The 257,017-nt window shown below is 46.5% G+C and overlaps 6 protein-coding genes and 1 pseudogene across 6 annotated transcripts; 5 read left to right on the top strand and 2 right to left on the bottom strand.

Moving 5' to 3' along the window:
* Positions 1-5,256: 5,256 nt before the first annotated feature.
* LOC117042279 (H-2 class II histocompatibility antigen, E-S beta chain-like) lies at positions 5,257-17,802 on the top strand. The gene is given in 6 exon segments (XM_033141813.1): positions 5,257-5,406; positions 13,384-13,653; positions 15,317-15,440; positions 15,442-15,596; positions 15,746-15,856; positions 17,774-17,802. Coding segments are annotated over 6 exon segments (780 nt in total). The 5' UTR covers positions 5,257-5,300; the 3' UTR covers positions 17,788-17,802.
* A 3,222-nt stretch (positions 17,803-21,024) lies between these two features.
* LOC117042269 (oocyte zinc finger protein XlCOF6-like) lies at positions 21,025-33,167 on the bottom strand. Its single transcript, XM_033141800.1, has 2 exons — positions 31,699-33,167; positions 21,025-23,074 (listed from the first exon to the last, which is right to left on the bottom strand). Exons 1-2 carry the CDS (start codon positions 33,104-33,106, stop codon positions 21,960-21,962), a joined length of 2,523 nt encoding a protein of 840 aa, XP_032997691.1. The 5' UTR covers positions 33,107-33,167; the 3' UTR covers positions 21,025-21,959.
* Positions 33,168-44,513: 11,346 nt separating this feature from the next.
* Positions 44,514-57,642, bottom strand: LOC117042273 (oocyte zinc finger protein XlCOF6-like; the record flags this gene model as incomplete). Its single annotated transcript, XM_033141805.1, has 3 exons — positions 44,514-45,778; positions 45,863-46,264; positions 57,105-57,642. Coding segments are annotated over 3 exons (1,878 nt in total), but the record flags the coding sequence as incomplete, so codon positions are not given.
* A 5,957-nt stretch (positions 57,643-63,599) lies between these two features.
* LOC117042262 lies at positions 63,600-182,855 on the top strand. Its single transcript, XM_033141795.1, has 13 exons — positions 63,600-63,710; positions 71,850-72,956; positions 91,585-93,431; positions 109,538-110,211; positions 113,641-113,653; positions 118,043-119,391; positions 119,474-119,753; positions 131,767-133,038; positions 133,075-133,649; positions 152,351-152,363; positions 155,599-156,587; positions 156,867-156,873; positions 181,787-182,855. The coding sequence occupies exons 2-13, from the start codon at positions 71,862-71,864 to the stop codon at positions 182,853-182,855; spliced, it is 9,183 nt and encodes a 3,060-aa protein (XP_032997686.1). The 5' UTR covers positions 63,600-63,710; positions 71,850-71,861.
* A 3,808-nt stretch (positions 182,856-186,663) lies between these two features.
* Positions 186,664-210,680, top strand: LOC117042263 (annotated as a pseudogene).
* A 16,176-nt stretch (positions 210,681-226,856) lies between these two features.
* Positions 226,857-246,359, top strand: LOC117042607 (oocyte zinc finger protein XlCOF6-like). The gene is given in 6 exon segments (XM_033142145.1): positions 226,857-227,051; positions 231,748-231,994; positions 231,997-233,094; positions 233,097-233,459; positions 234,504-234,635; positions 246,156-246,359. Coding segments are annotated over 5 exon segments (1,935 nt in total). The 3' UTR covers positions 234,536-234,635; positions 246,156-246,359.
* On the top strand, positions 243,443-256,132 carry LOC117042606 (oocyte zinc finger protein XlCOF6-like; the record flags this gene model as incomplete). Its single annotated transcript, XM_033142144.1, has 3 exons — positions 243,443-243,824; positions 243,994-245,044; positions 255,550-256,132. Coding segments are annotated over exons 1-3 (2,016 nt in total), but the record flags the coding sequence as incomplete, so codon positions are not given.
* Positions 256,133-257,017: the final 885 nt, after the last annotated feature.

The following is a 257,017-nucleotide window of genomic DNA, read 5'->3' as shown; positions in this document are numbered from 1 at the left end:
GACAATCTGGTTGAGCTTGTTAACTCTAAAAGCTCCAAACCTCTACAAGTACTCTGTATATGCCTCCATAACACAGGAAGAATCTATGCTCCCTGCCTTGTGACGTCTCAACCCACATGTCAGACCCATCCATTGGCATCTTGGCTTTTTCCAGGTTTGCCTTGTCACTGTCCCAATCCAGGGAAAAACCTTGTAAACGACTGTATTTTCCGTATTTTTCGCTCCATAAGACACACCTGAACATAAGGCGCACCTAGTTTTTAGAGAAGGAAAGGGGGAAAGCCCCGTCACTTTTCTTCTTTATTACTGCTGTTGTAATGAATAATCATTCATAAATGTTATTGCATTACATTCTTTGTTAAATTATCTTTCCATTGATATATAATGTTATGGTATAACTCAGTGCTTTTTTTCTTTAAAATGTTTAGGGGTACTCTCATTTGACTCAAGAAAATCAACACTGGTGGGGAAATAATACACTTCAAATTGGGGAAAATAAATAAAGCGGTACCTTAGTTTTTGAAAAGCTTAGTTCTCAAACTACTGGGAACCTGAACACTTCAAACCCAGAAATGAGTGTTCCAGTTTTGGAACTTTTTTGGAAGCCAAACATGCTCTGTTCTGAGTATAACTTCCATTTGGAGTGCCATAGTTCCCTTTTCCTTGTGAGGGAAGGTAGGCCGGGCAGCAAGCGAGCAGCCAAGGGATGTCGCCCCCACCCCACCCCACCATGCTCTTGCTTGCAGGCATGGAGGAGTGGGATTGGGCTACTCTGCTAGGCTGCGTTGCTGCTTGCATGGGAACAGGAGCTGGGTCGTGGCTGCTGAGCTGGGGAGGTGCACAGACACCTCTGTTGGTTCTGGATGAACATCTAACTTCTGGTTCCAGGACCGCATCAGCTTCCTCATCCTCCTCCAACACTGGCATGTCTCCATATGGAACCTCCTCTTCATCTCTGGTACCGCTACGAATCTGGTCGTGGTAAGGTTAATGAAGAAAGCACACAAGATCTGGGACTTTTTCTGACTCCTCACATAAATCCACCACACTATTTCTAGTGTCAGCCTTGTTGTGCTCATCAAAGTAAATTGCTTGGTGTGCATTCACTTTGCCAGTTTGTAATTCCATTATTCTGTATCCTTTTCCTCCAGACGCGTATTCCACAAGGATACCTGCTTGCGCTCTGGAGTCAAGCTTGTGTCTCTGTTCTTTGGGAACATGGGAGCAGCATAGACTTCCAAATACACGAATGTGTGCCAGGTTGGGAATTCTCCTATGCCAAAGTTCAAAAGGTCTGTTCTAGAGATATACTGGAGTACTTGCTGCATCCGCCCACAACTTCTGATTGGCTCCTAAGACAGCCGGGGGGGGGGCGGAGCAAGCACTTTTGAAGGGTAAATGAAAGGAGGGAGAAAGGGGGGGGGGTTGGGAGAGGGATGGTCTGAGGGGAGACCTTGGAGGGGAAGGTAGGGAGAATCTCTCTGGCCAGAGGAAGGAGCCTCTCTGCTGGGAGAAGAGGCAGGTGGGAGTTCAAGGTGAGAAGCTGTGGGAAGGCAGGCGGAAGCGGGGTCTCCTTCCAGTTGGGGGGGGAGAGAAAAGAAGACACCCCAAGGCCAGGAGAAGGGCTGAGGGGACCCCCTGGGTCTGTGGGGCTGACTGGGAATCCCTCTGGATCGGCTGAGAGAGCAGGGAGCGGAGGGAAAGGGCCCCTTGCTCAGGAACCCCCCCAAGTCTGAATCTGCCAGGGAGCAGGGCTGCGTCCAGAGCATTGAATGGTGAGTGACACCTGTCACAACTCAGGTGAAGGAAGGGGCAGAAATGGAGTTAAACATTTGACCACCATGTCTAGAAAGCGGAACATCTGCCTAAAGCAGAACAACGGATTTTTGACAAATGGAAATGGAGAAAAGCTGTGCATGGACTTCTGTGTTTAATGCGGTGAACAAGGAATAAATTGACTTCTACTTGAAAGAACCTGTCTCCTGACACCACCTTTTCTTGGAAATAGCTCTTCTTCTTTGTTGAGCTTTGCCCAAGACTCTGAATCACTCAGTTTTCCCTCACACAAGAGAGGCTGAGGTAAATGGTAGAAATGCATTTAACTGGCGTAATGTGAGGTGGATCCATTATATTTCATTGGGGGCTGTTAGCAGGGACATAATGTGACTTTATTAATTGGAGGCTTGAAGTGGGATTCGGTACAGGGCCATTATAAAATTATCATAGAGAGTTGTGTAGCTGGAAGGCATTTATGCCAAATATGTAGGTGAAGAATCAACATACATGTTTTTGGAGATAATATCACCTTGAAAATAGATAAGTATATATGGAATTGGAAATGTTAACTCTTATAATGTTTTAGTGTTGTTGTTGTTGTTGTTGTTGTTACTTAGTGTTGTTCAATTACTCTGCTCTTTTAAAAAGAAAAAAATGTTTAAAAATAATAATAGTAAACAACTCTGAGGTTGGACCCGGTGAGCCCGGCTGGATCAGGAAAAGGGTCCACCTAGCCAGGCTGCTGTCTTGATGGCCTCTGAGCTGAGAATCAGGGAGAACTCTGCACATGCCCTGGGCCATCTGGATTCTGAGAGGAAGGGAGAGCGGCCAGTTGGGTGTGCTCAGCTTGTTGTTGTTGAGTCCTTTAGTAGTGTCCGCTCTTCATGACCCCATAGACCAGAGCACACAAGGCACGCCTATCCTTCACTGCCTCCACGCAGTTCTGCAAACTCATGCTAATCGTTTCGAGAACACTGTCAAACCATCTCATCCTCTGTCGTCCCCTTCTCCTTGTGCCCCTCCATCTTTCCCAACATCAGGGCCTTTTTCTAGGGATTCTTCTCTTCTCATGAGTGGCCAAAGTACTGGAGCCTCAGCTTCAGGAATCTGTCCTCTAGTGAGCACTCAGGGCTGATTTCTTTGAGAATGATAGGTTTTGATCTTCTTGCAGTCCATGGGACTCTCAAGAGTCTCCTCCAGCACCATAATTCAAAAGCATCAATTCTTCGGCGATCAGCCTTCTTGATGGTCCAGCTCTCACTTCCGTACATTACTATGGGAAAACCATAGCTTTAAAACTTATACGGACCTTTGTCGGCAAGGTGATGTCTCTGCTTCTTAGATGCTGTCTAGGTTTGTCATTTTTGTATTGTATCTTCAGATGAAGAGAAATATTGTTGTTAAGTCGTTCAGTCGTGTCCGACTCTTCGTGACCCATGGACCAGAGCACGCCAGGCACTCCTGTCTTCCACTGCCTCCTGCAGTTTGGTCAGGACTCATGTTCGTAGCTTTGGAGCTTGCCCCGCCCCATTGAGCCCCCCCAGATAAGTGTGCGCATTCCATTCCTTGCATGGGACACTTCCTCCTCTGAGCTATAACCATCTTAAATGCTGTAACCAGATAATACGACCTTGGAGAGCTGTGATGGGTGTGTGTGTGTTTGTGCGCGTGTGTGGCTTTTTTTTGGTGTGTGTGTTGTGTTGTTTTTGTTGTTTTTATGGATGGTGGTGCAATTCCGTGCACTTGTATAGCATTGTGCATTGACAATAAAGGGGGACTCGCTGAACTGGAGGTTTTGTTTTTTTTTGTTTTTTTTTTTAGGGGTGTCTGATGGAGCCATTTCTGAGCCCAAGACGCCTCCTGCCACTAGGCAGACTTTTGCCTCTTCTCCATCCCAGTCTGGTATCTCCCCTCCCCCATGGCCACCCATCTCTCTTGTGGTTAGTCTGGTTGGATGCGTGCTCTTTGGGGCAGAGTCCTTGGCACGGAGGGAGAAAGAGGGAGGGAAGGGGGGGCAGCCCCTGGAGCGCAGGCGCAGAAGCAGGAAAACTGAAGGCAGGGAGAGGGAGGAGCAGAGCTGGATTACTAAAGAGGACAGGAAGGGGAGGGGAGGGGGTCAAGTTCTTCCAGAGCGGAAGCCCCTCCCTCCCCCCCCCCGCTTTATTCTCTTTCCTTTGCAAAAGCTTCTTGGTCGGTTTCCTCTCTCTTCCCCCTGAGGGGTGCAGTGGGTAGAAGGGGGTCCCAGGGGTGCAGGGAGGCTGCATAGGGGCCCCTGTTCAGATCATGCATGGGGGGGGGGAGACCCCCCTCCAAGTCAGGGAGAGGGAGAGTCATGGCAGAGGGAAAGGGGGAGAAAAAGGCGGGGAGGAGGGAAGCGTAATTCGGTGTAACACTGAGGGATCAAGGAGGTCCAAACAAGCCGGGGAAGGAAGGTGGGCGCCCAGGGGCGGAGGGGCACGCTCCCAGCCTCGCTCCGTCCTGGCCTGGAGGTCATAAGGCACCTTTTGCTGCTCCGTTCCTGCCCTTTAGGTAGGGTTGCCACCTTTGGTTGGGCTAAATACAGGTGTCGGGTGTGTGTGTAATTGGGGGCTAAAAATTCCTTTACCTGGTGCAGAAATCTCTTCAAAGCAATCCATTACAATGATCCAATGGAAGCTGTCAGTCACTGCAAACGTTCCAGCAACAATATTGAAAGGAATTCTACTCCACCTGCTAGATTTCAGCCTGCGAGAAGGAGGAAGGGTGTAGGAATCCAGCCAAAAAGGGACGGACGGGCGGTGTTTGTGCATGGGGCTCCTCAGACACCAGCACCAGGGATGTTTCTTGCAAAGGGGCGCTGGGGGCTGGAGGGGGCTTTTATTTGGGGGAGGGGGTCTCCTTATTGGGGGGCTGCCAGGTCTCCTCGGGATGCAGGCTGGTGGGCGAATGGGGGGAGCTCCCCCTCAGGAGACGGTTATTCCCCTCTTGAAATCGAAGGGGGGGCTCTGGTTTCCCCTGGGGGGACATGGCCCTTGTTATGATCCTGTGATGACACGCACGAAACTTCCTTGCTCTTTCCGAATACATGAAGGACGGAAGGTTTAGCGGCTTAAAACGCGACAGAAGAAAAGCGCATCTCGCTCTTTTGAAGCCGGAGTCTGAAATTTCCTTTTTTGCTGCCAGAGTAAACTTTTGGGTGGAACTGACAGATTCCTGTTAAGCTTTATAGCCCTCCCTTCAGGTTATCCGGGGGGCTCCGGGGAAGATCTTTATTCACACGCGACGCAACAACGATGGAGACATCAGAAGAAGCTGAGAAGGCAAAGAGGGACTTGCAGATTTATCGAGAGCAGAGAGAGACCTCGATAATGCTCTTTCCAGGAGTTCCCTGCCTGGAGACCGATGACGCTGCCTCGGCTCGGAAGCGGATTGGACGCTCGCAAGGCGGGGAGGTGGAGTGGGCGGGGCTTGTGCAGGAGTTTCCCCCGGGGCTGAGCGGAGAGAGTCCCGTTTCGGAGTCTTCAGGGGGCGAAGAAGAGAGAAGGATGGGGGGCTCCGGCGCTGCGCCTTTGGCCTTTTGGGGGCTCCTGCTGGGGATGGGGGCGCTGGAGGTCTCCGCTTCGGAGGGGCTGGGCGTGGAGGAGCCTCCAGGTGAGCCAAGATCCTGCCATGGGGGGAGAAGGAAGAGGGAACTCCGCTAAGCGGGACCCCCATCAGTGGGGCTCCTTTGACGATCCCTCGTGGATGGTCTTCCATGATCTTAACAGCCAGTCCGTAAGTCACCGTGGAGGCCAATTCTGGATCCACGCGTCCTTCCACAGTGGGGACATTGGTTCCCTGGCGGGAGTTGATCACGCCGGTGAGGGTTTGCCAAGCGTGCCTCCTCTTGGCACCAGTTACAGGTAGGTAGCCGTGTTGGTCTGCCATAGTCAAAACAAAATAGAAAATAAAAAAAAATCCTTCCAGTAGCACCTTAGAGACTGTTAGGGAAAATTCCAGCCGCCACCTTCCCCCACCGCGCAGCCTCCTCGCGGGACTCCCGCGCTGCCAAATGCGGGACCTGGAAGCCTCTTTCTTCTCTTTGCCTTCCCCCCCGACGATGAGCGGGTACCCCTTCACCACACAAGTCGCACAAGCACCACATAAAACCCTCGCGATAAAGGGTTTCCCCTAAATGTCCCGATCTGCGCCCCTAGCCTCAATCTGCCCTCGGAGAAGCGCTCCTGTCAAAACAGCGCTCCGTACGCGCTCCATTTTCTCAATGAACGGGAAACCCACCAATCAGGAGCATGCATTCAGCTCAGCCTGCAAAATGGAACGTTCAGATCAGCTACTATGATTCAATCATCACCTTCACGCTTGACTGAACACTAAGTGGGTTTTGACAGGCTCCCTGCTGGGAGAACAATGGAATCGAAACCAAAATGTAACCAGTTGGGGAAACTATTAATTATAACTTGCAACAATGTATCAAATGGACAATTTAGACGCTGGGTGGCCCAATTTTGACAGCTCGAAATATTTATTATTGTAAAAATCCACAACTCCTGAACGCAGTGTCCGATTTGCCTGGTTCGGGTGTCTATTTGCTCCTTGTAAAATAACCTTTCTAACCCCTCGGTCCCCGCCATCCTCCGATCATCAGAAGTATATTATTTCGATACTGCATAATTTTTGGACTCTCCACTCAGTGGCTTTCATAATCCCCTAAGCAGCGAGTCACGTCCGCAGGAGGAGATACACCCCTCCCGATAATCCAGTCAAGCACCCATCCATCAGCTACCATGGCAGCAGACATCCTCCTAGGAGCTTTCTATTGTCCTGACGCAGAAAAACCTTCAATGTGTATTACACCCACCCTAGATCCATTCACCGGTTCCTGCCATCCTTCCTGATATGCAAAACTTGTTTTTCCCTATGTAAATTTTACTGTAACCTCCTCTCTCCCTCCCCATCTCTGACGTTTCTATGATGTATTTCGCTGTGTATTCTGGGCAATGGCGGGAAGTTTTAAAAGTCCGTGACACCCTTTGTTCGGGGTTCGGATCCTCCTGAACCTTGTTGCGCAATAAACTCCTTTGCTTTTGCTCCAATCTCCGGCTGGTCTCCATTGCCTCCGCAGCGAACCACGGGCTTCCTCCGTAGGACCGGGAGCTGAGCCTTCTCGACCCGGTAATTTCCGTAACAGTCTTGGTGCCGAAACCCGGGACCTGCGTTCTCCCGTGGTGGCTGGGGACCCCCACCGAGCCTTCAGCCGGCAACGGGACCCTTTTCTCCCGTGGAGACTCGACGGATCCCTGGCCATCCTCCGGGCGGTAATTGCAGGTCTCAAGGGGAGCCAACCGGGGAGCAAAGGCAAAGTTCAGCCGGCTTCGTCTCCAACGATCCAGCGGATCGCGGTGGAAGACGCGTAAGTATAAATCCAGTGCACTGGTGATTGGGGGGAGGGGGGAGGTAAGCCTGGCAACCGCAATCTACTGCTCTCTTGCCTATCATTTCTTGCCTGTCTCTCAGTCTGTCCCGTGGACTGCTGCTCAACTCGAAAGGGGAGTCCTGAGCTCTATCTCTTTTTCTCCAATACCCAGTCAGCCGCCCCGTTAGCTGGTCTAACGAACGCAAGGGACTGGGCTCTTTTTCTACTTTGCCAGCTGCCAAGGGGCAAAGGACTTCTCTGCACTATCCTAAACCTCAGCCGCCCCGGTCGGGCCATGTAAAACACGCTGGTCGTGCGTGAGCCCGCTTCCGAACGCAAGGGAGGTTTTTCCGGACCGTTTAACTCTATTTAAAGGGCTGCCCGATCTGGCACTGCAGTGGCAGGCGTCCAGTAGGGTTCCCTTCCTTAGCTGTTAACGATAGGCAGGAGGTTGCCAGGTGGGGTACCCTGTAATGGGTGGAAATGGGGGTTGAGAAATAGGAATAGATGAGAAGAAATGGAAGAGAAAGGAAGAGGAAAAGGGAGCTCCAGGAAAAAGGAAAGGAAGAGGTAGTTTAGAGTAGATCCCCCTGGTCAGCCGCCCCGCTAGCCGAACTAGTGAACGCAAGGGACCAGGCTAGATTATTGGAACGTCGTGTACTGTACTTTGCTTATGTTAAGAAACCCCCCTGTCCCACTCCCTTAGTGAGAAACCCCGACTTACAAAGATACCTTTCCCGTCCCTCCTTTCCCAAAAAAAAACCCAGGTTCCTCTTAAACCCCAAGGAACGATGGGTGCCAAGGCTTCAAAGCATGGTCGTCCTTCCACTGGGAAGAAGGTTTCTCGAAAGCCTTCTTTTACCCAGCCGGAACCTGACTCTCCCCTCGCGATTGTCATGAAGCATTGGAAGATAATTCCGGACCATGAGATTTTGTCTAGACAGAAGCTACAAGATCTTTGTAGGAATTCCTGGCCGTCTTTTACTGAAAGAGTGCCATCAGAACTCCGCTGGCCACCGGAGGATCCTTCCATCAGGATCAACTAAAAACCCTAAAGAAGCTCTTATTAGAAGAAAGGCCTCGACAGCTTGATTATCTGGAGACTTTCGAGGCTGTATCCCAAGTCCTTATGACTCTAAACTCGTCCCCAACGCTCCAGATGCCCGTGATTAAACCTCCTAGAAAGAATCCTAAGAGACCAAACGAAGGTCCTGCGCCACCCCCCTATGAGGATCAGGCCATGGCACAGGGACCTGAACAGGATGCTAGTCCCAATAGCCAAGCAATGGCTCAAGGTGACAAATTACTGGTTCATCCCGCCGGCCAGGAAGGGATTCTAGCGGTGCCCGATGTGTTTATGAGTCCTGACTCTACTCCAACTCCTGTCAGAGACCATGGCACCTGTTCCCCATCCATTCTCCGGCAGTCCGTCCAGGCAAAGGCCAAAGGCAAAGGGGGAAACGACCACCAAGCAACCTCCTTCCAGATGCCACTGAGGGCTTTCCCTATACCACCGACAGACCCAGATGGGGCCCCACGTATGATCTATACCCATCAACCCTTCCGTACGGCCGATCTGATCAACTGGGCTAACACGATGCCCTCCTTGAGAGATGACCCTGACAAGTGCCACCGGCAAATTGCTACCATTTTCTCTTCCCATCACCCTTCTTGGACTGATGTCCACGTACTCTTAAATGCCCTATTCAATGAGGCTGAAAAGGCTGACATCCTCAGTAAGGCTGAAGAAGCCCTAAATCAGGAGAACTACCAGGAAGGGAGACCTCAAGGGGTGGGGGCCCTGACACCTAGAGATCTCCGTATTGAACCCAACCCTGCCTGGGACTACAATACCCCTAATGGCATCTGGTGCCTGAACCTGTTTAAAAAGGCCATCTTAGACGGTATTAAAGCTTCAGGGCAGCGCTCCATAAACTGGACTAAAGTTCAGACTGTGATCCAGGGTCCCAATGAACACCCGTCGGACTATTATTCTAGGTTGGTGGCGGCTATTAAAACCTGGGGCGGAATAGACCCCGAGAATCCGCACCATGATATAATAGTAAAAGGCTTCTTCAAAGACCAGGCATCGCCAGATATAAGGAAAGCCTTAAATCTCCTAGTTGGCTACGATGGGAAAACTTTTAGCGAAATACTGTCCATCGCCAAGTCCGTCTTTAACAACCGGGACGAAAAGAAAGGATGGACACCAGGGCAGGGAGGAGGCAGTGCTTGCCCTCAGTATGGAAACCCCTTACTTCCCAGCTCCAGGGTTCCCGGCCAGGGGAGGAGGCAGGGGGCGAGGAAGAGGGGAAGGATTGAATGCAAGCCCATCCATGCCACGACCCTGGGGCCCATCCACTGGCCTTTGTCACCTGTGTTTTCAACCAGGGCACCTAAGACGAAACTGCCCATATTTATACCCGGGGAGCCCATGGGTTGAAACTAACTCCTACCCATTCCCCGGAGGAAACTCACCATACTCCACCTTTCCTTCGCACCCCCCTTGGGCCCAGGGTTATGAGAACCAGCAAATGGTGCCACCTCATCCCCAAGGGAATTGGCCACCCCAAGGCACCCAGGTCTCGGTGGCCCAACCAACCGCAGAGTCACACCCTCCAAATCCTTTCCGTGCCCCTCTGCCAGCTCAAACTGACCCGCAATTCGTTCAAGCCCCTCCTTCCGACTTGAGAACATAAGGAGAGCCCCAACAGGACCTTGAAGCCCTTCCCCTTTGGACTGCGCTCAATTCCCACCCCTCGTATACCCGGGGTACAGCCCACTGCACCCCAGCACCGCACCCCAGTTCCTGTTCCTTGTACCCCAGCACCGCACCCCAGCACCGCACCCCAGTTCCTGTTCCTCGTACCCCACACGCACCCCATCGCACCCCAGTTCCTGTTCCTCGTACCCCAGCACCGCACCCCAGCATCGCACCCCAGTTCCTGTTCCTCGTACCCCAGCACCGCACCCCAGCATCGCACCCCAGTTCCTGTTCCTCGTACCCCAGCATCGCACCCCAGCATCGTACCCCAGTTCCTGATCACCGCACCCCAGCATCGCACCCCAGTTCCTGTTCGTCGCACCCCAGCATCGCACCCCAGCATCGCACCCCAGTTCCTGTCCATCGCACCCCAGTTCCTGCTTCACCATTCCCGAGTCCCCGTACATCGCTCCCACCGACCATTTTCGGACTTGCCGCTATTGACAGCTCTTGACAGCTGTTTGACAGTTCTCCACATTTTCGGACCTACCGCTTTGACAGCTTGCCTCATTCTGACTGCTTGCCGTTTGACAGCTTTTTGACAGTTCTCCACATTTTCGGACTTACCGCTTTGACAGCTTGCCCCATTCTGACTGCTTGCCGTTTGACAGCTTTTTGACAGTTCTCCACATTTTCGGACTTACCGCTTTGACAGCTTGCCCCATTCTGACTGCTTGCCGTTTGACAGCTTTTTGACAGTTCTCCACATTTTCGGACTTACCGCTTTTGACAGCTTGCCCTATTCTGACTGCTTGCCGTTTGACAGCTTTTGACAGTTCTCCACATTTTCGGACTTACCGCTTTGACAGCTTGCCCTATTCTGACTGCTTGCCGTTTGACAGCTTTTGACAGTTCTCCACATTTTCGGACTCACCGCTTTGACAGCTTGCCTTATTCTGACTGCTTGCCGTTTGACAGCTTTTGACAGTTCTCCCCATTTTCGGACTTACTACTTTGACAGCTTGCCTTGGTCTACCTGCTTGCCGTTTGACAGCTGTTTGACAGCTATTTGACAGCACACCCTGTCTCCCGTTGGCCACCTTTGACAGCTCGCCGGTGTGACTACCTGCCACTTTGACAGCCGTGTGACAGCTCATCATACTCTCCGATCAGCTGGCTTTTGACAGCCCACCATGCCTGCACCCGATGTTGGCATCCAACCATGACCGGCCCGCTCTCCCTGAAATACGACCAGCCGAGGCGCGTGGGGAAGGTGAGTACCAAGTCTCGAAGGTGTAGGTGTGGAGAAAAGGATTTGTGGTTCTGCGAACCAGATACAAATCTTATCTCCAAATGCGGGACTGTTAGGGAAAATTCCAGCCGCCACCTTCCCCCACCGCGCAGCCTCCTCGCGGGACTCCCGCGCTGCCAAATGCGGGACCTGGAAGCCTCTTTCTTCTCTTTGCCTTCCCCCCCGACGATGAGCGGGTACCCCTTCACCACACAAGTCGCACAAGCACCACATAAAACCCTCGCGATAAAGGGTTTCCCCTAAATGTCCCGATCTGCGCCCCTAGCCTCAATCTGCCCTCGGAGAAGCGCTCCTGTCAAAACAGCGCTCCGTACGCGCTCCATTTTCTCAATGAACGGGAAACCCACCAATCAGGAGCATGCATTCAGCTCAGCCTGCAAAATGGAACGTTCAGATCAGCTACTATGATTCAATCATCACCTTCACGCTTGACTGAACACTAAGTGGGTTTTGACAGGCTCCCTGCTGGGAGAACAATGGAATCGAAACCAAAATGTAACCAGTTGGGGAAACTATTAATTATAACTTGCAACAATGTATCAAATGGACAATTTAGACGCTGGGTGGCCCAATTTTGACAGCTCGAAATATTTATTATTGTAAAAATCCACAACTCCTGAACGCAGTGTCCGATTTGCCTGGTTCGGGTGTCTATTTGCTCCTTGTAAAATAACCTTTCTAACCCCTCGGTCCCCGCCATCCTCCGATCATCAGAAGTATATTATTTCGATACTGCATAATTTTGGACTCTCCACTCAGTGGCTTTCATAATCCCCTAAGCAGCGAGTCACGTCCGCAGGAGGAGATACACCCCTCCCGATAATCCAGTCAAGCACCCATCCATCAGCTACCATGGCAGCAGACATCCTCCTAGGAGCTTTCTATTGTCCTGACGCAGAAGAAACCTTCAATGTGTATTACACCCACCCTAGATCCATTCACCGGTTCCTGCCATCCTTCCTGATATGCAAAACTTGTTTTTCCCTATGTAAATTTTACTGTAACCTCCTCTCTCCCCTCCCCATCTCTGACGTTTCTATGATGTATTTCGCTGTGTATTCTGGGCAATGGCGGGAAGTTTTAAAAGTCCGTGACACCCTTTGTTCGGGCTTCGGATCCTCCTGAACCTTGTTGCGCAATAAACTCCTTTGCTTTTGCTCCAATCTCCGGCTGGTCTCCATTGCCTCCGCAGCGAACCACGGGCTTCCTCCGTAGGACCGGGAGCTGAGCCTTCTCGACCCGGTAATTTCCGTAACAGAGACCAACTAAGTTTGTTCTTGGTATGAACTTTCCTGTGCATGCACACTTCTTCAGATACCTCCTCTTAGCACTGTTTCTCCCTTTTGTCCTGAGTTCGAGTGTGTTTCAAAGCCCATGACGCCTTTGGTAAAGGCTGTCCTCCAATAGGAGAGCTCGCAGGCCAGTGCTTCCCAATTGTCAGTGTTTATACTACATTTTGTTAGATTTGCCTTAGGAGAGAGTCTTTAAACCTCTTTTGTTGACCACCAGCATTACACTTTCCGTTTTAAAGTTAGGACTAGAGTGGTTAATCTGGGTTTTGCCAAGATTAATCTGTGGGTTTGCAAAGCGTGCTTTTCTCTTAGCGCGTTTCTTCCTTTTGTCCTGAATTCGAGTGTCTAGAAAGCCCATGACGCCTTTGGTAAAGGCTGTTCTCCAATAGACGCGCTCGCAGGCCAATGTTTCCCAGTTGTCAGTGTTTATACTACATTTTGTTAGATTTGCCTTAGGAGAGTCTTTAAACCTCTTTTATTGACCACCAGCATTACACTTTCCGTTTTTAAATTAGGACTGGAGTAGTTAATCTGGCATCCGAACAAGATGGTTTAGTTCAGCGAAGTTGATGTTGAAGAATCATTGCTTCCCCACGGGGATCTTGGCTTCTTCCAGGACACTGGGGCAAAGGGGCAGGAGGGAACGGGAAACAGCCTCCCCACTGAAAAAGAGCAGCTCAGGCTTCGTGGATTGGGACGGAGAGAGCATTTATTTATTGCAATTATTATATCGGTTCTCTCTCCCGCCCTTTAAATCCTGGTTACGTTTTTGGGGTTCAGGGTCTTGGAGGTTGTGGCTCCCACTCCACAACGGCCTTTGGCTGTCGCTCTCTCCCTTTCCTTTGGGAGGAGGTGATGAGGGGGGTCTCCATTCCCCCAAATTTCCTTCTCCTCCTTCTCCCCGCAGAGCATTTCCTGGTCCAGGCGAAGTCCGAGTGCCACTTCTCCAACGGGACGCAGCGGATCCACCTCATAGATAGGTACATCTTCGACCGGCAGGAGCTCGCCTACTTCGAGAGCGACCGAGGGAAGTTCGTGGCGGTGGCTGAAGTGGCGGAGTCCGACGTCGAGAGAGCGAACGAGGACAAGGAAGACCTGCGGATCTGGGTGGCCGAGGTGGGTCGCTTCTGCCGGCACAACTACGGAATCTACGGCCCCTTCTCCCAGGCCCGGCGCGGTGAGTCCAGAATCGGAGAGGGGGCGCCATGGGAAACGGGCCCCCCCAGAAGAACCCAAAATGGGGGGCGTGGGACTGACCCCCCTCCCGGCCCCCTCCCCTCCCACGTTTCATAAAGGAAGAGGGGCCTTTCCTGGTGCCCCACTCCAGAGGCAGAGTTTCTGTGTCCATGGAAGCATCATAAACCATTTCGTGTATTGCAATGTGGATGGTGTCTGCCTTCATCCCTCCCTATACCTGTAGCTCTCAGGGCGGCTTGCAACACAAAATTGCAGTATCAACAACACAACAACACAACAACACAACACACAACAACATTATTTAGGCCTATTATTTATACCCCGTCCATCTGGCTGGGCTTCCCCAGCCACTCTGGACGGCTCCCAACAGAATTAAAAGCACAATAGAATATCAAACATTAAAAACTTCCCTAAACTTCATTTACTGCCTGTGCATTCCCACCATTTCCCTTGAGGAGCTGGAGATGGTGTTCTGTCCGTGGTTCTCCCTCTGCTCATTCCATCCCCACAACAACCCTGTGAGGGAGGCCAGGCTGAGGGGCAGGGGCTGGCCAGGGACACCCAGTGAGCCTCAAGGCCCAGGGGGATTTGAACCCAGGACACAGTCCAACACTGGACTACATTAGAGTGGGGGGCTGCAAGGGGGGAATACGCAGCCTTTCAGGGGGAGAGAGCGAGCAGATTTCAAACAGAAACCCTGAACATTTTTAAAGTACAAAATGATCTTGTTTGGACATCACTCATTATTAATTGTGACACCTTAGCATGTTGTTTCCTGCACAACTGACATGGATTGAGGTAGGGCTGCCATATGTCCAGGTTTTCTGGGGAATCAGGGTGTTTTAATTGGTTTTTTTTTTTTTTTTTTTACAAATTTACCCCACAATCTCAAAAACACATACATTCAGGATTAAATAATTATTATTATAAATATAGTCCATTTCTTTCCCACCCACTCATTACTATTTTAAGCTACCAGCTCCACCCCCTGTTCTCCAGGAATCATCCCTAAATCAAAGTATGGGGGGTTGTGGATTTGCATAACATCTGCTCTATATCACATAAGAATTGATGTGCTGTTTTTCAGTTGGAGTGAAGGGCCCCAAAATAATTGGTGTCTCCCCCCCCCCCCACCCACAAAAACACCCCAATGTGAACAGGTGTTGCTTTCCCAATAATTGCATTTCCACAGGAGAAAAGGGGCTTAACCTGTTGAATTTCTGCTACTGAATAGCATCTGAATACCATCCTGTTTGCTAGGAAAACGGAAGAACAAACTCCTGAGATTCCTAGGAGACAGAAGGATGGAAAGTGTCCTAGGAAGGGAAGGGGCATCCCAAGGACCCTTGTTTGTGAAATGCCCAGCCTGACCACTAAGGAAATTGGGCTGACTTTGGGTAGGGGATCAGAGATCCACCGGTGGGAGTGAGAAGTTGGGGCTGGGAGCGTAGGATCGACTGACTGTCTCAGGGTCAAACTAGGCTTTCTGTCACCTGGGGCAAAGATCCAGTTTTGTCACACACACACACACCACATGCATTTGTGTATACACAGCCACCCACCTGGACACATTTGTTCATAGGTCCCTCCCTGCCTAAATCTCTGCCCTTCCTTCCACATCTCCCTTGCCTCCCTCCCCCCAGTCCAGCCCAAGGTGAAGATCACCCCCACAGACAACGATGAATCTTCACCGCACAAGACTCTGCTGATTTGCACCGTGGGCCGCTTCTTCCCTGCGGGGATCGAGATCAAGTGGTTCAAGAACGGGGGAGGAGCCCAAAGTGTGGACCACGGACCTCATCCGGAACGGGGACTGGACCTTCCACATTGAGGTGATGCTGGAGACAAAGCCGGAACGTGGAGACGTCTACACCTGCCAGGTGGAGCACGCCAGCTTCGAAGGCCCCGTCATGGTGCAATGGGGTAGGACGCCTTCCCAGCCCTGACCCACCTTCCCCATCTCCTGGAGTGGAGACTGACTCCTGCCCAAGGGAGTGGGGGGACATTCCTGGGGGCTAGATGGGTCAAGCCCAGGCCTGCCTTTCCTCGCTCAAGGCTTTTTCTTCCTTCAGAGCCCCAGTCAGACTCTGCCAGGAGCAAGATGTGGACGGGGATTGTGGGGATTGTGCTGGGGCTGGTCTTTGGGGCCACGGGACTCGCCCTTTACCTGAAGAACAAGAAAGGTGAGAATGGAGGGCCGGGGGGGGGAGGAAGGGCTGGGGGGCTGGATTGGGCTCCAGGCTCCCCTCCTCTTCTTAGGCAGAGGCTCTGGAGTGGCTTCTGTTCCTTCTCCACTACTAGGAGGTCCCTCTTGGTGTCTCAAAATTTACTGGTAGTCCAAACTGGTCTATGGCCAGAATCACCTGCAGGATCTCTGACTGTCTCTTCCCTGAGACGCTCTCCATCTTTTTTACACTGTGGAGAAACACAGCTCTTCTTCTGGATTTAGAAGCCTTTGTACTTTCAGAGCTCTTGTTCTAAGGTTCTCCTGTCTTCCCTGAAGTGCTCCTGAAGTGCCAGTGTGGTGTAGTGGTTAAGAGCAGTGGACTCGTAATCTGGTGAACCGGGTTCGTGTCTCTGCTCCTCCACATGCAGCTGCTGGGTGACCTTGGGCTAGTCACACTTCTTTGAAGTCTCTCAGCCCCACTCACCTCACAGAGTGTTTGTTGTGGGGGAGAAAGAAGGGAAAGGAGAATGTGAGCTGCTTTGAGACTCCTTCGGGTAGTGATAAAGCAGGATATCAAATCCAAACTCTTCTTCTTCTTCTTCTTCTGATCAAAACTCTGCTCAAAGCAGTAAGAGCAAGGCTCTCTCTCCACACAGAGCACAGGGCCTTTGAGACACCTGCAGCCAGGATCCCATCGCCTCACATGGACCTCTTCCTCATGTGCATGAATTACTTTGCGTGAATTAATTAATAACTGGGCTAGGCTGAACCCCCTAGGATGCAGCCTAAGGAACGAGGTGCGGTTTTGGGGGATTGGTGCATGGGGAGAAGCAGATTGCAAAACATCCCCTGGTGTCCTTTCTGTGTTGGGAAAGAAATATTCATTTCCATATAGCGAGTAATCTTTAACCCCTCATATTCTGTTTTGCAGGGGGTAGGGGGAACAGTTCTTAGTTGTGCCTTGGTTGCATTATCTTGATCTTGGGAGCTGTGGGGTTCTCAGGGGGTCTATTCCAGGTGATATTATTTGATGCTCACCAAGTATTGCTCTTTCTGTTCTTTTTTCCCCTCCCAGGGAGAGCTGCTCCTCAGCCTGCAGGTAACTTTCCTCTCTCCTCCTCCACCCTCCTCCTTCCCCCACCCCTTCTCCCGGCTGCTTAGGGTGTCCCCTTGCTTGCTTTTCATACAGCCGGAGGTGGGGGTGGTTCTGATTTTAAACCGCCCCCCCAAAAAATATGCACATGCTGTAATTTCCTCTCCTGCAAGTGGGTCTGCAGGAGAATTCCCCACCTGGGAGTGTGTGAGGCAAAGCTCACTTTCAGGGGCCAAGTGAGGAGACCTTTGTCCCCTGCCTGCCCACTTGCCAAGGGTGGGGAACCTTTGTAACCCCACAGGGCTGCATTCTCTCCTGGGCTGCCGATGGGGGGTGGACATGTCACTTTTGGGTGTGTCCCCAGGGAAAAGTGGGTGCAGCAACGATTTCAATATCCCCTTTCCAGAATAAGACTACTTTCTACCCCTCTCCATTCTTCATCCGGGCAAGCGAGAGGCATGCCTCCTCAGAGTTCAGGAACATCCCAGGGAGGTGGAAACACTTGAGGAGGTGCAAAGCAGGGACAGGAGGGTCTTGGGGACCAGAGAGAGAGAGAGAGAGTCCAGGGGGCACCTTTGGCCCAGATTCCTGGGATTCCCCACGCCCGCCAAGTCTCCCTCCTCAGAGCCTCCCCTGCCAGACCCATAACCTCCAGGCCCCGCCGATTCCAACTTCCACCATCCCCAACCAGCATGGCCAATGGTTAGAGGGCACAATGGGAACTGTAGTTCGGAATGCCTGCTGCTCACTGTGTTTCAGTGTCCCCCAAATCCTGCCAGGGATTCTTCTCCCCTTCTTCGCACCCCACTGATGGGCTTGTCTCTCTCTCTCGGCCTGCAGGACTCATCAGTTAGACTTCCTCGGGATCCCGGGATGTGGAAAAGCTCTTTCCTTCCTGCCAGTGGCCTTCTGTTCTTGCTCAGAGGGTGGAAAACTCCTTGGAAGTGATGGAAGGCGTCACAGATCAAGAACAGTGTGCCCCCCATACCTCTGTTGCTTGCTTGCCATTACTCCTTTGGGGGGGGAGTTTCTCTTGGTGTTTCCCTTTCCGCTTGTTGATTGCAAGTTATTGCAACCTGATTTTACTTCTTTCCACCTCTCTGCTAGAGAATTTGTGCTTTGAGTCTCCCTGAAGAATGAATGCCCCTGAAACAATAATGAACTCTTCGGACTGCCAGGACTGCATGCTGGTCCTTCAAGCCCTGATGGGGAGCCTCACAACTGAATTGGGGAGGGGTCGCATGTGGCCTCCCAAACCTCTCCATGTGGCCCCTAGGACATTGCCCCTCCCTTCAGAGTCTTTGCCTGTCGGGATTTGTGCTTCTACTCCAATCATGTTTCTTGCTTGCCTTGACAGAGGATGGAGAGGGGAGGGTGAGCTTGTGCAGAGACTGGTTTCCTGTGAAAACTTCACACTGGCATTTGATGCCCACCAGTGGCATGTGGCCCCCAGAAGAGAACATGGCCACTGTCCAGAGAAGCAAACTCTGAAATGCAGATTACCCCACGAGTAACACCAATCCACAAATAAACCTCCTCCCCACCGGACGTCTGGCTGATCCAAAAGGCTCTTCATAAACTTTTGCTTACATTCATCAGTGATTGCCTGTCTTTGCGACAAAACAGCATCCAGTACTATCTTCCCCTTGTTGGAATTTAGACCCGTCTCTTCCTCCTGATCCAAATGTAGGAGCTTCTCCGAAAGTGGAAAGGGCTCTCTGGAAGGTGGTGGACTCTCCTCCATTGCAGGTTTTTAAGCAGAGGTTGGGTGGCCACCTGTCATGGATTCCTCATTGCAGGAGGTTGGGCTAGATGACCCTTGGGGTCCCTTCCAAGTCTACAATTCCATAAAATGGTGAATGGCCAAATACGTTTATTGACATCTTCCCACAGCCCTGCGACATGGAGGATGAGTCCAGTTTTCGGAGATAGTCCCTGCTCCCACCCTCACCCTGCTGACTTTTATCTCCCATGGAGAGTAGTTTGTTAATGTAAATATCCTGGTATTTTGGTGATCTTAAGGAACAGCCCTCTGACTGGGATCCTCGTCTGACCCACTTCAAGGCAGAAGCAGATTTCACAGCCTTGAGAGAGTTTCCTCTGAGTTGCACCAGGGAAGATTTTCTTCAGCTCCCCTCTGTGGTCCTTGAACTATTTTATTCCTTTAGATGTCAACATTCAAGGAGCGCCACACTTGACAATCCTGGGTGGAAGAAAAAGGGATGATCCGCCCATTTCCACACAACTTCCCCTGAAAGAAGGGGACCGTCAGTCATTGACCTGTTTAAGGCCTTTGAATGTAACCATTCAACAACCCCAAGGTGGTTTATCACAAAACATCCAAATACAGTGGTACCTCGGGTTACAGACACTTCAGGTTACAGACTCCGCTAACCCAGAAATAGTACTCAGGTTAAGAACTTTGCTTCAGGATGAGAACTGAAATTGTGTGGCGGCAGCAGGAGGCCCCATTAGCTAAAGTGGTACCTTGGGTTAAGAACAGTTTCAGGTTAAGAACGGACCTCCAGAACGAATTAAGTACTTAACCTGAGGTACCACTGTACAAGAATAAAAAGTCTGTTTCAATCCAGTCTATCTGGCAACCATCAAGGGGAATAGATTTGGAAGCCATTTTCCCCTGGGCAAACCCTTCACACACCGCATGGTCTCCTGAGGTGAGTCTACTATGCATTTGATTTCAAACACACACACACACACATTAAAACCACCTCGACTTTCTTGACATCCGGGTCGGCTTCTCTGAGCCAGAATGTTTCATCAGGTGCCAAAAAGAGAAAAACGAAGAAGGCGCCTCTTAGTCTCAATAGGCAGGGAGTTCCAAAGGAGAGAAAGGAGAGGAAAACACTCCCAGGGGCCCAAATTTACATGTATTTGTTTGTTTCTTTATTAAATTTGTATACTGCCCTTTAACCGTAGATCTCAGGGCAGCTCATACTGTAATGGCAGAAGGAGAACCAGGACCATCAGGTCACACTAAGACAGGGAGCAAACACTAGAAAGGCGGCAGGTGAGAAGGATTTCCTCAGAGGGAAAAAGACCCGGGCATCACCAAGCGCAGGGAGGGTTGGTCTGTGGAAGAGAGGGATACTCTGGGTTGTAGAGGGTTGGACTAGATGACCCCTGGGGTCCCTTCCAACTCTACAACTCCATGAGTCCGGGAGGGTGACCTGGAGTGGGGGGAAAGGGCTTCAGGGGACCCTGCATGATCCTCCCAGGAGCAGGCCTCAGCCCAGAGGCCGGGAATGTCCTCCAGCAGCACCTGGCAAACCCCCTTCCTCTTACATATCAATGGAAAGATAATTTAATGAAGAATGTAATGCAATAACTTTCATGAAGGATTATTCATTACAACAGCAGTCATAAAGGAGAAAAGTGAAACACACAGAAAAAAATAGATATACACTTTAAATTGCTGCGTTGGCACTTTGCGATAAATAAGTGGGTTTTGCGTTGCAGTTTAGGTCCTCGGTCTCTACAAGGTTCGCCATCACTGCCCTCGGATCGTGTCCAGTTGCCAAGGAGGAGGGAGGCTTTCCACCCTCAGGGCCCAGAGTGGCTCCTGCCTTGGGGCAGCTGGTGGATTTGGAGGAAGTTGACCCTTAGCCCTCTCGGTGGGGACCTGCCTGAACCTCCTTCCACATTACACTCATCATATTGTTTTTTCCCCTGTGTCATTTAGGGACAGCGTTCTACACACACTTGTGTCACTGAGCTCCCCCCCCCCAGCACATCCCTTTGAGATGCTCTGGAAGGGCCCCTTTTCCCCTGTGCCCCCTTCCCTCCTCATGCAAGACATGCAGCTTGGAACAGAGCCTTTCCTGGTTATGCCACTAAATACCCCTTTTATTTCTCCTGCCACCAAACGTAACTATGCACAATATCAATATCAATCAGAAGAATAGGTGAGGGTTTCAAGATTACCTTGGGCATATAAGTAGGTGCTTTCAGTCTTTCTGTGTCTTCATGGTTCCATTATTGCAATCATAACAGTGGGAGTTATGCTGCTGTTCCTACAATATTAATCTAACTCTGCTTCCAAAGCAGCACCTTTTGTGTTGCGAGGGGTCAGGAGCAATAAAACCCCCCACGTTCTGAAGCCATAAATTACCGAAATGGTGCCCGGTAGGCTTCCGATTGCGCAGTTCGTAAAGTACTTTCACTTTTAACAGCAGAGTTGAAAGAAAGCAAACGCAGCTTCTTGAAGCACACCTCCTGCAATACCGTCCATGTAAAAACAGCAGTCTGTAACAAACTTAAACTGACTCCTTCTCTATCAGCAAAGCAGATTTATTACAGCGAAGCATTAAATTCCTGGAGATTTGGCATACATGACCATCTCCGTTACAAGCGACAAAGGAACTCACACACTCGGGCTGAGAATTACAGAAGTTCCATATACATAGCAAAAACATAAAACGTCAGTTCCTGTGGGCCGGCGCAGCTTGAGCTGTGTGTAACCTTTTCAACTCCTCACAGCACCCCCAGTCTCAGCTCCACTTTGTGCAACTCTCCATCCCCAGATACAAACATTCCCAACACCTGCCACCAAACACCAAAACCAGCTCACTCTCAGTCCATCCTCATTCAGAAGCAACACTCCAGATTCAAACACTCCCCCTCCCTATCTAACAGTACACTAAATATTATATTATGCTTACTATTATGAAATGTTACCTTCGTTACTTTAAATACATTTCAAGACAAATGTTACATACAAACAACAAAGGCTCACATCGGCTGCATGCATTTCAGATAGATTTCCTGTCAACTCAGAGAGAAACATGTTCTGCACTCTAAATGGTTCCACCCAGTGGAAGTCGGCATATGTTTTGGAAAAAATATTTGATAATGACTAAAGTAGATTCCACATTCCCTCTATTTAAACGGTTTCTCTTCTTTGAGTTACTTGATGAATTGTAGAGTATCCACTCTTAGAGCTGTTAACACTCCGAGTCTTTTGATGATTTGTAAGACTTCCAATACAACTAAGCCTCTATCCACTTCCCTAGCACTTATATGGTTTCTCGCCTGTATGAGTTTGTTGATGTTTTGTAAGAACTCTGCTTGTATTGAAGCTGCATCCACACTCCATGCATTTAAATGGTTTCTCCCCTGTGTGAGTTTGATGATGTGCGTTCAAGTTTCCACTGTGACTGAAACTCTTTCCACATTCCATACATTTAAATGGTTTCTCACCTGTGTGAGTCCGTTGATGAATTCTAAGGTGAACACTCTGAATGAAGCTCTTCCCACACTCCATACATTTAAATGGTTTCTCCCCTGTGTGAGTCCGTTGATGAATTCTAAGGTCTCCACTCTGAATGAAGCTCTTCCCACACTCCATACATTTAAATGCTTTCTCCCCTGTGTGAGTCCGTTGATGAATTCTAAGGTTTCCACTTTGACTGAAGCTCTTCCCACACTCCATACATTTAAATGCTTTCTCACCTGTGTGAGTCCGTTGATGAATTCTAAGGTGTCCACTCTGACTGAAGCCCTTTCCACACTCCATACATTTGAATGGTTTCTCACCTGTGTGAGTCCGTTCATGAATTCTAAGGTGTCCACTCTGACTGAAGCCCTTTCCACACTCCATACATTTAAATGGTTTCTCTCCTGTGTGAATCCATTGATGGTTTCTAAGGTCTCCACTCTGACTGAAGCACTTTCCACACTCCATACATTTAAATGGTTTCTCCCCCATGTGAGTCCGTTGATGGTTTCTAAGGTCTCCACTCCGACTGAAGCACTTTCCACACTCCATACATTTAAATGGTTTCTCTCCTGTGTGAATCCGTTGATGGTTTCTAAGGTCTCCACTCTGACTGAAGCACTTTCCACACTCCATACATTTAAATGGTTTCTCACCTGTGTGAGTCCGTTGATGAATTCTAAGTTTTCCACTCTCATTGAAGCTCTTTCCACACTCCATACATTTAAATGGTTTCTCACCTGTGTGAATCCGTTGATGAATTCTAAGTTTTCCATTCTCATTGAAGCTTTTTCCACACTCCATACATTTAAATGGTTTCTCACCTGTGTGAGTCCGTTGATGAATTCTAAGTGTTCCACTGTGAATGAAGCTCTTTCCACACTCAGTACATTTAAATGGTTTCTCTCCTGTGTGAGTCTGTTGATGTTTTCTAAGTGTTCCTCTCTCAGTGAATCTCTTTCCACACTCCATGCTTTCAAATGGTGTATCCTCTCTATTTTCACACTCCATGTATTTAATGGTTTCTTTGTTATTCCCATTGAACATGGCCCACCGGAATTATGACTGCCTTCTCTATTGTCTTGTTTTCTAGGAAGAGAAGAAAGGAATATTGCACACATCAATCAGCACCTGCTCTTATTTTAACATCTCATACATTCTCTCCTGTCTCCATATGTTTGAAATTTTTAGGAAAGGCAAATGAAATAATGTTAAATAATGGTAATGCATCACCAGCCTTTGATCACCCTTAATTATCGTTAATGAAACAGCATTATCTCAGAATACGGATGAACTGTGGGATTTAGTTTTTATAAGAAGTGGTTTCTCACAGGAAAGGGAGCTACTCTATGTCCATGAATCGGCACCACTATTCATAAGGTTAATAAGTTCTCCATGAAGTTCTTCATCCTCTGCACTGTAATACTCCACCTTTTGGACCACATTTGGTCTCCTTTGACCTCTATATCTTATTAACCATCTGCACAGTCCCTTTGCCTCTGGACGTCCATACAGACCATTTTTGGAGACCCATATGCAGGTAAAACTCAAAAAATTAGAATATCGTGGGGTGAGTTCATTTATTTCAGTAATTCAACTTAAAAGGTGAAACTAATATATGAGATAGACTCATGACATGCAAAGTGTGATATGTCAAGCCTTTATTCATTATAATTGTGATGATTATGGCGTACAGCTGATGAAAACCACAAATTCACAAACTCAGTAAATTAGAATATTGTGAAAAGGTGCATTAGCTACTCAATCCATAACATCTGCAAAGGCTTCCTGAAACTTTAAATGTTCTCTCAGTCTGGTTCAGTAGGAATCACAATCATGGGGAAGGCTGCTGACCTGACAGTTGTGCAGAAAACCATCATTGAGACCCTCCATAAGGAGGGAAAGCCTCAAAAGGTAATTGCAGAAGAAGTTGGATGTTCCCAAAGTGCTGTATCAAAGCACATTAATGGAAAATTATGCAGAAGGGGAAAATGTGGAAGAAAAAGGTGCACAAGCAGCAGGGATGACTGCAGCCTGGAGAGGATTGTCAGGAAAAGACCATTCAAACGTATTGGGGACTTCCACAAGGAGTGGACTGAGGCTGGAGTTAGTGCATCCAGAGCCACCACACACAGATGGATCCTGGAGATGGGCTTCAGACGTCGTATTCCGCTTGTCAAGTCACTCCTGAAGAAGAAACGTCAGAAGCGTCCTACCTGGGCTAAATAAAACTAGAACTGGTCTGCTGCTCAGTGGTCCCAAGTCCTCTTTTCTGACGAGAGCAACTTTTGCATCTCATTTGGAAACCAAGGACCCAGAGTCTGGAGGAAGAATGGGGAGGCACACAATGCCAGATGCTTGAAGTCCAGTGTGAAGTTTCCACAGTCTGTGTTGATTTGGGGAGCTATGTCATCTGCTGGTGTTGGTCCACTGTGCTTCATTAAGTCCAGGGTCAACGCAGCCGTCTACCAGGAGATTTTGGAGCATTTCATGCTTCCTTCCACAGACAAGCTTTATGGGGATGCTGACTTCATTTTGCAGCAGGACTTGGCACCCACCCACACTGCCAAAAGTACCAAAACCTGGTTCAATGCCCATGGGATTACAGTGCTTGATTGGCCAGCAAACTCGCTTGACCTGAATCCCATAGAGAATCTATGGGGCATTGCCAAGAGAAAGATGAGAGACATGAGACCGAGCAATGCAGAAGAGTTGAAGGCCACTATTGAAGCATCCTGGTCTTCCATAATACTTCAGCAGTGCATGACAGCATCCATGCCACGCTGCATTGAGGCAATAATAGATGCAAAAGGGGCCCAAACCAAGTACTGAATACATATGCATGCTTCTACTTTTCAGAGGTCCAATATTGTTCTATTTGCAATCCTTGTTTTGTTGATTTCATTTCATATTCTAATTTTCTGAGATTGTGAATTTGGGGTTTTCATTAGCTGTATGCCATAATCATCACAATTATAATGAATAAAGGCTTGACATATCTCACTTTGCATGTCATGAGTCTATCTCATATATTAGTTACACCTTTTTAGCTGAATTACTGTCTTGTGGTCAGTTGAAGGAGTGCTCCCCAAGGCTGCTGGTTTGTGTCTTGGACACTGGCAATGGGACAGCACCTTCCACTGGAGGAGAGGATAGAGGGTTAAACCAGGGCTGGCCAAATGGCACTCAGCTCAGTCCCCTCCTTGCCCCTCTCTGCATGGGGAAGTTGTGCTGCCCGAGGAGGCTGCCTCAATTTCCCTCACGGTGGAGCAGGCCCTGAGACTAGCCTTCTCTCTGCCTCCCAAAATACAGGAAACATGACAAAGAAGGCCTTGGAATGTCACTGTGCAACACAACAACAACAGGAACACCACCACCAACAACAACAACTGGTTGTATGTCACTTTGGGCTACGCTGAGGAAGAGAAAGCGACTAATAGATTCAATAAATAAATAAAAATAACATATGTAAAAATAACACAGGTTGGGGGGGGACCACCCAGGGGGGACCCACCCATTTCTATAGTACAGGTTTAAGAGATCTGATATAGTGGCATACAGTGGTACCTCGGGTTAAGACTTAATTCGTTCTGGAGTTCCGCTCTTAGCCTGAAACTGTTCTTATCCTGAAGCAAAGTTCTTAACCTGAAGTGTTATTTCTGGGTTAGGGGAGTCTGTAACCTGAAGCGTCTGTAACCTGAGCTACCACTGTAAAGGAAACCAGGTGGAATGAAGAGAAGGAGTTGGGTGCTTCCTTCGCTCGCTTTTTTATTCCGATTTCCTTTCCCGCAAAAAAAGTCTTGTGGTCAGTTGAAGGAGAGCTCACCCCTTTGCCAAAGCAAAGTTGCCGGAGGGAGGGAGGGACGAAGATGGGGAGGACCATGCCGGGATCGCCTGCCCCACTGACTTCCGGAGGCTGCTGTCTTGTGTCTAGGACTCTGGCAATGGGAGAACACCTTCCCCTGGATGAGAGGATAGAGGGTAAAATCAGGGCTGGCCAAATGGCACTCAGCTCAGTCCCCTCCTTGCCCCTCTCTGCATCCGCTGCCTCAGTCTCCCTCACGGTGGAGCAGGCCCTGAGAACAGCCTTCTCTCTGCCCCCCCCCCCCAAATACAGGAAACATGACAAAGAAGGCCTTGGAGTGTCACTGTGCAACACAACAACAACAGGAACACCACCACCAACAACAACAACAACTGGTTGTATGTCACTTTGGGCTACGCTGGGGAAGAGAAAGCGACTAATAGATTCAATAAATAAATAAAAATAATATATGTAATAATAACACAGGTTGGGGGGGGAGACCCTCACTCACTTTTTTATTCCTCTGCGGGAGGGGCTCCTTTATCCCAGCAGCGCCTGAATCAGCCCCTCCCCCCTCGACTGATCCACAGAAAGAAGGGGGAGGGGAGGGGGGAGCACTCCCCTAATTTCCTTTCACCCCCCTCGCCCCAAATCCTGCCCTCCCTTCTCAGCAGCCCTGTTTGCAGATTCAGGGGGAAGAAAAGCGCATCCTTCTCCCGCCCCCAACCTCATATATAGATATATATTGCACCTCTTTTTCCTCCTCCTCCTCTGCAGTCCTTCTCCTCTTCCGGAAATGTGGATGGAGGCCCCTCCCCCTCCCCCCTTCCTGCCTCTCTAGGAAGCGGAGCTCACTGACCCAGGGGGAGGAATGAGTGACGTCTCCCTCCCTCCTCCTCCCGAACCAGCTCCGTTATGCTGTTTCTTTCCTGAGAAGGTCCCGGGTTCGATCCCCGGAGGCGGCAGGGAAAGAGACGACGACCCCCCTCCCAAAAAGTCCTCCGGGGCACGAAGGTTACATTCCCCCTTCACCTCTTTTAATCCACTGCTGGGAGGGGACAGGGGATCCCGTCCTTTTTACACACATTTCACAACGGGGGGGGGGGGGAGGCAGGGGTGTCCCCGTTACAACAGCCCTGCAGAGCAGACCGGGTTTGTGGGGCTTGGATCAGGAACTAAAGGGGAGTCCAGAGTCCTTATTGCGGGTGCCTTTTTGAACTTGGGCTTTGCTGGTGGGGCGGGGGGGGGGCGCAGCTCAGTGGCAGAGCAGCTGTACCCCCTTTTTTGGCTACGAGGGAGAGACCCCCTCCTGACTCGCCCCAGGATCCTGCAATGCGGGTCAGGTAGGGGCGCCAGTTGGGCATCCACTTCCTAGGCGAACACAGGCAGGTCCGGCTCCCCTCAAGACGGATCCCCCCTTTTCCTCTGGCAGGAATCCGTGGGGCGCTCCAGCACTTGGGTATCTTTCGGTGGTGGCAGAGAAAGAGAGGGATTTCATGGAAGGGTTAAAGGACGCGAGAGAGGCCTGGATAGAGACCCTCCTCCCTCTCTATCCTCCCTGCTGGTCTTGGGAGGCCCCTGCGCACTTGGGGGCGGATGGAGGAGGAAGTTGGGGGGCTGAGGGAGGGAGGGGAGCAACGTGGGGGGAGGGAAGCCCAGCAGGACATGGACAGCGGGGAGACAGACAGAGAGAGAGAGAGAGAGAGAGAGAGACGTGGCGTTTTGGGGAGTCCTCTCCATCCTAGGTGCTGGCGGGGGGGGGGGAATGTGCAGAGGGGCTGCCTTGGCTTCTCTCTCCTGGCGAGGAATCTGCTACTCCTCCAAGGTCTTCCTGACAAGGGGGGCCCACTTCCCCCACCCCCTACATGGTTCAGGTCAGCTGTTGCCTTGGAGACGCAGGATTATACCAGATGCATTATACCAAATGAAACCATTGGACCCCCTGGGAGAGGAGAGGCTCCCCTCTCTCCGGCTTCCGGTATTAGCTCTTTTTTCCACTGCATGGTTGGTCAAAGGTGATGATGGATGTACAGCAAGCCAGAAATAGGGGTGGAGGATGCTATAGAAATGCATTCAGGGTTTATATATTGGTAAAAAGTAAAGGACCCCTGGACGGTTAAGTCCAGCCGAATTCGACTATGGCGTGTGGTGCTCATCTCCACTTTCAAGCCGAGGGAACCAGGCAGCTTTCCGGCTCATGTGTGATAGGGAAAAGTTCCAGCCGTCACCTTCCCCACCGCGCAGCCTCACCGCGAGGTCTTCATGCCAGCGAGTGCGGGACTGTAAAGCTGCACCCCTTTCTACACCCCCCCCCGACGATGAGCGGGGCATCCATTTCCCCCCTGTTCCTGCCATTCCCCTTCACACTAGTTGCACAAGCACCCACATAAACTCTCGCGATAAAGGGTTTCCCCAAAAGTCCCGAAATGCGCCCCGAAAAAAGCCTCCGAGAAGCGCTCCTGTCAAAAGCGCTCCTCGTACCCGCCATTTTCTCAATGAACGGCAAACCCACCAATCAGGAGCATGCATTCAGCTCAGCCTGCAAAATGGAACGTTCAGTGATGTACTCAACACCTTCACGCTTGACTGCACGCTAAGTGGGTATTGACAGGCTCCCTGCTGCGAGAACAATGGAACTGAAACTAAAATGTATCCAGCAAGGGAGGTTATTAATTATAACTTGTTACAATGTAGCGACTGGGCAATTTGGACTCTAGGTGGCCCGTTTGACAGCTCAAAACCGTTTATTACTATAAAAATCAATATCTCCTGAATGCAATATCCTATCTGCTCGATTCTGGTGTCTTTCTTCTCCTTAGGAAATAACCTTTCTAGCCCCTCGGTCCCCGCCATCCTCCGATCATCAGAAGTTTATTATTCTGATACTATATGATTTTTGGACTTCCATCTCAGTGACTTTCATAATCCTTTAAGCGAGGGATCACGTACTCATCCAGGTGCAAGAGGAAATGCACCCATCCCAGTAATCCACCCAAGCACCCTCCGATCAGTTGCCATGGTAGCAGACATCCTCTCAGGAGTTTCCTATTGTTCTCTCCCAGTGGAAACTCTCAATGTATATTGTACCCACCCTAAATCCATTCACCGGTTCCTGCCATCCTTCCTGATATGTAAAACTTGTTTACCTGTATGTAAATCTTGCTAGAACCTCCTCTCTCCCCCCCCTTCTCTGACGTTTCTATGATGTATTTCGCTATGTATTCTGGGCAATTGCGGGAACTTTTAGAAGTCCGTGACACCCTTTGTTCGGGGTTCGGATCCTCCTGAACCTTTTTGCGCAATAAACTCCTTTGCTTTTGCTCCAATCTCCGGCTGGTCTCCATTGCCTCCGCAGCGAACCACGGGCTTTCTCTGTAGGACCGGGAGCTGAGCAGCCTCTACCCCGGTAATTTCCGTAACATGTGGACAACGTCTCATGAGCTGATACAAATTCCAGAAGAACTACACAAAATCTACAAGGAGACTCCCAGTAAGGAGCTTCAGTCCGAGTTCACACTTTACATCAACAGACTAGTGTGAGACTGGTGGTGGTGCTTTGGAAGCAGAGCTGGTCAGATTATGTCAGGATGCTGTCAGCGACTCCCAGCCGTTGCCCAGAAAAGTATAAAGACAAGGGAAGATCTCCTATTGTGCTTTTTTATTCAGTATTCACAGAGAGGGGCTACAGAACTCAGCCTCTTGGAGAATGGCGTTGTCTCAGCCCCCATCCCTCCCATTTCCTCATTTGCTCCTAATAGAGATGCTGCTATGTGCCCTCCGCCTTTGAGCTCTCTGCTCTCCTACTTTCAAGGCTTGTCACGTTCTGGCAGATGGTGTGCCAGGGATGCTTTCTAGTGACAACGTGTCAGCCAGGTGTTGCTCTGCCTCTCCCATGATTTCCCTGCCTCTGAGTTGAGACCTCCCTCAAACCCCTGTTGTAAATCTATACAGGATTCCTCTTCCTCCTCCCTGGAAGGGTCAGGCTGGGGAGTCAGTCTCCACCTTTGCTCCTCTGCCCACTCCCTGGTAAATTAGTATTATAGGAGCAGCACCATAACGCCCATTATCTGATGTGGAGGTGGGGGCTCCCTTAAACTTCTCTCTTGAGGGGAGTGCAGCCTCAAACCCTCAATGGAAAGTGTGACGGAACCTGCACCTCTCCAGCTCAGTAGCAACGATCCGGCTCCTGTTCCTGTGCAAGCAGCAACGCTGCCTCCCACTCCTCCTTGCAACATCCCTTGGCCGCTCGCTTGCTGCCCATCACTAGGAAAACAGAAGTGTGGCACTCAAAACGGAAGTTATACTCAGAACAGAGCATGTTCAATGGAAAGGTAATTTAATGAAGAATGTAATGCAATACCTTTTATGAAGAATTATTCATTACAACAGCAGTCATAAAGAAGAAAAGTGAAACACACAGGAAAAAAATAGATATACACTTTAAATTGCTGCGTTGGCACTTTGCGATAAATAAGTGGGTTTTGCGTTGCAGTTTAGGTCTTCAGTCTCTACAAGGTTCGCCATCACTGCCCTCGGATCGTGTCCAGTTGCCAAGGAGGAGGGGGGCTTTCCACCCTCAGGGCCCAGAGTGGCTCCTGCTGGTGGATTTGGTGGAAGTTGACCCTTAGCCCTCTCGGTTGGGGACCTGCCTGAACCTCCTTCCACATTACACTGATCCATATTGTTTCTTCCCTGTGTCCTTTTGGGTACAGCATTCTACACACACTTGTGTCACTGAGCTCCCCACCCCCCAGCACATTGCTTTGAGATGCTCTGGAACAGCCCCTTTTCCCCTGTGCCCCCTTCCCTCCTCATGCAAGACATGCAGCTGGGAACAGAGCCTGTCCTGTTTATGCCACTAAGTACCCCTTTTATTTCTCCTGCCACCAAACGTAACTATGCACAATATATCTATAAATCAAAAGAATAGATGAGGGTTTCAAGATTGCCTTGGGCATAGAAGTAGGTGCTTTCAGTCTTTCTGTGTCTTCATGGTTCCATTATTGCAATTACAACAATGGGAGTTATGCTGCTGTTCCCATAATATTAATCCAACTCTGCTTCCAATGCAGCACTCCCTGTCTCAGCTCCACTTTGTGCAACTCTCCATCCCCAGATACAAACATTCCCAACTCCCTCCACCAAACACCAAAACCAGCTCACTCTCAGTCCATCCTCATTCAGAAGCAACACTCCAGACTCACACACTCCCCTTACTATTGTGAAATTTTACCTTCATTACTTTAAATACATTTCTAGAAAAACGTTACATACAAACAACAAAGGCTCATATAGGCTGCATGCATTTAAAACTGATTTCCTGTCAACTCGGAGAAAAACAGGTTCTGCACTCTAAATGGTTCCACCCAATGGAAGTCGGTATATGTTTTGGAAAAAACATTCCATAATAACCAAAGCAGATTCCACATTCCCTCAATTTAAACCGTTTCTCTTCTTGGAGTTACTTGATGAATTGTAGATTATCCGAGTCTTTTGATGATTTGTAAGACTTCCACTACAACCTCTATCCACTTCCCTAGTACTTTCATGGTTTCTCCCCTGTATGAGTTTGTTGATGTTTTGTAAGAACTCCACTTGTACTGAAACTCCTTCCACACTCCATACATTTAAATGGTTTCTCACCTGTGTGAGTCCATTGATGTTTTCTAAGGGCTCCACTATCAGTGAAGCTCTTTCCACACTCCATACATTTAAATGGTTTCTCACCTGTGTGAGTGCGTTGATGAATTCTAAGGTCTCCACTATAAGTGAAGCTCTTTCCACACTCCATACATTTAAATGGTTTCTCACCTGTGTGAGTCCATTGATGTTTTCTAAGGGCTCCACTATCAGTGAAGCTCTTTCCACACTCCATACATTTAAATGGTTTCTCACCTGTGTGAGTGCGTTGATGAATTCTAAGGTCTCCACTATAAGTGAAGCTCTTTCCACACTCCATACATTTAAATGGTTTTTCACCTGTGTGAGTCCGTTGATGAATTCTAAGGTGTCCACTCTGACTGAAGCTCTTTTCACACTCCATACATTTAAATGATTTTTCACCTGTGTGAGTCCGTTGATGAATTCTAAGGTGTCCACTCTGACTGTAGCTCTTTCCACACTCCATACATTTAAATGGTTTTTCACCTGTGTGAGTCCGTTGATGAATTCTAAGGTGTCCACTCTGACTGTAGCTCTTTCCACACTCCATACATTTAAATGGTTTTTCACCTGTGTGAGTCCGTTGATGAATTCTAAGGTGTCCACTCTGACTGAAGCTCTTTCCACACTCCATACATTTAAATGGTTTCTCCCCTGTGTGATTACGTTGATGTAGTCTTAGTGTTCCACTATTAGTGAATCTCTTTCCACACTCCATACATTTAAATAGTTTCTCTCCTGTGTGAATCCGTTGATGAATTCTAAGATTTCTACTCCTAGTGAAGCAATTTCCACACTCCATGCATTTAAATGGTTTCTCCCCTTTGTGAGTCCGTTGATGAATTCTAAGGGCTCCACTATTAGTGAATCTCTTTCCACACTCCATACATTTGAATGGTTTCTCACCTGTGTGACTCCGTTGATGAATTCTAAGGTGTCCACTCTGACTGAAGCTCTTTCCACACTCCATACATTTAAATGGTTTCTCCCCTGTGTGAGTCCGTTGATGAATTCTAAGGTCTCCACTATAAGTGAAGCTCTTTCCACACTCCATACATTTAAATGGTTTCTCCCCTGTGTGAGTCCGTTGATGAATTCTAAGGGCTCCACTATTAGTGAATCTCTTTCCACACTCAATACATTTCAATCGTTTCTCACCAGTGTGAGTCCGTTGATGTGTTCTAAGGTGTCCACTCTGACTGAAGCTCTTTCCACACTCCATACATTTAAATGGTTTCTCCCCTGTGTGAGTCCGTTGATGTAGTCTCAGTGTTCCACTAGTACTGAAGCCCTTTCCACACTCCATACATTTAAATGGTTTCTCATGTGTGTGAGTCTGTTTATGTCTTCTAAGGTTTCCACTCTGACTGAAGTACTTTCCACACTCCATACATTTAAATGGTTTCTCCCCCGTGTGAGTCCGTTGATGACTTTTAAGGTGTGCACTCTGACTGAAGTACTTTCCACATTCCATACATTTAAATGGTTTCTCACCTGTGTGACTCCGTTGATGAATTCTAAGGTGTCCACTCTGACTGAAGCTCTTTCCACACTCCATACCTTTAAATGGTTTTTCTCCTGTGTGAGTCCGTTGATGTTTTCTAAGTGTTCCACTGTCAGTGATGCTTTTTCCGCACTCCATACTTTCAAATTGTTTATCCTCTCTCTTTTCACACTCCATGTATTTAAATGGTTTCTTCGCTATTCCCATTGGGCATGGCCCATCGGAATTATGGCTGCCTTCTCTATTGTCTTCATCCGACCAGGGGTGGGGGGGATCCTATTTGTTTTCTAGGAAGAGAAGAAAGGAATATTACACACATCAATCAGTACCTGCTCTTATTTTAACATCTCATACATTCTCTCCTGTCCTCCATATGTTTGAAATTTTTAGGAAAGGCAATTGAAATATTTCATAGAATCATAGAGTTGGAAGAGACCACAAGGGCCATCCAGTCCAACCCCCTGCCAAGCAGGAAACACCATCAAAGCTTTCCTGACAGATGGCTGTCAAGCCTCCGCTTAAAGACCTCCAAAGAAGGAGACTCCACCACACTCCTTGTCCTCTCTCGCTCCGCTTCCCTTGCTCGCTTTTTTATTCTGATTTCCTTTCCTGCAATACAAAGGGCGGAGGGATCTCCAAGGACGCGCCCCGGATCTGCAATACAAAGGGGGATGGGGAGCACTTCCCTACTTCCTTTCATCCCCCCTCACCCGAAATCCTGCCCTCCCTTCCCAGCTGCCCTGTTTGCAGATTCAGGGGGAGGAAAAGCGCATCCCTCTCCTGTCCCCGCCCCCAGATATATAGATGTATTTTGTAGCTCTTTGTCCTCCTCATCCTCCTCTGCAGTCCTGCTCCTCTTCCAGGAATGTGGATGGAGGCCCCTCCCCCTCCTACCTTGCATCCCCTCCCCCCCTTTCTGCCTCTCTAGGAAGCGGAGCTCACTGACCCAGGGGCAGGAATGAGTGATGCCTCCCTCCCAGAACACACAAATTCTCCTCCTTCCAAACCAGCTCCATTATCCTGTTTCTTTCCAGAGAAGGTCCCGGGTTCGATCCCCAGAGACGGCAGCGAAAGAGACTCTCCCCCCCCAACTCTGAAAAAGTTCACTGGGGGACGAAGGTTACATTCCCCCTTCCTCTCTTTTAATCCATTGCTGGGAGGAGGGGACGGGGATCCGGTCCTTTTTACATGCATTTCACAACGGGGGAGGCAGGGCCCTGGTGTGGGGTGTCCCCGTTACAACAGCCCTGCTGAGTAGACCGAGTTTGTGGGGCTTGGAACAGTAACTTACGACAACCCGGTCTCCTCCTGAGATTGGATGTCCTATTTGAACTTGCCGCAGCGCTTCTGCCGGCAGGGGCCCCCTCCCCCCTCAATCAAACATCTTAACAAAATACCAAACTAAAAATAAAAATAGAATACAAACTTAAACAGCTACACATTAAAACAACCCCCATCCAAAAGCAAACAACATCCCTTTAAAAAAATTACAGTGGGACCTTTGTTCCCAAATGGCTTAGTTGAACAAATTGGCTCCTGAACACCTGGAAGTAAGCGTTCCAGTTTGTGAACGTTTTTTGGAAGCTGAACATCCTCTTTGGCTGTCGGCAATTTCCTGGGCCAATCAGCCAGTCAGAAGCCGCGCCTACAACATGCCTTACTCGCTTTCAAACTAAGGAGCCCTTCATAGAGTGCGCTACCTCCAATACCGCCCTGCATAATAATAAGAATCCACCCACTGAACCAAGGAACGAATTAAGTGCACTTCAGCCTTTCACTGTAAATAACCTCATTGATTTCTGGAGAAGTGTGCATGCACACAAAAGCTCATACCGAGAACAAACTTAGTTGGTCCCTAGGGTGCTACTGGAAGGATTTTAAAATGTTTTTATTCTCATTGATTTGGTGGGGGCTAAGTGCTGCAGCGAAAACGTTAGATTTTTGACCGCTTTCTTCTAGGAAAGGGAGCTGCTCTATGTCCATGAACCTGCTCACTATTCATCAGGGTCCTAGGTTATCATGAAGTTCTTCCTCCTCTGCACAAGAACCCTCCACCTCACACTGCACCTTCCTAAGCAAGTAATTTTTGGGGTGTATGATTTCCTTCAAAAAGCTCTTCCATAGGTGCCGGCATGGCTTTCTACGCTGCTCAGGGTGGACACCTTGGATTATAGTGTTAGGGTCTCAAGAACGCTTAAGATCCAGTTCCACCAACTCCCAAGTAACACTGAGCCCCTAGAGGAACTTTCTATGCTAAGTTGAGGCATCTCTGGCGCTCCAGATGTGGTTGAACACAAAGTACCATCTGCCCAAGCAAGGATGACCCATGGCCAGGGATGATGGGAGTGTTATTGCAGCAATATCTGTTGGGATGCACTTTCCCCATCTTCCCCCTCCTCTGAAAATGGTGAATATCTGTATTTTGTTTCCTCCTTCCTCCATGATCTCCGACTGCACACATTCCCAAATCACCCTGCACCATTGACTTCCAGAGGCTGCTGTCTTGTGTCTTGGACACTGGCAATGGGGCAGCACCTTCCCCTGGATGAGAGGATAGAGAGCTAAACCAGGGCTGGCCAAATGGCGCTCAGCTCAGTCCCCTCCTTGCCCCTCTCTGCACCTGCTGCCTCAGTCTCCCTCACGGTGGAGCAGGCCCTGAGAACAGCCTTCTCTCTGGCTCCCAAAATACAGGAAACATAACAAAGAAGGCCTTGGAGTGTCACCCTTATCCGGAACATAATGATAATGATAATGATAACAATAGGTTGTAAGCCACTTTGGGCTGCCCTGGGAAAGAGAAAGTGACTAATAGGTTCCATAAATAAATAAGAATAACAACAATTGCAATTGTAATAATAAATACACAGGCCAACCTCTTATATTCCCATGTGGAGTTGGCAGATGAGCAGGGAGGGGAGAGAGGAGATGGGGGTCTCTATGCAGGCCTCTCACACTTCCTTTAACCCTTCCATGGACTGCCTCTCTCCAGGGATTCCTGCCAGGGGGAACCCAGAGCATGGAACTGGGACCTCAGTTCAAGTCTCAGCCCTTCCACAGAAGGAAGGGGGAGGGGAGCATTTCCCTACTTTCCTTTCACACACACACACACACACCCGCTCCAAATCCTCCCCAGCGGATTCAGGGGGAGTAAAAATGCATCTTTCTCCCCCTTACCACAACCCCAAATCTCTTCCCCCTCCAAAGAAATTGCACCTCTTTTTCCTTCCCTCCCTAGTGAGCTCCGCTTCCTAGAGAGAGGAAGTTTAGGGGGGAGGGGAGTTGCTATTGCAACTTCTACTACTTAGGGGCCTAAAACAGATGGCAATATTACCTTTTGAGCCGGAAGTTTTTAAATTTAACAATTTTACAGTCCTCTAAACATCAAATTTATACCTGTTTGACCCCCCTCCCACCGCCCTGGTATCCAAGTTTCTATTTTTCCCCTTGCATATAATTTACTTTTCTCCATTTAATTTTCAAATATTATTTTTCCCAAATCATACAAGTTCTTCATAAATGTCACATCAATCCTGCTAATGTTTCGGGTTAGGGTTTCAGGGAATAGAACAAAGGAATATGAAACACAGGAAGTTCAGTTACCACCTTCTCCTATTTTAATATCTCGTACATTCTCCCACGCCTTCCCCCTGTCGTGGGATCATAAAACTGCAGAGTTGGAAGGGACTCCAGGGGCCATCAAGTCCAACCCCCCACAATGCAGAAATGTCCATGCCTCCTACTTGTCTGTATGAACTCTGGTTTCTAATGACATATTCGATCCTCCGAATACCCCCGGGCCATACTTTTCCTCATTCAACCTCTATATATTTATTAATAGACTGTGATATGGGCCTGTCAGAGAATGAGTGACAAGGCTTGGTGCCTGCGGTCAGCTGAAGGAGTGCTCAGGTAGGAGAATGTTCTTGGATCTAGACCTCCACCTGTCAGCCTTGCTGGGGCAAGAGAGTGTTCATTCTTTCTAGAACTAACTGATAGTTTTGAAAGTTCCAGAACACATTTTAGGTTTATACGGCTGTATCGTCCAAGACTGGCTTGAAGTTAGCATCGTGATAACTAGTATGAGCTTTCGTGTCCATGCACACTTCTTCAGATGCATCATTCATTCAGATACAGAGAAGCGGACACAGAGCAATGGATTCAAACTACAAGAAAGAAGATTCCACTTGAACATTAGGAAGAACTTCCTGACAGTGAGAGATGTTGGACAGTGGAATTTGCTGCCAAGGAGTGTGGTGGAGTCTCCTTCTTTGGAGGTCTTTAAGCGGAGGCTTGACAGCCATCTGTCAGGAATGCTTTGATGGTGTTTCCTGCTTGGCAGGGGGTTGGACTGGATGGCCCTTGTGGTCTCTTCCAACTCTAGGATTCTAGGATTCTATACCAAGAACAAACTTAGTTGGTCTCTAAAGTGCTACTGCAAGGAATTTTTTAATTTTTCATTTTGTTTCGACTACAGCAGTCCAACACGACTACCTACCTGTAACAAGACATCTGAAGACAGCCCTGTTTAGGGAAGTCTCTAAGGACTGATGTTTTAATGTATTTTTAATCATTGGTTGGAAGCCGCGCAGAGTGGCTGGGGTAAATAATAATAATAATAATAATAATAATAATAATAATAATAATAATAATAATAATAATAATAATAATAATAATAATAGCATGGCTACCAAATGGTGGTATTGAGGACAATCCAAAGTAGGGAGATGAGTCATAGTGAATACAGATAATCTGAGACCGCCAACAATGTCAAAAGGGAGGGGGGGGTCAGTGGTGCTGGAAGGGGGGGGGTCTCTGTCGAGGCTCCTCTCCCTCCCTCCCTTTAACCCTTCCATGGACTCCCTCCTTCCGTTTCCCCAGCCAAAAGGGACCCACCCAGGCGCCCCACGACCCCAGGGATTCCTGCCAGGGGGAAACCGGGCGGATGGGGGGGCCCCTCAGCTCAACCCCCAGGCCTGCTTGGGGATGGGGGGGGGTCCTCATTTCCCTTCCCAGGGGGGTGCAGGGCAGCTGAGCATCTCTCGGCCCCCCAGGAAAGAGAGACGGGAGTCTGGTGATGCTGCTGCCCAGGAGATCTTGCAAGGGAAACCCTGCAGGTGTCGGGTCCCCACTTCCCACCTGGGTCGCATGGATCAGGGCCTCTGTCGATGGGCGCCAGGGAGGGCGCTTTCTTGGGGGGGGTCTCTTTGCCCTCCCCTCCCCCTCTCATCCCCACCCCCCTTTTCCCAGTCTCCCTCTTGGTCCTCCACCTACCTCGCTCCAGATTACTCCTCTTTCCTTGTGTGCAACAGAAAGGGGGTCTTTTTCGGGGGGGGGAGTTTTCCTCCCCCGACGCCCCTCCCCCCTCTTCCCAATCTCCCCTTTTGGCGGCACATTGAGCAGCGACACTTCCGGTTCCTTTTGGGATGCGTGTTCCCCTAGAGCTACGGTGATAGAGCTGCCCCTTCCTGTGTCGGGATGGGAAGAAGACGGGACGGCGCTGCCTTGGGGGCTCCAGGGGGACATGGCCCCCCCCTCCTTCCTCCCCCCCAGCAGGGGGTCGAGATGGCTGCGGGAGGGGCATCAGATCTGGGGGGTGGTCTGAGTGTGTGGGGAGAGAAGGACGTGGCTTTCAATCTACGAACAGGGAGGTTGGGAGGGGAGAGGATGGATGGATGACAAGAAGGGAAGGGCTGCCCCTCCCCCTGTGGATCAGGAGAGTGGGGGAGGGGCTGACCCAGGGAAGCCAAGGGGGGGTCCCTCTCCCCCCCCGCCCAGTTTTGCCTTGCAAGATCCTCCGTGAAGCCTCTGGGGGTGGGAAGAGACACGTGTCTGCCTGAGACAGAAGGGGCGCTGCTTCTTTTCCTCTGCCCCCTCCCTCCCCACAGGCTCCCCCCTCGCCCTTCTCTCCCTCCGGAGAAGAGCAGAGAGAGGGGTCTCTATCCACGTCCCTCTCGCGTGGGGGGCGATGAGGAGGAGTATAAAGAGAGGGGAGGGGGCGAGGCTGTGCCATCGGGGGGGGGGGTCTCCTTCTCCCTGCCAAGCTCTGAATGTGAGACCCCCATAAGGAACCCTCCCCCAGAAAAAACGGAACGACAACAGAGCCTACCTCGCAGGGGTGTTGCAACGGGGGGGGGGGGAAATGGGGCTGGTCATAGGAGCCAAATCCTAGGGGCGGAGGGATCTGTCCCCACTATAAAATATCACATAGAATCCTAGAGTTGGAAGAGACCCCAAGGGCCATCCAGTCCAACCCCCTGCCAAGCAGGAAACACCATCCAAGCATTCCTGACAGATGGCTGTCAAGCCTCCGCTTAAAGACCTCCAAAGAAGGAGACTCCACCACACTCCTTGTCCTCTCTCTCCCTCCGCTTCCCTTGCTCGCTTTTTAATTCCGATTTCCTTTCCCGCAATACCAAGGGCAATACCTGGAAAAGACCCTGATGTTGGGAAAGATGGAGGGCACAAGGAGAAGGGGACGACAAAGGATGAGATGGTTGGACAGTATTCTCGAAGCTACTAACATGAGTTTGGCCAAACTGCGGGAGGCAGTGAAGGATAGGCGTGCCTGGCGTGCTCTGGTCCATGGGGTCACGAAGAGTCGGACACGACTGAACGACTGAACAACAAATACCAAGGGCGGGGGGGGGGATCTCCAAGGACGCGCCCCCTCTGCGGGAGGGGCTCCTTTATCCCAGCAGCGCCTGAATCAGCCCCTCCCCCCTCGACTGATCCACAGAAAGAAGGGGGAGGGGAGGGGGGAAGCACTCCCCTTATTTCCTTTCAACGCCCCCCCCCGCCCGAAATCCTGCCCTCCCTTCTCAGCAGCCCTGTTTGCAAATTCAGGGGGAGGAAAAGCGCATCTCTCCCCCCCCCCCCAATATATAGATGTATTTTGTACCTCTTTGTCCTCCTCGTCCTCCTCCTGTCCAGACCTTCTCCTCTTCCGGGAATGTGGATGGAGGCCCCTCCCCCCCTTTCTGCCTCTCTAGGAAGCGGAGCTCACTGACCCAGGGGGAGGAATGAGTGATGCCCCCCCCCACAAATTCTCCTCCTTCCAAACCAGCTCCGTTATCCTGTTTCTTTCCTGAGAAGGTCCCAGGTTCGATCCCCGGAGACCGCAGGGAAAAACACACTCTCCCCCCCCACCGAAAAAGTCCTCTGGGGCACGAAGGTTACATTCCCCCTTCACCTCTTTTAATCCACTGCTGGGAGGGGGCCGGGGATCCCGTCCTTTTTACACACATTTCACAACGTGGGGGAGGCAGGGGTGTCCCCGTTACAACAGCCCTGCAGAGCAGACCGGGTTTGTGGGGCTTGGATCAGTAACTGACCACAACCCTAAAGGGGAGTCCAGAGTCCTTATTGCGGGTGCCTTTTTGAACTTGGGCTTTGCTGGTGGGGCGGGAGGGGCGCAGCTCAGTGGCAGAGCAGCTGTACCCCCTTTTTGGCTACGAGGGCGAGACCCCCTCCTGACTCGCCCCAGGATCCTGCAATGCGGGTCAGGTAGGGGCGCCAGTTCTGCATCCACTTCCCAGGCAAACGCAGGCAGGTCCGGCTCCCCTCAAGACGGATCCCCCCATTTCCTCCGGCAGGAATCCGTGGGGCGCTCCAGCACTTGGGTATCTTTCGGTGGGGGCAGAGAAAGAGAGGGATTTCATGGAAGGGTTAAAGGACGCGAGAGAGGCCTGGATAGAGACCCTCCTCCCTCTCTATCCTCCTTGCTGGTCTTGGGAGGCCCCTGCGCACTTGGGGGCGGATGGAGGAGGAAGTTGGGGGGCTGAGGGAGGGAGGGGAGCAACGTGGGGGGAGGGAAGCCCAGCAGGACATGGACAGCGGGGAGAGAGAGAGAGAGAGAGAGAGAGAGAGAGAGAGAGAGAGACGTGGTGTTTGGGGGAGTCCTCTCCATCCTGGGTGCTGGGGGGGGGGGAATGTGCGGAGGGGCTGCCTTGGCTTCTCTCTCCTGGCGAGGAATCTGCTACTCCTCCAAGGTCTTCCTGACAAGGGGGGCCCACTTCCCCCACCCCCTACATGGTTCAGGTCAGCTGTTGCCTCGGAGACGCAGGATTATACCAGATGCATTATACCAAATGAAACCATTGGACCCCCTGGGAGAGGAGAGGCTCCCCTCTCTCCGGCTTCCGGTATTAGCTCTTTTTTCCACTGCATGGTTGGTCAAAGGTGATGATGGATGTACAGCAAGCCAGAAATAGGGGTGGAGGATGCTATAGAAATGCATTCAGGGTTTATATATTGGTAAAAAGTAAAGGACCCCTGGACGGTTAAGTCCAGCCGAATTCGACTATGGCGTGTGGTGCTCATCTCCACTTTCAAGCCGAGGGAACCAGGCAGCTTTCCGGCTCATGTGTGATAGGGAAAAGTTCCAGCCGTCACCTTCCCCACCGCGCGCCCTCACCGCGAGGTCTTCATGCCAGCGAGTGCGGGACTGTAAAGCTGCACCCCTTTCTACCCCCCTGACGATGAGCGGGGCATCCATTTCCCCCCTGTTCCTGCCATTCCCCTTCACACTAGTTGCACAAGCACCCACATAAACTCTCGCGATAAAGGGTTTCCCCAAAAGTCCCGAAATGCGCCCCGAAAAAAGCCTCCGAGAAGCGCCCCTGTCAAAAGCGCTCCGTGTACGCTCCATTTTCTCAATGAACGGCAAACCCACCAATCAGGAGCATGCATTCAGCTCAGCCTGCAAAATGGAACGTTCAGTGATGTACTCAACACCTTCACGCTTGACTGCACGCTAAGTGGGTATTGACAGGCTCCCTGCTGCGAGAACAATGGAACTGAAACTAAAATGTATCCAGCAAGGGAGGTTATTAATTATAACTTGTTACAATGTAGCGACTGGGCAATTTGGACTCTAGGTGGCCCGTTTGACAGCTCAAAACCGTTTATTACTATAAAAATCAATATCTCCTGAATGCAATATCCGATCTGCTCGATTCTGGTGTCTTTCTTCTCCTTAGGAAATAACCTTTCTAGCCCCTCGGTCCCCGCCATCCTCCGATCATCAGAAGTTTATTATTCTGATACTATATGATTTTTGGACTTCCATCTCAGTGACTTTCATAATCCTTTAAGCAAGAGATCACGTACTCATCCAGGTGCAAGAGGAAATGCACCCATCCCGGTAATCCACCCAAGCACCCTCCGATCAGTTGCCATGGTAGCAGACATCCTCTCAGGAGTTTCCTATTGTTCTCTCCCAGTGGAAACTCTCAATGTATATTGTACCCACCCTAAATCCATTCACCGGTTCCTGCCATCCTTCCTGATATGTAAAACTTGTTTACCTGTATGTAAATCTTGCTAGAACCTCCTCTCTCCCCCCCCTTCTCTAACGTTTCTATGATGTATTTCGCTATGTATTCTGGGCAATTGCGGGAACTTTTAGAAGTCCGTGACACCCTTTGTTCGGGGTTCGGATCCTCCTGAACCTTGTTGCGCAATAAACTCCTTTGCTTTTGCTCCAATCTCCGGCTGGTCTCCATTGCCTCCGCAGCGAACCACGGGCTTTCTCTGTAGGACCGGGAGCTGAGCAGCCTCTACCCCGGTAATTTCCGTAACATGTGGACAACTTCTCATGAGCTGATACAAATTCCAGAAGAACTACACAAAATCTACAAGGAGACTCCCAGTAAGGAGCTTCAGTCCGAGTTCACACTTTACATCAACAGACTAGTGTGAGACTGGTGGTGGTGCTTTGGAAGCAGAGCTGGTCAGATTATGTCAGGATGCTGTCAGCGACTCCCAGCCGTTGCCCAGAAAAGTATAAAGACAAGGGAAGATCTCCTATTGTGCTTTTTTATTCAGTATTCACAGAGAGGGGCTACAGAACTCAGCCTCTTGGAGAATGGCGTTGTCTCAGCCCCCATCCCTCCCATTTCCTCATTTGCTCCTAATAGAGATGCTGCTATGTGCCCTCTGCCTTTGAGCTCTCTGCTCTCCTACTTTCAAGGCTTGTCACGTTCTGGCAGATGGTGTGCCAGGGATGCTTTCTAGTGACAACGTGTCAGCCAGGTGTTGCTCTGCCTCTCCCATGATTTCCCTGCCTCTGAGTTGAGACCTCCCTCAAACCCCTGTTGTAAATCTATACAGGATTCCTCTTCCTCCTCCCTGGAAGGGTCAGGCTGGGGAGTCAGTCTCCACCTTTGCTCCTCTGCCCACTCCCTGGTAAATTAGTATTATAGGAGCAGCACCATAACGCCCATTATCTGATGTGGAGGTGGGGGCTCCCTTAAACTTCTCTCTTGAGGGGAGTGCAGCCTCAAACCCTCAATGGAAAGTGTGACGGAACCTGCACCTCTCCAGCTCAGTAGCAACGATCCGGCTCCTGTTCCCGTGCAAGCAGCAACGCTGCCTCCCACTCCTCCTTGCAACATCCCTTGGCCGCTCGCTTGCTGCCCATCACTAGGAAAACAGAAGTGTGGCACTCAAAACGGAAGTTATACTCAGAACAGAGCATGTTCAATGGAAAGGTAATTTAATGAAGAATGTAATGCAATACCTTTTATGAAGAATTATTCATTACAACAGCAGTCATAAAGAAGAAAAGTGAAACACACAGGAAAAAAATAGATATACACTTTAAATTGCTGCGTTGGCACTTTGCGATAAATAAGTGGGTTTTGCATTGCAGTTTAGGTCTTCAGTCTCTACAAGGTTCGCCATCACTGCCCTCGGATCGTGTCCAGTTGCCAAGGAGGAGGGGGGCTTTCCACCCTCAGGGCCCAGAGTGGCTCCTGCTGGTGGATTTGGTGGAAGTTGACCCTTAGCCCTCTCGGTTGGGGACCTGCCTGAACCTCCTTCCACATTACACTGATCCATATTGTTTCTTCCCTGTGTCCTTTTGGGTACAGCATTCTACACACACTTGTGTCACTGAGCTCCCCACCCCCCAGCACATTGCTTTGAGATGCTCTGGAACAGCCCCTTTTCCCCTGTGCCCCCTTCCCTCCTCATGCAAGACATGCAGCTGGGAACAGAGCCTGTCCTGTTTATGCCACTAAGTACCCCTTTTATTTCTCCTGCCACCAAACGTAACTATGCACAATATATCTATAAATCAAAAGAATAGATGAGGGTTTCAAGATTGCCTTGGGCATAGAAGTAGGTGCTTTCAGTCTTTCTGTGTCTTCATGGTTCCATTATTGCAATTACAACAATGGGAGTTATGCTGCTGTTCCCATAATATTAATCCAACTCTGCTTCCAATGCAGCACTCCCTGTCTCAGCTCCACTTTGTGCAACTCTCCATCCCCAGATACAAACATTCCCAACTCCCTCCACCAAACACCAAAACCAGCTCACTCTCAGTCCATCCTCATTCAGAAGCAACACTCCAGACTCACACACTCCCCTTACTATTGTGAAATTTTACCTTCATTACTTTAAATACATTTCTAGAAAAACGTTACATACAAACAACAAAGGCTCATATAGGCTGCATGCATTTAAAACTGATTTCCTGTCAACTCGGAGAAAAACAGGTTCTGCACTCTAAATGGTTCCACCCAATGGAAGTCGGTATATGTTTTGGAAAAAACATTCCATAATAACCAAAGCAGATTCCACATTCCCTCAATTTAAACCGTTTCTCTTCTTGGAGTTACTTGATGAATTGTAGATTATCCGAGTCTTTTGATGATTTGTAAGACTTCCACTACAACCTCTATCCACTTCCCTAGCACTTTCATGGTTTCTCCCCTGTATGAGTTTGTTGATGTTTTGTAAGAACTCCACTTGTACTGAAACTCCTTCCACACTCCATACATTTAAATGGTTTCTCACCTGTGTGAGTCCATTGATGTTTTCTAAGGGCTCCACTATCAGTGAAGCTCTTTCCACACTCCATACATTTAAATGGTTTCTCACCTGTGTGAGTGCGTTGATGAATTCTAAGGTCTCCACTCTGACTGAAGCTCTTTTCACACTCCATACATTTAAATGATTTTTCACCTGTGTGAGTCCGTTGATGAATTCTAAGGTGTCCACTCTGACTGTAGCTCTTTCCACACTCCATACATTTAAATGGTTTTTCACCTGTGTGAGTCCGTTGATGAATTCTAAGGTGTCCACTCTGACTGTAGCTCTTTCCACACTCCATACATTTAAATGGTTTTTCACCTGTGTGAGTCCGTTGATGAATTCTAAGGTGTCCACTCTGACTGAAGCTCTTTCCACACTCCATACATTTAAATGGTTTCTCCCCTGTGTGATTACGTTGATGTAGTCTTAGTGTTCCACTATTAGTGAATCTCTTTCCACACTCCATACATTTAAATAGTTTCTCTCCTGTGTGAATCCGTTGATGAATTCTAAGATTTCTACTCCTAGTGAAGCAATTTCCACACTCCATGCATTTAAATGGTTTCTCCCCTTTGTGAGTCCGTTGATGAATTCTAAGGGCTCCACTATTAGTGAATCTCTTTCCACACTCCATACATTTGAATGGTTTCTCACCTGTGTGACTCCGTTGATGAATTCTAAGGTGTCCACTCTGACTGAAGCTCTTTCCACACTCCATACATTTAAATGGTTTCTCCCCTGTGTGAGTCCGTTGATGAATTCTAAGGTCTCCACTATAAGTGAAGCTCTTTCCACACTCCATACATTTAAATGGTTTCTCCCCTGTGTGAGTCCGTTGATGAATTCTAAGGGCTCCACTATTAGTGAATCTCTTTCCACACTCAATACATTTCAATCGTTTCTCACCAGTGTGAGTCCGTTGATGTGTTCTAAGGTGTCCACTCTGACTGAAGCTCTTTCCACACTCCATACATTTAAATGGTTTCTCCCCTGTGTGAGTCCGTTGATGTAGTCTTAGTGTTCCACTAGTACTGAAGCCCTTTCCACACTCCATACATTTAAATGGTTTCTCATGTGTGTGAGTCTGTTTATGTCTTCTAAGGTTTCCACTCTGACTGAAGTACTTTCCACACTCCATACATTTAAATGGTTTCTCCCCCGTGTGAGTCCGTTGATGACTTTTAAGGTGTGCACTCTGACTGAAGTACTTTCCACATTCCATACATTTAAATGGTTTCTCACCTGTGTGACTCCGTTGATGAATTCTAAGGTGTCCACTCTGACTGAAGCTCTTTCCACACTCCATACCTTTAAATGGTTTTTCTCCTGTGTGAGTCCGTTGATGTTTTCTAAGTGTTCTACTGTCAGTGATGCTTTTTCCGCACTCCATACTTTCAAATTGTTTATCCTCTCTCTTTTCACACTCCATGTATTTAAATGGTTTCTTCGCTATTCCCATTGGGCATGGCCCATCGGAATTATGGCTGCCTTCTCTATTGTCTTCATCCGACCAGGGGTGGGGGGGATCCTATTTGTTTTCTAGGAAGAGAAGAAAGGAATATTACACACATCAATCAGTACCTGCTCTTATTTTAACATCTCATACATTCTCTCCTGTCCTCCATATGTTTGAAATTTTTAGGAAAGGCAATTGAAATATTTCATAGAATCATAGAGTTGGAAGAGACCACAAGGGCCATCCAGTCCAACCCCCTGCCAAGCAGGAAACACCATCAAAGCTTTCCTGACAGATGGCTGTCAAGCCTCCGCTTAAAGACCTCCAAAGAAGGAGACTCCACCACACTCCTTGTCCTCTCTCGCTCCGCTTCCCTTGCTCGCTTTTTTATTCTGATTTCCTTTCCTGCAATACAAAGGGCGGAGGGATCTCCAAGGACGCGCCCCGGATCTGCAATACAAAGGGGGAGGGGGAGCACTTCCCTACTTCCTTTCATCCCCCCTCACCCGAAATCCTGCCCTCCCTTCCCAGCTGCCCTGTTTGCAGATTCAGGGGGAGGAAAAGCGCATCCCTCTCCTGTCCCCGCCCCGATATATAGATGTATTTTGTAGCTCTTTGTCCTCCTCATCCTCCTCTGCAGTCCTGCTCCTCTTCCAGGAATGTGGATGGAGGCCCCTCCCCCTCCTACCTTGCATCCCCCTCCCCCCCTTTCTGCCTCTCTAGGAAGCGGAGCTCACTGACCCAGGGGCAGGAATGAGTGATGCCTCCCTCCCAGAACACACAAATTCTCCTCCTTCCAAACCAGCTCCATTATCCTGTTTCTTTCCAGAGAAGGTCCCGGGTTCGATCCCCAGAGACGGCAGCGAAAGAGAGTCTCCCCCCCAACTCTGAAAAAGTTCACTGGGGGACGAAGGTTACATTCCCCCTTCCTCTCTTTTAATCCATTGCTGGGAGGAGGGGACGGGGATCCGGTCCTTTTTACATGCATTTCACAACGGGGGAGGCAGGGCCCTGGTGTGGGGTGTCCCCGTTACAACAGCCCTGCTGAGTAGACCGAGTTTGTGGGGCTTGGAACAGTAACTTACGACAACCCGGTCTCCTCCTGAGATTGGATGTCCTATTTGAACTTGCCGCAGCCCTTCTGCCGGCAGGGGCCCCCTCCCCCCTCAATCAAACAACTTAACAAAATACCAAACTAAAAATAGAAATAGAATACAAACTTAAACAGCTACACATTAAAACAACCCCCATCCAAAAGCAAACAACATCCCTTTTAAAAAATTACAGTGGGACCTTTGTTCCCAAATGGCTTAGTTGAACAAATTGGCTCCTGAACACCTGGAAGTAAGCGTTCCAGTTTGTGAACGTTTTTTGGAAGCTGAACATCCTCTTTGGCTGTCGGCAATTTCCTGGGCCGATCAGCCAGTCAGAAGCCGCGCCTACAACATGCCTTACTCGCTTTCAAACTAAGGAGCCCTCCAATACCGCCCTGCATAATAATAAGAATCCACCCACTGAACCAAGGAACGAATTAAGTGCACTTCAGCCTTTCACTGTAAATAACCTCATTGATTTCTGGAGAAGTGTGCATGCACACAAAAGCTCATACCGAGAACAAACTTAGTTGGTCCCTAGGGTGCTACTGGAAGGATTTTAAAATGTTTTTATTCTCATTGATTTGGTGGGGGCTAAGTGCTGCAGCGAAAACGTTAGATTTTTGACCGCTTTCTTCTAGGAAAGGGAGCTGCTCTATGTCCATGAACCTGCTCACTATTCATCAGGGTCCTAGGTTATCATGAAGTTCTTCCTCCTCTGCACAAGAACCCTCCACCTCACACTGCACCTTCCTAAGCAAGTAATTTTTGGGGTGTATGATTTCCTTCAAAAAGCTCTTCCATAGGTGCCGGCATGGCTTTCTACGCTGCTCAGGGTGGACACCTTGGATTATAGTGTTAGGGTCTCAAGAACGCTTAAGATCCAGTTCCACCAACTCCCAAGTAACACTGAGCCCCTAGAGGAACTTTCTATGCTAAGTTGAGGCATCTCTGGCGCTCCAGATGTGGTTGAACACAAAGTACCATCTGCCCAAGCAAGGATGACCCATGGCCAGGGATGATGGGAGTGTTATTGCAGCAATATCTGTTGGGATGCACTTTCCCCATCTTCCCCCTCCTCTGAAAATGGTGAATATCTGTATTTTGTTTCCTCCTTCCTCCATGATCTCCGACTGCACACATTGCCAAATCACCCTGCACCATTGACTTCCGGAGGCTGCTGTCTTGTGTCTTGGACACTGGCAATGGGATAGCACCTTCCACTGGGTGAGAGGATAGAGGGTTAAACCAGGGCTGGCCAAATGGCGCTCAGCTCAGTCCCCTCCTTGCCCCTCTCTGCACCTGCTGCCTCAGTCTCCCTCACGGTGGAGCAGGCCCTGAGAACAGCCTTCTCTCTGGCTCCCAAAATACAGGAAACATAACAAAGAAGGCCTTGGAGTGTCACCCTTATCCGGAACATAATGATAATGATAATGATAACAATAGGTTGTAAGCCACTTTGGGCTGCCCTGGGAAAGAGAAAGTGACTAATAGGTTCCATAAATAAATAAGAATAACAACCATTGCAATTGTAATAATAAATACACAGCCCAACCTCTTATATTCCCATGTGGAGTTGGCAGATGAGATGGAAGGGGAGAGAGGAGATGGGGGGTCTCTATGCAGGCCTCTCACACTTCCTTTAACGCTTCCATGGACTGCCTCTCTCCGGGGATTCCTGCCAGGGGGAACCCAGAGCATGGAACTGGGACCTCAGTTCAAGTCTCAGCCCTTCCACAGAAGGAAGGGGAAGGGGAGCATTTCCCTACTTTCCTTTCATCCCCCCCCCCGCTCCAAATCCTCCCCAGCTGATTCAGGGGGAGTAAAAATGCATCTTTCTCCCCCTTACCACAACCCCAAATCTCTTCCCCCTCCAAAGAAATTGCACCTCTTTTTCCTTCCCTCCCTAGTGAGCTCCGCTTCCTAGAGAGAGGAAGTTTAGGGGGGAGGGGAGTTGCTCTTGCAACTTCTACTACATAGGGGCCTAAAACAGATGACAATATTACCTTTTGAGCTGGAAGTTTTTAAATTTAACAACAATTTTACAGTCCTCTAAACATCAAATTTATACCTGTTTGACCTCCCCCCCCCCCCGCCCTGGTATCCAAGTTTCTATTTTTCCCCTTGCATATAATTTACTTTTCTCCATTTAATTTTCAAATATTATTTTTCCCAAATCATGCAAGTTCTTCATAAATGTCACATCGATCCTGCTAATGTTTCGGGTTAGGGTTTCAGGGAATAGAACAAAGGAATATGAAACACAGGAAGTTCAGTTACCACCTTCTCCTATTTTAATATCTCGTACATTCTCCCATGCCTTCCCCCTGTCGTGGGATCATAAAACTGGAGAGTAGGAAGGGACTCCAGGGGCCATCAAGTCCAACCCCCCACAATGCAGAAATGTCCATGCCTCCTACTTGTCTGTATGAACTCTGGTTTCTAATGACATATTCGATCCTCCGAATACCCCCGGGCCATACTTTTCCTCATTCAACCTCTATATATTTATTAATCACCTGTACAGTCCGTTGGCCTTCAGGAGGTCCATACTGACCATTTTGAGAGACCCAGGTTTGAGCCTTTTTTAGGGACTGTGATATGGGCCTGTCAGAGAATGAGTGACAAGGCTTGGTGCCTGCGGTCAGCTGAAGGAGTGCTCAGGTAGGAGAATGTTCTTGGATCTAGACCTCCACCTGTCAGCCTTGCTGGGGCGAGTGAGTGTTCATTCTTTCTAGAACTAACTGATAGTTTTGAAAGTTCCAGAACACATTTTAGGTTTATACGGCTGTAACATCCAAGACTGGCTTGAAGTGAGCATCGTAATAACTGGTATGAGCTTTCATGTCCATGCACACTTCTTCAGATACATCATTCATTCAGATGCAGAGAAGCGGACACGGAGCAATGGATTCAAACTACAAGAAAGAAGATTCCACCTAAACATTAGGAAGAACTTCCTGACAGTGAGAGATGTTGGACAGTGGAATTTGCTGCCAAGGAGTGTGGTGGAGTCTCCTTCTTTGGAGGTCTTTAAGCAGAGGCAGTGAGAGATTTCACTTTCTTGGGTTCCATGATCACTGCAGATGGTGACAGCAGTCACGAAATCAGAAGACGCCTGCTTCTTGGAAGAAAAGCAATGACAAACCTAGACAGCATCTTAAAAAGCAAAGACATCACCTTGCCGACAAAGGTCCGTATAGTTAAAGCTATGGTTTTCCCAGTAGTAATGTACGGAAGTGAGAGCTGGACCATAAAGAAGGCTGATCGCCGTAGAATTGATGCTTTTGAATTATGGTGCTGGAGGAGACTCTTGAGAGTCCCGTGGACTGCAAGAAGATCAAACCTATCCATTCTCAAAGAAATCAGCCCTGAGTACTCACTAGAAGGACAGATCCTGAAGTTGAGGCTCCAGTACTTTGGCCACCTCATGAGAAGAGAAGAATCCCTAGAAAAGACCCTGATGTTGGGAAAGATGGAGGGCACAAGGAGAAGGGGACGACAGAGGATGAGATGGTTGGACAGTGTTCTTGAAGCTACTAACATGAGTTTGGCCAAACTGCGAGAGGCAGTGAAGGATAGGCGTGCCTGGCGTACTCTGGTCCATGGGGTCACGAAGAGTCGGACACGACTGAACGACTGAACAACAACAACAACAAAGCAGAGGCTTGACAGCCATCTGTCAGGAATGTTTTGATGGCGTTTCCTGCTTGGCAGGGGGTTGGACTGGATGGCCCTTGGGGTCTCTTCCAACTCTAGGATTCTATGATTCTACTCTATACCAAGAACAAACTTAGTTGGTCTCTAAAGTGCTACTGCAAGGAATTTTTTAATTTTTCATTTTGTTTCGACTACAGCAGTCCAACACGACTACCTACCTGTAACAAGACATCTGAAGACAGCCCTGTTTAGGGAAGTCTCTAAGGACTGATGTTTTAATGTATTTTTAATCATTGGTTGGAAACCGCGCAGAGTGGCTGGGGTAAATAATAATAATAATAATAATAATAATAATAATAATAATAATAATAATAATAATAATAATAATAATAATTGCATGGCTACCAAATGGTGGTATTCAGGACAATCCAAAGTAGGGAGATGAGTCATAGTGAATACAGATAATCTGGGACAGCCAACAATGTCAGAAGGGAGGCGGGGTTATGGGGGGGGGTCAGTGGTGCTGGAAGGGGGGGGTCTCTGTCTTGGCTCCTCTCCCTCCCTCCCTTTAACCCTTCCATGGACTCCCTCTCTCCCTTTCCCCACCCAGGAGCCCCACGACCCCAGGGATTCCTGCCAGGGGGAAACCGGGCGGATGGGGGGGCCCCTCAGCTCAACCCCCAGGCCTGCTTGGGGGTGGGGGGGTCCTCATTTCCCTTCCCAAGGGGGTGCAGGGCAGCTGAGCATCTCTCGGCCCCCCAGGAAAGAGAGACGGGAGTCTGGTGATGCTGCTGCCCAGGAGACCTTGCAAGGGAAACCCTGCAGGTGTCGGGTCCCCACTTCCCACCTGGGTCGCATGGATCAGGGCCTCTGTCGATGGGCGCCAGGGAGGGCGCTTTCTTGGGGGGGGGTCTCTTTGCCCTCCCCTCCCCCTCTCATTCCCCCCCCCTTTTCCCAGTCTCCCTCTCGGTCCTCCACCTACCTCGCTCCAGATTACTCCTCTTTCCTTGTGTGCAACAGAAAGGGGGTCTTTTTCGGGGGGGGGGGAGTTTTCCTCCACCGACGCCCCTCCCCCCTCTTCCCAATCTCCCCTTTTGGCGGCACATTGAGCAGCGACACTTCCGGTTCCTTTTGGGATGCGTGTTCCCCTAGAGCTACGGTGATAGAGCTGCCCCTTCCTGTGTCGGGATGGGAAGAGGACGGGACGGCGCTGCCTTGGGGGCTCCAGGGGGACATGGCCCCCCTCCTTCCTCCTCCCCCCCCAGCAGGGGGTCGAGATGGCCGCGGGAGGGGCATCAGATCTGGGGGGGGTGATCTGAGTGTGTGGGGAGAGAATTACGTGGCTTTCAATCTACGAACAGGGAGGTTGGGAGGGGAGAGGATGGATGGATGACAAGAAGGGAAGGGCTGCCCCTCCCCCTGTGGATCAGGAGAGTGGGGGAGGGGCTGACCCAGGGAAGCCAAGGGGGGGTCCCTCTCCCCCCCCGCCCAGTTTTGCCTTGCAAGATCCTCCGTGAAGCCTCTGGGGGTGGGAAGAGACACGTGTCTGCCTGAGACAGAAGGGGCGCTGCTTCTTTTCCTCTGCCCCCTCCCTCCCCACAGGCTCCCCCCTCGCCCTTCTCTCCCTCCGGAGAAGAGCAGAGAGAGGGGTCTCTATGCACGTCCCTCTCGCGTGGGGGGCGATGAGGAGGAGTATAAAAAGAGGGGAGGGGGCGAGGCTGTGCCATCGGGGGGGGTCTCCTTCTCCCTGCCAAGCTCTGAATGTGAGACCCCCATAAGGAACCCTCCCCCAGAAAAACGGAAGGACAACAGAGCCTACCTCGCAGGGGTGTTGCAACGGGGGGAAATGGGGCTGGCCATAGGAGCCAAATCCCAGGGGCGGAGGGATCTGTCCCCACTATAAAATATTTCATAGAATCCTAGAGTTGGAAGAGACCCCAAGGGCCATCCAGTCCAACCCCCTGCCAAGCAGGAAACACCATCCAAGCATTCCTGACAGATGGCTGTCAAGCCTCTGCTTAAAGACCTCCAAAGAAGGAGACTCCACCACACTCCTTGGCAGCAAATCCCACTGTCGAACAGCTCTTACTGTCAGGAAGTTCTTCCTAATGTTTAGGTGGAATCTTCTTTCTTGTAGTTTGAATCCATTGCCCCGTGTCCGCTTCTCTGGAGCAGCAGAAAACAACCTTTCTCCCTCCTCTATATGACATCCTTTTATATATTTGAACTTGGCTATCATATCATATTTGAGGGATTCGCCTCCAAAGTTTGTTACAGGAATTTCTCCGAACAAGTTAAAGGGGATTTGTCATTTAAATTGTGTGCGTGCGAGTGTCGCGTCATGTGATCAATTTTGTAGGGTGGGGCTTACCTGCCCCCACCCAATATTTTATTTGCCTTGGCCCCACCCCCACCCCGTGTCATCAAGGCTGCCTTCCTGGCGCAAAGGGCCCTTGGAATAGCAGGGTTTTTGCTCAGGAAAGGATGGAGCAGAGAAATTATTGGGAAGATCTAAAAATATAATATATATATATATATATATATATATATATATATATATATAATCCTTTTCGTTGTTCCTTCTTCCTCGGTCTGAGGCAGGCGGTGAGAGGGTGGATCCCCCTCCACCATGAGAGGAATGCAATGGGGTTGTGAGGGAGAGAGAGAGACCCCCCTGCCACCCCTTTCTCTGAGAGGCATCCTTTCCGCTCCCCTCACAAGAGGGTCCCTGTTGTGTCTCTGAGGGAGAAGAGAGGAAGAGCCCCTCCCCCCGCTCTGAGGGAAAGTAGTGGGAAGTTTTAAAAAAGCATGTCACAGTTTTGGGTGTTGAGTTTTTCTGGAACCTTATTGCGCAATAAACTTTGTGCTTTTCTTTGCTCTGTGGCTGCTGGACTCCCTTTAATCCTCAAAGTCTGCGGGCATCGGCCCGACGAGCCAGGTGGCTGAGTAGTCTCACACTTGGATTTAAATTTCCGTTACACCTGCACCGCTTCTTCCCTTTGATCTCGCAGTCAGCTCGGCAAGCTCCATAAAGTCAATCATTTTCATCTGCCATTCTTCCACCGTCGGTATCTCCTGATTCTTCCAGTTCTTTGCCATTCATATTCTTGCTGCTGTTGTGGCATACAAAAAGTCAGTCTTCTCTTTTGGGGGGATTTCCTCCCCTATAATTCCCAAAAGAAAGGCCTCTGGTTTCTTTAAGAAGGTGTCTTTTAACACCTTTTTCATTTCATTATAAATCTTTCCCCGTAAGTCATTTATTTTGGGGCACATCCACCACATATGGAAAAAGGTTTCTCTTATCTTTACATTTCCAGCATTTGTTATCTGATGTATGATACATTTTGGCAAGTTTTACTGGAGTTAAATACCATCTATACAACATTTTCATCACTTTGTCCAATAATTCATAGAATAGAGTATGTGAGGTTTGGAGCTTTCAGGGTTAAATAAGCTCAACAGTTAGCCCCTCCCACAGGGAGGATGATGTCACAACATCCGGGTTCTGCTGTATGCGAAGCCTAGGTGATTTATGTGACACACTGTTTATTTTCTGTTCTGCTTTCACTTTTGAACCGGAGACAGGCAAGATGTGTTCCGTCAGTCCGGGAGTGTCTGTGAATTTATGCTTTTAATTAAAGCTTGCTTGCTTAAAAACAAGCTGGACTCTGTGGAATTTATTGCTGGCAGGCTCTGAGACACAAGGCACACATACCGCTGCGCTGGAGACATTTGAGAAATGCTACAAAAGCACTGGAGAAGCAAGATACACAGCAGAAGTGTTGCTGGACACCACTCCAAGTGCTATACTGGTTTTGAGGCTTTTCCAGTTAAAACCAAAACCCCCAACAGAATAGAATAGAATAGAATAGAATAGAATAGAATAGAATAGAATAGAATAGAATTTTATTGGCCAAGTACCAATCGTACTAGGAATTTTGCTTCGACTACATTGCAATGTAAAAGAAAACCATGCCTCATACATTTATTGTTCCCCTCACAATTCCATCTCCAATCTGGATTTTTCTAACTGAAAACCTGGGTTCTTACTATCCGCTTTAAACATTTCATTGATCTGATGGTATTATAGCCAATTGTCCAATTTCTTTTCATTTGCTGTGTATAATCCTACCAACAGGACTTTTCTTCCTTCCTGTCCATGTCACTTCCAAACCAAGAACGCTTCCCTCATTTTCCTTAAATATCTACTTTGGGTCTAGTTTGGGGCTGGCATGAAGAACCATTGCTCTTTTTTCATTTTATCTGAAGGTATAAATTCTTGCCTCAAAGCTTTATTTGTGGTTTAGGGCCTTCATATCTACCGGACCGTCTCTATTGGAATGCCCCACAGAGGACATAAAAAAATTCCTTCCAGTAGCACCTTAGAGACCAACTAAGTTTGTCATTGCTGTGAGCTTTCGTGTGCATGCACACTTCTTCAGATGAAGAGATGGAGAAAGAGGAGAGAGAAAAGCCCCAACCCCTCATAAAACTAGAACTCATGGGATCCAATGAAGTAAGAATGGTGGAAGATTTAGGAGAGCGAAAAGAAGGGTCTCCCCCCTCCTCGGCATCCAGCCAGTCCATAAGGGCAACAGCAACAATAAGATAAATGCATCAATAACACACATTGTGGTCTCCTGGCAGGAGGACTTCCTAGGAGCATCTCCAGTTGCAAAGGTGGAGGGAGGCTTTCCACCCTCAGGGCCCAGAGGTGGCTCCTGCCTTGGGGCAGCTGCTAAGAGAATATTAACATCACATGAACTAAGAGTATTGAATTTGGGTTTCAGTTTTGTCTCCTCCCCCAAGTATTCAGCATTACATCCTCACTCAGCAGCAACACTCCAGACTCACGCACTCCCCCTCCCTATCTAACAGTACATTAAATATTACATTATGCTTACTATTGTGAAATGTTACCTTCGTTACTTTAAATACATAACTGGACAATCTTACATACAAACAACAAAGGCTCACATACGCTGCATGCATTTAAGATTGATTTCCTATCAACTCAGAGAGAAACAGGTTCTGCACTCTAAATGGTACCACCCTATGGAAGTCGGTAGATGATTCGGAAAAGCATTCTACAATATCCAAAGTAGATTCCACATTCCTTCTATTAAACCATTTCTCTTCTTTGAGTAAACTGATGACCTGTAGAGATGTTGGGTTTTATTTTTCCTCAAGCAGTACTAGCATGTGTTGCTATGATTTGTGGACATCATGTGAGAGTCTGAGAAGCATGAGAAAGGAAGTCTGTTTTATCTTTTCCTCTGTGTGTTGATTGTTGGAAGTCAGTTTCATTTCTGACTATGTGTCGCAGTTCTGAACTGGTGTTCAGAGAGCACAGACGTACTGATTGAACTCTGTATATAAATACTGTAATAAAGTATCTTTAGCCCTACAAAGGAGTCTTTCTTCTTGCTTAAATATGTAGCAAGACTAGTGTCCTCCCCACAGGAGAGGAGAGTCACTTACTACCGGCTGCTCTGGTCTGACGGAGTTTGCCAGTCAGAGCGAAACCCAAAGGACGCTCCTCAGAGTCTGTTGATGGTTGTAAGACTTCCACTACAACTGAACCTCTATCCACTTCCCTAGTACTTCTATGGTTTCTCCCCTGTATGAGTTTGTTGATGTTTTCTAAGTGTTCCACTCTGACTGAAGCTCTTTCCACACTCCATACATTTAAATGGTTTCTCTCCTGTGTGAGTCCGTTGATGAATTCTAAGTGTTCCACTCTGACTGAAGCTCTTTCCACACTCCATACATTTAAATGGTTTCTCCCCTGTGTGAGTCCGTTGATGTGTTCTAAGGTGTCCACTCAGACTGAAGCTCTTTCCACACTCCATACATTTAAATTGTTTCTCCCCCGTGTGAATCAGATGATGGTTTGTAAGTTGGCCACTCCGACTGAAGCTCTTTCCACACTCCATGCATTTAAATGGTTTCTCACCTGTGTGAGTCCGTTGATGAATTCTAAGTTGTCTCCTATCAGTGAAGCTCTTTCCGCACTCCATGCATTTAAATGGTTTCTCACCTGTGTGAGTCCGTTGATGAATTCTAAGTTGTCCCCTATCAGTGAAGCTCTTTCCGCACTCCATGCATTTAAATGGTTTCTCACCTGTGTGAGTCCGTTGATGAATTCTAAGTGTTCCACTATCAGTGAAGCTCTTCCCACACTCCATGCATGTAAATGGTTTCTCCCCTGTGTGAGTCCGTTCATGTATTCTAAGTGTTCCACTGTTAATGAAGCTCTTCCCACACTCCATGCATTTAAACGGTTTCTCCCCTGTGTGATTCCGTTGGTGATTTCTAAGGGTTCCATTGTGGCTGAAGCTCTTTCCACACACCATGCATTTAAATGGTTTCTCCCCCGTGTGAGTCCGTTGATGAATTCTACATTTTCCACTGTCACTGAAGCTCTTCCCACACTCCATGCATTTAAATGGTTTCTCTCCTGTGTGTGTCCTTTGATGTTTTCTAAGTTTTCCACTATTAATGAATCTCTTTCCACACTCTATACATTTAAATGGTTTCTCTCCTGTGTGAGTCCGTTGATGAATTCTAAGTGTTCCACTCTGACTGAAGCTCTTTCCACACTCCATACATTTAAATGGTTTCTCCTCCATGTGAGTCCATTGATGACTTCTAAGTACTTGATTAGAAGTGAAGCTCTTTCCACACTCCATGCATTTAAATGGTTTCTCCCCCGTGTGAATCAGATGATGGTTTATAAGTTGGCCACTCCGACTGAAGCTCTTTCCACACTCCATACATTTAAATGGTTTCTCCTCCATGTGAGTCCATTGATGTCTTCTAAGTTCTTGATTAGCATTGAAGCTCTTTCCACACTCCATGCATTTAAATGGTTTCTCTCCCGTGTGAGTTCGTTGATGTCTTCTTAGCGTTCCATTGTCACTGAAGCTCTTTCCACACTCCATACTTTCAAACTGTTTCTCCTCTCTCTTTTCACACTCCATGCATTTAAACTATTTCTTCGTTATTCCCATTGAACATGGCCCCACAGAGTTCCTTCTCCATTGTCTGCTTTGGAGGGCGAAGGGTTAGAAAATCCTATTTGTTTTCTAGGAAGAGAAGAAAGGATTATTACACACATCAATTAGCACTTACTCTTACATCTCGCACATTATCTCCTGTCCTCCATTTTTAGGAAATGCAAATGAAAGAATGTCAAATAATGGTAATGTATCATCAGCCTTTCATAACTCATAATCACTGCTAATGAACCATCATTATCTCAGAACATCCTCTGCACTATACTCCTCCACCCTTTGGACCACATTTCATCCCCTTTGACCTCTAGATGTTTATTAATCACCTGCAGTCCCTTTGGCCTCAGGGGGTCCATACTGACCATTTTGGGAGACCCATATATAAGACTAGTGACAAGGCTCGGTGCTTGTGGTCAGCTGAAGGAGTGCTCAGGTAGGAGAATATTCTTTGGGTTGGACCTCCATCTCTCAGTCTTGCATTATTGAATGGAGAGAGCCTGAGATGCAGAAGGAAAGCAGCTGGAGCCTGACTGCTGGGAAGGCCAGATTAAAACGCCCACCCCAATTACTACTGATAATAATTATATGCCACCAGGTCTCGTACCTGCCTCCCGACACTGACCTATCTCAGTGGAGATTCCCAGTCCAAGCCTCTATCAACGTTCTCCCTCTTTCGCTCCTACTTGAAATTATTGATTAAATTTCATCTGAAGATCACAATATAAAAATATGTGTGACATTGAAAAGGTGAATATTAAAGGTGAAGAAAGGAAATGAAACCAGTGATGTTTTCGCCTGAGTGTAAAGAAGAAACTAATCTTCAACGCAGTTTCATATTCCCTGGCTGTTTTTCGAAGCCACAATTGTGTATTAGAATTTTAGCCACACTTTCTTCTGAAATGTCAACTGGACATCTTTGGAACAGGAGCCAAAAATACTTTGGGATTTCATCCACACACACCTTTTGTGTGGGGAGCAGCGGAGGAAGGCAGGGCGGGGGGAGGGGCAGCTCTGGTGCTGCAGGTTGGTGGACCCATTGTACGTTCCTAAGCAAGCAACTTTGGGGGTGAACGATTTCCTTTAAAAAGCTCTTCCCCAGGTGCCGGCAGGGTTTTCTACACTGCTGAGTGTGGGCACCTTGGATTTATACTGTTCTGGTTTCAATAATCCTTAAGATCCAGGTCCACCAACTCCCAAGTAACACTGAGCCCTAGAGGAACCTTCTATGCTGAGTTGAGGCATCTCTGGCCCTCCAGTTGTGGCCGGACTCAAAGTACCACCTGCCCAAGCAAGGACGGCATATGGCCAGGGATGGTGGGAGTCTTATCTGGTGGGACACCGTTTCCCCTTCTACCCCCTCTTCTGAAAACGCTGAATATCTGTATTTCATTTCCTCCTTCCTTCATGCTCTCCAATATCTTCCTGACGCACTCCAACCAACTGCACACATTCCCAAATCATCCTGCCCCACTGACTTCCCGAGGCTGCTGTCTTGTGTCTAGGACACTGGCAATGGGACAACACCTTCCCCTGGATGAGAGGATAGAGGGCTAAACCAGGGCTGGCCAAATGGCGCTCAGCTCAGTCCCCTCCTTGCCCCTCTCTGCATCTGCTGCCTCAGTCTCCCTCACGGTGGAGCAGGCCCTGAGAACAGCCTTCTCTCTGCCCCCGAAATACAGGAAACAGGACACAGAAGACCTTGGAGTGTCACCGTGGAACATAACAACAACAACAACAAGAACAATAAAAATAGGCTGTAAGCCACTTTGTGCTGCCCTGGGCAAGAGAAAGAGACTAATAATAATAATAATAATAATAATAATAATAATAATAATAATAATAATAATAATAATTTATTATTTATACCCCGCCCATCTGCCTGGGTTTCCCCAGCCACTCTAGGCGGCTTCCAACAGAGTATTAAAATACAATAATCTATTAAACATTAAAAGCCTCCCTAAACAGGGCTTAATAGATTGAATAAATAAATAACAATAACAACAATTAAAATTGCACCTCCAGGGGTGCTTCCCTCCGTCCCTCAGCCCCCCCCAACTTCCTCCACCCCTGAGTTTCCCCTTTGCCCCCCTTCTTGCCAAATCTCTCCCCATGGCGCCCCCCTCTCCCTCCGGAGGGGCCTCCCCAGGTGAGCAGGGAGGGGGCAGAGGAGGGAGACGGGGGGGGTCCCAATCCAGGCCTCTCTCTCGCCCCCCTTTAACCCTTCCATGGATTCCCTCATGGACTCGGAACGGAGCCAGGATCGCGGCGCCCCAGGGATTCCTGCCAGGGGGAGCCCGGGACTCGCAGAGGGGGGCGGAACTGGGGCCTGGGTTCAAGTCTCAGCCCGTTTCATTCCCGCAAAGGCGCCCAGGAGGGTCCCCGATCTTCAGCCGGATTGCCTGGATCGGGGCCTCTGCAGGAAGGGAGTTGCTGTTGTTGTGTGTGGGGTGGGGGGTGTCTCTGCCCCCTTTCTCTCCCCCCCTTCGCCCCCTGCCCACCAGCGTTACCTCTTTCTCCTCCTCTCTCTCTCTCTCTCCCTCCGCTTCCCTCTATTCACAGCCTGGCGGATCTCCGAGGGAGGGGCTCCTTCCCCCCCCCTTCGGCTCGGGAATTTCCGACGTGCTTCGGGTTCCTTTCCGAAGGCGTGTGAATCCCATAGAGCTATGACCCAAGAGCAGCCCTGTGGGAATGAGGGTGGGAGGCGGGCGAGAGTTGCCAAGCTGGGCCAGCTTCACCCAGGGAGGGGCGTCTCCTTCGCTGCCAGCAGCTGAAACCGGGAACTGGGCAGGACGCCAGGCTACTTTGCAGGGCTGTGGGGCAGGGGACGCCCTCAGCAGCTGGTAAGTGGAAATTAATAATAATAATAATAATAATAATAATAATAATAATAATAATATGCTATCAATGTAGCTAGGCAGCTTTCTTATTGTTCAGTCGTGTCCGACTCTTCGTGACCCCATGGACCAGAGCATGCCAGGCACTCCTGTCTTCCACTGCCTCTCGCAGTTTGGCCAAACTCATGCTAGTAGCTTCGAGAACACTGTCCAACCATCTCATCCTCTGTCGTCCCCTTCTCCTTGTGCCCTCCATCTTTCCCAGCATCAGGGTCTTTTCCAGGGAGTCTTCTCTTCTCATGAGGTGGCCAAAGTACTGGAGCCTCAACTTCAGGATCTGTCTTTCCAGTGAGCACTCAGGGCTAATTTCCTTCAGAATGGATAGGTTGGATCTTCTTGCAGTCCATGGGACTCTCCAGAGTCTCCTCCAGCACCATAATTCAAAAGCATCCATTCTTCGGCGATCAGTCTTCTTTATGGTCCAGCTCTCACTTCTGTACATTACTACTGGGAAAACCATAGCTTTAATTATACGGACCTTTGTCGGCAAGATGATGTCTTTGCTTTTTAATATGCTGTCTCGTTTGTCATTGCTTTTCTCCCAAGAAGCAGGCGTCTTCTAATTTCGTGACCTTTACCTTTACCTATGTATAAACCCTGAATGCATCTCTATAGCATCCTTCACCCCTATTTCTGGCTTGTTGTACATGAACATCACCATCATTGATCAACCATGCAGTGGGAAAAGGAGCTGAAACGGGAATCCCGAGAGAGGGGAGCCTCCCAGGTGGACCGAGGGGTGGATGGGGCACAAGGGAGAGTCCTGTGTCTGGCCTGGGAGGGACATAGGGGGCTGGGGGAAGTGGTCTCCCCTTTTCAGGAAGAACTCGGAGGAGGAGCAGATTCCTCTCCAGGAGGGAGAAGCCAAGGCAGACCCTCCACACATCCCCCCCCTGCCAGAGCCCAGGATGGAGAGGACACCCCCAAAAGGCCACGTCTCTCTCTCGGTCTCCCCGCTGGGGAAAATGGGGGGATCCGTCACGAGGGGAGCCAGACCTGCCTGTGTTCGCCTGGGAAGCAGAAGCCCAACTGGTGCCACTGCCTGAGCTGCATTGCAGGATCCTGGGGCGAGGAGTAACCCCCCAATCCTGATAAAAATCCCTGTAACACCAGAAAAGAAATAAAGGAGATGAGGGGGGGTGAATATAACCTTTGTGGCCCAAAGGAGTTTTTGGGAGGTTGGGGGGGGGAGAGAAAGTTTTTCCCCGCCGCCTCCGGGGATCGAACCCGGGACCTTCTCAGGAAAGAAACAGGATAACGGAGTTTGGTTCGGGAGGAGGAGGGAGGGAGGCGTCACTCATTCCTCCCCCTGGGTCAGTGAGCTCCGCTTCCTAGAGAGGCAGGAAGGGGGGTTGGAGGGGGAGGGGCCTCCATCCATAATCCCGGAAGAGGAGAAGGTCTGCAGAGGAGGAGGAAGACAAAGAGGTGCAAAATATATCTATATATTGGGGGGTCGGTCGGAGAGAAGGATGCGCTGTTCCTCCCCCTGAATTTGCAGGGAAGCTGGGAAGGGAGGGGAGGATTTGGGGCGGGGGGGTGAAAGGAAATAGGGGAGTGCTCCCCCCTCCCCTTATTTCTGTGGAAGGACTGAGACTTGAACCCAGGCCCCAGTTCCCAGTCCCGGGTTCCCCATGGCTAGAATCCCTGGGTCCCTTTTGTGTAGAGAGAGGGAGTCCATGGAAGGGTTAAAGGGGGCGAGAGAGAGGGCTGGATAGAGACCCCCCCCGTCTCCCTCCTCTCCCCCCTCCCTGCTCACCTGGGGAGGCCCCTCCGGAGGGAGAGGGGGGCGCCATGGGGAGAGATTGGGCAAGAAGGGTGAGCCGGCCAGGGGGGCAAAGGGGAAACTCGGGGGTGGAGGGCAGAGGAAGGTGGGGGGCGGAGGGAGGGAGGGAAGCATCCCTGGGGGAAAAAGGGAAGCCATCTTGGAGAAAGAGAGAGAGACTTGGGGGCTGCCTGCCTTGACTTCTCCCTCCTGCCCAGGAATCTGCCATGACTTCAAGTGGACCAGGGAGAGATCCCTGAACAGGAGGCCCGATCCAGCCACCCTCTCCTCCCTTGAAGCTCAGTCCTTGCCTTCCCATAATCCCCAGATCAGCTGCTGCATGGGATCCTGGGGGAGGGGGTTATAGGGAGTCCAAGCATTGGGGGGGGGGGAAGAGGAAAGGGAGGGAGCCCACTTTATTATTTCCGCCCTTGGAGGCAACTACAGTCTCTCCCACATGCCTGTGTTTCTGTGGAGAAGCATCGAAAGGGTTTCTGCCCAGAGATACCTGCGCCCAACTCCTTCTCTCCTTTCCACCTGGTTTCCATTATTGCCACTATATCAGATCTCATGTCTGTGGGATTTAAGGGATTGGAAAGATTGCTATGGAAATAGGTGGGTTCCCGTGTTCCCCCCTCAAGAGCCTGCATGATAATTATTTCAATTTCAATTGTTGTTATTGTTATTTATTGAACCTATTAGTTTCTTCCTCTTGCCCAGGGCAGCCCAAAGTGACTTACAACCTATTATCATTATCTGCTGTGTCCTGTTTCCTGTGTTTTGGGGGCAGAGAGAAGGCTGTTCTCAGGGCCTGCTCCACCGTGAGGGAGACTGAGGCAGCGGATGCAGAGAGGGGCAAGGAGGGGACTGAGGTGAGTGTCATTTGGCCAGCCCTGAATTTACCCTCTATCCTCTCATCCAGGGGAAGGTGCTGCCCCATTGCCAGTGTCCAAGACACAAGACAGCAGCCTGGGGAAGTCAATGGTGCAGGGTGATTTAGGAATGTGTGCAGTTGGTTGGACTGCGTCAGGAAGATGTTGGAGATCACGGAAAAAGGAGGAAAATAAATAAAGATATTCAGCGTTTTCAGAGGAGGGGGTAGAAGGGGAAAGTGTGTCCCACCGGATAAGACTCCCACCATCCCTGGCCATATGCCATCCTTGCTTGGGCAGGTGGCACTTTGTGTCCAACCACACCTGGAGGGCCAGGGATGCCTCAACGCAGCATAGAAGGTTCCCCTAGGGCAGCGGTGTCCAAACTTTTTTCAGAGAGCGCCAGATTTTGTTGACCTTTTTTAGGGTTGTTGTTGTTGATTTTTTTTTTAAAATTTCTTATTTTTATTACAATTCATTAATATACATTATACATTACAGTACACATTTATCCATCCCATTTCCCATTTCCCATTTTCTCTTCTCTTACTAAATCTCCCATCACTCCTAGTTGTCCTTTTTCTCTCTCTTCTCCCTTCCCTCCGTCTCAACTAATTTCCTTCCAGTAATTAAAGCCACATTATTCTTTGCAATCCGTAATCTCCCCCAATTTCTATTATTTCTGTTATTCATGTTTTCTTTCTCCATTAGCTTCTTCTAGCACCCACTTCACGTTTTAATCTAATCCTAACAGCATGTCTTTTTTTGAGCAGTGTTTTACCATGTAGTCATCATAGCATTTCCATTCTTGTTTTAATTTTTGATTAGACTGGTTTCTTATTACAGCAGTTAATTTGGCCGATAATAAATATTCATTTACCGTATATTCCGGCGTATAAGACGACCCCCAACTTTTCCAGTTGAAATGTAGAGTTAGTGATATACTCACCGTATAAGTTAGTGATAGACTCACTCTTACAACGCACACCAAATAAAAATTTGAAAAACATCAGATTTGATTTGATCTTCAGACTATACGTGAAATCACCCTCTTCAGCGGGCCTTAAGCCTAGGGAAGCTCCCAAGATTCCTTTATGAAGCATGTGCAGCCGCTGGAAGGGCTTCAGAGTGGACCAGTGGGTCTCCCTCCTCCTCCTCCCTCCCTCCCTGTGTGTTGGTGTGTGTTGCATTTCCCCCCCTCCCCTCTGTTACGGAAATTATGGGGGGGGTGTCACCTAAGCAAAGTCTCCTCCTGAGTAAACTCATTTGGGGTATGGAGTGATGCCCTTAAGGGGACCCATCTCTCTGCCATGAGACCAAGTGCACAGGGAAATGCCTCAGCAGGTAATCTCTGGGTGCTTCAGGAAGCCAGTGGGCTAATATCCCTCAGCTGGAATCCCATTGTTCTTTCCCAGATAAGTGCTCAAGGTATCCTTGCCAATAAAAGGTAAAAAGGTAAAGGGACCCCTGACCATCAGGTCCAGTCGTGTCCGACTCTGGGGTTGCGGCGCTCATCTCGCTCTATAGGCCGAGGGAGCCGGCGTTTGTCTGCAGACAGCTTCCGGGTCATGTGGCCAGCATGACAAAGCCGCTTCTGGCGAACCAGAGCAGCGCACGGAAACGCCGTTTACCTTCCTGCTGGAGCGGTCCCTATTTATCTACTTGCACTTTGACGTGCTTTCAAACTGCTAGGTGGGCAGGAGCTGGGACCGAGCAATGGGAGCTCACTCCGTGGCATGGATTCGAACCGCTGACCTTCTGATCAGCAAGCCCTGGACTCTGTGGTTTAACCCACAGCGCCACCTGGGTCCCTTGCCAATACTTAACACCCATTCACATTGGCCCAGGGCTATCTCCCTGATATTGCTCTGTTTTCCCCCTATGTTAATCCTGTTTTTCCAGTTTTTCCTATATGTCAATCATGTATAACCCTTCCCTTTCGTGATGTAGTGATGATGTAGTAATGATGTTTCCAAACTGTATTCTGGGATATGGTAGGAGTTTTTAAAAGTTCTTGTAACGCTGCTCTGGGGGGGCAGTTTGACTGTAACCTACTGCGCAATAAACCCTGTCTTGTCCTTGCTCCAGTGGCTGGACTTCTTTTATTTAACTCCTCAGAAACAAGTGGGCTTATCCCTAAGGGCCAGGTGGCTGGGCAGTTCCACACCTGGGATTTTCCGTTACACCTCCCTCCCTGTGTGTTGTTGGTTTTTTCCCTTCCCCTCCCTCCTCCCTCCCTCCCTGTGTGTTGGTGTGAGTTGCGTTCCCCCCCCCTCCCCTCAGCCTTTTTTGTAGATCAGCAGGAGCATGTTTGTGGGGCTTTTCCGCTGTTTTTTTTTCCCCTTCCCCGCCAGCCCAGCGCCCAAGCGACTCAGCCTTTTTTGTAGACCAGCAAGAGCACGCAAAGAGGAGGACTGGCCGGGTGAGAAGCGGCTGCCGCTCTGACGGGAGGCTCTCCGACGGCCCCCCCTGCGCCAGAAGCCCCAAAAGAGCTGGGTGAGAGCGGTGCTGCCGGCGGGTGAGAGTACCCCAGTTTTAGTATCCGCCTTACAAGACGACCCCCGACTTTTGGGAGGGAAAAAAAGTGTCAAAAAGTCGTCTTGTACGCCGAGATATACGGTACTAATCCATTCTTCCTTTGTAGGGGTACTCTTAGATTTCCAATTTGCGGCTATCCACCACTCTAGCAGCTGTAGTTGCATAAAGAAAAAATTCTTTTCTTTCCCTGTGGTATTTCTTCATCTATTAATCCAAGGAGGTATGCCTCCGGCTTCTTTGTTAATGATATTTTCAGCATTTTCTTCATTTCTTCATGTACTATTGTCCAAATTTCTCTTCACATCTCCACCACATATCTGTCTCCTCACCGCATCTCCAGCAGATGTTGGGTTTTAGTTTATAAATCTTTTCCAACTTCACTGGTGTTAAGTACCACCTATGGAACATTTTTACAAAATTTTCTTTTATTGTATATGTGGCGGTAAATTCTACGTCCTCTTTCCATAACTTTTCCCACTGCTCTAAGTAGATAGTCTTTCCAAGATCTTTTCACCATTTAATCATCATTTCCTTTACTTCTTCCTCCATTAATTCCCAGTCTAATAGTAAATTCAAAGCTTATCAAAAGAAAGGTTTTTAAAGAGAGGATTCAAAATTTAATAAGGTAGTGATACAGAATAACAAGAAATTATTATCTAATACATATAATTAGATAATAATGTCTTGTTATTCTGTATCACTACCTTATTAAATTTTGAATTCTCTCTTTAAAAACCTTTCTTTTGATAAGCTTTGAATATACTCTCAAGCTGTATATATTGCCATCTACCCACTTCGTAGTCCTTTATTTCTTCATAGGTTTTCAATCTAAACTTTCCTTGTTCCTCTTCTAGCATTTGTCTATATATTGGTCAATTTGTCTTCATATTAAAAAAAAATTAAAGTATTTTTATTAAAGATTTCCTTGATTTATAAAGGAATGTGCAATGTTTCTCATATTTTTTTTTATGTAACATTTTTACAAATCAGTTTCGTTTGTTGAGACATTAGGACATTTCGTTTGTTGAGACATTAGGAAGAAAAGCGGGGAAAGGTGGGCAGGATGGGGAGATGGGTGTGGTGTGGTGACGATGTTTCTATTTTACTGAATATATAAAGGGTTCGGTGTCAGCGTTGTTTGTGCCTGTTCTCTGTTGTTTGCTTGTGCTCCTTTAGTGGTAAGAGAGGTCGGGGTTCATATTTAATTTTTTGATACTATATCTGACAAGGTGTTTGCGGTTCTATATATAGTCTATATTTGTTCCAAATATTATATAATGCTCTTCTTAATATATGACTTGTAAACTCTTTAAGTACTTTAACTTTTTCATAATTGAGATACACATGCGATCTGTATCTATTATTAAAGCTTTCAAGATCTAATATACTGGTTTTTTCCAATTTAATCCAATCTCTTATCCAAATTTAGCATTCCGCTTCATAATATAATTTTAAATTTGGTAGTGCTAAGCCTCCCTTTCCTTTCCGTTAATAATTTATATTTTATTCACAGTTTTTTTCCTTGCCATACAAATCTCGTTACATCTTTCCTCCAATCTTCAGAACAATTTTCCTAATTTATAATTGATATCGTTTAAAACAAATATAGCATTTTTGGTAAGACGTTCATTTTGATTATGGATACTCTTCCCCATATTGATAACTGTAATCTACTCCATGTTTCCAGATCCTTCCTTATCCCTTTCCAAATCTTATCATAGTTATTTTTAAACAGATTTATATTTTTCATAGTTAAATCCATGCCCAAGTATTTAGCTTTTGTAACAATCTGCAAATCCACCCTTTATAGGAGTTATTTTTGTTCTTGTTCTTGCATATTTTTAACCATACGTTTAGTATTTCCCATATTCATTTTAAAACTTGACACCTTGCTGTTCAGTGGTACCTCAGGTTACCGACGCTTCAGGTTACAGACTCCGCTAACCCAGAAATAATGCTTCAGGTTAAGAACAGTTTCAGGTTAAGAACGGACCTCCAGAACGAATTAAGTTCTGAACCTGAGGTACCACTGTAATCATTTATTAATTCTATTCCTTTCTCAATACTTAATTCTGGTTCCTCTCTTGTTAACAAAATGTCGTCTGCAAAAGCCCCGATCTTAAATACCATATTTTTCGCACCATAAAATGCACCTAACCATAAGGCGCATTTAGTTTTTAGAGGCGGAAAACAAGAAAAAAATAGTATAGCATATGTGTCCTCTCCTCCCTGGCTGGCTATAAAAAAAAAGTGGGGGGAGAACCGCCTTGACGCTGTGCTCCCCCCCCCACTTTTTTAAAAGTCAGCTGGGGAGAAGGGTAAGATGCTCCGGTTTGTCCCTTTCCCCCGGCTGCCTTTAAAAGAAGTGGGGGGAGAGCACAGTGTCTCCCCCCCCCACCGTTGCAAGCCGCTCGGAAAAACGGAGCTTGCTGGCGGTGGCTTCGGAGGAGGAGGAGCAGCCCGGGCTGCTTTCCCTCCCCCCCATGCCGCCGCCAGCAAGCTCCGCTTTTTCTAGTGGAGCCCACTGGCGGCTACAATGGAGAGAGCAGCGCGGGCTTTTTAGAATAATAGAGTTTTTCTGGGTGTCTCTCTGGCCTTTGCAATCTGTATAGACGCATAATTAGTGTCTCCATACATGTGTTCTAAATCCTTTAAGATTTGAGACACATCATCTCTGGCAGTCATAGAATCATAGAGTTGGAAGAGACCACAAGGGCCATCTAGTCCATGCCCCTGCCAAGCAGGAAACACCATCAAAGCATTCCTGACAGATTGCTGTCAAGCCTCCGCTTAAAGACCTCCAAAGAAGGAGACTCCACCACACTCCTTGGCAGCAAATTCCACTGTCGAAAAGCTCTCACTGTCAGGAAGTTCTTCCTAATGTTCAGGTGGAATCTTCTTTCTTGTAGTTTGAATCCATTGCCCCGTGTCCGCTTCTTTGGAGCAGCAGAAAACAACCTTTCTCCCTCCTCTTTATGACATCCTTTGATATATTTGAACATGGCTATCATATCACCCCTTAACCTTCTCCTCTCCAGCCTAAACATACCCAGCTCCCTAAGCCGTTCCTCATAATTTTGCTTCTAATTTGGGATTTATATAAATGACTATTCCCCTTTTTTTGACTTTGTCTGAGGCTATAAATTCCTCGCCCAATCTTTTAATACTCTTTAATGTTTTTTCGCAATATGTGTTTCTTGTGGTAATATCACATCCCAATTTTTCTTCTTGAATTTATGTTCCGTCCTATTTCTCTTTTTCTTATCATTCAATCCCTTTGATATTCCAAGAAATTATATTTAGATTCATCAATTTTGTTAAGTAGAATACAATTAAGAAGCAAAAAAGAAGAAGAAGATACTTGTGGGTACTTCTAACAGATTTGCAGAATTTTTATATCTGTCCTTCTAGTGAGCACTCAGGGTCGATTTCCTTGAGAATGGATAGGTTTGATCTTAATTTTTTTGATGTTGAGCTTCAGACCATATTTTGCGCTCTCCTCTTTCACCCTCATTAAAAGGTTCTTTAATTCCTTCTCACTTTCTGCCATCAAGGTTGTGTCATCAGCATATCTGAGGTTGTTGATATTTTTTCCGGCAATCTTAATTCCGGTTTGGGATTCATCCAGCCCAGCCTTTCACATGATGAATTCTGCATATAAGTTAAATAAGCAGGGAGACAATATACAGCCTTGTCGTACTCCTTTCCCAATTTTGAACCAATCAGTTATTCCATATCCAGTTCTAACTGTAGCTTCTTGTCCCACATAGAGATTTCTCAGGAGACGGATGAGGTGATCAGGCACTCCCATTTCTTTAAGAACTTGCTATAGTTTGCTGTGGTCGACACGAGTCAAATGCTTTTGCGTAGTCAATGAAGCAGAAGTAGATGTTTTTCTGGAACTCTCTAGCTTTCTCCATAATCCAGCACATGTTTGCAATTTGGTCTCTGGTTCCTCTGCCCCTTCGAAATCCAGCTTGCACTTCTGGGAGTTCTCAGTCCACATACTGCTTAAGCCTGCCTTGTAGAATTTTAAGCATAACCTTGCTAGCGTGTGAAAAGAGTGCAATTGTGCGGTAGTTCTTATTGGATATTGTCAGGGAACCGCTAGGTCCCAGTGGGGCGGTGCAGGGGCTGTCAGGGGACAGAGAGCCCCAGCACCGCAGGGATAGCGGAACAGCGTCCAGCAGGAACGATAGGCAGGAAGGGAACCAGGTGGGGAGGGGGGCTTGGGGATGCTCCAGAGCCCAAGCACTCACCCCGCCAAGCCAGCCAAGAGGGAGACACGACGTTTCCGCCGCCCCAGTTGCATAGAGGGGTGAAACGTAAGGAGGGAAGGAGAAGACTTGGGGTGCCGAATTTCTTTTGCTGGGGGCGCTCCCGGAAAGCACGACATCCGGGATCTGAGAGTGACTAAGACGGTCATGTACTTTTGAGCTCTGCACTGTACATACTTGCACAATAAAACGTGTAAATATACGGACCGGAGTCCAGCCTCGTTACTCGGGAGCAACCACCACAGAAACCTTACAGATATGAAAGTCTCTATCGTTGATCTCTATGGTTCTTGAGTTCCGTTTTTGGCCACAAAGAAAGAGGAAGATGACTCAACACGTAACCGTTGCCTTTTTCCTGATACTCCCTCCTCCTTTGTTCTAAACCCCTTATCTAGAATCCTTTATTTTCTTAAAACCTTCTAACTGAAATGACCTTCATCTTAATTCACTCCCTTTCTCTCAATTGCACTTCATTCTCATCTCCTCCCCCCTCTTCATCTCCTCTCTTTCTATTCTTTACAGATTTAACCAGGTTTCCCCCCAACCTACTCAGATGTTCTATTCTTCCATCTACAGTCTCTCCGTCTTTTTCCTCTGTCCCCTCTGTGCGTTCCTACATCTTCCTGATTCTCCCCTTTTTCTCCTCTGTCGTCTTGTTTTCCTCGTCTCTCCCACGTCCCGTCATCTCACCGACTGGCAGGTGCAAGACCTGGCGGCATATAATTATTATCAGTAGTAATTGGGGTGGGATTCTAGCAGTCAGGCTCCAGCTGCTTTCCTTCTGCATCTCAGGCTCTCTCCTTGCAATAATGCAAGGCTGAGAGATGGAGGTCCAACCCAAAGAATATTCTGCTACCTGAGCACTCCTTCAGCTGACCACAAGCACCAAGCCTTCTCACTAGTCTTATATATGGGTCTCCCAAAATGGTCACTATGCACCTCCTGAAGCCAAAGGGACTGTGCAGGTGATTAATAAACATCTAAAGGTCGAAGGGGACAAAATGTGGCCCATGGGATGGAGGATTATTGTGCAGAGGATGAAAAACATTATTATGAGCTGAGGACCCTGATGAATAGTGGGCAGGTTCATGGACATAGAGCAGCTCCCTTTCCTGTGAGAAACCTCTTTATTTAAAAAGTAAACCCCACAGTTCAACCATCTTCTAAGGTAATGCTTCTGAAATCCATTACTATTATTTGACATTATTTCATTTGTATTTCCCAAAACCTGGGCACATATGGAGAACAGGTGAGAATGTACAAGAAGTTAAAATAAAAGCAGGTGCTAATTGATGTGTGTAATATTCCTTTGTTCTCTTCCTAGAAAACAAATAGGATGTCCTCTCCCACCTCCCCGTCGAAAGCAGACAATGGAGAAGGCAGTCAGTATTCTGGTGGGCCAAGTCCAATGGGAATAACGATGAAACCATTTGAATTCATGGAGTATGGAGAGAGAGAGGAGGAACAATTTGAAACTATGGAGTTGTGGAGGAACTTCACTGACAGTGGAACACTAAGAATTCATCAACAGACTGACACTGGGGAGAAACCATTTAAATGCACAGAGTGTGGAAAAAGCTTTGGTTGGAGTTCAAACCTTCGTATACATAAACACACTCACACAGGTGAGAAACCATATAAATGTAAGGAGTGCGGAAAGAGCTTCGGTCAGATTGGACACCTTAGAAACCATCAACGGATCCATACAGGGGAAAAACCATATAAATGCATGGAATGTGAAAAGAGTTTCACTGATAGTGGAACATTTAGAAAACATCAACTGACCCACACAGGCGAGAAACCATTTACATGCATGGAATGTGGGAAGTGCTTCAGAGAACGTGGATACCTTAGAATTCATCAACAGACTCACACAGGTGAGAAACCATTTAAATGTACAGAGTGTGGAAAGAGTTTCAGTAACAATCGATCCCTGACTCGTCATCATCGAACCCACACTGGGGAAAGACCATTTATATGTACGGAGTGTGGTAAGAGCTTCACTGAGAGACGAGGACTTAGACGCCATCATCAAACTCACACAGGGGAAAAACCATATAAATGTATGGATTGTGGAAAGAGCTTCAGTGAGAGTGGAAGACTAAAAACACATCAACGTACTCACACAGGGGAGAAACCATTTAAATGCATGGAATGTGGAAAGAGCTTTATTAATGGTCCAGCACTTAGTATCCATCATCAAACTCACACAGGGGAAAAACCATTTGAATGTATGGAATGTGGAAAGAGCTTCAGTGAGAGTGGAACACTTAGAAAACATCAACAGACTCACACAGGGGAGAAACCATTTAAATGCATGGAGTGTGGAAAAAGCTTCACTAATCGTGGAACACTTAGAATCCACCATCGATTTCACACAGGGGAAAAACCATATGAATGTATGGAGTGTGGAAAGAGTTTCAGTTATAGGGCAGCACTAAGAAGACATCAATGGACACACACAGGGGAGAAACCATTCAAATGCATGGAATGTGAAAAGAGCTTTATTGATAGTAGGGCACTGAGACACCATCATCAAACTCACACTGGGGAGAAACCATTTAAATGCATCGAATGTGGAAAGAGCTTCACTTATAGTGGAACACTAAGAATTCATCAACGGACTCACACAGGGGAGAAACCATTTAAATGCATGGAATGTGGAAAGAGCTTCAGTCATGGTGCACAGCTGAATAAACACCATCAAACTCACATTGGGGAGAAACCATTTAAATGTAAGAAGTTTGGAAAGCGCTTCACAAATGTTGGAAAAGTTAGAAGACATCAACGGACTCACACGGGAGAAACCATTTAAATGTATGGAGTGTTGAAAGTGTGTCTTTCAGAGTGGAACCCTAAATTCACACTCAGAAAACTTAGAAGACACGGAAAGTATGGAATGTGGAAAGAGCTTCAGTCAGAGTGGAAACCTTAGAATTCATGAATGCAGTCACACAGGGCATAAACCATTTAAATGTATGGAAAGAGCTTCAATAGACGTGGAAACCTTAGAATGAATAGAATCCATGAAAGTATTGATTTTATATGAATTTCTAAACATTTGATGCTTTTTACGGTAGCGCTAAATTCAGAAGCTGTCTAGACTGTTCAAATTATCATTTTGATTGCCTAAGTTTCTTTTCCCCCATCATAATTTTTATTAGATTTTCTGCAACACATATAATAACATAGATACATAACATTAAATTCAATCGTATTCTTCATTTCTTTATATACACAATATTCCTATATTTCTATATTTCCAATTTATTTCACAAAAAAGAAAAAACACAACAAACCAACAAACCGAAGCAGAACAAAACACAAACAACCACACACATCAGCACCCCCCCTCACTTCCCCTCTTCCTTCCTCTGTTTTATCTGGTAATTCTGTTTAAATCTCGTGATTTCGTGCTTCCTTATTGTCTTTGTCATCCGTCATATATTATTCCCTTGGTCACATCTGTAAACAACCATTTCCAATTTATTTCCTTATAACTTCCTTTTTCATATATATTTTACTTATATCTATTAAAATATTGAATATTTTATTTTTGTTCCATTTATGCGTTCTAATCCACCATATTGTGTCCTAAATCAATTGCCCATTTGATCATAGCACTTTTAATTTCTTTGTCCTTTGTATTCCATTCTAATAGAAAATCATATATTTTCGACAGATTTTTTGTGTTGTAATGGTTGTAATATTGTCGTTGTTTGTTCAAACCCTCTTGTTTTCTTATCTTTCATAAATAAACTATAAATCTGACGATATTCCAACCACCTTTGTAATGTGTCTTTAATTTCTTCATATGGTCTCATTGTAAATTCCTTGTTTTTTTCTATTAGTATATCCCTGTATGTGAGCCATTGTTCTGCAGTATTTGATTTTTTACAGAGAGTGCTTCTTGAGGAGACAGCCAACCCAGAGTTTTCCTTTCAAACCATTCTTTATACTTCGATCAGACTAAATACAATGATTTTCTTATCGGATGATTTAGAAAATCTTTATGCACTTGGACTTTATCGTACCACAGGTGCGCATGCCAACCATATCTGTTCATAAAGCCTTCTAAATCTAAAAGCTCTGCGTTCTCCATTCTAAACCATTACCTTAGCCAAACTAAGCAGGCTGATTCATAATAGATCTTAAGGTCAGGTAGAGCGAAGCCTCCCCTTTCTTTTTTGTCTGTCAAGATCTTAAATTTGATTCTGGGCTTCTTCCCTTCCCAAACAAATCTAGAAATTACTGTCTGCCATTCTTTAAATTGGCTTTGTCCCATAACAATCGAAATCATTTGAAAAAGAAAGAGCATTTTAGGTAGTACCGTCATCTTTACGGTGGCAATCCTCCCCCACCAAGATAATTTCATTTTATTCCATATTTCTAAGCTTTGCTTTATCTCTTTCCATATAAAGACAGTCTGGGTTTATAGAATCATAGAGTTGAAAGGGACTCTGAAGATCATCTAGTCCAACCCCCTGCAATTCAGTTAATACTCAAGTGTCCCATATGGGGATCAAACCTACAACCTTGGCATTATCAGCACCATGCTCTAACCAACTGAGCTATTCTCTCAGTGGCTAATTATAATACTTTTTTAATCTTAAATTTGTATAACACCCTTCATCCGAAGATCCCAGGGTGGTTCATCAATTCCCTAAGAACATAATAATTTCAGACCAAAAATCCGAGTAGCTCAGTTATTTCTCACAGTAGCCAACCAGATGCCCATGGCAACCCACAAGCACAATAGCAATAATATAACGTTCTATCATACTTTGACCTGGAAGCTTTTTTAGCTATGTAACTTTCCTTGCTCCATCCACTTTTCTTTATTCTTATCACATAATTTAATTGTAAGGTAAGCAGAATATGTAGCTTGCTACCAATCTCATATTTTGTGCCAGCAACATTCGCAGTGATTGCTCCGTGTTTTTCCTTCTCTCTGACTTTCCTCCTTATTGTGCTTTGGTAAGGCAGCTCCGAGCTCAAAGTCAGAGAAGAGGTCCCTTGGTTATCTCCTTCATTGGGCAATATCTTTATGTACGGTAATTGTCTTTGTATAAATCAGCATTTTTCGGTGAGAGCCAGATACCCAAATACTATACTTTTTTCACTGCCTTTATACCTGTTTCCTCCTCCAACTGACTTTTGATCTATGTTTACATTTTTCACCATCATTTTTGTCTTGGATCTATTTAGTTTTAGCCCCGCCAATAGCCCAAACTCCCCAATTACTTTTAAAGCTTCTCCTATTGATCTTTGCGGATTTTGTAATGTTAGAACTATATCGTCCGTGAACGCCTTAACTTTATGTTCTCTGTACCCCTGTTTAATCCCTATAATACTTTCCGTTCTTATTTTCTGGAGAAGTACTTCCAATGTTATTATAAATAGGAGAGGCGATAATGGGCAGCCCTGCCTTGTACCCTTTGATATTCTTATACTCTTTGTAGATTCATTCTTTATAATAATTTCGCCTTTTGGTTTTTATATATCGCCTCCACACATCTCATGAAATTTCTCCCAAATCCCATCATTTCCAAGTTCTTTTTCATAAAACACCATGAAACGTTGTCAAACGCTTTTTCAGCGTCTGGGTCATTCCATGAAAATGAGGGGGGAAATGTAAAAAAAAAAATTTAAAAATAATTTTTTTACATGTTAAGTTTATGTACACATATCAAATTGTTTTGGCAACAAAACAAATTATTCCCAGAATGCTTCATTCCAAGATGGCCACCACCTGAATGTAGCACATGTTGCAAATGAATTTGTTTTTGAAGTTAGACATACATTAAAGGTAAGATAAAATCTATTCAAATCATGTAAACAATTATTGTAATATGTATACTGAAATCTTAAAATGTCATCTTTTGATTACAAATAGTCTATATTGTTCCAATTACATTTTTCATTGGTATTGATTGATTTTAATTATTGATGATGAAGCTGTAACGTGAGTTACCAAAACAAGTTATTTTTAGAATATCTTCCTGAATTGGAGCTTCAGAATTAAACTTTTCTGCATTTTCCTTCTAGGCAATAGATGCAATGTAATCATGTAAACATTATAATTTTATGTTACAGTTTGTGCCCTACAAACACTATCAAAATGTGTAACGTGAGTTACCACAATTATGGTAACTCACATTACAGTGCTCAAATTTTGCATTCTAATTGCTCTCTTTTCGGAAAATTACACCTGTGTGGCACAGGATGAAATTCAAAGTGCCCACTGGAAACAAAACCAAGTAAGCTTGTTTACTTGTTCAATGTGGTATAGTGGGAAGCTCCACCCATTGGTTCTTGCTTCTAACAACCTAGATCATTCAAAGGAGACAGTGGTATGTTACATAGATTTCATTTTGCAGCAGATTCCTAAAGAAGTTGACATAATTAATGTATGGTCTGATGGATCGAGCTCACAATTTAAGAACAAATATGTTGTGGCTGCAATTGCTGCTCTTGAAGAAAAGCACCACAAGAAAATAAGGTGGAACTACTTTGCTACATCGCATGGCAAAGGCCCAGTTGATGGCATAGGAGGGACCATTAAGTGTCAAGTTTGGAATGCAGTGAGAGCAAGAAAGCAAATAGTTTTCAATGCCACTCAGTTTGTCACCACAGCAGCCAAACTCTCTACAGTGAAAGTAGTGGATATCACACCAGGCCAAATCATTAAAAGAAATGCTACGCTGAATACAATGAATATTTTCAAAAGTGCACAACCAGTGAAGGCCATATCAAAGATGCACCATATTAAGATTCTGGAACACAAACCTGTTTGCTCCATACTTTCTAAAAATAGTGATGCAGTAACTAAGCAGACCTATGAAGTGGGAGTTCTACCTTCATTTAGTTCTAACCTTCCTACTGTTGCAAGTTCAACAGTTCCTGCTGATATTATGCTTGGATCTTGGGTAGAAGTGAGTTATGAGGGAAATGTTTTTCCAGGAACTGTGAAAGACGTTAAAATTGTTGAAGAGCAGCAGGAGTACAAAGTTAGTGCTATGAAAAGAACTGGAAATTTCTGGACATGGCCCATGCCTGTTGATGAAATATTTTACATCCGATCTAAAGTCATTGGTGTAATTTCCCCACCTACTATGGTTAATTCAAGAGGCTATTATAGATTCTAAACTGTCTCTAACATTCATGTTTAAATAAATAAATAAATATTTGTCAAAATTTCCTAAGTGACAAGAAAATAATTATTTACCTTCATAAAATTCCAATGCATGAAATTATTATTTGAAAAGTAACGTGAGTTACCATATTATGTAACGTGAGTTACCATGAGAAAAGTTATTCAATTAATAACCATTGAAATTTGAAATGCCAGACCACCATGCTATGAAAGGCAAGGTTTCTGTAATACTATTACCTAAAAAGTTTTTTTCTAAATTCCTTGTAAGAGGAGGAAAAAGAAAAAATGTGGGTACATAAAATTAAGCTGTCCAATTCATGTAACGTGTAATTGCTGTAATCATAAGTCAAATGTAACGTGAGTTACCATGGAATGACCCGTCTATAAAAATTAGGGCTGCTTGCTTGTTTATTTTTATATCTAAATATTCTATTATATTTAAGATGTTATGCATGTTTTACCTTAACTGTCGCCCAAGTAGAAATCCCTTCTGGTCTGGGTGTATTTGTGGAGCCGAAACCAATTTAAGTCTTTGTGCCAATATGTTTCTAAAAAATTTAATAAATATGTTTGTAGATATGTTTAATAAAGATATTGGCCTATAATTTTTTACACTTGTTGGGTCTCATCCTTGTTTGTGAATCAGTGTAATATGTGCCTCTTCCCAAGTTTTGGCAATCTGGCCTGTCTTCATTACATTATCGATCACTTCTTTAAAAGGGGCCATCAGCTGTAGATTTAATTTTTTATAGTATTTTATGGGTAGCCTGTCTGGCCCGGGGGCCTTTCCATTTTTCCTTTTCTTAATTGCGTCTAATATTTCATCTTCTGTTATCGGCATTTCTAGCGAAACTATTTGTTCCTTTGTGATGTTTTTTAATTTATGTTCCTCCAGGTAGTTTTTTTATCTTCCCTTTGTCTTCTTTGGTGCATTATATAAGTCTTTATAGAATTCAAAGAATACATTCTTTATTTTTTCTTGGTTGTCTAGTGTTTCATTATTATGTATAATTTTATTTATTACATTTGCATTCCTCCGTTTCTTCAACGGCCGAGCTAGCCATTTTCCTGTTTTATTTGCTGATTCAAAATTTTTTAACCTCAGTAGGTTAATTTTCCATTCCACTTCCTGGTTAATTATTCCTTCTATTTGTGTTTGTAAAAGCTTGTACTTTCGTTTTATTTAAATATCTTCAGGTTTTTTTATCAATTGATTTTCCGTTTCCCTTATTTTATTCATTATATTTTCTTTAAACCTCCCTCTCTCTCTTTTTTGAATTGAACTTAAAAAAACCCTTATCACAGCCTTGCTGGCATCCCATACTATGTTTATATCCGTGCTTTTATTTAAATTGAGTTCAAAGTATGTGTTTAATTGTTCTTTCACTTTTGCTAAAATCTTTCCATCATCCAGTATAGTTTCATTCATCCTCCATCTAAATATTTTATGTTCTTTAGTTTTCACTTCCATGTGGGTAGCCCTATAATCTGACAATGTTTTTGGCAGGATTTCAGCTTTGAACACTTTGTTTGTTAGTTCCTTTGTTATCCATATATGATCTATCCTGCTCCAGCTTTTGTTTGGTTCTGAATAAAATTTAATTCTTTTGCTGTCGGATTTTTCCACCTCCATATGTCCACTAATCCATTATTTTCTATCATTGATTCGAATGTAATTGGCAATTTCCCCTGATTTGTTCTTATTTTCTTTTTTTCCGATCTGTCTAGTTCTAGGGATGTTACTCCATTGAAATCCCCCAATAAAATGACTTTGTATTCAATATATTCACTAATAATTTCTCCTAGTTTTTTTTAAATAAAATTCAGTTTTTGTGTCATTCGGGATGTAAATTCCTACTACAATTATTTTTTCACCTTCATTTTGAATCTGCAATCCTAAGATTCTACCCTCCTTATCCTTAAATATTTGTTTTGCATCATATTTATTTTTTACATAAATAACCACCCCTCTCTTCTTCTGTGTATCAGAGGATATAAAATCATTCCCCAATTTCTTATTTTTTAGGACTCTGTTGTGTCTTTTTATTACATGAGTTTCTTGCAGACATATCATGTCTGCTTTTTTCTTTTCTAATATATGTCCAATCCTGTTCCTCTTATTTTTTGTCATTCATGCCGTTCACATTCCAAGAAATTATTTTAACACTCATTTTATTTGTTTATTTAAATAAATTTTATTATATATGAAGAAAAGTACTTAAATATCATTCTGCATGCAGTTCCGGCTGCCCGAGAGCTGCCAAGGAAGAGGCAGAGGCGACAGTCCCCTCGCCTGCCTGTCTCTCCTCCAATGCTCCCCCCGCCCGCCCCTCCTGCCCAACGCAGGAGGCTGAGGCGAAGCTCCTGAGGAGAGCGGGTGTGAGAACTGCTCCCCCCCTCCCAACACGCCTCGCCCAGGGAGGGAGCGCCGCGGCTCAGACTTGGCGCTTAGGGCACTCTGCTCGGCTCCTCTGGGCACCGTCCATGCCACGCAGGCACCCCCAGAGAGCCCTTGTGGCCGGGCGCCTCGGGCCAAGCTGAGGCCACCTCGGTAGGAACCACCAGCAGCAGCAGCAGCCGCCTTCCCGCCCTCCTCCACTTAGTGCTGCCTGCACTGAGGCGGCGGCGGCTGGCGACAGCGCCAATGCCAATGCCGGGTGCTCATTCAGGCACGAGCCGGGTGGAGCCTCGCGCACCAAAGCAAGCGTGGGACAGGCGGCGGCAGCCACAGGTGCAGCTTATGAGAGGTGCGAATGGCACACAACCCGGGAATATATGGGTTTTTTAGTCATCCGGGACTGCAGCGGGAAACGCAATTAAAAACGGAGGAATCCCGGCCAATATGGGATACTTGACAGCTATGATTCAATACAATGTTCTGCCTTGTATCAATTACTCAGTAGTTCTTCCTTCTCACAGCTCAGCGTCTTGTGCCATTCCCCCCCCCCCGCAGTGCCTGAAGAGTTTCCTTTCTGTCATACCTTTTACTGCCCCCGGATCTCTTTTGTTGCTTCTTTCCTTCTCCCTTTATCTGTTCTCTTTTTAAGACACAGGGGATGAAAATTAAATCCCAGAAAGCTTCTCCGCTTTCCCATGGAGCTCGAGGCAGCACTTTGCAGGGTATGATACACTGTGCGTCCGTGACTTCTATCCCGCTCCCTCCAGACTCCTCAATTTACAAGCCTGGTATCCGAGCTGGAGAGTCTCTTGACGTATCCTGCATCCCCAAGACTTTTTTATCTTGGGTTTTGGGGTTTGTAGAACCCAAACTAAACCCCTTAAACTCCCTGCAAAGTTTGGGGTCTCTCCACAAAGATCACCCTCGCTCCTTCCCGATCAGAGGAGAAACCGGAAGTCCTTGATTGCCTAAGTTTCAACGTCATCGGCATGTCAGAGGGGTAACGAGGCGTGCAGAGAGCTGTAGTTGAGCGCTCTTTGCAGATTTGAATGCAATTTCCCCATTGGCTAGCATGCTCTCCATTGAGAAGTATTGCTCATTCATAGAGTATAGAACGGTTCAGATTTGAACGGGAAAAGAGAAGGAAATCTTTATTTGTTGGGGAAGGTTCTTGGAATCTAGAAGGGAGTTCGTGTACTGCTTGTGCAACAACTGTCTGGGCTGGGAGAAGGGACGCTTTCCGGAGGGGTCCCTTGAGGGCATCGCTCCATTCCCGCAGGTTTACTCGGGAGGAAGCTTTGTTTAGGTGACCCCCCATTCAAATCCTTATCAATACCAAGAACAAACTATATGTTTCGACTGCATCAGACCAACACGGCTACCTACCTGAATTTGTAAAACTGATGAAAGTGGGGGCCATCCTTTGTTCTGGGCTTCTGGGAAAGGCTGCTCTGCTCATCCCAAGGAGGCCCTCCACCACCACTTAGAAGGCCCTGGGACGATCTTAGACTCTTGGGTGCCCTTGGCAGAATCCCCTTCTTCAAATGGGAGCCCTGACACCACGCAGATGTAGAGTAAAAAATTAAGAAATGCATGTTTGGGTTAAGAGGGGGTCTTTGGTCTGCAAAGGTTGAAGAGACCTGTCTCTGCCCCACAGCCAATTCATCCTGGGCCATATCCTGGCCTTGGCTGACCTGAAACACCCATCAACCTTCCACTGTGGGTAGTGCCCCATAGCCTTGAGGATGCACGCTGGAGTTGGAGGGATCTCTGCACGTTCTCTCCTCTTCCTCATCCCTCCTGCCTTAGGAAGAGATCACTCACTTTGCTCTACTGACGCAGGAGGGGGGTAAGCTGCTCTGTTTCTCTTCTCTACTGTCAGGAGTGACAACCAGCAAGACCTTGTTTGGGATGGGGGTGGGGGGACGTCTCCAAGGAAATCTCCCCCCACCTTGAGTCAAGGAGCCCCTATTTCTCTAGCAGAGGGTGCTATGGGGCTTGCCCAGCCCCATTCCGTTCAGCTCAGCCATTCCCAAGGGGGTCCTTCCTTAAAATTGCAATTCCTCTTAAGCCATTGCTGCTGGGCTGAAGGGGGGGCTGTGCTGTAGGGGGGGCTGGAAGCTACTTCTCTCTGATGAGGCTTTGCTGTGCTTACTGTTGACTTGGCCTCAGTCTCCTGGATCGTGGCCAGCTTCCCTCTTTCATTTCCCTGAATGCTGAGCTGTGCTACATGTCTCCATGCGTGGGGAAGCGAAACTCCCCCCAGCGTCTCCTCTGCTGCCAGAAATCAGGGGGCAGAAAGAAGGAGAGGTGGGGGAGGGAGACATGTCCTGCTATGGGCCCAGAAATCCTGCTTCTGTCACGAGGGCGCAAACTGCCTGGATCCTGCCCCTCCTGTCCAGGGACTCCCTTTGCCCCCCTCCTCTTTGCCTGTTTCTTCCACCAAGAGGCCTCCTTCCCAGCCTCAGGCAGGCGCTGCATGTACTCCCAAATTATATTGGCACTGCCTGCAAGGAGAAATGTAGCACAGCAGGGAGAAATGTAGCACATTGACGAGAGGGCTGTGAAAACATGATGCTGCAGCTACAGTGGGACAGTCCTTTCTCCCATGGGAGCGGTTGTGGAATATAGATCTGAAGCGTCAGTGCCTCTGGGGGTCCACAAAACCCACATTTCTCATGCCCAATTTGGAGGAGAAGAAGAAGAGTTTGGATTTGATATCCCACTTTATCACCTGGTAGCCCATCCCTGAACATCTTGTATTCAGAAGAGATTTTGACCCAGAGTTTCCTCCTCCTCTCTCTCTCTCTCTCTCTGCCTTCACTACTGGCTGCTCCAGCCAAGGCCCGTCTCTCTGGAAGTGACTCCTCCACTGTTAAACTGAGCATCTGGCATCAGGTGTTGCTACTGTTTTGTGCCCCCACCAGGAACTGGGCCAATGTGCAAATCAGATTATTGGATTGGAAGCACATGTACAGATAACCTGCAACAGTGGGTGTAGCCAGGATTGTTTTTTTTGGGGGGGGGAGGCCTTTTGTTAGGTGGCAGAACCTCAGTTTGCTTTGTATTTTCATTTAATTATTGATTGGGGGCACCTGCCCAACCCCCCACCCCTATGCCCCTGTTTACAGCCTATTTGACTGGTCCTTTTTTGAACCATTTTTTTTCCTTCAGAAAAACCAGATGCAGAGAATTCTCACTATGGGGGGGGCACTGAGTGCTGGGATAATATTGGCTCCTTCCTCTCTGAAGCAAAATGCAGAGGCTGTCACAAGCTCACAGCTTGCAAACGTTGTTGTCGGCAGTGGAATATGAAGGGTCTGCCACTTGCAGTTTTGCATTTAAGCCAGGAATAGAAATTAAGAGTGTGGGATTTTTTCACATTTTTCATGGGATGATTATTGACAGCCTCTTAACTACTCCCCCCCCCCCGTTAATTATGTGAAGCGGATCTTAAAGCCGGAACAGTTCCAACCAATGACTTCTTTAAAAATTTCCTGTTTCGAGGGAACCCCAATGTCACAATCTCCACTTCTGCGTTTAAGCACAAAACAGGGTTGGGGGAGGGGTAAAGCACAGTTGCTATTGATGCTGCTGCTTCTGCTGGGGGTGTGTGTGTGTTGCTTTTGTGTTGTCCTGCTGGGGACTTTCCTGGAGGGGAGGCTTGATCGGAGCCAATCACAGGTCCTACTGACGCTGCCTGGTCATCAGTTGCCGGGCAGGAAATGCATTCCTCTTACCATACCCATTAGAGTGCATTGGTCCAGAGAGTTGGGAAATGGGTGTAAAAAGGACCAGATCCCCACCCCACCCCCCCTCTCCCGGCAAGGGATTGGAAGAGACCCGGAGGACTTCTTTTTTTGGGAGGGGGGGAGTCTCTTTCCCTGCCGCCTCCGGGGATCGAACCCGCGACCTTCTCAGGAAAGAAATAGGATAACGGAGCTGCTTTGGAAGGAGGAGGGAGGCGTCACTCATTCCTCCCCCTGGGTCAGTGAGCTCCGCTTCCTAGAGAGGCAGGGAGGGGGGAGGGGGGAGAAAAGGTTGGTGGGGGAGGGGCCCCCATCCACAGTCCCGGAAGAGGAGCAGGTCTGCAGAGGAGGAGGAGGACGAGGGAAAAGAGGTGCAATATATATATGAAATATAGATATATATATTGGGGGGGGAGGAGATTTGGGGTTGTGGGGAGAAGGTTGCGCTGTTCCTCCCCCTGAATCTGCAAACAGGGCAGCTGGGAAGGGAGGGCAGGATTTGGGGCGGGGGGTGGGGGTGAAAGGAAAACAGGGAAGTGCTCCCCCAGCCCCTTTATATTGCGGGAAAGGAAATCGGAATAGAATAGCGAGCGAGGGAAGCGGAGGGACAGAGAGGACCAAGAGGTAGAGTTGTAGGGGGGGGGAGAGAAAGGGGGCAGAGACACCCCCCAACAACAACAGTAACTGACTTCCTGGGCTCTATCTGCAGAGGCCCCGATCCATGCAATCCGGCTGCAGATCGGGGACCCTCCATTCGCGTTGCAAGCCCCACCCCCCAAAAGAAACCAGCCTTCCTGCCTTTTACTATGGGAAACGCAGCGGGGTAGGGGGGGTGCAGGGGGGGCCTTTCTGCAGAGGGAGCCCCGGCAGGGTTTGCATTGCAATACCTCCTTTGCAGCGCAAGGAGATGCTCAGCTCCCCTGCCCCCCCCCGGGTGCCTTTGTAGGAATAGAAATGGGAGGCCGCCCCAAGGGGGTCCCCGCGAGGACCCCCATTCCCAAGCAGGGCTGGGACTTGAACCCAGGCCTCAATTCCGCGCCCCTCTGCGTGTTCTGGGTTCCCCCTGGCAGGATTTCCTGGGCCGCTCCTGGCTCCAAGGTTTGGTGGGTCCCGTTTGCCTAGAGGAGGGGGCCCAAACTTTTTTCAAAGAGGGCCAGATTGAATGAAGTGAACATGCATGAGGACCGACCAAGATTATTGACCTTTTTTTTTTTACAATTGAAGTTGTTCATCTTTTTTTGATGTTTCCGAGCACAGTTCAAAGTGTTGGTGTTGACCTTTAAAGCCCTAAACGGCCTCGGTCCTGTATACCTGAAGGAGCGTCTCCACCCCCATCGTTCAGCCCGGACACTGAGATCCAGCGCCGAGGGCCTTCTGGCGGTTCCCTCACTGCGAGAAGCAAAGCTACAGGTAACCAGGCAGAAGGCCTTCTTGGTAGTGGCACCCGCCCTGTGGAACGCCCTCCCGTCAGAAGTCAAGGGAAGAAACAACTACCTGACATTCAGAAAACACCTAAAGGCAGCCCTGTATAGGGAAGTTTTTAATATGTGACTTTGTATTGTATTTTGGTATTTGTTGGAGGCCGCCCAGAGTGGCTGGGGAGACCCGGCCAGATGGGCGGGGTATAAATAATAAATTATTATTATTATTATTACGATTTTACCCCAAAGTTGCTGACCTTTTTTAGAACGCAGAGATATTGGGCCCCCAAAACTGCCAGGCTGCGGCTTCGGGGCTCTTTGTAGCCCGACGATGTCCCCAAGCCCCCGCCCGGCATCCCCGGGGGCGGGGCATCGCTGCGCGTGCGTCATGACGCACGCGCGCGCAGCGACGCCCCCGCCCCTGGGTTATGCCGGGCCGCCACTTCGGGAGCCTCGTCCGTGCAGCGCTGCTGCTCCCGGGGTGACGGAGGGAGCAGCGGCGCATGGGAGTGGTGGGACGCGCCACCGCTCCCTCCGTCACCCCGGGAGCAGCAGCACCGCACACACCCGCCTAGGGGCGGCACGAGGGGCGGCCCGCCCCCACCCTACGACGCCCCTGTTATGTCCCACATCTTTTGCCCAACCAATCATAACTGATTTAACCATTTTGTCTTTTGTATGCCACTCTAGCAACAAGTTATACATTCTATTCGGTTCAATAAGTTCTGTTTCCAACTTGGACTTCTCAGTTTGAAAACCTAATTTTCTATCTGACTTAAAAACTTCATTAATCTGATAATACTGCAACCAGTCTGTCATAACCTCCTTTAAATGTTCATAACTTTTCAGTTTAAAGTTCTGACCATCCTGTACCAAAATATCAGCATACTTTGGCCATTTCGCAGACATATTAGGTCTCTTATATGCCTTCGCTTACACTGGAGACAGCCATCTGGGGGTTTTCCTCTCCAACAAGTCTTTATTTCGTATCCAAACCTGATACAAGGCATTCCTAATAATATGATTTTTAAAAGCTTTGTGGGCCTTCACCTTATCATACCATAAGTAAGCGTGCCAGCCGAAGACATTATCATGTCCCTCCAAATCTAAAACATCAGTGTCCTCCAACTTAAACCAATCCTTTAACCAACAAAAGGCAGCTGCTTCAAAATATATTCTCAAATCCGGCAGGGAGAATCCACCTCTTTCTTTTGCATCAGTCAGTATTTTATACTTAATTCTAGGCTTCTTCCCCTGCCAGATAAATTTCGATAAGTCTTTTTGCCACCTTTTGAAACAATCCATTTTATCTATAATTGGAAGCACTTGAAATAAAAACAAAATCTTTGGTAACACGTTCATCTTTATGGCTGCTATTCTGCCCATCAAAGACAGCTTTAATCTTGTCCATATCTCCAAATCTCTCTTAATCTCCTTCCATAATTTTTCATAATTGTCCTTGAACAGGTTTAGATTCTTTGAGGTTAAGTTCACCCCCAAATATTTTACCTTATTAACAAAACTAAGTCCAGTTTGGTTTTGTAATTTCTGTGTCTGCAACGATGACATATTTTTTGACAAAACTTTTGTCTTTATTTTATTCAGTTTAAATCCTGCTACTTTTCCAAAAGAGTCTATTATCTCTAGTGCTTTAGGTACACTGCTTTCCGGATCTTGTAGGGATAAAATCAGATCATCTGCATTTTCCATCTAAAGGAACCCTTGGAGGAGATCATCAAATCCAGTTGAACCGCATTATGATCCGAGCAAGACTTGGGACAGATCACGGCCTTCTGTATTTTAGGGGCCAACCGTCCTCTGGAGATCCAGATGTAATCCAAACGGGACCACGATAATTGAGAATCAGAATAATATGTTGCCTCGGTTTCAGTTGGATTCTTTAATCTCCAAGAATCCACTAAGTCCAGATTATCCACCATATGAAAAAATGTTTTTGGCAGTTTCCCATCATTAGTGATTTTAGTCCTTTGAGATCTATCCATTAAGGTGGAGACTGCACCATTAAAATCCCCGAGACAAACAATCTTATAATCCAAATAGTCCAATAATATGTCATGTATTCTTTTATAAAAGTTGGCCTTCGCATCATTTGGTGCATAGAGTCCCAAAATTTAAATTTTTTCGCCTTGTACAATAATTTCAATTGCAATATATCTCCCTTCTTCATCCTTAAATAGTTGCCTTGGATTATATTTATCTTTAGCATAAATTACAACTCCTCTCTTCTTGACTTTATCTGACGAAATAAAATCTTGACCTAATCTTTTATTTTGTAAAATCCGTCTATGTTGTCGCACTACATGAGTCTCCTGTAGACAAATTATACCCAACTTTTTCTGTTCTAAAGCATGATATACTCTGCGTCTCTTCGGCCTTTGGTTCAGGCCATGGACATTCCAAGTTAACAGTTTCAGCATCTTTTTATTTTCCCGCACCACCTACTGCACCCTGTTCTTCTTCCGACGATTCTTCTCCTGAGTCCAAACCTCCACCAGCTGGCAGTACTCTCGCAGGGTCCAACGATGATCCTTTGAAATCAGCAGCGTATTTATCCAGAAATTTCTTCTTGTCTTCAACAGATCTGATTCTCACTCTTCTCTCTTTATATTTAAATGTGAGACCCTGTGGGAACTCCCAGCTGAATAGTATTTTCCTTGCACGTAACTCCGTTGATAAATCGTTGTAATTAAATCTCAGATTTAAAAAGTACTTGGGAATGTCCTTATATAAAATTACCGTTTTCTGTTGGACCACCAGGTTGTTCTTGTAATGTAAATCAAGGATCTGGTCTCTCTGTAGACGATTCTGGAACACAATCATGCAATCATTGATTCTCTTTGAATTCTTATTTCCCTTGTTTCCGAATCTGTAGGCCTTAACAATAAAAGTTTCCAAATCCCCTTCCTCCAGCTGCCAGAAAGTGGAAAATTCTTTAATGATATAGTCCTTTAAACTTTCTTGTTCCAACTCTGGCAAATTTCTGAGTCTCAAATTCGCCTCCCTTGCATGTAGCTGTAGGAAAGCAAGGGATTCTTGAACATCTCTTTGTTGTGTTTCAATTTTCTGAATTTATCTAACTCTGCATTCTCCAATTTGTATTCTACAGTCTTAATTTTTTCTTTAAAGTCCTCAGAATCTTTCTTAAGTATCTTCACCTCCTGCCCAACTTGTGCGATCGCTGCAGTATTTTCCTTGACCGTCCTATCGATGGCCAAAATCGATTTTTCCAGCCATTCCAAAGAATCTTTTACATCTGATTGCAATTTTTCTACAGTTGCCTGCAGAACTACTTGGCTGGCATTTATTCTCTCAATCGCAGCAAGCATCTGCTCCTCAATAGGTTTTGTAGCAGAAGTTTTCCTCTTAATTTCTCCTTGCTCCCCTCCTTTTTTTGTGCTCTAGTAGTTACAGAGGGTGTTGATTCAGACATTTCCAAAACAATCTGCAGCTGTGATTTCAAGGTCACCTCCGTTACAGTGCTTCCTGAGTAAGCCAGTTCCAAGATAAACCAAAACAATTTCCACAGTAAACACCAGGTGGCCCACCACCATCCAAGGCCAGAGAGCAGAGCAAACCAGGCTGTTCCTTCCCAAACAGGAGTTCCCAAGCAGTAGCGACTCAAATCGCCATTTTCCAGCACTTTTAAAAAGTTTTTAAAAGTTTTTAAAAGTTTCAAAAAGTCCTCCAAAGTCCTCCAAAGTCAAGAAAAGTCTTGCACACAAGTCAATCCAAGGAATGTTACTGTAATCCAACCCGCAGTGTAACTTTAAACAGTTTAAACAGTAGCAGGCACAGTCAATTAAAAGTATCCAGTCGGAAACACGAAAAGGAAACAAAGACGCAACTTGTATCCGCCGCCCGCTTACTGACCCAGTCTCCTTAATCCAGAGGGTGAAGCGGTGTCTTCCTAAACCAATTAATCCACATTGGAAGCATTTAAAAGTCATAAACCCCTCTAACTTGGGGGTTCTCCAACTTTAAGCAACTTAAGAAACAGCGCAAAAGTTTTAAAACAGTCTAGCGGCTACAGCTCCAAGTTCGTCACTCTCTGCTGCCGCAACTAGGGAGATGGACTTCCTCGTTTTTACTCTCCCACCGCAAGCCAAATTTCAATTTTTTAGCCAAATCACGCTCCTTTACTTACGGAGTCCTTTACTTTGAGTTCCGATCGAGGAAAATGCAGGCACTCTAAACTGGCAAATCCTGCTGCTTTGTGTCTTCGGTCTGTCACGGTTCTTCAGCGCCGTGCCGTTGCCCAGTTCACTCAAGCTGCCCCCTTATGAGGGCTGCCTGAGAATCGGGTCGACACGTCTGGCGCCCGCCAGAACCACGGTCCACTGGACACTCCTCCAGTGGCTTTAAGGAGCCCGCAGCGCGGTTGCGGTAGCTCCAAAGCCCGAAAAACACCGGGGTCGCCTCAACAGCGAAACAACCCCCGACTGCTCAGAATGGCGCCGGCACCGGAAGTCTGGCATGTCCTTGCTTGTACCCAAGCTGCATCAGCATTTTGTGCAGTTTCTGATTCCAGGCCCTAGCAGCCTGCTTAAGTCCATAAAGTCCCTTTTGCAGTTTCCCACTAAATTTGCCTCATTTGGTTTAATAAAACCTTTAGGTTGCCTTTGAAATTTGTCCCTGTGTTACTTTCTGAGTAACACAGCTTATGCACCTTCATGGTGCTGTGTTGCTCTTTGTTGCCTGCAGCCCCCTTGCAAGTTCAACACCATTGCCACCTACGATTTCAATGTGAGATTCTGCAATATCATTAATGTCATTAAAATATTCCCTCTTATACGAAAAATACCATATTTTTTGGTCCATAAGACGCTCCGGACCATGAGACGCACCTCATTTTTAAAGGGGGAAAACCAGGAAAAAATTTTTTCTGGTTTTCCTCCTCTAAAAGTCTGAGAGGGGGAGCAAAGGAGGCTCACCCCTTCTCCCTGGCTCCCTTTAAAAAAAGTGGGGAAACCCGCTCTGAAGGGGCACCACGCACCCCTTCAGAACAGCTCATCCCTGCTTGCGTTGAAGGGAGCTGGGGACAAGGGGTGAACGCTCACCCCTTCTCCCCGGCTCCCTTTAAAAAAAGTGGCGATGGGCCTCTCAAAAGGGGCCCACGCACCCCTTCAGAGGGCGAATCCCCGCTTGCTTTGAAGGGAGCTGGGGACAAGGGGTGAGCGTTCATCCGTCCCCAGCTCTCTTCAAAGCAAGTGGGATGAGCAAAGGGCGTGGAGTGGTGGAGAAAGCAGCAGCACCCCCGCTGCTTTCTCCACCACCCCACGCCCCGCCACCGATCCCAAAAGCCTGCTTATAGTAGCAAAGTGCGTTCAGATGTCCCCTTCAATTTTTCTGGGTGTGTCTCTGGCCTTTGCAATCTGTTTAGACGGATAATTTGTGTCTCCATACATGTGCTGTAAATCGTTTAAGATTTGAGACGCATCATCTCTTGCAGTCAACATGGATAACTGAGCCCATCTAAAATGATGATTCTGGCTTTACTATTCTGCAGCTTCCATGCTCTAATCTTGGCTAAATCCTCTTCACTTGAGCCAATAGGTTTAGGATTTTCAATACAGTGGTACCTCGATTTATAAACACTTCAGGTTACAGACTCTGCTAACCCGGAAGTAGTACCTTGGGTTAAGAATTTTACCTTGGGATGAGAAGAGAAATCGTGCAGTGGCGGCAGTAGCAGCTGGAGGCCCCATTAGCTAAAGTGGTACCTCGGGTTAAGAACGGTTTCAGGTTAAGAACGGACCTCTGGAACGAATTAAATTTGTAAGCAGAGGTACCACTGTAGCTTCCAAGGCTTCTCTTGTTTCTAGAAGCGCTATCAAATGTTGCTTCCAGTGAACAAAATTGTTTTCATTTAACATAGGACCCTGCTGAATAGTGGGCAGGTTCCCATACATAGAGAGACTCCCTTTCCTATGAGAAACCACTTTTAATAAAAAGTAAACCCCATAGTTCAACCGTATTCTAAGATAAGGCTGCTTCATTAACACTGATTAAGGGTTATGAAAGTGGTGATGAATTATAATTATTTTACATTTCATTTGCATTTCATAAAAATTTGTAACATAAAGGATAGGAGACAATGTATGAGATGTTAAAATAAGAGCAGGTGCTAATTGATGTGTGTAATATTCCTTTCTTCTCTTCCTAGAAAACAAATAGGATTTCCTCCCACCCTTCAGCCTCCAAAGCAGACAATGGAGAAGGCAGTCAGAATTCTGGGGGGCCATTTCAATAGGAATAACGAAGAGGCCATTAAAAAACCATTTAAATGTATGGAGTGTGGAAAGAGCTTCAGTCAGAGTGGACACCTTCGAAACCATCAACGGACGCACACAGGAGAGAAACCATTTAAATGCTTGGAGTGTGGAAAGAACTTCAGTCAGAGTGGAAAGCTCAGAATTCATCAACAGACTCACACAGGGGAGAAACCATTTAAATGTATGGAGTGTGGAAAGAGCTTTAGTCAGAGTGGACACCTTAGAACCCATCAACGGACTCACACAGGGGAGAAACCTTTTAAATGTATGGAGTGTGGAAAAGGCTTCAGTCGGAGTGGACACCTTAGAACCCATCAACGGACTCACACAGGGGAGAAACCTTTTAAATGTATGGAATGTGGGAAGAGCTTCACAGATAGTGGAACACTTAGAAAACATCAACAGACTCAAACGGAGGAGAAACCATTTAAATGCATGGAATGTGGTAAGTGCTTCAGTCAGAGTGGAACACTTAGAATTCATGAACGGACTCACACTGGAGAGAAACCATTTAAATGTATGGAGTGTGGAAAGAGCTTCACGGATAGTGGAACACTTAGAAAACATCAACGGACTCACACTGGAGAGAAACCATTTAAGTGTATTGACTGTGGAAAGAGCTTCACTCAGAGTGGACAGCTTAGAAGTCATCAAAGGACTCACACAGGGCAGAAACCATTTAAATGTATGGAGTGTGGAAAGAGCTACAGTCAGAGTGGGTACCTTAGAATCCATCAAAGGACTCACACAGGGGAGAAACCATTTAAATGTATGGAGTGTGGAAAGAGCTTCACTGACAGTGGAAAACTAAGAATACATCAACAGACTCACACAAGAGAGAAACCATTTAAATGTATGGAGTGTGGAAAGAGCTACAGTCGGACTGGACACCTTAGAACACATCAACAAACTCACACAGGTGAGAAACCATTTAAGTGTATTGAGTGTGGAAAGAGCTTCACTGACAGTGGAAACCTTAGAATTCATCAACGGACTCACACAGGGGAGAAACCATTTAAATGTATGGAGTGTGGAAAGAGCTTCACTGACAGTGGAAACCTTAGAATTCATCAACGGACTCACACAGGGGAGAAACCATTTAAATGTATTGAGTGTGGAAAGAGCTTCACTGACAGTGGAAACCTTAGAATTCATCAACGGACTCACACAGGGGAGAAACCATTTAAATGTATTGAGTGTGGAAAGAGCTTCACTGACAGTGGAACACTTAGAATTCATCAACGGACTCACACAGGGGAGAAACCTTTTAAATGTATGGAGTGTGGAAAGAGCTTCAATCATAGTGGAAACCATAGAATTCATCAACGGACTCACACAGGGGAGAAACCTTTTAAATGTATGGAGTGTGGAAAGGGCTTCAGTCGGAGTGAACACCTTAGAACCCATCAACGGACTCACACAGGGGAGAAACCTTTTAAATGTATGGAATGTGGGAAGAGCTTCACAGATATTGGAACACTTAGAAAACATCAACGGACTCATACGGAGGAGAAACCATTTAAATGCATGGAATGTGGTAAGTGCTTCACTGAGAGTGGAACACTTAGAATGCATCAAAGGACTCACACAGGGGAGAAACCATTTAAATGTATGGAATGTGGGAAGAGCTTCAGTCAGAGTGGAACACTTAGAATTCATGAACGGACTCACACAGGGGAGAAACCATTTAAATGTATGGAGTGTGGAAAGAGCTACAGTCAGAGTGGAAAGCTTAGAATTCATCAAAGGACTCACACAGGGGCAAAACCATTTAAATGCATGGAATGTGGGAAGAGCTTCAGTCAGAGTGGAAAGCTTCGAATTCATCAAAGGACTCACACAGGGGAGAAACCATTTAAATGTATGGAATGTGGAAAGAGCTTCAGTGAGAGTAGATACATGAATTCACATAATCAAACACATAGGGGAGAAAACATTTAAATGAGCTTCACTGAAGTTTGAAAAGTTAGAAGACCTAAACAGACTCACTTGGGGACAAGTAAATAAATGTATGGAGTGTGGAAAGAGCTTCAATAGATGTGGAAACCTTAGCAAACACCAGCGAACTCACAAAGGGCAAACCAATGAACTCACAAGGGGGAGAAGCTTTAAGAGTGGAAACCCAGCAATCTACCAACAAACTGAAAAAGCAGAAATGGTATGAATGGAAGGAGTGAGGGAAGTGCTTCTCTTACTTTATATGTATATAATGTTATATGCAATTTATTTTTATATAAATTTTATTTAGCAATTGCTACATACTTTACAAATACACATCATTTCACTTTTGACTTCCTCTCCATGGTTTCCCCACATAATTTTTATTTATTTTTTAACAGAAAATTTATTGGTTTCCCACATTAAACAGAATAAATACAACTAAAAACAACATATAATGACAATCATTCAAAAAGAAAAAACAAATACACCAACAACATCAATAGAATAAAAAGAAAAATACAAACCGTACAAACTGGAACACACCAACCATTGATTATAATCTTGTTCCAAATCTTGTTTGGGGGACTTCCCCTGTTCTCTCTCCTACGTTCGGTTCTAATTTACTTTAGTAACTTTTCTAGTTATTCTAACAATACATTCACCATCATTATTATTCTTTATCTTAACCTCATATCTCATTTAAATTCTAAATCGAAATAAAAATACCACCTCATATTACAAATCTTAATTTCTTATAACCTTTTCTTTTCTTAGTTCCATAAAACTGCTGCTCTTATTGCTTCTAATTCATACCTTATAAAATCTTAAACCAGTACTATATCATAAAAAACCTAAGTATTTCTTCTCTATTCCAAATCCATTTTTACCCTCTGACGTCAGGGTACCATGGCAAGCCTTCCTAATAATCATATACATTCTTCTACCCTACCCCCCTTCTTACCATGTTCTCTCCTCCCATCACAATCACCCACCAGGCCTCCCCACCATCTTTTCCCAAACCATTGTCCAGAATGTCATCTTTTCCTTGATATCCAAAAACCAAAGCATTGTCCCAAAGTATCTTTGCTGATCTCTTCAAAGGAAGCAATACTTCACCACCAAGCATCTCCACTTCAGTCTTCAAATCAAACTGCTGTTGTAATTTCCCCACATAATTTTTAAATTGCTGCATATTTAAGATATTTACACCTTCCCTTTTCCACACTCTTCTCCAACAAGTATTCAACTGCTGTTTTTCATTCAGCTCCTACCTGTGTTTGTACATGTTTACAATAATTCTTTAAATATTCAACAAAAGGTTTCTACTCCTCCTTAAAGTCTGCCTTGATGTCTTATTTTCATAGTTAAATTTGCCAATTCAACATATTCCATCACTTTTAACTGCCACTCTCTTGATCAAGGGTACCTATGTATTGATTTTGCCATTTTTGTGCATAAAGTACTCTCGCTGCTGTCGTTCATCTGTCTTCTTGGAACATCTAACCCTGTAATCCCTAAAATCAATGCTACATGTTTTCTACAGGAGCATCACCTTAGGAAATTCCCCCCTCATTATAATTCATCTCCCAAAAGCACCTAACCGCTTTACATGTCCAGCACATATGGAGAAAAGTACCTTCTGCTTCTATACATTTCCAACATATATATCTGACTCCACTTTACTTAGTGTCAGAGATTATGTATAAATCCTTTTCATAAAATTTCATTTCAAAGCCTAACACACTGTGAAATTTACGTTCGATGTGCTTAGTTTTCCGCATGCTTCCATCTCTAGACCAATGGATCATAGATTTAGTTCACCATTCTAAGAGCATCTTACAATATTGGAAATGTTTCCCCCCGTTCTCTAGTAACTCTTCTTCAAAGTGAGAACTTTGCTTAATAACCAAACACAAAAAGACGAAAAGCATCATATACATACTGCTAATATCCAAACCCTCATATATTGTTTATATTTTATAATAATAGTTTGTATTAGTTTTTTTATTAATAATAATCCAATATAAGATACATTAATACAATTGTTTTATTGATTGTAGTTTCAAAATTATTTTAATTGTTAAGAGTGGGTTTCTGTTTAATTTTTATATGCTGATATTATTCTTCTATACTATTGTAATGATTGTTGAATGTTACTTTATTTGCTGTAGATTGCTTATTTTAAAGCTGTGTTTTATTATCACATTTCTGTATTGCATTAGATTGTTATAAGGTGGGCATTCTTTGTTTCTTCAGCTTGTAAACCGCCTTGAGAATTGTAAAATAGAAAGACAGAATACAAATTAATACAAATCTATGGCAGACCAACACGGCTACCCACCTGTAACTACAAATTAAAAGTGATGATACCAAATCATCATAGAATTTAAAAAGCCAATTATTCCATTCCATTTTTGAATGACTTGGGGAGATGCTGTTGTTCCTTCTCCTGCTTCCATTCCTTTTTAATTCAAATAGTTCAGTTCCAATGTTGTTCCTTTATCTTCTCAGCCATTGACTTAGAGACTTGGTTTGTATTTAGCTATTCCATATCATACAATTTGCCAGAGGGGTTTATATCTTGTAACTTTCTGTGTGGAATATCATTTAAGGTTTGTCTTTCCTGTCCTGTTGTAGTCCATTATTTCCATTATTCCCCCCCCCCACTCCAAGAACTTAATTCCTGCTGCGCAATCGACCCCGCCATCTTTCATTGGCGTTTTGCCTTCCTCCGGGCTGACTTCCAGCTTTCCATTACTAATTACCATGCATTAATAATTATATTCCATGTCAGGAATGCTTTGATGGTGTTTCCTGCTTGGCAGGGGGTTGGACTGGATGGCCCAACTCTAGGATTCTATGATTCTAGGTGCTTACAGATGGCAGTTATAACATGGTGGACGGGGCATTGTTTATTGCATGCTGTTGGAGTCTTCATTCCTTTTGTTGGTGAAGGATAATAGGGGTGCCACTCCCTCCCCTTATCCTTTATTTTAGGTATGACAGGTGGGTTTTTGAAATTTAATTTTGCCAGATTCTTCTCTGATGGCCATGGCATGCTGTATCCTAATTTGATGCTGTTTGCTCCAGCTGTTACGGAGCAAGATTAGGAATTATTTTTCTTTCTTCAGTGTCCGACTCTTTGTGACCCCATGGACCAGAGCTCTCAAATCCTTCTTAATTATCTGCACATCCAGTGTCCGCTATCATAGGATCTGCTGTCTGCCATGGCAGCTCCAGACTGGAAGTGCTATTGTTTATATTTTATAAATTAATTGTGTCGCAACACCTCCTCATTCCTGGCTATGTGAAGGGGGAAGTGTTCAGATAAAATTTTATATCTGGGGGCATCAGGAATAAAAGGGCTGTTTAGGGGCATGACCAGGAAGGACTCGCCTCCTAGTTGAACGTCTTGCATGAAGAGGGAAGGTGGCAGAGCAGAGAGGGGGCAGTGCCAGAGAGACCTCCATGCAATGGGGGGGGTGGCCTAAGTGTGTGTTCAGTGCATCACTGTTAAGCTCATCAAATTATCCCCAAGATAACACACAGAGGGGAGAAGCCCTATGGATGTCTATAGTCTGCGTTTGGCAGGTCCCAAACTTATGGGTCAACTTTCTAGACACCCATAAGCTGCCTGGAGGCAGGAGCCACCTTTGAGCATTGGGGCAAACAACAGGAAGCTTCCTTTGAACGCCATTGGGGCACATGGACCTGGTGTGGCTAGTTTTGGGGGCTCTTTCCAGGAATGGTTGAACCCATCATTCACAAGTGAGGCCTGGTTTGCTCTCCAAGGGTTGGGGAAGGGAGGGAGAGGCCCATAGTCTCTGCCTGTATCTGGACTGAACTACTTGGGTCTTGTTACAGAATTCCCTGTCACAAGTTACACAAGCACCATAGAACAACCCCATACACGTTGTACCCCTCTTTTACACGTGGCCATCCCCGTAGATAAGGGGAGAATAGGCTCGAAAACCCCGGTTTCCGTCCCTCTGCGGACTTCGTTCATTCATAAAAAAAGCAAATGACGTTCCGGAACAGCGCCCCCCCCTGGTGGCCAGCTCACTGGTACTGCAGGCTTATCTTGACAGGCTAACAAGGTGTCAATAGAATGTTTATACAAGTCAATTGACTGTGACTAATCTGGTCAAAATGTTGCAACTTTGAGATACAATGTTTCCATTTTGTTTCTGTACGTTTTTTCTTGACTTTTTCGCTTGGAAAACGATGCCCTGTTGAAGCCTAGTGACAGGGCTGACCTGGGCCTTCATCCTCCATAATCTCCGAGGCGCGGCCGCACGTACACAGCGGGCACAGGAGACCCGATTTTCCCGCCTCAGCATCGCCAGACGGAAAAGATCTGGTTAACTAAAGACCACTGCTCAGGAGTGGATTCCACTCAATAGGACTATGCTCAACCCTTTCCTGGGGCAATGCCACCTTTTGTTTCCCTGGGCAGCTCATCTGGGAGGGGTATGGCAAGGAGCAGCTCAGCTCACCTAACCGCTTTACATGTCCAGCACATATGGAGAAAAGTACCTTCTGCTTCTATACATTTCCAACATATATATCTGACTCCACTTTACTTAGTGTCAGAGATTATGTATAAATCCTTTTCATAAAATTTCATTTCAAAGCCTAACACACTGTGAAATTTACGTTCGATGTGCTTAGTTTTCCGCATGCTTCCATCTCTAGACCAATGGATCATAGATTTAGTTCACCATTCTAAGAGCATCTTACAATATTGGAAATGTTTCCCCCCGTTCTCTAGTAACTCTTCTTCAAAGTGAGAACTTTGCTTAATAACCAAACACAAAAAGACGAAAAGCATCATATACATACTGCTAATATCCAAACCCTCATATATTGTTTATATTTTATAATAATAGTTTGTATTAGTTTTTTTATTAATAATAATCCAATATAAGATACATTAATACAATTGTTTTATTGATTGTAGTTTCAAAATTATTTTAATTGTTAAGAGTGGGTTTCTGTTTAATTTTTATATGCTGATATTATTCTTCTATACTATTGTAATGATTGTTGAATGTTACTTTATTTGCTGTAGATTGCTTATTTTAAAGCTGTGTTTTATTATCACATTTCTGTATTGCATTAGATTGTTATAAGGTGGGCATTATTTGTTTCTTCAGCTTGTAAACCGCCTTGAGAATTGTAAAATAGAAAGACAGAATACAAATTAATACAAATCTATGGCAGACCAACACGGCTACCCACCTGTAACTACAAATTAAAAGTGATGATACCAAATCATCATAGAATTTAAAAAGCCAATTATTCCATTCCATTTTTGAATGACTTGGGGAGATGCTGTTGTTCCTTCTCCTGCTTCCATTCCTTTTTAATTCAAATAGTTCAGTTCCAATGTTGTTCCTTTATCTTCTCAGCCATTGACTTAGAGACTTGGTTTGTATTTAGCTATTCCATATCATACAATTTGCCAGAGGGGTTTATATCTTGTAACTTTCTGTGTGGAATATCATTTAAGGTTTGTCTTTCCTGTCCTGTTGTAGTCCATTATTTCCATTATTCCCCCCCCCCACTCCAAGAACTTAATTCCTGCTGCGCAATCGACCCCGCCATCTTTCATTGGCGTTTTGCCTTCCTCCGGGCTGACTTCCAGCTTTCCATTACTAATTACCATGCATTAATAATTATATTCCATGTCAGGAATGCTTTGATGGTGTTTCCTGCTTGGCAGGGGGTTGGACTGGATGGCCCAACTCTAGGATTCTATGATTCTAGGTGCTTACAGATGGCAGTTATAACATGGTGGACGGGGCATTGTTTATTGCATGCTGTTGGAGTCTTCATTCCTTTTGTTGGTGAAGGATAATAGGGGTGCCACTCCCTCCCCTTATCCTTTATTTTAGGTATGACAGGTGGGTTTTTGAAATTTAATTTTGCCAGATTCTTCTCTGATGGCCATGGCATGCTGTATCCTAATTTGATGCTGTTTGCTCCAGCTGTTACGGAGCAAGATTAGGAATTATTTTTCTTTCTTCAGTGTCCGACTCTTTGTGACCCCATGGACCAGAGCTCTCAAATCCTTCTTAATTATCTGCACATCCAGTGTCCGCTATCATAGGATCTGCTGTCTGCCATGGCAGCTCCAGACTGGAAGTGCTATTGTTTATATTTTATAAATTAATTGTGTCGCAACACCTCCTCATTCCTGGCTATGTGAAGGGGGAAGTGTTCAGATAAAATTTTATATCTGGGGGCATCAGGAATAAAAGGGCTGTTTAGGGGCATGACCAGGAAGGACTCGCCTCCTAGTTGAACGTCTTGCATGAAGAGGGAAGGTGGCAGAGCAGAGAGGGGGCAGTGCCAGAGAGACCTCCATGCAATGGGGGGGGTGGCCTAAGTGTGTGTTCAGTGCATCACTGTTAAGCTCATCAAATTATCCCCAAGATAACACACAGAGGGGAGAAGCCCTATGGATGTCTATAGTCTGCGTTTGGCAGGTCCCAAACTTATGGGTCAACTTTCTAGACACCCATAAGCTGCCTGGAGGCAGGAGCCACCTTTGAGCATTGGGGCAAACAACAGGAAGCTTCCTTTGAACGCCATTGGGGCACATGGACCTGGTGTGGCTAGTTTTGGGGGCTCTTTCCAGGAATGGTTGAACCCATCATTCACAAGTGAGGCCTGGTTTGCTCTCCAAGGGTTGGGGAAGGGAGGGAGAGGCCCATAGTCTCTGCCTGTATCTGGACTGAACTACTTGGGTCTTGTTACAGAATTCCCTGTCACAAGTTACACAAGCACCATAGAACAACCCCATACACGTTGTACCCCTCTTTTACACGTGGCCATCCCCGTAGATAAGGGGAGAATAGGCTCGAAAACCCCGGTTTCCGTCCCTCTGCGGACTTCGTTCATTCATAAAAAAAGCAAATGACGTTCCGGAACAGCGCCCCCCCCTGGTGGCCAGCTCACTGGTACTGCAGGCTTATCTTGACAGGCTAACAAGGTGTCAATAGAATGTTTATACCAGTGTTTTTCAACCTTTTTTGGGCAAAGGCACACTTGTTTCATGAAAAAAATCACGAGGCACACCACCATTAGAAAATGTTAAAAAAATTAACTCTGTGCCTATATTGACTATATATAAAGTAATTCTCTTGAATTTTTCAATTTTTCCCACGGCACACCAGGCAACACCTCACGGCACACTAGTGTGCCGCGGAACAGTGGTTGAAAAACACTGGTTTATACAAGTCAATTGACTGTGACTAATCTGGTCAAAATGTTGCAACTTTGAGATACAATGTTTCCATTTTGTTTCTGTACGTTTTTTCTTGACTTTTTCGCTTGGAAAACGATGCCCTGTTGAAGCCTAGTGACAGGGCTGACCTGGGCCTTCATCCTCTATAATCTCCGAGGCGCGGCCGCACGTACACAGCGGGCACAGGAGACCCGATTTTCCCGCCTCAGCATCGCCAGACGGAAAAGATCTGGTTAACTAAAGACCACTGCTCAGGAGTGGATTCCACTCAATAGGACTATGCTCAACCCTTTCCTGGGGCAATGCCACCTTTTGTTTCCCTGGGCAGCTCATCTGGGAGGGGTATGGCAAGGAGCAGCTCAGGTGTGAAACTGCTCAGGTTTCTGCTCCTAGCCCCTCCCATCTTGTAAATATTCTGATGTAATGTTGGGGGTGTATCTTGGTGCAGGGGGGAGGTAATAAAAGTTGGGGACACTTCTTTCTCGGGGCTTCCATTTTCCCTTCGTTGTGAGGAGTGGGAGCCCTGTCGCGACAGTTTTGCCTTAAATAAAGACCAAGCCTACTGGCTGCTGTTTGCTCTGAACTTTGGTAGTGGTCTCCAGTTTGTCCAAACAAGCCCTCGGATTTCTCCGTTAACAGTCTGCAAGGAAGACCCTGTTTTCTGGGACACATTGATTCCACCACAGGGGGGAGGAGATGTCCAGCCATGACCCTCCTCTCTTCGGAGATGGGGTGCACTGGAGAGCAGTCCATCCTGTGAGCTGCCTCCCCTGCAGTCTGAGATGGGACAGATCCAGCCCAGCCATAAATCCACCACACGAGGATGAGGACCGAGAATTTGGGTGCAACTTGCACTATTAATGCTCCCCTGAGATTTCCTGTAACAGGAATGGCAGCTCCGCCTGGGGCATGTCCTTGCATAACAAAATGAGTAACAAAGTGAATTTCAACAGGGACAAATGTCATGTCCTGCACTTAGGCAGGAAGGACCACATGCCCAAATAGAGGGTGGGGACACCTGGCTCACTAGCAGAACATGTGAAGAGGATCGAGGGTGTCTTGGTGGACAAGTAGCTGAACATGAGTCCACTGGGTGATGCAGCAACAAAGAAAGATAACTCTGTTCTAGGCTGCAGGGTATGACTCGAACCAATGCCTTCAAGTTGGAAGAAAGGAGATTCTGACTACACATGTGGAAACCCTCTGTGGCAGCAAGAGCTGTTTGGCAGGGGAACAGACTCCCATGAGAGGCGGTGGGCTCTCCTTCCTTGGAGGTTTCCAGCAGAGGTTGGGTGGCCATCTGTCCTGGATGCTTCAGCTGAGATTCCTGCACTGCAGGGGGTTGGTCTAGATGACTCTTCAGGCCCTTCCACTTCTGTGATGCGATGGGTCTGTACGTCTCCCTGTCTTCAAAGGGGCAGTGGGGAGAAGGGGGAAAGGAAGGGGGAGAGGAGAGCCCCCCTGGATCTGGAGGTCGCCAGCCCATGGAGAGGAGGGGCGGAGGAAGATCTCTTTGTTAGGAATGGGGGATAACCATGGTATTTCAATCTTGCCTTTGAACCAAAGCTGTCCTCCAAGCAGGTCACATGAAATAAGCGGAGATATATCTATAATGGCAAGGGATAACACCATTTGGAGTTTTCGGAAGTTATTGTTCCAAGCTCCCAAAGCTACTCTGCAGGGTTGTTGTAACGGGGACACCCCACGCCATGGCCCTGCCTCCCCCACGTTGGGAAATGGGTGTAAAAAAGACCGGATCCCCATCCGCCCCTCTCCTTCGTGCTCCAGAGGAATTTTTCCTGAGGTTTGGGTAGGGGGGGGGTCTCTTTCCCTGCCTCCTCCGGGGATCGAACCTGGGAGCTTCTCAGGAAAGAAACAGGATAACGGAGCTGCTTTGGAAGGAGGAGGGAGACGTCACTCATTCCCCCCCCCGGGTCAGTGAGCTCCGCTTCCTAGACAGGCAGGGAGGGGGGGAGGGTGGAGAAAAGGTTGGAGGGGGAGGGGCCTCCATCCACATTCCCGGAAGAGGAGAAGGACTGCAGAGGAGGAGGACGAGGGAAAAAAGGTGCAATATATATGTGAAATATATATATTGGGGGGAGGAGATTTGGGGTTGTGGGGAGAAGGTTGCGCTGTTCCTCCCCCTGAATCTCCAAACAGGGCAGCTGGGAAGGGAGGGCAGGAATTGGGGCGGGGTGTGTGTGTGAAAGGAAATCGGAATAGAATAGCGAGCGAGGGAAGCGGAGGGACAGAGAGGACCAAGAGGTAGAGCTGCGACGGGGGGAGAAAGGTGGCAGAGACCCCCCCATCAACAACAACTGATTTCCTGGGCTCTATCTGCAGAGGCCCCGATCCATGCAATCCGGCTGAAGATCGGGGACCCTCCATTCGCAGAGTTCGCGGTGCAAGCCCCACCCCCCAAAAGAAACCAGCCTTCCTGCCTTTTACTATGGGAAATGCAGCGGGGTGGGGGGGTGCAGGGGGGCCTTTCTGCAGAGGGACCCCCATTCCCAAGCAGGGCTGGGACTTGAACCCAGGCCTCAATTCCGCGCCCCTCTGCGTGTTCTGGGTTCCCCCTGGCAGGAATCCCTGGGGCACTCCTGGCTCCGAGGCTTGGTGGGTCCCTTTTGCCTAGAGGAGGGGGCCCAAACTTTTTTCAAAGAGGGCCAGATTGAATGAAGTGAACATGCATGAGGGCCGACCAAGGTTGTTGACCTTTTTAACGATTTTACCCCAAAGTTGAGATTAGGCCCCCCAAAATGCATTTTGGACATTCCTGGTCCAGAGAGAGGAGGGAGTCCATAGAAGGGTTAATGGAGGCGAGAGAGGCCAGGATAGGGGACCCCCTCCCTTCTCTCCCCCCTCCCTGCTCCTCTGGTTGGAGAGGTGAGCTTCATTGGGAGAGATTTGGTGGGCAGGATGAAGGGTGAGCTGGGCAAGGGAATCTCTGGGCGAAGGGGAGACTGGGGGGGTGGAGGGCAAAGGAAGTTGGGGGGGGGCTGAAGGAGGAAGGGAAGCATCCCTGGGGGAGGGGTCAAAGCCAGCATTGGCAGGAGATGGAGAGGGAAGGAGGGAGGGAGGGACAGTGGTGGTGGCTGCTTGCCTTGACTTCTCTCTCCTACCTAGGACTTCAAGTCGACCAGGGAGAGATCCCTGAACAGAGGGCCCAATCCACCCACTCTTTGAATCTCATTCCTTTCCCTGCCATAAGTCCCAGATCCCAGATCAGCAGCTGCATGGGGCACTGTGGGGTGTTATAAGGGGTCCAGCCATTGGGGGGAAAGAGGAAAGGGAGGGAGCCCACTTTATTATTTCCGCCCTTTGAGGCTTCTGTCTTGGCAACTACAGTCTCTCCCACATGCCTGTGTTTCTGTGGAGAAGCATCTAAAGGGTTCCTGCCCAGAGATACCTGTGCCCAACTCCTTCTCTCCATTCCACCTGGTTTCCATTATTCCCACTATATCAGATCTCACGTCTCTGTGATTTAAGGGATTGGGAAGATTGCTATGGAAATGGGTGGGGTTCCCCCCCCCAGCATGTGTATTTATTATTACAATTGTTAATGTTATTTATTGAATCCCTCCCCAAGCATAAATACATGTCCTCCTGTGGATTTGTAGTCAGTGGTACATCCAGCCCAATCTGCATCAGTATACCCAAACTTTTCAGGATTACTAACAGCTGGCAACCTCAATTTACAATTCATTGTGCCCTTCAAATACCGTATCCCCCTTTTCACACCCGCACAGTCCTATTCAGTGGGGGCATTTACCTTCCTACTAAGAATTCCCACAGCATTAGCTAAGTCAGGTCTACAAGTGGTAACAAGATACAAAAGTCTACCAATTGCTGACCTGTATTCTATGTTGTCAGGCAATGGTTTCAAATCCTGCTGATTCCATAAGAAGTCAGTAGCCATGGGCGTTGCAACTGGGTGTGCATCTTGCATTTGCAAATTCTGGATAAGGTCATGAATCTTTTGCCTTGATTTAGAAGAAATGACTGACCCATCTTCTTCCCTTTCAACTTGGATTCCGAGGTAGTACCAGATCTTTCCCTGTTCCTTGACCTCTTTGCTTAGGTGTTTCACAACTTGTGCAAATTGTCTGTCATTTTTTATGGCAATAGTCAAGTCATCTAGAAAATTGTGGAGAAACGAGAACTGAGGCCCCAAACCAGATTCGTTCATCTTTTTTAATACGGTTTCTCTCCGAGGTCTAAATAATCATCAGGACTTTATTCCTTTTCTGTAATTTGCTATAATTCTTACTGTAACTTTTAACATCGAAATTGTACTACAGTCGCTTTAAATTCTTATTAGAACACACATTAATTCTTCTTTAAATATCACAAACGTACTCTGAGTCACCTATTCTAAGCAACCAGTACACATTGACCGTAAGACTTTAAGACTCTATTGGGTAAGATTAACTTTTATTGTACATTTTCGCATATATGTTTGTAAACCTTTAGAAGACCTTTAGACGACTGTACAGTGGTACCTCAGGTTACATACGCTTCAGGTTACAGACTCCGCTGACCCAGAAATAACGCTTCAGGTTAAGAACTTTGCTTCAGGATAAGAACAGAAATCGTGCTCTGGCAGCACAGCGGCAGCGGGAGGCTCCATTAGCTAAAGTGGTGCTTCAGGGTAAGAAAAGTTTCAGGTTAAAAATGGACCTCCAGAACGAATTAAGTTCTTAACCCGAGGTACCACTGTATATTGCGTACATGATAATAAACACAGGGTCTCTGATTTTTCCAGCTGGTGAAGAATCCCCGAAACAGGGCCTTGTCCTGGTATATTAATTAGGGCCTGAGTTCTTGTTTCTCCACAATATTCTGCATTGCTTCTATCAAAACTCCAACTTTTTTAGTTCATAATCAATTCATAGAATCATAAAGTTGGAAGAGACCACAAGGGCCATCCAGTCCAACCCCCTGCCAAGCAGGAAACACCATCAAATTCATCAGCAAAAGCTAAAACGTATGAAAAATTGTCCATTACTTGACTTGCTATACAGGCAGTTGTCGGCATGCCCTTGCTTGTACCCAAGCTGCACCAGCATTTTGTGCAATTTCTGATTCCCGGCCCTAGCAGCCTGCTTAAGTCCATAAAGTCCCTTTTGAAGTTTGCTCACTAAATGTGCTTCATGTGGTTTAATAAAACCTTTAGGTTGCCTCTGAAATTTGTCCCTGAAGAAAGGCATTGCAATGTCAATGTGCCTAATTTCCATTTCCTTGGAGGCTGCAATGCTCAAAAGCATTCTTACGCTGCTGTACCTCACAGTTGGGCAAAGACTTCATCATAATCTTTGCCATAGCGTTGAGAAAACACCCACTTACTTCGTATGGCCTTCTTACCGGGAGGTAGGTCAGTAAGGGTCCACGTCTTATTCTGATGCAGTGTCTCCATCTCCCTCTGTGCGGCCTTCCTCCAGAGAAGTCTTCTGCAGTTGGCATCTCCTCCCATGTAGGAGGTTCTATGGCGACCCTGCGAAGTAGGAGAGTCATACTGGAGGGACACCTCTATTGGTTCTGCATGAGCATCTAACCTGTGGTTCCAGGACCGCATCAGCTTCCTCATCCTCCTCCAACGCTGACATGTCTCCATACAGATCCTCCTCTTCATCTCTGGTTCCGCTAGGAGTCTGGTCTTCTGCCTCCTCTCCTTGTGCATCCTCTATAGAGGGGGCTATGACCTAGGAATACAGCTCTGGATGTGGATGTGGTAAGGTTAATGAAGAAAGTACACAAGATCTGGGACTTTTCCTGACTCCTCACATAAATCCACCACACTATTTCTACTGTCAGCCATGTTGTGCTCATCAAAGTAAATTGCTCAATGTGCATTCACTTTGCCAGTTGTAATTCCATTATTCTGTATCCTTTTCCTCCAGACACGTATTCCACAAGGATACCTGTTTGCGCTCTGGAGTCAAGCATTTGTCTCTGTTCTTTGGGGACGTAGGAGTAGCATAGACTTCCAAATAAATGAATGTGTGCCAAGTTGGGAATTCGCTCATGCCAAAGTTCAAAAGGTGTGCATTTAGCTCCCTTGGTTGGCAATCTGTTCTAGAGAAGTACTGCAGTACTTGCTGCATCCACCCACAACTTATGTAGTAGGGATGCATCTTTTAACATGCATCTAGTTGTTTACATGATAGACCCAAACTCTCTCAGCTTTGGAGTTTGGTTGTGGGGTGTAGGGAATTGTGGAGTGTTCGCATCTCACATGAGCAGTACTCACCCCCATTGTCAGTCATCAGCATAGCTGGAGCTCTCTGGAACTTGTTCTTCACCATTGCAAGGTAGTTCTGGAACATGTCCACTGTCTCACTCTTTTCCTTGATGAAATATGCAACACGATACTTCGAGAAATCATCAAGAAATATTAGTATGTACCTGTTCTTCCCTAGTGAGGGAACATTCATAGGTCCACTGTAGACAATGTCAATTCACTGTGGACTATGTCAAGCACTTTGGTGCTTCTCTGCTCTGTGCAAGGCGGAAATGAAGGTTTTACAGCTATCTGAGTAACACAGTTTATGCACTTTGTTGGTGCTGTGTTGCTCTTTGTTACCTGCAGTCCCCTTGCAAGTTCTTTTCTGTGGGTCCCTCTTTTCTGGGTGTCCCTGTGTCCCAGCCTTCTATGCAACAGTTCCAGGTCAGCCACATCTTTCTGGTTTATGAGAGATCAACCTCATATATGCCATTTATTAGATTGGCTTGAACATGCACCTCACCATTCTTAGTCAAAAGTAGTATCCATAGCTTCATTGTTCACATTAAATTTTAAATTCACAGAACATGCATCTTTAGCTTCAACACCATTGCCACCTGCGATTTCAATGTGAGATTCTGCAATAACATTAATGTCACTAAAATATTCCCTCTTATACGAAAAATAGCTGGAAGCTCCTGAATTTAAAATCCATTTATTACAATTTTCACAATTCTGAATAGTCAAATTCTTTTCTTATAGTAGCAAAATGCATTCAGATCTCCCCTTTGCCTTATTTGTTACAATTCCTTGCACTTTGGCCTTATTTTTACAGGTGGGTAGCCGTGTTGGTCTGCCATAGTCGAAACAAAATAGAAAATTCTTTTCAGTAGCACCTTAGAGACCAACTGTGTTTGTTCTTGGTATGAGCTTTCGTGTGCATGCACACTTCTTCAGATACACAGATACATGCACACGAAAGCTCATACCAAGAACAAACACAGTTGGTCTCTTAAGGTGCTACTGAAAAGAATTTTCTATTTTGTTTCGAATTTGGCCTTCTTTGTTACAAATAAAGTACACAATTTTTCTGGGTGTGTCTCTGGCCTTTGCAATCTGTTTAGATGCATAATTAGGGTCTCCATACATGTGCTCTAAATCCTTTAAGATACGAGACACATTATCTCCTGCAGTCAATCATGGATAATTACTCATCATGGAGCCCGTCTAAAATGATGATTCTGGCTTTACTATTCTTCAGCTTCCATGCTCTAATCTTGGCTAAATGCTCTTCACTTGAGCCAGTAGGCTTAGGATTTTCAATACAGTGGTACCTTGGGTTAGAAACACCTCGAGTTACAAACACTTTGGGTTACAGACTCTGATAAGCTGGAAGTAGTACCTTGGGTTAAGAACTTTACCTCAGGATGAGAACAGAAATTCTGCGCCGGCAGCAGCAGAAGATCCCATTAGCTATAGTGGTACCTCAGGTTAAGAACGGTTTCAGGTTAACAACGGACCTCTGGAACGAATTAAATTAGTAACCAGAGGTAACACTGTTGCTTCCAAGACTTCTGTTGTTTCTAGAAGCGCTATCAAATGTTGCTTCCAGTGAACAAAATAGTATTCCTTTGACTTAGGACCCTGATGAATAGTGGGCAGGTTCATGGACATAGAGCAGATCCCTTTCCTTGTGAGAAACTAATTTTATAAAAAGTAAACCCTACAGTTCAACTGTTGTTCTTCTTCTTGTTGTTGTTGTTTAGCCGTGTCCTACTCTTTGTGCCCCATGGACCAGAGCACATCAGGCACTCCTGTCTTCCACTACCACCTGCATTTTGGTCAGACTCATGTTGGTAGCTTTGAGAACACTGTCCAACCATCTCGTCCTCTGTCGTTCCCTTCTCCTTGTGCCCTCCATCTTTCCCAACATCATGCTGCTTCGTTAACACTTTATTATTATTTTTTTATTTTTTTATTGCTCTTTAAAAATATTCACTACATATATCGCATACACACCTGAATGTATACAAAAACAATTTTAAAATTTACATACATCTTCGTCCAAAGAAAAATGCAAAGAAGAGAAAAATAGAAAAAGGAAAGAAAAGAAAGAAAAGAAAGAAAATAAAAAAGGAAAAGAAAGGAGAAGAATAGTAAAGAGAAAGGGCCCTCAAGGCCCCCAAATCTCTGGCTTACATACATAATTAAACTTCTTAAAATACTTCCACTGCTTTAACAACGTTTCAAATTTCTGCTTCGTTAACACTGATTAACGGTTATGAAAGGCCAATGAGGCATTACAATTATTTAACATTATTTCACTTGCCTTTCTTAAAAATTTGGAACATATGGAGGACAGGAGAGAATGTATGAGATGTTAAAATAAGAGCAGGTGCTAATTGATGTGTGTAATATTCCTTTCTTCTCTTCCTAGAAAACAAATAGGATTTCCTCCCCCCTCGAAAGCAAACAATGGAGAAGGCAGTCAGAATTCTAGGGGGCCACTTTAAGGCAAATAACGAAGAAGCCATTAAAAAACAATTTAAATGTATGGAGTGTGGAAAGAGCTTCACTACTAGTGGAAACCTTAGAAGCCATCAACGGACTCACACAGGAGAGAAACCATTTAAATGTATTGAGTGTGGAAAGAGCTTCACTTACAGTGGACACCTTAGAATTCATCAACGGACTCACACAGGGGAGAAACCATTTAAATGCATGGAGTGTGGGAAGAGCTTCACTGATAGTGGACAGCTTAGAAAACATCAACGGACTCACACAGGGGAGAAGCCATTTAAATGCATGGAGTGTGGAAATAGCTTCACTAACAGTGGAAACCTTAGAATTCATCAACGGACTCACACAGGGGAGAAACCATTTCAATGTATGGAATGTGGAAAGAGCTTCAGTCAGAGTCCACACCTTAGAATTCATCAACGGACTCACACGGGAGAGAAACCATTTAAATGTATGGAGTGTGGAAAGAGCTTCACTGATAGTGGACACCTTAGAAAACATCAACGGACTCACATGGGAGAGAAGTCATTTCATTGTATGGACTGTGGGAAAAGCTTCAGTCGCAGTGCACACCTTAGAACACATCAACGGACTCACACAGGACAAAAACCATTTAAATGTGTGGAGTGTGGAAGGAGCTTCAGTGACAGTGGAAACCTTAGACTTCATCAACGGACTCACACAGGGGAGAAACCATTTAAATGTATGGAGTGTGGAAAGAGCTTCCGTCAGAGTCCACACCTTAAAAGTCATCTACAGATTCACACAAGAGTGAAACCTTGTAAGTGCTAGGGAAGTGGACAGAGGTTTAGTTGTAGTGGAAGTCTTACAAACCATGAAAAGACTCTGAGGGGTAAGAGCTTTAAGAGTGGATACTCTCCAGGCCATCAATTAACTCAAAGAAGAGAAAAGGTTTAAATAGAAGGAGGGTGGAATCTGCTTTGGTTATTATGGAACACTTTTTAGAGTGTAGAATGCTTTTTAGAGTGCAGAACCTGTTTCTCTCCAAGTTGACACTTTCCTAATCAATCTTAAATGCATGCAGCGTATGTTAGCTTTAGTTGTTTGTATGTAACATTGTCTAGGCATGTATTTAAAGTAACGAAGGTAACATTTCGCAATAGTAAGCATAATATAATATTTAGTGTACTGTTAGATAGGGAGGGGGAGTGTGTTGAGTCTGGAGTGCTGCTTCTGAATGAGGATGGACTGAGAGTGAGCTGCTTTTGGTGTTTGGTGGAGGGAGTTGGGAATGTTTGTATCTGGGGATGGAGAGTTGCACAAAGTGGAGCTGAGACTGGGGGTGTTGCTTTGGAAGCAGAGTTAGATTAATATTGTAGGAACAGCAGCATAACTCCCACTGTTATAATTGCAATAATCGAACCATGAGGACACAGAAAGACTGAAAGCACCTACTTATATGCCGAAGGTAATTTACAAACCATCACCTTTTGATTTATAGATATGTTGTGTATATATATATTCAGTGGCAGGAGAAATAAAAGGGGTATTTCTTGTCTCCTTGAATCCTTCCATGGACTCCCTCTCTCCGATTCTCCACACAAAGGGGATCCACCAAGGCACAACTTGGCGCAGAGCCAGGATCGTGGCGCCCCAGGGATTCTTGCCAGGGGGAACCCAGGACTTACAGAGGGTCACGGAATTGGGGCCTTGGTTCAAGTCTCAGCCCTTGGGGGGGCTCCTATTTCATTCCCGCAAAAAGAGGGAGATGTCACTCATTCCTCCCCCTGGATCAGTGAGCTCCGCTTCCTAGAGAGGCAGGAAGTTTGGAGGGGGGAGGGGGAGCCAAGGTTGGAGGGGGAGTGGCCTCCATCCATATTCCCGGAAGAGGAGCAGGTATGCAGAGGAGGGGGGGGAGTGCAAAGCATTTTAATTTTTTTGATGGGTGGAGATTTGGAGTTGTTGGGAGGGGGAGAAGGATGAGCTTTTCCTCCCCCTGAATCTGCAAACAGGGCAGCTGGGAAGGGAGGGCAGGATTTGGGGCGAGGGGGGGTTGAAAGGAAAATAGGGAAGTGTTCCCCCCCCTCCTTTCTCTGGATCAGTCAAGCGGGGGAGGGGCTTATTCAGGCACTGCTGGGATAAAGGAGCCCCTCCCCCATAGGGAAAGGAAATCGGAATAGAAGAGTGAGCAAAGGAGGTGGAGAGACAGAGAGGGCAAAGAGGTAGAGCTGTGGGGGGGGCGATCGGCGGGGAGAGAAAGGGGAAGAGTCCCCCCCAGAACAACAACTGACTTCCTGAACGTACCAGGAAGATGGTCTGTGTGTAAAGGAGCTGCAGCAATAAATCTCCCAGGAGCCAGCTTCTTCCTTATGTAGAAGTTTTATTATTTACAGCACAAATGACCCGGGAGAAAGGGAACACATGGCTAACTCCCGGCAGAGCAGAACAGAAATAGAAACCGTCCCAAACACTGACTCACAGAAAAACAGCACATCATGTGATCAGAGCAGTTTTAACCCTGTAAGCTCTGGACTATATCACAGCCTGTGGTCTTTGACGTCCAATGGAGGGCGCTGTTGTTTTTTGCACAAATTCACAAATTTACCTGGGAAAGGTGTGATATTTTTGCAATCTAGGTACGTAAAATCCTTCCCATATGGCCAAGGAATGTTGTTTCCAAATTTGAAGGCAATCTGTCAAGTGGTTATGGAGCATTGTGGCTACATCAAACAACCCATCTTGAACCTTTTTATATATATAGATTGAATCTATTAGTTGCTTTCTCTTGCCCAGGCCAGCCCAAATGGACTTACAACCAATTGTTGTTCTTGTTCCTGTTGTTGTTATTTCCACTGTGACACTCCAAGGCCTCCTTTGTCCTGTTTCCTGTATTTTGGAGGGAAGGCTGTTCTCAGGGCCTGCTCCACCATGAGGGAGACTGAGGCAGCAGGTGCAGAGAGGGGCAAGGAGGGGACTGAGCTGAGCGCCATTTTGCCAGCCCTGGTTTAGCCCTCTATCCTCTCATCCAGTGCCCAGGGTGGTGCTGAGCTGCTCCTCCCAGCGCCACATGTGGGCAAAACGGGGCAGCAGCGCTTCCATTGTCTCGCACACTCCACTTTCGGGGGTAGCAGAGGCTTTTTGGAGGGGGATTGGGGCCTGAAGGGGGTGTGCAGGACAGGCAGTGGCCTTGGCAGGCTTCCCCAGCCTGTGTGAAGAAAATGAGACTAGGCTGAGTGGATTCGACCTTGCCTTGCCTTTGCCCGCCCCCAACCCAGCTGGCCAATCAGCTGTGTGGAGGGGGCGGGGCGAAGGCAAGGCCAGGCCTAATCTACTTGGCCTAGTCTCATTTTCTTACATAGGCCAAGTTTCCAGGACCCGGGAAGCCCAGCGGAGGGTAGGGAACTAGGTCGTTTTATTTTATTTTTTAAAAAAAGCCTGCTCGAAAGGTCTTATCTTACTAAACTAGGGATTATATAGTTTATATAGCTATATCTGAAATTTCATGCATATCAGTTAAAAGCTTGACCCTCCTCCACTGAACTGAAATTTCAGCCTTCACAACATAGGAAAACGGCCAAGTAAGCAGCTATTTTTGTGGAGAAGGGTCAAGATATTCACTGATATGCATGGAATTTCATATATAGCTATATAATCCCTAGTGTAGTAAGATAAGACCATTGGAGCAGGCTTTTTCAAAAAAATAAAAATAAATTTAAGAACCACCCTAGTTGGGCAGTAATTGTTCCTTGATAATTTGTCACCCCACTCCATGATGGCACTTGGGGCGGCCCACCCTCCCTTTCCTATGCCCCTGCTGGGAAGTCGAGGAGGAGGAAGTGAAGGTAGTTACGATAAGATAGGCTCAGGATATTGGGCGTCCTGTATTACTTAGTGAACATCTGTGGACAACAACCATGAAGTTTACTGCGTGCTATAAAGAAAATATGCAAAAGTTGCAATACAGGTGGTTATTTCACCCCATCAGAGCTCTCAAAAATGTGTAAAAACATAGTGAATAACTGTTGGCGGTGTTGGGAAAATAATGGAGACATGTACCACATGTGGTGGTCATGTGGAAAGATTAAAGAGTTTTAGTGTCAGGTCTATGATGAGCTGGGGGAGGGGGAAATTGGGCTAACATTCTTTAAAAACAGTTACAGGTGGGTAGCCGTGTTGGTCTGCCATAGTCGAAACAAAATAGAAAATTCTTTCCAGTAGCACCTTAGAGACCAACTGAGTTTGTTCTTGGTCTGAGCTTTCGTGTGCATGCACACTTCTTCAGATACCAAGAACAAACTCAGTTGGTCTCTAAGGTTCTACCGGAAAGAATTTTCTATTCTTTAAAAAGCCAGAGGCCTTTCTGTTAAGCATTTCAGGCAATGACATACAGCGCAATATTTTACCCTTGGAACTGGCAGAAATTACCTGGCTATCAAGGGGCGTCTTTTTGGAAAACGATAATTCTTACCTTCAGCTCCTCTACTCTGACTTCTCTTCTAATTCAAAAGAATTGTTATATGAGAAAATGGAATATCATCTTTAAAAGGTTCTTCGCAGGCAGTTATGTCAGACCAAGAGTGCCAAGGTTCCTAGGCTTGAATTGGAAACCACAGCACAGGATCGCGCTATGCTAAAGTGATCAGCGTCTGATAATACACGGAGGGATTCTCCAATCCAGCACTCTAGTTCTAGCCTTTTGATTGGTCGTCACTCTTCTTTCACCCAAATGACTAAAGGGTCTGATGACCCTGTGAGAATCAAAGTTACAGGGAACCTATAAGGTGTCAAGTACAGGAGATCAAGAATTAAACAACATTTAGAAGACACCTGAAGGCAGCCCTGTATTGGGAGGTTTTTAGTGTTTGATGTTTTTATATGCATTGGCATTGTAATAATAATAATAATAATAATAATAATAATAATAATTATTTCCACTTTACAGCTGCTGCTGAGGGTGTCCCCTGCCCAACAGCCCTGCAGAGTAGCCTGGCGTCCTGCCCAGTTCCCGGTTTCAGCTGCCGGCAGGGAAGGAGACGCCCCTCCCTGGGTGAAGCTGGCCCAGCTTGGCAACTCTCGGCCGCCTCCCACCCTCATGCCCACAGGGCTGCTCTTGGGTCATAGCTCTATGGGCACACGCCTTCGGAAAGGAACCCGAAGCACGTCGGAAATTCCCGAGCCGAAGGGGGGGGGAAAGGAGCCCCTCCCTCGGAGATCCGCCAGGCTGTGAATAGAGGGAAGCGGAGGGAGAGAGAGAGAGGAGGAGAAAGAGGTAAAGATGCGGGGGGGGGGAGAAAGGGGGCAGAGACACCCCCCTAACAACAACAGCAACTCCCTTCCTGCAGGGGCCCCGATCCAGGCAATCCGGCTGCAGATCGGGGACCCTCCATTCGCAGGGTTTGCATTGCACGCCCCCCCCAACAGAGACCAGCCTTCCCACCATTTACAATGGGAAATGCAGCGGGGTGGGGGTGCAGGGGGGGCCTTTCTGCAGAGGGAGGACCGGAAGGGTTTGCATTGGAAGATCTCCTTTGCAGCGCCCCATCCGCTTGAGAGTCGAGAGACGCTCAACTTTCCTGCCCCCCCCCGCTTTTGCGGGAATGAAATGGGAGCCCCCCACCAAGGGGGTCCCAGCAAGGAACCCCACCCCCAAGCAGTTCCGCGCCCCTCTCCGAGTCCCAGGTTCCCCCTGGCAGGAATCCCTGGGGCACCACGATCCTGGCTCCGCGCCGAGGTGTGCCTTGTTGGGTCCCCTTTGTGCGGAGAATCGGAGAGAGGGAGGGCATGGAAGGGTTAAAAGAGGGAACAGAGGCCTGGATAGAGACCCCCCCCCGTCTCCCTCCTCTCCCCCCTCCCTGCTCATCTGGCGAGGCACCTCTGGATGGAGAGGTGGTCGCGATTGGGAGAGATCCCTGAACAGGAGGCCCGATCCACCCACCCTCTCCTCCCTTGAAGCTCAGTCCTTGCCCTGCCATAAGTCCCACATCAGCTGCTGCATGGGGCTCTGGGGGTGTCCAGCCATTGGGGGAAAGAGGAAAGGGAGGGAGGCCACTCCATTATTTCCGCCCCTTGAGGCTTCTGTCCTGGCAACTACAGTCTCTCCCACATGCCTGTGTTTCTCTGGAGAAGCATCTATAAAAGGGTTCTTACCCAGAGATACCTGTGTCCAACTCCTTCTCTCTATTCCACCACGTTTCCTTTATTCCCACTATAAAATCTCACATCTGTGGGATTTAAGGGATTGGGAAGATTGCTATGGAAATGGGTGGTTTCCCCCTCAAGGGCCAGCATTGTTATTGTTGCAATTTCAATTGTATTTATTTATTTATTTATTTATTTATTTATTTATTTAATGAATCAATCAATCCATCCATCCATCAATCTATTAGTCTCTTTCTCTTGCCCAGGGCAGCCCAAAGTGACTTAAAATCATTTTTGTTGTTGTTCCTGTTGTTGTTATGTTCCACGGTGACACTCCAAGGCCTTCTTTGTCATGTTTCCTGTATTTTGGGGGCAGAGAGAAGACTGGTCTCGGGGCCTGCTCCAGCGTGAAGGAGACTGAGGCAGCCCCCTCGAGCTGAGTGCCATTTGGCCAGCCCTGCTTTAACCCTCTTTCCTCTCATCCAGTGGAAGGTGCTGTCCCATTGCCAGTGTCCAAGACACAAGACAGCAGCCTCTGGAAGTCAATGGTGAAGGATGATATGGGAATGTGTGTAGTTGGTTGGACTGCATCAGGAAGATCTTGGAGATCATGGAGGAAGGAGGAAATGAAATACAGATATACAGCATTTTCAGGGGATGAGGAAATGGGAAAAGTGTGTCCCACCAGATAAGACTCCCACCATCCCTGGCCATATGCCATCCTTGCTTGGGCAGGTGGTACTTTGTGTCCAACCACAACTGGAGGGCCAGAGATGCCTCAACTCAGCATAGAAAGTTCCTCTTGGGGCTCAGTGTTACTTGGGAGTTGGTGGAACTGGATCCTAAGGTTTCTTGAAACTCTTAACACTATAAGTCCAAGGTGTCCACACTCAGCAGCGCAGAAACCCCTGCCGGCACCTGGGGGGGAAACTTTTAAAGGAAATCGTTCACCACCAAATTTGTTTGCTTAGGAACGTACAGTGGGTCTGCCAACCTGCAGCACCAGAGCTGCCCCTTCCCCCACCCTGCCTTCCTCTGCTGCTCCCCACACAAAAGGTGTGTCTGGATGAAATCCCAACGTATTTCTGGCTCCTGTTCCAAAGAGGTCCTGTTGATATTCCAGAAGAAAGTGTGGCTAAGATTCTAATACAGAATTGTGGCCAAGAAAAACAGCCAGGGAATATGAAACTGATTTGAAGATTGGTTTCTTCTTTACACTCAGATGGAAACTTTGCTGGTTTCACTTCCTTTCTTCACCTTTAATATTCACTTTTTTCAATGTCACGCGTATTTTTACATTGTGGTCTTCAGATGAAGATAAATATACAAATTTAATCAATAATTTCCAGTAGGAGCAAAGGAGGAAGAACAGTGAGAGAGGCTTGGATTGGGAATCTCCACTGAGATAGGTCAGTGTTGGGAGGCAGGTGTGAGACCTGGCAGCATATAATTATTATCAGTAGTAATTGGGGTAGGTGTTTTAATCTGGGATTTCTACAGTCAGGCTCCAGCTGCTTTCCTACTGCATCTCAGGCTCTCTCCATTCAATAATGCAAGGCTGAGAGATTTTCCTACCTGAGCACTCCTTCAGCTGACCACAAGCACCAAGCCTTGTCACTAGACTTATATATGGGTCTCCCAAAATGGTCAGTATGCACCTACTGAAGCCAAAGGGACTGTGCAGATGATTAATAAACATCTAAAGGTCGAAGGGGACAAAATGTGGCCCAATGGATTGAGGAGTATAGTGCAGAGGATGAAAAACTTCATTATGAGCTGAGGACCCTGATGAATAGTGGGCAGGTTCATGCACATAGTGCAGCTCCCTTTCCTGTGAAAAACCTCTTTATTTAAAAAGTAAATCCCACAGTTCAACCATATTCTACGATAATGCTTCTGAAATCCATTACCATTATTTAACATTATTTCATTTGTATTGTGTTGTATAGTGCAGAGGATGAAGAACGGTGAGCTTAGGATCCTGATGAATAGTGGGCAGGTTCATGGACATAGAGCAGCTCCCTGTCTTACGAGAAACCACTTTTCATAAAAAGTAAACCCCACAGTTCAAACGTATTCTGAGATAATGATGCTTCATTAACAGTGCTTAAGGGTTATGAAATTTTGGTGATGCATTACAATTATTTAACATTATTTCATCTGCCTTTCCTAAGAATTTGGAACATATGGATGACAGGAGAGAATGTATGAGATGTTAAAATAAGAGCTGGTGCTGATTGATGTGTGTAATATTCCTTTCTTCTCTTCCTAGAAAACAAATAGGATTTCCTCCCCCCTTCGCCCTCCAAACAGACAATGGAGAAGGCACTCAGAATTCTGGGGGGCCATGTTGAATGGGAATAATGAAGAAAACATTTAAATACATGGGAGTGTGGAAAGAGAAAGAAGAAACAATTTGAAAGTATGGAGTGTGGAAAGAGCTTCATTGACAGTGGAACACTTAGAAAACATCAACGGATTCACATGGGGGAGAAACCATTTAAATGTGTGGAGTGTGGAAAGAGCTTCACTCATAGTGGAGACCTTAGAATTCATCAACGGACACACACAGGAGAGAAACCATTTAAATGCATGGAGTGTGGAAAGAGCTTCAGTGCAAGTGGAACACTTAGAAAACATCAACGGACTCACACGGGGGAGAAACCATTTAAATGCATGGAGTGTGGAAAGAGTTTCACTGACAGTGGAATACTTAGAATTCATCAACGGACTCACACGGGGGAGAAACCATTTAAATGCATGGCATGTGGAAAGAGCTTCAGTCAGAGTGGAAAACTTAGAATTCATCAACGGACTCACACTGGGGAGAAACCATTTAAATGCATGGAGTGTGGAAAGAGATTCACTGACAGTGGAAGACTTAGAAAACATCAATGGACTCACACGGGGGGAAAACCATTTAAATGCATGGAGTGTGGAAAGAGCTACACTGCCAGTGGAAACCTTAGAATTCATCAACGGACTCACACGGGGGAGAAACCATTTAAATGCATGGAGTGTGGAAAGAACTTCACTGACAGTGGAACACTTAGAAAACATCAACGGATTCACATAGGGGAGAAACCATTTAAATGTGTGGAGTGTGGAAAGAGCTTCATTCATAGTGGAGACCTTAGAATTCATCAACAGACACACACAGGAGAGAAACCATTTAAATGCATGGAGTGTGGAAAGAGCTTCACTGGCAGTGGAACACTTAGAATTCATCAACGGACTCACACAGGAGAGAAACCATTTAAATGCATGGAGTGTGGAAAGAGCTTCACTGGCAGTGGAACACTTAGAATTCATCAACGGACTCACACAGGAGAGAAACCATTTAAATGCATGGAGTGTGGAAAGAGCTTCAGTCAGAGTGGAGAACTTAGAATTCATCAACGGACTCACACAGGGGAGAAACCATTTAAATGCATCGAGTGTGGAAAGAGCTTTAGTCAGAGTGGAGAACTTAGAAACCATCAACGGACTCACACAGGGGAGAAACCATTTAAATGCATGGAATGTGGAAAGAGCTTCAGTCAGAGTGGAAAACTTAGGATTCATCAACGGACTCACACGGGGGAGAAACCATTTAACTGCATCATGTGTGGAAAGAGCTTCAGCCAGAGTGCAAAACTTAGAATTCATCAACGGACTCACACAGGAGAGAAACCATTTAAATGCATGGAGTGTGGAAAGAGCTTCACTGACAGTGGAAACCTTAGAACACATCAACGGACTCACACAGGGCAGAAACCATTTAAATGTATTGAGTGTGGAAAGAGCTTCAGTGCAAGTGGAACACTTAGAAAACATCAATGGACTCACACAGGAGAAACCATTTAAATGCATGGAGTGTGGAAAGAGCTTCACCGATAGTGGAACACTTAGAAAACATCAACGGATTCACATGGGGGAGAATCCATTTAAATGCATGGAGTGTGGAAGGAGCTTCACTGATAGTCGAAAACATGGAATTCATCTACGGATTCACACAGGGGAGAAAACATTTAAATGCATGGCGTGTGGGAAGAGCTTCAGTGAGAGTGGACACGTTAGAAAACATCAACGGACTCACAGAATGGAGAAATCATTTCAATGCATGGAGTGTGGAAGGAGTTTCAGTACAAGAGTTCTTACGAAACATCAACAAACTCATACAGGGGAGAAACCATAGAAGTCCTAGGGAAGTGGGACAGAGGTTCAGTTGTAGTGGAAGTCTTACAAACCATCAAAAGACTCTGAGTGGTAAGAACCTTTGTTGTTTGTATGTAACGTTGTCTATAATAAACCAAAACAACAACACCACAAACTGGCTAATAAATGTAAAAAGGAATTTACTAGGATAATAGCTGAATAAAGGCAATGTAATGAGCATTCACACAACCAAAAACATGTTACAATGCCATGTGCAGATCAATACTGGTTCTGCCAAACACATGGAATAGATTATATGCTCGGTGAACTTTTATCAGCTTTCTCTTTAAGGATACGTATATTCTTCTTTGGATAAATTATAGGATTTATAATGCTTCTTTTGTTCAATTTTCTCTGTGTCTCTTAACACAAGGGACTGAAAAGTATGTATAAAATGATTCTGTGTTACAGGATTGAAATGCGATTTAGTTCTGAGGGGGGGGGGACTGATGTACTTTTCGTGCAAAATATTCTCTAAGTTTTATTTGACGAATGATTTTATGAACATCCACACGAGTTTGAAAGGCTGAGTAACTGGGCGTAGGTACAAAACCCAAACCTTTCTCAAGTATGTTCAATTCTGCTCTAGTTAAATTCTGAAAGACAAATTAACAACTAATGATTCTGCTGGAATCCTTTCCTCCTGTAGGGACGTTTCATCTGGCCCTTGTGAAAACCCAGATAGTCCCTTCCTGATCTTAGCTGTAATTCCTTATCCCTCTCCGTGTCACTATCACTATGGCTGGAGGCACTTAAAGAATCATAATCACTGGGGAAATTATTAGGTGTGTGGCCACCATCATGTCTTCTAGGCTGTTCATTATTGTGAGCATAATCATTTTTATCCCTCTTGAATTTCTGTACTTTCAGTTTCTTGACCTCCTCAGTGAAGTTGCTTAAATCCTTTTCTATGGATTGTATCAATTTCTCCATATCCAGTGATGTTACTTGAGCTTTAATATTGTCTGTTGCTGTCAGGAGTAGCCCAGCTACTCACGAGGAGGGGGAGCGAGGAAGTCCTGCTCTGGAGCAGGGCAGGGAGAGCTGCTCTTCAAGGGGAGGGAGCTCACTAAGTTATAGGGAACCCGAGTCGCTTTTGCAATCGGATTCCTCCTCCTCCTCCTCCAGCTTATCACAGGAATTGTCTCCAAACGAGGGAGAGGAGCAAGGGCTCTGTGATGCTGATGAAAGACCCAAGACCACCAGCCAGCAGAGATCGGACAGAAAGAAGCTCACAGCTTCCGGCACAGGCACTGCGCAGGCGGGCTAGAGGACCCAGGAGACATCGTTTCAGGGTGCCGAAAATCTGGTGTTGGGCAGGGAGGAGAAAGAATGTACTTCCGGATTCTGATAGTGACTTAACGGTCATGTTTTTACTAGCTCTGCTTGTAAATGGCTATGCTTAATAAATAACTGCAGTTCTTCAAAGGAGGCTTAGTAGTTACTCATGAGCAGCACCTGGGAAGATCCCTGACAGCTGCCATATTTAGCTCTTTGTCTATCATGTCTATCTCACGCGTACACTGTTCTATAAGAAGTAGCATAAGGTCCGAGGAACATTTGTTCATGATGGAAATCCATTAAAATTTGAAATCTTCATTATGACGGAATAGCATAGGTTCTTTCTGGAGTCTAAATCCCCTAGGGATAAGATCACCTTTAATGTAGTCTGATAGGGAAGCCAAGTGTAATTCCAAATTCCTTTTCTTTTTCATCAGTTTACCCAAATTAGAATTATCAGCATGACTTGCTTCAGATTCTGGTAACAGAGAAGGTGCTGCAGCTATCAACCTGTCCTTATCTTCACTGGTGAAAGCAAATTTTCTTATAACTCAGCCATGATACAAAGTATCAAAGTTGTGATAATAATGTAGCAATAAACCAAAACAAACCACCACAAACTGGCTAATAAATGTAAAAGGGAATTTACTAGGATAATAGCTGAATAAAGGTGAAACTAATGACCATTCACACAACCAAAAACCTGTTACAATGCCATGTGCAGATCAATACTGGTGCTGCCAAACACATGGAATAGATTATATGCTCGGTGAACGTTCCAATATCTGAATAACTGAACCATTCAACAAATGGCCAGGGTCCAAGCATTGAGCAGTATCCTGATACCAATAGAAAAATGTAAAGAAGGTTCAAAACAGTTTATAAAAGAGGAACTAAATGGAGAGTTCTTCAGTAGGTCTAACGCTGACACCACCCTAATAAGTCAACCGTGTGATGCAGCAGCTAAAAAAGCCAATGCAATTATGGGCTGCATCAATAGGAGTATAGCATCTAGATCAAGGGAAGTAATACAGTGGTGCCCCGCTAGACGAATGCCTCGCTAGACGAAAAACTCGCTAGACGAACGGCATTGGTCTAGCGGAAGCTGCCCCGCAAGACGAAAAAGTCAATGGGGCTGCCTCGCAAGACGATTATTTTTTTTTGTCTAGCGAAAACTGCTATTTGCATTGGTGCTTCGCTAGACTAAAAATCGCTAGACAAAAATACTCGCAGAATGAATTATTTTCGTCTAGCGAGGCACCACTGTACTACCATTGTATTCCGCTCTGGTCAGACCTCACCTGGAATACTGTGTCCAGTTCTGGGCACCCCAGTTCAAGAAGGATACTGACAAGCTGGAACGTGTCCAGAGGAGGGCAACCAAAATGGTCCAAGGCCTGGAAACGATGCCTTATGAGGAACAGCTTAGGGAGCTGGGTATGTTTAGCCTGGAGAAGAGAAGGTTAAGGGGTGATATAATACCCATGTTCAAATATATAAAAGGATGTCATATAGACGAGGGAGAAAGGTTGTTTTCTGCTGCTCCAGAGAAGCGGACACGGGGCAATGGATTCAAACTACAAGAAAGAAGATTCCACCTAAACATTAGGAAGAACTTCCTGACAGTAAGAGCTGTTGGACAGTGGAATTTGCTGCCAAGGAGATGGTAAAATGAGTGTAATCGTGAGGGATCTGCCAACCCAGTGGGAAAACAGAGATGACGCAGGGAATATGAATAATTTTTTTAACCGGGGGGGGGGGAGGGCTGGTGTTTGAAGATGGGCTTAGCTGTTAGGGGGCGAAGCTCAGCGGTGCAGCAGTTGCTCTGCATGCAGAAGGAGGTGCCAGGATCAGTCCCCGGCCCAGAAGGAGATCCTCCCCCTCCCTAAAAAAAAAAAGCTATGGTAGATGAACCTTGCAAAACTTTGCACCCCTCCCCTCCGGAGTCACCCTCCCTGCCGCCCCCATCGAGGCTCCTCGTGAGGAGGAGAGGCAGCTTGGCATGTTCCTGACGGAGCCCCGAGAGCAGGAGGCCAAAGGCGGCGCCGTCCCGTCCTCTTCCCATTCCGACACAGCAAGGGGCTGCTCTATGGCCGTAGCTCTGGGGATGCACGCATCCGAAAAGGAACCGGAAGTGTCGCCACGAAATGTGCCGGAAGTTTCCAGACCGGAACAGGAGGAGGGGCGTCAGTGGAGGAAACACCCCCCATCCCAGGCCTTTCTGTTCCACTTAAGGAAAGAGGAGTAATCTGGAGCGAGGTAGGTGGAGGACCGAGAGGGAGACTGGGAAAGGGGGGGGGAATGAGAGGGGGAGGGGAGGGCAAAGAGACCCCCCCCCAAGGAAGCCCCCTCCCTGGCGCCCATCGACAGGGGCCCTGATCCATGCGACCCAGGTGGGAAGTGGGGACCCGACACCTGCAGGGTTTCCCTTGCAAGATCTCCGGGGCAGCAGCATCACCAGACTCCCGTCTCTCTTTCCTGGGGGGCCGAGAGATGCTCAGCTGCCCTGCACCCCCTTGGGAAGGGAAATGAGGACCCCCCCATCCCCAAGCAGGCCTGGGGGTTGAGCTGAGGCCCCCCATCCGCCCGGTTTCCCCCTGGCAGGAATCCCTGGGGTCGTGGGGCGCCTGGGTGGGTCCCTTTTGGCTGGGGAAACGGAGAGAGGGAGTCCATGGAAGGGTTAAATTAAGGGAGGGAGAGGAGCCAAGACAGAGACCCCCCCCTTCCAGCACCACTGACCCCCCCCCTCCCTTTTGACATTGTTGGCGGTCTCAGATTATCTGTATTCACTATGACTTATCTCCCTACTTTGGATTGTCGTGAATACTACCATTTGGTAGCCATGCTATTATTATTATTATTATTATTATTATTATTATTATTATTATTATTATTATTTACCCCAGCCACTCTGCGCGGCTTCCAACCAATGATTAAAAATACATTAAAACATCAGTCCTTAGAGACTTCCCTAAACAGGGCTGCCTTCAGATGTCTTGTTACAGGTAGGTAGTCGTGTTGGACTGCTGTAGTCGAAACAAAATGAAAAATTAAAAAATTCCTTCCTGTAGCACTTTAGAGACCAACTAAGTTTGTTCTTGGTATCTGAAGAAGTGTGCATGCACACGAAAACTCAGACCAAGAAGAAAGGAATTTCTTATTTTTTATTTTGTTTTGACAATGGCAGACCAACACGGCTACCTACCTGTAACCAGGTTATCTGTATTTCCTATGACTCATTGCCTTACTTTGGATTGTCCTGAATACCACCATTTGGTAGCCAAGCCCAAAACCTAAAGTCCTGCTGGGATGCCTCTTGGCTTGCCTGCTGATGGAACTGAGTGTGCGATGATTGATAATATTGCCATTTATCGGTTTCAGACCCCTAGTAGCAGCAGTGATTGTGGGGGGGAGGGGGGCTCCTTAATCTCGCTGTAAACATGTGGCACAGTGACAATAAAGCATTTCTATTTGTATTTCTATTCTGTTCGCCTCTGTATGGTTCCATCCTTATTTCAGACATTTAAATTAAAAATTTCGTTTTTGGAATAATAAATTTTCCGAGTAGTTTTTACAGTTATTTCAAAAAATAATGATTTGGTTATACTATTAGAAATACATAGATAATTATGAAATTATTGTGAGGTTTAATATGTTAACTGTCTTTATTTGGACAAATTTTCTGCTGTGCTCTGTTGGATGGAGAAAAATAATCATTTCCTTCATAACAACTTAAACAATTTATTTAGCTAAAACAATAACAATATAGCATATGTATGCATGTTTGTAAAAATATATATTTTTATAAACCAAAAATAACTGACCGTGTTTTAGCGCACATGAGAAACTTAGAACTTATGTATTTCCACCACCTCCACTACCATCCACCCTTTTGGATTTGCTTCTGAATTGGTATCGTAGGTGTTCCTTATTCTCAGCACATAAACCTTCTGGAATGTCCTTTGCCACCTTTCTTCAGAGCACCTCTGACAGAAAGCAGGAGGTGGAGGGAGTCGCCTTGGCTGCCCCACCCCTCAGCCTCTCCCCCTACAAGTTTCCTGCCCCCTACCTGATCTGCTTCCATAGCCACTGCTTCCCCTTTGCCACCATGAAAAGACGGATGAGGTGGTCTTGCTGGCATCATCCTGCCACCTGCCAGAGACAAAGGGAAGTGGGAAGCCATGAATGCCTGCTTCACTGCCATGAGAGCCAGTGTGGTGTAGTGGTTAAGAGCGGTAGACTCGTAATCTGGGGAACCGGGTTCGCATCTCCGCTCCTCCACATGCAGCTGCTGGGTGACCTTGGGCTAGTCACACTTCTCTGAAGTCTCTCAGCCCCACTCACCTCACAGAGTGTTTGTTGTGGGGGAGGAAGGGAAACGTGAATGTGAGCCGCTTTGAGACTCCTTTGGGTAGTGATAAAGTGGGATATCAAATCCAAACTCTTCTTCTTCTTTAAATAATAATAATAATAATAATAATAATAATAATAATAAATTTTTATTTATAACCTGCCCTTACCAGCCAAAAACCGGGCTCAGGGCGGCTAACACTAATTAAAATCACAGCAAAAACATAAAAACAATCAATTTAAAATACAGATTAAAATACAAATTTAAAAATTCAAAATTATAGAATCCTAGAGTTGGAAGAGACCCCAAGGGCCATCCAGTCCAACCCCCTGCCAAGCAGGAAACACCATCAAAGCATTCCTGACAGATGGCTGTCAAGCCTCCGCTTCAAGACCTCCAAAGAAGGAGACTCCACCACACTCCTTGGTAGCAAATTCCACTGCAGTCTCATTTTCAAATAGCCCACCAATAAAAGAATGACGCATAAATATCAAACAGAAACCAACCCAAAGGCCAGGTGGAACAGCTCCGTCTTGCAGGCCCTGCGGAAAGATGCCGAATCCCGCAGGGCCCTGGTCTCTTCTTCCACCAAGTCGGGGCCAGTACTGAGAAGGCCCTGGCCCTAGTAGTTGAAGCCAACCTAGCATCCTTGTGGCTCGGGACCTCCAAAAAGTTATTATTAGAGGACCTTAAGGTCCTACCCGGGACATACCAGGAGAGGCGGTCCCTGAGGTACGAGGGTCCCAAGCCACTTGACTCAAGTCTGACTTGCACAATCTTTACACAAAGATCCCAAGAGGTGAGGAGTTTTCTGCTCACAAGGTTGCACTTTCATTTTTACTGCTTCATACTTAGCTACTTGTGCAGATCTATTCCACTCCAAACAATCTGTTGATTGAACCTCTTGGAACTTACCATTCTGTGTTATCTCTGCAGACACAAATTCACACTTTTGAGAATGGCAAAAAGAAGCATCTTTGACAATATCAACAATCTCTTCTCATTAGAAAAACTTCCCCAAATAATCTTACAGAAACCTCTGGAAGAGCATGACATTGTGAATGGATTAATGGAATTTGTTTACCAAAAAAATAAATTTGCATATAAAGCCTCATGCTGCATAATTAAAAACAAATCCCTTATCTCCTGATGAATAGCCTTTGAACTATAATGTAACTTAAATATAAAACTATCTTTAGATAGATTTTTTTTCCTCTAAAAGCATTTTATTTTTTAAAAAAATCTGATTTAAATAAAAAATTCTGATTTAAATGAAAAAAATCCATATATATAAAATATATAAATCATTGATATTATCCACCCTGATTGCAATGTTTAGCTGCTGATAACATGGCAACGTTTAGCAGGTCATATTGTGAGGTTTAGCTGGTGATAACATTGTAACGTTTAGCTGACGAGTTATCACGATATTGAAAATCAGATATCTCCTAGTCCTTACACACATTGGATTTGCCATATAATGTCAGCTCAAATATTAGGAAACGGCACATTAACATCAAGCCCAGCTCTAATTATGACCTATATTTCTAGCCCAGTGTATCATTGCATATTTTACCAGTTTTATTTTGTTTCCCATTCTAATAGTTTCTCATACATTTTGGAAAACCTTTTTTAAAAAATTGTCCAGTAGCACCTTAGAGACCAACTACCCGTATTTTTCGCTCCATAGGGCGGACCGGACCATAGGGCGCACCTCGTTTTTAGAGGAGGAAAACCAGAAAAATATTTTCTGGGCTGGGATAGATAGATAGTTTATTTCTGGGCTGGGATAGATAGATAGTTATTTCGGCTTTTTGCCCATGTATAAAACAAAACAAAACAAAACGGTACAAAACCAAACCATTACAGCATAAGATAATACCACTCCAAGGTGATAATTTCATTATCAAATGATAATACCCTTACAAAAACACAAAACAAGGGGATCAGGTTTTGAATAAAATAGTAATAAAACTTTCAATAATCAAACAGCATTCGAACATCTCTTATGCGAGAGGACTGCAGTTAAAAACCTTGCAACCCGTAGGGTTCTATGGGGGTCCGTATCTTGCAGCATCTATGCAAGATGTGACTCGGCTGGCTTATCAGCTAGTTTCTGAATTATCGGGTTCAATATACTAGTCTGCGGCGATCTATACATGGGGCAACTGAACATTATATGCTGGAGGGATTCAGTTGACTTACTGTCGTCACAAACACACAAAACAGAGACCTGACCCTTAATAAATCTGTGTCTCATCACATTTGATGGAAAAACATTAAATCTTGCTTTAATGGAGGCAAATGTGTGTGACGCCATGGAAAGGGAGGTAAGGTAAGATGGAACCTGATAAATAGGAGTGATGCCAATATTCATCGGCGAACAGACTCCCCCCCCCCCCCGGTTAGTAGATGTTGATGTAATTCTACCTCTTCCAATCTCTGTTTAATAAGTCTTTTTGCTACGGCCATAAAAGGCTGGGAGGGGCACTGGAGGGGGAGCGGAGGAGAAAGCAGCGGTGGAGGGGCCAGTCCGGCGAAGGGGGCGGGGGAGGCAGGGGGAGCCCGGTACGATGCTGTAGCGATGCTACCGTGTTTCCCCTGCCTCCACTGGCCCCTTCCGACACCGGCATTCTCGCGGGGAGGCGGAGGAGATGCTGCTGGTCGTTCCCTGCCGCCTCCCTTCGCAAAAACAAGCTTGCTTTTGCGAAGGGAGGCGGGGAAGAACCAGCAGGGTCTCCTCCTCCGCCCGCCCCATCCCCGCTTCTTGCCACTTGCCTGACAGGGAGCCTTCGCTCCATAAGACGCACCAACATTTCCCCTTATATTTTAGGACTGGAAAGTGCGTCTTATGGTTCGAAAAACATGGTAAGTTTGTTCTGGGTATAAGCTTTCACGTGCATGCACACTTCATCAGATTGGACAATTTTCTACCTGAATTTTGGAAAACACTTTCTCTTTCCTCTCAATATTATCTCTTTCAAACTGTGAACTTTCAGTCAAAAAACCTCTCTTTTTATCTTGTCTAGAGAAGACTATTTGATGGTATTGAAAGCAATTCGCCACCGCACCTCCCACCTCATCCTGTTTATCCAGTTTTATTTCTTCTGAAAAGTCCAAAAGATATCTGTAAGTTGCCCATTGTTTCTTCCGTATTGCGTTTAAAAAAAAAAAAAAAAGCTGTTGCTTTTGTGGGTGAAAGCCAAAGAGGTGTATTTCTTTCCAGCAGATTATTGTATTTCTTCCATAATGTAAAAAGGATTTTCTGAATGACCTGATTCATAGAGCTCTTGTGTGTAATAGTTTTATCACGCCATAAATAAGCATGCCAACCAAACATATTCTAATGACGTTCGTTATAAGAAAAAACCTGCTCTGTACGTCTCCCTGTCTTCAAAGGGGCAGTGGGGAGAAGGGGGAAAGGAAGGGGGCGAGCCCCTCTGGATCTGGAGGTCGCCAGCCCATGGAGAGGAGGGGTGGAGCAATATCTCTCTGTTAGGAATGGGAAAAACCATTGTATTTCAATCTTGCCTTTGAACCAAAGCTGTCCTCCAAGCAGCTCACATGAAATAAGTGTTTGTGTGCGTGTGTAACAGCAAGGGATAATTCTAACACCATTCAGGATTGTGAGACTCCGGTCTACTCTGCAGGGCTGTTGTAACGGGGACACCCTCCGCCATGGCCCTGCCAACCCCACCTTGGGAAATGGGTGTAAAACTGGCCGGATCCCCCCTCTCCCGGCAATAGATTTAAAGAGATGAAGGGGGAATGTAACCTTCGTGCCCCGGAGGAGTTTTTTGGAGGTTGGGGGGCGTCTCTTTCCCTACCGTCTCCGGGGATTGAACCCACGACCTTTTCAGGAAAGAAACAGGATAATGGAGCTGGTTTGGAAGGAGGAGAATTTTTGTGTTCTGGGAGGGAGGCGCCACTCATTCCTCCCCCTGGGTCAGTGAGCTCCGCTTCCTAGAGAGGCAGGAAGGGGGGAGGGGGGAGCCAAGGTTGGAGGGGGAGGGGCCTCCATCCATATTCCCGGAAGAAGAGCAGGACTGCAGAGGAGGAGGAGGGAAAAGAGGTGCAAAACATTTTTTTTTTTGGATGGGTGGAGATTTGGAGTTGGGGGGAGGGGGAGAAGAAGGATGCACTTTTCCTCCTCCTGAATCTGCAAACAGGGAAGCTGGGAAGGGATGGCAAGATTTGGGGCGGGGGGGGGGTTTGAAAGGATAGTAGGGTAGTTTTCCCCCCTCCCCCTTGCTTGGGCAGGTGGTACTTTGTGTCCAACCACAACTGGAGGGCCAGAGATGCCTCAACTCAACATAGAAGGTTCCTCTTGGGGCTCAGTGTTACTTGGGAGTTGGTGGAACTGGATCCTAAGGTTTCTTGAAACTCTAACACTATAAATCCAAGGTGTCCACCCCCAAAGTTGCTTGCTTAGGAACGTACAGTGGGTCCGCCAACCTGCAGCACCATAACTGCCCCTCCCCCCGCCCTGCCTTCCTCCGCTGCTCCCCACACAGAAGGTGTGTGTGGATGAAATCCCAAAGTATTTTTGGCTCCTATTCCAAAGAGGTCCAGTTGACATTCCAGAAGAAAGTGTGGCTAAGAGTTTAATACACAATTGTGGCTGAGAAAAACAGCCAGGGAATATGAAACTGATTTGAAGATTGGTTTCTTCTTTACACTCAGATGGAAACTTTACTGGTTTCACTTCTTTTCTTCACCTTTAATATTCACTTTTTTCAATGTCACACATATTTTTGTATTGTTATCTTCAGATGAAGAGAAATATTTGTTGTTCAGTCGTTCAGTCGTGTCCGACTCTTTGTGACCCCATGGACCAGAGCACGCCAGGCACCCCTATCCTCCACTGCCTCCCGCAGCTTGGCCAAACCCATGCCAGTCGCTTCGAGAACACTGTCCAACCATCTCATCCTCTGTCGTCCCCTTCTCCTTGTGACCTCCATCTTTCCCAACATCAGGGTCTTTTCCAGGGAGTCTTCTCTTCTCATGAGGTGGCCAAAGTACTGGAGCCTCAACTTCAGGATCTGTCCTTCTAGTGAGCACTCAGGGCCGATTTCCTTGAGAATGGATAGGTTTGATCTTCTTGCAGTCCATGGGACTCTCAAGAGTCTCCTCCAGCACCATAATTCAAAAGCATCAATTCTTCAGCGATCAGCCTTCTTTATGGTCCAGCTCTCACTTCCATACATTACTACTGGGAAAACCATAGCTTTAACTATACGGACCTTTGTCGGCAAGGTGATGTCTTTGCTTTTTAAGATGCTGTCTAGGTTTGTCATTGCTTTCCTCCCAAGAAGCAGGCGCCTTCTAATTTCGTGACTGCTGTCACCATTTGCAGTGATCATGGAGCCCAAGAAAGTAAAATCTCTCACTGCCTCCATTTCTTCCCCAGGAGGTGATGGGACCAGTGGCCATGATCTTAGTTTTTTTGATGTTGAGCTTCAGACCATATTTTGAGCTCTCCTCTTTCACCCTCATTAAAAGGTTCTTTAATTCCTCCTCACTTTCTGCCATCAAGGTAGTATCATCAGCATATCTGAGGTTGTTGATATTTTTTCCGGCAATCTTAATTCCGGTTTGGGATTCATCCAGTCCAGCCTTTCACATGATGAATTGTGAAACGTTACCTTCGTTACTTTAAATACATAACTAGACAATCTTACATACAAACAACAAACACTCACATAGGCTGCATGCATTTAAGATTGATTTCCTGTCAACTCAGAGAGAAACAGGTTCTGCACTCTAAATGGTTGCACTCTATGGAAGTCGGTAGATGTTTCGGAAAAGCATTCTACAATATCCAAAGTAGATTCCACATTCCTTCTATTAAACCATTTCTCTTCTTTGAGTAAACTAATGAAATCCATTACCATTATTGAACATTATTTCATTTGTATTGTGTTGTATAGTGCAGAGGATGAAGAACTTCACGGTGAGCTTAGGATCCTGATGAATAATGGCGCAGATTCAGGGACATAGAGTAGCTCCCTGTCTTACGAGAAACCACTTTTTATAAAAAGTAAACCCCACAGTTCAAACGTATTCTGAGATAATGATGCTTCATTAACGATGCTTAAGGGTTATGAAAGGCTAATGATGCATTACCATTATTTGACATTATTTCATTTGCCTTTCCTAAGAATTTTGAACACATGGAGGACAGGAGAGAATGTATGAGCTGGTGCTGATTGATGTGTGTAATATTCCTTTCTTCTCTTCCTAGAAAACAAATAGGATTTCCTCCCCCCTTCGGCCTCCAAAGCAGACAATGGAGAAGGCAGTCAGAATTCTGGTGGGCCATTTCAATGCAAATAACGAAGAAGACATTAAAAAACCATTTAAATGTATGGAGTGTGGAAAGAGCTTCAATCACAGTGGAAACCTTAGAATTCATCAACATACTCACACTGGGGAGAAACCTTTTAAATGCATGGAATGTGGAAAGAGCTTCACTCAGATTGGAAACCTTAAAATTCATCAACGGACTCACACAGGAGAGAAACCATTTAAATGCATGGAGTGTGGAAAGAGCTTCAATCAGAGTGGAAAACTTAGAATTCATCAACGGACTCACACAGGGGAGAAACCATTTAAATGCATGGAATGTGGAAAGAGCTTCAGTCAGAGTGGAAAACTTAGAATTCATCAACGGACTCACACAGGGGAGAAACCATTTAAATGCATGGAATGTGGAAAGAGCTTCAGTCAGAGTGGAAAACTTAGAATTCATCAACGGACTCACACAGGGGAGAAACCATTTAAATGCATGGAGTGTGGAAAGAGCTTCACTGACAGTGGAACACTTAGAAAACATCAACGGACTCACACGGGGGAGAAACCATTTCAATGCATGGATTGTGGAAAGAGCTTCACTGGCAGTGGAACACTTAGAATTCATCAATGGACTCACACGGGGGAGAAACCATTTAGCTGCATGGAGTGTGGAAAGAGCTTCACTGACAGTGGAACACTTAGAAAACATCAACGGACTCACACAGGAGAGAAACCATTTAAATGCATGGAGTGTGGAAAGAGCTTCACTGGCAGTGGAACACTTAGAACTCATCAACGGACTCACACAGGAGAGAAACCATTTAAATGCATGGAATGTGGAAAGAGCTTCAGTCAGAATGGAGACCTTAGAAACCATCAACGGACTCACACAGGGGAGAAACCATTTAAATGCATGGTGTGTGGAAAGAGCTTCAGTCAGAGTGGAAAGCTTAGAATTCATCAACGGACTCACACAGGGGAGAAACCATTTAAATGCATGGAATGTGGAAAGAGCTTCAGTCAGAATGGAGACCTTAGAAACCATCAACGGACTCACACAGGGGAGAAACCATTTAAATGCATGGTGTGTGGAAAGAGCTTCAGTCAGAGTGGAAAGCTTAGAATTCATCAACGGACTCACACAGGGGAGAAACCATTTAAATGCATGAAGTGTGGAAAGAGCTTCACTGACAGTGGAACACTTAGAAAACATCAACGGATTCACATAGGGGAGAAACCATATAAATGCATGGAGTGTGGAAAGAGCTTCACTGACAGTGGAACTCTTAGAATTCATCAACGGACTCACACAGGAGAGAAACCATTTAAATGCATGGAGTGTGGAAAGAGCTTTACTGATAGTGGAACAGTTAGAAAACATCAACGGACTCACACGGGGGAGAAACCATTTAAATGCATGGAATGTGGAAAGGGTTTCAGTCAGAGTGGAAAACTTAGAATTCATCAACGGACTCACACAGGGGAGAAACCATTTAAATGCATGGAGTGTGGAAAGAGCTTCACTGACAGTGGAACTCTTAGAATTCATCAACGGACTCACACAGGAGAGAAACCATTTAAATGCATGGAGTGTGGAAAGAGCTTTAGTCAGAATGGAGGCCTTAGAAACCATCAACGGACTCACACAGGGGAGAAACTATTTAAATGCATGGAGTGTGGAAAGAGCTTTAGTCAGAGTGGAAAACTTAGAATTCATAAACAGACTCATACGGGGGAGAAACCATTTAACTGCATGGTGTGTGGAAAGAGCTTCAGTGAGAGTGGAACACTTAGAAAACATCAACGGACTCACACGGGGGAGAAACCATTTAAATGCATGGAATGTGGAAAGAGCTTCAGTCAGAGTGGAAACCTTAGAATTCATCAACGGACTCACACGGGGGAGAAACCATTTAAATGCATGGAGTGTGGAAAGGGATTCACTGACAGTGGAACACTTAGAAAACATCAACAGATTCACATGGCAACAGATTCTTGTCTAAAATAGGTAAATTCTCACTACCTGGAATGTGGGAGATGATGTGCCAATGTTGTTTAATGTATTCAATGGAACCAAAAATCCTGTTATGTTCATTTTTAGGTTTAGGTATCAACAAACTCTTTCTGGATGTTCTTTTGGCCCCGTCAAGGGCTATCTGAATTATGGTTTGAGGATAGCCTCTATCTTTTAATGCAGAAGAAACGAGAAATAGCATTTTTCAAAAAATCAGATTCAAGGGAAGAATTTCTTTTTCATCTTATGAATTGACTGAAAGGGAGGCTATTTTTTAAATGAACAGGAGGATTGGAGTGATAATGCAAAAGGGGATTTCTATCTGTGGGTTTGTGAAATGGACGTACATTGAAAATCTGTTCATTGCCAGAGGCAACAAAAAATAATTCAACATCTAAAAAAGGAATACTAACTTCGCTTTTCTTACCACTGAATCTCAAGGCTGTATCACATTGGTTCAACCAAATATCAAATTCAAGAAATATATCCTTATTCAAAACAAATATCAAATCATCAATAAATCTTATCCTAGTAAATTCCTTTTTGCATTTATTAGCCAGTTTGTGGTGGTTTGTTTTGGATTATTGTTACATTATTATCACCTCTTTGATACTTTGTTTAGTTTGTCTGTAACATTGTCTAGAAATGTATTTAAAGTAATGAAGGTAACATTTCACAATAGTAAGCATAATATAATATTTAGTGTACTGTTAGATAGGGAGGGGGAGTGTGTGAGTCTGGAGTGTTGCTTCTGAATGAGGATGGACTGGGAGTGAGCTGGTTTTGGTGTTTGGTGGAGGGAGTTGGGAATGTTTGTATCTGGGAATGGAGAGTTGCACAAAGTAGAGCTGAGACTGGGGGTGTAGCTTTGGAAGCAGAGTTAGATTAATATTGTAGGAACAGCAGCATAACTCCCAATGTTATAATTGCAATAATGGAATCATGAAGACACAGAAAGATTGAAAGCACCTACTTATATGCCCAAGGTAATCTTGAAACCCTCACTTATTCTTTTGGTTGATAGATATATTGTGCATAGTTATGTTTGGTGACAGGAGAAATAAAAGGGGTATTTAGTGGCATAACCAGGAAATGTTCCCAGCTGCATGTCTTGCATGAGGAAGGAAGGGGGCACAGGGAAGAAGGGGTCGTTCCAGAGCATCTCACGGCAATGTGCTGGGGGAAGGGACGGTGACACACGTGTGTGTAGAATGCTGTCCCCAAAATGACACAGGAGAAACAATATGGATGAGTATAATATGGATTTAGAACTACGATTCGAATTTTAGTGTGTTAAGCCAGAAGGCTAGTGTGCATAAATCAAGGTTAGTTTATGTCACTGGAGGGCCCTGGAGAAGAAGGGGGTGCCTTTTCCAGAGCTATGCTCACTGGAGGATGCTGAGAGATAGCCCAGAGTGTTTTCCAACAAAGGCTTCCCTTCACCCACCTTCCGGTTACGACGATATCGAGACCCTCGCACTCAGTGGCTGATTCTATTAGCAGTTCATCTTGTCTCCTTATTCCAGAGCATGTCTGTTTTTAAAGTCCAAATTCATATCTATCTTAAAAAACGGAGGAACCGCCGCTCATGGTGACTGCCTTGGAGAGTTACCAATACGTGCACTGCTATACACTCGGCGTTCCCTGCCCCGAATCTTAGAAGCGAGTGACAGGTATTGGATGATCTGGGAGTGAGAACTAACCCTCTTGACCCCCCAGGGGGGGGGACTGCAAGGATGTTGTTGTTGTTCAGTCGTGTCCGACTCTTCGTGACCCCATGGACCAGAGCTTTCAAATCCTTCTTAATTATCTGCACACCCAGTGTCTGCTATCATAGGATCTGATGTTCGCCGTGGCAGCTCCAGACTGGAAGTGCTATTGTTTATATTTTATAAATTAATTGTGTCGCAACACCTCCTCATTCCTGGCTATGTGAAGGGGAAAGTGTTCAGATAAAACATTATCTCTGGGGGCATCTATATATATAAAACGCAAGTGTCTCTGCGTCCAGTCCCTGTGTCTCTGGGTTTGCGCTACTGAGCATGTGCCCCACGGACACAGGGATTGGATGGAGAGACATTGGGCCAGGAGCAGCGGCGGCAGTTGAAGCGGGGCGGTTGGATCAGAACGTCGGGGCTCCAGAGGACGAGGGGAGGCCAAGAAGGGAGGCCACGCTGCCACAGCTGCTGCAGCCGCTGTCTGACTTGGGACCCCGAGAACTAGCGGCCCGGCCCGGGAGTGGCGCAGAACAGCCCGCCCCGCAGAGCGCCGACGCTCCGGAGGACGAATAGGGATGCCTATTTAAAAAAAAAAAAGGAAGAGGGAAAGAAGAGAAAAAGCGGCAGAAGCTGAGGGGAAGGTTTCTGTGTGAGAGAGAGAGAGAAACGCAGGGCTGGCCGGACCCCTCCTCTTCCACCACACGTCGCCCGCCACCGCCTCAGAATCTCCTCAGGAGCGGCGGCGGCTGCTCCCCGTTCCCCCTCGCCCCCTTCCTCCCCCCAGCCCCCTCCCAACCCCCGGATGAGGCAGCTGGCACGTCAGTCCGTCCATCGCTCGCTCGCTCGGGCAAACACACCACAGATGAGGCATGCAGGCAGAGGCAGGCGGGCCCGTCTCTCCCTGCCCCCCTTGGACCTGGTCGGCCCCTGGGGTTGCTGAGGGGAAGCGGTGGGAGGAAGGCTGGGTGCACGCGCCGAAGAGACCTGGCTGAGAGCATCGACATCGCCTCCCCCTCCCCAGCAACAGCGCCACATATGTTCTAGCGCCCGTTATTTTAACGGGTTTAAACCACTAGTCAGGAATAAAAGGGCTGTTTAGGGGCATAACCAGGGCGGCCTCAGCTCCTAGTTGCACATCTTGCATGAAGAGGGAAGGTGGCAGAGCAGAGAGGGGGCAGTGCCAGAGAGACCTCCATGCAATGGGGAGATGGCCTAAGTGTGTGTTCAATGTGATAGGGAAAAGTTCCAGCCATCACCTTCCCCACCGCGAGGTCTTCATGCCAGCGAGTGCAGGACCGTGAAGCTGCACCCCTTTCTACCCCCCTGACGATGAGCGGGGCACCCCTTTCCCCCTTGTTCCTGCCATTCCCCTTCACACTAATTACACAAGCACCCACATAAACCGTCGCGATAAAGGGTTCCCTCTAAAGTCCCGATCTGCGCCCCGAAAAAGCCTCCGAGAAGCGCTCCTGTCAAAAGCGTTCCTCGTACACGCCATTTTCTCAATGAACGGTGAGCCCACCAATCAGGAGCATGCATTCAGCTCTGCCTGCAAAATGGAACGTTCAGCTCGACTGTGATGTACTCAACACCTTCACGCTTGACTGCACGCTAAGTGGGTATTGACAGGCTCCCTGCTGCGAGAACAATGGAACTGAAACTAAATTGTATCCAGCAGGGAAGTTATTAATTATAACTTGTTACAATGTAGCAACTGGACAATTTGGACTCTGGGTGGCCTGTTTGACAGCTCAAAACGTTTATTAGTATAAAAATCAATATCTCCGGAACGCAAGGTCCGATTTGCTCGATTCTGGTGTCTATCTTATCCTTAGGAGATGGCCTTTCCATCCCCTTGGTCCCCGCCATCCTCCGATCATCAGAAGTTTATTATTTTGATACTGTATGATTTTCTGACATCCATCTCAGTTACTTTCATAATCCTTTAAGTGAGGGATCACGTACTCACCCAGGTGCAAGAGGAAATGCACCCACCCCGGTAATCCACCCAAGCACCCTCCGATCAGTTGCCATGGTAGCAGACATCCTCTCAGGAGTTTCCTATTGTTCTCTCCCAGTGGAAACTCTGAATGTATATTGTACCCACCCTAAATCCATTCACCGGTTCCTGCCATCCTTCCTGATATGTAAAACTTGTTTACCTGTATGTAAATCTTGCTAGAACCTCCTCTCTCCCCCTCCCTTCCCTGACGTAACTATGATGTATTTCGCTATGTATCCTGGGCAATGGCGGGAAGTTTTAAAAGTCCATGACACCCTTTGTTCGAGGTTCGGATCCTACTGAACCTTGTTGCGCAATAAACTCCTTTGCTTTTGCTCCAATCTCCGGCTGGTCTCCATTGCCTCTGCAGCGAACCACGGGCTTCCTCCGTAGGACCGGGAGCTGAGCAGCCTCTACCCCGGTAATTTCCGTAACAAATGCTTCACTGTAAGCTCATATCAAATTATCCCCAAGATAACACACAGAGGGGAGAAACCCTATGGATGTCTATAGTGTGCGTTTGGCAGGTCCCAAACTTATGGGTCAACTTTCTGCAAATCCACAAGCTGCCTGGAGGCAGGAGCCACCTCTGAGCATTGAGGCAAACAACAGGAAGCTTCTTTTGAACGCCATAGGGGCACATGGACCTGGTGTGGCCAGTTTCCAGGAAGGGTTGAACCCATCATTCACAAGTGAGGCCTGGTTTGCTCTCCGAGGGGAGGGGAAGGGAGGGAGAGGCCCAAAGTCTCTGCCCCCTCCACACCCCCAGGGGTTTAGCCTGTATCTGGACTGCACTACTTTGGTCTGCAAGGAAGACCCTTCTTTTCTGGGACACACTGATTCCACCACTTGCGGAAGAAAACCAAGTCAGGGGGGAGGAAATATCCAGCCAGGACCCTCCTCCCTTAGGAGAAGGGGTGCACTGGACAGCAGTCCATCCTGTGAGCTGCCTCCCCTGCAGTCTGAGATGGGACAGATCCAGCCCAGCCATAGATCCACCACTCGGGAGGATGAGGACCGAGAATTTGGGTGCAACTTGCGCTTTTAATGCTCCCCTGAGATTTCCTGTAACAGGAATAGCAGCTCCGCCTGGGGCATGTCCTTGCATAACAAAATGAGTAAGAAAGTGAATTTCAACAGGGACAAATGTCAGGTCTGCACTTAGGCAGGAAGAACCACCTCCACATATAGAGGGTGGGGGACACCTGGCTCACTAGCAGAACATGGGAAAAGGATCTAGGGGTCTTGGGGGACCAGTAGCTGAGCATGAGTCCACAGGGTGATGCAGCAACAAAGAAAGATAACTCTGTTCTAGGCTGCAGGGTATGACTCGAACCAATGGCTTCAAGTTGCAAGAAAGGAGATTCTGACTAAACATGTGGAAACCCTCTGTGACAGCAAGAGCTGTTTGGCAGGGGAACAGACTCCCATGAGAGGCGGTGGGCTCTCCTTCCTTGGAGGTTTCCAGCAGAGGTTGGGTGGCCATCTGTCCTGGGTGCTTCAGCTGAGAGTCCTGCACTGCAGGGGGTTGGTCTAGATGACTCTTGATAGGGAAACCGGCAGGGGGAGCGCTCTTCCCGGAGGCCTGCTGACAAGGCGGCCAGCCGGGACCCACCGGATCGCCTTTAGGACACTTCCCCTGGGCCCCGAAAACCCCTCCACATGTTTCCCCACACGGTCTCACAAGCAGCACACTGATTTTCCCCAAAAACCCCTTCAAAAGGCTGTACATAAAGCCTAAAAACCCGTACCGCTTCACCTGTCAGAAGCGCTTCGCTACACACCATTTTCTCAATGAACGGCAGGCCCGCCAATCAGGAGCATGCATCCAGCTCAGCCTGCAAAATGGAACGTTCAGCTCAGATACTATGATTCAATCATCACCTTCACGCTTGGCTGAACGCTAAGTGGGTATTGACAGGCTCCCTGCTGGGAGAACAATGGAATCGAAACCAAAATGTATCCAGTTGGGGAAATTATTAATTATAACTTGCAACAATGTATCAAATGGACAATTTAAAGACTGGGTGGCCTGTTTTTGACAGCTCGAAATGTTTATTATTGTAAAATCCGTAACTCCTGAACGCAGTGTCCAATCTGCTCAGTTCGAGTGTCTATCTTCTCCTCAGGAGATGGACTCTCCATCCCCTCGGTTCCCGCCATCCTCCGACCATCAGAAGTACACTTTCTTGAACATATATAATTTTTGGACTTTGTGCCGATGACCTTCATAATCCTTTCAGCAGGCAGTCACGTCCTCATCCAGGAAATGCACCCCTCCCAATAATCCACTCAATCCCCATCCATCAGTTACCATAGTAGCAGACATCCTCCCAAGGATCCCCTATTGTTCTTCCCCAGTGGAAACTCTCTATGTGTATTGTACCCACCCTTAAACCATTTACCTGTTCCTGCCACCTTGATCGTTATGCTAAACTTGTTTTCCCCATATGCAGATCCTGAAAACCCCCCTTCCTCCTGTCAATCACCTGACGTTTTCCCCATGTGATGGTGACGTTCCTGAAGGGTATTCTGGGATGTTTTGTGAAGTTTTAAAAGTCCATGTCACCCCTTTCCCCGTTGAACAGTCTTGGCTGCTCCTGTTGCGCAATAAAGCTTCTTTGCTTTACTTTGCTCCTGGCTGGCTTCCTCCTTGATCTCCGCAGAACCCGTGGGCTTCTCTCATAGGGCCAGGTGGACAAGCACACTTGGGATTTTTCCGTAACAGCTGGTGCCGAAACCCGGGAGTCTTGCGGTGCTCCCGTGTGGCTGGCCGCGGGACCCCAAAACCTTCAGCCGGCACCGGGCCCTTTTGCCTGGGAAGTTTTTCCGGACCTCCGGCCATCCTCCGGGCGGTAATTGCAAGTCTCCGAGGGACCAACCAGGGAGCAAAGGGAAAGCTCGCCGGCTACCTTCTTGATCCCGGGATCACAGGACCAGAGACGTGAGTATAGGTTGAATCCCCGTGCATCGGTGGGAGAGGGGTGGTGACTCCTGGCAACCAATTCTCTGCCCTCTTACCTATCGTTATTTCTTGCCTTTCTCTTGGTCCAACGCGTGGACCCATGCTCAACTCGACAGGGGAGTCCTGAGCTCTATTTCTTTCCCTTAAACCTCTGGTCAGCCGCACCGAGACGGGACTCGAACGTAAGACGGGGAGGACGGCCTAAACAACCACCTCACCGCTGTGGGTACCCTATCGAACGCAAGGGGCCAGAGTTCTTCTTCGTACTTCTGTCTTCCTCATTGGTGTGGAACCCGAGAAATAAGACGGGGAGGACGGCCTAAACAACCACCTCCCCGCAAACGGGTGACCTACCAGCCGAGGGGCAGGGGGACTTCCTTTCTATCGTTACCCTAGCCGCACTGGTCGGGACACGTGTACGCGCTTGTCGCGTGTGAACCCGCTTCCAAACGCAAGGGGGGTATTCCGGAACGAAAACTCTATCCAGAGGCTACCTGATCTGGCACCACGCTAAGTGGGCGTCCAGTAGGGCCCTCTCTCTCAAGTTGTAACGTCAGGTAGGAGGTTGCCAGGAGGGAGAGCTTGGCCTGAGGGGCAAGACAAGGCAGAGTGGTGAGGAAACCCCTGGTTGTTTGGAAAGGAAAAGGTCTGGGGAAGGAACCCCGACGGTGTAAGAAATAGGCGCCAGAGTTGAAGTTGAGTGTTAGGAATAGGAAAGGAAGGACTAAGGATATCCAATTAAGAAACCCGAACCCCTACCCTTTTTTCCCGTTCTTAGGAACCCGAACCCCGAAGTCGCGAGATGGGAACTAAAGCTTCGAAGCATGAGCGGGCTCCCTCTGAGAGGAAAGCTTCACGGAAGCCTTCCGTTTCTCAGCTGGACCCCGACTCCCCCCTTGAGTTCGTCTTAGCCCACTGGAAGCAAATACCAGGGCACGAACTACTATCCAAGCAGAAGTTAGGAGACCTCTGCAGGAATCTATGGCCAAATGCTACTGCCACCTTAAAACCCGAGCTCCGCTGGCCAACGGACGGGTCTTTCAATAAAGACCGACTCAATTCTCTGAAGAAGTACTTATTAGAAGAAAAACCCCGCCAGCTAGAATACCTGGCTGCCTTTGAGGCAGTCCAGCAGGTTCTGTGCTCCCTGCAGACTGCCCCTTCGCTGCAACTTCCCATCATCAAGCCTAACCGGCAGCCCAGCGAGAAGAGGCGCCAAAAACCAGCCCAGTCGCTCCCTCCCCCTTACGAGGAACGTTCAAATGAAGAACTCATAGATCGGACCTTAATCCCCTTCTACTACCAGGGCGCAACAGCACCCGTCTCAGACCTCGGGACAAGCTCAGAGGACGAGGAGTCGGAGGGGGAGGAGGGGATGGCTCTCCGTAGCGGGAATAAAACAAAAGGGAAGCAACCGCCACCATCATCAGGCGCGGGCCCCAGCACATCTGGGAAGCAACCGCCACCATCATCAGGCGCGGGCCCCAGCACATCTAAGCCTAGTGGGGAGCCAGAGATACAGATGCCCTTGAGAGCACTGCCCATACCACCGGCGGAACCAGATGGCCCACCCCGTATGATTTACACCCACCAACCGTTTCATACAGCGGACCTGGTGGCCTGGGCAAGCCAGATGCCGTCTCTAAGAGATAGCCCTGATAAATGTTATCGCCAAATAAGCGCTATCTTCTCCACACACCATCCGACTTGGGCTGACACGCATGTTCTCCTTAATGCCCTCTTTAATGAGGCGGAGAAGGCAGATATCTTAGCCAAGGCAGGAGAAGCACTAGAGCTTGAAAACTACCAGCAAGACAAACCCGACGGTATTGAACCGCTGACAGCCCAAAATCTTAGGATTGAGCCGGAGCCTGCTTGGGACTACAACACCCCTGGCGGCATGTGGCACCTAAAAATCTTCAAGAAAGCCATCCTAGATGGGATTAAAGCGGCTGGCCAGCGCACCGTGAATTGGACTAAAGTCCAGTCGGTTCTACAAGGACCTAATGAGCACCCCTCAGATTATTATACTAGGCTGGTATCAGCGATAAAGACCTGGGGCGGGATAGACCCCGACAATCCTCAGCACTCAGTGATAGTGAAAGGATTCTTTAAGGATCAATCCAGCCCGGACATAAGAAAGGCTTTAAGCCTCCAGATAGGATACGATGGAAAGAGTTTCAGTGAAATCCTCTCCATCGCAAAAACCATCTTCAACACTAGAGATGAGAAGAAAAGGAGAGAACCAAGGTCAGAGGACGACCATGTGCTCGCCCTCAGCATGGAACCGGCTCAGTATCAAAGCAGGGGAAGAGGACGAGGAAGAGGAAGGGGGCCACAAGTCACAAACCGACCCTGGGGCTATACAGGAGGGGGCTGCTTCCATTGCCAGGAGGAAGGGCACATACGCAAATTTTGTCCATATCTTAATCCAGTAACTAATTGGACACAAGAGAACAGGCCTCCCCACCATAGAGGAACGAGCTATGCGCCCTACCTACCTAACCAACAGGCTGCCCCAGGGTTTGGGAACCAAACCCCAGCGACTCAAGGACAGTGGCCCCAACCACCTTCCAGACCACCGCAGGCATCCCAGTCCAATATGCGCCCCCCGATTCACCAGAGTGGGGTCCAGAATCCTGCAGCACCACCGGCCACTCTACCTCCCCAGCCGCATGGAGCAAATCAGTATTGACAATCAGTCGGGGATCCCAACCAGACCCACTCCATTTGCCCAGTCCTAGCGCTCTCTCCGGAAGATCCCATCTGCACCATTGAGATCGATGGGCACCCTTATGAGTGCCTTCTCGACACCGGAGCGACCTATTCCACCTTGGCCAACAGCCATCTGGAACCTGGGCAGGAAACCAAGAAAGTCATGGGACTGGATGGGATACCCCGCACCTGCCCGCTCTCACAGCCAGCCAAGGTCACCCTGGGACCCCTATTAGCGGAACATACCTTCTTGCTAACCAGCAGCCCAGTGAATCTCTTGGGGAGGGACCTACTTTGCAAGCTGAGAGCGACTATTAAATGCTCACAGGACGGCATATATCTGCACATGCCTGAGGAATCTGTACCTGCATTCCAGGGACTTGTACAAGAAGCAGTCCAGGAGCGTCAGTTCCCAGATCTCCCCTTGGACCTTGAATTGGAACTACCCCCTTGGCTATGGGGGACAGAATCCACCTCTGTAGGGCTTTTAAAATCCGCTGTGCCTGTCAAGATCACCTATAGAGCAGATCTCCCATACCCTTGTACTAAGCAGTACCCACTGCCACAGGCTGCAATACAGGGACTTACACCCATGATAGAGGATTTCCTACAACAGGGAATTTTAGTGCCTTGCGCCTCCCCGTGCAACACGCCAGTCCTCCCCATTAAGAAGGCCGCTACAGAGGGCGCACCAACCCGTTACCGTTTTGTACAGGACTTGAGATTAGTTAACCAATTCGTGGTGCCGCGCCACCCGGTGGTGGGGAACCCAAACTCCCTACTAAATGCAATACCACCGGGCACCTCCTGGTACAGCGCTGCAGATTTATGTTCTGCATTTTTCAGCATACCCCTGGCCCCTGAAAGTCAATTTCTCTTTGCCTTCACCTGGGGACCCGGCCAGCTCACTTGGACCAGGCTACCCCAGGGGTATGTGGAATCGCCGGCCATCTTCTCTGCCATCTTGCACCAAGATCTACAGGATGTAGTACTGCCTGCTGGATCTAAGCATCTGCTTTACGTTGATGATATATTGATTTGTTCTAATAGCGAGGAGGCATGCAAATTGGACACCAAACACCTCCTTGTCGCCCTAGCCTACAAAGGACACAAAGTTTCCCCCAAAAAGCTACAATTCTGCAAGCAGGAGGTCAGATATCTTGGACACGTCCTAGGGGTGGGCACCCGGAGCCTGGCAACCGACAGAATAGATGCAGTCACGAAAATACCCCTACCTCAGACTAAACGACAATTGCGTGGGCTACTCGGGATGGCTGGGTTCTGTAGAGAATGGGTCGCCGCCTACAGCGAAATAACGAAGCCCCTGTCGGCCATGACCCGCCAGGACCACCCCGATAAGTTAATATGGAGCGAGGAGGCTTTTGCCTGCTTTGAGCGCCTGAAGAGGGAATTACGTTCCACCCCCGCTTTAGGCCTCCCAGATTACCGCATCCCATTCAATCTATACGTCCACGAACAGATGGGGGTGGCCTCGGGAGTCCTAACTCAATCCTTTCGGGACCGGCAGAGGCCAGTGGCTTACTACAGTCTGCAGCTCGATAACACCGCCAAGGGAGCCGTAAGCTGCCTTAGGGCCATAGCCGCTGCAGCAATCCTCCTCCAGAAAGCGCAGGAGACAGTACTGGGGCATGAAATTACCATCCATGTGCCCCATGCAGTCTCCACCCTCCTATCTATGAAAGGCACCCACCATTTTTCCAATCCGCGTCTAAACCGCTACGAAGCCCTCCTATTGGCTCCCTCAAACGTAGTCATCAAGAGAGTAAACTCCTTGAACCCGGCGACCCTACTTCCACTGCCGGAAGATGGCACCCCCCATCACGATTGCGCTCAAATTGTCAGACAAACTGAAAAACCTAGAGAGGATTTGGATCACCTCCCCCTGGAGAACCCAGATCTTATATTATACACAGATGGCAGCTCTAAGATAGTGAATGGAGAGAGAAAGACTGGATATGCGGTAGCATCTGATTTCGAAGTATTAGAAGCGGGTCCCATACATGCCCAGTACAGTGCTCAGGCGGCCGAACTAGTAGCCCTCATCAGAGCCTGTGAACTTAGCGAAGGAAAGCGCACCACCATATACACCGACAGCAAATATTGCTTCGGTCTGGTCCACACTACGGGGCAGATATGGCTCCAAAGGGGCTTCCTAACGGCTGCAGGATCGCAAATCTCCCACGCCGCCCTAGTGGAAAGACTGCTGTCTGCAATTCACCTACCGGCCTCCATCGCTGTCGTCCACTGTAAGGCCCACACCAAAGGGAGGGACCCGGTCTCAAAGGGCAATAGGAGGGCGGATCGCGCCGCCCAAATGGCAGCCTTGCAAACCCCACGGGAGGGGGCAGACTTCCAATGCATTCAAATACCTGCAGACTTCGACTTTGATCTAATGTATAGGACTGCCCCTGAAGAGGAGCAATCCTCGTGGACTACCATTGGTGCGACAAAGGTCAATGGCGTATGGACTCTTCCAGATGGGAGAGTCGTCATGCCCAGGGCTTGGACCCCTAAGTTTGTCAGAGTCCTCCACCAACAAACCCACTGGGGCAAAGGGAAGCTGATAGACTTTGTTCAAAGATCCTGGTATGCCCCTGGGACAGCCACGGCAGCAGCCGCTGCTACTAAGAACTGTGTCACTTGCCAAAATTATAACCCTAAACGTGAGCCCAGGCGGCCACCAGGGGCTAGACCATGGGCTTTTGTCCCCTTTGAAAACTTACAATTGGACTTTATTGATCTTCCCCCGTGTCAGGGCTTTCATCATGTTCTGGTTATAATTGACAAATTCTCCTCATGGACTGAGGGCTTTCCTGCTAAAAGGGCTACAGCCTCGGTTGTGGCCAGAGCCCTACTCCATGAGATCATTCCACGATTTGGAATCCCACGCAAGTTAGACTCTGACAGGGGGAGCCACTTCACAGCGGCTGTGGTCCAACATGTGGCATCTGCTCTTGGCATTAAGTGGGAACTGCACACCCCCTACCACCCCGCTTCCTCAGGGCAAGTCGAACGCATGAATCAGGAAATAAAGGTCCAATTGGGGAAAATCTGTAGCTCCACTGGTTTGAAGTGGGTCAATGCACTGCCAATAGTCCTTCACAACATCAGGAGCGCCCCCACTGGACCCCTAAAACTCTCCCCCTTTGAACTTCTCTTCGGACGACCCCCTCCTATCTATAACACCCAGTTCCCCTTATCAGAATTGGACATTGGGGAAGCTGAACTTACCAGCTATGTGATACAACTGCAGAAACAGCTGCGCAGCCTTCATAAATATGCGGCCATAGAAGGCCAGAACCTGCCAGCAGATGCCCCCGTTCACTCATTCCAACCAGGAGACTGGGTGTTAGTGAAGGTCTATCAGAAACTCCCACTGCAGCCAGCCTGGGAGGGTCCATATCAGGTCCTCCTCGTCTCACTCACAGCTCTAAAAGTGGGGGAGAAAAATGCCTGGCTTCACCATACCAGGTGCAAGGCCACACAACCGCCACAGGAGACACAGGAAAGCGGGGGGGAGGATTATACTTTTGATAACCCACCTCCCACTGCAGCCTCCTATATAGACGACGAGGACGGAGAACACATCGCCCCACCACAGGATCAGGATCGGGACCAGGATCGGGTCCAACAGCCTTCGCCACCGGATCAGGATCGGGACCAGGATCGGGTCCAACAGCCTTCGCCACCGGATCAGGATCGGGACCAGGATCGGGTCCAACAGCCTTCGCCACCGGATCAGGATCGGGACCAGGATCGGGTCCAACAGCCTTCGCCACCGGATCAGGATCGGGACCAGGATCGGGTCCAACAGCCTTCGCCACCGGATCAGGATCGGGACCAGGATCGGGTCCAACAGACCGGACCGGGCGCCATCTGGACCTCCGAGATCGTTCCCGGCAACACCGGTATTAAACTACGCCTGAAACGCGACTGACAGCTCGTTGACAGCTCGCCTCGCCTTCTGACAGCTCGCTGACAGCTCGTCCTTCGCTTCGCCTCGCCTTCTGACAGCTCGCTGACAGCTCGTCCTTCGCTTCGCCTCGCCTTCTGACAGCTCGTTGACAGCTCGTTGACAGCTCGCCTCGCCTTCTGACAGCTCGCTGACAGCTCGTCCTTCGCTTCGCCTCGCCTTCTGACAGCTCGTTGACAGCTCGTCCTTCGCTTCGCCTCGCCTTCTGACAGCTCGTTGACAGCTCGCCTCGCCTTCTGACAGCTCGTTGACAGCTCGCCTCGCCTTCTGACAGCTCGCTGACAGCTCGTCCTTCGCTTCGCCTCGCCTTCTGACAGCTCGTTGACAGCTCGCCTCGCCTTCTGACAGCTGACAGCTATCTGACAGCTCCACCTTTAACTTCCACCATGCCGCCCCAATTTCTCTGCTCTCCCCGGACTCTAACCCTTGTTCTGACTGCTGCGACTGTCACCTTCGCAGCCAACTACTGCGTGCACTTGCACACCGACTACCGTTACCTGGACTTCCATGCTGTTGACCTAGGGGGTAGGGACAACCGGGATCGAATGGGGGACTTTGACTTTTGTGTTCCTGAGTCCCGGACCCTCTTGCGTCACTCTGCAGTACCCCAACTCTCTGACTCTCAGTATTGGGAACTCTTTATCCGTACCCAATACTTCCATCGCATTGGAGCCGCTGTCCTTGCCTTGGACCATGGACATTACCGTTTGCAATGCATAAATGGGTCCTACCTCCTCTACGAACGAGGGGAAGTTACCAGGCTCCCTAACTGGACTGAGGTGGCGCATGGTGGAGCCTCACACGCCTACACGGACACCCACCAACCCTCTGAGAGTCTCCTCTTTGGATTTCAATGCCTCCGTATGGTTCCGGGACCCCATAGATCCCAGTTGCAAGGCGTATGTCTCAGGAGGTTTTGTTGCCTCTGGGACCTTGGACTTACGGGAAACTGGAAAGGGAGAGAGTATTTAGAAGGGTGGCATCACCCAGTAGCCCCTTCCCATCCTCCTGCTTGGGATCATACAGGACCCATGAGATGTGGAGGCATTGCCTCCAGCGTCAGCCTCCTTAATTCCACTGACCCCCTTCACCCGATAGGCACCGCTCCCCGACGATTAGGACTGAACCAGTCTGGCATAGAACCGGACCTCCTCTCTTCCTGGGAGCAGAACTCTTTCATCCAACTCCTCAGCAAGGTGGCAAAGGAGACCACTACTCGGGACTGTTGGATCTGTGCTCATGCTCCAACCCATATGAGACAAGGGCTACCTCTGGTTCCGGTGGCCGTCACCCTGGAACAGTTCCGGTCAGGGGACGTTGCCTCATGGAACCTAACAGCCTTGAATCTCACCCACCAATACCTGTACTTGACAGGTCCAACCAGGGGCCCCCTTTGCCGCCGCTTCACGGGACAAGGACCTAACGTGGGGGTCAGTGTGTGCGACATCAACCTGGAACTCCGTGAGACAGGGCAAGTTATCATCACCAGCCCGAGAGGCACGCAGACTGCCTCCGACCTCTCCGCCGCTTGGACTACCGTTGTTGGACCCGTGGGAAAGCCGAACCCCGCTCTCTTGCAAAGTTTTGCCTCAGGCCGGATGGAGTCCTACCTCGCGGGCCTGTGGTGGATCTGTGCTCACCGCGGGTACCGGTGGGTCAGCCCCCACATGTCTGGCTCCTGTTATATCGGATATATTGTCCCGGGCATCCGAGTCACCCATGACCTGCCTACCGGGAGACAAAGGAACAAAAGAGAGGAACAGGCTCTCTCGGACCTCTCCGATGTGGCCGCTAACGGAGAGACGTGGGGGAGAGCATTGTTCCCTGCCTACGGAGCGGGTTCCAATCACGTTGACATCTTGAAACTCACGGACATCCTCCTCAAATTCATGCGAGAAACCGAACAGGTCACCGATGCTCTAACCACTGAGCTCTCCCAGGTACGACAATTATCGATCCAAAACCGGATTGCTACCGATTTTTTACTGTCGTCAGAGGGCGGGACTTGTGCTCTGATTGGTTCAGAGTGCTGTACGTATGTAACCGACCAAACCCTAAACATAACGGGACACCTAAACAACATACATAGACTTGCTGGGACCCTGCGTGACATCCAGCATGAAGGACTGTCGGGGCTCGACCTGTGGGGTTGGTTGCCTGACCTGGGCTGGGCGAAGCAACTCCTGAAGGGACTAGTTGTGATTGTTTTAGTCGTTACCGTATGCATTGTGACCTTTTGTTGTGTTGCTCACTGCTGGGGACCGTGTTGTTCTTTGTTTCGTTGTCCCTCCCGGAAAGCCCCTAACGCTATATTTCCCCTTAGAGCCTATTCCCGTACCGCCATTCCCTTCCCTGAATACGTACAGATGCGGCACCTGGGGGAAGGGGAATATCAGATCACCGAACTGTGAAGGTGCGGAGAGAAGGGGTTGCTGTTCCTCCGGAACGGGCCGCAACCCTCTCTCCGAATGGGGGATATGATAGGGAAACCGGCAGGGGGAGCGCTCTTCCCGGAGGCCTGCTGACAAGGCGGCCAGCCGGGACCCACCGGATCGCCTTTAGGACACTTCCCCTGGGCCCCGAAAACCCCTCCACATGTTTCCCCACACGGTCTCACAAGCAGCACACTGATTTTCCCCAAAAACCCCTTCAAAAGGCTGTACATAAAGCCTAAAAACCCGTACCGCTTCACCTGTCAGAAGCGCTTCGCTACACACCATTTTCTCAATGAACGGCAGGCCCGCCAATCAGGAGCATGCATCCAGCTCAGCCTGCAAAATGGAACGTTCAGCTCAGATACTATGATTCAATCATCACCTTCACGCTTGGCTGAACGCTAAGTGGGTATTGACAGGCTCCCTGCTGGGAGAACAATGGAATCGAAACCAAAATGTATCCAGTTGGGGAAATTATTAATTATAACTTGCAACAATGTATCAAATGGACAATTTAAAGACTGGGTGGCCTGTTTTTGACAGCTCGAAATGTTTATTATTGTAAAATCCGTAACTCCTGAACGCAGTGTCCAATCTGCTCAGTTCGAGTGTCTATCTTCTCCTCAGGAGATGGACTCTCCATCCCCTCGGTTCCCGCCATCCTCCGACCATCAGAAGTACACTTTCTTGAACATATATAATTTTTGGACTTTGTGCCGATGACCTTCATAATCCTTTCAGCAGGCAGTCACGTCCTCATCCAGGAAATGCACCCCTCCCAATAATCCACTCAATCCCCATCCATCAGTTACCATAGTAGCAGACATCCTCCCAAGGATCCCCTATTGTTCTTCCCCAGTGGAAACTCTCTATGTGTATTGTACCCACCCTTAAACCATTTACCTGTTCCTGCCACCTTGATCGTTATGCTAAACTTGTTTTCCCCATATGCAGATCCTGAAAACCCCCCTTCCTCCTGTCAATCACCTGACGTTTTCCCCATGTGATGGTGACGTTCCTGAAGGGTATTCTGGGATGTTTTGTGAAGTTTTAAAAGTCCATGTCACCCCTTTCCCCGTTGAACAGTCTTGGCTGCTCCTGTTGCGCAATAAAGCTTCTTTGCTTTACTTTGCTCCTGGCTGGCTTCCTCCTTGATCTCCGCAGAACCCGTGGGCTTCTCTCATAGGGCCAGGTGGACAAGCACACTTGGGATTTTTCCGTAACACTCTTCAGGCCCTTCCACTTCTGTGATCCTATGGGTCTGTACGTCTCCCTGTCTTCAAAGGGGCAGAGGGGAGAAGGGGGATCTGGAGGTCGCCAGCCAGACCATGGAGAGGAGGGGCGGAGGAATAGCTCTCAGTTAGGAATGGGGGGAAACCATTGTATTTCAATCTTGCCTTTGAACCAAAGCTGTCCTCCAAGCAGCTCACATGAAATAAGCGGATATATATCTATAATGGCAAGGGATAACACCATTTAGGGTTGTCCTAAGTTAGTGTTCCAAGCTCCCCAAGCTACTTTGCAGGGCTGTTGTAACGGGGACACCCTACGGCTCCCCCATGTTTGGAAATGGGTGTAAAAATGATTAAAGGGATTAAAAGAGATGAAGGGGGGATGTAACCGTCGTGGCCCGGAGGACATTTGAAAAAGCAAGTTAGGCATGTTGTAGGTGCGGCTTCTAACTGGCTGATCGGCCCAGGAAATTGCCGACAGCCGAAGAGGACATTCGGCTTCCAAAAAAACGTTCGCAAACCGGAACGCTTATTTCCGGGTATGGAGCATTCAGGGTCCGATTTGTTGGTCAACTAAGCAGTTTGGGAACCAAGGAACCATTGTAATTTTTAAAAAAAGGGATGTTGTTTTCTTTTGGATGGGGGTTGTTTTAATGTGTAGCTGTTTAAGTTTGTATTGTATTTTTTATTTTGGTATTTTGTTAAGTTGTTTGATTGAGGGGCTCCTATAATATTAGCAAGGCAGCCCCTCCGCACATTCCCCCGCCAGCACCCAGGGTGGAGAGGACTCCCCAAAACGCCACGTCTCTCTCTGTCTGTCTCCCCGCTGTCAATGTCCTGCTGGGCTTCCCTCCCCCCACGTTGCTTCCCTTCCTCCATCCGCCCCCCAACTTCCTCCTCCATCCGCCCCCAAGTGCGCAGGGGCCTCCCAAGACCAGCAGGGAGGATAGAGAGGCAGGAGGGTCTCTATCCAGGCCTCTCTCGCGTCCTTTAACCCTTCCATGAACTCCCTCTCTTTCTCTGCCCCCATCGAAAGATACCCAAGGCCGGAGCGCCCCACGGATTCCTGCCGGAGGAAAAGGGGGGATCCGTCGCGAGGGGAGCCGGACCTGCCTGTGTTCGCCTGGGAAACGGATACCCAACTGGCGCCCCTACCTGACCCGCATTGCAGGATCCTGGTGCGAGTCAGGAGGGGATCTCGCCCTCATTGTTGTTGTTCAGTCGTTCAGTCGTGTCCGACTCTTCGTGACCCCATGGACCAGAGCACGCCAGGCACGCCTATCCTTCACTGCCTTCACAGTTTGGCCAAACTCATGCCAGTCGCTTCGAGAACACTGTCCAACCATCTCATCCTCTGCCGTCCCCTTCTCCTTGTGCCCTCCATCTTTCCCAACATCAGGGTCTTTTCTAGGGAGTCTTCTCTTCTCATGAAGTGGCCAAAGTACTGGAGCCTCAGCTTCAGGATCTGTCCTTCTAGTGAGCACTCAGGGCTGATTTCTTTGAGAATGGATAGGTTTGATCTTCTTGCAGTCCATGGGACTCTCAAGAGTCTCCTCCAGCACCATAATTCAAAAGCATCAATTCTTCAGCGATCAGCCTTCTTTATGGTCCAGCTCTCGCTTCCGTACATTACTGCTGGGAAAACCATAGCTTTAACTATACGGACCTTTGTCGGCAAGGTGATGTCTTTGCTTTTTAAGATGCTGTCTAGGTTTGTCATTGCTTTCCTCCCAAGAAGCAGGCATCTTAATTTCGGGACTGCTGTCACCATCTGCAGTGATCATGGAACCCAAGAAAGTGAAATCTCTCTCTCGCCCTTATAGCGGGGAGCCAAAAAAGGGGGTACAGCTGCTATGCCACTGAGCTGCACCCCTCCCGCCCCACCAGCAAAGCTCAAGTTCAAAAAGGCACCCGCAATAAGGACTCTGGACTCCCCTTTAGGGTTGTGGTCAGTTACTGTTCCCAGCCCCACAAACCCGGTCTGCTCTGCAGGGCTGTTGTAACGGGGACACCCCTGCCCCCCCCGTTGTGAAATGCGTGTAAAAAGGACCGGATCCCCCCCTCCCAGCAGTGGATTAAAAGAGATGAAGGGGGGAATGTAACCTTCGTGCCCCAGAGGACTTTTTTTGGGGGGGGGAGAGAGTCTCTTTCCCTGCGGTCTCCGGGGATCGAACCCGGGACCTTCTCAGGAAAGAAACAGGATAACGGAGCTGGTTTGGGAGGAGGAGGGAGGGAGGCGTCACTCATTCCTCCCCCTGGGTCAGTGAGCTCCGCTTCCTAGAGAGGCAGGAAGGGGGAGAGGGGCCCCCATCCACATTTCCGGAAGAGGAGAAGGTCTGGACAGGAGGAGGACGAGGAAGACAAAGAGGTACAAAATACATCTATATATGAGGTTAGGGGTGGGAGAAGGATGCGCTTTTCCTCCCCCTGAATTTGCAAACAGGGAAGCTGGGAAGGGAGGGCAGGGTTTGGGGCGGGGGGGGGCGTTGAAAGGAAATAAGGGGAGTGCTTCCCCCCTCCCCTTCTTTCTGTGGAAGGGCTGGACTTGAACCCAGGCCCCACTTCCGCGCTCCTCTGCGAGTCCCGGGTTCCCCATGGCTGGAATCCCTGGGGAGCCGCGATCCTGGCTCTGCGCCAAGTTGTGCCTTGGTGGGTCCCCTTTGTGTGGAGAATGGGAGAGAGGGAGGCCATGGAAGGGTTAAAGGGGGCGAGAGGGGCTGGATAGGGACCCCCCCCCCCCGCGTCTCCATTCTGCTCATCTGGCGAGGCATCCCTGGGGGTGGGATCGAAGGCAGCACTGGCAGTAGGTGGAGGAAGAGAGAGAGACTTGGGGGCTGCCTGCCTTGACTTCTCCCTCCTGCCCAGGAGTCTGCCATGACGTCAAATGGACCAGGGAGAGATCCCTGAACAGGAGGCCCGATCCACCCACCCTCTCCTCCCTTGAAGCTCAGTCCTTGCCCTGCCATAATTCCCAGATCCCAGATCAGCTGCTGCATCAGATGCTGGGGGCTGTTATAGCTAGTCCAAACATTGGGAGGAAGAGGAAAGGGAGGAAGCCCACTCCATTATTTCCGCCCTTGGAGGCTTCTGTCTTGGCAACTACAGTCTTACCCACATGCCTGTGTTTCTGTGGAGAAGCATCTAAAGCGTTCCAACCGAGAGATTTGTTGTTGTTTAGTCGTTCAGTCATGTCAACTCTTCGTGACCCCATGGACCAGAGCACACCAGGCTCGCCTATCCTTCACTGCCTCCCGCAGTTTGGTCAGACTCATGCCAGTCGCTTCGAGAACACTGTCCAACCATCTCATCCTCTGTCGTCCCCTTCTACTTGTGCCCTCCATCTTTCCCAACATCCGGGTCTTTTCCAGGGAGTCTTCTCTTCTCATGAGGTGGCCAAAGTCTTGGAGCCTCAACTTCAGGATCTGTCCTTCCAGTGAGCACTCAGGGCTGATTTCCTTCAGAATGGATAGGTTTGATCTTCTTGCAGTCCATGGGACTCTCAAGAGTCTCCTCCAGCACCATAATTCAAAAGCATCAATTCTTTGGCGATCAGCCTTCTTGATGGTCCAGCTTCCATACATTACTACTGGGGAAACCATAGCTTTAACTATACGGACCTTTGTCGGCAAGGTGATGTCTCTGCTTTTTAAGATGCTGTCTAAACCCAGAGATACCTGGGCCCAACTCCTTCTCTCCATTCCACCTGGTTTCCATTATTGCCACTATATCAGATCTCTTAAATCTGTGTGATTTAAGGGATTGGGAAGATTGTTATGGTTGCCTCCCCACCCCAGCCTGTGAAATTATTACTACAATTATATGTGACTTACAACTTATTTTTGTTCTTGTTCTTGTTCTTATCCCTGTTGGTGTTATGTTCCACGGTGACACTCCAAGGCCTTCTGTGTCCTGTTTCCTATATTTTGGAGGCAGAGAGAAGGCTGTTCTCAGGGCCTGCTCCACCGTGAGGGAGACTCAGGCAGCAGATGCAGAGAGGGGCAAGGAGGGGACTGATCTGGGTGCCATTTGGCCAGCCCTAATTTAACACTCCATCCTGTCATCCAGTGGAAGGTGCTGTTCCATTGCCAGTGTCCTAGACACAAGACAGCAGCCTCGGGAAATCAGTGGGGCAGGCGATCCCGGCATGGTCCTCCCCACCTTGGTCCCTCCCTCCCTCCGGCAACTTTGCTTTGGCAAAGGGGTGAGCACACCTTCAACTGACCACAATACTTATATATGGGTCTCCAAAAATGGTCAGTATGGACGTCCTGAGGCAAAAGGCACTGTGCAGCTAGTTAATAAACATACAGAGGTTGAAGGGGATGAAATGTGGTCCAAAGGCTGAAGGATTATAGTGCATCGGATGAAGAACTTCATGGTGAACGTAGGACCCTGATAAATAGTGGGCAGGTTCAGGGACGTAGAGCAGCTCCCCTTCCTATGAGAAACCACTTTTATAAAAAGTAAATCCCACAGTTCAACCGTATTCTGAGATAATGCTGTTTCATTAACGATAATTAAGGGTTATGAAAGGCTGATGATGCATTGCCATTATTCAACATTATTTCATGTGCCTTTCCTAAAAAATTGAAACATATGGAGGACAGGAGAGAATGTATGCGATGTTAAAATATGAGGAGGTGCTGATTGATGTAATATTCCTTTCTTCTCCTCCTAGAAAACAAATAGGATTCCTTCTGGTGGGCCATGTCTAATGGGAAGAATGAAGAAACCATTTCAATACATGAGTGTGAAAAGAGAGAGGATAAACAGTTTGAAAGTATGGAGTGTGGAAAATGCTTCCCTGACAGTGGAACACTAAGAAAACATCAACGGACTCACACGGGGGAGAAACCATTTAAATGCATGGAGTGTGGAAAGAGCTACAATTGGAGTGGACAACTTAGAATTCATCAACGGACTCACACAGGGGAGAAACCCTTTCAATGTGTGGAGTGTGGAAAGAGCTTCAGTGAGAGTGGAAATCTTAGAAGACATCAACGGACTCACACAGGGGAGAAACCATTTAAATGCATGGAGTGTGGAAAGAGCTTCACTAACAGTGGAAGCCTCAGATTTCATCAACAGACTCACACAGGGGAGAAACCATTTAAATGCATGGAATGTGGAAAGAGCTTCACCAGAAGTGGAGACCTTAGAAAACATCAACGGACTCACACAGGGGAGAAACCATTTAAATGTATGGAGTGTGGAAAGAGCTTCACTAACAGTGGAGACCTTAGAATTCATCAACGGACTCACACAGGGGAGAAACCATTTAAATGTTTGGAGTGTGGAAAGAGCTTCACTGACAGTGGAACACTTAGAAAACATCAACGGATTCACACAGGGGAGAAACCATTTCAATGCATGGAGTGTGGAAAGAGCTTCAGTCAGAGTGGACAACTTAGAAAACATCAATGGACTCACACAGGGGAGAAACCATTTAAATGCATGGAGTGTGGAACGAGCTTCACTGATAGTGGACACCTTAGAGAACATCAATGGACTCACATAGGGGAGAAACCATTTAAATGTATGGAGTGTGGAAATAGCTTCACTAACAGTGGAAACCTTAGAATTCATCAACGGACTCACACAGGGGAGAAACCATTTAAATGCGTGGAGTGTGGGAAAAGCTTCAGTCGGAGTGGAGACTTTAGAATTCATCAACGGACTCACACAGGGGAGAAACCCTTTCAATGTATGGAGTGTGGAAATAGCTTCACTAACAGTGGATACCTTAGAATTCATCAACGGACTCACACAGGGGAGAAGCCATTTAAATGCATGGAGTGTGGGAAAAGCTTCAGTCGGAGTGGACTCCTTAGAATTCATCAACGGACTCACACAGGGGAGAAACCATTTAAATGCATGGAGTGTGGAAAGAGCTTTAGGCAGAGTGGAAACCTTAAAAAACATCTACAGGTTCACACAAGAGAGAAACCTTGTAAGTGCTAGGGAAGTGGACAGAGGTTCAGTTGTAGTGGAAGTCTTACAAACCATGAAAATCCTCTGAGGGGTAAGAGCTGTAAGAGTGAATACTCTACAGGCCATCAATTAACTCAAAGAAGAGAAAAGGTTTAAATAGAAGGAGGGTGGAATCTCCTTTGGTTATTATGGAACACTTTTTGGAGTGTAGAACCTGTTTCTCTCTGAGTTGACACTTTCCTTCACATCAGTAACAGGAAATCAATCTTAAATGCATGCAGCGTATGTGAGCTTTCGTTGTTTGTCGGTATCATTGTCTAGACATGTATTTAAAATAACGAAGGTAACATTTCATAATAGTAAGCATAATATAATATTTAGTGTACTGTTAGATAGAGAAGGGGAGTGTGGGAGACTGGAGTGCTGCTTCTGAATGAGGATGGACTGAGAGTTAGCTGGGTTTGGTGTTTGGTGGTGGGAGTTGGGGCACAGGGAAGAAGGGGCCCTTACGGAGCATCTGAAAGCAATGATCGGGGGTGGGGGGACGGAGAGGGACGCCAGTGTGTGTAGAACGGTGTCCCCAAAAGGACACAGGAGAAACGGTATAGATGAGTATAATGATCTGTCCATTTTATGCAGACCTTAGACAAAAACTTACAGCTCCACTCCTTTGCCAACTTAGCTCAGTAGACAGAGAAAGACATGTTTTGTTTTTGCTGAACAAGTTTACTGGAACAACAACCTTCGTGGTGGCCAAATTTCTTCTTCTGGCCTTTAAGCGCCGTAAGGCTAAAATTGACTGTGTTGATACGATTATAAATGTATAATCTACTTTTCGTTGTAGGTCTAAGTGTCACGCTTCTCCGGATGTTTTAGACATTTTAATTTTTGTATGGATAATATTTGTTTTCTTTAATTTTTGTATGGATAATATTTGTTTTCATCAAACACACCATCTCAGGACTATTTAATTGCTCATCTTCCAACATTGTGTATGCAATCAAATGCCAACAGTGCCCTTCAGCTCTCTATATTGGACAAACAGGCCAAACCCTACGCCAAAGGATAAATGGACATAAATCTGATATCAGGAATCACAAGACAGAGAAACCAGTAGGAGAACACTTCAATCTCCCAGGACATTCTATAAAAGATCTCAAAGTAGCTGTCTTAATACAAAGAAATTTCAGAAATAGACTGGAAAGAGAAGTGGCTGAATTGCAACTAATCACCAAACTTAAAACCATGGAGAAACCTGGTTTGAACAAAGACATTGGATTCTTATCTCATTATACATAACAAAGCCATCTTTAGCCATCTCACCCCTTGCCTTTCCCTGCAAGACTAATTGCAGCCGTTTAGAGTCGTCAACAGGTTTTCCACACTTATCAGCCTATCACCCATTCCCACCACCCTTCTGAGTAATACCCCTCCCCACTCCCCCACTATATTTAAGGATCTGGTGACTTCTGTTTCAGTGTATCTGAAGAAGTGTGCATGCACACGAAAGCTCATACCAGGAACAAACTCAGTTGGTCTCTAAGGTGCTACTAGAAAGAATTTTCGATTTTGATTTGTTTTCTGACTGAAGGTTTTGGTGTTTGGTGGAGGGAGTTGGAAATGTTTGTATCTGGGGATGGAGCTGAGACTGGGGTTGTTGCTTTGGAAGCAGAATTAGATTAATATTGTAGGAACAGCAGCCTAACTCCCACTTTTATTATTGCCATAATGGAACCATGAAAGGAAAGGCTCTGTTCCCAGCTGCACGTCTTCCATGTGGAGGGAAGGGGGCACAGGGAAGAAGGGGCTGTACCAGAGTATATCTGGGCAATGATCGGGGGTGGGGGGACGGACAGTGACGCCGGTGTGTGGAGAACGCTATCCCCAAAAGGACACGGGAGAAATAGTATGGATGAGTATAATGATCTGCCCATTTTATGCTGATCTTAGACAAAAACTTGTAGCTCACTCCTATGCCAACTTAGCTCAGTAGACTGAGAAAGACATGTTTTGTTTTTGCTGAACTAGTTTACTGGAACAACAACCTTCGTGGTGGCCAAATGTATTCTTCTGGCCTTTAATGGCTGTAAGGCTAAAATTGACTGTATGGATACGGGTCTAAATGTATAATCTACTTTTCGTTGTAGGTCTAAGTATCACGCTTCTCTGGATGCTTTAGACGTTTTAATTTTTGTATGGATAATATTTGTTTTCTGACTGAAGGTCGAATAAATTCTATTGATTGAATGAGTATAATGTGTGGAAGGAGGTCCCGGCAGGCCCCCAACCAAGAGGGCTAAGGGTCAACTTCCACCAAATCCACCAGCAGGAGCCACTCTGGGCCCTGAGGGTGGAAAGCCCCCCTCCTCCTTGGCAACTGGACATGATCCGAGGGCAGTGATGGCGAACCTTGTAGAGACCGAGGACCCAAACTGCAACGCAAAACCCACTTATTTATCGCAAAGTGCCAACACAGCAATTTAAACTGTCCATGTATTTTTTTTCTGGTTGTTTCACTTTTCTTCTTTATGACTAATGAATGAATAATAATTCATAAAAGTTATTGCATCACATTCTTCATGAAATCATTTCCCCATTGATATGTAATGTTACGGTATAACTCAGAGCTTTTTTGTTTAGGGGGTACTCTCATTTTGACTCAAGCAGAAGCCTTTTTTATTGGGAATAGTTGGAGAAGAAATACCCAAGAGAGACTTAGCATTCTTTTTGTATGCCACAAAGGCTGCGATGCTACTACTTTCTGAGAACTGGAAGAGCCAAGAATTACCAACAATAGACGAATGGCAAATGAAGATGATGGACTTTATGGAATTTGCCAAACGGACTGGAAGACTCCGCAATCTGGGAGAAGAGACGGTGGAGGAAGACTGGAAGAAATTTAAAATTTATTTGAATAAATATTGTAATATTTAGTTTCCCCATAGGAAGTATTTATAGGTTTTTGTTATATTCTTATGAAATAGGTTAATTATATGTTTTAGAAGTATATTGGTTAAGAGGTTAGTTTACAGAAACTGCTAGAGAATATTAAGGAAATGAAATTCAGATGGGGGGGGGGACAGAGGGAAGTCACCCAATAATGTAAAGGAAAAGTTATGTATATGTGAGAAAACTTTGTTTTCTTCCTTTCTTGTTTTTCTCTTCTCTTTCATATATGTATCATTATGTTATCTTTTTCTTAAAATCTTACAAAAGTAATAAAAATTATTTTTTAAAGAATACAAAAACTTCTGTAATCTTTGTTCTGGGCATTTTCTCTTTTGCTCTCCTTGGAGATTAAGATGTTTGTTGCAACAAATAAATGATCAGGCCTTCTGGCCACTGATTTGCTTCCTCATTGCTTGGCTGCGGTCTCACGTTTTATGATCAATGCAGCACCTGCAAGGATAGACTCCAGTGAATTGTTGTTTTCACCTGGAGGGAATTGGGGAGCTGTCAAAGCCAAACCCCATTTCTCCCCCCAAAAAACACAGAAGTCTCAGAGTCCAGCTATAAAAGAGTGTTGTAGAATCACCAAATTGGGAGGGGTGGCTAATACCCCAGAGGACAGGATCACACTTCAAAATGACCTTAACAGATTAGACAACTGGGCCCAAGCAAACAAGATGAATTTTAACAGGGAGAAATGCAAAGTACTACACTTGGGCAAAAAAAATGAAAGGCACAAATACAGGATGGGTGACACATGGCTTGAGAGCAGTACATGTGAAAAGGATCTAGGAGTCTTGGTAGACCATAAACTTGACATGAGTCAACAGTGTGATGCAGCAGCTAAAAAGCCAATGCAATTCTGGGCTGCATCAATAGGAGTATAGCGTCTAGATCCAGGGAGGTAATAGTACCACTATATTCTGCTCTGGTCAGACCTCACCTGGAATACTGTGTCTAGTTCTGGGCACCACAGTTCAAGGAGGATACTGACAAGCTGGAACGTGTCCAGAGGAGGGCAACCAAAATGGTCAAAGGCCTGGAAACGATGCCTTATGAGGAACGGCTTAGGGAGCTGGGTATGTTTGGCACTGTCCTTCTTTGGGATTGGGATGTAGACTGATCTCCTCCAATCCTGTGGCCACTGCTTACTTTTCCAGACTTGCTGGCATATTGAGTGTAGCACCTTAACAGCATCCTCTTTTAAAATTTTAAATAGTTCAGCTGGAATATCATCACTTCCACAGGCCTTGTTGTTAGCAAGGCTTTCTAAGGCCCATTTGACTTCACTCTCCAGGATGTCTGGCTCAAGGTCAGGAACCACATTACCTGGGGTGTATGAGACCTCCATATCTTTCTGGTATAATTCCTCTGTGTATTCTTGCCACCTCTTCTTGATGTCTTCTGCTTCTGTTAGGTCCTTTCCACTTTTGTCCTTAATTGTGGTAATCTTTGTACTAAATGTTCCTTTCATATCTCCAATTTTCTTGAACAAATCTCTGGTTTTCCCCATTCTGTTATTTTCCTCTATTTCTTTCCATTGCTCATTTAGAAAGGCCCTCTTGTCTCTCCTTGCTATTCTTTGGAAATCTGCATTCAATTTCCTGTATCTTTCACGATCTCCCTCGCATTTTGCTTGTCTTCTCTCCCCCGCTATTTGTAAGGCCTCATTGGACAGCCACTTTGCTTTCTTGCATTTCTTTTTCATTGGGATGGTTTTCGTTGCTGTCTCCTGTATAATGTTACTAGCCTCCATCCACAGTTCTTCAGGTACTCTATCCACCAAATCTAAATCCTTGAACCTGTTCTTCACTTCAACTGTGTATTCATAAGGAATTTGATTTAGATTGAATCTTATTGGCCCAGTGGTTTTTCCTAGTTTCTTCAGTTTAAGCTGGAATTTTGCTATAAGAAGCTGATGATCTGAGCCACAGTCAGCTCCAGGTCTTGTTTTTGCTGAGTGTATAGAGCGGGGGTCGGCAACCCGCGGCTCCGGAGCCGCATGCGGCTCTTTGACAGCTTTGCCGTGGCTCCGGGACGGGGAAATGGTGGGGGGCGCTGTGACACTCTCGGAGCTGGCCCCACCCCCGCTATCAGCGACGCAGCCAGAGCCAGCTCAAAACCTTGCAGATCCTGCTTTTTCTGTTTAGAAAGAGCTAAAGGCTAACAAGAGGGAAAGAAAGTATTGAAAAGAACCCGCTCAGCAGCTGATTGCAAGAGATCGGGAGGGAGATAAGGGAGCTAGCTCCCTTCCTGCCCCGCCCAGGCCCCTTGCTCAGTAGGATCCTGGGAAATTGAGGATCCTGGGAAATTGAGTTTTTCAGCCATTTGGGGCTTTCTGTTACTTTTCCTCTTGCTTTCTATTACTTGCTGGTGCTTACTGGTTTGCTTTCATCTTGCTTCCTATTACCTACTGGTGCTTACTGGTTTGTACTGGTTTGCTTTCCTCTTGCTTCCTATTGCCTGGTGGTGCGTACTGGTTTCTACTGGTGTTTACTGGTCTGTACTGGTTTGTACTGGTGCTTACTGGTTTGTACTGGTTTGCTTTCCTCTTGCTCCCTATTGCTTGGTGGTGCGTACTGGTTTCTACTGGTGCTTACTGGTCTGTACTGGTGCTTACTGGTTTGTACTGGTTTGCTTTCCTCTTGCTTCCTATTGCCTGGTGGTGCGTACTGGTTTCTACTGGTGCTTACTGGTCTGTACTGCTTTGTACTGGTGCTTACTGGTTTGTACTGGTTTACTTTCCTCTTGCTTCCTATTACCTTCTGGTGCTTACTGGTCTGTACTGGTTTGTACTGGTGCTTACTGGTTTGTACTGGTTCGCTTTCCTCTTGCTTCCTATTGCTTGCTGGTGCATACTGGTTTGTACTGGTGGTTACTGGTCTGTACTGGTTTGTACTGGTGCTTACTGGTTTGTACTGGTTTGCTTTCCTCTTGCTTCCTATTGCTTGCTGGTGCGTACTGGTTTCTACTGGTGCTTACTGGTCTGTACTGGTGCTTACTGGTTTGTACTGGTTCGCTTTCCTCTTGCTTCCTATTACTTGCTGGTCTGTACTAGTTTGTACTGGTGCTTACTGGTTTGTACTGGTTTGCTTTCCTCTTGCTTCCTAATACCTGCTGGTGCTTACTGGTCTGTACTGGTTTGTACTGGTGCTTACTGGTTTGTAAGCAATGCTTTCCCCCTTTGCAAAAGCTGCACAAATCTGAACTGATCCTCAAAAAAGCAGGGCTTTTCCCTTTGCAAAAAAAGCTGTAAAACTTTGAGCTGATTCTCAAAAAAAAACATGGGTTTTAGAGGAGGAAAACCAGAAAAGCATTTTTTTTCTTGTTTCCTCCTCTAAAAACGAGGTGCGCCCTATGGTCCGGAGCGTACTATGGAGCGAAAAATACGGTACTTTTACACGCTTCTGTTCCCTCTTGATCCCCAAATGGCAACGTTCCCAATTTTCTCTTTTGCAAACTCCTCCCCACATCTGCCTCCCACCCCCCACCCCACAAAGAAAAAACCCCTGGCGATTTAAGAGGTTTCTCTTAAAAAAACGAAAACAAAACCTGATTTCAGGTGCTTGTAAAATGACAACTTTTGGGGGGAGGGGGTGGATTTGTTTGGAGCAAAGACGGGGTAACGTGTGCTGGGGGGGTCTTCCGATTGTTTTCAGCCCTTGGGTGTTGGGGACCCCCCTTTTTCAGGGGGTGGGGAGGAGAGGAGGTCCCTGCTTATTTGAGAAAATAAATCAGAAATTGTTTTATGACTTGTTTTCACAATTTTAAAATAAATAAATAAACAATTTCAAATTCTGTTCTTTTCATTCTTCCTATAATCCTGTATATATAGCATTAAGGTAAGAAACAATATATGCAGTGTTGTATTTGTTTTAAATGTCGCAATGGTTTTGCGGCTCCCAGTTTTCCCCCCCTTCGGAAACGGGTCCAAGTGGCTCTTTTTGTCTTAAAGGTTGCAGACCCCTGGTATAGAGCTTCTCCATCTTTGGCTGCAGAGAATATAATCAATCTGATTTCGATGTCGCCCATCTGGTGATGTCCATGTGTAGAGTCGTCTCTTGTGTTGTTGGAAAAGAGTGTTTGTGATGACCAGCTTGTTCTCTTGACAGAACTCTATTAGCCTTTGCCCTGCTTCATTTTGAACTCCAAGGCCAAACTTGCCAGTTGTTCCTTTTATCTCTTGACTCCCTACTTTAGCATTCCAATCCCCTATAATGAGAAGAACATCCTTCTTTGGTGTCATTTCTATAAGGTGTTGTAAGTCTTCATAGAATTGGTCAATTTCAGTTTCTTCAGCACTGGTAGTTGGTGCATAAACTTGGATTACTGTGATGTTAAAAGGTCTGCCTTGGATTCATATTGGATCATTCTATCATTTTTGAAATTGCATCCCAGTACAGCTTTCGCCACTCTTTTGTTGACTATGAGGGCCACTCCATTTCCTTTACAGGATTCCTGCCCACAGTAGTAGATATGATAGTCATCCGAGCTGAATTCGCCCATTCCTGTCCATTTTAGTTCACTGATGCCTAGGATGTCAATGTTTATTCTTGCCATCTCATTTTTTACCACATCCAGCTTTCCAAGGTTCATGGTTATTACATTCCAGGTTCCTATGCAATACTTTTCTTTACAGCATTGGACTTTCCTTTCGCTTCCAGGCATATCCGCAACTGAGCGTCCTTTCGGCTTTGGCCCAGCCGCTTCATCAGCTCTGGATCTACTTGTGGAGCCTTATTTGCCCCTACGGGTTCCCATTGTTGCGCCCGGTGAGAAAACATAGAAGCAGAAAAGACCTGAGGCTTCTGGCTTCAGAGAGAGAAAGATTTAATTTCTGCATGCAGAGGTACTTCGGTGTTTAGATAGCCAAGCAAGTACAAAAGTTAGTCAGTTTACCAGCAGTTCTTATACAGTTCTCTGGCTCTCTTCCCACCCCAGAAAACTTCCTCTTGTCCATATAAGGAACATTTCCTGTTGTACATTTCCTGTTATACATATAAGGCAAAGGACATATAAGGCAAAAGAACATTTAGCCCAGTGTTGGTTCCTGCGCACTCCAGCAAGGCCATCCTATCTCTTGACCTAGACAACAGTTCCTCTCAATGAAGGACAGCTACAGTACTCTCTGCGTAAGGTCTACTGTTATCTCCAGACACTTAGTAAGGCAAAGCTTGCCAGAGAGAAGTACAATGCAGATCAAAGTTCACAGCTTTACAGAGCAGTTTCATACAGAAAAGCTTAACAGGGGCACTTTTATACTTAATACATTCACTGGACTAACAATACATTCAGGTAAATATATAGGTTAGCTAATTAACCCCTTCCATTCCCTCCTGTTCTCTTGGACCGCTGGAATTCTTTCTCCAGCGCGTCCCTGGGAAATGACTGATATTCTCTAGCAAGGGCAATGAGCTGAAGAATCCATGACACAACTTTATATGCATGCATTGCATTAAACAGAAAATACAAAGGCAAAATAACAATGGGGGACACAATATCAACAGATACAACAAATACAACTAAGGATATTTTACTTCAAATATTCCTAACACTAATTACAGAAACTGTTCAACTGGTCACATTATCTGGTAACTGGTCAACACAAATTAAGGCAATATGATCACTCAGTCCTCCCATTCAGAGTTCTTTTCCTTCCTTTTCTTCCATAGGCGTGCCCAGGGCCAATGGCCCCTCCCCTGTGCATTGGCAGCAGGTTTGTTGCTTCTTGGCCTTTGTTGCTTCCCTGGATCTTCAGCTTCAAGGGATGTTTCAGCACACTGTGGCAGGCTCTGTCTCTACATGAGGAGGCGGACACCAGCCACTTTCACCACTGGCAGTGTTGTCAAAAAGACTCTGCAGGATCTTTGCCACTTAGGTTTCAGAATCTCTGCATAGGGATAAAACTAGCATAGCAAAGCTACATGGCATTAGGGCACCTGCTAAAAGAATAGGAGATAGTTACAGAGATTATATCTGCCCTTGGAGGGTGGTGTCTTGGGCCCCTCCAGCCTTTCTTTTGCCTCACAGATTAACCTCACAGGTATCGATATTGATCACACCTCAGTCCTCCTCCCTGTTGGAGGCAAGCTAGAATAACCCAATCAAATAAGGACAGCCTCCCATACACTCACAAGATATTACTGACCATGCCGGATCACTATCTCCTCGAAATACAATATTCTTCCGCAATAATTATCCCATAGCTCTTTGGTCTACTTCTTTGGCCCAGAATAATAATTTAGTTCATTTTTCCAATCCATGCAAACACTCTAAACTTAGAATACACACAAATATAAACAAATACACAATACAATCATACACACTATCATCATTACCATCACCACAATTTCAGACCAATTTAGCATAAACTCTGCTAATGTCAGGGAACAGAAAGATACAATTTCCCCCCAAATAAGATCCATTTCTTCAACATCACCTTCCAGACACACTACTAGAGCCATTGCAATTCTCACTATCTTGACATCCCTCAGAACATTCTCCTTTTAAGAAACTTTTACATAGCAACTAATCTTTTCCAATATAACATTGTACAAATGATCTAGGGTGTTTGGGTATAGCTATTCTCTTCTTACTGTTCTCTCTTTCCTAATGTTCCATTTCTCCATCCCAATTATATTACCAGTTCCAACAGCCATATCAAAAACTAACTTTCCCTCCTCTTCTGTTTCCTGCATCCAAGCACCAGCCATTGATCCTTAGTACCTAATTTTCTACTTATCACCTCACCAAGCCTATCAGGACCTAGTGTCCAAGAATTAACTTACCACCACCAACCTATTTTTGACCCTCAGGAGGACTTAAGGTGGAAACAGGGCAGTAGGGAACAAATTCTGACAGAGTTGGGTTGTCAGACAGAATAGAACTTGGCCTATCTCGCTTCAGAGCCATCGGTAGGTCACTCTCATCATCTCACACATGGCGGCCAGCTTAGCAAAATTGCTAACTCCTCACAACGGTGTTTCATTAGGACAATGGAGTTGAACCCTTGATGTGCTCATTCAAATAGTGACAATTTTCAGGCTTCTTTTAGGTAACAACAAATTATGGACAGGGCAATAGGGAAAAACTCCTGTTTTTTTTAAAACAATCTTTGAAGGGCTTACTATATATACCACCTCTGAAGCAGAGCCATCTTCAGGCCTCTCTCATTGTCTCACGCTTCCATGGCAACAACCTGGCGGTCCTCTCCATGGTTTGGACAATGGATTCACCCCCCTAGATGTGCTCTGCAACCTTGGCATGAAGGGTGGTGTATTGCCTTCAACATTGTTTCCTGCTGGGCAGGGGGTTGGACTAGATGACCCTTGGGGTCCCTTCCAACTCTATGATTCTATGATTCTGTGATATGTATACCTTCACTTTATCATCAATTTTTCTTCCAATCATTCCAAAATTTCTGCCCCCTTTTCCTCCTGAGGTTCAAACTTACTCCAAATCCTAACTTACACTGTCAGGGCTACACTGTCAGTTGCTAACCATGAGCCCCTTCCCATTCTACTTCAACATTCTCTTCTCCTTCATTACACATCCCACAAACCTACATCTACATTCCCAAATACATCCTGCTAAGAAGCCATTTCTTCTGTTTCAAAACCTTCCCTGAAAAACTTAAAACCTGGGATATAAAATAAAACTTTTCCCCTCTAATCAACTTCTGTTGGAAACAATCAAACTGCTCAGAAGACATAATCTTCTCCCCCCCCCCTTGTGGGTGGCAAATTCCCTTCCTTTGCAAGATTCACTGCTGCAAAGAGAAAAATCCTTGCTGTTTAAACTAAGGCTTCTCTCTGTTTCTGTCCATCTCCCCACTCTCATTGCTTTACCAAAGGTCAATTAAGAAACAAAATAAGACTGTACCAGCTTTAAAAACAAACTAACAAACATTCCTGATTGCAAGAGCAGCCCTCCTTTCAATGCTTCAGACACACTTTTACATTCACCTTAACATTGCAGAGAAATACTTTTACAGCCCATTCTATTAAAGACACATGCCTTGGCACACAAACAATTTCCAAAACACACTCACCTAACCCTGGGATTCAAACAGATTCCTTGAAGGGACAGCAAAACAAAACAACAAATACAAGAGGATTGTCGTTGTGCAACCACATATCAACAGACTTCCCAGACTTCATTGGCAATGCAGCAAGAAATGAAACAATTTTAGGAACACAGAGTTTGGGAACCCACAGATTAGGGCTGCTTTCTGCCCCACCTTTCCAAAATGAATGCAAGCCTCAAGCAGGGACCAACACACACACACACACAGGCACTACAGATACAGACAAACTCACAAAAATTACACTGCACAATCACTGCAAACACAGAACTCATACAACACACACATAGTGAAGGAAAAAATATTCAACAGGTTCATAAAATTATTACAAGTCATAAATTTTACACAACAACAAAAATTCCAATTCCCCATCTCAGCAAGCTCAGGTTCAACCTGGGACACTCCTTCCACCTAACCAGACTTTTTCTCATGCACACACTCTCTGCTTCGCTAGGGACACTGAGTTCCTGCGTCTCATTCACTCAATACATCCACTGGAGCGTCCCCACACCATTCCCATACACAGAGTAAAATCACAGAAAAATTCTTAACCCCCTTCTCTCTCTGAAAAATTCTTAACCCCCTTCTCTCTCCTCAGAGAGGGCACCCCCCTTCTTTTCCCCCTTCCTGGCGGCCCTCCACGGCTCACGGCCAGGCTTCTGGCGGCAACTCTATTTGCACACTGCCAGGCTCCGGTGGCAACTCTATTTGCACACTACCGGATTTTAGCGGCGGCCCTCTACGACACACTGCCGCTGCAGGATCGATCGCATCCTGCGCTTCCCCTTCCCTGGGAAGCTGCTCCCCCTGTGGAGCTTACCTGTCCTCTGCAGATCTTACTTCCCTTCCCCCCTTGCGGCCGCTTTCTCTTTCTCCCGTCGCCACGGTGCAGTTTGGCTCTCCCCCTGGGGTAAGCCAGTCCCTTCCCACAAACAGGCAGGAAGCGCGCTTGGGGCCAGCAAACGCCAGACCAGGAGAGCCTTTTCGCTGTGCAGCGACGCCTCGGACTCCCTGTTTTCTCAATCCCGGGGAACAGCGAAGGGTTCCCGGCCAATGCACCACGTTATGGAGCCTTATTTGCCCCTACGGGTTCCCATTGTTGCGCCCGGTGAGAAAACATAGAAGCAGAAAAGACCTGAGGCTTCTGGCTTCAGAGAGAGAAAGATTTAATTTCTGCATGCAGAGGTACTTCGGTGTTTAGATAGCCAAGCAAGTACAAAAGTTAGTCAGTTTACCAGCAGTTCTTATACAGTTCTCTGGCTCTCTTCCCACCCCAGAAAACTTCCTCTTGTCCATATAAGGAACATTTCCTGTTGTACATTTCCTGTTATACATATAAGGCAAAGGACATATAAGGCAAAAGAACATTTAGCCCAGTGTTGGTTCCTGCGCACTCCAGCAAGGCCATCCTATCTCTTGACCTAGACAACAGTTCCTCTCAATGAAGGACAGCTACAGTACTCTCTGCGTAAGGTCTACTGTTATCTCCAGACACTTAGTAAGGCAAAGCTTGCCAGAGAGAAGTACAATGCAGATCAAAGTTCACAGCTTTACAGAGCAGTTTCATACAGAAAAGCTTAACAGGGGCACTTTTATACTTAATACATTCACTGGACTAACAATACATTCAGGTAAATATATAGGTTAGCTAATTAACCCCTTCCACTTGTACTTGTCCTCCGCTCTTCCCCAGTAGCATGTTGGACGCCTTCCGATCTGAGGGGCTCATCTTCCAGCGTCATATCTTTTATATGCCTGTTGTCTTTGTCCATGGAGTTTTCTTGGCAGGGATACTGGAGTGGCTTGCCAGTTCCTTCTCCAGGTGGATCACGTTTGGACCAAACTCTCCACTATGACCTGTCCATCTTGACCTGTCCATAGCTTCCCTGAGTAATTCAAACCCCTTCGCCACGACAAGGCAGTGATCCATGAAGGGGATATATACATATAGAATATATATATATACATATAGAATATATATATGTGTGTGTGTGTGTGTGTGTGTGTGTGTGTGTGTGTGTGTTTTTATATTTCATGTTTTTATATTTCTATATACATATACATACATACATACATATATATATATATAAACATGTCCAGTAGCACCTTAGGGACCAAGTAAGTTTGTTCTTGTTTATAAGCTTTTGTGTGCATTGAGATACAGAAGACTTTTTCAAAGATACCCACAGCCCCCCTGCAAGGACGTCATGCCTGCGTCACCCGTGGGGAGGGTCTGGGTGCTGCAGCCCCCTGGGCATCCGGGCTTGCCCCCACCCTTCCCTCGACCCCCACCTCACACCCATCCATGGCCCTGTTTCTCACCCCCTTTGGCCTTGATCTGGCCCTCGGGTGTCAGGGTGCCAGAGATGGGGCTCCCGCTCCAGGGATCTGGGCTGCCCCCTTGGGAGCCATTTCCTCCCTGGACAGAACGAGGTTATGGGGTGCTTGGAGGAGACACGTGTGTGTGTGTGAATGGAGGGGCAACCCCCCCCTCCCCAGTCCTTCTCAAAATCCCTGTAACACCAGCAAAGGATTGAAAGAGGGGAAGGGGGGAAGGTAACCTTCGTGGCCCAAAGGACTTTTTGGGAGGTTGGGGGGGGGCGTCACTCATTCCTCCCCCTGGGTCAGTGAGCTCCGCTTCCTAGAGAGGCAGGAGGGGGGGTTGGAGGGGGAGGGGCCTCCATCCACATTCCCGGAAGAGGAGCAGGACTGCAGAGGAGGAGGAGGAGGACAAAGAGGTGCAAAATATATCTATATATTGGGGGGGGGAGAGAGAAGGATGCGCTTTTCTTCCCCCTGAATCTGCATACAGGGCAGCTGGGAAGGGAGGGCAGGATTTGGGGCGATGGGGGGGGAATGAAAGGAAAGTAGGGGAGTGTTCCCCCTCCCCCTTTTTTCTGTGGGTCAGTCGAGGGGGGAGGGGCTGATTCAGGCGCTGCTGGGATAAAGGAGCCCCTCCCCCCCCAGAGGGAAAGGAAACCGGAAGAGAAGAGCGAGCGGGGGGGGGGACTTTGCAGAGCCCCTTCCGCTGGAGAGTCAAGAGATGCTCGGCTGCCCTTCTCCCCCCCCCTTGGGCGCCTTTGCGGGAATGACACGGGCTGAGACTTGAACCCAGGCCCCAGTTCCGCGCCCCTCTGCCAGTCCCGGCTTCACCCTGGCAGGAATCCCTGGGGCGCCGCGTTGGGCCTTGGTGGGTCCCCTTTGTGTGGGGAATGGGAGAGAGGGAGGCCATGGAAGGGTTAAAGGGGGCGAGAGGGGCTGGATAGAGACCCCCCCCGTCTCCCTCCTCTCCCCCCTCCCTGCTCACCTGGGGAGGCCCCTCCGGAGGGAGAGGGGGGCGCCATGGGGAGAGATTTGGGAAGAAGGGTGAGCCGGCCAGGGGGGCTCTGGGCAAAGGGGAAACTCGGGGGGTGGAGGGCAGAGGAAGTTGGGGGGCGCAGGGAGGGAGGGAGGGAGGGAAGCATCCCTGGGGGAGAAAGGGAAGCCATCTTGGAGAAAGAGGGAGAGACTTGGGGGCTGCCTGCCTTGACTTCAAGTCGACCAGGGAGAGACCCCTGAACAGGAGGCCCGATCCACCCATTATCTGGATCTCAGTCCTTGCCCTGCCAGAAGTCCCAGATCAGCTGCTGCATGGGGCGCTGGGGGAGGGGGTCATAGGGAGTCCAAGCATTGGGGGGAAAGAGGAAAGGGAGGGAGCCCACTTTATTATTTCCGCCCTTTGAGGCAACCGCAGTCTCACCCACATGCTTGTGCTTCTGTGGAGAAGCATCGAAAGGGTTCCTGACCAGAGATACCTGGGCCCAACTCCTTCTCTCCTTTCCACCTGGTTTCCATTACTGCCACTTTATCAGATCTCTTGCATCTGTGGGGTTTAAGGAATTGGAAAGATTGTTATGTGTTACGGAAATTACCGGGTCGAGAAGGCTCAGCTCCCGGTCCTACGGAGGAAGCCCGTGGTTCGCTGCGGAGGCAATGGAGACCAGCCGGAGATTGGAGCAAAAGCAAAGGAGTTTATTGCGCAACAAGGTTCAGGAGGATCCGAACCCCGAACAAAGGGTGTCACGGACTTTTAAAACTTCCCGCCATTGCCCAGAATACACAGCGAAATACATCATAGAAACGTCAGAGATGGGGAGGGGAGAGAGGAGGTTACAGTAAATTTACATAGGGGAAAAACAAGTTTTGCATATCAGGAAGGATGGCAGGAACCGGTGAATGGATCTAGGGTGGGTGAAATACACATTGAAGGTTTCCTCTGCGTCAGGACAATAGAACGCTCCTAGGAGGATGTCTGCTGCTATGGTAACTGATGGATGGGTGCTTGAGTGGATTACCGGGAGGGGTGTATCCCCTCCTGCGGACGTGACTCGCTGCTTAGGGGATTATGAAAGCCACTGAGTGGAGAGTCCAAAAATAGTGCAATATCGAAATACTATACTTCCGATGATCGGAGGATGGCGGGAACCGAGGGGTTAGAAAGGTTATTTTATTAGGAGCAGATAGACACTTGAACCAGGCAAATCGGACACTGCGTTCAGGAGTTGTGGATTTTTACAATAATAAACATTTCGAGCTGTCAAAAATGGGCCACCCAGCGTCTAAATTGTCCATTTGATACATTGTTGCAAGTTATAATTAATAGTTTCCCCAACTGGTTACATTTTGGTTTCGATTCCATTGTTCTCCCAGCAGGGAGCCTGTCAAAACCCACTTAGTGTTCAGTCAAGCGTGAAGGTGATGATTGAATCATAGTAGCTGCGCTGAACGTTCCATTTTGCAGGCTGAGCCGAATGCATGCTCCTGATTGGTGGGTTTCCCGTTCATTGAGAAAATGGAGACCAGCGGAGCGCTGTTTGACAGAAGCGCTTTTCCAGGGGCTTTTTCGGAACGCAGATTGGGATTTTGGGGAAACCCTTTATCGCGAGGGTTTTATGTGGTGCTTGTGCGACTTGTGTGGTGAAGGGGTACCCGCTCATCGTCGGGGGGGGGGCAAAGAGAAGAAAAGAGGCTTCCAGGTCCCGCATTTGGCAGCGCGGGAGTCCCGCGAGGAGGCTGCACGGTGGGGGAAGGTGGCGGCTGGAATTTTCCCTAACAGTCCCGCATTTGGAGATAAGATTTGTATCTGGTTCGCAGAACCACAAATCCTTTTCTCCACACCTACACCTTCGAGACTTGGTACTCACCTTCCCCACGCGCCTCGGCTGGTCGTATTTCAGGGAAAGCGGGCCGGTCATGGTTGGATGCCAACATCGGGTGCAGGCACGGTGGGCTGTCAAAAGCCAGCTGATCGGAGAGTATGATGAGCTGTCACACGGCTGTCAAAGTGGCAGGTAGTCACACCGGCGAGCTGTCAAAGGTGGCCAACGGGAGACAGGGTGTGCTGTCAAATAGCTGTCAAACAGCTGTCAAACGGCAAGCAGGTAGACCAAGGCAAGCTGTCAAAGTAGTAAGTCCGAAAATGTGGAGAACTGTCAAAAGCTGTCAAACGGCAAGCAGTCAGAATAGGGCAAGCTGTCAAAGCGGTAAGTCCGAAAATGTGGAGAACTGTCAAAAAGGCTGTCAAACGGCAAGCAGTCAGAATAAGGCAAGCTGTCAAAGCGGTAAGTCCGAAAATGTGGAGAACTGTCAAGAAGCTGTCAAACGGCAAGCAGTCAGAATAGAGCAGGCTGTCAAAGCGGTAAGTCCGAAAATGTGGAGAACTGTCAAAAAGCTGTCAAACGGCAAGCAGTCAGAATAAGGCAAGCTGTCAAAGCGGTAAGTCCGAAAATGTGGAGAACTGTCAAACAGCTGTCAAGAGCTGTCAATAGCGGCAAGTCCGAAAATGGTCGGTGGGAGCGATGTACGGGGACTCGGGAATGGTGAAGCAGGAACTGGGGTGCGATGGACAGGAACTGGGGTGCGATGCTGGGGTGCGATGCTGGGGTGCGACGAACAGGAACTGGGGTGCGATGCTGGGGTGCGGTGATCAGGAACTGGGGTACGATGCTGGGGTGCGATGCTGGGGTACGAGGAACAGGAACTGGGGTGCGATGCTGGGGTGCGGTGCTGGGGTACGAGGAACAGGAACTGGGGTGCGATGCTGGGGTGCGGTGCTGGGGTACGAGGAACAGGAACTGGGGTGCGATGCTGGGGTGCGGTGCTGGGGTACGAGGAACAGGAACTGGGGTGCGGTGCTGGGGTGCGGTGCTGGGGTACGGTGGGCTGTACCCCCGGGTATACGAGGGGTGGGAATTGAGCGCAGTCCAAAGGGGAAGGGCTTCAAGGTCCTGTTGGGGCTCTCCTTATGTTCTCAAGTCGGAAGGAGGGGCTTGAACGAATTGCGGGTCAGTTTGAGCTGGCAGAGGGGCACGGAAAGGATTTGGAGGGTGTGACTCTGCGGTTGGTTGGGCCACCGAGACCTGGGTGCCTTGGGGTGGCCAATTCCCTTGGGGATGAGGTGGCACCATTTGCTGGTTCTCATAACCCTGGGCCCAAGGGGGGTGCGAAGGAAAGGTGGAGTATGGTGAGTTTCCTCCGGGGAATGGGTAGGAGTTGGTTTCAACCCATGGGCTCCCCGGGTATAAATATGGGCAGTTTCGTCTTAGGTGCCCTGGTTGAAAACACAGGTGACAAAGGCCAGTGGATGGGCCCCAGGGTCGTGGCATGGATGGGCTTGCATTCAATCCTTCCCCTCTTCCTCGCCCCCTGCCTCCTCCCCTGGCCGGGAACCCTGGAGCTGGGAAGTAAGGGGTTTCCATACTGAGGGCAAGCACTGCCTCCTCCCCTGCCCTGGTGTCCATCCTTTTCTTTTCGTCTCGGTTGTTAAAGACGGACTTGGCGATGGACAGTATTTCGCTAAAAGTTTTCCCATCGTAGCCAACTAGGAGATTTAAGGCTTTCCTTATATCTGGCGATGCCTGGTCTTTGAAGAAGCCTTTTACTATTATATCATGGTGCGGATTCTCGGGGTCTATTCCGCCCCAGGTTTTAATAGCCGCCACCAACCTAGAATAATAGTCCGACGGGTGTTCATTGGGACCCTGGATCACAGTCTGAACTTTAGTCCAGTTTATGGAGCGCTGCCCTGAAGCTTTAATGCCGTCTAAGATGGCCTTTTTAAACAGGTTCAGACACCAGACGCCATTAGGGGTATTGAAGTCCCAAGCAGGGTTGGGTTCAATACGGAGATCCCTAGGCGTCAGGGCCTCCACCCCTTGAGGTCTTCCTTCTTGGTAGTTTTCCTGGTTTAGGGCTTCTTCAGCCTTACTAAGAATGTCAGCCTTCTCAGCCTCATTGAATAGGGCATTTAAGAGTACGTGGACATCCGTCCAAGAAGGGTGATGGGAAGAGAAGATTGTAGCGATTTGTCGGTGGCACTTGTCAGGGTCATCCCTCAAAGAGGGCATCACGTTCGCCCAGTTTACTAAGTCTGCAGTCCGGAAGGGCTGGTGGGTGTAAATCATCCGTGGGGCCCCATCCGGAGTTGCAGGAGGGATGGGGAAGGCACGTAGGGGCATCTGGTAGGAGGCCGCCTGGTGATTGATTCCCCCACTCCCTTTAGCTTTTCCCTTTACTGGCTGCCGGGAAGCAGATGGCGAGAAAGCACCCTGGATGCGGATGGCAAGGTCCTTAGCAGTCTGCACCATAGAGCGGGTGGTCATGCCCTCCACGTTCTCAAGAAGATTGGAGTGGGGCGACAGAGTATAGGCAGCGTGGTCACTGACTGGCGTTAAGGCCGGGTCAGGTTCCATTTGGTCGTTGGATACTGTGGCTATCTCTTCCTGGTCCATGGGTTGGACTATTAGCTGCCCGCCTTGAGCTCCTGCCTGATTGTTCGGGTCTGCATCATTTTCGGGTCCCGGGAGATTATTTTGCCCAGGGACATCATTCTGTGCAGGGGGAGCTGTGGGGGCTTGTCTGGGTCTATTATAGTATAGCGCCATGGCCTGATCCATAGAATCATCGTCTGATGGATCCTCATAAGGGGGTGGTGCAGGACCTCCCTTGGGTTTCCTAGAGGCTTTCTTAGGAGGTTTTATCATAGGCATCTGGAGAGCTGGGGCATCCTTCAGAGTAGTAAGGATTTGATATACGACCTCGAAAGCTTTTAGGTAGTCCAACTGGCGGGGTCTTTCTTCTAGTAGGTGCTTCTTTAGAGCATTCAAACGATCCTGGTTGAAGGATCCCTCCGGTGGCCAGCGGAGTTCAGATGTCAGTTTATCAGTAAAAGATGGCCAGGTGTTTTCGCAGAGTTCTTGCAACTTCTGCCTGGATAATATTTCTGAGCCCGGAATCTCTTTCCAGTGATCTAGTACAAACTCGAGGGGGGAGTCGGGTTCCGGCTGGGCAAAAGAAGGCTTGCGAGAAGCCTTCTTCCCAGTGGAAGTATGACCATGCTTCGAAGCCTTGGCACCCATCGTTCCTTGGGGTTTAAGAGGAACCTGGGGTTTTTGGGAAAGGAGGGACGGGAAAGGTATCTTTGTAAGTCTGGGTTTCTCACTAAGGGAGTGGGACAGGGGGGTTTCTTAACACAAGCAAAGTACAGTACACAACGTTCCAATAATCTAGCCTGGTCCCTTGCGTTCACTAGTTCGGCTAGCGGGGCGGCTGACCAGGGGGATCTACTCTAAACTACCTCTTCCTTTCCTTTTTCCTGGAGCTCCCTTTTCCTCTTCCTCTCTCTTCCATTTCTTCTCATCTATTCCTATTTCTCAACCCCCATTTCCACCCATTACAGGGTACCCCCACCTGGCAACCTCCTGCCTATCGTTAACAGCTAAGGAAGGGAACCCTACTGGACGCCTGCCACTGCAGTGCCAGATCGGGCAGCCCTTTAAATAGAGTTAAACGGTCCGGAAAAACCTCCCTTGCGTTCGGAAGCGGGCTCACGCACGACCAGCGTGTTTTACATGGCCCGACCGGGGCGGCTGAGGTTTAGGATAGTGCAGAGAAGTCCTTTGCCCCTTGGCAGCTGGCAAAGTAGAAAAAGAGCCCAGTCCCTTGCGTTCGTTAGACCAGCTAACGGGGCGGCTGACTGGGTATTGGAGAAAAAGAGATAGAGCTCAGGACTCCCCTTTCGAGTTGAGCAGCAGTCCACGGGACAGACTGAGAGACAGGCAAGAAATGATAGGCAAGAGAGCAGTAGATTGCGGTTGCCAGGCTTACCTCCCCCCTCCCCCCAATCACCAGTGCACTGGATTTATACTTACGCGTCTTCCACCGCGATCCGCTGGATCGTTGGAGACGAAGCCGGCTGAACTTTGCCTTTGCTCCCCGGTTGGCTCCCCTTGAGACCTGCAATTACCGCCCGGAGGATGGCCAGGGATCCGTCGAGTCTCCACGGGAGAAAAGGGTCCCGTTGCCGGCTGAAGGCTCGGTGGGGGTCCCCAGCCACCACGGGAGAACGCAGGTCCCGGGTTTCGGCACCAAGACTGTTACGGAAATTACCGGGTCGAGAAGGCTCAGCTCCCGGTCCTACGGAGGAAGCCCGTGGTTCGCTGCGGAGGCAATGGAGACCAGCCGGAGATTGGAGCAAAAGCAAAGGAGTTTATTGCGCAACAAGGTTCAGGAGGATCCGAACCCCGAACAAAGGGTGTCACGGACTTTTAAAACTTCCCGCCATTGCCCAGAATACACAGCGAAATACATCATAGAAACGTCAGAGATGGGGAGGGGAGAGAGGAGGTTACAGTAAATTTACATAGGGGAAAAACAAGTTTTGCATATCAGGAAGGATGGCAGGAACCGGTGAATGGATCTAGGGTGGGTGAAATACACATTGAAGGTTTCCTCTGCGTCAGGACAATAGAACGCTCCTAGGAGGATGTCTGCTGCTATGGTAACTGATGGATGGGTGCTTGAGTGGATTACCGGGAGGGGTGTATCCCCTCCTGCGGACGTGACTCGCTGCTTAGGGGATTATGAAAGCCACTGAGTGGAGAGTCCAAAAATAGTGCAATATCGAAATACTATACTTCCGATGATCGGAGGATGGCGGGAACCGAGGGGTTAGAAAGGTTATTTTATTAGGAGCAGATAGACACTTGAACCAGGCAAATCGGACACTGCGTTCAGGAGTTGTGGATTTTTACAATAATAAACATTTCGAGCTGTCAAAAATGGGCCACCCAGCGTCTAAATTGTCCATTTGATACATTGTTGCAAGTTATAATTAATAGTTTCCCCAACTGGTTACATTTTGGTTTCGATTCCATTGTTCTCCCAGCAGGGAGCCTGTCAAAACCCACTTAGTGTTCAGTCAAGCGTGAAGGTGATGATTGAATCATAGTAGCTGCGCTGAACGTTCCATTTTGCAGGCTGAGCCGAATGCATGCTCCTGATTGGTGGGTTTCCCGTTCATTGAGAAAATGGAGACCAGCGGAGCGCTGTTTGACAGAAGCGCTTTTCCAGGGGCTTTTTCGGAACGCAGATTGGGATTTTGGGGAAACCCTTTATCGCGAGGGTTTTATGTGGTGCTTGTGCGACTTGTGTGGTGAAGGGGTACCCGCTCATCGTCGGGGGGGGGGCAAAGAGAAAAAAAAGAGGCTTCCAGGTCCCGCATTTGGCAGCGCGGGAGTCCCGCGAGGAGGCTGCACGGTGGGGGAAGGTGGCGGCTGGAATTTTCCCTAACATATGGAAATAGGTGGATTCCCTCCCCCCCCCAGCCTGTGTAATTATTACTACAATTGTTATATTTATTTATTTATTTATTTATTTATTTATTTATTTATTTATTTATTTAACCAATCAATCTAATAGTCTCTTTCTCTTGCCCAGTGGAACCCAAAATGACATCAAACCTGTTGTTGTTGTTGTTGTTGTTGTTGTTGTTGTTGTTGTTCTTCTTCTTCTTCTTCTTCTTCTTCTTCTTCTTCTTCTTCTTCTTCTTCTTCTTCTTCTTCTTCGTGTTATGTTCCACAGTGACACTCCAGGGCCTTCTTTGTCCTGTTTCCTGTATTTGGGGGGGGGCAGAGACAAGGCTGTTCTCAGGGCCTGCTCCACCGTGAGGGAGACTGAGGCAGCAGATGCAGAGAGGGGCAAGGAGGGGACTGAGCTGAGCGCCATTTGGCCAGCCCTGGTTTAGCCCTCTATCCTCTCATCCAGTGGAAGGTGCTGTCCCATTGCCAGTGTCCAAGACACAAGACAGCAGCCTCCAGAAGTCAGTGGGGCAGGCGATCCCGGCATGGTCCTCCCCATCTTCCTCCCTCCCTTCCTCCCTCCAGCTTGGCAAAGGGCAGAGCACTCCTTCAACTGACCACAAGATTTATATATGGGTCTCCAAAAATGGTCAGTACGGACGTCATGAGGCCAAAGGCACTGTGCAGCTGGTTAATAAACATATAGAGTTCGAAGGAGATGAAATGTGGCCCAAATGTGGACACCTCATGGTCTTTTATGAGGTGTATGGTTATCAATTTTAGATCCGCTCATTTCATTGCAAAGATTTTAAAATTAAAAAACATTACAAGAAAATGGCATATCTACTTTACAAGGGTATTTACCAGCTTGATCTGTACACCACTATGCTCCAGGATAGGTGCCGCCCATACTGATGCTAGGCCTGATCGTTGCAAAAAGCAGATAGGCCGGGGGGGGGGGGAAGCCGAGGACCTCATACAAGGGCGGGCCTATTACCCAACAGGACATGGCCAGCCCGCCTGCAAATGATTTAATCGATTTCCTACACTCACCCCTCTTGGCACCCTGGTCTCTACGTGAGGCTTCCATTATTTTAAGCCCAATAAGTGGCCAGGAGAAGAGAAGGTTAAGGGGTGATATGATAGCCATGTTCAAATATATAAAAGGATGTCATATAGAGGAGGGTGAAAGGTTGTTTTCTGCTGCTCCAGAGAAGCGGACACGGGGCAATGGATTCAAACTACAAGAAAGAAGATTCCACCTAAACATTAGGAAGAACTTCCTGACAGTGAGAGCTGTTGGACAGTGGAATTTGCTACCAAGGAGTGTGGTGGAGTCTCCTTCTTTGGAGGTCTTTAAGAAGAGGCTTGACAGCCATCTGTCAGGAATGCTTTGATGGTGTTTCCTGCTTGGCAGGGGGTTGGACTGGATGGCCCTTTGTGATCTCTTCCAACTCTATGATTCTATGACTCTCCCATAAGTCCTTTACCAGCATTTAGTACACAAACCATGATACATCTTAGCTAACTTAACTGGAGTTTAATACCATCTATAAATCATTTTCATCATGTTTTCCTTTAACACATTACATGCAGTAAACTTAGTACCCTCCTTCCACAATCTCTCCCAATCTCCCAACATTATGTTATGTCCAACATCTTTTGCCCAATCAATCATAACCGATTTAACCATTTCATCTTTCGTATGCCACTCTAGCAACAAATTGTACATTCTGGAAAGGTTTTTAATACTTGATTCTATTAGCTCCGTTTCCAACTTGGATTTCTCTGACTGAAGCCTTGATTCTTATCCAACTTTAAAACTTCATTTATCTGGTAATATTGCAACCAGTCAGATACTTTCTCTTTCAATTGTTCATAACATTTCAATTTAAAATCTTGACCTTCTTCTTCTAATATATCAGCATATTTCGGCCAATTTGCAGACATGTTAGGTCTCTTATAGGCCTTAGCCTCAACTGGTGATATCCATCTGGGAGTTTTTCTCTCTAGCAAGTCTTTATTCCAGATCCAAACCTGATACAGTGCATTCCTAATAATGTGAGATTTAAAAGCTTGGTGAGCCTTAACTTTATCATACCAAAGATAAGCATGCCAACCAAATACATTGTTGTGTCCTTCCAAGTCCAAAACATCAGAATTTTCTAACTTGAACCAATCCTTTAGCCAGCAAAAGGATGCAGCTTTGAAATAAATTCTAAGAACTGGCAGTGATCGGTGTGATTTAAGGGATTGGGAAGATTGTTATGGTTGCCTCCCCACCCCAGCCTGTGTAATTATTACTACAATTGTTATTTTTATTCATTTATTCAATCTATTAGTCTCTTTCTCTTGCCCAGGGCAGCACAAAGTGACCTACTACCTATTTTTGTTCTTGTTCTTGTTCTTATTCCTGTTGGTGTTATGTTCCACGGTGGCACTCCATAGTCATGTTTCCTATATTTTGGGGGCAGAGAGAAGGCTGTTCTCAGGGCCTGTTCCACCGTGAAGGAGACTGAGGCAGCAGATGCAGAGAGGGGCAAGGAGGGGACTGATCTGAGAGCCATTTGAACAGCCCTGATTTAACCCTCTATCCTCTCATCCAGTGGAAGGTGCTGTTCCATTGCCAGTGTCCTACACACAAGACAGCAGCCTCGGGAAGTCAGTGGGGTAGGTGATCCCGGCATGGTCCTCCCCATCTTCGTCCTTCCCTCCGGCAACTTTGCTTTGGCAAAGGGGTGAGCACTCCTTCAACTGACCACAATACTTATATATGGGTCTCCAAAAATGGTCAGTACGGACGTCCTGAGTCAAAACGGACTGTGCAGGTGGTTAATAAAGATATAGAGGTTGAAGGGGATGAAATGTGGTCCAAAGGCTGAAGGATTATAGTGCATCAGATGAAGAACTTCATGGTGAACTTTGGACCCTGATGAATAGTGGGCAGGTTCAGGGACGTAGAGCAGCTCCCTTTCCTATGAGAAACCACTTTTATAAAAAGTAAATCCCACAGTTCAACCGTATTCTGAGATAATGCTGTTTCATTAACGATAATTAAGGGTTATGAAAGGCTGATGATGTATTACCATTATTCAACATTATTTCATGTTCCTTTCCTAAAAAATTCAAACATATGGAGGACAGGAGAGAATGTATGGGATGTTAAAATATGAGGAGGTGCTGATTGATGTAATATTCCTTTCTTCTCCTCCTGTAAAACAAATAGGATTCCTTCTGGTGGGCCATGTCTAATGGGAAGAACGAAGAAACCATTTAAATACATGAGTGTGAAAAGAGAGAGGATAAACAGTTTGAAAGTATGGAGTGTGGAAAAAGCTTCCCTGGCAGTGGAACACTAAGAAAACATCAACGGACTCACACAGGTGAAAAACAATTTCAATGCATGGAGTGTGGAAAGAGCTACAATTGGAGTGGACAACTTAGAATTCATCAACGGACTCACACAGGGGAGAAACCATTTAAATGTATGGAGTGTGGGAAAAGCTTCAGTCAGAATGGACACCTTAGAATTCATCAACGGACTCACACCGGAGAGAAACCATTTAAATGTATGGAGTGTGGAAAGAGCTTCACTAACAGTGGAAACCTTAGAATTCATCAACGGGCTCACACGGGGGAGAAACCATTTAAATGTATGGAGTGTGGAAATAGCTTCACTAACGCTGGAAACCTTGGAATTCATCAACGGACTCACACGGGGGAGAAACCATTTCAATGTTTGGAGTGTGGAAAGAGCTTCACTGACAGTGGAACACTTAGAAAACATCAACGGACTCACACAGGGGAGAAACCATTTCAATGCATGGTGTGTGGAAAGAGCTTCAGTCAGAGTGGACAACTTAGAAAACATCAACGGACTCACACAGGGGAGAAACCATTTAAATGTATGGAGTGTGGAAATAGCTTCAGTCAGAGTGGACACCTTAGAATTCATCAACGGACTCACACAGGGGAGAAACCATTTAAATGTATGGAGTGTGGAAATAGCTTCACTAACAGTGGAAACCTTAGAATTCATCAACGGACTCACACAGGGGAGAAACCATTTAAATGTATGGATTGTGGAAAGAGCTTCACTGAAAGTGGAAACCTTAGAATTCATCAACGGACTCACACAGGGGAGAAACCATTTAAATGTATGGAGTGTGGAAAGAGCTACAGTCAGAATGGGCACCTTAGAATTCATCAACGGACTCACACAGGGGAGAAACCATTTAAATGTATGGAGTGTGGAAAGAGCTACAATGAGAATGGGCACCTTAGAATTCATCAACGGACTCACACAGGGGAGAAACCATTTAAATGTATGGAGTGTGGAAAGAGCTACAATGAGAATGGGCACCTTAGAATTCATCAACGGACTCACACAGGGGAGAAACCATTTAAATGTATGGAGTGTGGAAAGAGCTACAATCAGAATGGACACTTTAGAATTCATCAACGGACTCACACCGGAGAGAAACCATTTAAATGTATGTAGTGTGGAAAGAGCTTCACTGATAGTGGACACCTTAGAAAACATCAACAGACTCACACAGGGCAGAAACCATTTAAATGTATGGATTGTGGGAAAAGCTTCACTGACGGTGGAACACTTAGAAAACATCAACGGACTCACACAGGGGAGAAGCCATTTAAATGCATGGAGTGTGGAAAGAGCTTCAGTCAGAGTCCACACCTTAGAAGACATCAACAGACTCACACCAGAGAGAAACCTTGTAAGTGCTAGGGAAGTGGACAGAGGTTTAGTTGTAGTGGAAGTCTTACAAAGCATGAAAAGGCTCTGAGGGGTAAGAGCTGTAAGAGTGGATACTCTACAGACCATCAATTAACTCAAAGAAGAGAAAAGGTTTAAATAGAAGGAGGGTGGAATCTCCTTTGGTTATTTTGGAACACTTTTTGGAGTGTAGAACCTGTTTCTCTCTGAGTTAACACTTTCCTTCACATCAGTAACAGGAAATCAATCTTAAATGCATGCAGCGTATGTGAGCTTTCGTTGTTTGAAGGTAACATTGTCTAGACATGTATTTAAAGTAACGAAGGTAACATTTCATAATAGTAAACATAATATAATATTTAGTGTACTGTTAGATAGAGAAGGGGAGTGTTGCTTCTGAATGAGGATGGACTGAGAGTGAGCTGGGTTTGGTGTTTGGTGGCGGGAGTTGGGGCACAGGGAAGATGGGGCCCTTACAGAGCACCTGAAAGCAATGATCGGGGGTGGGGGGACGGAGAGGGACGCCAGTGTTTGTAGAACGCTGTCCCCAAAAGGACACGGGAGAAACGGTATGGATGAGTATAATGATCTGTCCATTTTATGCAGATTTTATACAAAAACTTGTAGCTCCACTCCTATGCCAACTTAGCTCAGTAGACAGAGAAAGACATGTTTTGTTTTTGCTGAACAAGTTTACTGGAACAACAACCTTCGTGGTGGCCAAATTTCTTCTTCTGGCCTTTAAGCGCCGTAAGGCTAAAATTGACTGTATTGATACGGGTCTAAATGTATAATCTATTTTTCGTTGCAGGTCTAAGTGTCACGCTTCTCCGGATGTTTTAGACGTTTTAATTTTTGTATGGATAATATTTGTTTTCTGACTGAAGGTCAAATAAATTCTATTGATTGAATGAGTATAATATGTGGAAGGACGTCCGGGCAGGTCCCCAACCGAGAGGGCTAAGGGTCAACCTCCTCCAAATCCACCAGCAGGAGCCACTCTGGGCCCTGAGGGTGGAAAGCCTCCCTCCTCCTTAGCAACTGGACATGATCCGAGGGCAGTGATGGCGAACCTTTTAGAGACCGAGGACCCAAACTGCAACGCAAAACCCACTTATTTATCGCAAAGTGCCAACACAGCAATTTAAACTGTATCTATTTTTTTCTGATTGTTTCACTTTTCTTCTTTATGACTAATGAATGAATAATAATTCATAAAAGTTATGGCATTACATTCTTCATTAAATCATTTCCCCATTGATATGTAATGTTACGGTATAACTCTTGTAATAATAATTTTTCTGATGTTGTTGAATTATGACCTTTAGTGAATGATACTTTAAAATTCTGTTTAAAACTTTGATACAACTCGTGTTCTGTTGTTTAATAATGATTTTGTAAAATGTCAAATTTTGAAACGTGATGTACTCTGTGCTATTTAATATTATTTGTTATTGCCAGCTGAAGAAGGCATCCATGCCGAAACGGGGCCCTGTCCTGGTCTCCCTGGCTTGCATCTGACATGTATTTGAGAAGGCTTGACACCTGTATCTAGAAGACTTCAAAGAAAATTTCCATATGAAACTATTTTATGTTTAAGACTGTAATTCTTTACAGAATTTATATTACATTTGGAATTACTTACGAGTAAACGTAGGTTTTTTGGTTAAAACTTTTGGCCAGAGTTCTTATTTGGATTCATTACGGTATAACTCAGAGCTTTTTTGTTCAGGGGATACTCTCATGTTGACTCAAGAAAATCACCACTGCGGGGGAAATAAATACAGTTCAAATTGGGGAAAATAAATACCTCAGTTTTTGAACAGCTTAGTTCTCAAACTACTTGGAATCTGAACACTTTATTCCTCAACCAAACCTTAAACAATGCATTTCTTATAATATGGGTCTTATAATATGTGGGGAAGAGCTTTTTAAAGGAAATCATTCACCCCCAAATTTGCTTGCTTAGGAACGTACAGTGGGTCCGGATGTTGTGATATTATAACATGCCAAGCTGCGAACGCTGCAGCAGCGAGGTCACTTGACTATGAGTCATGTTTTCATCCTGTGGGAAAGCCACTGGTCATACCATCTTTCTCACACATGTGATGTTTCTGTATTGTACTGTTGTATTTTACCTTCAGTTCTGGCTCAGAGATACTGGACGCAAGTATAGACAGCTCTGAACTCACGAGCTGGCTACGCAGAGACATACTCTGCATTTTAACTGCAATAAAGTAGTTTTAGCCTTTACTGGCTTCTGTGTGTTGTTCTTCCAAGCTGGGGAACAATCACATATTATTGATGTGCCCCTGGACTCCAGTAGCCAGGAGGGCACGCAAGCTTCGTTCCTGCCTGGGGGTCAGTCTAACAACTTGCCCCCCCCCGGGATGTTTCATAACACCGCCAACCTGCAGCAGCATAACTGCCCCTCCCCCCACCCTGCCTTCCTCTGCTGCTCCCCACACAAAAGGTGTGTTTGGGTGAAATCCCAAAGTATTTCTGGCTCCTGTTCCAAAGAGGTCCAGTTGATATTCCAGAAGAAAGTGTGGCTAAGATTCTAATACACAATTGTGGCCTAGAAAAGCAGCCAGAAAATATGAAACTGATTTGAAGATTGGTTTCTTTACACTCAGATGGAAACTACTGGTTTCACTTCCTTTCTTCACCTTTAATATTCACTTTTTTCAATGTCACATATATTTTTACATTGTGATCTTCAGATGAAGAGAAATATACAAATTTTATAAATAATTTCCAGTAGGAGCGAAATAGGAAGAACAGTGGACTGGGAATCTCCACTGAGATAGGTCAGTGTCGAGAGCCAGGTGCGAGACCGGGCGGCATATAATTATTATCAGTAGTAATTGGGGTGGGCGTTTTAATCTGGCCTTCCCAGCAGTCATGCTCCAGCTGCTTTCCTTCTGCATCTCAGGCTCTCTCCATTCAATAATGCAAGACTGAGAGATGGAGGTCCAACCAAAGAATATTCTCCTACCTGAGCACTCCTTCAGCTGACCACAAGCACCGAGCCTTGTCACTAGACTTATATATGAGTCTCCCAAAATGGTCAGTATGGACCCCCTGAGGTCAAAGGGACTGTGCAGGTGGTTAATAAACATCTAGAGGTCGAAGGGTATGAAATGTGGTCCAAAGGGTGGAGGAGTATAGTGCAGAGGATGTTCTGAGATAATGCTGCTTCATTAGCAATGATTATGAGTTATGAAAGGCTGATGATGCATTACCATTATTTGACATTATTTCATTTGCATTTCCTAAAAACTTGGAACATATGGAGGACAGGAGATAATGTACGAGATGTAAGTGTAAGTGCTAATTGATGTGTGTAATAATCCTTTCTTCTGTTCCTAGCAAACAAATAGGATTTTCTACCCCTTCGCCCTCCAAAGCGGACAATGGAGAAGGCACTCAGAACTCTGTGGGGCCATGTTCAATGGGAATAACGAAGAAATAGTTTAAATGCATGGAGTGTGAAAAGAGAGAGGAGAAACCATTTAAATGCATGGAGTGTGGAAAGAGCTTCACTGTCAGTGGAACACTTAGAATTCATCAACGGACTCACACGGGGGAGAAACCATTTAAATGCATGGAGTGTGGAAAGAGTTTCACTGACAGTGGAATACTTAGAATTCATCAACGGACTCACACGGGGGAGAAACCATGTAAATGCATGGAGTGTGGAAAGAGCTTCAGTGCAAGTGGAATACTTAGAAAACATCAACGGACTCACAAGGGTGAGAAACCATTTAAATGCATGGAGTGCGGAAAGAGCTTCAGTGCAAGTGGAACACTTAGAAAACATCAACGGACTCACACGGGGGAGAAACCATTTAAATGCATGGAGTGTGGAAAGAGTTTCACTGACAGTGGAACACTTAGAATTCATCAACGGACTCACACGGGGGAGAAACCATTTAAATGTAAGGAGTGTGGAAAGAGTTTCACTGACAGTGGAATACTTAGAGTTCATCAACGGACTCACACGGGGGAGAAACCATTTAAATGTATGGAGTGTGGGAAAAGCTTCAGTAAGAATGGACACCTTAGAATTCATCAACGGACTCACACGGGGGAGAAACCATTTAAATGTATGGAGTGTGGGGAAAGCTTCAGTCAGAATGGACACCTTAGAAGTCATCAACGGACTCACACAGGGGAGAAACTATTTAAATGTATGGAGTGTGGAAAGAGCTACAGTCAGAGTGGAAAGCTTAGAACCCATCAACGGACTCACACAGGAGAGAAACCATTTAAATGTATGGAGTGTGGAAATAGCTTCACTGAGAGCGGAAGTCTTAGAATTCATCAACGGACTCACACAGGGGAGAAACCATTTAAATGTATGGAATGTGGAAAGAGCTATAGTCATCGTGGACACCTTAGAATTCATCAAAGGACTCACACCGGGGAGAAACCATTTAAATGTATGGAGTGTGGAAAGAGCTATAGTCAGAGTGGACACCTAAGAGAACATCAAAGGACTCACACCGGGGAGAAACCATTTAAATGTATGGAGTGTGGAAAGAGCTTCACTAGCAGTGGAAACCTTAGAATTCATAAACGGACTCACACAGGGGAGAAGCCATTTAAATGCCTGGAGTGTGGAAAGAGCTTTAGGCAGAGTGGAAACCTTAAAAAACATCTACATGTTCACACAAGAGAGAAACCTTGTAAGTGCTAGGGAAGTGGACAGAGGTTTAGTTGTAGTGGAAGTCTTACAAACCATGAAAATCCTCTGAGGGGTAAGAGCTGTAAGAGTGGATACTCTACAGGCCATCAATTATCTCAAAGTAGAGAAAAGGTTTAAATAGAAGGAGGGTGGAATCTGCTTTGGTTATTTTGGAACACTTTTTGGAGTGTAGAACCTGTTTCTCTCTGAGTTAACACTTTCCTTCACATCAGTAACAGGAAATCAATCTTATATGCATGCAGCGTATGTGAGCTTTCGTTGTTTGAAGGTCACATTGTCTAGACATGTATTTAAAGTAACGAAGGTAACATTTCATAATAGTAAGCATAATATAATATCAAACATACCATCTCAGGACTATTTAGTTGCTCATCTTCCAACATTATGTATGCAATCAAATGCCAACAGTGCCCTTCAGCTCTCTATATTGGACAAACAGGCCAAACCCTACGCCAAAGGATAAATGGACATAAATCTGATATCAGGAATCACAAGACAGAGAAACCAGTAGGAGAACACTTCAATCTCCCAGGACATTCTATAAAAGATCTCAAAGTAGCTGTCTTAATACAAAGGAATTTCAGAAATAGACTGGAAAGAGAAGTGGCTGAATTACAACTAATCACCAAACTTAAAACCACGGAGAGACCTGGTCTGAACAAAGACATTGGATTCTTATCTCATTATACATAACAAAGCTATCTTTAGCCATCTCACGCCTTGCCTTTCCCTGCAAGACTAATTACAGCCCTTAAGAGTCGTCAACAGGTTTTCCATACCTATCAGCTGATCACCCATTCCCACCACCCTTCTGAGCAATACCCCTCCCCACTCCCTCACTATATTTAAGGATCTGGTGACTTCTGTTTCAGTGTATCTGAAGAAGTGTGCATGCACACGAAAGCTCATACGAGGAACAAACTCAGTTGGTCTCTAAGGTGCTACTGGAAAGAATTTTCGATTTTGTTTTTATAATATTTAGTGTACTGTTAGATAGAGAAGGGGAGTGTGTGAGACTGGAGTGCTGCTTCTGAATGAGGATGGACTGAGAGTGAGCTGGGTTTGGTGTTTGGTGGCGGGAGTTGGGGCACAGGGAAGAAGGGGCCCTTACGGAGCACCTGAAAACAATGATCGGGGGTGGGGGGACGGGCAGGGACGCCAGTGTGTGTAGAACGCTGTCCCCAAAAGGACACGGGAGAAACAGTATGGATGAGTATAATGATCTGCCCATTTTATGCAGACCTTAGACAAAAACTTACAGCTCCACTCCTATGCCAACTTAGCTCAGTAAACAGAGAAAGACATGTTTTGTTTTTGCTGAACAAGTTTACTGGAACAACAACCTTCGTGGTGGCCAAATTTCTTCTTCTGGCCTTTAAGCGTCGTAAGGCTAAAATTGACTGTATTGATACGGGTCTAAATGTATAATCTACTTTTCGTTGTAGGTCTAAGTGTCACGCTTCTCCGGATGTTTTAGACGTTTTAATTTTTGTATGGATAATATTTGTTTTCTGACTGAAGGTCGAATAAATTCTATTGATTGAATGAGTATAATGTGTGGAAGGATGTCCGGGCAGGTCCCCAACCGAGAGGGCTAAGGGTCAACTTCCACCAAATCCACCAGCAGGAGCCACTCTGGGCCCTGAGGGTGGAAAGCCTCCCTCCTCCTTGGCAACTGGACATGATCCGAGGGCAGTGATGGCGAACCTTGTAGAGACCGAGGACCCAAACTCTAAATAAATATAAATAAATAAATAAATACGGGGGAAATAAATACAGTTCAAATTGGGAAAAATAAATACCTCAGTTTTTGAACAGCTTAGTTCTCAAACTACTTGGAATCTGAACACTTCAAAACCAGAAATGAGTGCTCTGGTTTGGAACTTTCTTTGGAAGCTGAGCGTGCCCTGTTCTGAGTATAACTTCCGTTCTGAGTGCCATACTTCCGTTTTCCTTTTCACGGAAGGCGTGCTGGGCGGTACGCAGGCAGCCAAGGGATGTCGCCCCCACCCCACCCCACCATGCTCTTGCTTGCAGGCATGGAGGAGTGGGATTGGGCTACTCTGCTAGGCTGCGTTGCTCCTTGCACAGGAACCGGAGGTGGATCGTGGCTGCTGACCTGGGGAGGTGCAGGCTCCATCACACTTTGCATTGCAGGTTTTGAGGCTGCGCTCCCCTCAACGGAGAAATTTAAGGGAGCCCCCACCTCTGCATCAGTTCCCTTGCAACCCCCTGAAGGCAGCCAGGCTGAATAGTTGCTGGGGTTGGGGAAGGTGCATCTGAGAGCCCCTGCACCACTTGAAGGCAGCCAGGTGCTCCTCAGAAGAGCTGCCTGCTCTGCTCCTACTTGCGTGCAAGCAGGAGTGGAGGCGGGGATCTGAAAATATAATGAAGATGATGTAAAACTTGCAAAAATGTATCGTACATTGATAACATATATGGGAAATGCAAAGAAAGAGAAGGGACCTTCTACCACATGTGGTGGGCGTGCCCCAGGAGAAAGGACTTCTGGGAAAAGATTTATAATGAGATAAAAAAGTGGTGAAAGACACTTTTATTCAGAAACCAGAAGCCTTTTTTATTGGGAATAGTTGGAGAAGAAATACCCAAAAGAGACTTAGCATTCTTTGTGTATGCCACAAAAGCTGCGATGCTACTACTTTCTAAGAACTGGAAGAGCCCAGAATTACGAACAATAGACGAATGGCAAATGAAGATGACGGACTTTATGGAATTTGCCAAACGGACTGGAAGACTCCGCAATCTGGGAGAAGAGACGGTGGAGGAACACTGGAAGAAATTTAAAATTTATTTGAATAAATATTGTAATATTTAGTGTCCCCGTAGGAAGTATTGATAGGTTTTTGCTATATTCTTATGAAATAGGTTAATTATATGTTTTAGAAGTATATTGGTGAAGAGGTTAGTTTATACAAACTGCTAGAGAATATTATGGAAAGGAAATTCAGATGGAGGGGGGGACTGAGGGAAGTCACCCAATAATGTAAAGGAAAAGTTATGCATATGTAAGAAAACTTTGTTATTTTCTCCCTTTCTTGTTTTTCTCTTTTCTCTTTCATATATGTATCATTTTTGTTATCTTTTTCTTAAAATCTTACAAAAGTAATAAAAATTATTTTTTAAAAAATACAAAATCTCCTGTAATCTTTGTTCTGGGCATTTCCTCTTTTGCTCTCTTTGGAGATTAAGATGTTTGTTGCAACCAATAAATGATCAGGCCTTCTGGCCACTGATTTGCTTCCTCATTGCTTGGCTGCGGTCTCACGTTTTATGATCAATGCAGCACCTGCAAGGATAGACTCCAGTGAATTGTTGTTTTCACCTGGAGGGAATTGGGGAGCTGTCAAAGCCGAACCCCATTCCCCCCCAAAAAGACAGAAGTCTCAGAGTCCAGCTATAAAAGAGTGTTGGGGAGGCTGTGTCTGTGGTGGGGAGAGGATAGTTGTCCCCAGGTGACTGCTCAGTGTCCCAGTAAGGCTGCTTTTTTGGGGGGTGGGAGCCCTCTTCTCTGGCTCCTCTCAGGCAGCTTCAAAGAGGATTTTACAAGGCAAACATTGGGAGGAGTCCGTCCCCCCCCCCATCAGCCCTTCTCCCACTCTTCTGATCCCCAGAAGGAGTGGGGAGGGGAGCCCTCCTTTCTCTACCTTCCTCTCACTCCCCAGCCCCCCCATCTGCCCCATTTGTAGATGGGAGGGGAGGAGAAGCACCCTCTTCTCTCCCTCCCCAAACCTCCCAATTCAGTGGCCCCTCTTCCTCCTCCTCCTCTCCAGGCCTCTTCTCTTCCGAAAATGAGGATGGAGACCCTGCAGGATGGCTTCCACTTTAATCAGTTTTACAAATCCAGGTAGGTAGCCGTGTTGCTCTGATGCAGTCGAAATATATACTGTATATATAGAAATATAAAAACATGTCCAGTAGCACCTTAGGGACCAACTAAGTTTGTTCTTGTTTATAAGCTTTTGTGTGCCTTCAGATACAGAAGACTTTTTCAAAGATACCCACAGCCCCCCTGCAATGACGTCATGCCTGCATCACCCGTGGGGAGGGTCTGGTTGCTGCAGCCCCCTGGGCATCCGGGCTTGCCCCCACCCTTCCCTCGACCCCCACCTCGGCCCTGTTTCTCACCCCCTTTGGCCTTGATCTGGCCCTCGGGTGTCAGGGTGCCAGAGATGGGGCTCCCGCTCCAGGGATCCCGGCTGAGCATCAGCGCCCGCCTGGGGCCCGAGGAACCCGTCTTCGCGCAGCTGAAGCCCGTGCTGGGCGGCCGGGAAGGCGCGCTGTTCCCGGGGCAGGGTCCCGAGGAGATCAAGCAGCAGCAACCCGGCGCAGGAGCCAGGATCCCCTGCGAGGAGATGGCGCAGCAGGTAAGCCCAGGGCGCACTTCATCAGCAGTGGAGCCTCGGCATCTTTTCCCATCGGAATATATAAAATATATAATATTTTGGCTCTGAACACGGTTCTCGGATCGTGGGCTTTCTTGAGCCCGTTTGGAGTGCGCTGGGTGGGGGGGAGGAGCGCGGACGCCGCCTTCTAGCTGCTCCGCCCACTTTGGCTTCTGGCCCCGCCCACCACTGCCAGGTGACTGTCACAGGTGAGGCTGCTGATCCCTTATTTTCCAATCCGAAATTTGACAGCTATGGTTCTGTGGTGCTCGGAGGAGACACGTGTGTGTGTGAATGGAGGGGCAACCCCCCCCTCCCCAGTCCTTCTCAAAATCCCTGTAACACCAGCAAAGGATTGGAAGAGGGGAAGGGGGGAAGGTAACCTTCGTGGCACAAAGGACTTTTTGGGAGGTTGGGGGGGGGTCTCTTTCCCTGCCGCCTCCGGGGATCGAACTCGGGACCTTCTCGGGAAAGAAACAGGATAATGGAGCTGGTTTGGGAGGTTGGGGGGGGCGTCACTCATTCCTCCCCCTGGGTCAGTGAGCTCCGCTTCCTAGAGAGGCAGGAGGGGGGGGTTGGAGGGGGAGGGGCCTCCATCCACATTCCCGGAAGAGGAGCAGGACTGCAGAGGAGGAGGAGGAGGACAAAGAGGTGCAAAATATATCTATATATTGGGGGGGGGGGGAGAGGAGGATGCGCTTTTCTTCCCCCTGAATCTGCATACAGGGCAGCTGGGAAGGGAGGGCAGGATTTGGGGCGATGGGGGGGGAATGAAAGGAAATAGGGGAGTGCTCCCCCCTCCCCTTCTTTCTGTGGAAGGGCTGGAACTTGAACCCAGGTTCCAGTTCCGAGTCCCGGGTTCCCCCTTGCAGGGATCCCTGGGGCGCCGAGTTGTGCCTTGTGCGGAGAATCGAAGAGAGGGAGTCCATGGAAGGGTTAAAGGGGGCGAGAGGGGCTGGATTGGGACCCCCCCCCCCGTCTCCCTCCTCTCCCCCCTCCCTGCTCACCTGGGGAGGCCCCTCCGGAGGGAGAGGGGGGGATCCATTGGGAGAGATTTGGCAAGAAGGGTGAGCCTGCCAGGGGGGCAAAGGGGAGACTCAGGGGTGGAGGGCAGAGGAAGTTGGGGGGCGGAGGGAGGGAGGGAGGGAAGCATCCCTGGGGGGAAAAGGGAAGCCATCTTGGAGAAAGAGGGAGAGACTTGGGGGCTGCCTGCCTTGACTTCCAGTCGACCAGGGAGAGACCCCTGAACAGGAGGCCCGATCCACCCATTATCTGGATCTCAGTCCTTGCCCTGCCAGAAGTCCCAGATCAGCTGCTGCATCGGATGCTGGGGCTGGAGGGGGTTATAGGGAGTCCAAGCATTGGGGGGGGGGAAGAGGAAAGGGAGGGAGCCCACTTTATTATTTCCGCCCTTTGAGGCTTCTGTCTTAGCAACTACAGTCTCACCCACGTGCCTGTGTTTTTGTGGAGAAGCATTGAAAGTGTTCCTGCCCAGAGATACCTGCGCCCAACTCCTTCTCTCCATTCCACCTGGTTTCCATTATTGCCACTATATCAGATCTCTTGAATCTGTGGAGTTTAAGCGATTGGGAAGATTGTTATGGAAATAGGTGGATTCCCTCCCCCCCCCCAGCCTGTGTAATTATTACTACAATCGTTTTATTTATTTATTTATTTAACCAATCAATCAATCAATCTATTAGTCTCTTTCTCTTGCCCAGGGCAGCCCAAAGTGGCTTACAACCTATTTTTATTGTTCTTGTTGTTATGTTCCACGGTGACACTCCAAGGCCTTCTTTGTCATGTTTCCTATATTTCGGGGGCAGAGAGAAGGCTGTTCTCAGGGCCTGCTCCACCGTGAGGGAGACTGAGGCAGCGGATGCAGAGAGGGGCAAGGAGGGGACTGAGCTGAGCGCCATTTGGCCAGCCCTGGTTTAGCCCTCTGTCCTCTCATCCAGTGGAAGGTGCTGTCCCATTGCCAGAGTCCTAGACACAAGACAGCAGCCTCCGGAAGTCAGTGGGGCAGGCGATCCCGGCATGGTCCTCCCCATCTTCCTCCCTCCAGCTTGGCAAAGGGCAGAGCACTCCTTCAACTGACCACAAGATTTATATATGGGTCTCCAAAAATGGTCAGTACGGACGTCATGAGGCCAAAGGCACTGTGCAGCTGGTTAATAAACATATAGAGGTCGAAGGGGATGAAATGTGGCCCAAATGTGGACACCTCATGGTCTTTTGTGAGGTGTATGGTTATCAATTTTAGATCCGCTCATTTCATTGCAAAGATTTTAAAATTAAAAAACATTACAAGAAAATGGCATATCTACAAGGGTATTTACCAACTTGATCTGTACACTACTATGCTCCAGGATAGGTGCGGCCCATACTGATGCTAGGCTTGATCGTTGCAAAAAGCAGATAGACGGGGGGGGGGGAGCCGAGGACCTCATACAAGGGCGGACCTATTACCCAACAGGACATGGCCAGCCCGCCTGCAAATGATTTAATCGATTTCCTACAAACACCCCTCTTGGCACCCTGGTCTCTACGTGAGGCTTCCATTATTTTAAGCCCAATACGTAGCCTGGAGAAGAGAAGGTTAAGGGGTGATATGATAGCCATGTTCAAATATATAAAAGGTTGTCATCTAGAGGAGGGTGAAAGGTTGCTTTCTGCTGCTCCAGAGAAGCGGACACGGGGCAATGGATTCAAACTACAAGAAAGAAGATTCCACCTAAACATTAGGAAGAACTTCCTGACAGTAAGAGCTGTTCGACAGTGGAATTTGCTGCCAAGGAGTGTGGTGGAGTCTCCTTCTTTGGAGGTCTTTAAGCGGAGGCTTGACAGCCATCTGCCAGGAATGCTTTGATGGTGTTTCCTGCTTGGCAGCGGGTTGGACTAGATGGCCCTTTGTGGTCTCTTCCAAGTTTATGATTCTGTGATTCTCCCATAAGTCCTTTACCTTTGGGCACGTCCACCACATATGAAAGAAGGTACCTTCCACTTGCTTACACTTCCAGCATTTATTACACAAACCATGATACATCCTAGCTAACTTAACTGGAGTTAAATACCATCTATAAATCATTTTCATCATGTTTTCCTTTAACACATTACATGCAGTAAACTTAGTACCCTCCTTCCACAATCTCTCCCAATCTTCCAACATTATGTTATGTCCAACATCTTTTGCCCAATCAATCATAACCGATTTAACCATTTCATCTTTCGTATGCCACTCTAGCAACAAATTGTACATTCTGGAAAGGTTTTTAACATTTGGTTCTATTAGCTCCATTTCCAACTTGGATTTCTCTGACTGAAAGCCTTGTTTCTTATCCAACTTTAAAACTTCATTTATCTGGTAATATTGCAACCAGTCAGATACTTTCTCTTTCAATTGTTCATAACTTATCAATTTAAATTCCTGAGCTTCTTGTTCTAATATATCAGCATATTTCGGCCAATTTGCAGGCATGTTAGGTCTCTTATAGGCCTTAGCCTCAACTGGTGATATCCATCTGGGAGTTTTTCTCTCTAGCAAGTCTTTATTCTGGATCCACACCTGATACAGTGCATTCCTAATAATGTGAGATTTAAAAGCTTTGTGAGCCTTAACTTTATCATACCAAAGAAAAGCATGCCAACCAAATACATTGTTGTGTCCTTCCAAGTCCAAAACATCAGAATTTTCTAACTTGAACCAATCCTTTAGCCAGCAAAAGGCTGCAGCTTCGAAATAAATTCTAACATCTGGCAGTGATCGGTGTGATTTAAGGGATTGGGAAGATTGTAATGGTTGCCTCCCCACCCCAGCCTGCATAATTATTACTACAATTGTTATTTTTATTAGTCTATTCAATCTATTAGTCTCTTTCTCTTGCCCAGGGCAGCCCAAAGTGACCTACAACCTATTTTTGTTCTTGTTCTTATTCTTATTCCTGTTGGTGTTATGTTCCACGGTGGCACTCCAGGGCCTTCTTTGTCATGTTTCCTATATTTTGGGGGCAGAGAGAAGGCTGTTCTCAGGGCCTGCTCCACCGTGAGGGAGACTGAGGCAGCAGATGCAGAGAGGAGCAAGGAGGGGACTGATCTGAGAGCCATTTGGCCAGCCCTGATTTAACCCTCCATCCTGTCATCCAGTGGAAGGTGCTGTTCCATTGCCAGTGTCTTAGACACAAGACAGCAGCCTCGGGAAATCAGTGGGGCAGGTGATCCCGGCATGGTCCTCCCCATTATTCAACATTATTTCAAGTGCCTTTCCTAAAAAATTCAAACATATGGAGGACAGGAGTGAATGTATGCGATGTTAAAATAGGAGGAGATGCTGATTGATGTAATATTCCTTTCTTCTCCTCCTAGAAAACAAATAGGATTCCTTCTGGTGGGCCATGTCTAATGGGAAGAACGAATAAACCATTTAAATACATGAGTGTGAAAAGAGAGAGGATAAACAGTTTGAAAGTATGGAGTGTGGAAAATGCTTCCCTGACAGCTTCTCTGAGCTTGGAAAAGTTAGAATACATCAACGGACTCACACAGGGGAGAAACCATTTAACTGTATGGTGTGTGGAAAGAGCTTCATCAATAGTGGAAAACTTAGAATCCATCAACGGACTCACACGGGGGAGAAACCATTTAAATGCATGGAATGTGGAAAGAGCTACACTCAGAGTGGAAACCTTAGAATTCATCAACGGACTCACACAGGGGAGAAACCCTTTCAATGTGTGGAGTGTGGAAAGAGCTTCAGTGAGAGTGGAAATCTTAGAAGACATCAACGGACTCACACAGGGGAGAAACCATTTAAATGCATGGAGTGTGGAAAGAGCTTCACTAACAGTGGAAGCCTTAGAATTCATCAACGGACTCACACAGGGGAGAAACCATTTAAATGCATGGAATGTGGAAAGAGCTTCACCAGAAGTGGAGACCTTAGAAAACATCAACGGACTCACACAGGGGAGAAACCATTTAAATGCATGGAGTGTGGAAAGAGCTACAGTCAGAGTGGATACCTTAGAATTCATCAACGGACTCACACCGGGGAGAAACCATTTAAATGTATGGAGTGTGGAAATAGCTTCACTAAAAGTGGAAACCTTAGAATTCATCAACGGATTCACACAGGGGAGAAACCATTTAAATGTATGGAGTGTGGAAAGAGCTACAGATGGAGTGGACAACTTAGAAATCATCAACGGACTCACACAAGGGAGAAACCATTTCAATGTATGGAGTGTGGAAAGAGCTACAGTTGGAGTGGAAGCCTTAGAATTCATGAACGGACTCACACAGGGGAGAAACCATTTAAATGCATGGAGTGTGGAAAGAGCTACAGTTGGAGTGGAAACCTTAGAATTCATCAACGGACTCACACAGGGGAGAAACCATTTAAATGTATGGAGTGTGGAAAGAGCTACAGTTGGAGTGGAAACCTTAGAATTCATCAATTGACTCACACAGGGGAGAAACCATTTCAATGTATGGAGTGTGGAAAGAGCTATAATTGGAGTGGAGACCTTAGAATTCATGAACTGACTCACACCGGGGAGAAACCATTTAAATGCATGGAGTGTGGAAAGAGCTACAGTTGGAGTGGAAACCTTAGAATTCATCAACGGACTCACACAGGGGAGAAACCATTTAAATGTATGGAGTGTGGAAAGAGCTTCACTAACAGTGGAGACCTTAGAATTCATCAACGGACTCACACAGGGGAGAAACCATTTAAATGTATGGAGTGTGGAAAGAGCTTCACTAAGAGTGGAGACCTTAGAATTCATCAACGGACTCACACAGGGGAGAAACCATTTAAATGTTTGGAGTGTGGAAAGAGCTTCACTATAAGTGGACACCTTAGAAAACATCAACGGACTCACACAGGGGAGAAACCATTTAAATGCATGGAGTGTGGAACGAGCTTCACTGATAGTGGACACCTTAGAGAACATCAATGGACTCACATAGGGGAGAAACCATTTAAATGTATGGAGTGTGGAAATAGCTTCACTAACAGTGGAAACCTTAGAATTCATCAACGGATTCACACAGGGGAGAAACCATTTAAATGTATGGAGTGTGGAAAGAGCTACAGTCAGAGTGGAGACTTTAGAATTCATCAACGGACTCACACAGGGGAGAAACCCTTTCAATGTATGGAGTGTGGAAAGAGCTTCACTAAGAGTGGAGACCTTAGAATTCATCAACGGACTCACACAGGGGAGAAACCATTTAAATGCATGGAGTGTGGGAAAAGCTTCAGTCGGAGTGGATTCCTTAGAATTCATCAACGGACTCACACAGGGGAGAAACCATTTAAATGCATGGAGTGTGGAAAGAGCTTCAGTCAGAGTGGACAGCTTAGAAGACATCAACAGACTCACACCAGAGAGAAACCTTGTAAGTGCTAGGGAAGTGGACAGAGGTTTAGTTGTAGTGGAAGTCTTACAAACCATGAAAAGCCTCTGAGGGGTAAGAGCTGTAAGAGTGGATACTCTACAGGCCATCAATTATCTCAAAGTAGAGAAAAGGTTTAAATAGAAGGAGGGTGGAATCTGCCTTGGTTATTTGGAACACTTTTTGGAGTGTAAAACCTGTTTCTCTCTGAGTTGACACTTTCCTTCACATCAATAACAGGAAATCAATCTTAAATGCATGCATCCTATGTGAGCTTTCGTTGTTTGTAGGTAACATTGTCTAGACATGTATTTAAAGTAACGAAGGTAACATTTCATAATAGTAAGCATAATATAATATTTGGTGTACTGTTAGATAGAGAAGGGGAGTGTGTGAGACTGGAGTGCTGCTTCTGAATGAGGATGGACTGAGAGTGAGCTGGTTTTGGTGTTTCGTGGAGGGAGCTGAGACTGGGGGTGTTGCTGTTATAATTGCAATAATGGAACCATGAAGACACAGAAAGACTGAAAGCACCTACTTTCAATTCCAAGGTAATTTTCAAACCCTCACCTTTTGATTTATAGATATTTTGTGTACAGATATATTTGGTGGCAGGAGAAATAAAAGGGGTATTTAGTGGCATAACGAGGAAAGGCTCTGTTCCCAGCTGCACGTCTTTCATGAGGAGGGAAGGGGGCACAGGGAAGAAGGGCCCCTTACGGAGCATCTGAAAGCAATGATCGGGGGTGGGGGGACGGACCGGGACGCCAGTGTGTGTAGAACGCTGTCCCCAAAAGGACACGGGAGAAACGGTATGGATGAGTATAATGATCTGTCCATTTTATGCAGATCTTAGACAAAAACTTGTAGCTCCACTCGTATGTCAACTTAGCTCAGTAGACAGAGAAAAACATGTTTTTGCTGAACAAGTTTACTGGAACAACAGCCTTCGTGGTGGCCAAATTTCTTCTTCTGGCCTTTAAGCGCCGTAAGGCTAAAATTGACTGTGTTGATACGGGTCTAAATGTATAATCTACTTTTCGTTGCAGGTCTAAGTGTCACGCTTCTCCGGATGTTTTAGACGTTTTAATTTTTGTATGGATAATATTTGTTTTCTGACTGAAGGTCGAATAAATTCCATTGATTGAATGAGTATAATGTGTGGAAGGAGGTCCGGGCAGGTCCCCAACCAAGAGGGCTAAGGGTCAACTGTAACGTTGACGTGCCCTTTAGTCTCCCACCAAGAGTCCTCACAACGTGTAAAAAGTTTCCCCTGACTGTGTCTCTCCCTAGGGTTCACCGACGACTAAAATGAATCCCCAAAATGATATTATGAGAGATCTCCTAGGGGTACCTCAGTTCTCCACGTTCTTAAAGTGAAACTCCTGCCACCTTGGGATTCTCCCGCCCTAGGTTCCCAAACTGCTGCAGCTTGCCCATTCCTTTCTGGCAACTGCGTGGCACCTTTGGCTTCCCTGCCCAGTCCTCTGTGTGTTAGGAAAATAAGCCACCCATCCCCTTTCTCTCAGGAAACCTCTAGTGCTTTTCCCCTCAACCACACCTCTAGAGGTACTGACGCACTGCCAGAGTCCACGAACGTTGAACAACAAAAATATGTTTATTGAGGTAACTTATATATATATCTTGGAAGTTAAGGTAGAATGCGGTTACAATGTTCTTCAATTAGGTACATAAGCTTGGATACAACTTTAAACAGGATTAAAAGTTTTCCTTTCCTTACCTTAGCCTAACCTCCAACCCTCTCTCCCTCTCATCCTCACTCCCTGACCCACAACCCACAACAACCGCCCCAACTGCAATTCTCCCCTTTTAAAAGGTGGAAAAGACCCGCCTCTGCGATTGTGCTGCCAGTCATCTAGAGTGGGTGTTAACTCTTCGAGTGCCGGGCACCTGCTCACACCCAGGCACAGGGTTGGTCCGTTACATCAACTTCCACCAAATCCACCAGCAGGAGCCACTCTGGGCCCTGAGGGTGGAAAGCCCCCCTCCTCCTTGGCAACTGGACATGATCCGAGGGCAGTGATGGCGAACCTTGTAGAGACCGAGGACCCAAACTGCAACGCAAAACCCACTTATTTATCGCAAAGTGCCAACGCAGCAATTTAAAGTGTGTATCTATTATTTTTCTGGTTGTTTCACTTTTCTTCTTTATGACTAATGAATGAATAATAATTCATAAAAGTTATTGCATCACATTCTTCATGAAATCATTTCCCCATTGATATGTAATGTTATGGTATAACTCAGAGCTTTTTCAAAACAAAATCGAAAATTCTTTCTAGTAGCACCTTAGAGACCAACTGAGTTTGTTCCTGGTATGAGCTTTCGTGTGCATGCACACGAAAGCTCATACCAGGAACAAACTCAGTTGGTCTCTAAGGTGCTACTAGAAAGAATTTTCGATTTTGTTTTGACTATGGCAGACCAACACGGCTACCCACCTGTAATCAGAGCTTTTTCGTTTAGGGGGTGTTCTCATTTTGACTCAAGAAAATCACCACTGCGGGGGAAATAAATACAGTTCACATTGGGAAAAATAAATACCTCAGTTTTTGAACAGCTTAGTTCTCAAACTACTTGGAATCTGAACACTTCAAAACCAGAAATGAGTGTTCTGGTTTTGCAACTTTCTTTGGAAGCTGAGCGTGCCCTGTTTTGAGTATAACTTCCGTTCTGAGTGCCATACTTCCGTTTTCCTTTTCAGGGAAGGCGTGCTGGGCGGTACGCAGGCAGCCAAGGGATGTCGCCCCCACCCCACCCCACCATGCTCTTGCTTGCAGGCATGGAGGAATGGGATTGGGCTACTCTGCTAGGCTGCGTTGCTGCTTGCATGGGAACCGGAGCTGGATCGTGGCTGCTGAGCTGGGGAGGTGCAGGCTCCATCACACTTTGCATTGCAGGTTTTGAGGCTGCGCTCCCCTCAACGGAGAAATTTAAGGGAGCCCCCACCTCTGCATCAGATCCCCTGCAACCCCCTGAAGGCAGCCAGGCTGAATAGTTGCTGGGGTTGGGGAAGGTGCATCTGAGAGCCCCTGCACCACTTGAAGGCAGCCAGGTGCTCCTCAGAAGAGCTGCCTGCTCCTGCTCCTACTTGCGTGCAAGCAGGAGTGGAGGCGGGGATCTCAGCGTGAAGCCTCCACATCTGAGAGATACCCGCCCTGCTCCTGAACAGGGATCTCTGATGTTTTGATGACACAGAAATGTGTTGTGGGAACTTTTAAAAACTCGTGTAATCTTGGATGAGATACAAAGATCTATTAGAAATTAAAACACCTAGGTGAATTTCACTTTTAGAGGCCAAAGCCCATAAAAGGCTAAATATGGAAACTAAGTGGTTGAAATATAGTGATCTTTTAATGGAAGTTGATAATAAATTTATATTGAAGTTGTATGAACAACTTAAAGACAATTCACCAGGTAAGTGGTTGGTTGCAATATCATGAAATCAATGAAGTGTTTAAAATTGATAATAAAAACTTTGGTTTCCAATTAGAAAAATCCGAATTGGAAACAGAATTGTTGGGTACAAAGATAAAAAAAAACCTTTCCAAAATGTATAATCAATTGTTGGAATGGCATACGAAGGATGAACAAGTGAAATCAGTAGTGACAGACTGGGCGAACGTTTACTGCATGTACCCCTTTAAGAGAAAATATAATGAAGGTGATGTAAAACTTGCAAAAATGTATTGTACATTGATAACAAATATTGGAAATGCAAAGAAAGAGAAGGGACCTTCTACCACATGTGGTGGACGTGCCCCAGGAGAAAGGACTTCTGGGGAAAGATTTATAATGAGATGAAAAAAGTGCTGAAAGACACTTTTATTCAGAAACCAGAAGCCTTTTTTATTGAGAATAGTTGGAGAAGAAATACCCAAGAGAGACTTATCATTCTTTTTGTATGCCACAAAGGCTGTGATGCTACTACTTTCTGAGAACTGGAAGAGCCAAGAATTACCAACAATAAATGAATGGCAAATGAAGATGATGGACTTTATGGAATTTGCCAAACTGACTGGAAGACTCCGCAATCTGGGAGAAGAGACGGTCGAGGAAGACTGGGAGAAATTTAAAATTTATTTGAATAAATATTGTAATATTTAGTGTCCCCTTAGGAAGTATTTATAGGTTTTTGCTATATTCTTTTTTTTTTAACAAAAGTTTATTGGTTTTCCACAACAAACATAAACAGATACAACACATCATAAAAAACAACAAATACAACACAAAAGAAAAACAAAAATAAAAGAAAGAAAATACATACCTACATACATACCTAACACCTACACCAGAACACACCAATACTTCATTAGTTTAATTGTAATCTTATTTCAATCTAATTAGGGGGACTTCCCCCGTTCTCTCCTCTGCTTTCAATTCTAATTTACTTTAGTAACTTTCTATCTGTCTTAACAATTCCCTCACTTAAATTCATAATTTCCATCTCTAAAGTCTTATATCATTTAACATCAAAATAACAAAATTTTACTTCTTAATACAAAACTTTTTACTTCATAATACAAAACTTAACTCCCCAAACCTCCCAATTCAGTGGCCCCTCTTCCTCCTCCTCTCCAGGCCTCTTCTCTTCCGAAAATGAGGATGGAGACCCTGCAGGATGGCTCCCACTTTAATCAGTTTTACAAATCCAGGTAGGTAGCCGTGTTGCTTTGATGCAGTCGAAATATATACGGTATATATAGAAATATAAAAACATGTCCAGTAGCACCTTAGGGACCAAGTAAGTTTGTTCTTCTTGGTCTAAGCTTTTGTGTGCCTTCAGATACAGAAGACTTTTTCAGAGATACCAGCAGCACCCCTGCAATGACGTCATGCCTGCGTCACCCATGGGGAGGGTCTGGGTGCTGCAGCCCCCTGGGCATCCGGGCTTGCCCCCACCCTTCCCTCGACCCCCACCTCACACCCACCCATGGCCCTGTTTCTCACCCCCTTTGGCCTTGATGTGGCCCTCGGGTGTCAGGGTGCCAGAGATGGGGCTCCCGCTTCAGGGATCCGGGCTGCCCCCTTGGGAGCCATTTCCTCCCTGGACAGAACGAGGTTATGGGGTGCTTGGAGGAGACACGTGTGTGTGTGAATGGAGGGGCAACCCCCCTCCCCAGTCATGCTCAAAATCCCTGTAACACCAGCAAAGGATTGAAAGAGGGGAAGGGGGGAAGGTAACCTTCGTGGCCCAAAGGACTTTTTGGGAGGTTGGGGGGGGGCGTCACTCATTTCTCCCCCTGGGTCAGTGAGCTCCGCTTCCTAGAGAGGCAGGAAGGGGGATTGGGGGGGAGGGGCCTCCATCCACATTCCCGGAAAAGGAGCAGGACTGCAGAGGAGGTGGAGGAGGAGGAGGAGAACAAAAAGGTACAAAATATATCTATATATTGGGGGGGGGGGAGAGAGAGAAGGATGCGCTTTTCTTCCCCCTGAATCTCCATACAGGGCAGCTGGGAAGGGAGGGCAGGATTTGGGGCGATGGGGGGGGGGGAATGAGAGGAAAGTAGGGGAGTGTTCCCCCTCCCCCTTCTTTCTGTGGGTCAGTCGAGGGGGGAGGGGCTGATTCAGGCGCTGCTGGGATGAAGGAGCCCCTCCCCCCCCAGAGGAATGGAAGAGCGAGCGGGGGGGGGGACTTTGCAGAGCCCCTTCCGCTGGAGAGTCAAGAGGTGCTCGGCTGCCCTGCCCCCCCTTGGGCGCCTTTGCGGGAATGAAACGGGCTGAGACTTGAACCCAGGCCCCAGTTCCGCGCCCCTCTGCCAGTCCCGGCTCCCCCCTGGCAGGAATCCCTGGGGCGCCGCGTTGGGCCTTGGTGGGTCCCCTTTGTGTGTGGAAAGGGAGAGAGGGAGGCCATGGAAGGGTTAAAGGGGGCGAGAGGGGCTGGATTGGGACCCCCCCGTCTCCCTCCTCTCCCCCCTCCCTGCTCATCTGGGGAGGCCCCTCCGGAGGGAGAGGGGGCGCCATGGGGAGAGATTTGGCAAGAAGGGTGAGCCGCCCAGGGGGGCAAAGGGGAGACTCAGGGGTGGAGGGAGGAGGGCAGAGGAAGGTGGGGGGCGGAGGGAGGGAGGGAAGCATCCCTGGGGGAGGGATTGAAGCCATCTTGGAGAAAGAGGGAGAGACTTGGGGGCTGCCTACCTTGACTTCTCCCTCCTGCCCAGGAATCTGCCATGACTTCAAGTCGACCAGGGAGAGACCCCTGAACAGGAGGCCCGATTCACCCATTATCTGAATCCCAGTCCTTGCCCTGCCAGAAGTCCCAGATCAGCTGCTGCATGGGGCGCTGGGGCTGGAGGGGGGTTATACCGAGTCCAACCATTGGGGGGGAAAGAGGGGAGGGAGCCCACTTTATTATTTCCGCCCTTGGAGGCAACTACAGTCTCACCCACATGCCTGTGTTTCTGTGGAGAAGCATCGAAAAGGTTCCTGCCGAGAGATACCTGCGCCCAACTCCTTCTCTCCATTCCACCATTATTGCCACTATATCAGATCTCTTAAATCTGTGGGATTTAAGGAATTGGGAAGATTGTTATGGAAATAGGTGGGTTCCCTCCCCCCCCCCAGCCTGTGTAATTATTACTACAATTGTTATTTTTTTTATTTATTTATTTAACCAATCAATTAATCAATCTATTAGTCTCTTTCTCTTGCCCAATGGAGCCCAAAGTGACATCAAACCTGTTGTTGTTGTTGTTCTTGTTGTTGTTATGTTCCACAGTGACACTCCAAGGCCTTCTTTGTCCTGTTTCCTGTATTTTGGGGGCAGAGAGAAGGCTGTTCTCAGGGCCTGCTCCACCGTGAGGGAGAGTCAGGCAGCAGATGCAGAGAGGGGCAAGGAGGGGACTGAGGTGAGTCTCATTTGGCCAGCCCTGGTTTAGCCCTCAGGTACCTGTATGAGAGAGGGGGAGGAAGCTTCTCTCTCTTCCCCATCTTCTCTCATACAGGTCGTTTGCTGGTTCAACTTCCTTGTCTGTGGTTTTTAAGCTGAAACACCACAGAGGGGACTGAGCTGAGTGCCATTTGGCCAGCCCTGGTTTAACCCTCTATCCTCTCATCCAGGGGAAGGTGCTGTCCCATTGCCAGAGTCCTAGACACAAGACAGCAGCCTCCGGAAGTCAGTGGGGCAGGCGATCCTGGCATGGTCCTCCCCATCTTCCTCCCTCCCTCCCTCCGGCAACTTTGCTTGGCAAATGGGTGAGCACTCCTTCAACTGACCACAAGATTTATATATGGGTCTCCAAAAATGGTCAGTACGGACGTCATGAGGCCAAAGGCACTGTGCAGCTGGTTAATAAACATATAGAGTTCGAAGATGAAATGTGGCCCAAATGTGGACACCTCATGGTCTTTTATGAGGTGTATGGTTATCAATTTTAGATCCGCTCATTTCATTGCAAAGATTTTAAAATTAAAAAACCTTACAAGAAAATGGCATATCTACATTACAAGGGTATTTACCAGCTTGATCTGTACACCACTATGCTCCAGGATAGGTGCCGCCCATACTGATGCTAGGCCTGATGGTTGCAAAAAGCAGATAGGCCGGGGGGGGGGGGGGAAGCCGAGGACCTCATACAAGGGCGGGCCTATTACCCAACAGGACATGGCCAGCCCACCTGCAAATGATTTAATCGATTTCCTACAAACACCCCTCTTGGCACCCTGGTCTCTACGTGAGGCTTCCATTATTTTAAGCCCAATAAGTGGCCAGGAGAAGAGAAGGTTAAGGGGTGATATGATAGCCATGTTCAAATATATCAAAGGATGTCATACAGAGAAGGGTGAAAGATTGTTTTCTGCTCCTTCAGAGAAGCGGACACGGGGCAATGGATTCAAACTATAAGAAAGAAGATTCCACCAAAACATTAGGAAGAACTTCCTGACAGTGAGAGCTGTTCGGCAGTGGAATTTGCTACCAAAGAGTGTGGTGGAGTCTCTTTCTTTGGAGGTCTTTAAGCGGAGGCTTGACAGCCATCTGTCAGGAATGCTTTGAAGGTGTTTCCTGCTTGGCAGGGGGTTGGACTAGATGGCCCTTGTGGTCTCTTCCAACTTTATGATTCTATGACTCTCCCATAAGTCCTTTGCCTTTGGGCACGTCCACCATATATGAAAGAAGGTACCTTCCACTTGCTTACACTTCCAGCATTTATTACACAAACCATGATACATCTTAGCTAACTTAACTGGAGTTTAATACCATCTATAAATCATTTTCATCATGTTTTCCTTTAACACATTACATGCAGCAAATTTAGTACCCTCCTTCCACAATCTCTCCCAATCTTCCAACATTCTGTTATGTCCAACATCTTTTGCCCAATCAATCATAACCGATTTAACCATTTCATCTTTCGTATGCCACTCTAGCAACAAATTGTACATTCTGGAAAGGTTTTTAATACTTGGTTCTATTAGCTCCGTTCCCAACTTGGATTTCTCTGACTGAAAGCCTTGTTTCTCATCCAACTTTAAAACTTCATTTATCTGGTAATATTGCAACCAGTCAGATACTTTCTCTTCCAATTCTTCATAACTTTTCAATTTAAAATCCTGACCTTCTTGTTCTAATATATCAGCATATTTCGGCCAATTTGCAGGCATGTTAGGTCTCTTATAGGCCTTAGCCTCAACTGGTGATATCCATCTGGGAGTTTTTCTCTCTAGCAAGTCTTTATTCCGGATCCAAACCTGATACAGTGCATTCCTAATAATGTGAGATTTAAAAGCTTGGTGAGCCTTAACTATATCATACCAAAGATAAGCATGCCAACCAAATACATTGTTGTGTCCTTCCAAGTCCAAAACATCAGAATTTTCTAACTTGAACCAATCCTTTAGCCAGCAAAAGGCTGCAGCTTCGAAATAAATTCTAAGATCTGGCAGTGATCGGTGTGATTTAAGGGATTGGGAAGATTGTTATGGTTGCCTCCCCACCCCAGCCTGTGTAATTATTACTACAATTGTTATTTTTATTCCTTTATTCAATGTATTAGTCTCTTTCTCTTGCCCAGGGCAGCCCAAAGTGACCTACAACCTATTTTTGTTCTTGTTCTTGTTCCTGTTGGTGTTATGTTCCATGGTGGCACTCCAGGGCCTTCTTTGTCATGTTTCCTATATTTTGGGGGCAGAGAGAAGGCTGTTCTCAGGGCCTGCTCCACCGTGAGGGAGACTGAGGCAGCAGATGCAGAGAGGGGCAAGGAGGGGAGTGAGCTGAGCGCCATTTGGCCAGCCCTGATTTAACCCTCTATCCTCTCATCCAGTGGAAGGTGCTGTCCCATTGCCAGTGTCCTAGACACAAGACAGCAGCCTCGGGAAATCAGTGGGGGCAGGCGATCCCGGCATGGTCCTCCCCATCTTTGTCCCTCCCTCCCTCCGGCAACTTTGCTTTGGCAAAGGGGTGAGCACTCCTTCAACAGACCACAAGACTTATATATGGGTGTCCAAAAATGGTCAGTATGGACGTCCTGAGGCAAAAGGGAATGTGCAGGTGGTTAATAAAGATATAGAGGTTGAAGGGGATGAAATGTGGTCCAAAGGCTGAAGGATTATAGTGCATCGGATGAAGAACTTCATGGTGAACTTAGGACCCTGATGAATAGTGGGCAGGTTCAGGGATGCAGAGCAGCTCCTTTTCCTATGAGAAACCCAATTTCTAAAAAGTAAATCCCACAGTTCAACCGTATTATGAGATAATGCTGTTTCATTAACGATAATTAAGGTTTATGAAAGGCTGATGATGCATTACAATTATTTAACATTATTTCATTTGCCTTTCCTAAAAAATTCAAACATATGGAGGACAGGAGAGAATGTATGAGATGTTAACATATGAGGAGCTGCTGATTGATGTGTGTAATATTCCTTTCTTCTCCTCCTAGAAAAAAAAAGGATTCCTTCTGGTCTAATGGGAAGAACGAAGAAACCATTTAAATACATGAGTGTGAAAAGAGAGAGGATAAACAGTTTGAAAGTATGGAGTGTGGAAAAAGCTTCCCTGACAGTGGAACACAAAGAAAACATCAACGGACTCACACAGGTGAGAAACCATTTAAATGTATGGAGTGTGGAAAGAGTTACAGTCAGAGTGGACACCTTAGAATTCATCAACGGACTCACACAGGGGAGAAACCATTTAAATGTATGGAGTGTGGAAAGAGCTACAGTCAGAGTGGACACCTTAGAATTCATCAACGGACTCACACCGGAGAGAAACCATTTAAATGTATGGAGTGTGGAAAGAGCTTCACTATAAGTGGAGACCTTAGAATTCATCAACGGACTCACACCGGGGAGAAACCATTTAAATGCATGGAGTGTGGAAAGAGTTTCAGTCAGAGTGGAAACCTTAGAATTCATCAACAGATTCACACAGGGGATAAACCATTTAAATGTATGGAGTGTGGAAAGTTCTTCAATATAAGTGGAGACCTTAGAATTCATCAACGGACTCACACAGGGGAGAAACCATTTAAATGCATGGAGTGTGGAAATAGCTTCACTAAAAGTGGATACCTTAGAAAACATCAACGGACTCACACAGGGGAGAAACCATTTAAATGTATGGAGTGTGGAAAGAGCTTCACTAACAGTGGAAACCTTAGAATTCATCAACGGACTCACACAGGGGAGAAACCATTTAAATGTATGGAGTGTGGAAAGAGCTTCACTATAAGTGGAGACCTTAGAATTCATCAACGGACTCACACCGGGGAGAAAACCATTTAAATGTATGGAGTGTGGAAATAGCTTCACTAACAGTGGAAACCTTAGAATTCATCAACGGACTCACACAGGGGAGAAACCATTTAAATGTATGGAGTGTGGAAATAGCTTCACTAACAGTGGAAACCTTAGAATTCATCAACGGACTCACACAGGGCAGAAACCATTTAAATGCATGGAGTGTGGAAAGAGCTTCAGTCAGAGTGGAGGCCTTAGAAAACATCAACGGACTCACACAGGGGAGAAACCATTTAAATGTATGGAGTGTGGAACGAGCTTCACTGATGGTGGACACCTTAGAGAACATCAACGGACTCACACAGGGGAGAAACCATTTAAATGCATGGAGTGTGGAAATAGCTTCACTAAAAGTGGATACCTTAGAAAACATCAACGGACTCACACAGGGCAGAAACCATTTAAATGTATGGAGTGTGGAAAGAGCTACAGTCAGAGTGGATACCTTAGAATTCATCAACGGACTCACACCGGGGAGAAACCATTCAAATGCATGGAGTGTGGAAAGATCTTCACTGAGAGCGGAAGTCTTAGAATTCATCAACGGACTCACACGGGGGAGAAGCCATTTAAATGTATGGAGTGTGGAAATAGCTTCACTAACAGTGGAAACCTTAGAATTCATCAACGGACTCACACAGGGGAGAAACCATTTAAATGTATGGAATGTGGAAATAGCTTCACTGACAGTGGAAACCTTAGAAAACATCAACGGACTCACACAGGAGAGAACCATATAAATGCATGCAGTGTGGAAAGAGCTTCAGTCGGAGTGGACCTCCTTAGAATTCATCAATGGACTCACACAGGGGAGAAACCATTTAAATGCATGGAGTGTGGAAAGAGCTTCAGTCGGAGTGGACTCCTTAGAATTCATCAACGGACTCACACAGGGGAGAAACCATTTAAATGCATGGAGTGTGGAAAGAGCTTCAGTCAGAGTCCACACCTTAGAAGACATCAACAGACTCACACCAGAGAGAAACCTTGTAAGTGCTAGGGAAGTGGACAGAGGTTTAGTTGTAGTGGAAGTCTTACAAACTATGAAAAGACTCTGAGGGGTAAGAGCTGTAAGAGTGGATACTCTACAGGCCATCAATTAACTCAAAGAAGAGAAAAGGTTTAAATAGAAGGAGGGTGGAATCTGCTTTGGTTATTATGGAACACTTTTTGGAGTGTAGAACCTGTTTCTCTCTGAGTTGACACTTTCCTTCACATCAGTAACAGGAAATCAATCTTAAATGCATGCAGTGTATGTGAGCCTTTGTTGTTTGTAGGTAACATTGTCTAGACATGTATTTAAAGTAACGAAGGTAACATTTCATAATAGTAAGCATAATATAATATTTAGTGTACTGTAAGTTAGAGAAGGGGAGTGTGTGAGACTGGAGTTGTGCTTCTGAATGAGGATGGATTGAGAGTGAGCTGGTTTTGGTGTTTGGTGGCATGAGTTGTGGCACAGGGAAGAAGGGGCCCTGAAAGAGCATCTGAAAGCAATGATCGGGGGTGGGGGGACAGACAGGGATGCCAGTGTGTGTAGAACGCTGTCCCCAAAAGGACACGGGAGAAACAGTATGGATGAGTATAATGATCTGTCCATTTTATGCAGATCTTAGACAAAAACTTGTAGCTCCACTCCTATGCCAACTTAGCTCAGTAGACTGAGAAAGACATGTTTTGTTTTTGCTGAACAAGTTTACTGGAACAACAACCTTCGTGGTGGCCAAATGTATTCTTCTGGCCTTTAAGCGCCGTAAGGCTAAAATTGACTGTATGGATACGGGTCTAAATGTATAATCTACTTTTCGTTGTAGGTCTAAGTGTCACCCTTCTCCGGATGCTTTAGACGTTTTAATTTTTGTATGGATAATATTTGTTTTCTGACTGAAGGTCGAATAAATTCTATTGATTGAATGAGTATAATGTGTGGAAGGAGGTTCAGGCAGGTCCCCAACCGAGAGGGCTAAGGGTCAACTTCCACCAAATCCACCAGCAGGAGCCACTCTGGGCCCTGAGGGTGGAAGCCCCCCTCCTCCTTGGCAACTGGACATGATCCGAGGCAGTGATGGCGAACCTTGTAGAGACCGAGGACCAAACTGCAACGCAAAACCCACTTATTTATCGCAAAGTGCCAACACAGCAATTTAAACTGTCCATGTATTTTTTTTCTGGTTGTTTCACTTTTCTTCTTTATGACTAATGATGAATAATAATTCATAAAAGTTATTGCATCACATTCTTCATTAAATCATTTCCCCATTGATATGTAATGTTACGGTATAACTCAGAGCTTTTTTGTTTAGGGGGTACTCTCATTTGACTCAGCAGAAGCCTTTTTTATTGGGAATAGTTGGAGAAGAAAATACCCAAGAGAGACTTAGCATTCTTTTTGTATGCCACAAGGCTGCGATGCTACTACTTTCTGAGAACTGGAAGAGCCAAGAATTACCACCAATAGACGAATGGCAAATGAAGATGATGGACTTTATGGAATTTGCCAAACGGACTGGAAGACTCCGCAATCTGGGAGAAGAGACGGTGGAGGAAGACTGGAAGAAATTTAAAATTTATTTGAATAAATATTGTAATATTTAGTTTCCCCATAGGAAGTATTATAAGGTTTTTTGTTATATTCTTATGAAATAGGTTAATTATATGTTTTAGAAGTATATTGGTTAAGAGGTTAGTTTATAGAAACTGCTAGAGAATATTAAGGAAATGAAATTCAGATGGGGGGGGGACAGAGGGAAGTCACCCAATAATGTAAAGGAAAAGTTATGTATATGTGAGAAAACTTTGTTTTCTTCCTTTCTTGTTTTTCTCTTCTCTTTCATATATGTATCATTATGTTATCTTTTTCTTAAATCTTACAAAAGTAATAAAAATTATTTTTTAAAGAATACAAAAACTTCTGTAATCTTTGTTCTGGGCATTTTCTCTTTTGCTCTCCTTGGAGATTAAGATGTTTGTTGCAACAAATAAATGATCAGAGCCTTCTTGGCCACTGATTTGCTTCCTCATTGCTTGGCTGCGTCTCACGTTTTATGATCAATGCAGCACCTGCAAGGATAGACTCCAGTGAATTGTTGTTTTCACCCGGAGGGAATTGGGGAGCTGTCAAAGCCAAACCCCATTTCTCCCCCCAAAAAACCACAGAAGTCTCAGAGTCCAGCTATAAAAGAGTGTTGTAGAATCACCAAATTGGGAGGGGTGGCTAATACCCCAGAGGACAGGATCACACTTCAAAATGACCTTAACAGATTAGACAACTGGGCCCAAGCAAACAAGATGAATTTTAACAGGGAGAAATGCAAAGTACTACACTTGGGCAAAAAAAAATGAAAGGCACAAATACAGGATGGGTGACACATGGCTTGAGAGCAGTACATGTGAAAAGGATCTAGGAGTCTTGGTAGACCATAAACTTGACATGAGTCAACAGTGTGATGCAGCAGCTAAAAAGCCAATGCAATTCTGGGCTGCATCAATAGGAGTATAGCGTCTAGATCCAGGGAGGTAATAGTACCACTATATTCTGCTCTGGTCCAGACCTCACCTGGAATACTGTGTCTAGTTCTGGGCACCACAGTTCAAGGAGGATACTGACAAGCTGTAACGTGTCCAGAGGAGGGCAACCAAAATGGTCAAAGGCCTGGAAACGATGCCTTATGAGGAACGGCTTAGGGAGCTGGGTATGTTTGGCACTGTCCTTCTTTGGGATTGGGATGTAGACTGATCCCAATCCTGTGGCCACTGCTTACTTTTCCAGACTTGCTGGCATATTGAGTGTAGCACCTTAACAGCATCCTCTTTTAAAATTTTAAATAGTTCAGCTGAATATCATCACTTCCACAGGCCTTGTTGTTAGCAAGGCTTTCTAAGGCCCATTTGACTTCACTCTCCAGGATGTCTGGCTCAAGGTCAGGAACCACATTACCTGGGGTGTATGAGACCTCCATATCTTTCTGGTATAATTCCTCTGTGTATTCTTGCCACCTCTTCTTGATGTCTTCTGCTTCTGTTAGGTCCTTTCCACTTTGTCCTTAATTGTGGTAATCTTTGTACTAAATGTTCCTTCATATCTCCAATTTTCTTGAACAAATCTCTGGTTTCCCCATTCTGTTATTTTCCTCTATTTCTTTCATTGCTCATTTAGAAAGGCCCTCTTGTCTCTCCTTGCTATTCTTTGGAAATCTGCATTCAATTTCCTGTATCTTTCACGATCTCCTCGCATTTTGCTTGTCCTTCTCTCCCCGCTATTGTAAGGCCTCATTGGACAGCCACTTTGCTTTCTTGCATTTCTTTTTCATTGGGATGGTTTTCGTTGCTGTCTCCTGTATAATGTTACTAGCCTCCATCCACAGTTCTTCAGGTACTCTATCCACCAAATCTAAATCCTTGAAACCTGTTCTTCACTTCAACTGTGTATTCATAAGGAATTTGATTTAGATTGAATCTTATTGGCCCAGTGGTTTTTCCTAGTTTCTTCAGTTTAAGCTGGAATTTTGCTATAAGAAGCTGATGATCTGAGCCACAGTCAGCTCCAGGTCTTGTTTTTGCTGAGTGTATAGAGCGGGGGTCGGCAACCCGCGGCTCCGGAGCCGCATGCGGCTCTTTGACAGCTTTGCCGTGGATCCGGGACGGGGAAATGGTGGGGGGCGCTGTGACACTCTCGGAGCTGGCCCCACCCCCGCTATCAGCGACGCAGCAGAGCCAGCTCAAAACCTTGCAGATCCTGCTTTTTCTGTTTAGAAAGAGCTAAAGGCTAACAAGAGGGAAAGAAAGTATGAAAAGAACCCGCTCAGCAGCTGATTGCAAGAGATCGGGAGGGAGATAAGGGAGCTAGCTCCCTTCCTGCCCCGCCCAGGCCCTTGCTCAGTAGGATCCTGGGAAATTGAGGATCCTGGGAAATTGAGTTTTTCAGCCATTTGGGGCTTTCTGTTACTTTTCCTCTTGCTTTCTATTACTTGCTGGTGCTTACTGGTTGCTTTCATCTTGCTTCCTATTACCTACTGGTGCTTACTGTTTGTACTGGTTTGCTTTCCTCTTGCTTCCTATTGCCTGGTGGTGCGTACTGGTTTCTACTGGTGTTACTGGTCTGTACTGGTTGTACTGGTGCTTACTGGTTTGTACTGGTTTGCTTTCTCCTCTTGCTCCCTATTGCTTGGTGGTGCGTACTGGTTTCTACTGTGCTTACTGGTCTGTACTGGTGCTTACTGGTTTGTACTGGTTTGCTTTCCTCTTGCTTCCTATTGCCTGGTGGTGCGTACTGGTTTCTACTGGTGCTTACTGGTCTGTACTGCTTTGTACTGGTGCTTACTGGTTGTACTGGTTTACTTTCCTCTTGCTTCCTATTACCTTCTGGTGCTTACTGGTCTGTACTGGTTTGTACTGGTGCTTACTGGTTTGTACTGGTTCGCTTTCCTCTTGCTTCCTATTGCTTGCTGGTGCATACTGGTTCTACTGGTGGTTACTGGTCTGTACTGGTTGTACTGGTGCTTACTGGTTTGTACTGGTTTGCTTTCCTCTTGCTTCCTATTGCTTGCTGGTGCGTACTGTTTCTACTGGTGCTTACTGGTCTGTACTGGTGCTTACTGGTTTGTACGGTTCGCTTTCCTCTTGCTTCCTATTACTTGCTGTCTGTACTAGTTTGTACTGGTGCTTACTGGTTTGTACTGGTTGCTTTCCTCTTGCTTCCTAATACCTGCTGGTGCTTACTGGTCTGTACTGGTTGTACTGGTGCTTACTGGTTTGTAAGCAATGCTTTTCCCCCTTTGCAAAAGCTGCACAAATCTGAACTGATCCTCAAAAAAGCAGGGCTTTTCCCTTTGCAAAAAAAGCTGTAAAACTTTGAGCTGATTCTCAAAAAAACCATGGGTTTTAGAGAGGAAAAACCAGAAAAGCATTTTTTTTCTTGTTTCCTCCTCTAAAAACGAGGTGCGCCTATGGTCCGGAGCGTACTATGGAGCGAAAAAATACGGTACTTTTACACGCTTCTGTTCCCTCTTGATCCCCAAATGGCAACGTTCCCAATTTTCCTCTTTTGCAAACTCCTCCCCACATCTGCCTCCCACCCCCCGCCCCACAAAGAAAAAACCCCTGGCGATTTAAGAGGTTTCTCTTAAAAAAAAACGAAAACAAAACCTGATTTCAGGTGCTTGTAAAATGACAACTTTTGGGGGGAGGGGGTGGATTTGTTTGGAGCAAAGCCGGGGTAACGTGTGCTGGGGGGGGTCTTCCGATTGTTTTCAGCCCTTGGGTGTTGGGGACCCCCCTTTTTCAGGGGGTGGGGAGGAGAGGAGGTCCCCGCTTATTTGAGAAAATAAAATCAGAAATTGTTTTATGACTTGTTTTCACAATTTTAAAATAAATAAATAAACAATTTCAAATTCTGTTCTTTTCATTCTTCCTATAATCCTGTATATATAGCATTAAGGTAAGAAACAATATATGCAGTGTTGTATTTGTTTTAAATGTCGCAATGGTTTTTGCGGCTCCCAGTTTTTCCCCCCTTCGGAAACGGGTCCAAGTGGCTCTTTTTGTCTTAAAGGTTGCAGACCCCTGGTATAGAGCTTCTCCATCTTTGGCTGCAGAGAATATAATCAATCTGATTTCGATGTTGCCCATCTGGTGATGTCCATGTGTAGAGTCGTCTCTTGTGTTGTTGGAAAAGAGTGTTTGTGATGACCAGCTTGTTCTCTTGGCAGAACTCTATTAGCCTTTGCCCTGCTTCATTTTGAACTCCAAGGCCAAACTTGCCAGTTGTTCCTTTTATCTCTTGACTCCCTACTTTAGCATTCCAATCCCCTATAATGAGAAGAACATCCTTCTTTGGTGTCATTTCTATAAGGTGTTGTAAGTCTTCATAGAATTGATCAATTTCAGTTTCTTCAGCACTGGTAGTTGGTGCATAAACTTGGATTATTGTGATGTTAAAAGGTCTGCCTTGGATTCGTATCAAGATCATTCTATCATTTTGAAATTGCATCCCAGTACAGCTTTCACCACTCTTTTGTTGACTATGAGGGCCACTCCATTTCTTTTACGGGATTCCTGCCCACAGTTGTAGATATGATAGTCATCCGAACTGAATTCGCCCATTCCTGTCCATTTTAGTTCACTGATGCTAGGATGTCAATGTTTATTCTTGCCAATCTCATTTTGACCACATCCAGCTTACCAAGGTTCATGGTTCTTACATTCCAGGTTCCTATGCAATACTTTTCTTTACAGCATTGGACTTTCCTTTCGCTTCCAGGCATATCCGCAACTGAGCGTCCTTTCGGCTTTGGCCCAGCCGCTTCATCAGCTCTGGATCTACTTGTACTTGTCCTCCGCTCTTCCCCAGTAGCAAGTTGGACGCCTTCCGACCTGAGGGGCTCATCTTCCAGCGTCATATTTTTATATGCCTGTTGTCTTTGTCCATGGAGTTTTCTTGGCAGGGATACTGGAGTGGGTTGCCAGTTCCTTCTCCAGGTGGATCACGTTTGGTCCAAACTCTCCACTATGACCTGTCCATCTTGACTGTCCATAGCTTCCCTGAGTAATTAAAGCCCCTTCGCCATGACAAGGCAGTGATCCATGAAGGGGGTGTTTCTGTGGAGAAGCATCTAAAGGGTTCCTGCCCAACTCCTCTCCATTTCACCATTATTGCCACTATATCAGATCTCTTAAATCTGTAGGATTTAAGGAATTGGAAAGATTGTTATGGAAATAGGTGGGTTCCCTCCCCCCCCAGCCTGTGTAATTATTACTACAATTGTTATTTTATTTATTTGTTTATATAACCAATCAATCAATCTATTAGTCTGTTTCTCTTGCCCAGTGGAGCCCAAAGTGACTTCAAACCTATTTTTTGTTGTTGGTGGTGGTGTTATGTTCCACAGTGGCACTCCAAGGCCTTCTTTGTCCTGTTTCCGTTATTTGGGGGGAGGGGGCAGAGAGAAGGCTGTTCTCAGGGCCTGCTCCACCGTGAGGGAGACTGAGGCAGCAGGTGCAGAGAGGGGCAAGGAGGGTGTGTTGTTTATGCAGGATAAAATAAGAAATAATACATTGTCTAAAGACATTGTGCGGGTGAGCAAGACATTCCGATACCCCTGAGGTTGTGCTTGAGTGCAAGGCTTCCTGCTGGTCTGGTGTGCAAAATATGATTTCTTATGAATCCTACATGACCTGAATCTGGCTGTATTAATTGGCTGTGTCTTAAAACTCCATTGCTGGCTAGCAAGGGAGTCACGGAGTCACGTCTCTCTTTCAACTAGGTTGCTGTTTAATTTACAACTACATGGCAAAAGATGTGTTCTTGATAACCCCTGAGAACCCCGGAACATATGTTCCTTTGATGTTATTTCCTGATGGCTTGGTGCCTGGCAGGGATCTGCCAAGAATATTTCTCTCCTATCTGACATCCTGTCCTATCTACCTCATCTTTGGAATGCTAAATAGGATCTGTAGTGGTAGGAAGTAGAGCTAGTTCGAACCGGTTTCTGCAAAGTTCAAAGAGTCTTTGTTCTCCACCTGGCGCATGGTCTCCGGGGGGGGATGGGTCACTGGATGCTGTTCATTGGCTGATTTTGAATTTTGGAAGGCGGGTTTTTTTGTCAATACAGGTACCTGTATGAGAGCGGGGGAGGAAGCTTCTCTCTCTTCCCATCTTCTCTCATACAGGTCGTTTGCTGGTTCAACTTCCTTGTCTGTCTCTATTCTTTAAACTCACGTGCCGTGGTTTTAAGCTGAAACACCACAGAGGGGACTGAGCTGAGTGCCATTTGGCCAGCCCTGGTTTAATCCTCTATCCTCTCATCCAGTGGAAGGTGCTGTCCCATTGCCAGAGTCCTAGACACAAGACAGCAGCCTCCGGAAGTCAGTGGGGCAGGCAATCCCGCATGGTCCTCCCCATCTTCCTCCCTCCCTCCCTCCGGCAACTTTGCTTGGCAAATGGGTGAGCACTCCTTCAACTGACCACAATATTTATATATGGGTCTCCAAAAATGGTCAGTACGGACGTCATGAGGCCAAAGGCACTGTGCAGCTGGTAATAAACATATAGAGGTCGAAGGAGATGAAATGTGGCCCAAATGTGGACACCTCATGGTCTTTTGTGAGGTGTATGGTTATCAATTTTAGATCCGCTCATTTCATTGCAAAGATTTTAAAATTAAAAAACCTTACAAGAAAATGGCATGTCTACTTTACAGGGTATTTACCAGCTTGATCTGTACACCACTATGCTCCAGGATAGGGGCCGCCCATACTGATGCTAGGCCTGATCGTTGCAAAAGCAGATAGACGGGGGGGAGGGGAAGCCGAGGACCTCATACAAGGGCGGGCCTATTACCCAAACAGGACATGGCCAGCCCACCTGCAAATGATTTAATCGATTTCCTACAACACCCCCTCTTGGCACCTGGTCTCTACGTGAGGCTTCCATTATTTTAAGCCCAATAGTGGCCTGGAGAAGAGAAGGTTAAGGGGTGATATGATAGCCATGTTCAAATATATAAAAGGATGTCATCTAGAGGAGGGTGAAAGGTTGTTTTCTGCTGCTCCAGAGAAGCGGACATGGAGCAATGGATTCAAACTATAAGAAGAAGGATTCCACCTAAACATTAGGAAGAACTTCCTGACAGTGAGAGCTGTTTGACAGTGGAATTTGCTGCCAAGGAGTGTAGTAGAGCCTCTTTCTTTGGAGGTCTTTAAGCGGAGGCTTGACAGCCACCTGTCAGGTATGCTTTGATGGTGTTTCCTGCTTGGCAGCGGGTTAGACTAGATGGCCCTTTGTGGTCTCTTCCAAGTTTATGATTCTGTGATTCTCCCATAGTCCTTTACCTTTGGGCACGTCCACACATATGAAAGAAGGTACCTTCCACTTGCTTACACTTCCAGCATTTATTACACAAACCACTGGAGTTAAATACCATCTATAAATCATTTTCATCATGTTTTCCTTTAACACATTACATGCATTAAACTTAGTACCCTCCTTCCACAATCTCTCCCAATCTTCCAACATTATGTTATGTCCAACATCTTTTGCCCAATCAATCATAACTGATTTCAACCATTTCATCTTTCGTATGCCACTCTAGCACAATTGTACATTCTGGAAAGGTTTTTAATATTTGGTTCTATTAGCTCCATTTCCAACTTGGATTTCTCTGACTGAAAGCCTTGTTTCTTATCCAACTTTAAAACTTCATTTATCTGGCAATATTGCAACCAGTCAGATACTTTCTCTTTCAATTGTTCATAACTTTCAATTTAAAATCCTGAGCTTCTTGTTCTAATATATCAGCATATTTCGGCCAATTTGCAGGCATGTTAGGTCTCTTATAGGCCTTAGCCACAACTGGTGATATCCATCTGGAGTTTTTCTCTCTAGCAAGTCTTTATCCGGATCCACACCTGATACAGTGCATTCCTAATAATGTGAGATTTAAAAGCTTTGTGAGCCTTAACTTTATCATAGCAAAGATAAGCATGCCAACCAAATACATTGTTGTGTCCTTCCAAGTCCAAAACATCAGAATTTCTACTTGAACCAATCCTTTAGCCAGCAAAAGGCTGCAGCTTCGAAATAAATTCTAACATCTGGCAGTGATCGGTGTGATTTAAGGGATTGGGAAGATTGTAATGGTGTCTCCCCACCCAGCCTGCGTAATTATTACTACAATTGTTATTTTATTCGTCTATCAATCTATTAGTCTCTTTCTCTTGCCCAGGGCAGCTCAAAGTGACCTACAACCTATTTTTGTTCTTGTTCTTATTCTTATTCCTGTTGGTGTTATGTTCCACGGTGGCACTCCAGGGCCTTCTTTGTCAGTTTCCTATATTTGGGGGCAGAGAGAAGGCTGTTCTCAGGGCCTGCTCCAACCGTGAGGGAGACTGAGGCGCAGATGCAGAGAGGAGCAAGGAGGGGACTGATCTGAGAGCCATTTGGCCAGCCCTGATTTAACCCTCCATCCTGTCATCCAGTGGAAGGTGCTGTTCCATTGCCAGTGTCTTAGACACAAAGACAGCAGCCTCGGGAAATCAGTGGGGCAGGTGATCCCGGCATGGTCCTCCCCATTATTCAACATTATTTCATGTGCCTTTCCTAAAAATTTCAAACATATGGAGGACAGGAGTGAATGTATGCGGGTTAAATAGGAGGAGATGCTGATTGATGTAATATTCCTTCTTCTCTCCTCGAAAAACAAATAGGATTTCCTTCTGGTGGGCCATGTCTATGGGAAGAACGAATAAACCATTTAAATACATGAGTGTGAAAGAGAGAGGATAAACATTTGAAAGTATGGAGTGTGGAAAATGCTTCCCTGCCAATGGAACACTAAGAACACATCACGGACCTCCACACAGGTGAGAAACCATTTAAATGCATGGAGTGTGGAAAGAGCTTCACTGAAAGTGAGACCTTAGAATTCATCAACGGACTCACACAGGGGAGGAAACCATTTAAGTTTGGAGTGTGGAAAGAGCTTCACTATAAGTGGACACCTTAGAAAACATCAACGGACTCACACAGGGGAGAAACCATTTAAATGCATGGAGTGTGGAACGAGCTTCACTGATAGGTGGACACCTTAGAGAACATCATGGACTCACATAGGGGAGAAACCATTTAATGTATGGAGTGTGGAATAGCTTCACTAACAGTGGAACCTTAGAATTCATCAACGGATTCACACGGGAAAAACCATTTTAAATGTATGGAGTGTGGAAAGAGCTACAGTCAGAGTGGAGACTGTTAGAATTCATCAACGGACTCACACAGGGGAGAAACCCTTTCAATGTATGGAGTGTGGAAAGAGCTTCACTAAGAGTGGAGACCTTAGAATTCATCAACGGACTCACACAGGGGGAGAAGCCATTTAAATGCATGGAGTGTGGGAAAAGCTTCAGTCGGAGTGGATTCCCTTAGCATTCATCACGGACATCACACAGGGGAGAAACCATTTAAATGCATGGAGTGTGGAAAGAGCTTCAGTCAGAGTGGACAGCTTAGAAGACATCAACAGACTCACACCAGAGAGAAACCTTGTAAGTGCTAGGAAGTGGACAGAGGTTTAGTTGTAGTGGAAGTCTTACCAACCATGAAAAGCCTCTGAGCGATAAGAGCTGTAGAGTGGATACTCTACAGGCCATCATTATCTCAAAGTAGAGAAAAGGTTTAAATAGAAGGAGGGTGGAATCTGCTTTGGTTATTTTGGAACACTTTTTGGAGTGTAAAACCTGTTTCTCTCTGAGTTGACACTTTCTTCACATCAATAACAGGAAATCAATCTTAAATGCATGCATCCTATGTGAGCTTTCGTTGTTTGTAGGTAACATTGTCTAGACATGTATTTAAAGTAACGAAGGTAACATTTACAGGTGGGTAGCCGTGTTGGTCTGCCATAGTCAAACAAATTCGAAATTCTTTCTAGTAGCACCTTAGAGCCAACTGAGTTTGTTCCTGGTATGAGCTTTCGTGTGCATGCACACTTCTTCAGATACACTGAAACAGAAGTCACCAGATCCTTAAATATAGTGAGGGGAGTGGGGAGGGGTATTGCTCAGAAGGGTGGTGGGAATGGGTGATCAGCTGATAGGTGTGGAAAACCTGTTGACGACTCTTAAGGGCTGTAATTAGTCTTGCAGGGAAAGGCAAGAGGTGAGATGGCTAAAGATAGCTTTGTTATGTATAATGAGATAAGAATCCAATGTCTTTGTTCAGACCAGGTTTCTCCGTGGTTTAAGTTTGGTGATTAGTTGTAATTCAGCCACTTCTCTTTCCAGTCTATTTCTGAAATTTCTTTGTATTAAGACAGCTACTTTGAGATCTTTTATAGAATGTCCTGGGAGATTGAAGTGTTCTCCTACTGGTTTCTCTGTCTTGTGATTCCTGATATCAGATTTATGTCCATTTATCCTTTGGCGTAGGGTTTGGCCTGTTTGTCCAATATAGAGAGCTGAAGGGCACTGTTGGCATTTGATTGCATACACAATGTTGGAAGATGAGCAATTAAATAGTCCTGGAAGTGTATGTTTGATGTTGTTGGGACCAGTAATGGTGTTGGTAACATTTCATAAAGGTAACATTTCATAATAGTAAGCATAATATATTTGGTGTACTGTTAGATAGAGAAGGGGAGTGTGTGAGACTGGAGTGCTGCTTCTGAATGAGGATGGACGAGAGTGAGCTGGTTTTGGTGTTTCATGGAGGAGATGAGACTGGGGGTGTTGCTGTTATAATTGCAATAATGGAACCATGAAGACACAGAAAGACTGAAAGCACCTACTTTCAATTCCAAGGTTATTTTCAAACCCTCACCTTTTGATTTATAGATATTTTGTGTACAGATATATTTGTGGCAGGAGAAATAAAAGGGGTACTTAGTGGCCATAACGAGGAAAGGCTCTGTTCCCAGCTGCACGTCTTTCATGAGGAGGGAAGGGGGCACAGGGAAGAGGGCCCCTTACGGAGCATCTGAAAGCAATGATCGTGGGTGTGGGGACGGACCTGGGACGCCAGTGTGTGTAGAACGCTGTCCCCAAAAGGACACGGGAGAAACGGTATGGATGAGTATAATGATCTGTCCATTTTATGCAGATCTTAGACAAAAACTTGTAGCTCCACTCGTATGTCAACTTAGCTCAGTAGACAGAGAAAAACATGTTTTGTTTTGCTGAACAAGTTTACTGGAACAACAGCCTTCGTGGTGGCCAATTCTTCTTCTGGCCTTTAAGCGCCGTAAGGCTAAAATTGACTGTATTGATACGGGTTCTAAATGTATAATCTACTTTTCGTTGCAGGTCTAAGTGTCACGCTTCTCCGGATGTTTTAGACTTTTTAATTTTTGTATGGATAATATTTGTTTTCTGACTGAAGGTCGAATAAATTCCATTGATTGAATGAGTATAATGTGTGGAAGGAGGTCCGGGCAGGTCCCCAACCAAGAGGGCTAAGGGTCAACTGTAACGTTGACGTGCCCTTTAGTCTCCCACCAAGAGCCCTCACAACGTGTAAAAAGTTCCCCTGACTGTGTCTCTCCCTAGGGTTCACCGACGACTAAAATGAATCCCCAAAATGATATTATGAGAGATGTCCTAGGGGTACCTCAGTTCTCCACGTTCTTAAAGTGAAACTCCTGCCACCTTGGGATTCTCCCGCCCTGGGTTCCCAACTGCTGCAGCTTGCCCATTCCTTTCTGGCAACTGCGTGGCACCTTTGGCTTCCCTGCCCAGTCCTCTGTGTGTTAGGAAAATAAGCCACCCATCCCCTTTCTCTCAGAAACCTCTAGTGCTTTTCCCCTCAACCACACCTCTAGAGGTACTGACGCACTGCCAGAGTCCACGAACGTTGAACAACAAAAATATGTTTATTGAGGTAACATATATATATCTTGGAAGTTAAGGTAGAATGCGGTTACAATGTTCTTCAATTAGGTACATAAGCTTGGATACAACTTTAAACAGGATTAAAAGTTTTCCTTTCCTAACCTAAGCCTAACCTCCAACCCGCTCTCCCTCTCACCCTCACTCCCTGACCCACACCCACCAACAACCGCCCCAACTGCCATTCTCCCCTTTTAAAAGGTGGAAAAGACCCGCCTCTGCGATTGTGCTGCCAGTCATCTAGAGTGGGTGTTAACTCTTCGAGTGCCGGGCACCTGCTCACACCCAGGCACAGGGTTGGTCCGTTACATCACTTCCACCAAATTCACCAGCAGGAGCCACTCTGGCCCTGAGGGTGGAAAGCCCCCCTCCTCCTTGGCAACTGGACATGATCCGAGGGCAGTGGATGGCGAACCTTGTAGAGACCGAGGACCCAAACTGCAACGCAAAACCCACTTATTTATCGCAAAGTGCCAACGCAGGCAATTTAAAGTGTGTATCTATTATTTTTCTGGTTGTTCACTTTTCTTCTTTATGACTAATGAATGAATAATAATTCATAAAAGTTATGGGCATGACATTCTTCATGAAATCATTTCCCCATTGATATGTAATGTTACGGTATAACTCAGAGCTTTTTCGTTTAGGGGGTGTTCTCCTTTTGACTCAAGAAAAATCACCACTGCAGGGGAAATAAATACAGTTCACATTGGGAAAAATAAATACCTCAGTTTTTGAACAGCTTATGTTCTCAACTACTTGGAACCTGAACACTTCAAAACCAGAAATGGATTGTTTCTGGTTTGCAACATTCTTTGGAAGCTGAGCGTGCCCTGTTTTGAGTATAACTTCCGTTCTGAGTGCCATACTTCCGTTTTCCTTTCAGGGGGGGGATAGGCGTGCTGGGCGGTACGCAGGCAGCCAAGGGATGTCGCCCCCACCCCACCCCACCATGCTCTTGCTTGCAGGCATGGAGGAGTGGATTGGGCTACCTCTGCTGGCTGCGTTGCTCCTTGCACAGGAACCGGAGGTGGATCGTGGCTGCTGACCTGGGGAGGTGCAGGCTCCATCACACTTTGCATTGCAGGTTTTGAGGCTGCGCTCCCCTCAACGGAGAAATTTAAGGGAGCCCCCACCTCTGCATCAGTTTCCCTTGCAAACCCCCTGAAGGCAGCCAGGCTGAATAGTTGCTGGGGTTGGGGAAGGTGCATCTGAGAGCCCCTGCACCACTTGAAGGCAGCCAGGTGCTCCTCAGAAGAGCTGCCTGCTCTGCTTCCTACTTGCGTGCAGCAGGAGTGGAGGCGGGGATCTGAAATATAATGAAGATGATGTAAAACTTGCAAAAATGTATCGTACATGATAACATATATGGGAAATGCAAAGAAAGAGAAGGGACCTTCTACCACATGTGGTGGGCGTGCCCCAGGAGAAAGGACTTCTGGGAAAAGATTTATAATGAGATAAAAAAGTGGTGAAAGACACTTTTATTCAGAAACCAGAAGCCTTTTTATTGGGAATAGTTGGAGAAGAAATACCCAAAAGAGAACTTAGCATTCTTTGTGTATGCCACAAAAGCTGCGATGCTACTACTTTCTAAGAACTGGAAGAGCCCAGAATTACGAACAATAGACGAATGGCAAATGAAGATGACGGACTTTATGGAATTTGCCAAACGGACTGGAAGACTCCGCAATCTGGGAGAAGAGACGGTGGAGGAACACTGGAAGAAATTTAAAATTTATTTGAATAAATATTGTAATATTTAGTGTCCCCGTAGGAAGTATTGATAGGTTTTGCTATATTCTTATGAAAATAGGTTAATTATAGTTTTAGAAGTATATTGGTGAAGAGGTTAGTTTATACAAACTGCTAGAGAATATTATGGAAAGGAAATTCAGATGGAGGGGGGGACTGAGGGAAGTCACCCAATAATGTAAGGAAAAGTTATGCATATGGTAAGAAAACTTTGTTTATTTTCTCCCTTTCTTGTTTTTCTCTTTTCCTCTTTCATATATGTATCAATTTTTGTTATCTTTTTCTTAAAATCTTACAAAAGTAATAAAAATTATTTTTTAAAAAATACAAAATCTCCTGTAATCTTTGTTCTGGGCATTTCCTCTTTTGCTCTCTTTGGAGATTAAGAGTTTTGTTGCAACCAATAAATGATCAGGCCTTCTGGCCACTGATTTGCTTCCTCATTGCTTGGCTGCGGTCTCACGTTTTATGATCAATGCAGCACCTGCAAGGATAGACTCCAGTGAATTGTTGTTTCACCTGGAGGGAATTGGGGAGCTGTCAAAGCCAAACCCCATTCCCCCCCAAAAAGACAGAAGTCTCAGAGTCCAGCTATAAAAGAGTGTTGGGGAGGCTGTGTCTGTGGTGGGGAGAGGATAGTTGTCCCCAGGTGACTGCTCAGTGTCCCAGTAAGGCTGCTTTTTTGGGGGGTGGGAGCCCTCTTCTCTGGCTCCTCTCAGGCAGCTTCAAAGAGGATTTTACAAGGCAAACATTGGGAGGAGTCCGTCCCCCCCCCATCAGCCCTTCTCCCACTCTTCTGATCCCCAGAAGGAGTGGGGAGGGGAGCCCTCCTTTCTCTACCTTCCTCTCACTCCCAGCCCCCCCATCTGCCCCATTTGTAGATGGGAGGGGAGGAGAAGCACCCTCTTCTCTCCCTCCCCAAACCTCCCAATTCAGTGGCCCCTCTTCCTCCTCCTCCTCTCCAGGCCTCTTCTCTTCCGAAAATGAGGATGGAGACCCTGCAGGATGGCTTCCACTTTAATCAGTTTTACAAATCCAGGTAGGTAGCCGTGTTGCTCTGATGCAGTCGAAATATATACGGTATATAGAAATATAAAAACATGTCCAGTAGCACCTTAGGGACCAACTAAGTTTGTTCTTGTTTATAAGCTTTTGTGTGCCTTCAGATACAGAAGACTTTTTCAAAGATACCCACAGCCCCCCTGCAATGACGTCATGCCTGCATCACCCGTGGGGAGGGTCTGGTTGCTGCAGCCCCCTGGGCATCCGGGCTTGCCCCCACCCTTCCCTCGACCCCCACCTCGGCCCTGTTTCTCACCCCCTTTGGCCTTGATCTGGCCCTCGGGTGTCAGGGTGCCAGAGATGGGGCTCCCGCTCCAGGGATCCCGGCTGAGCATCAGCGCCCGCCTGGGGCCCGAGGAACCCGTCTTCGCGCAGCTGAAGCCCGTGCTGGGCGGCCGGGAAGGCGCGCTGTTCCCGGGGCAGGGTCCCGAGGAGATCAAGCAGCAGCAACCCGGCGCAGGAGCCAGGATCCCCTGCGAGGAGATGGCGCAGCAGGTAAGCCCAGGGCGCACTTCATCAGCAGTGGAGCCTCGGCATCTTTTCCCATCGGAATATATAAAATATATAATATTTTGGCTCTGAACACGGTTCTCGGATCGTGGGCTTTCTTGAGCCCGTTGGAGTGCGCTGGGTGGGGGGGAGGAGCGCGGACGCCGCCTTCTAGCTGCTCCGCCCACTTTGGCTTCTGGCCCCGCCCACCACTGCCAGGTGACTGTCACAGGTGAGGCTGCTGATCCCTTATTTTCCAATCCGAAATTTGACAGCTATGGTTCTGTGGTGCTCGGAGGAGACACGTGTGTGTGTGAATGGAGGGGCAACCCCCCCTCCCCAGTCCTTCTCAAAATCCCTGTAACACCAGCAAAGGATTGGAAGAGGGGAAGGGGGGAAGGTAACCTTCGTGGCACAAAGGACTTTTTGGGAGGTTGGGGGGGGGTCTCTTTCCCTGCCGCCTCCGGGGATCGAACTCGGGACCTTCTCGGGAAAGAAACAGGATAATGGAGCTGGTTGGGAGGTTGGGGGGGGCGTCACTCATTCCTCCCCCTGGTCAGTGAGCTCCGCTTCCTAGAGAGGCAGGAGGGGGGGGTTGGAGGGGGAGGGGGCCTCCATCCACATTCCGGAAGAGGAGCAGGACTGCAGAGGAGGAGGAGGAGGACAAAGAGGTGCAAAAATATATCTATATATTGGGGGGGGGGGAGAGGAGGATGCGCTTTTCTTCCCCCTGAATCTGCATACAGGGCAGCTGGAAGGGAGGGCAGGATTTGGGGCGATGGGGGGGGAATGAAAGGAAATAGGGGAGTGCTCCCCCCCTCCCCTTCTTTCTGTGGAAGGGCTGGAACTTGAACCCAGGTTCCAGTTCCGAGTCCCGGGTTCCCCCTGCAGGGATCCCTGGGGGCGCCGAGTTGTGCCTTGTGCGGAGAATCGAAGAGAGGGAGTCCATGGAAGGGTTAAAGGGGGCGAGAGGGGCTGGATTGGGACCCCCCCCGTCTCCCTCCTCTCCCCCCTCCCTGCTCACCTGGGGAGGCCCCTCCGGAGGGAGAGGGGGGGGATCCATTGGAGAGATTTGGCAAGAAGGGTGAGCCTGCCAGGGGGGCAAAGGGGAGACTCAGGGGTGGAGGGCAGAGGGAAGTTGGGGGGCGGAGGGAGGGAGGGAGGGAAGCATCCCTGGGGGGAAAAGGGAAGCCATCTTGGAGAACGAGGGAGAGACTTGGGGGCTGCCTGCCTTGACTTCCAGTCGACCAGGGAGAGACCCCTGAACAGGAGGCCCGATCCACCCATTATCTGGATCTCAGTCCTTGCCCTGCCAGAAGTCCCAGATCAGCTGCTGCATCGGATGCTGGGGCTGGAGGGGGTTATAGGGAGTCCAAGCATTGGGGGGGGGGAAGAGGAAAGGGAGGGAGCCCACTTTATTATTTCCGCCCTTTGAGGCTTCTGTCTTAGCAACTACAGTCTCACCCACGTGCCTGTGTTTTTGTGGAGAAGCATTGAAAGTGTTCCTGCCCAGAGATACCTGCGCCCAACTCCTTCTCTCCATTCCACCTGGTTTCCATTATGCCACTATATCAGATCTCTTGAATCTGTGGAGTTTAAGCGATTGGGAAGATTGTTATGGAAATAGGTGGATTCCCTCCCCCCCCCCAGCCTGTGTAATTATTACTACAATCGTTTTATTTATTTATTTATTTAACCAATCAATCATCAATCTATTAGTCTCTTTCTCTTGCCCAGGGCAGCCCAAAGTGGCTTACAACCTATTTTATTGTTCTTGTTGTTATGTTCCACGGTGACACTCCAAGGCCTTCTTTGTCATGTTTCCTATATTTCGGGGGCAGAGAGAAGGCTGTTCTCAGGGCCTGCTCCACCGTGAGGGAGACTGAGGCAGCGGATGCAGAGAGGGGCAAGGAGGGGGACTGAGCTGAGCGCCATTTGGCCAGCCCTGGTTTAGCCCTCTGTCCTCTCATCCAGTGGAAGGTGCTGTCCCATTGCCAGAGTCCTAGACACAAGACAGCAGCCTCCGGAAGTCAGTGGGGCAGGCGATCCCGGCATGGTCCTCCCCATCTTCCTCCCTCCAGCTTGGCAAAGGGCAGAGCCCTCCTTCAACTGACCAACAAGATTTATATATGGGTCTCCAAAAATGGTCAGTACGGACGTCATGAGGCCAAAGGCACTGTGCAGCTGGTTAATAAACATATAGAGGTCGAAGGGGATGAAATGTGGCCCAAATGTGGACACCTCATGGTCTTTTGTGAGGTGTATGGTTATCAATTTAGATCCGCTCATTTCATTGCAAAGATTTTAAAATTAAAAAACATTACAAGAAAATGGCATATCTACAAGGGTATTTACCAACTTGATCTGTACACTACTATGCTCCAGGATAGGTGCGGCCCATACTGATGCTAGGCTTGATCGTTGCAAAAAGCAGATAGACGGGGGGGGGGGGGAGCCGAGGACCTCATACAAGGGCGGACCTATTACCCAACAGGACATTGCCAGCCCGCCTGCAAATGATTTAATCGATTTCCTACAAACACCCCTCTTGGCACCCTGGTCTCTACGTGAGGCTTCCATTATTTTAAGCCCAATACGTAGCCTGGAGAAGAGAAGGTTAGGGGTGATATGATAGCCATGTTCAAATATATAAAAGGTTGTCATCTAGAGGAGGGTGAAAGGTTGCTTTCTGCTGCTCCAGAGAAGCGGACACGGGGCAATGGATTCAAACTACAAGAAAGAAGATTCCACCTAAACATTAGGAAGAACTTCCTGACAGTAAGAGCTGTTCGACAGTGGAATTTGCTGCCAAGGAGTGTGGTGGAGTCTCCTTCTTTGGAGGTCTTTAAGCGGAGGCTTGACAGCCATCTGCCAGGAATGCTTTGATGGTGTTTCCTGCTTGGCAGCGGGTTGGACTAGATGGCCCTTTGTGGTCTCTTCCAAGTTTATGATTCTGTGATTCTCCCATAAGTCCTTTACCTTTGGGCACGTCCACCACATATGAAAGAAGGTACCTTCCACTTGCTTACACTTCCAGCATTTATTACACAAACCATGATACATCCTAGCTAACTTAACTGGAGTTAAATACCATCTATAAATCATTTTCATCATGTTTTCCTTAACACATTACATGCAGTAAACTTAGTACCCTCCTTCCACAATCTCTCCCAATCTTCCAACATTATGTTATGTCCAACATCTTTTGCCCAATCAATCATAACCGATTTAACCATTTCATCTTTCGTATGCCACTCTAGCAACAAATTGTACATTCTGGAAAGGTTTTTAACATTTGGTTCTATTAGCTCCATTTCCAACTTGGATTTCTCTGACTGAAAGCCTTGTTTCTTATCCAACTTTAAAACTTCATTTATCTGGTAATATTGCAACCAGTCAGATACTTTCTCTTTCAATTGTTCATAACTTATCAATTTAAATTCCTGAGCTCTTGTTCTAGATATATCAGCATATTTCGGCCAATTTGCAGGCATGTTAGGTCTCTTATAGGCCTTAGCCTCAACTGGTGATATCCATCTGGGAGTTTTTCTCTCTAGCAAGTCTTTATTCTGGATCCACACCTGATACAGTGCATTCCTAATAATGTGAGATTTAAAAGCTTTGTGAGCCTTAACTTTATCATACCAAAGAAAAGCATGCCAACCAAATACATTGTTGTGTCCTTCCAAGTCCAAAACATCAGAATTTTCTAACTTGAACCAATCCTTTAGCCAGCAAAAGGCTGCAGCTTCGAAATAAATTCTAACATCTGGCAGTGATCGGTGTGATTTAAGGGATTGGGAAGATTGTAATGGTTGCCTCCCCACCCCAGCCTGCATAATTATTACTACAATTGTTATTTTATTAGTCTATTCAATCTATTAGTCTCTTTCTCTTGCCCAGGGCAGCCCAAAGTGACCTACAACCTATTTTTGTTCTTGTTCTTATTCTTATTCCTGTTGGTGTTATGTTCCACGGTGGCACTCCAGGGCCTTCTTGTCATGTTTCCTATATTTTGGGGGCAGAGAGAAGGCTGTTCTCAGGGCCTGCTCCACCGTGAGGGAGACTGAGGCAGCAGATGCAGAGAGGAGCAAGGAGGGGACTGATCTGAGAGCCATTTGGCCAGCCCTGATTTAACCCTCCATCCTGTCATCCAGTGGAAGGTGCTGTTCCATTGCCAGTGTCTTAGACACAAGACAGCAGCCTCGGGAAATCAGTGGGGCAGGTGATCCCGGCATGGTCCTCCCCATTATTCAACATTATTTCAAGTGCCTTTCCTAAAAAATTCAAACATATGGAGGACAGGAGTGAATGTATGCGATGTTAAAATAGGAGGAGATGCTGATTGATGTAATATTCCTTTCTTCTCCTCCTAGAAAACAAATAGGATTCCTTCTGGTGGGCCATGTCTAATGGGAAGAACGAATAAACCATTTAAATACATGAGTGTGAAAAGAGAGAGGATAAACAGTTTGAAAGTATGGAGTGTGGAAAATGCTTCCCTGACAGCTTCTCTGAGCTTGGAAAAGTTAGAATACATCAACGGACTCACACAAGGGAGAAACCATTTAACTGTATGGTGTGTGGAAAGAGCTTCATCAATAGTGGAAAACTTAGAATCCATCAACGGACTCACACGGGGGAGAAACCATTTAAATGCATGGAATGTGGAAAGAGCTACACTCAGAGTGGAAACCTTAGAATTCATCAACGGACTCACACAGGGGAGAAACCCTTTCAATGTGTGGAGTGTGGAAAGAGCTTCAGTGAGAGTGGAAATCTTAGAAGACATCAACGGACTCACACAGGGGAGAAACCATTTAAATGCATGGAGTGTGGAAAGAGCTTCACTAACAGTGGAAGCCTTAGAATTCATCAACGGACTCACACAGGGGAGAAACCATTTAAATGCATGGAATGTGGAAAGAGCTTCACCAGAAGTGGAGACTTAGAAAACATCAACGGACTCACACAGGGGAGAAACCATTTAAATGCATGGAGTGTGGAAAGAGCTACAGTCAGAGTGGATACCTTAGAATTCATCAACGGACTCACACCGGGGAGAAACCATTTAAATGTATGGAGTGTGGAAATAGCTTCACTAAAAGTGGAAACCTTAGAATTCATCAACGGATTCACACAGGGGAGAAACCATTTAAATGTATGGAGTGTGGAAAGAGCTACAGATGGAGTGGACAACTTAGAAATCATCAACGGACTCACACAAGGGAGAAACCATTTCAATGTATGGAGTGTGGAAAGAGCTACAGTTGGAGTGGAAGCCTTAGAATTCATGAACGGACTCACACAGGGGAGAAACCATTTAAATGCATGGAGTGTGGAAAGAGCTACAGTTGGAGTGGAAACCTTAGAATTCATCAACGGACTCACACAGGGGAGAAACCATTTAAATGTATGGAGTGTGGAAAGAGCTACAGTTGGAGTGGAAACCTTAGAATTCATCAATTGACTCACACAGGGGAGAAACCATTTCAATGTATGGAGTGTGGAAAGAGCTATAATTGGAGTGGAGACCTTAGAATTCATGAACTGACTCACACCGGGGAGAAACCATTTAAATGCATGGAGTGTGGAAAGAGCTACAGTTGGAGTGGAAACCTTAGAATTCATCAACGGACTCACACAGGGGAGAAACCATTTAAATGTATGGAGTGTGGAAAGAGCTTCACTAACAGTGGAGACCTTAGAATTCATCAACGGACTCACACAGGGGAGAAACCATTTAAATGTATGGAGTGTGGAAAGAGCTTCACTAAGAGTGGAGACCTTAGAATTCATCAACGGACTCACACAGGGGAGAAACCATTTAAATGTTTGGAGTGTGGAAAGAGCTTCACTATAAGTGGACACCTTAGAAAACATCAACGGACTCACACAGGGGAGAAACCATTTAAATGCATGGAGTGTGGAACGAGCTTCACTGATAGTGGACACCTTAGAGAACATCAATGGACTCACATAGGGGAGAAACCATTTAAATGTATGGAGTGTGGAAATAGCTTCACTAACAGTGGAAACCTTAGAATTCATCACGGATTCACACAGGGGAGAAACCATTTAAATGTATGGAGTGTGGAAAGAGCTACAGTCAGAGTGGAGACTTTAGAATTCATCAACGGACTCACACAGGGGAGAAACCCTTTCAATGTATGGAGTGTGGAAAGAGCTTCACTAAGAGTGGAGACCTTAGAATTCATCAACGGACTCACACAGGGGAGAAACCATTTAAATGCATGGAGTGTGGGAAAAGCTTCAGTCGGAGTGGATTCCTTAGAATTCATCAACGGACTCACACAGGGGAGAAACCATTTAAATGCATGGAGTGTGGAAAGAGCTTCAGTCAGAGTGGACAGCTTAGAAGACATCAACAGACTCACACCAGAGAGAAACCTTGTAAGTGCTAGGGAAGTGGACAGAGGTTTAGTTGTAGTGGAAGTCTTACAAACCATGAAAAGCCTCTGAGGGGTAAGAGCTGTAAGAGTGGATACTCTACAGGCCATCAATTATCTCAAAGTAGAGAAAAGGTTTAAATAGAAGGAGGGTGGAATCTGCCTTGGTTATTTTGGAACACTTTTTGGAGTGTAAAACCTGTTTCTCTCTGAGTTGACACTTTCCTTCACATCAATAACAGGAAATCAATCTTAAATGCATGCATCCTATGTGAGCTTTCGTTGTTTGTAGGTAACATTGTCTAGACATGTATTTAAGTAACGAAGGTAACATTTCATAATAGTAAGCATAATATAATATTTGGTGTACTGTTAGATAGAGAAGGGGAGTGTGTGAGACTGGAGTGCTGCTTCTGAATGAGGATGGACTGAGAGTGAGCTGGTTTTGGTGTTTCGTGGAGGGAGCTGAGACTGGGGGTGTTGCTGTTATAATTGCAATAATGGAACCATGAAGACACAGAAAGACTGAAAGCACCTACTTTCAATTCCAAGGTAATTTTCAAACCCTCACCTTTTGATTATAGATATTTTGTGTACAGATATATTTGGTGGCAGGAGAAATAAAAGGGGTATTTAGTGGCATAACGAGGAAAGGCTCTGTTCCCAGCTGCACGTCTTTCATGAGGAGGGAAGGGGGCACAGGGAAGAAGGGCCCCTTACGGAGCATCTGAAAGCAATGATCGGGGGTGGGGGGACGGACCGGGACGCCAGTGTGTGTAGAACGCTGTCCCCAAAAGGACACGGGAGAAACGGTATGGATGAGTATAATGATCTGTCCATTTTATGCAGATCTTAGACAAAAACTTGTAGCTCCACTCGTATGTCAACTTAGCTCAGTAGACAGAGAAAAACATGTTTTGCTGAACAAGTTTACTGGAACAACAGCCTTCGTGGTGGCCAAATTTCTTCTTCTGGCCTTTAAGCGCCGTAAGGCTAAAATTGACTGTGTTGATACGGGTCTAAATGTATAATCTACTTTTCGTTGCAGGTCTAAGTGTCACGCTTCTCCGGATGTTTTAGACGTTTTAATTTTTGTATGGATAATATTTGTTTTCTGACTGAAGGTCGAATAAATTCCATTGATTGAATGAGTATAATGTGTGGAAGGAGGTCCGGGCAGGTCCCCAACCAAGAGGGCTAAGGGTCAACTGTAACGTTGACGTGCCCTTTAGTCTCCCACCAAGAGTCCTCACAACGTGTAAAAAGTTTCCCCTGACTGTGTCTCTCCCTAGGGTTCACCGACGACTAAAATGAATCCCCAAAATGATATTATGAGAGATCTCCTAGGGGTACCTCAGTTCTCCACGTTCTTAAAGTGAAACTCCTGCCACCTTGGGATTCTCCCGCCCTAGGTTCCCAAACTGCTGCAGCTTGCCCATTCCTTTCTGGCAACTGCGTGGCACCTTTGGCTTCCCTGCCCAGTCCTCTGTGTGTTAGGAAAATAAGCCACCCATCCCCTTTCTCTCAGGAAACCTCTAGTGCTTTTCCCCTCAACCACACCTCTAGAGGTACTGACGCCACTGCCAGAGTCCACGAACGTTGAACAACAAAAATATGTTTATTGAGGTAACTTATATATATATCTTGGAAGTTAAGGTAGAATGCGGTTACAATGTTCTTCAATTAGTACATAAGCTTGGATACAACTTTAAACAGGATTAAAAGTTTTCCTTTCCTTACCTTAGCCTAACCTCCAACCCTCTCTCCTCTCATCCTCACTCCCTGACCCACAACCCACAACAACCGCCCCAACTGCAATTCTCCCCTTTTAAAAGGTGGAAAAGACCCGCCTCTGCGATTGTGCTGCCAGTCATCTAGAGTGGGTGTTAACTCTTCGAGTGCCGGGCACCTGCTCACACCCAGGCACAGGGTTGGTCCGTTACATCAACTTCCACCAAATCCACCAGCAGGAGCCACTCTGGGCCCTGAGGGTGGAAAGCCCCCCTCCTCCTTGGCAACTGGACATGATCCGAGGGCAGTGATGGCGAACCTTGTAGAGACCGAGGACCCAAACTGCAACGCAAAACCCACTTATTTATCGCAAAGTGCCAACGCAGCAATTTAAAGTGTGTATCTATTATTTTTCTGGTTGTTTCACTTTTCTTCTTTATGACTAATGAATGAATAATAATTCATAAAAGTTATTGCATCACATTCTTCATGAAATCATTTCCCCATTGATATGTAATGTTATGGTATAACTCAGAGCTTTTTCAAAACAAAATCGAAAATTCTTTCTAGTAGCACCTTAGAGACCAACTGAGTTTGTTCCTGGTATGAGCTTTCGTGTGCATGCACACGAAAGCTCATACCAGGAACAAACTCAGTTGGTCTCTAAGGTGCTACTAGAAAGAATTTTCGATTTTGTTTTGACTATGGCAGACCAACACGGCTACCCACCTGTAATCAGAGCTTTTTCGTTTAGGGGGTGTTCTCATTTTGACTCAAGAAAATCACCACTGCGGGGGAAATAAATACAGTTCACATTGGGAAAAATAAATACCTCAGTTTTTGAACAGCTTAGTTCTCAAACTACTTGGAATCTGAACACTTCAAAACCAGAAATGAGTGTTCTGGTTTTGCAACTTTCTTTGGAAGCTGAGCGTGCCCTGTTTTGAGTATAACTTCCGTTCTGAGTGCCATACTTCCGTTTTCCTTTTCAGGGAAGGCGTGCTGGGCGGTACGCAGGCAGCCAAGGGATGTCGCCCCCACCCCACCCCACCATGCTCTTGCTTGCAGGCATGGAGGAATGGGATTGGGCTACTCTGCTAGGCTGCGTTGCTGCTTGCATGGGAACCGGAGCTGGATCGTGGCTGCTGAGCTGGGGAGGTGCAGGCTCCATCACACTTTGCATTGCAGGTTTTGAGGCTGCGCTCCCCTCAACGGAGAAATTTAAGGGAGCCCCCACCTCTGCATCAGATCCCCTGCAACCCCCTGAAGGCAGCCAGGCTGAATAGTTGCTGGGGTTGGGGAAGGTGCATCTGAGAGCCCCTGCACCACTTGAAGGCAGCCAGGTGCTCCTCAGAAGAGCTGCCTGCTCCTGCTCCTACTTGCGTGCAAGCAGGAGTGGAGGCGGGGATCTCAGCGTGAAGCCTCCACATCTGAGAGATACCCGCCCTGCTCCTGAACAGGGATCTCTGATGTTTTGATGACACAGAAATGTGTTGTGGGAACTTTTAAAAACTCGTGTAATCTTGGATGAGATACAAAGATCTATTAGAAATTAAAACACCTAGGTGAATTTCACTTTTAGAGGCCAAAGCCCATAAAAGGCTAAATATGGAAACTAAGTGGTTGAAATATAGTGATCTTTTAATGGAAGTTGATAATAAATTTATATTGAAGTTGTATGAACAACTTAAAGACAATTCACCAGGTAAGTGGTTGGTTGCAATATCATGAAATCAATGAAGTGTTTAAAATTGATAATAAAAACTTTGGTTTCCAATTAGAAAAATCCGAATTGGAAACAGAATTGTTGGGTACAAAGATAAAAAAAACCTTTCCAAAATGTATAATCAATTGTTGGAATGGCATACGAAGGATGAACAAGTGAAATCAGTAGTGACAGACTGGGCGAACGTTTACTGCATGTACCCCTTTAAGAGAAAATATAATGAAGGTGATGTAAAACTTGCAAAAATGTATTGTACATTGATAACAAATATTGGAAATGCAAAGAAAGAGAAGGGACCTTCTACCACATGTGGTGGACGTGCCCCAGGAGAAAGGACTTCTGGGGAAAGATTTATAATGAGATGAAAAAAGTGCTGAAAGACACTTTTATTCAGAAACCAGAAGCCTTTTTATTGAGAATAGTTGGAGAAGAAATACCCAAGAGAGACTTATCATTCTTTTTGTATGCCACAAAGGCTGTGATGCTACTACTTTCTGAGAACTGGAAGAGCCAAGAATTACCAACAATAAATGAATGGCAAATGAAGATGATGGACTTTATGGAATTTGCCAAACTGACTGGAAGACTCCGCAATCTGGGAGAAGAGACGGTCGAGGAAGACTGGGAGAAATTTAAAATTTATTTGAATAAATATTGTAATATTTAGTGTCCCCTTAGGAAGTATTTATAGGTTTTTGCTATATTCTTTTTTTTTTAACAAAAGTTTATTGGTTTTCCACAACAAACATAAACAGATACAACACATCATAAAAAACAACAAATACAACACAAAAGAAAAACAAAAATAAAAGAAAGAAAATACATACCTACATACATACCTAACACCTACACCAGAACACACCAATACTTCATTAGTTTAATTGTAATCTTATTTCAATCTAATTAGGGGGACTTCCCCCGTTCTCTCCTCTGCTTTCAATTCTAATTTACTTTAGTAACTTTCTATCTGTCTTAACAATTCCCTCACTTAAATTCATAATTTCCATCTCTAAAGTCTTATATCATTTAACATCAAAATAACAAAATTTTACTTCTTAATACAAAACTTTTTACTTCATAATACAAAACTTAACTCCCCAAACCTCCCAATTCAGTGGCCCCTCTTCCTCCTCCTCTCCAGGCCTCTTCTCTTCCGAAAATGAGGATGGAGACCCTGCAGGATGGCTCCCACTTTAATCAGTTTTACAAATCCAGGTAGGTAGCCGTGTTGCTTTGATGCAGTCGAAATATATACGGTATATATAGAAATATAAAAACATGTCCAGTAGCACCTTAGGGACCAAGTAAGTTTGTTCTTCTTGGTCTAAGCTTTTGTGTGCCTTCAGATACAGAAGACTTTTTCAGAGATACCAGCAGCACCCCTGCAATGACGTCATGCCTGCGTCACCCATGGGGAGGGTCTGGGTGCTGCAGCCCCCTGGGCATCCGGGCTTGCCCCCACCCTTCCCTCGACCCCCACCTCACACCCACCCATGGCCCTGTTTCTCACCCCCTTTGGCCTTGATGTGGCCCTCGGGTGTCAGGGTGCCAGAGATGGGGCTCCCGCTTCCAGGGATCTGGGCTGCCCCCTTGGGAGCCATTTCCTCCCTGGACAGAACGAGGTTATGGGGTGCTTGGAGGAGACACGTGTGTGTGTGAATGGAGGGGCAACCCCCCTCCCCAGTCCTTCTCAAAATCCCTGTAACACCAGCAAAGGATTGAAAGAGGGGAAGGGGGGAAGGTAACCTTCGTGGCCCAAAGGACTTTTTGGGAGGTTGGGGGGGGGCGTCACTCATTTCTCCCCCTGGGTCAGTGAGCTCCGCTTCCTAGAGAGGCAGGAAGGGGGATTGGGGGGGAGGGGCCTCCATCCACATTCCCGGAAAAGGAGCAGGACTGCAGAGGAGGTGGAGGAGGAGGAGGAGAACAAAAAGGTACAAAATATATCTATATATTGGGGGGGGGGGGGGGGAGAGAGAAGGATGCGCTTTTCTTCCCCCTGAATCTCCATACAGGGCAGCTGGGAAGGGAGGGCAGGATTTGGGGCGATGGGGGGGGGGAATGAGAGGAAAGTAGGGGAGTGTTCCCCCTCCCCCTTCTTTCTGTGGGTCAGTCGAGGGGGGAGGGGCTGATTCAGGCGCTGCTGGGATGAAGGAGCCCCTCCCCCCCCAGAGGAATGGAAGAGCGAGCGGGGGGGGGGGACTTTGCAGAGCCCCTTCCGCTGGAGAGTCAAGAGGTGCTCGGCTGCCCTGCCCCCCCTTGGGCGCCTTTGCGGGAATGAAACGGGCTGAGACTTGAACCCAGGCCCCAGTTCCGCGCCCCTCTGCCAGTCCCGGCTCCCCCCTGGCAGGAATCCCTGGGGCGCCGCGTTGGGCCTTGGTGGGTCCCCTTTGTGTGTGGAAAGGGAGAGAGGGAGGCCATGGAAGGGTTAAAGGGGGCGAGAGGGGCTGGATTGGGACCCCCCCGTCTCCCTCCTCTCCCCCCTCCCTGCTCATCTGGGGAGGCCCCTCCGGAGGGAGAGGGGGCGCCATGGGGAGAGATTTGGCAAGAAGGGTGAGCCGCCCAGGGGGGCAAAGGGGAGACTCAGGGGTGGAGGGAGGAGGGCAGAGGAAGGTGGGGGGCGGAGGGAGGGAGGGAAGCATCCCTGGGGGAGGGATTGAAGCCATCTTGGAGAAAGAGGGAGAGACTTGGGGGCTGCCTACCTTGACTTCTCCCTCCTGCCCAGGAATCTGCCATGACTTCAAGTCGACCAGGGAGAGACCCCTGAACAGGAGGCCCGATTCACCCATTATCTGAATCCCAGTCCTTGCCCTGCCAGAAGTCCCAGATCAGCTGCTGCATGGGGCGCTGGGGCTGGAGGGGGGTTATACCGAGTCCAACCATTGGGGGGGAAAGAGGGGAGGGAGCCCACTTTATTATTTCCGCCCTTGGAGGCAACTACAGTCTCACCCACATGCCTGTGTTTCTGTGGAGAAGCATCGAAAAGGTTCCTGCCGAGAGATACCTGCGCCCAACTCCTTCTCTCCATTCCACCATTATTGCCACTATATCAGATCTCTTAAATCTGTGGGATTTAAGGAATTGGGAAGATTGTTATGGAAATAGGTGGGTTCCCTCCCCCCCCCCAGCCTGTGTAATTATTACTACAATTGTTATTTTTTTTATTTATTTATTTAACCAATCAATTAATCAATCTATTAGTCTCTTTCTCTTGCCCAATGGAGCCCAAAGTGACATCAAACCTGTTGTTGTTGTTGTTCTTGTTGTTGTTATGTTCCACAGTGACACTCCAAGGCCTTCTTTGTCCTGTTTCCTGTATTTTGGGGGCAGAGAGAAGGCTGTTCTCAGGGCCTGCTCCACCGTGAGGGAGAGTCAGGCAGCAGATGCAGAGAGGGGCAAGGAGGGGACTGAGGTGAGTCTCATTTGGCCAGCCCTGGTTTAGCCCTCAGGTACCTGTATGAGAGAGGGGGAGGAAGCTTCTCTCTCTTCCCCATCTTCTCTCATACAGGTCGTTTGCTGGTTCAACTTCCTTGTCTGTGGTTTTTAAGCTGAAACACCACAGAGGGGACTGAGCTGAGTGCCATTTGGCCAGCCCTGGTTTAACCCTCTATCCTCTCATCCAGGGGAAGGTGCTGTCCCATTGCCAGAGTCCTAGACACAAGACAGCAGCCTCCGGAAGTCAGTGGGGCAGGCGATCCTGGCATGGTCCTCCCCATCTTCCTCCCTCCCTCCCTCCGGCAACTTTGCTTGGCAAATGGGTGAGCACTCCTTCAACTGACCACAAGATTTATATATGGGTCTCCAAAAATGGTCAGTACGGACGTCATGAGGCCAAAGGCACTGTGCAGCTGGTTAATAAACATATAGAGTTCGAAGATGAAATGTGGCCCAAATGTGGACACCTCATGGTCTTTTATGAGGTGTATGGTTATCAATTTTAGATCCGCTCATTTCATTGCAAAGATTTTAAAATTAAAAAACCTTACAAGAAAATGGCATATCTACATTACAAGGGTATTTACCAGCTTGATCTGTACACCACTATGCTCCAGGATAGGTGCCGCCCATACTGATGCTAGGCCTGATGGTTGCAAAAAGCAGATAGGCCGGGGGGGGGGGGGGGAAGCCGAGGACCTCATACAAGGGCGGGCCTATTACCCAACAGGACATGGCCAGCCCACCTGCAAATGATTTAATCGATTTCCTACAAACACCCCTCTTGGCACCCTGGTCTCTACGTGAGGCTTCCATTATTTTAAGCCCAATAAGTGGCCAGGAGAAGAGAAGGTTAAGGGGTGATATGATAGCCATGTTCAAATATATCAAAGGATGTCATACAGAGAAGGGTGAAAGATTGTTTTCTGCTCCTTCAGAGAAGCGGACACGGGGCAATGGATTCAAACTATAAGAAGAAGATTCCACCAAAACATTAGGAAGAACTTCCTGACAGTGAGAGCTGTTCGGCAGTGGAATTTGCTACCAAAGAGTGTGGTGGAGTCTCTTTCTTTGGAGGTCTTTAAGCGGAGGCTTGACAGCCATCTGTCAGGAATGCTTTGAAGGTGTTTCCTGCTTGGCAGGGGGTTGGACTAGATGGCCCTTGTGGTCTCTTCCAACTTTATGATTCTATGACTCTCCCATAAGTCCTTTGCCTTTGGGCACGTCCACCATATATGAAAGAAGGTACCTTCCACTTGCTTACACTTCCAGCATTTATTACACAAACCATGATACATCTTAGCTAACTTAACTGGAGTTTAATACCATCTATAAATCATTTTCATCATGTTTTCCTTTAACACATTACATGCAGCAAATTTAGTACCCTCCTTCCACAATCTCTCCCAATCTTCCAACATTCTGTTATGTCCAACATCTTTTGCCCAATCAATCATAACCGATTTAACCATTTCATCTTTCGTATGCCACTCTAGCAACAAATTGTACATTCTGGAAAGGTTTTTAATACTTGGTTCTATTAGCTCCGTTCCCAACTTGGATTTCTCTGACTGAAAGCCTTGTTTCTCATCCAACTTTAAAACTTCATTTATCTGGTAATATTGCAACCAGTCAGATACTTTCTCTTCCAATTCTTCATAACTTTTCAATTTAAAATCCTGACCTTCTTGTTCTAATATATCAGCATATTTCGGCCAATTTGCAGGCATGTTAGGTCTCTTATAGGCCTTAGCCTCAACTGGTGATATCCATCTGGGAGTTTTTCTCTCTAGCAAGTCTTTATTCCGGATCCAAACCTGATACAGTGCATTCCTAATAATGTGAGATTTAAAAGCTTGGTGAGCCTTAACTATATCATACCAAAGATAAGCATGCCAACCAAATACATTGTTGTGTCCTTCCAAGTCCAAAACATCAGAATTTTCTAACTTGAACCAATCCTTTAGCCAGCAAAAGGCTGCAGCTTCGAAATAAATTCTAAGATCTGGCAGTGATCGGTGTGATTTAAGGGATTGGGAAGATTGTTATGGTTGCCTCCCCACCCCAGCCTGTGTAATTATTACTACAATTGTTATTTTTATTCCTTTATTCAATGTATTAGTCTCTTTCTCTTGCCCAGGGCAGCCCAAAGTGACCTACAACCTATTTTTGTTCTTGTTCTTGTTCCTGTTGGTGTTATGTTCCATGGTGGCACTCCAGGGCCTTCTTTGTCATGTTTCCTATATTTTGGGGGCAGAGAGAAGGCTGTTCTCAGGGCCTGCTCCACCGTGAGGGAGACTGAGGCAGCAGATGCAGAGAGGGGCAAGGAGGGGAGTGAGCTGAGCGCCATTTGGCCAGCCCTGATTTAACCCTCTATCCTCTCATCCAGTGGAAGGTGCTGTCCCATTGCCAGTGTCCTAGACACAAGACAGCAGCCTCGGGAAATCAGTGGGGCAGGCGATCCCGGCATGGTCCTCCCCATCTTTGTCCCTCCCTCCCTCCGGCAACTTTGCTTTGGCAAAGGGGTGAGCACTCCTTCAACAGACCACAAGACTTATATATGGGTGTCCAAAAATGGTCAGTATGGACGTCCTGAGGCAAAAGGGAATGTGCAGGTGGTTAATAAAGATATAGAGGTTGAAGGGGATGAAATGTGGTCCAAAGGCTGAAGGATTATAGTGCATCGGATGAAGAACTTCATGGTGAACTTAGGACCCTGATGAATAGTGGGCAGGTTCAGGGATGCAGAGCAGCTCCTTTTCCTATGAGAAACCCAATTTCTAAAAAGTAAATCCCACAGTTCAACCGTATTATGAGATAATGCTGTTTCATTAACGATAATTAAGGTTTATGAAAGGCTGATGATGCATTACAATTATTTAACATTATTTCATTTGCCTTTCCTAAAAATTCAAACATATGGAGGACAGGAGAGAATGTATGAGATGTTAACATATGAGGAGCTGCTGATTGATGTGTGTAATATTCCTTTCTTCTCCTCCTAGAAAAAAAAGGATTCCTTCTGGTCTAATGGGAAGAACGAAGAAACCATTTAAATACATGAGTGTGAAAAGAGAGAGGATAAACAGTTTGAAAGTATGGAGTGTGGAAAAAGCTTCCCTGACAGTGGAACACAAAGAAAACATCAACGGACTCACACAGGTGAGAAACCATTTAAATGTATGGAGTGTGGAAAGAGTTACAGTCAGAGTGGACACCTTAGAATTCATCAACGGACTCACACAGGGGAGAAACCATTTAAATGTATGGAGTGTGGAAAGAGCTACAGTCAGAGTGGACACCTTAGAATTCATCAACGGACTCACACCGGAGAGAAACCATTTAAATGTATGGAGTGTGGAAAGAGCTTCACTATAAGTGGAGACCTTAGAATTCATCAACGGACTCACACCGGGGAGAAACCATTTAAATGCATGGAGTGTGGAAAGAGTTTCAGTCAGAGTGGAAACCTTAGAATTCATCAACAGATTCACACAGGGGATAAAACCATTTAAATGTATGGAGTGTGGAAAGTTCTTCAATATAAGTGGAGACCTTAGAATTCATCAACGGACTCACACAGGGGAGAAACCATTTAAATGCATGGAGTGTGGAAATAGCTTCACTAAAAGTGGATACCTTAGAAAACATCAACGGACTCACACAGGGGAGAAACCATTTAAATGTATGGAGTGTGGAAAGAGCTTCACTAACAGTGGAAACCTTAGAATTCATCAACGGACTCACACAGGGGAGAAACCATTTAAATGTATGGAGTGTGGAAAGAGCTTCACTATAAGTGGAGACCTTAGAATTCATCAACGGACTCACACCGGGGAGAAACCATTTAAATGTATGGAGTGTGGAAATAGCTTCACTAACAGTGGAAACCTTAGAATTCATCAACGGACTCACACAGGGGAGAAACCATTTAAATGTATGGAGTGTGGAAATAGCTTCACTAACAGTGGAAACCTTAGAATTCATCAACGGACTCACACAGGGCAGAAACCATTTAAATGCATGGAGTGTGGAAAGAGCTTCAGTCAGAGTGGAGGCCTTAGAAAACATCAACGGACTCACACAGGGGAGAAACCATTTAAATGTATGGAGTGTGGAACGAGCTTCACTGATGGTGGACACCTTAGAGAACATCAACGGACTCACACAGGGGAGAAACCATTTAAATGCATGGAGTGTGGAAATAGCTTCACTAAAAGTGGATACCTTAGAAAACATCAACGGACTCACACAGGGCAGAAACCATTTAAATGTATGGAGTGTGGAAAGAGCTACAGTCAGAGTGGATACCTTAGAATTCATCAACGGACTCACACCGGGGAGAAACCATTCAAATGCATGGAGTGTGGAAAGATCTTCACTGAGAGCGGAAGTCTTAGAATTCATCAACGGACTCACACGGGGGAGAAGCCATTTAAATGTATGGAGTGTGGAAATAGCTTCACTAACAGTGGAAACCTTAGAATTCATCAACGGACTCACACAGGGGAGAAACCATTTAAATGTATGGAATGTGGAAATAGCTTCACTGACAGTGGAAACCTTAGAAAACATCAACGGACTCACACAGGAGAGAAACCATATAAATGCATGCAGTGTGGAAAGAGCTTCAGTCGGAGTGGACTCCTTAGAATTCATCAATGGACTCACACAGGGGAGAAACCATTTAAATGCATGGAGTGTGGAAAGAGCTTCAGTCGGAGTGGACTCCTTAGAATTCATCAACGGACTCACACAGGGGAGAAACCATTTAAATGCATGGAGTGTGGAAAGAGCTTCAGTCAGAGTCCACACCTTAGAAGACATCAACAGACTCACACCAGAGAGAAACCTTGTAAGTGCTAGGGAAGTGGACAGAGGTTTAGTTGTAGTGGAAGTCTTACAAACTATGAAAAGACTCTGAGGGGTAAGAGCTGTAAGAGTGGATACTCTACAGGCCATCAATTAACTCAAAGAAGAGAAAAGGTTTAAATAGAAGGAGGGTGGAATCTGCTTTGGTTATTATGGAACACTTTTTGGAGTGTAGAACCTGTTTCTCTCTGAGTTGACACTTTCCTTCACATCAGTAACAGGAAATCAATCTTAAATGCATGCAGTGTATGTGAGCCTTTGTTGTTTGTAGGTACATTGTCTAGACATGTATTTAAAGTAACGAAGGTAACATTTCATAATAGTAAGCATAATATAATATTTAGTGTACTGTAAGTTAGAGAAGGGGAGTGTGTGAGACTGGAGTTGTGCTTCTGAATGAGGATGGATTGAGAGTGAGCTGGTTTTGGTGTTTGGTGGCATGAGTTGTGGCACAGGGAAGAAGGGGCCCTGAAAGAGCATCTGAAAGCAATGATCGGGGGTGGGGGGACAGACAGGGATGCCAGTGTGTGTAGAACGCTGTCCCCAAAAGGACACGGGAGAAACAGTATGGATGAGTATAATGATCTGTCCATTTTATGCAGATCTTAGACAAAAACTTGTAGCTCCACTCCTATGCCAACTTAGCTCAGTAGACTGAGAAAGACATGTTTTGTTTTTGCTGAACAAGTTTACTGGAACAACAACCTTCGTGGTGGCCAAATGTATTCTTCTGGCCTTTAAGCGCCGTAAGGCTAAAATTGACTGTATGGATACGGGTCTAAATGTATAATCTACTTTTCGTTGTAGGTCTAAGTGTCACCCTTCTCCGGATGCTTTAGACGTTTTAATTTTTGTATGGATAATATTTGTTTTCTGACTGAAGGTCGAATAAATTCTATTGATTGAATGAGTATAATGTGTGGAAGGAGGTTCAGGCAGGTCCCCAACCGAGAGGGCTAAGGGTCAACTTCCACCAAATCCACCAGCAGGAGCCACTCTGGGCCCTGAGGGTGGAAAGCCCCCCTCCTCCTTGGCAACTGGACATGATCCGAGGGCAGTGATGGCGAACCTTGTAGAGACCGAGGACCCAAACTGCAACGCAAAACCCACTTATTTATCGCAAAGTGCCAACACAGCAATTTAAACTGTCCATGTATTTTTTTTTCTGGTTGTTTCACTTTTCTTCTTTATGACTAATGAATGAATAATAATTCATAAAAGTTATTGCATCACATTCTTCATTAAATCATTTCCCCATTGATATGTAATGTTACGGTATAACTCAGAGCTTTTTTGTTTAGGGGGTACTCTCATTTTGACTCAAGCAGAAGCCTTTTTTATTGGGAATAGTTGGAGAAGAAATACCCAAGAGAGACTTAGCATTCTTTTTGTATGCCACAAAGGCTGCGATGCTACTACTTTCTGAGAACTGGAAGAGCCAAGAATTACCAACAATAGACGAATGGCAAATGAAGATGATGGACTTTATGGAATTTGCCAAACGGACTGGAAGACTCCGCAATCTGGGAGAAGAGACGGTGGAGGAAGACTGGAAGAAATTTAAAATTTATTTGAATAAATATTGTAATATTTAGTTTCCCCATAGGAAGTATTTATAGGTTTTTGTTATATTCTTATGAAATAGGTTAATTATATGTTTTAGAAGTATATTGGTTAAGAGGTTAGTTTATAGAAACTGCTAGAGAATATTAAGGAAATGAAATTCAGATGGGGGGGGACAGAGGGAAGTCACCCAATAATGTAAAGGAAAAGTTATGTATATGTGAGAAAACTTTGTTTTCTTCCTTTCTTGTTTTTCTCTTCTCTTTCATATATGTATCATTATGTTATCTTTTTCTTAAAATCTTACAAAAGTAATAAAAATTATTTTTTAAAGAATACAAAAACTTCTGTAATCTTTGTTCTGGGCATTTTCTCTTTTGCTCTCCTTGGAGATTAAGATGTTTGTTGCAACAAATAAATGATCAGGCCTTCTGGCCACTGATTTGCTTCCTCATTGCTTGGCTGCGGTCTCACGTTTTATGATCAATGCAGCACCTGCAAGGATAGACTCCAGTGAATTGTTGTTTTCACCCGGAGGGAATTGGGGAGCTGTCAAAGCCAAACCCCATTTCTCCCCCCAAAAAACACAGAAGTCTCAGAGTCCAGCTATAAAAGAGTGTTGTAGAATCACCAAATTGGGAGGGGTGGCTAATACCCCAGAGGACAGGATCACACTTCAAAATGACCTTAACAGATTAGACAACTGGGCCCAAGCAAACAAGATGAATTTTAACAGGGAGAAATGCAAAGTACTACACTTGGGCAAAAAAAATGAAAGGCACAAATACAGGATGGGTGACACATGGCTTGAGAGCAGTACATGTGAAAAGGATCTAGGAGTCTTGGTAGACCATAAACTTGACATGAGTCAACAGTGTGATGCAGCAGCTAAAAAAGCCAATGCAATTCTGGGCTGCATCAATAGGAGTATAGCGTCTAGATCCAGGGAGGTAATAGTACCACTATATTCTGCTCTGGTCAGACCTCACCTGGAATACTGTGTCTAGTTCTGGGCACCACAGTTCAAGGAGGATACTGACAAGCTGTAACGTGTCCAGAGGAGGGCAACCAAAATGGTCAAAGGCCTGGAAACGATGCCTTATGAGGAACGGCTTAGGGAGCTGGGTATGTTTGGCACTGTCCTTCTTTGGGATTGGGATGTAGACTGATCTCCAATCCTGTGGCCACTGCTTACTTTTCCAGACTTGCTGGCATATTGAGTGTAGCACCTTAACAGCATCCTCTTTTAAAATTTTAAATAGTTCAGCTGGAATATCATCACTTCCACAGGCCTTGTTGTTAGCAAGGCTTTCTAAGGCCCATTTGACTTCACTCTCCAGGATGTCTGGCTCAAGGTCAGGAACCACATTACCTGGGGTGTATGAGACCTCCATATCTTTCTGGTATAATTCCTCTGTGTATTCTTGCCACCTCTTCTTGATGTCTTCTGCTTCTGTTAGGTCCTTTCCACTTTTGTCCTTAATTGTGGTAATCTTTGTACTAAATGTTCCTTTCATATCTCCAATTTTCTTGAACAAATCTCTGGTTTTCCCCATTCTGTTATTTTCCTCTATTTCTTTCCATTGCTCATTTAGAAAGGCCCTCTTGTCTCTCCTTGCTATTCTTTGGAAATCTGCATTCAATTTCCTGTATCTTTCACGATCTCCCTCGCATTTTGCTTGTCTTCTCTCCCCCGCTATTTGTAAGGCCTCATTGGACAGCCACTTTGCTTTCTTGCATTTCTTTTTCATTGGGATGGTTTTCGTTGCTGTCTCCTGTATAATGTTACTAGCCTCCATCCACAGTTCTTCAGGTACTCTATCCACCAAATCTAAATCCTTGAACCTGTTCTTCACTTCAACTGTGTATTCATAAGGAATTTGATTTAGATTGAATCTTATTGGCCCAGTGGTTTTTCCTAGTTTCTTCAGTTTAAGCTGGAATTTTGCTATAAGAAGCTGATGATCTGAGCCACAGTCAGCTCCAGGTCTTGTTTTTGCTGAGTGTATAGAGCGGGGGTCGGCAACCCGCGGCTCCGGAGCCGCATGCGGCTCTTTGACAGCTTTGCCGTGGCTCCGGGACGGGGAAATGGTGGGGGGCGCTGTGACACTCTCGGAGCTGGCCCCACCCCCGCTATCAGCGACGCAGCCAGAGCCAGCTCAAAACCTTGCAGATCCTGCTTTTTCTGTTTAGAAAGAGCTAAAGGCTAACAAGAGGGAAAGAAAGTATTGAAAAGAACCCGCTCAGCAGCTGATTGCAAGAGATCGGGAGGGAGATAAGGGAGCTAGCTCCCTTCCTGCCCCGCCCAGGCCCCTTGCTCAGTAGGATCCTGGGAAATTGAGGATCCTGGGAAATTGAGTTTTTCAGCCATTTGGGGCTTTCTGTTACTTTTCCTCTTGCTTTCTATTACTTGCTGGTGCTTACTGGTTTGCTTTCATCTTGCTTCCTATTACCTACTGGTGCTTACTGGTTTGTACTGGTTTGCTTTCCTCTTGCTTCCTATTGCCTGGTGGTGCGTACTGGTTTCTACTGGTGTTTACTGGTCTGTACTGGTTTGTACTGGTGCTTACTGGTTTGTACTGGTTTGCTTTCCTCTTGCTCCCTATTGCTTGGTGGTGCGTACTGGTTTCTACTGGTGCTTACTGGTCTGTACTGGTGCTTACTGGTTTGTACTGGTTTGCTTTCCTCTTGCTTCCTATTGCCTGGTGGTGCGTACTGGTTTCTACTGGTGCTTACTGGTCTGTACTGCTTTGTACTGGTGCTTACTGGTTTGTACTGGTTTACTTTCCTCTTGCTTCCTATTACCTTCTGGTGCTTACTGGTCTGTACTGGTTTGTACTGGTGCTTACTGGTTTGTACTGGTTCGCTTTCCTCTTGCTTCCTATTGCTTGCTGGTGCATACTGGTTTCTACTGGTGGTTACTGGTCTGTACTGGTTTGTACTGGTGCTTACTGGTTTGTACTGGTTTGCTTTCCTCTTGCTTCCTATTGCTTGCTGGTGCGTACTGGTTTCTACTGGTGCTTACTGGTCTGTACTGGTGCTTACTGGTTTGTACTGGTTCGCTTTCCTCTTGCTTCCTATTACTTGCTGGTCTGTACTAGTTTGTACTGGTGCTTACTGGTTTGTACTGGTTTGCTTTCCTCTTGCTTCCTAATACCTGCTGGTGCTTACTGGTCTGTACTGGTTTGTACTGGTGCTTACTGGTTTGTAAGCAATGCTTTTCCCCCTTTGCAAAAGCTGCACAAATCTGAACTGATCCTCAAAAAAGCAGGGCTTTTCCCTTTGCAAAAAAAGCTGTAAAACTTTGAGCTGATTCTCAAAAAAAACCATGGGTTTTAGAGGAGGAAAACCAGAAAAGCATTTTTTTTCTTGTTTCCTCCTCTAAAAACGAGGTGCGCCCTATGGTCCGGAGCGTACTATGGAGCGAAAAATACGGTACTTTTACACGCTTCTGTTCCCTCTTGATCCCCAAATGGCAACGTTCCCAATTTTCTCTTTTGCAAACTCCTCCCCACATCTGCCTCCCACCCCCCGCCCCACAAAGAAAAAACCCCTGGCGATTTAAGAGGTTTCTCTTAAAAAAACGAAAACAAAACCTGATTTCAGGTGCTTGTAAAATGACAACTTTTGGGGGGAGGGGGTGGATTTGTTTGGAGCAAAGCCGGGGTAACGTGTGCTGGGGGGGGTCTTCCGATTGTTTTCAGCCCTTGGGTGTTGGGGACCCCCCTTTTTCAGGGGGTGGGGAGGAGAGGAGGTCCCCGCTTATTTGAGAAAATAAATCAGAAATTGTTTTATGACTTGTTTTCACAATTTTAAAATAAATAAATAAACAATTTCAAATTCTGTTCTTTTCATTCTTCCTATAATCCTGTATATATAGCATTAAGGTAAGAAACAATATATGCAGTGTTGTATTTGTTTTAAATGTCGCAATGGTTTTGCGGCTCCCAGTTTTTCCCCCCTTCGGAAACGGGTCCAAGTGGCTCTTTTTGTCTTAAAGGTTGCAGACCCCTGGTATAGAGCTTCTCCATCTTTGGCTGCAGAGAATATAATCAATCTGATTTCGATGTTGCCCATCTGGTGATGTCCATGTGTAGAGTCGTCTCTTGTGTTGTTGGAAAAGAGTGTTTGTGATGACCAGCTTGTTCTCTTGGCAGAACTCTATTAGCCTTTGCCCTGCTTCATTTTGAACTCCAAGGCCAAACTTGCCAGTTGTTCCTTTTATCTCTTGACTCCCTACTTTAGCATTCCAATCCCCTATAATGAGAAGAACATCCTTCTTTGGTGTCATTTCTATAAGGTGTTGTAAGTCTTCATAGAATTGATCAATTTCAGTTTCTTCAGCACTGGTAGTTGGTGCATAAACTTGGATTATTGTGATGTTAAAAGGTCTGCCTTGGATTCGTATCAAGATCATTCTATCATTTTTGAAATTGCATCCCAGTACAGCTTTCACCACTCTTTTGTTGACTATGAGGGCCACTCCATTTCTTTTACGGGATTCCTGCCCACAGTTGTAGATATGATAGTCATCCGAACTGAATTCGCCCATTCCTGTCCATTTTAGTTCACTGATGCCTAGGATGTCAATGTTTATTCTTGCCATCTCATTTTTGACCACATCCAGCTTACCAAGGTTCATGGTTCTTACATTCCAGGTTCCTATGCAATACTTTTCTTTACAGCATTGGACTTTCCTTTCGCTTCCAGGCATATCCGCAACTGAGCGTCCTTTCGGCTTTGGCCCAGCCGCTTCATCAGCTCTGGATCTACTTGTACTTGTCCTCCGCTCTTCCCCAGTAGCAAGTTGGACGCCTTCCGACCTGAGGGGCTCATCTTCCAGCGTCATATTTTTTATATGCCTGTTGTCTTTGTCCATGGAGTTTTCTTGGCAGGGATACTGGAGTGGGTTGCCAGTTCCTTCTCCAGGTGGATCACGTTTGGTCCAAACTCTCCACTATGACCTGTCCATCTTGACTGTCCATAGCTTCCCTGAGTAATTAAAGCCCCTTCGCCATGACAAGGCAGTGATCCATGAAGGGGGTGTTTCTGTGGAGAAGCATCTAAAGGGTTCCTGCCCAACTCCTCTCCATTTCACCATTATTGCCACTATATCAGATCTCTTAAATCTGTAGGATTTAAGGAATTGGAAAGATTGTTATGGAAATAGGTGGGTTCCCTCCCCCCCCAGCCTGTGTAATTATTACTACAATTGTTATTTTTATTTATTTGTTTATATAACCAATCAATCAATCTATTAGTCTGTTTCTCTTGCCCAGTGGAGCCCAAAGTGACTTCAAACCTATTTTTTGTTGTTGGTGGTGGTGTTATGTTCCACAGTGGCACTCCAAGGCCTTCTTTGTCCTGTTTCCGTTATTTGGGGGGAGGGGGCAGAGAGAAGGCTGTTCTCAGGGCCTGCTCCACCGTGAGGGAGACTGAGGCAGCAGGTGCAGAGAGGGGCAAGGAGGGTGTGTTGTTTATGCAGGATAAAATAAGAAATAATACATTGTCTAAAGACATTGTGCGGGTGAGCAAGACATTCCGATACCCCTGAGGTTGTGCTTGAGTGCAAGGCTTCCTGCTGGTCTGGTGTGCAAAATATGATTTCTTATGAATCCTACATGACCTGAATCTGGCTGTATTAATTGGCTGTGTCTTAAAACTCCATTGCTGGCTAGCAAGGGAGTCACGGAGTCACGTCTCTCTTTCAACTAGGTTGCTGTTTAATTTACAACTACATGGCAAAAGATGTGTTCTTTGATAACCCCTGAGAACCCCGGAACATATGTTCCTTTGATGTTATTTCCTGATGGCTTGGTGCCTGGCAGGGATCTGCCAAGAATATTTCTCTCCTATCTGACATCCTGTCCTATCTACCTCATCTTTGGAATGCTAAATAGGATCTGTAGTGGTAGGAAGTAGAGCTAGTTCGAACCGGTTTCTGCAAAGTTCAAAAGAGTCTTTGTTCTCCACCTGGCGCATGGTCTCCGGGGGGGGATGGGTCACTGGATGCTGTTCATTGGCTGATTTTGAATTTTGGAAGGCGGGTTTTTTGTCAATACAGGTACCTGTATGAGAGCGGGGGAGGAAGCTTCTCTCTCTTCCCCATCTTCTCTCATACAGGTCGTTTGCTGGTTCAACTTCCTTGTCTGTCTCTATTCTTTAAACTCACGTGCCGTGGTTTTTAAGCTGAAACACCACAGAGGGGACTGAGCTGAGTGCCATTTGGCCAGCCCTGGTTTAATCCTCTATCCTCTCATCCAGTGGAAGGTGCTGTCCCATTGCCAGAGTCCTAGACACAAGACAGCAGCCTCCGGAAGTCAGTGGGGCAGGCAATCCCGGCATGGTCCTCCCCATCTTCCTCCCTCCCTCCCTCCGGCAACTTTGCTTGGCAAATGGGTGAGCACTCCTTCAACTGACCACAATATTTATATATGGGTCTCCAAAAATGGTCAGTACGGACGTCATGAGGCCAAAGGCACTGTGCAGCTGGTTAATAAACATATAGAGGTCGAAGGAGATGAAATGTGGCCCAAATGTGGACACCTCATGGTCTTTTGTGAGGTGTATGGTTATCAATTTTAGATCCGCTCATTTCATTGCAAAGATTTTAAAATTAAAAAACCTTACAAGAAAATGGCATGTCTACTTTACAAGGGTATTTACCAGCTTGATCTGTACACCACTATGCTCCAGGATAGGGGCCGCCCATACTGATGCTAGGCCTGATCGTTGCAAAAAGCAGATAGACGGGGGGAGGGGAAGCCGAGGACCTCATACAAGGGCGGGCCTATTACCCAACAGGACATGGCCAGCCCACCTGCAAATGATTTAATCGATTTCCTACAAACACCCCTCTTGGCACCCTGGTCTCTACGTGAGGCTTCCATTATTTTAAGCCCAATAAGTGGCCTGGAGAAGAGAAGGTTAAGGGGTGATATGATAGCCATGTTCAAATATATAAAAGGATGTCATCTAGAGGAGGGTGAAAGGTTGTTTTCTGCTGCTCCAGAGAAGCGGACATGGAGCAATGGATTCAAACTATAAGAAAGAAGATTCCACCTAAACATTAGGAAGAACTTCCTGACAGTGAGAGCTGTTTGACAGTGGAATTTGCTGCCAAGGAGTGTAGTAGAGCCTCTTTCTTTGGAGGTCTTTAAGCGGAGGCTTGACAGCCACCTGTCAGGTATGCTTTGATGGTGTTTCCTGCTTGGCAGCGGGTTAGACTAGATGGCCCTTTGTGGTCTCTTCCAAGTTTATGATTCTGTGATTCTCCCATAAGTCCTTTACCTTTGGGCACGTCCACCACATATGAAAGAAGGTACCTTCCACTTGCTTACACTTCCAGCATTTATTACACAAACCACTGGAGTTAAATACCATCTATAAATCATTTTCATCATGTTTTCCTTTAACACATTACATGCATTAAACTTAGTACCCTCCTTCCACAATCTCTCCCAATCTTCCAACATTATGTTATGTCCAACATCTTTTGCCCAATCAATCATAACTGATTTAACCATTTCATCTTTCGTATGCCACTCTAGCAACAAATTGTACATTCTGGAAAGGTTTTTAATATTTGGTTCTATTAGCTCCATTTCCAACTTGGATTTCTCTGACTGAAAGCCTTGTTTCTTATCCAACTTTAAAACTTCATTTATCTGGCAATATTGCAACCAGTCAGATACTTTCTCTTTCAATTGTTCATAACTTTTCAATTTAAAATCCTGAGCTTCTTGTTCTAATATATCAGCATATTTCGGCCAATTTGCAGGCATGTTAGGTCTCTTATAGGCCTTAGCCACAACTGGTGATATCCATCTGGGAGTTTTTCTCTCTAGCAAGTCTTTATTCCGGATCCACACCTGATACAGTGCATTCCTAATAATGTGAGATTTAAAAGCTTTGTGAGCCTTAACTTTATCATAGCAAAGATAAGCATGCCAACCAAATACATTGTTGTGTCCTTCCAAGTCCAAAACATCAGAATTTTCTAACTTGAACCAATCCTTTAGCCAGCAAAAGGCTGCAGCTTCGAAATAAATTCTAACATCTGGCAGTGATCGGTGTGATTTAAGGGATTGGGAAGATTGTAATGGTTGTCTCCCCACCCCAGCCTGCGTAATTATTACTACAATTGTTATTTTTATTCGTCTATTCAATCTATTAGTCTCTTTCTCTTGCCCAGGGCAGCTCAAAGTGACCTACAACCTATTTTTGTTCTTGTTCTTATTCTTATTCCTGTTGGTGTTATGTTCCACGGTGGCACTCCAGGGCCTTCTTTGTCATGTTTCCTATATTTTGGGGGCAGAGAGAAGGCTGTTCTCAGGGCCTGCTCCACCGTGAGGGAGACTGAGGCAGCAGATGCAGAGAGGAGCAAGGAGGGGACTGATCTGAGAGCCATTTGGCCAGCCCTGATTTAACCCTCCATCCTGTCATCCAGTGGAAGGTGCTGTTCCATTGCCAGTGTCTTAGACACAAGACAGCAGCCTCGGGAAATCAGTGGGGCAGGTGATCCCGGCATGGTCCTCCCCATTATTCAACATTATTTCATGTGCCTTTCCTAAAAATTTCAAACATATGGAGGACAGGAGTGAATGTATGCGTGTTAAAATAGGAGGAGATGCTGATTGATGTAATATTCCTTTCTTCTCCTCCTAGAAAACAAATAGGATTCCTTCTGGTGGGCCATGTCTAATGGGAAGAACGAATAAACCATTTAAATACATGAGTGTGAAAAGAGAGAGGATAAACAGTTTGAAAGTATGGAGTGTGGAAAATGCTTCCCTGACAATGGAACACTAAGAAAACATCAACGGACTCACACAGGGGAGAAACCATTTAAATGTTTGGAGTGTGGAAAGAGCTTCACTATAAGTGGACACCTTAGAAAACATCAACGGACTCACACAGGGGAGAAACCATTTAAATGCATGGAGTGTGGAACGAGCTTCACTGATAGTGGACACCTTAGAGAACATCAATGGACTCACATAGGGGAGAAACCATTTAAATGTATGGAGTGTGGAAATAGCTTCACTAACAGTGGAAACCTTAGAATTCATCAACGGATTCACACAGGGGAAAAACCATTTAAATGTATGGAGTGTGGAAAGAGCTACAGTCAGAGTGGAGACTTTAGAATTCATCAACGGACTCACACAGGGGAGAAACCCTTTCAATGTATGGAGTGTGGAAAGAGCTTCACTAAGAGTGGAGACCTTAGAATTCATCAACGGACTCACACAGGGGAGAAGCCATTTAAATGCATGGAGTGTGGGAAAAGCTTCAGTCGGAGTGGATTCCTTAGCATTCATCAACGGACTCACACAGGGGAGAAACCATTTAAATGCATGGAGTGTGGAAAGAGCTTCAGTCAGAGTGGACAGCTTAGAAGACATCAACAGACTCACACCAGAGAGAAACCTTGTAAGTGCTAGGGAAGTGGACAGAGGTTTAGTTGTAGTGGAAGTCTTACAAACCATGAAAAGCCTCTGAGCGATAAGAGCTGTAAGAGTGGATACTCTACAGGCCATCAATTATCTCAAAGTAGAGAAAAGGTTTAAATAGAAGGAGGGTGGAATCTGCTTTGGTTATTTTGGAACACTTTTTGGAGTGTAAAACCTGTTTCTCTCTGAGTTGACACTTTCCTTCACATCAATAACAGGAAATCAATCTTAAATGCATGCATCCTATGTGAGCTTTCGTTGTTTGTAGGTAACATTGTCTAGACATGTATTTAAAGTAACGAAGGTAACATTTACAGGTGGGTAGCCGTGTTGGTCTGCCATAGTCAAAACAAATTCGAAAATTCTTTCTAGTAGCACCTTAGAGACCAACTGAGTTTGTTCCTGGTATGAGCTTTCGTGTGCATGCACACTTCTTCAGATACACTGAAACAGAAGTCACCAGATCCTTAAATATAGTGGGGGAGTGGGGAGGGGTATTGCTCAGAAGGGTGGTGGGAATGGGTGATCAGCTGATAGGTGTGGAAAACCTGTTGACGACTCTTAAGGGCTGTAATTAGTCTTGCAGGGAAAGGCAAGAGGTGAGATGGCTAAAGATAGCTTTGTTATGTATAATGAGATAAGAATCCAATGTCTTTGTTCAGACCAGGTTTCTCCGTGGTTTTAAGTTTGGTGATTAGTTGTAATTCAGCCACTTCTCTTTCCAGTCTATTTCTGAAATTTCTTTGTATTAAGACAGCTACTTTGAGATCTTTTATAGAATGT

This window comes from Lacerta agilis, chromosome 2, assembly GCF_009819535.1.
Source record: "Lacerta agilis isolate rLacAgi1 chromosome 2, rLacAgi1.pri, whole genome shotgun sequence".
NCBI classification, from domain to species: domain Eukaryota; kingdom Metazoa; phylum Chordata; class Lepidosauria; order Squamata; family Lacertidae; genus Lacerta; species Lacerta agilis.
The sequence above is the reverse complement of the archived record's forward strand: the minus strand, read 5'-3'. Positions and strand labels throughout refer to the sequence as shown.

Bases quoted from the DNA above. Each gene is read 5' to 3' on its own strand.
- LOC117042262 (XM_033141795.1), top strand. From the start codon at position 71,862: ATGTCCTCTCCCACCTCCCCGTCGAAAGCAGACAATGGAGAAGGCAGT. The intron at 119,392-119,473 runs ATCAATGGACTC...CACTTAGAAAAC, and splicing joins AAGTGGAACACTTAGAAAAC to ATCAACGGATTCACATGGGG. The intron at 119,754-131,766 runs GAAGTCCTAGGG...TAAAAAACCATT, and splicing joins CATACAGGGGAGAAACCATA to TAAATGTATGGAGTGTGGAA.
- LOC117042269 (XM_033141800.1), bottom strand. From the start codon at position 33,106: ATGGAATGTGGAAAGTACTTCAGTCAGAGTGCACACCTTAAAAGTCAT. The intron at 23,075-31,698 runs GTGAGAAACCAT...AGACTCACACAG, and splicing joins TCATCAACGCACTCACACAG to GAGAGAAACCATTTAAATGT.